At 49.0% G+C, this 248,275-nt stretch overlaps 6 protein-coding genes, 1 long non-coding RNA gene and 40 other non-coding genes across 56 annotated transcripts; 6 read left to right on the top strand and 41 right to left on the bottom strand.

Moving 5' to 3' along the window:
* The first annotated feature begins 29,833 nt into the window (after window positions 1–29,833).
* LOC140577684 (uncharacterized) lies at window positions 29,834–34,595 on the top strand. Its single transcript, XR_011981839.1, has 2 exons — window positions 29,834–31,837; window positions 31,880–34,595. It is a non-coding gene; the product is annotated as an uncharacterized lncRNA (long non-coding RNA).
* Window positions 34,596–36,522: 1,927 nt separating this feature from the next.
* LOC111852120 (serine/threonine-protein kinase DCLK2-like) lies at window positions 36,523–61,583 on the top strand. 4 transcript variants are annotated; one of them, XM_023827675.2, is made up of 17 exons: window positions 36,523–36,665; window positions 38,301–38,953; window positions 42,232–42,566; window positions 48,058–48,187; window positions 50,055–50,147; window positions 51,667–51,737; window positions 52,051–52,123; window positions 52,356–52,464; window positions 52,858–52,915; window positions 52,988–53,107; window positions 53,476–53,622; window positions 54,424–54,557; window positions 54,658–54,735; window positions 54,896–54,992; window positions 56,974–57,054; window positions 57,432–57,530; window positions 60,531–61,583. In XM_023827675.2, the coding sequence occupies exons 2-17, from the start codon at window positions 38,560–38,562 to the stop codon at window positions 60,804–60,806; spliced, it is 2,295 nt and encodes a 764-aa protein (XP_023683443.1). In that variant the 5' UTR covers window positions 36,523–36,665; window positions 38,301–38,559; the 3' UTR covers window positions 60,807–61,583. The 4 variants fall into 4 exon arrangements, with proteins under 4 accessions (XP_023683443.1, XP_072553931.1, XP_023683442.1 ...); XM_023827674.2 differs by lacking the exon at window positions 36,523–36,665 and having other exon boundaries at window positions 37,368–38,953; XM_023827676.2 differs by lacking the exon at window positions 36,523–36,665 and having other exon boundaries at window positions 37,369–38,953; window positions 52,359–52,464.
* Window positions 61,584–61,665: 82 nt separating this feature from the next.
* On the bottom strand, window positions 61,666–170,233 carry LOC111852102 (lipopolysaccharide-responsive and beige-like anchor protein). The gene is made up of 57 exons (XM_072697829.1): window positions 169,238–170,233; window positions 154,236–154,467; window positions 153,368–153,468; window positions 153,153–153,248; window positions 152,327–152,448; window positions 151,933–152,059; window positions 151,536–151,655; window positions 150,967–151,113; window positions 150,640–150,837; window positions 150,168–150,301; window positions 149,830–149,938; window positions 148,979–149,131; window positions 148,489–148,657; window positions 148,129–148,208; window positions 147,580–147,642; window positions 146,519–146,616; window positions 145,950–146,042; window positions 145,203–145,311; window positions 145,067–145,133; window positions 144,857–144,980; window positions 144,579–144,771; window positions 141,790–142,356; window positions 141,558–141,706; window positions 139,764–139,914; window positions 139,016–139,196; window positions 138,159–138,274; window positions 136,660–136,746; window positions 136,125–136,187; window positions 135,453–135,567; window positions 134,802–135,153; window positions 132,145–132,275; window positions 130,923–131,004; window positions 130,508–130,641; window positions 129,337–129,398; window positions 123,214–123,278; window positions 121,716–121,824; window positions 116,884–117,050; window positions 107,556–107,680; window positions 102,178–102,312; window positions 99,711–99,847; window positions 88,093–88,210; window positions 87,834–87,936; window positions 86,693–86,808; window positions 86,322–86,434; window positions 84,367–84,507; window positions 83,994–84,113; window positions 81,798–81,950; window positions 76,815–76,982; window positions 75,357–75,446; window positions 73,388–73,565; window positions 71,551–71,616; window positions 70,892–71,029; window positions 68,820–68,987; window positions 63,672–63,770; window positions 63,397–63,593; window positions 62,527–62,678; window positions 61,666–61,966 (listed from the first exon to the last, which is right to left on the bottom strand). Exons 1-57 carry the CDS (start codon window positions 169,421–169,423, stop codon window positions 61,834–61,836), a joined length of 7,902 nt encoding a protein of 2,633 aa, XP_072553930.1. The 5' UTR covers window positions 169,424–170,233; the 3' UTR covers window positions 61,666–61,833.
* LOC111852121 (protein mab-21-like 2) lies at window positions 96,307–99,709 on the top strand. Its single transcript, XM_023827678.2, has one exon. It carries the CDS (start codon window positions 96,731–96,733, stop codon window positions 97,808–97,810), a length of 1,080 nt encoding a protein of 359 aa, XP_023683446.1. The 5' UTR covers window positions 96,307–96,730; the 3' UTR covers window positions 97,811–99,709.
* A 1,439-nt stretch (window positions 170,234–171,672) lies between the features above and the next one.
* Window positions 171,673–174,452, top strand: LOC111852108 (small ribosomal subunit protein eS1). The gene is made up of 6 exons (XM_023827653.2): window positions 171,673–171,822; window positions 172,706–172,809; window positions 173,057–173,244; window positions 173,610–173,818; window positions 173,992–174,101; window positions 174,283–174,452. Exons 1-6 carry the CDS (start codon window positions 171,761–171,763, stop codon window positions 174,408–174,410), a joined length of 801 nt encoding a protein of 266 aa, XP_023683421.1. The 5' UTR covers window positions 171,673–171,760; the 3' UTR covers window positions 174,411–174,452.
* Window positions 172,908–172,973, top strand: LOC111852143 (small nucleolar RNA SNORD73). Its single transcript, XR_002840168.1, has one exon. It is a non-coding gene; the product is annotated as a small nucleolar RNA SNORD73 (small nucleolar RNA).
* A 654-nt stretch (window positions 174,453–175,106) lies between the features above and the next one.
* On the bottom strand, window positions 175,107–217,709 carry LOC111852105 (uncharacterized). 6 transcript variants are annotated; one of them, XM_072697825.1, is made up of 20 exons: window positions 217,620–217,709; window positions 188,365–188,475; window positions 184,829–184,868; window positions 182,704–182,744; window positions 182,320–182,368; window positions 182,036–182,168; window positions 181,530–181,716; window positions 180,360–181,379; window positions 180,200–180,286; window positions 179,971–180,098; window positions 179,566–179,618; window positions 178,915–179,116; window positions 178,670–178,810; window positions 177,704–177,776; window positions 177,356–177,486; window positions 177,200–177,249; window positions 176,761–176,978; window positions 176,449–176,495; window positions 175,876–176,062; window positions 175,107–175,525 (listed from the first exon to the last, which is right to left on the bottom strand). In XM_072697825.1, the coding sequence occupies exons 2-20, from the start codon at window positions 188,459–188,461 to the stop codon at window positions 175,521–175,523; spliced, it is 2,889 nt and encodes a 962-aa protein (XP_072553926.1). In that variant the 5' UTR covers window positions 188,462–188,475; window positions 217,620–217,709; the 3' UTR covers window positions 175,107–175,520. The 6 variants fall into 6 exon arrangements, with proteins under 6 accessions (XP_072553926.1, XP_023683411.2, XP_072553929.1 ...); XM_023827643.2 differs by lacking the exon at window positions 217,620–217,709 and adding an exon at window positions 188,703–189,061; XM_072697828.1 differs by lacking the exon at window positions 217,620–217,709 and adding an exon at window positions 188,703–189,061 and having other exon boundaries at window positions 176,761–176,897.
* Window positions 190,250–190,322, bottom strand: trnar-ccu (transfer RNA arginine (anticodon CCU)). Its single transcript has one exon. It is a non-coding gene; the product is annotated as a tRNA-Arg (tRNA).
* On the bottom strand, window positions 190,734–190,806 carry trnar-ccu (transfer RNA arginine (anticodon CCU)). The gene has a single exon. It is a non-coding gene; the product is annotated as a tRNA-Arg (tRNA).
* Window positions 191,218–191,290, bottom strand: trnar-ccu (transfer RNA arginine (anticodon CCU)). Its single transcript has one exon. It is a non-coding gene; the product is annotated as a tRNA-Arg (tRNA).
* On the bottom strand, window positions 191,689–191,761 carry trnar-ccu (transfer RNA arginine (anticodon CCU)). The gene has a single exon. It is a non-coding gene; the product is annotated as a tRNA-Arg (tRNA).
* On the bottom strand, window positions 192,171–192,243 carry trnar-ccu (transfer RNA arginine (anticodon CCU)). Its single transcript has one exon. It is a non-coding gene; the product is annotated as a tRNA-Arg (tRNA).
* Window positions 192,655–192,727, bottom strand: trnar-ccu (transfer RNA arginine (anticodon CCU)). The gene has a single exon. It is a non-coding gene; the product is annotated as a tRNA-Arg (tRNA).
* Window positions 193,137–193,209, bottom strand: trnar-ccu (transfer RNA arginine (anticodon CCU)). Its single transcript has one exon. It is a non-coding gene; the product is annotated as a tRNA-Arg (tRNA).
* On the bottom strand, window positions 193,608–193,680 carry trnar-ccu (transfer RNA arginine (anticodon CCU)). Its single transcript has one exon. It is a non-coding gene; the product is annotated as a tRNA-Arg (tRNA).
* On the bottom strand, window positions 194,090–194,162 carry trnar-ccu (transfer RNA arginine (anticodon CCU)). Its single transcript has one exon. It is a non-coding gene; the product is annotated as a tRNA-Arg (tRNA).
* On the bottom strand, window positions 194,572–194,644 carry trnar-ccu (transfer RNA arginine (anticodon CCU)). The gene has a single exon. It is a non-coding gene; the product is annotated as a tRNA-Arg (tRNA).
* Window positions 195,043–195,115, bottom strand: trnar-ccu (transfer RNA arginine (anticodon CCU)). Its single transcript has one exon. It is a non-coding gene; the product is annotated as a tRNA-Arg (tRNA).
* Window positions 195,996–196,068, bottom strand: trnar-ccu (transfer RNA arginine (anticodon CCU)). The gene has a single exon. It is a non-coding gene; the product is annotated as a tRNA-Arg (tRNA).
* Window positions 196,480–196,552, bottom strand: trnar-ccu (transfer RNA arginine (anticodon CCU)). Its single transcript has one exon. It is a non-coding gene; the product is annotated as a tRNA-Arg (tRNA).
* On the bottom strand, window positions 196,962–197,034 carry trnar-ccu (transfer RNA arginine (anticodon CCU)). The gene has a single exon. It is a non-coding gene; the product is annotated as a tRNA-Arg (tRNA).
* trnar-ccu (transfer RNA arginine (anticodon CCU)) lies at window positions 197,446–197,518 on the bottom strand. Its single transcript has one exon. It is a non-coding gene; the product is annotated as a tRNA-Arg (tRNA).
* On the bottom strand, window positions 197,928–198,000 carry trnar-ccu (transfer RNA arginine (anticodon CCU)). The gene has a single exon. It is a non-coding gene; the product is annotated as a tRNA-Arg (tRNA).
* On the bottom strand, window positions 198,412–198,484 carry trnar-ccu (transfer RNA arginine (anticodon CCU)). The gene has a single exon. It is a non-coding gene; the product is annotated as a tRNA-Arg (tRNA).
* Window positions 198,894–198,966, bottom strand: trnar-ccu (transfer RNA arginine (anticodon CCU)). Its single transcript has one exon. It is a non-coding gene; the product is annotated as a tRNA-Arg (tRNA).
* trnar-ccu (transfer RNA arginine (anticodon CCU)) lies at window positions 199,365–199,437 on the bottom strand. Its single transcript has one exon. It is a non-coding gene; the product is annotated as a tRNA-Arg (tRNA).
* trnar-ccu (transfer RNA arginine (anticodon CCU)) lies at window positions 200,318–200,390 on the bottom strand. Its single transcript has one exon. It is a non-coding gene; the product is annotated as a tRNA-Arg (tRNA).
* On the bottom strand, window positions 200,802–200,874 carry trnar-ccu (transfer RNA arginine (anticodon CCU)). The gene has a single exon. It is a non-coding gene; the product is annotated as a tRNA-Arg (tRNA).
* Window positions 201,286–201,358, bottom strand: trnar-ccu (transfer RNA arginine (anticodon CCU)). The gene has a single exon. It is a non-coding gene; the product is annotated as a tRNA-Arg (tRNA).
* On the bottom strand, window positions 202,239–202,311 carry trnar-ccu (transfer RNA arginine (anticodon CCU)). The gene has a single exon. It is a non-coding gene; the product is annotated as a tRNA-Arg (tRNA).
* Window positions 202,710–202,782, bottom strand: trnar-ccu (transfer RNA arginine (anticodon CCU)). The gene has a single exon. It is a non-coding gene; the product is annotated as a tRNA-Arg (tRNA).
* trnar-ccu (transfer RNA arginine (anticodon CCU)) lies at window positions 203,663–203,735 on the bottom strand. The gene has a single exon. It is a non-coding gene; the product is annotated as a tRNA-Arg (tRNA).
* Window positions 204,144–204,219, bottom strand: trnar-ccu (transfer RNA arginine (anticodon CCU)). The gene has a single exon. It is a non-coding gene; the product is annotated as a tRNA-Arg (tRNA).
* Window positions 204,637–204,709, bottom strand: trnat-cgu (transfer RNA threonine (anticodon CGU)). The gene has a single exon. It is a non-coding gene; the product is annotated as a tRNA-Thr (tRNA).
* Window positions 205,119–205,191, bottom strand: trnar-ccu (transfer RNA arginine (anticodon CCU)). Its single transcript has one exon. It is a non-coding gene; the product is annotated as a tRNA-Arg (tRNA).
* Window positions 205,603–205,675, bottom strand: trnar-ccu (transfer RNA arginine (anticodon CCU)). Its single transcript has one exon. It is a non-coding gene; the product is annotated as a tRNA-Arg (tRNA).
* On the bottom strand, window positions 206,074–206,146 carry trnar-ccu (transfer RNA arginine (anticodon CCU)). Its single transcript has one exon. It is a non-coding gene; the product is annotated as a tRNA-Arg (tRNA).
* Window positions 206,556–206,628, bottom strand: trnar-ccu (transfer RNA arginine (anticodon CCU)). Its single transcript has one exon. It is a non-coding gene; the product is annotated as a tRNA-Arg (tRNA).
* On the bottom strand, window positions 207,038–207,110 carry trnar-ccu (transfer RNA arginine (anticodon CCU)). Its single transcript has one exon. It is a non-coding gene; the product is annotated as a tRNA-Arg (tRNA).
* trnar-ccu (transfer RNA arginine (anticodon CCU)) lies at window positions 207,526–207,598 on the bottom strand. The gene has a single exon. It is a non-coding gene; the product is annotated as a tRNA-Arg (tRNA).
* On the bottom strand, window positions 208,008–208,080 carry trnar-ccu (transfer RNA arginine (anticodon CCU)). The gene has a single exon. It is a non-coding gene; the product is annotated as a tRNA-Arg (tRNA).
* On the bottom strand, window positions 208,490–208,562 carry trnar-ccu (transfer RNA arginine (anticodon CCU)). The gene has a single exon. It is a non-coding gene; the product is annotated as a tRNA-Arg (tRNA).
* trnar-ccu (transfer RNA arginine (anticodon CCU)) lies at window positions 208,972–209,044 on the bottom strand. Its single transcript has one exon. It is a non-coding gene; the product is annotated as a tRNA-Arg (tRNA).
* On the bottom strand, window positions 209,464–209,536 carry trnar-ccu (transfer RNA arginine (anticodon CCU)). The gene has a single exon. It is a non-coding gene; the product is annotated as a tRNA-Arg (tRNA).
* trnar-ccu (transfer RNA arginine (anticodon CCU)) lies at window positions 209,946–210,018 on the bottom strand. Its single transcript has one exon. It is a non-coding gene; the product is annotated as a tRNA-Arg (tRNA).
* On the bottom strand, window positions 210,430–210,502 carry trnar-ccu (transfer RNA arginine (anticodon CCU)). Its single transcript has one exon. It is a non-coding gene; the product is annotated as a tRNA-Arg (tRNA).
* LOC111852107 (FHF complex subunit HOOK-interacting protein 1A-like) lies at window positions 211,630–242,702 on the top strand. Of its 2 annotated transcripts, none has more exons than XM_023827651.2 (13): window positions 211,630–211,710; window positions 222,000–222,069; window positions 223,076–223,278; window positions 224,744–225,379; window positions 227,917–228,075; window positions 228,160–228,246; window positions 228,335–228,502; window positions 229,265–229,344; window positions 235,515–235,666; window positions 236,113–236,997; window positions 237,318–237,502; window positions 241,127–241,247; window positions 241,426–242,702. In XM_023827651.2, exons 3-13 carry the CDS (start codon window positions 223,180–223,182, stop codon window positions 241,626–241,628), a joined length of 2,775 nt encoding a protein of 924 aa, XP_023683419.2. In that variant the 5' UTR covers window positions 211,630–211,710; window positions 222,000–222,069; window positions 223,076–223,179; the 3' UTR covers window positions 241,629–242,702. The 2 variants fall into 2 exon arrangements, with proteins under 2 accessions (XP_023683419.2, XP_023683417.2); XM_023827649.2 differs by lacking the exon at window positions 211,630–211,710 and adding an exon at window positions 217,687–217,826.
* The last annotated feature ends 5,573 nt before the right edge of the window (window positions 242,703–248,275 follow it).

Genomic DNA, 248,275 nt, shown 5'->3' with positions numbered 1-248,275 from the left:
GTTCTCTGCCTGTATCCTCCTTACCCCCCCACCCCCACCCCCCCACACACACACACACACTTTCAGTTCTCACAGCCTTATCTCCCTCTTCCTGACTCATACCCTCACCCACTCCTGCCTCTTGCGTTATCTGGGTATCCAAGCTGGCGTCTTCAGGACCCTCCTCAGGACCCTCCTCAGGACCCTCCTCAGGACCCTCCTCAGGACCCTCCTCAGTGCCCGCTCCTGCTGCTCCCTGCCCAGATGGAAGGCACCTGTCTGAGGGCCGTGTTAGAAGCACAAGCCGCCCTTTCTACCCTCTGCTCTACATGCCTCTTCTGGCACTTAATAATGGACGGTCCCCCCACCAGCAGGTGGCGCTGTCCCTCTCATCCGGAGGGCCACACAGACCACATCACCATGTTCTTCTAATCACCGAACCTGCTCCCGCGGTTCTCAAAATTCCAGGAGCGCAGTTTTCTGTGGGTTTTCGACCTACTGACACTGTGCCACATTCGTGCAATATCCTTCCATATTTGGACGTCAGGGAGGTGTCACCATTTTATTGCCCGTAGATAGTATCTACAGTGTCTTTGCAGCTCAGCAGCTGCCTGAGGGGGTGGGAGATTATTGGTGAAACAGAATATGTGCAGATTAAAGGAATGTGTAACGGATGAAGGTAGGATGTGAGAGAGAGGAGAAAGAATATCCTCACTGCAAATAAGCACAGGAAGTAAATATTTACATGTGTGGATTGTGTTTTAACTAGTCGAGCTCAACAAGTCTGCAAATATAAAAATGCATAATTAGTTGCTTACCTGTTTGGCTAAAACACTCAAATCACAGGTAGAACAGACCTGTCTCACTGCATCACATCTAAGAGCTCAGGTCACTTTACCATTGATTTACAAAGTTAACATTTTCTACACGGCTGCTGGGGAGAAGAATAGAGAAGGTGACACATTTCTCCCGAATGAGGTGTCACTACAGTGTTGTTTAAAGGAGAGTGGCTGTGTGTTTCGGGCTGGTTCAGGATACACCAATCGGGGTGAAGCCCCCCGCAGTCTGGGGGCCGGCAGCAGCCTGTGATGTCACACGATGAGCGATGGCTTCCATCGGACAGCCGCCTAGGAGGAAATGGCTTCCTCGGGCCGACGGCACTTCAGATGTTATCTGTGAGGAGCAGAGAGGAGGAGCAGAGAGGAGGAGCAGAGCGGCTGGCTGGCCGGCGTGTGAGCTTCTCCTTTCTCTGCCTTCTGGATCTTTCTGCATTATTCAGCACAGGAGGCAGAAAACCTCACTCCTACTGGGTCTCACAGGGAATTTCACTGCAATTCCCAGCAGACTGGCCACTGCAGTAATGTGTAAAGATGATTAGTAATGCCATCTATTGGCCACACACACAGCTCCCCAGAAAGCAACAGTCTTTCATTGGTTTCCTGTATTTGCATGAAATGCTACTGCATTAATGTTAACACCCCACCTTGCTCTCCATGACACACATGCAGGTGAGTGCGAGCTTGGCAGTGAAGGGCGGCCACCCGTCGCGGCGTCCAGGGAGCTGGGGGTCAAGGGCCCTGTTCAAAGGCCCTTGAACATGACTGTTTCACTGGGACTGGGCTCAAACCTGCTACCTTCCGATCACGGGTACTGAGGCGTCGCCCGCTGAGGTCATTCCGGAACATTCCTTTAGCCGAGGCGGCTCACGCTCTCAATGGCCACTCCTGTTCCTGTCTTGTATTGTGTCTCCGGCCACAAAAGACCCATCTCCCCCAGAAAAAATTAAAATAGTAATGAACGTAGTTAACGATTATAATGCAGCCCTGACTTCCGATTTAATCTTATGGAACTTAAGATTAGTCTTTGGCTGGTCATTTTCCCACCTGAACGGGGGAGAAGATAATTAGAAAAGGCAGCTGGGGGGTGCCCAGTTGGGGGGCCGCCCAGGATCAGTTAGGAATCCACAACGCACCTAAATGGGGCAACGGCCAGCTGCATTCATTAGGCTCCCAAAATTAAGGGCAGCGCTGTGATCTCTGATTACACTTTAAACTATAATTAACACGGCAGCAGTCGGGGTGTGAGAAGGCTTGACGGCATCGCTGGTTCTTCTGTGTCCTCACCAGAGCACCTGTATCTCACCACAGAAGAGCCTGATTTTACCACATCAGCACCCACCCAAAAACACAGACATTTTGTTACGGCTCCCTGCGGGAGATTAAGACTGTGAATCACAGGATAGTGACCCCAAGTGGGTCCTGGGAGGAAGGGGTGCTGTTTGAGATTTTGGGTCCCATGAAAGCACGTCATATTGGTCCCCAACCCAGACCAATCCGATTCCGGAGGGGGGGCACAAATATCAGGCGATGATATGCTATGAATGGAAATGCACATCACTGCATTTGGGCCGTACTTATCACACTGCGGCTGCAGGCAGGATAAATGTAGCAGGTGTTTTTTTCTATGCAGCTGGAAGTTCCTGTTTATCCTGCGGACAGCAGAGCAGGGAGGTGGGTGCATTTAACGTAAAGGCAGGGCCTGAAAATGCTTCAGAGACCAGAACCCAAGGCCCCGGGAAACCAGCTTTTTAACCCATTTCACTGTTTACTTCGCCAGTCATTTCGTGCACAAAATATAAGTAAGAAAATGATTAACTGGAAACTCACAGGACTCGGGAAACGCGCTCCGGAGACCTGCAAGAGAGAATAAAACGCAGGCGGTGTTTTAATGTCTGCAGCACGTGTTTTAATAAAAGCAGCGAGGCACCGGTGGAAGTGAGCGATCGGTCGGCCCCGACGCTGGAGCCTCGGCGAAGCGCAGATCGAATTAGACGCCAAGTAATGCCGTATCGTCATGTAAGGGTCCTCGTCCGGCGGCTCCTCTGCTCTGCGTTAGAATAAGAGAATTAAACGGCGTTAGCTGCAACCGCCGTTTGGGGCCTTTATTAGGATAATTGGATTTATATAGGAAACAGCCAGTGACTGTAATGAGGACAATTAGTCCAAAGGTCTGCCGGCGATGGTTAATCAGAGAGGCTGTGCCTCCGTTGCCGGAGGCCTGATTCCCGCTCAGCGGTGTAGCGCCTGCTCGCGAGGCCTTAGTGGTCCGGCCGTTACCCCGGCACGTTCCTGGGCTGGGCCCAGCTTCTCATTTATCTGTTAAAACAATTTACTGCTATTTAAGGAACGGCGAGGCGGCACCCACACCTCCGAGGGGCGCCATGGAAACGACCCACTTCATCAGGCGTGACAGCGGAGGGGGGGTGGCTCTGTGTGCGCGCCGCTCACACGCAAACGCAAGCCAGATCCCGGCCGCTTCAGCGACGCCGAACACCGTTTCTGCAGACCTGACACGTGCATCCAGCAACTCTGCTGGGATTTTCATTTGCATCTGATTTTGTAATTAATTTCTTTTCTGCAGATTGCAGATATTTAGCTGATATATTCAGTTTCTGTGCCTCTTGATGAGAGCCCTGTTCCAACTTCACCTGTAAAGCATCCTGTCGTATGAAAGTCCAGATGTCCGCGGTCTCTGGAACCTCATTCATTACCGAATTCACAGTCAATTTTAGGCTTTGCTTTTTGCGTTATTTAAGTATTGCCTCACATTCAGTACAAATCAAAATCAAAAGCTTAAAAAGTACTGAAACTTAAAATAACTTTCACTCTGAGAAATCATCTTCTATTCTTTTTATACATTTCAGTACACGTCAAATACATCTTTCAAGTGCGAATAAATTTTTTCAGCACTTCCACAATAACTGCTGCCAAGGAAGATTTTTCGCCTGCCACCAATTGGATGCTTGTCAGTCTCTGCTCACACACGTCGTTCATACTCCTCTCAGGAGCTCAGAAGATGGTCTGAGGCTGGTGGAGCTTTCTCACTGTGTGGAGATGATGTCGGATCTGCACAAAACCACAAAGGACATCACCCGCATGTGGTCGGACTGGATCCGTCATTCGAGGGACTTCAGGCCTGTAGTTTCTGATCAGGGGATAAACAAGTAATTATACACATCGGTGGTGTGATGGATCATTTTTCAGACTTGAAACGATTTAACAAGCTCAAGTGGCTTTGAAATGAAGATGGACCTCCTGAAATGAGCAGTATTAGTTTTACAACATCACGCTGTTGAGGTGGCTGTTCGTGTGCGAGCCCTGCAGCCCCACAGTGGCCAGATGAGCCAAGTCACAGCAAGCAGATCGTCACACTTGTGGCCACCACGCGCACGGCACTTCGGTTGGAATGCAGATTAGTGCACGATATGGGGGCGTAGGTGAAAGGGCAGCCTCAGGAGAAGGGTACAGGCCGCAGTTACGGAAGCATGCGTCAGTGTGAAAGGGACCAGTGACACTTTAAATGAAACGGGCATCCGTGTTCATAGCCGGGCTGCAGGATGCTGCCGTCTGCGCCGGTCCGAGAGTGCAGAATGTGCACAAATAGTCCAGCGTCCTGTTTCCAACCCACTGTCTCTGCATGGATCAGCTAGATGTTAAAAGGCTACCGGCCCTTTAAGACTGACTGATAAAACATAATTACAGGAAGCGGAAAGTCTCCATCTTCAGGAACGTAAACAGCGGTGCTGTTCTGGGTTAAGAACCTCTCTGCCTCACCAGCAGCTTTTGCTATCAGGAGGCAAAATGAAACGTAATAAAACATTAATAAATACATGGCTTATTTCCACAAAATATCCACATTTATTTGTGAAAAAAATTGTGACATTGATTTACATAACACTTAGTTTGGACCCTGCTGCATCCATCCATCCATCCATCTCTGATTATGATTATTATAGTAATAATTCAAAGGCCTGATTCTGTCGGGTTGCTGGAAAGTTTTTAATGAATCTGTTTGTGGTCTTTAGTCCGTGGGCCTTGACCTGCTCAAGGTGCTCCAGGTAACACCTTGCCCAAAATGCCTTCTGGTTGGGTTTATTCTAACAGCTGGATCAACTGTTCAAAATCAGAGACAGCAGACTTCGGGTTAAGCATCCCGGGTCTTAATCTCCATGGCACTTGCTTTCCTTCACACTTTCACTCCTGGAGGGTTAGGGGACCCACGGGTCCATCTGCACCACACAAGGGGCAACATTCGGCTTAGTGGGCTAAGCCTCTGGGTTGGTACTGTAATCAGAATGTTGTGGGGTTGAGCCCAGCCTCAGCAGGTTTGCAGGTCCTTGAGCAAGGCCCTTAACCCCCAGCTCCCTGGGTGCTGCTCTGGGCGGCTGCCCTTCAAAGCCAGCTTGCTCTCACCTACAGAAAGCAAGTGGGGGGGGGGGGGGGGCACAGAGAAAATTTCCCTACAGGGATCAATAAAGTATCAATTATTAGACTTATTCAATAACAAGCCAAAACACATCAATCTGCATCTCTAGAGCATGTGTGTGGTTCCAAGAATTCTCCTATAAACAACTAATGATACTTATTGCACCCACTTGCTTCATAAATTAGCTACATTTTAAATTATGTTATATCCCACTGGAATGAAAATAAATTCAAAGATTAGGCAAAGAGAGGCGTGTCTAAATGTCACGGTTCCAACAAACTCCGACCTCTAAAAACCGATTAGATAGATTAAAACCCACAGGATGAAACCGAAGTTTTATCTACACAAAGAAGGGAAAACAGACATAAATATCATATGAGCTTTTCCGTTTCTCATAGTTAGCCATGTGCACCACAGAGGTATCGGTGACACCCTTCGACGGCGCGTCATATTCCCCAGAGCACCGCTTCGGTAAAATTAGCCGTCCGGAGCAGCCCGCGGGCCGCTGGCGGAGATTTTACATTTTTCCTGATTGAACTTGTAGACCGGATCTCATTTGTAAGTTTAGATAAATCAAATCCTACCGAATAACATACACACACAAAACAGAGCACCTCAGTCACATATGAAGTCTCGAAGTTGAACATTTATCAATGCCACTAAAACAATAAAGCAATACTGACAAAAATATCACACTATGCAGCTGTTAACAGAAGAACATTCTGGAATTCTAACTAGTCTGTCTGGTTATCAATAAAATGCAGGTCATCTTATGATTAGCAAGTAAATAACACTGGGAGCGACTGAAGGATTGAGGTTAGCATGATGGTTACGGTCAGCTGAATGTGGTCCCTGTTTTGCTGGGAAGACTGTCGTCAAGACAACCTGGTGGTTCCAAAGTTTCACCTCAAATGATGTATCCCACTCCAGTCAGGCCTGAGCATTTCACAGGTTTTGGGCTCACCTTGCACAGCTTGATCCAGTTAGTGAATGACACACCTGCTGCTAACAGGGACGGTGCCTTTCAGCCATTGTGACTTTCTGCTCCCCATTCCGCTCCCCTTTCTGCTCCCCTTTCCACTTCCCTTTATGCTTCCCATTCCGCTCCCCTTTCCACTCCCCTTTATGCTTCCCATTCCGCTCCCCTTTCCACTCCCCTTTATGCTTCCCATTCCGCTCCCCTTTCCACTCCCCTTTATGCTTCCCATTCCGCTCCCCTTTCCACTCCCCTTTATGCTTCCCATTCCACTCCCCTTTCCACTCCCCTTTATGCTCCCCTTTCCACTCCCCTTTAAGCTTCCCATTCCGCTCCCCCTTCCACTCCCCTTTATGCTTCCCATTCCGCTCCCCTTTCTGCTCCCCTTTCCACTCCCCTTTAAGCTTCCCATTCAGCTCCCCTTTCCACTCCCCTTTATGGTTCCCATTCCGCTCCCCTTTCCACTCCCCTTTATGCTTCCCATTCTGCTCCCCTTTCCACTCCCCTTTATGCTTCCCATTCTGCTCCCCTTTCCACTCCCCTTTATGCTTCCCATTCCGCTCCCCCTTCCACTCCCCTTTAAGCTTCCCATTCCGCTCCCCTTTCCACTCCCCTTTATGCTTCCCATTCTGCTCCCCTTTCCACTCCCCTTTATGCTTCCCATTCTGCTCCCCTTTCCACTCCCCTTTATGCTTCCCATTCTGCTCCCCTTTCCACTCTTCCTTATTCTCCCATTTCCAATCCCCTTTATGCTCCCCTTTCCAATCCCCTTTATGCTCCCCTTTCCACTCCCATTTCAGTCTCCCTTTTATTTTCTCTGCCCCGCTACTCGGACCGACATTCACATTTACACCGAGTTACACTGAGCCAGGCACGTGCAGGGGGGGGGGGGGGAGGGTGCTTGAGCACCCGCCCCTTTCCTCCAGGATGCCTCAAGTGCCCTTTTCTTGGGTTTTTTTTTGTTGTTGTTGTTTTTTTTTTTGTTTTTTTTTAATGTTTATGTGCGTATGGAGAACTGTCTTTGCCCCTCAACAATAAAATGTAACTATTAATCTCAATTTTGCTAAATAAAAGGATCTGGCTTGCATCAGTCACATGACTGCCATTAACCAATGCTCGCCCTTGAGGGCAGAGCGCGCTCGTTACGAGCCGGGTACGAGCTCGCAAAGTGCACGCGCATTTTCTGCAGGCTGGGTGGTGCGGAGCTGGAGGAGAAGCAGGCAAATTAATTGGAAGGTGCAAATAGGGTGTACAGCGCACACTATAGTCTATAACAACAAATGAATTGAAATAAATGAGCGTGCTGTTTGTGCAACAGCGTGACAAACATTATCTGTCCTTTTATGAACTGCACAAGTAGTGGTGGTCATTAACTGTTAGCTAACTGGGTAAGGGTGTTACAAGGGGGTCTGTAGCTCTGTCCACCGTTTTAGGGAACATGTTTTGTTTTAAAGTAAGTTACAGGACTTTTCCCTTCTTTTCTGGAGGGCTTTTATTTCACTGAAAACGATCTAATATGGATATCCACATAATTCCATATTAGATTCGTCATGAATGTGAGTTGTTGTTATTCAGCCTGTTCTATCTTTTTTAACTTTGAGCACCCGCCTCTTTAAACGTCTCTGCACGGCCCTGCACTGAGCACTCACCACCCCTAACATAAAATGTTACACTTGCTTTAGATGCCCGTGAAATCTTTTCATACCAGTCCAGACCTTAAGGATTTGTATTTTCATCATATCTGGATGAAGTTTATTAAACCATCTAACTGGATATATAAAGGCAAAAAAAAATGAAGGAAAATCTATCTGCCTCTGGGTTCCAACCAGCAGAAACTGTACAACTTCATTCTCTAACTGCCCAATAGTGAAATTTCGGACAGAAGATGCTTCTTTGTATCTGATAGCAAAACTCCATATGAGGCAGATGCACAGATTCGTGAGGAATCTCTTTCTGCAAGACTAAGAAAATCCACACTGACCTGCTCAAAGAGAGAGCAGTGAGGAGGCAGTGGGTTTACAAGGGCAGGTCTGATCCAACTTGCCACATTTAACTGACAAAAAACGTGAACATGAATTCATGAGACCACAGTATATATGAACAACTTACGATTATACATAAAGTTGTGTTTTGTTTCCGAATGGACAGTGGAAGCAGAAAATGCCCCAGTTTAGTGGAACATGCTTTCCTGCAGAATGAAACGTGAAGGTCTCCATGACCCTTTTATCTTACGGGCAGTACGTTTCACCATATACACAGCTAAGCCTCTTCCTGTCTGTCCAACTTCATTCAACCTAAGAAGCTAAAGCGGCAAAGTTGCAAAGTTGCATGCTCACTCTGCATCTTAGCACCATCAGTGGGGATCTATCCCAGTACATGTTAGGGGTCCACCTGTCAGCTAGAGGGCAGCATCAACATTTTCTGTAATCTTCCAGAGAAAACTATTTGGGATTTGGTGGTCTTCCAGTGTCACGGACAGCACAGGGAAGCAGTGGATATGCACAAAAGGGATTTATTTGCGGGGTAACACACTCCAGAACACACGCAACGTTAATGACAGGACTGGGGAAACATACTGACGTGGACTTAACTACACTGAATCCACACGGGGTAGATGAGAGGGCGTGGCCAATGAGAGGGTAGGACGAGCAGGGCATGACATCCAGGATGTGTTTAACTGCATGGGAAAGCTAATACTGTGTTCAGTGTTGAATTCCATACCTTGAAGAACTGAGAATTGAGAAATTTTTAAATAATAAATTGATCAGCTCTGGTACTGTATCCCAAAAGGTCAGGTGGGTGGCTGGACCCAGCGCCTGGCAGAAGAAAATGCAGAGCTGCAACCAGTCACAATTCTGCAAAATATTTTTGATCAACCCTTTTGCTCACCAATGTTATATATCACCCAGAAGAAGAAGGCTGTCCCCTACAGGCCGGAGGCTGTTCAACACTAGAGGTGATGTGGGGAACAGACACTCTATCTGTAACATTATCTCCTGCAGCTGTCTGCCACATACCTCACGTCTGCCTGGAAGCCTGGATCTGCAAGAGCTTTTACAGCACCCCCGCCAGCCCCGCCCCCCAGTCCACCCCCTCACACCATGGACCGTCACACAGCTCGGATTGCCAGAGGAAACATAGCATCTGCCCCAGATCAATTAAGCCCTCTTTCCCCTGATGGGGGCATAAGGACATTTATGTTACATTAAAATCACTCAGAGATATGGGCTGCAAGGCTCCGAGTGGGCTTAGCATCTTGGGCTTAGCATCTTTGGGTTTAGCATCTTGGGCTTAGCATCTTTGGGTTTAGCATCTTGGGGTTAGCATCTTTGAGGTTAGCATATTTGAGATTAGCATCTTTGGGTTTAGCATCTTTGAGGTTAGCATCTTTGGGTTTAGCATCTTGGGGTTAGCATCTTGGGGATTAGCATCTCAATTAAGGAGCCAGCAAGCAGGCGTTGGATGCAGGACAGAAGATATGTCCGATAAATTCGGCTCTGAGGCCTGCTAAGGTACCGAGAACATGCAGCCTGCTAACCGCTAAACCGTAAAGTAGCCTGACTCTCACCATAAACGATAACAGTACATGAGCAGCAGCGTGAAAGAGATCTGGCTCATCCGCAGCTTTTTTTTTTATCTCCAACAAATGCATTTTCAAATACATGTAGGTTTGTGTTGTTTTTTCATGCAAGATTTGGTCTGTTATTTATTTATTACTGCAAATGCTAGGAAATAAATGATTGTGGGCATAGAATTTGAGTTCTAAGAGCAATATTTTAGTTTAAAACTTTTATTTTTGGCTGTGACATACATTTTTCCTACAAAAACATCCAAATCAATGATGCAAAAACCAATGCAGACATCAATACGTAATATGAATCCAGCAATCAGCTTGATGCGTATCCGGAGCTACCAGGAGATATGGGCACAGAACAGAGCCGGATCAAGTTTTATTGTGGCAATTGATCAACAGCCAGTTCAGAGTAATGAATGCCAGCGGACCCTGATTATATCAGTCATCTTGCCTGGTTTAAATGGGGTCAGCTGGTTAGATTTAGCACAGGGTGCATTTGGGGTGTTTACTCAGAGTAGGGTCTTTCTTTGGGATGGTTGCTATTTCCTTTACAAGGGCCAAAAAAATGCTCTGCTGTGTTGCTGTACCTCCCGTGTGAGAGCAGGTCACAGGGCACCAGGATCCTGTACTCCGACCCGGCTCCAGCTCTCAGACGCATCGCAGGATTCACTGGAAGTACCGGTTGGGGAGTGTGTGAGAGTTCAGCGAGTTAGTCCTTAAAAAGATCAGTTGCTTACTTCCTGTTTACAGTCATCAAAGTGTTCTGTGATTGGTTGGCATTGGCCCAGCATTAGAGTAGACTGAGCTTGTCACTTGGTGAGCCACGCCCACGCCTCTGAACCGGCCAGTGACGTGCTCAGGAAAGCTTAGGTGCTGAAGAATTAACGAATCATTTAATACCTGGAAAGATTTAGTTGTTTACATACATTTAAAAGTATTCTAGATATTGAGATTATTGTACAACATATTGCTCTTCAAATACTATCATTACTATATTAAATAGTCACATTACCAGCCACTGAAACAGATCCCTCTGGTAAAGCTGTATGAATGGCTGGTAGAGGGATCATTTGAAAACTACACCTGTGTTTTTATTCTACAGGGAGTGCCGAGTTTCTCCGCTTGCTCTGTGGATGGAAATTCCGCTGAGGATCCTTCGAGGCCCCCCCCCCCTCAAAAAGTGGGTGCAGAACTGACTAGAATTAAACTTTAATCAACTTGGGTCCCTTTTGCTAAGTCCCACTGAAGGCAATGCTTGAGTACATGAGTTATATAATTCCAATTGTCGTAAGTGTTTCATACTTTTTTTACTTATTAAATGAAAAACGTTTTAAACAACTTAAATCTAGAAAATGTATATATATATTTTTTAATATGTTTCTAATTAATCCGGCGCATTTTTCTTTTTGACTGACACCAGTCTTGATTCTCAGTTTATTCTTCCTTTTCTATTTTTAAACAGAAATAACCTCACGGGAGCAAAATCAACAAACCATGATTTAATATCATCTAGCCAGACACGTCTGGAGGTGAGAAAGCACAAGGAGATAAATGAGCGCAGAGTGGAATGCGAATCAGTCAGGAAGAGCGCGTACAGCCAGTAAGGGGCATGCCGGGGGTTGTGGACACCTGTATGGAAGACAAATAGAACAGCTTAAAGAAAAAGGCGACCTTAGCTGAGGAAATAACTCAGCGATACACTTTTTATATCAAAACAAGAATATAAGCAACACAAATTATTCTCATGCCTGGTGACGCGGTACTGAAAACATGCAATTAATATTTAAAGGCAGAAAATTCATCACTGATCAACTCGCGGTCCAAAAATTCTTGACTTCTGATAATAAAATCACGCGGGCGTCGATTGGCTTGTCAGTGTCTTGCAGGGCGCGGGGGGGCAGTGTCGCTCGGCAGCAGGTGACAGACGTCAGCATCAGCGCTGAGGACCTGGGAGTTTTGCCACACATTGACATTAGACTGACAAGGAAACTCATCAGCACACGGCAGTCAGCTGTCAGCATGTTTATCCATCTCCCGCATAATTAAACAAAGCATTTCTGTTTGAACAGCTCATCCAACTGGGAAACAAGCATATTTTGGACTATACAAATTCACTTCTAAAAATAAGTTACCGTCAACCCTATAAACAATAAACTTCCTTAGATGCAAATTCACAAAGGAGGCAAACATTTTTAAGTTATATAAATATAGTTCTGGCAACCATTTTCTCTGGAACTGCTGCCCTAGATTTCAGAGTTTTACTACATTATTCCAGCCAACCAGCAAGCTTTTCAAGTAAATTATATTTATCTGTGTTCCACTCTTCCGAACAAAGGACTGAAAAGTACCATTTGAGTGGGATAATTAATCATTATAACTTTGTGCTCTGCATCAAATGACTCTGGAGACACTCGAGCACCTACAATGAAAGTCTCTTTTGGAGCCCGTCTTACCTTTAGGAAGCTGTTTGGAAATGATTAATCGCACATTACAGAGATACGGGAAATTGCAGTTTCACAGGCGTCTCCCATGACAGCGTCTGGGCTGATACCAAACGTCCAGGCGCTCTGGCAGTGAAGAGGTTGTGTGGGGCTCAACACGGTTTCTGCCAGACAGTCAGTGGTCAGGGCTGTTAACGGCAGCTCAGAATGGGTAAGGGAGCTCTCCTTTAGACACACGAAGACGGACCAGGTCACAGGTGCCATCCCGCTACAAACCGCGAGCTCACAGTTGCAGAGTAAATGTGATCTCTAAATATGAAGAGACCCCAATGACCGAAACTCATGGATTCAAACCTGTGGGAACATCGTCCTGCTGGCAAATCCCACCCAGCAGAGCTCAGAAAGCCGCTGATCCAGGACAGGAAGGGTCAGCTGGGTTACATATTGCCCCACTGAAAAGTAAGGATGTATCAGGTAGAGTGGGAGGCCCATGGAGGGACACAAGGGCAATTTTAAAATTCAGAAGAGACTGCGGATGCGCAGAATGAAAATAACAGCATATAACGCTAATGGTTTATTGTGATATTTGCTAAATATTCTGAAAGCCCTAAACAATGAACAGATGCGTGCCAGAAAGCTCTACTTTTCGAATCTGATAGAAAAAAAACAGGGACAATCCCAAAATCCGTTTTGCTGCTCTTGATAAATTACTAACCCCCTCATATCTCACCTGAGCTTCTTACCGCTGATAAATGCAGTGAGTTTGCAGCTTTCTTCAGTGATAAAACTGGGGCTATAAGAGGAAGCGTAGGGTGCTGTGGGGGTGTACTCGCCCCCAAATGCTGAATGCTAGTCCACCGCACTGTTGTGCAAAGTATCTGTCAGTTTTCTCCTACAGACCTTAATTGCCTAATCAAAGTTACATCACTTATAAACTCATCGAGCTGTGCTCTTGATCCCCTTCCCAAAAAGTTTCCATATACTTTTTTTTTTAACTTTATGGCAAAGTATAAAGTTTAAACTCGGCAGATCTCCTGAATATTGTTACTCTCTGGGTGCCAGTGACATTCGGGCAGGAGAGTCTGCACCAGAATCTGTCCAGAGTTCTGAATCCGGCACGCATTCGCCTGACCATATACGTACGATCAGTCACTTCCCAGATGCGCAGTTGAAGCGCTAAAAATCAGAGGGGCGATCGGCCCACATAGCAAGATGAATCTGAACCAGATCCGGGCCTAATATTGTTCAGAAAACACCACCGATCCGTAAACCGGATTCGGCCTGGCCCATATTTGCACCAGAGTCAAAAGATGAATGCAGACCCACCCTCGATTCGGCTGGTGAGTCTGTAATCAGAAGGTTGCTGGTTCAAGCCCCAGCTTTGGCAGAGAGTACTACATATCAGCTGACCCTGTGTTGTGACAACCCCCCCCCCCCCCAGGATTTAAGATGGGTTAGTGAAGATAAGCATTCCAATGTATTTGTCCAAATACAAAATGTTGGTTTGTTACACATGACTTGGACTCTTTTCTCCAGAATGACAGCCGACCAGTTACACTCCAGGATCCAACCTTCATGTATGTGGTCAGTGAGTGGCTTGCTGGGCTAAGTCTCTTTGCTTATAAGCAGCTGGTTACTGGTTCAAGCCCTGACCTCAGCTGGCGGCTCTGCCTGTTAGCTGACCTTGCGTTATGACCGCCCCCAAGTGATGGGGTCGGTGAAGGGGGGCCTTTCAATGTCTTTGTGCAAATGAAACATTTTCGTTAAATGTGACTCAGATTCATTTTTTCCAGACTGTGTTGCATTTGATACCTTCATCTCAGAGCGTCAAGTCCCCTACGGCTCAATTGTAGGCCCTATATTATTAACCTCTACATGCTACCACTGTCAAATATAGTAAACAAACATAAAATCAGCTTTCATTAGAATGCGGATGACACAGCTATATCCGTCTCTAGCCCCTGATGGGTGCGGGATTGTCCACCGCCTGCTTGAATGCATCGATGACATAAAGTCATGGATGTTGCGAAACTTTCTGCACCTGAACAAGGAAAAAAACAGAGATTCTTGTTATTGTGAATGAAGTACGGAGGAGGGCTATACTGATGTACTAAGAATTAATGTCTCCAGAGGCCAAGCAACAAGTTAAAAATCTGGGAGTCCTTTATGATGCTGATCTTATCTTAAACAGCCATATCAGGAATGTCTGCAAAACAGCATACGATCACCTCAGTAATATCACCAAAGTCCAGGGTATGTTGACTGTGAAAAACTAATGCATGCTTTTGTTTCAAGTAGAATAGATTACTGTTATGCACTCCTTCCTGGTCTAGCTAAGAAATATATTTCAAATCCAGAACGGGTCCAAAATGACACTGCCAGAGTGTTAACATGCACCAGTCACTGGAATCACATCACAGCTGCTCTTAAATCCCTTCACTGGCTTCCTGTGGCTTTCAGGGCTGGTTTTAAAGAGCTCTGGCTAAGTTTTAAAGGTTTAAATGATCTTACTGCGTCCTGCCTCAGTGATATGACTGTAGACTGTAGAGTCTGACACTGGCAGATCTCTCAGATCATCCGAGAGAAATTCGCTGATTATTCCTAAAATGATAAGGGGGGAGGAGGCAGCTTTTAGTCACTGTGGTCCCAAACTCTGGAAAACTCTCCCAGAAAACCTGAGAGCTACTGAATGTCTCAGTACTTTCAAAACTCAGCCGGAAATGCATCTTTTCTACATAGCATATAATAATCTATGATAATCAAAGTTTTTAATTATTTTATACATATATTATATCGATTAATTATAAATTATTTTATTCATTTATTTTGGCGAATATGGGGGGGTCGCTCCCCCCAGAAGAAGTTTGTGCTAGAGTCCCAGGCGAGGTAGGGGCTAGAGGCCCCTGTGAGGTAAGGTTTAGAGTCCCCAGTAAGGTAGACACTAGAGGCCCCTGTGAGGTAAGATTAAGAGTCCCAGGTGAGGTAGGGGCTAAAGGCCCCTGTGAGGTAAGGTTTAGAGTCCCCAGTGAGGTAGGGGCTAGAGGCCCCTGTGAGGTAAGGTTTAGAGTCCCCAGTGAGGTAGGGGCTAGAGGCCCCTGTGAGGTAAGGTTTAGAGTCCCCAGTGAGGTAGGGGCTAGAGGCCCCTGTGAGGTAAGGTTTAGAGTCCCCAGTGAGGTAGGGGCTAGAGGCCCCTCCCGAGAACGTGGGTGGTTAAAGTCCCATGTTTTTGGTGGTATTTTTTTATGAATACCTTTTTTATTGATTCTATTTTTTCTGTGCTTATTGTTATTTCTTGTATGTGTATTTTAATTCCTTTCTTTTTAAATGTCTGTAAAGCACTTTGTAAACCCTGTGGTTAAAACAGTGATATATATATATAAAAAATTGATTGATTTGCTAATGCTATTGTGTTGCTGGGATATTATTTTATCTATTACTCTGCATCAAGGATTTCAAAAACCAAACAAATACAAGACAAAAAATGAAAAAAATACTAATCTGGTACAGTTATTTATCCAGGAAGTCTTAGATAAGGTGGTTTGAGAGACAAAGACTTGAGAGGCAAGTATAATTAATAGACCGAAGAGGGAGAAAACGGGATGGACAGCAGTGACCTCTGCTGGCCAAATAGGACCATGACAGACAGATCCTGACACGTCAGGGAGCACGGACACTCGGCACATCCATCACGAATGATCCTGCTCAGGGCAGAAAATACAAAGTGCAATTATGTAACCACACTTGTCCTTAAAATCCCCCGGCTAATCAGGTCTGGGAATGCGAACTACGGGCCACTCAAGAAAAGCTGAGCCATAGCACCGTCTAATTGCCGCAGGCGCTACTCATGTGAAGATCCAGCCCTCAAAAGGTCAAAGTCCAGGAAAATTCGAGAGGGGTTCAAACTAAGTGCCACCTTTGTGTAGAATTAAGCATTTAATCACCCGAATGCAGGTAATAAAGTTACTAATGCATCCGTTGCACAGGTTTTTCGAAAAAAAAAAGTTTGTCTGGACCCACCCTCACAACTTGCCATGCAATGTGATTTCAGTCAGACCTGTGGGAATGTTCAAAGAGTCACTACCCTGACTGCACCGAGCGCTGATGGAAGCCCAGTATTTAGCTAGATGGAAAAATGAAAGTGTGAGCGATGGGAGTAAAAATAGAGATTGTTGGTTGTTCAATAAAATATTATATCTCAACAAATAGCATAATGGATCCATGAGGCAGCGTGGCATGTTGGATCGGGTCAGTCACGTACATAATGTAAAGAGTAGCATACAGTACGCGTCAGTTGTGCCATTGTTGTGTGTATCATAATGTCTCGCAAAGTGTTTAATATTATTTGTTGTAAACAGTGGTGTGTCTGTGTGTGCCCGCTGTGTGTGTTAGGAGTAGCACAGTGGGCAGTGTGTGTGTGTGTGTGTGTGTGTGTGTGTGTGTGTGTGTGTGTGAGCGGGTATACCTTTTCTTATGGGGACACAATGTCCCCACAACGTGATGAATACCCGTTTTTTCCCTTGTGAGGGCCAGTTTCCTGGTCCCCATAAGGGAAAGCTCAGTTTAATGAAAACACTAAAAATGCAAAAACCCTTGTATTGGTTACTTGTGGTTATGGTTAGGGCTGGGTAGGGGTTAATGTTGTCATAGTTAGCATTAGCATTTTTCCCATAGAAGTGAATGAGCGGTCCCCATAAAGATATGTTTACCCGACGTGTGTGTGTGTGTGTGTGGTACGAGTGCAATAAAGCCACCTGGTGATTTTTCATTATTCATTCATGTGCCAAACAACACGGTCCATCTGTCCTTTACAATAATAGTAAACATCACTGTATAATAAACATTTAATAAATATTTCTTCTTCTTCGTCATCATCATCATCATCATCATCATCATCATCATCATCATCGTCATTAACAACATCGAGTCCCATCTGGGGTGACTTCAAGAGCTGGGATATAAAAAAACTTACATATTGTAAGTGTACTTGTGCAAACGGTAAACAAATCATCTCATTTCATTAATTTCATTTCATTTAAAGAACTAGGGTTGTCAAAGTTAATACGTTGCGTAGCTGCTCTGTGCCGACACTGCAGAGGGCGTCATATGTCACTTAGCTGCTCTGTGTCAACACTGCAGAGGGCGTCATACGTCACTTAGCTGCTCTGTGTCAACACTACAGAGGGCGTCATACGTCTCTTAGCTGCTCTGTGTCAACACTGCAGAGGGCGTCATACGTCACTTAGCTGCTCTGTGTCAACACTGCAGAGGGCGTCATACGTCTCTTAGCTGCTCTGTATTACGTCACTTAGCTGCTCTGTGCCGACACTGCAGAGGGCGTCATACGTCACTTAGCTGCTCTGTGTCAACACTGCAGAGGGCGTCATACGTCACTTAGCTGCTCTGTGTCAACACTGCAGAGGGCGTCATACGTCTCTTAGCTGCTCTGTATTACGTCACTTAGCTGCTCTGTGCCGACACTGCAGAGGGCGTCATACGTCACTTAGCTGCTCTGTGTCAACACTGCAGAGGGCGTCATACGTCACTTAGCTGCTCTGTCTCAACACTGCAGAGGGCGTCATATGTCTCTTAGCTGCTCTGTATTACGTCTCTTAGCCGCTCTGTGCCGACACTGCAGAGGGCGTCATACGTCACATAGCCGCTCTGTGCCGACACTGCAGAGGGCTTCATACGTCACTTAGCCGCTCTGTGCCGACACTGCAGAGGGCGTCATACGTCACTTAGCCGCTCTGTGCCGACACTGCAGAGGACGTCATACGTCACTTAGCCGCTCTGTGCCGACACTGCAGAGGGCGTCATACGTCACTTAGCCGCTCTGTGCCGACACTGCAGAGGGCGTCATACGTCACTTACCTGCTCTGTGCCGACACTGCAGAGGGCGTCATACGTCACTTACCCGCTCTGTGCCGACACGGCAGAGGGCGTCATACGTCTCTTAGCCGTTCTGTGTCGACACTGCAGAGGGCGTCATACGTGACTTAGCCGCTCTGTGCCGACACTGCATAGGGCGTCATACGTCACTTAGCCGCTCTGTGCCGACACTGCATAGGGCGTCATACGTCACTTAGCCGCTCTGTGCCGACACGGCAGAGGGCGTCATACGTCTCTTAGCCGTTCTGTGTCGACACTGCAGAGGGCGTCATACGTGACTTAGCCGCTCTGTGCCGACACTGCATAGGGCGTCATACGTCACATAGCCGCTCTGTGCCGACACTGCAGAGGGCGTCATACGTCACATAGCCGCTCTGTGCCGACACAGCAGAGGGCGTCATACGTCACTTAGCCGCTCTGTGCCGACACTGCATAGGGCGTCATACGTCACTTAGCCGCTCTGTGCCGACACAGCAGAGGGCTTCATACGTCACTTAGCCGCTCTGTGCCGACACTGCAGAGGGCGTCATACGTCACTTACCCGCTCTGTGTTGACACTGCAGAGGGCTTCATACGTCACTTAGCCGCTCTGTGTTGACACTGCATAGGGCGTCATACGTCACTTAGCCGCTCTGTGCCGACACTGCAGAGGGCGTCATACGTCACTTACCCGCTCTGTGTTGACACTGCAGAGGGCGTCATACGTCACTTAGCCGCTCTGTGCCGACACTGCAGAGGGCGTCATACGTCTCTTAGCCGTTCTGTGCCGACACGGCAGAGGGCGTCATACGTCACTTAGCCGCTCTGTGTCGACACTGCAGAGGGCGTCATACGTCACTTAGCCGCTCTGTGCCGACACTGCAGAGGGCGTCATACGTCACTTAGCCGCTCTGTGCCGACACTGCAGAGGGCGTCATACGTCACTTAGCCGCTCTGTGTCGACACTGCAGAGGGCGTCATACGTCACTTAGCTGCTCTGTGTCAACACTGCAGAGGGCGTCATACGTCACTTAGCCGCTCTGTGCCGACACTGCAGAGGGTGTCATACGTCACTTCGCCGCTCTGTGCCGACACGGCAGAAGATGCCTGTACTCCCAGGCGCATGAGCCAGTCAGTTTCATTCTGTCTCAGGCAGTACGTGCTGCACGTAAGTAAAACGAGCTGTTTGCTAAGTCAGCACCCCCTCAGCTGTTGGAGCCCCGGGCAGCTGCCTGTGTCACTGAATGGGTTAACTTACTCTGACCTGTATGGCTATATCCTTTGCAGTTCCTTAACCTTAATAGGTTATTGGGAGACTGGTCCCCGTAAGGGAAAAAACTGATATTTATCACGTTGTGGGGACATTGTGTCCCCATAAGGGTACGCATACCCGCTCACACACACACACACACACACACACACACACACACACACACACACACACACACACACTATGGGTCACTGGTTTCAGTCTATCTGATCATAGATTTTCAGACTGCGGGAGCAAATCAGAGCACCGAGGAAAAAGTGGCACAGAGGGAGAACATGAAGCTACAGAACAAACCGTGTATGACTGCAGTTTCTTACAGGAACAACAAATAACTAAAGGCATCTGCAGTCCAGTCTTTTCTTTAACGTGCACATACATTTCTACCAGTAGATGGCAGTAAAACTCCATAAATCCGGTTATACAGGTCCCGACCGCGCAAGAGTCTTTGTAACCCAGTTGAGCGCAAGATTGTATCAAATGAAACCAAACTAGAGTGGTGCAGGTATGAGATATGCTTTTAAAGTTTACTAGACAACCCAGGTAGTCAAAGAAGTCAAATACTACTAACTGAATGTGGACAGGAATGTGAATTGCTGCATACAGCAGAACAGATATTTGGACCAATTGTAACCGCTGACATGAAAACCATGACATTTGGCAAATTAATTGGCGGTCACGCATTCATTCCAGCTTCACTCCAGCGACTACACGCAACTTATAAAGAAATTTAGAAAACAAATATTTTTTGTGAATCATAAATTGCACAATATTTTAATGTAAAAAGTGTTTAATATATAAAAACCAAAGCCTTTGCAAGAATATTTATAAGCTAGTTACTGACTTATTGGGTTGTGCGGTTGTATGAGCCACCGATAGAACTATGAATAGCGACACGGTAATTGTCGAACGTTTCCTTTCCCTTGAGTCAGTGCAGGATTTTAACAAATTTCCGCCTTTTATGCGCAGTATAGGCTTATAGCAGGACCTGACTATGGCTGATTTACAGGAATCCGTACATTAGGGCATACGGCTGTCAGACAGTGATAAATAATGTAACGTCGTAAGGCCTGAGTCGGTCAGTGTGGCAGACGCGCCTTTTGCGGGGTGCGGCTCCCCTCTCCGCCCGGCATGGGCATCGACCGGGCCGCATTCCGGGGCCCCGAGACAGTGCAGGTGGACACGTGTCCTCCCTTTCATTCATTATTCACCCCCATGCAGGTACTTTGACGTGAAGCGTTGACAAACCCCTTCAATCATAACATAAAGGTTGAGATGGTATCATTTTGGGGGTCCGTTACAAACCTTGAAGGCAGACCTCGAGATACTGAACCAGGGGCGTAGCACCAAATTCTGGGCCCTATGCACAAACAGTGCCTATGCCCCCCCCCCCCCCAAAAAAAACAGCCTAATCACACGACTTCACTGGAATTTGGTTTTATTTGTAGGATGATTAAAAGCCATAACAGGAAATGTCACCAAAGGTAGCCTAACATCATAGGCCTGCATGAGAATTGAACACTTTTGCATTTGGCTATAGAGAACAGCTTTTTATCAAGTAGCCTATTTTTTATTATTACATAAAAGAAAAATGCCATTTCAGATTTCCACATTGACAAACTACTTTATTTATAATGAAAGATAAATGACTAGTGAGTGAAAAAAGGGCAAAAAGAAAACACTTAAAAATGGCAATGGGCAAAAAGCTAAACACAAACTTATATCCCAGTTAGTGCTCACTGGGATACGCGGAAGTGCGGCTGTTTAGAATGTGAATAGCGATCTTCACGCGAAGGCGGTACTACACGCCCCCCATGCAGGTAAAACAAAGAAAGGTGACATGGTTTACTTTTTGCCGATTTAATCTAATTTTAAAAACTTTAAATACCTTCGACAATGGAATTTTGAAAAGAAGACAGATTACAGATTTAGCCAGCGTTTTTTCCATGACTCTACACAAACATTTCAGCGAGATATAAACTGAAATAGACGAGAAAGATACGCGGCGTCGCCGACGATGCCGTGTAACCCAGGGGGTTAAGCAAACAAAAAAAATACACTTATCTACAGTACATCATGTTAAGCTATGTGTAATTTCGCGGTGGTATTTCAGTTTTTAATAATCACAGTTCATTTAATGTAGGCTATTTGCTTTCACATTTGGGCTCACGTTTCTTGGGAAAAAAAGTTTCTAAGCAGTTGCTTTCCCTCATTTATTTTTTTGTTTCTTTCCTGCCTCTCTTTTCTTTTTTGAAAACCGGATTTAGCTTTCTTTGGCATCATCTTCCAACACGGATTTAGCTGTTTCATCAGAATGACCGCTAAATTAAATGCGCCTAGTTAAAAAGCCCGGTGAAGACTATACCATTACAAGGGGTGAGGGTGCTTGTCCTCAGGCACTGTAAGCTAGGACACAATTCAATCCGTCAACCGATTTATTTTCCCACAAAAATTAAATTTACATTAGATAGCAACATTTATTGTGATCTTTGAATAATATTAATATTTAAAGGAAAATAAAATTCCAGATTCCTTAGGGGCCCTCCCCCCACATGGGGCCCTGGTAACTCAGTCCCCTTTTTCCCCCCACTACGACGCCCCTGCACAGGCACACCACAGGCACACCACGCGCCTTGTAGGCGGAGCTGCATGTCCGTTATAGCCGAACAGAACTACAGCCAAAAGCGGTCCTTGGGATCAAATTGTTTATAGACGATATTCCGTTATAAGCGAGTCCACTATAACGGGATTTTACTGTATTGAGTAATAAGAACATTCATAGAAATGTAGTGGAGTCAAAAGGACCATATTTGTCTTTCAAACATAGCGGAGTAAAAGTCATAGGATTCCAAAAGAAAACCGATACTCAAGTAAAGCACAGATATTAGAGAAAATGTACTTAGGAAAAGTTCTGAAAAACTGTACATCGTAACAGTCCACCAGTGATAATGTGCTGTTTCTAAGTGGAACTGTCATGCCAAATATCTTCCAACTGCCAAATTCCTTCCGCCAATGACGTATCGCTCAGCACTAACGGTGAATTTGAAACATTTGGGGTATCTTGAAGCTGTCGGGGTGCCTTGAAACTACATCATCGCGATTGCATCATAGGTCTAACAGCTGAGGGATACGTCACAGGCGGCGGGAATTTGTCATGACGGAACCACAGACGAGACAATATAACTGGCCCCAGATCACTACCATAAGCAAACATTTCTGCAGGTACCACTACTTGCTAAATAATAATATGTGCTGTTACTGTACAAAACAAAGCTGTTTAATAAGGAATGAAACTACAGAAGAAGTGCAACATGGGAGGTTTTCACATAGAATTTTGAAGGTAAACATTACGATGACAAGCGCTGTGTCAGGATTCCGGAACTCAGAAATGTTATATAAGCACTTGCTTCACTTCAGAACAGATCAGACTTTGAACGACATGCCTCTAAAGATGAAGTGCTCCTTTTTCTCCTGCTTTAGACCCGCAGTGGTGGCCGATGAGGCTGCGGAAGAACCCGAAAAGAAAGAGATTAAGCCAGAAAAGAAGAGAAAGAAATTCTGGGCGAAGCTGTTTGCCTTTGCCAAAAAGAAGAAAGGAACAAAACAAGAAAAAGCAAAAGCTGATGTGAAGGAGCAAGAGGAAAAGCACGCTGAGGTGGAGAGAGAGACTGAGGGAGACATAAGAGCAGTAGAGGAGGAGATCAAAGTGAGTGAGCCACTGGTGGAAGATAAAGCAAGGGTGGAGGAGCTGCGAGCAGAGATCGAGGCAGTCTCGGAAGACATTGACGAGACGCAAGCAGCAATCAAAAAGATACAGGCTGAGATCGAGGCAATCTTGGCGGACCTTTTGGGTGGAACAGACATGACTGGTGCTGCAGGAGGAAGTGGAGGAAAAGCAGTGGAGGACCAGATTAAGGCAGAGGCAGATGATGAAGGAGGAGATGAAACAGATTAAGGCAGAGGCAGGTGATGCAGGAGGAGATGAAGCAGACTAAGGCAAAGGCAGAGATGATGCAGGAGGACACATGAAACAGACTACGGCAAAGGCAGAGATGATGCAGGAGGTCATGAAACAGACTAAGGCAGAGGCAGAGATGATGCAGGAGGACATGAAACAGATTAAGGCAGAGGCAGATGATGCAGGAGGACATGAAACAGATTAAGGCAGAGGCAGATGATGCAGGAGGACATGAAACAGATTAAGGCAGAGGCAGAGATGATGCTGGAGGACATGAAACAGATTAAGGCAGAGGCAGATGATGCAGGAGGACATGAAACAGATTAAGGCAGAGGCAGAGATGATGCAGGAGGACATGAAACAGATTAAGGCAGAGGCAGATGATGCAGGAGGACATGAAACAGATTAAGGCAGAGGCAGAGATGATGCAGGAGGACATGAAACAGATTAAGGCAGAGGCAGAGATGATGCAGGAGGACATGAAACAGATTAAGGCAGAGGCAGATGATGCAGGAGGACATGAAACAGATTAAGGCAGAGGCAGAGATGATGCAGGGGGACATGAAAGAAGAGGCTAAGGAAGCTGAATGTATTAACCATGAGTTATATTTATAATCTATCAATAAAGGGTTAAAAGATGAAGAGAATGGTCTTTTTATTTGGATGAGAGGAGGCTGTATTCACAACATAATGCCAGTAATGTTTGAAAGGTGTAACAAACTAGCTTCCATGCGCATTGTATCTCAGTAAGACACCGCAAATCAAAAACCTGAATTCACTGAAATCATGAGGTTTTTACACCTACGGAGTTGACAGGCTTCAATCACCACCGCAACTGAAATTTTCTGCACCTGCTACTGCTTGCTATGGAGTAATATGAGGAGGTGGGTAAAGGATAGAACTTGAGTCAAAGATAAAGAGCTGTTCAATTCAGTCAAATTTTTATTTTCAGTTAAAGTACTGCAGTACTTGATATTAAAAATACTTAATTATTCAAAAGTACATTTTCGCATCATTGTACTGTTGCCACACAGCATTTACGGAAGCTAATGTCAGAGCCTCTGAAACAGCCAACTGAATGCACTGACTTGCTCGTATAACCTATAGAATAGACAACTTGTGGAGAAAACCTATAGAAACACAATTCAATGGAGAAAAGGACAGCCGTTCTCATTTTCATTTACTTTAAAGACCACCCACCCCATCTACATCCAACGGCATGGTAGCATTCTGACACAGCTCTGCCAGTGAGTGTGTACATTCATGCATAGGCATGCAAAAGGCAGACTGTGGAACTGCTGTAGATACAACTTCCTCAGAAAATAAAAAATAAATAAAACAATTAATCCAGTTACACTCCTCTACCTCTATGACTGCCCAACAGCAACATGATTGACAGATCAGGGGTAGTTTACTGTGATTGGTTTTTCTCCCGTCACCAAGACACTATGGTCTATTGCATTTTAGAAAAGAAAATTCATCTGCTGACTTCAAAGCTATGCTTCAAAGTGTTGAGTAATAAGAACATTCATAGAGTGGAGTCAAAAGGACCATATTTGTCTTTCAAACATAGTGGAGTAAAAGTCATAGGATTCAAAAAGAAAACCGATACTCAAGTAAAGCAGAGATATTAGAAAAAAATGTACTTAGGAAAAGTTCTGAAAAACTGTACATCCTAACTGTCCACCAGTGATGATGCGCTGCTTTCTAAGTGGAACTGTCATGCCAAATATCTTCCACCTGCCAAATTCCTTCAGCCTATGACGTATCGCTCAGCAGTAAGGGTGAATCTGAAACTTTCTGGGTACCTTGAAATTAACGGGGTGCCTTGAATCTGCATCATCAGTCCAACAGTTGAGCGAAACGTCAAAGGTGGCAGGAATTTGGCATGACAGAACCACAGAAGAGACAATATAACTGGCCGCCGATCACTACCATAAGAAAACATTTCTGCAGGTACCACTACTTGCTAAACAATAATATGTGCTGTTACTGTACAAAACAAAAGCTGTTTAATAAGGAATGAAACTACAGAAGAAGTGCAACATGGGAGGTTTTCACATAGAATTTTGAAGGTAAACATTACGATGACAAGCGCTGTGTCAGGATTCCGGAACTCAGAAATGTTATATAAGCACTTGCTTCACTTCAGAACAGATCAGACTTTGAACGACATGCCTCTAAAGATGAAGTGCTCCTTTTTCTCCTGCTTTAGACCCGCAGTGGTGGCCGATGAGGCTGCGGAAGAACCCGAAAAGAAAGAGATTAAGCCAGAAAAGAAGAGAAAGAAATTCTGGGCGAAGCTGTTTGCCTTTGCCAAAAAGAAGAAAGGAACAAAACAAGAAAAAGCAAAAGCTGATGTGAAGGAGCAAGAGGAAAAGCACGCTGTGGTGGAGAGAGAGACTGAGGGAGACATAAGAGCAGTAGAGGAGGAGATCAAAGTGAGTGAGCCACTGGTGGAAGATAAAGCGAGGGTGGAGGAGCTGCGAGCAGAGATCGAGGCAGTCTCGGAAGACATTGACGAGACGCAAGCAGCAATCAAAAAGATACAGGCTGAGATCGAGGCAATCTTGGCGGACCTTTTGGGTGGAACAGACATGACTGGTGCTGCAGGAGGAAGTGGAGGAAAAGCAGTGGAGGACCAGATTAAGGCAGAGGCAGATGATGAAGGAGGAGATGAAACAGATTAAGGCAGAGGCAGAGGCAGGTGATGCAGGAGGAGATGAAGCAGACTAAGGCAAAGGCAGAGATGATGCAGGAGGACACATGAAACAGACTACGGCAAAGGCAGAGATGATGCAGGAGGTCATGAAACAGACTAAGGCAGAGGCAGAGATGATGCAGGAGGACATGAAACAGATTAAGGCAGAGGCAGATGATGCAGGAGGACATGAAACAGATTAAGGCAGAGGCAGATGATGCAGGAGGACATGAAACAGATTAAGGCAGAGGCAGAGATGATGCTGGAGGACATGAAACAGATTAAGGCAGAGGCAGATGATGCAGGAGGACATGAAACAGATTAAGGCAGAGGCAGATGATGCAGGAGGACATGAAACAGATTAAGGCAGAGGCAGAGATGATGCAGGAGGACATGAAACAGATTAAGGCAGAGGCAGAGATGATGCAGGAGGACATGAAACAGATTAAGGCAGAGGCAGATGATGCAGGAGGACATGAAACAGATTAAGGTAGAGGCAGATGATGCAGGAGGACATGAAACAGATTAAGGCAGAGGCAGAGATGATGCAGGGGGACATGAAAGAAGAGGCGAAGGAAGCTGAATGTATTAACCATGAGTTATATTTATAATCTATCAATAAAGGGTTAAAAGATGAAGAGAATGGTCTTTTTATTTGGATGAGAGGAGGCTGTATTCACAACATAATGCCAGTAATGTTTGAAAGGTGTAACAAACTAGCTTCCATGCGCATTGTATCTCAGTAAGACACCGCAAATCAAAAACCTGAATTCACTGAAATCATGAGGTTTTTACACCTACGGAGTTGACAGGCTTCAATCACCACCGCAACTGAAATTTTCTGCACCTGCTACTGCTTGCTATGGAGTAATATGAGGAGGTGGGTAAAGGATAGAACTTGAGTCAAAGATAAAGAGCTGTTCAATTCAGTTAAATTTTTATTTTCAGTTAAAGTACTGCAGTACTTGATATTAAAAATACTTAATTATTCAAAAGTACATTTTCGCATCATTGTACTGTTGCCACACAGCATTTACGGAAGCTAATGTCAGAGCCTCTGAAACAGCCAACTGAATGCACTGACTTGCTCGTATAACCTATAGAATAGACAACTTGTGGAGAAAACCTATAGAAACACAATTCAATGGAGAAAAGGACAGCCGTTCTCATTTTCATTTACTTTAAAGACCACCCACCCCATCTACATCCAACGGCATGGTAGCATTCTGACACAGCTCTGCCAGTGAGTGTGTACATTCATGCATAGGCATGCAAAAGGCAGACTGTGGAACTGCTGTAGATACAACTTCCTCAGAAAATAAAAAATAAATAAAACAATTAATCCAGTTACACTCCTCTACCTCTATGACTGCCCAACAGCAACATGATTGACAGATCAGGGGTAGTTTACTGTGATTGGTTTTTCTCCCGTCACCAAGACACTATGGTCTATTGCATTTTAGAAAAGAAAATTCATCTGCTGACTTCAAAGCTATGCTTCAAAGTGTTGAGTAATAAGAACATTCATAGAGTGGAGTCAAAAGGACCATATTTGTCTTTCAAACATAGTGGAGTAAAAGTCATAGGATTCAAAAAGAAAACCGATACTCAAGTAAAGCAGAGATATTAGAAAAAAATGTACTTAGGAAAAGTTCTGAAAAACTGTACATCCTAACTGTCCACCAGTGATGATGCGCTGCTTTCTAAGTGGAACTGTCATGCCAAATATCTTCCACCTGCCAAATTCCTTCAGCCTATGACGTATCGCTCAGCAGTAAGGGTGAATCTGAAACTTTCTGGGTACCTTGAAATTAACGGGGTGCCTTGAATCTGCATCATCAGTCCAACAGTTGAGCGAAACGTCAAAGGTGGCAGGAATTTGGCATGACAGAACCACAGAAGAGACAATATAACTGGCCGCCGATCACTACCATAAGCAAACATTTCTGCAGGTACCACTACTTGCTAAACAATAATATGTGCTGTTACTGTACAAAACAAAAGCTGTTTAATAAGGAATGAAACTACAGAAGAAGTGCAACATGGGAGGTTTTCACAGAATTTTGAAGGTAAACATTACGATGACAAGCGCTGTGTCAGGATTCCGGAACTCAGAAATGTTATATAAGCACTTGCTTCACTTCAGAACAGATCAGACTTTGAACGACATGCCTCTAAAGATGAAGTGCTCCTTTTTCTCCTGCTTTAGACCCGCAGTGGTGGCCGATGAGGCTGCGGAAGAACCCGAAAAGAAAGAGATTAAGCCAGAAAAGAAGAGAAAGAAATTCTGGGCGAAGCTGTTTGCCTTTGCCAAAAAGAAGAAAGGAACAAAACAAGAAAAAGCAAAAGCTGATGTGAAGGAGCAAGAGGAAAAGCACGCTGAGGTGGAGAGAGAGACTGAGGAAGACATAAGAGCAGTAGAGGAGGAGATCAAAGTGAGTGAGCCACTGGTGGAAGATAAAGCGAGGGTGGAGGAGCTGCGAGCAGAGATCGAGGCAGTCTCGGAAGACATTGACGAGACGCAAGCAGCAATCAAAAAGATACAGGCTGAGATCGAGGCAATCTTGGCGGACCTTTTGGGTGGAACAGACATGACTGGTGCTGCAGGAGGAAGTGGAGGAAAAGCAGTGGAGGACCAGATTAAGGCAGAGGCAGATGATGAAGGAGGAGATGAAACAGATTAAGGCAGAGGCAGAGGCAGGTGATGCAGGAGGAGATGAAGCAGACTAAGGCAAAGGCAGAGATGATGCAGGAGGACACATGAAACAGACTACGGCAAAGGCAGAGATGATGCAGGAGGTCATGAAACAGACTAAGGCAGAGGCAGAGATGATGCAGGAGGACATGAAACAGATTAAGGCAGAGGCAGATGATGCAGGAGGACATGAAACAGATTAAGGCAGAGGCAGATGATGCAGGAGGACATGAAACAGATTAAGGCAGAGGCAGAGATGATGCTGGAGGACATGAAACAGATTAAGGCAGAGGCAGATGATGCAGGAGGACATGAAACAGATTAAGGCAGAGGCAGAGATGATGCAGGAGGACATGAAACAGATTAAGGCAGAGGCAGATGATGCAGGAGGACATGAAACAGATTAAGGCAGAGGCAGAGATGATGCAGGAGGACATGAAACAGATTAAGGCAGAGGCAGAGATGATGCAGGAGGGCATGAAACAGATTAAGGCAGAGGCAGATGATGCAGGAGGACATGAAACAGATTAAGGTAGAGGCAGAGATGATGCAGGGGGACATGAAAGAAGAGGCGAAGGAAGCTGAATGTATTAACCATGAGTTATATTTATAATCTATCAATAAAGGGTTAAAAGATGAAGAGAATGGTCTTTTTATTTGGATGAGAGGAGGCTGTATTCACAACATAATGCCAGTAATGTTTGAAAGGTGTAACAAACTAGCTTCCATGCGCATTGTATCTCAGTAAGACACCGCAAATCAAAAACCTGAATTCACTGAAATCATGAGGTTTTTACACCTACGGAGTTGACAGGCTTCAATCACCACCGCAACTGAAATTTTCTGCACCTGCTACTGCTTGCTATGGAGTAATATGAGGAGGTGGGTAAAGGATAGAACTTGAGTCAAAGATAAAGAGCTGTTCAATTCAGTCAAATTTTTATTTTCAGTTAAAGTACTGCAGTACTTGATATTAAAAATACTTAATTATTCAAAAGTACATTTTCGCATCATTGTACTGTTGCCACACAGCATTTACGGAAGCTAATGTCAGAGCCTCTGAAACAGCCAACTGAATGCACTGACTTGCTCGTATAACCTATAGAATAGACAACTTGTGGAGAAAACCTATAGAAACACAATTCAATGGAGAAAAGGACAGCCGTTCTCATTTTCATTTACTTTAAAGACCACCCACCCCATCTACATCCAACGGCATGGTAGCATTCTGACACAGCTCTGCCAGTGAGTGTGTACATTCATGCATAGGCATGCAAAAGGCAGACTGTGGAACTGCTGTAGATACAACTTCCTCAGAAAATAAAAAATAAATAAAACAATTAATCCAGTTACACTCCTCTACCTCTATGACTGCCCAACAGCAACATGATTGACAGATCAGGGGTAGTTTACTGTGATTGGTTTTTCTCCCGTCACCAAGACACTATGGTCTATTGCATTTTAGAAAAGAAAATTCATCTGCTGACTTCAAAGCTATGCTTCAAAGTGTTGAGTAATAAGAACATTCATAGAGTGGAGTCAAAAGGACCATATTTGTCTTTCAAACATAGTGGAGTAAAAGTCATAGGATTCAAAAAGAAAACCGATACTCAAGTAAAGCAGAGATATTAGAAAAAAATGTACTTAGGAAAAGTTCTGAAAAACTGTACATCCTAACTGTCCACCAGTGATGATGCGCTGCTTTCTAAGTGGAACTGTCATGCCAAATATCTTCCACCTGCCAAATTCCTTCAGCCTATGACGTATCGCTCAGCAGTAAGGGTGAATCTGAAACTTTCTGGGTACCTTGAAATTAACGGGGTGCCTTGAATCTGCATCATCAGTCCAACAGTTGAGCGAAACGTCAAAGGTGGCAGGAATTTGGCATGACAGAACCACAGAAGAGACAATATAACTGGCCGCCGATCACTACCATAAGAAAACATTTCTGCAGGTACCACTACTTGCTAAACAATAATATGTGCTGTTACTGTACAAAACAAAAGCTGTTTAATAAGGAATGAAACTACAGAAGAAGTGCAACATGGGAGGTTTTCACATAGAATTTTGAAGGTAAACATTACGATGACAAGCGCTGTGTCAGGATTCCGGAACTCAGAAATGTTATATAAGCACTTGCTTCACTTCAGAACAGATCAGACTTTGAACGACATGCCTCTAAAGATGAAGTGCTCCTTTTTCTCCTGCTTTAGACCCGCAGTGGTGGCCGATGAGGCTGCGGAAGAACCCGAAAAGAAAGAGATTAAGCCAGAAAAGAAGAGAAAGAAATTCTGGGCGAAGCTGTTTGCCTTTGCCAAAAAGAAGAAAGGAACAAAACAAGAAAAAGCAAAAGCTGATGTGAAGGAGCAAGAGGAAAAGCACGCTGTGGTGGAGAGAGAGACTGAGGGAGACATAAGAGCAGTAGAGGAGGAGATCAAAGTGAGTGAGCCACTGGTGGAAGATAAAGCGAGGGTGGAGGAGCTGCGAGCAGAGATCGAGGCAGTCTCGGAAGACATTGACGAGACGCAAGCAGCAATCAAAAAGATACAGGCTGAGATCGAGGCAATCTTGGCGGACCTTTTGGGTGGAACAGACATGACTGGTGCTGCAGGAGGAAGTGGAGGAAAAGCAGTGGAGGACCAGATTAAGGCAGAGGCAGATGATGAAGGAGGAGATGAAACAGATTAAGGCAGAGGCAGAGGCAGGTGATGCAGGAGGAGATGAAGCAGACTAAGGCAAAGGCAGAGATGATGCAGGAGGACACATGAAACAGACTACGGCAAAGGCAGAGATGATGCAGGAGGTCATGAAACAGACTAAGGCAGAGGCAGAGATGATGCAGGAGGACATGAAACAGATTAAGGCAGAGGCAGATGATGCAGGAGGACATGAAACAGATTAAGGCAGAGGCAGATGATGCAGGAGGACATGAAACAGATTAAGGCAGAGGCAGATGATGCAGGAGGACATGAAACAGATTAAGGCAGAGGCAGAGATGATGCAGGAGGACATGAAACAGATTAAGGCAGAGGCAGATGATGCAGGAGGACATGAAACAGATTAAGGCAGAGGCAGAGATGATGCAGGAGGACATGAAACAGATTAAGGCAGAGGCAGAGATGATGCAGGAGGGCATGAAACAGATTAAGGCAGAGGCAGATGATGCAGGAGGACATGAAACAGATTAAGGTAGAGGCAGATGATGCAGGAGGACATGAAACAGATTAAGGCAGAGGCAGAGATGATGCAGGGGGACATGAAAGAAGAGGCGAAGGAAGCTGAATGTATTAACCATGAGTTATATTTATAATCTATCAATAAAGGGTTAAAAGATGAAGAGAATGGTCTTTTTATTTGGATGAGAGGAGGCTGTATTCACAACATAATGCCAGTAATGTTTGAAAGGTGTAACAAACTAGCTTCCATGCGCATTGTATCTCAGTAAGACACCGCAAATCAAAAACCTGAATTCACTGAAATCATGAGGTTTTTACACCTACGGAGTTGACAGGCTTCAATCACCACCGCAACTGAAATTTTCTGCACCTGCTACTGCTTGCTATGGAGTAATATGAGGAGGTGGGTAAAGGATAGAACTTGAGTCAAAGATAAAGAGCTGTTCAATTCAGTCAAATTTTTATTTTCAGTTAAAGTACTGCAGTACTTGATATTAAAAATACTTAATTATTCAAAAGTACATTTTCGCATCATTGTACTGTTGCCACACAGCATTTACGGAAGCTAATGTCAGAGCCTCTGAAACAGCCAACTGAATGCACTGACTTGCTTGTATAACCTATAGAATAGACAACTTGTGGAGAAAACCTATAGAAACACAATTCAATGGAGAAAAGGACAGCCGTTCTCATTTTCATTTACTTTAAAGACCACCCACCCCATCTACATCCAACGGCATGGTAGCATTCTGACACAGCTCTGCCAGTGAGTGTGTACATTCATGCATAGGCATGCAAAAGGCAGACTGTGGAACTGCTGTAGATACAACTTCCTCAGAAAATAAAAAATAAATAAAACAATTAATCCAGTTACACTCCTCTACCTCTATGACTGCCCAACAGCAACATGATTGACAGATCAGGGGTAGTTTACTGTGATTGGTTTTTCTCCCGTCACCAAGACACTATGGTCTATTGCATTTTAGAAAAGAAAATTCATCTGCTGACTTCAAAGCTATGCTTCAAAGTGTTGAGTAATAAGAACATTCATAGAGTGGAGTCAAAAGGACCATATTTGTCTTTCAAACATAGTGGAGTAAAAGTCATAGGATTCAAAAAGAAAACCGATACTCAAGTAAAGCAGAGATATTAGAAAAAAATGTACTTAGGAAAAGTTCTGAAAAACTGTACATCCTAACTGTCCACCAGTGATGATGCGCTGCTTTCTAAGTGGAACTGTCATGCCAAATATCTTCCACCTGCCAAATTCCTTCAGCCTATGACGTATCGCTCAGCAGTAAGGGTGAATCTGAAACTTTCTGGGTACCTTGAAATTAACGGGGTGCCTTGAATCTGCATCATCAGTCCAACAGTTGAGCGAAACGTCAAAGGTGGCAGGAATTTGGCATGACAGAACCACAGAAGAGACAATATAACTGGCCGCCGATCACTACCATAAGAAAACATTTCTGCAGGTACCACTACTTGCTAAACAATAATATGTGCTGTTACTGTACAAAACAAAAGCTGTTTAATAAGGAATGAAACTACAGAAGAAGTGCAACATGGGAGGTTTTCACATAGAATTTTGAAGGTAAACATTACGATGACAAGCGCTGTGTCAGGATTCCGGAACTCAGAAATGTTATATAAGCACTTGCTTCACTTCAGAACAGATCAGACTTTGAACGACATGCCTCTAAAGATGAAGTGCTCCTTTTTCTCCTGCTTTAGACCCGCAGTGGTGGCCGATGAGGCTGCGGAAGAACCCGAAAAGAAAGAGATTAAGCCAGAAAAGAAGAGAAAGAAATTCTGGGCGAAGCTGTTTGCCTTTGCCAAAAAGAAGAAAGGAACAAAACAAGAAAAAGCAAAAGCTGATGTGAAGGAGCAAGAGGAAAAGCACGCTGAGGTGGAGAGAGAGACTGAGGGAGACATAAGAGCAGTAGAGGAGGAGATCAAAGTGAGTGAGCCACTGGTGGAAGATAAAGCGAGGGTGGAGGAGCTGCGAGCAGAGATCGAGGCAGTCTCGGAAGACATTGACGAGACGCAAGCAGCAATCAAAAAGATACAGGCTGAGATCGAGGCAATCTTGGCGGACCTTTTGGGTGGAACAGACATGACTGGTGCTGCAGGAGGAAGTGGAGGAAAAGCAGTGGAGGACCAGATTAAGGCAGAGGCAGATGATGAAGGAGGAGATGAAACAGATTAAGGCAGAGGCAGAGGCAGGTGATGCAGGAGGAGATGAAGCAGACTAAGGCAAAGGCAGAGATGATGCAGGAGGACACATGAAACAGACTACGGCAAAGGCAGAGATGATGCAGGAGGTCATGAAACAGACTAAGGCAGAGGCAGAGATGATGCAGGAGGACATGAAACAGATTAAGGCAGAGGCAGATGATGCAGGAGGACATGAAACAGATTAAGGCAGAGGCAGATGATGCAGGAGGACATGAAACAGATTAAGGCAGAGGCAGAGATGATGCTGGAGGACATGAAACAGATTAAGGCAGAGGCAGATGATGCAGGAGGACATGAAACAGATTAAGGCAGAGGCAGAGATGATGCAGGAGGACATGAAACAGATTAAGGCAGAGGCAGAGATGATGCAGGAGGACATGAAAGAAGAGGCGAAGGAAGCTGAATGTATTAACCATGAGTTATATTTATAATCTATCAATAAAGGGTTAAAAGATGAAGAGAATGGTCTTTTTATTTGGATGAGAGGGGGCTGTATTCACAACACAATGCCAGTAATGTTTGGTAGCATTCTGAAACAGCTCTGCCAGTGTGTGTGTGCGCATTCATGCATAGGCATCAGTGGTCCCCCTACCATTATATTAGGGGGGCGCCCCGTCCACCCCCAACAGCACCTCTCACCCCCCCTTGAAGGTCAAGTTAATTTTATTTTCAATAGAGCACCAGATCACAATAGAAGTCATTAAGGTTACCTTTCCTATAGAACAGGTCTATACATTGTATTTTATTAAACAAACTAAATAGCCTTATGTTATTTATCTTATTTACACAAGTTTGTCATTTTTGTCTCACGCGTTTACAATTCTCCTCCGCTCTCTATCGCGCATGGCGGAGTTCCGCCCCGATGCGCGTGCACAGAGACGTGCGCGCACACACAGGTGAGCACTATTTTAAGCTATCAGCTATCACTTTTAAAGCCTAACAGTTAATGTATTTGCAGGTCAGGATCTCAATAAATGGGCCAGACGTTTCTGACTTCCCATATCAAGAGGCTCTAGAAATGTTCTTCCAGAAGCCCAGGAAAATACACTGCAGTGACAAAACCGGCACACTTTGTGGATAATTGTCATAAAACGAAATGTTTCGATGTGTAGTTCAGTTGTTATATTAACTGCTGTCATTAAAAGAAACACATGAACACCATGAATCCTGTCGGTGTTCGTCTGCCCCCCCCCCCCCAAGCTGTAAGCCTACGGGAAACACTGGGCGTGCAACAGGCAGACTGTGGAATTGCTGTAGATACAACTTCCTCAGAAAACGAAAAAATCACATCAATTACACTCCTATGCCTTTATAACATTTTAGCAAAGAAAATTCATCTGCTGACTTGAAAGCTATGGCCTTGAATACGCTGGCACGGAGCGGGGAAACAGCACACGAGCCGGGGAAACCGAGTGAACACGGGGTTTATTCGGCACAGAAACAATCGGAAACATAAAACGACGTCAATGACCGGACTCAGGAAAAGCACTCAGACACGGGCTTATATACACCACAGTAATTATCACAAGTAGAAATGGCTAAAAACACGGGGTTAATGAGGGGGCATGGCACACAAAAGGATCAGCACGATCGGGGCACGACAGCTATGCTTCAAAGTACAGTAAAATCCTGTTATAAGTGACTTCAAGGGACCTGGCAAAACAGTCCGTTATATCCAGAGTTCCTGTATGCCCAGGACACCATTTACTCATGCCACACCCCAGCAGACACACTTGTGGTATAGATTATTATATTGGATATGTAGTAATTCAACTTTACCTGACCAGATGCGTGAATATTAATAATCCTGACTACGTATCTGCGCCGGATATCACCGGTGTTCTGACTAGTTGAGCTACTTTGTCGAGTTAGGCTACCGTAGTGCTAATCGATAGCCCTAACCCTAACCCCCCAAAAACCCCTAAAACCCTTACCTTAACCCCTAAAACCTAATCCCAATCTCAAAACGATGGAACTGCACATGCGCAGAAAGGCTCGATAGCACGTCTCGATAGTTGAGCTCAACTCGTCAGAACACAGGCACAGGGGCGTAGCACCAAATTCTGGGCCCTATGCACAAACAGTGCCTATGCCCCCCCCCCAAAAAAAAACAGCCTAATCACACGACTTCACTGGAATTTGGTTTTATTTGTAGGATGATTAAAAGCTATAACAGGAAATGTCACCAAAGGTAGCCTAACATCATAGGCCTGCATGAGAATTGAACACTTTTGCATTTGGCTATAGAGAACAGCTTTTTATCAAGTAGCCTATTTTTTATTATTACATAAAAGAAAAATGCCATTTCAGATTTCCACATTGACAAACTACTTTATTTATAATGAAAGATAAATGACTAGTGAGTGAAAAAAGGGCAAAAAGAAAACACTTAAAAATGGCAATGGGCAAAAAGCTAAACACAAACTTATATCCCAGTTAGTGCTCACTGGGATACGCGGAAGTGCGGCTGTTTAGAATGTGAATAGCGATCTTCACGCGAAGGCGGTACTACACGCCCCCCATGCAGGTAAAACAAAGAAAGGTGACATGGTTTACTTTTTGCCGATTTAATCTAATTTTAAAAACTTTAAATACCTTCGACAATGGAATTTTGAAAAGAAGACAGATTACAGATTTAGCCAGCGTTTTTTCCATGACTCTACACAAACATTTCAGCGAGATATAAACTGAAATAGACGAGAAAGATACGCGGCGTCGTCGACGATGCCGTGTAACCCAGGGGGTTAAGCAAACAAAAAAAAATACACTTATCTACAGTACATCATGTTAAGCTATGTGTAATTTCGCGGTGGTATTTCAGTTTTTAATAATCACAGTTCATTTAATGTAGGCTATTTGCTTTCACATTTGGGCTCACGTTTCTTGGGAAAAAAAGTTTCTAAGCAGTTGCTTTCCCTCATTTATTTTTTTGTTTCTTTCCTGCCTCTCTTTTCTTTTTTGAAAACCGGATTTAGCTTTCTTTGGCATCATCTTCCAACACGGATTTAGCTGTTTCATCAGAATGACCGCTAAATTAAATGCGCCTAGTTAAAAAGCCCGGTAAAGACTATACCATTGCAAGGGGTGAGGGTGCTTGTCCTCAGGCACTGTAAGCTAGGACACAATTCAATCCGTCAACCGATTTATTTTCCCACAAAAATTAAATTTATATTAGATAGCAACATTTATTGTGATCTTTGAATAATATTAATATTTAAAGGAAAATAAAATTCCAGATTCCTTAGGGGCCCTCCCCCCACATGGGGCCCTGGTAACTCAGTCCCCTTTTTCCCCCCACTACGACGCCCCTGTACTGAACGGTTTGCATTCGTTGCTTTTTATTTCTTGCTTTGTTTGTTAATTCAGTTCCCCACCTTCCGTATATGGCAAATATTTCGCAAATATAGCTTTCTTTTGCCGTATTGTGTTGATACTGGCGCTGGGGGTGATTTTTTTTCTCCTTTTTCCTTATTGGAAGGAGACGTATGAAAACCTTATGTTTAAATTATAAAGTTCACGCCACTGTCTTGTGCTGAGTCCGCATGAGAGAAGGAATCGCCCTCTAAAATAAGCGTTTTAAGTCACCAGTCCTACACTGAAGCCACCCGGGTAGCGTGGTGAATGATTAAACACACTGCGGTGCATCTGTGCTTCACAGTCTAGGCTTTCAGACTGACAATATGTGCATCCTGCTAGAGCAGGGACGCCATGCAGGCAGCGTGGGTGTGTCTTTAGGACCCCGCAGATGCCGGTCTTCCCCGCCGCTTACCCGGCGATCCGGCTCGGCTGACTGCGCTGCCAGGCTGGGAGCTTCGGCGAACCGCTCCTCCTGCTAGTCTCCACCAGCCCTAGGCATCGTTTCACCCGGACCTTGCATTTCTACGAGGAAAAAAAGACAACAAAGAAAGGATATGCTGCGGGAATGGTGTGCCTTGGCTGAGGCGGCTGCGTCCGCGGCTTAAGCAGCTGTCAGTCAATATGCGCAGCCTCCTCTTTCCAAAAAATACCTGAAGAGGCTGGAGACACAATATTTAATGCGTCCGATGACGGCTGCAGCTTTTCCCGACTGATAAATAAATTGTGCATTTTGAATTTGCCTCTTTTTGCAGTTTGGAGGGCTGTACTGAGGAATTTATGTTTTTTGTTTTTTCATTTTTTGTAGTTAACGTAGGTATGAACAGGCTTCACGCTGCTCTACGCCCGGTGGATGCATTGTATCATTTGCATGATTGGGGCATCATTCCGGCTGTTATTAGCGAGGAGCAAGATGTGCATTGACGTGTGAGCGCCGATCTCCTAATGCGACGCGGTTACCCCCGATCCCGGTGATCCCGTCCGTCAGACTGGGCTGCTTAAGGGGGCTGTACCCACATATCTGGGAGAAACCATTAATCAAATACCGCTCTCCCCAGTAAGCAATAATGTCAGCCATAGAACTGGAGCACTTTGACGAGCGGGACAAGGCGCATCGGGCTTCACGCCGGACCGGCTCGGGCTCGCAGGCTGGATCCAGGGGCAGCAGCCTGGTACCGAGTCCGGCGCACAGCGCCAACTGCAGCTTCTACCGCACGCGGACCCTGCAGGCTCTCAGCTCGGAGAAGAAGGCCAAGAAAGTGCGCTTTTACCGCAATGGGGACAGATACTTCAAGGGTCTGCCGTACGCGGTGTCCGGCGACCGCTTCAGGTCCTTCAGCGCGCTGCTCATGGAGCTCACCAAATCCCTGTCGGACAGCAGCAGCCTGCCCCAGGGCGTCCGCTGCATCTACACGCTGGACGGCACAAGCAAGATAACCAGCCTGGACGATTTCGTAGAAGGTACAGTATGACCACAGACATCGTCCCTCGGCGCATGGCATCGGGTCGCCTTTAAAATAAGGGTGTCACTGACTGCATTCGTAACACGGGCGCGCAGCCCGGCCCTCTGGGCGCATGGTCTTGACCGACCTGCCTGTTGGATGCACCGCCTGTTACTAACCCCCCGGCTCAGTGCCTGATGAGGGTGATGGGTCACCGTGTGACGGCTCTATGGCGGTGACATCCCGGCGGTGGCTTTGCGGGGACACCGCAGCCTCGCCTCTCCGCTGCTCTCATGCCTTATACTGGCTTCACATGGCACCATCTCATGCCGATTCCTCACGTGCAACATCACTGCCTTTTGTGTTTCATCTGTTGGCTCATCGCATATTTTTGGCACATCTCGTTTAAATGTTCTGACCCCGTTTACGACCGTAATTAATTGTGCATTACACTAAAGTTAATGTAAATTAAACAAAATAATGGAGACGAATTTTCAGTGTGATCTCTGCCATGGAAATCGTGCCAAGGGGCGGGGATAGTTGGCGTTACCGCCGTCGCCCTACCTGGTGTTTCCTAATGAGGCTGCGGTTAGCTTGTGCTGATTCGCCTTTCAGCACCGCTGCTTCGTGGGATTTGTCATTCATGTCTCGTCACACGGTAGGGGGGTCTCCCTCGGTGCCTCTCATTAGCGTGCAGGGAGGGCGGAGCCTTAAATAATGAACTAACCCAAAGCTGTTGAATGAAAACCACGGTGGAGATCGTTCAGAAACCTAGAGGCGTGAGACACATGCGGAGTTTCACGCGGGCCGACGGGGACCCCCCCCCTCCGCCCCAGCCTTCGGGGGCTGCACAGGGGCACGTGCACAGACTGTGACTTTCCGATGGGGTGTCTTACTGCATGATGTAAATGGGACAGTAGATTACAGAAGGCTTTGTCTTGGTGTCTTTTTGCTGGCATTGACAAGGGACATTCATTAAGGAGATAATATCAGGTATTGAAATGTCAGGAGTCCTTCAAGCAGAAAGTGCGGGAGATTTTTTTTTTATTATTTATTATGATTATTTTTAATGCTCAGATTTATTTCCCATTCTTTGCAGTCTGAAGCGTTTCATGAGCACTTACAATGTTGTGCATATTTTGTGCTGTTCAGTGGAGAAAACAAGAATTAACCTGAGCAGCAGTTAGTATAAGTAATATCTGCATTTATTTATGGCGGGGTGGACAAAATAAAATGCCGCATGGAAAAAGAGTTTAATCAGAAGTGAGTAAATCGGATTTACAGACGCAGCTACTGAGGTCTTACGTTAAGCTGGGGGCCAGCTGTCAGTAGGTGTCGGCCATAACGGACGGCTGAGGAACGGCACTTTGATATGCGGGTTTTCAGAGCAACAAGAGGCCAGAGAATCATAGGTGCGTGTTACAAAAGCTGCGTAATTATTTACTGTGAGAAGGGGACCATTCTGAAAACCACGTCCCCACGCGCCTAAGCCGCGAGTTGTACGAAGCCCAGACCCCCCAGGCAGCGTAAAGCGGTAACGAGGTCTGAGGAGTCCTTACCACCCTTTCTCCTGCATCTGGGTGGGTTTACATTTGGAGAAAGGGCAAGGAAGCCTAATGTCTGCTGATATTGTCAGCCATCCTCCGGAAGCCATTGAGTCTGATGGTCACTCTCCACAGTTATACAACAGCTAAGGAATAGGAGACCTTTTTCCAATGAGGCCTGATGCCCTCTGTGGTGGATGTAGACACTGCGCCCTCATCACAATGCCCCCGTATACTCACTGCTAAACAGATTCCGAAGGAGTTTCACCAGTTGGCCAGTCGGACATTCCAGACACCGACTCCAAACAGCATTAATCCTTTATGGGAAGTTCTGAGAGCGGAGCAGATCTCCAAGTTCTTCACCCATCCTTGAACTGTAGGCTCCTCCTTTTGAAAGACAGTCAAGTGCCCCATTGCACAGGACTCTCTCCAAGAAGGAGTGGAGCTCTTCAGAAGCCACAGGGGTGGCCCCTGCTCCTCACCATGTCCTTCACGTTAATGTCCTGCCAGGTGTTTTGCACATTGAACCTGAAGTAACTGTACAGTTTTGACATGAGTGATGTGTATAACTTGATTGTTGTTCCAGTGTTTATTCGTCTCAGTCATAACCGGTTGAGGCTGTCTGGATTAATTACAGTTTTACTATGATGCAGATGTTCTCAGTAGACAGCCGTCCACACGTGGTCTTCCTCACTCGCCAGATGTGTTCCTGCACCTTCCTGCTGCAGACAGTGAGGTGTCACTTCTGTGTAATGCCTTTCTTTGCTTTCATCCACTTCTCCGTGACACACCTGTTTTGAGCTGAAGCCAGGTCATTTCTCTGGAAGCTTCCGCTGCTGTCTTCAGCAAGGGCTTACGAGGCGGCGTGCAGGTCCGTCCTGTGACCCTCGCAGTCCCACAGCTCTCCTTTCAGGGAGCCTGAATGTCTCTGAGATCTGTGAATCCTTCCCTCTGTGTCCAATTAAGCCTTAAACAGTTTCTTGGTGTCTCTGAGATCCGTGGGTCGTTCTCTCTGTGTCACATTAATACCTAAACGGTCAGTTTCTTCAGGGTAATGAGATGGATTAAATTGTGTATTTTAAAGCTTGCAGACTGTGAGAGACTTTGCTTTTTAATGCATTATTAAATAGGAAATGAATTGAGATGTTATGTGAAGGAGGAAGGGGATCTCTATAATATCGTTCAATAAAACGATGCCCTTTCTTCTTATTGGCTGCTCTTTTCTAAGATCATATTGGCTTTAAACTTTTAAGTCAGCAGCACCAGAGCTAAAGACGTAACTATTGAAATGATGGACATGATCCCATTGGACAATCGGCCATTTTCCACAGCGGAGGATGAAGGATTCTGTTGGCTTATTTGCTGCTCAGAAGAGGGTCACAAAGTATCAGCCCCCGAGATGGTTTTATGTGGCTTATGACATGTTTTTAATCGATTAATAATTCTGGTCAGTAGATCGATCTTTCATTTTTACACCAAATAAAAAAAGATGCAACGTCATTCCGCTAATCTGCACCGGCAAACTTGACAATTTTCACCGCTGATTATCGGTAATTTGAGACACAAATATATCGGTTATTGGTATCGGTCAAAATTTCCACAGTGGTGTACCTCTAGATATAGTCCGTATATTGTGGGAACCTCTGTGGGTGTTTAGTGCTATCATGTTCTGAGAGTTTGCATTGAGGTCATACGGCAGCTTGCATGGTTATGTTTATAGCGGTGGGTGTTCTGCTCCTCCTCCTCACTGCAGGTGAGAGCTACGTCTGCGCCTCCAATGAGGCATATCGCAAGGTGGACTACGCCCAGAACACCAACCCCAACTGGTCGGTGAACGTGAAGGCGGGGGGGGCAAAACCCCGCAGCAGCCCGGGCTCGCCCCGCAGCAAGCCGCGCGACACCAAGGACTTCATCAAGCCCAAGCTGGTGACCGTGATCCGCGGCGGCGTCAAGCCCCGAAAGGCCGTGCGCGTGCTGCTCAACAAGAAGACCGCCCACTCCTTCGAGCAGGTTCTGGCTGACATCACAGAGGCCATCAAGCTGGACTCAGGGCCTGTCAAGCGACTCTATACTCTGGATGGCAAGCAGGTAAAGGCCGAATCTGCCTGACTGTCTGGGGGGGGCTTTTGTTAGTGATGGGAGCATCTGCAGCCAAGCAACCACGACTGCTTCCTATTGAGTGAAACGGGGCTGTGATTGACAGTTCTGCGTGGTCCCGCCTACAATGGGTCATGAACAGAGGTATTGGCAGCTCAGGTCCGAAGAGTAAGAGTCCAGACCAAAATTTTGTTTCACCCAACTAGTTGAGTAGTCTGTGATTCTTTATACTCAGCTGGTTGGTTTAAGCAAAATCTTAGTCTGGACCTTTACTCTCTGGACCTGAAATACCCACCTCTATTCATGAAGCCCGATTTCACTGGTGCAGATAAACTAATGTGAGCATGAAAAAAAACCCGCTGTCACTGCTATCACGCGTTAGCAGGACGGCTCGTCAAGGCTGTAGGGGGACTCAGATAAAAGTCCCTCCTCAGCTCCCGCAGTGTAAACAAAGGCTGGCTAGCTATTTTAGCTGGGTAATGTAATGCACTCTTTTGGTTGTTGCCATCTCGCTGTTTAATATTTGCTTTTTTGAACGATTTCTGCCTGACGTCTAAAGCTGACGTTAATGAGCTCTGACTCTTAAAAATCCAGACATGCCAACCCAGCGTGATCTCTGATGGCTAGAAGCGGTTCTTCAGAATCATTCCCAGAAGCCTCCGGAAGCGGTGACTCGGCGCAGTGTCCCGTGCGGGCTCTGGGTGTCACCTTTCCCATTGCGACCATCAGCTCGTTCTCAGACACACTGCTGCTGATGGTTGCAACCTGTCAGGCCTGCGCTGTAATTTAGAAGCTTTTTAACGGCTGACGCCCTTCGCTTGTCCGAGGTCTGAGAGGGAACCTGATTACCGCTCACGCCTAAGCAGGGTGATGGGGATTTGGGGCCCTCGCTGTCCTGTACACTCATATAACTGCCCGTCCATAAATCATTGGTGTCACCTGCCATGATCTGAGCGGGTTACCATGTCAGTGTCCCATAATTACTTTTGTCGCATGGAAAATGGTTAGGATAACACTTGAGTGTGTGCATCTCGACCTGGGTGACCTTTTTAGTGCCTCTTTTGGTTTGGCTTTTTTAAAAACGGTCTAAACAGCACAGCGCTCCTGCTAGTACCTTCAGAACACAGTACATTCAGAAAACCCGTAAAACGGCAGAGCCCTGATCCTTTGGGACATACCGGCTACAGTCAGGCTGGGAGGGGGGACCGTCGTTACCCATCTGCCTGTAAGCCAGCTTTAGGCTGTGAGGTCACCTTATTTCCAGGAAGACTGACTGGTCTGGGGCTTCATTCAGAGGGTGTGTGTTTGTGTGTGAACTTACCAGGGTGTGAGCATGTTCTGCCGCTACGCTTCCGGCTTTCTTATCCCGGCCCATTGTATCATCTCATCTGCTTTTATTAAATTACCAGAGATTCCACATCTCAATTAGCATGAGCCCAGAGCAGGGACAGGAAATGACATCAGAGGAGCTGAAGGCCACGACCTCATGTATTGGCATGGAAATGCCGCTGTTTAGCACAGTTTTGCTGTCGGGGAAGCTCCCTCTCAGGGTTAGTGTGCCTTCCTGACTGTTCCAGCTTCATTCTTTATGTGATGTCGAGACAACCGGGGTCATGATGCTATGTTAAGCTTCACTGTGTCCTCCAGGATGTATGTGTGTTTTGGGGCGGGTGACGGGGTCAAATCTGCATGTGGTGTTGAAACTCCAGTACTCCAGAAGTACATCTGCCACAGTCTCACAGATAAGTGCTCATTACAAAATTATATATTTAAACAACGTTTCTGAAGTGGAACATTGTTGTTTATAAAAACATAACTAACGTGAATCCTTTAGGTTTTTAATTTAATCCTGATCAAATGTATGCGTGTGTGTCTATATGTCTGCAATATATTTTCTGCAGATTTACTCCTCACAACAGAGGGAAAACAACTAAATTCCAGAAAATTCTAACTGTTACAGGGCAGACCTACAACTTTCACAAAAGACCCTGTGAGATGAGGGCGACAGAGAGCCGGGACACAGGGTGGGGCCTGGCACCCTGGGTGGGGGCCGCTCTGTGCCGTCGCCCATGAATAACGTGCGATAATGGCTCCTTGTAAGTGGCTTTTACTGTAAACACTCTATATAAAACCTGTAAGCTGTGGGGGTAGATGGAGGAAAGTGTGAGGTGCAGTCACGGGGATTCCTGAAGCTTCCAACCAGTCAGGGAAGCGGACAATTGGGTAAATCTAACGCACAAATCCTGCTTGTTGGTCTTTATTCAGTCTGTTGTAGCTTGTCTGTGTTTACTCAGTCTGCCGTAGCAGGTCGGTCTTTGTTCAGACTGTCTTTGCATGTAATTCTTTACTCAGTCCGTCATAGCGGGTCGATCTTTACCTAATTCATTGTAGTGGGTCAGTCTTCTCTCAGTCTATCGTAGTGGGTCGGGCTTTGCTCAGTCTGTCTTTGCTTGTCAGTCTTTACTCACTCCATCATAGCGGGTCGGTCTTTACCTAATCTGTCGTAGCAGGTCGGTCTTTACTCAGTCTGTTGTAGCATGTTCATCTTTGCTCAGTCTGTATTTGCTTGTCAGTCTTTAGTCAGTCTGTCGTAGTGGGTCGATCTTTGCTCACTCTGTCTTTGCTTGTCAGTCTTTACTCAGTCCATTGTAGTGGGTTGGTCTTTACTCAGTCTGTCGTAACAGGTCGGTCTTTTATCAGTGTGTCTTTGCTTGTTAGTCTTTACTCAGTCTGTTGTAGCCGGTCGGTCTTTACCTAATGTATTGTAGCGGGTCAGACTTTACTCAGTCTGTCGTAACGGGTTGGTCTTTACCTAGTCTATTGTAGTGGGTCGGTCTTTGCTTAGTCTGCTTGTCAGTCTTTATTCAGTCTGTCGTAGCAGTCGGTCTGATTGAGGCTTCAGTGTGATTTTTATCAGAATGAGGCTGATTCATTGTTAATTCACACTCCTGTCTCTCTACAGGCCCAGGTTGCCAGGGTAATAATTAGCAGTGAGACCAGTAATGCTGATGATAATCACACAGCTCAGTCTGTATCACTGCCCCCCCCTCCCCCCCACCCTGCCAACACACCCCCTGAACACACTCCCACTTCATGCAGAGAAGTGGCCCAGCATTGAGGTCCCACAGAACCTTCTGGCCCCATCCCTCTGCAGTGCAGCGGCTACAGTGTCATTCATGCAGTGGGGAGGCCGAGCTCATGGTCTCCTTCACGGTAGAACAATGAGGGCTGGCAGTGTTGGGTGCTCCCTGCTGCCCCCTTTCTGTGATGTACTGCCACAGTCGGGTTTAACTGGCACTCGCAGGATCAGGCCGCAGTCTCATGCATGAATCTGTGCTTGTGTCATTCCCTTCTGGCACTTAGGACCCGTCTCATGGCCCTGAAACTGCCTTTTACTGCCTAAAGCCTCTGAAATGTGAAGTGCTCAGTGAATTGAAGTTTCCAGCATAAGGTTTGTTCTGCAGTGACACTGTGACACTGTGACACAGTGCTGAGGTGTCTGCGAAAAGAAACACCAAGCACTAGAAGAAACAAGCTCTGATCTCACTGGGGATTTAATGACAATCGAAAAAAGCACTAAATATATTTTTAAAGCCAGTCTAATCCACAGACATTTTCAGTTAGAAGACTAAGCTGTCCCGCCTGTGTTAGGGATAATCATGAGGGTCTGTGGTCTGCAGCTGAACACACATGTGTTCAGTCCTCCTCAGTCTTATCAGGAGTGCGTCCTGTGATCGGTGGCTGGCCTACAGTCTGCTCGCCTTCGAGTCCCCTCAGGTTATAGGCAGAGGTCAAGCGACCCCTGTTTAGCTTGTAAATTGTTGTTCTATGTCATTTTCATCAAGTGATGCATACCAGGTGGATATGACTGAAGCCTCACACCTCCAGGACTGTAGGTTCGATTCCTGCCCTGAGCGTGTTTAGCTGGGATAACCCTGGATAGTCCTGCAGTCCGAAAGGCACACTGCTGCATCCAAACTGGCCCTAGGCTCTTCTTACACATAGGTCCCAACCTGTAACCCCCCCCCCACCCCACTGTGAACCAGGACGGATAAGGGCTTTAAATAAAAAGTTCTGGAAGGGTCTGACAGCCTCCCCTCGATGGATGAGCGTAATAACACACAGTCATGGGGGAAGGGGGGCACCAGGCCCACGTCCGTCCCCCGCTCACGAAAGCGAGCATTGCTGTGACGATACTCCAATTTAGGAGTGCCTCTGCATGGGTAATTATCGCGGCCCTCCCCCGCCCGCTTACGGAGCACTGCCTGGCACCCTGCTGCCATGGCAACGCCACCGCCTGTACGCACCCCACTAAACGATCACGCTGAGAAGCGTGGCTTCATTTGTATTCCATGTGGCTCGTACCAGAGGAAGCTCCCCCCCTCCGAAAGAGGGATTTGCTTTCAGAGAAAAGAAAAAGCCCCCCCCCCCCGCCTTTGTACATGCTGCCTGGCTATATTTTTGGCTATTAGAGTTCCGGGTTAACCTCGCGTTGTCTCTCAGCATCAGTGGTAATTGGTCAGCCCTGAAGGAACGTTCCGGGTGCCTGGTTTCAGTGTTGCTGGGTTTTCTTTCTTGAGCTCCGGTTCTTCTTAGTCTCTCCCTGGAAACACTGACCAGGATGCCTGTGACCATGCCATTCCCGTCTCCTCTAAACCAAAGCTGACCAGATCTCCGCTGCGCTAACAGGCTTCTGCCCACATGGCGGCAGTTCTGAGGATAGCAGGTAGAGCTGCATGAATCAGATCACGCAGAATGCTCCCAGAGTTCCCTGCAAGATGCTGATTGGTTGGGATGGTGCTCCTGTGTTTAAATGGATTTGCGGGGCTGCCCCAGCCTCCCCCCAGTTACGATGCTTCTGAATGACTCTGCATCTCATCAGCCGATGAGTTTATAACAGCGGGTATGTGACAAAGATGCCCCAGGGCGGCATGCAGGGGGCGGGGTCTACACATCCTGACTCGGTGTGGGCATGGTGAGAAGAGGATTATGGGTAATGTTTATGATTTCCATTTATGATCCCATCTAGGGTGTACCCCGACCCCGTGCCCTGTGATGGACTGGCATCCCATCCAGGGTGTACCCCATCCCCGTGACCCGTGGTGGACTCACATCCCCTCCAGGGTGTACCCCATCCCCGTGCCCCGTGGTGGACTCACATCCCCTCCAGGGTGTACCCCATCCCCGTGCCCCGTGGTGGACTCAAATCCCGTCCAGGGTGTACCCCAGCCCCGTGACCGACATCCCCTCCAGGGTCTACCCCATCCCCGTGCCCTGTGATGGACTGGCATCCCGTCCAGGGTGTACCCCATCCCCGTGCCCTGTGATGGACTGGCATCCCCTCCAGGGTGTACCCCATCCCCGTGCCCTGTGGTGGACTCACACATGCCCTGTGCTACATGGATAACATCTTGGTTTAAGAGTAGAGATTAGTGAGATTCTCTTCTCTTCAGAATTTTCCTCTCTGCCTTCTTTTTTCCAGATCACCTGTCTGCAGGACTTCTTTGGAGGTGACGATGTCTTCATTGCCTGTGGTCCTGAGAAATACCGCTATGCTCAAGATGATTTCGGACTCGATCTCAGTGGCAAGGCCTCTGCTAGCTTTGTGAGCGGTACGTCTGCCGTTACTCCACCTCCATACTTCTGCATCCTTTGGTTCTGTCAAATGGTCTGGCTTCCACACACTGGCTGCCTGCTCTGTTAAAATACTTTTCGTTGGAGGACCAAGTTCCATGTTTGTTTTTCCCAGAGTGTCTTCCATCCATCCATGCATTAATCTGTCCATAATTATCCATCCATACATTGCACCACTCTTCCTCAAAGTTCCCACCCCTCCAGTGTAACTGTACTTCCCCTCCTCACAGTGCCCACCCCTCCAGTGTAACTGTACTTCCCCTCCTCACAGTGCCCACCCCTCCAGTGTAACTGCACCACCCCATCTCAAATTCCCACCCCTCCAGTGTAACTGCACCACCCTTACCTTGAGGGTTTTCATGAGAAAATCATTGATTCACACACAAGCTCCTGGTTTAGTAGCTGTATTTGGTATGTGGTGCTGCTGACACGTCCTATAAATGAGCAGCACGTGGCAGGGCAGGCAGCCGTGGATACATAGCGCCCCTCTGAGGCCGGGGCAGGAGGCTGCATTTACGTGTTCCAGTTGGTATTGTAGCTGGTTTAGGATGTGGTCTCTGGGCAGACCAAGGTATTCTCCAGCTACTAAACGCAGTGAGGGGGTCTATACCAGTATCCAAGTTCACTCTCCACCTTCTGCCTTCATTCTTTATTCATCTCCATCCTTTTTGTTGGGCAGACGCCACCTATGTGCCCAGAAACATTCGTCAGGGTGTCGGCGTGCTGAACCGTCAGCAAGGCCCCCTGCCATCACGCGCATTTGAAATACCTCTTTTAAAAGCCAGCTGTCAGTCACTGAAGGCCTCAGCAACCAGGAAGAAGGCGAAGCTGGCAGCTTCCAGTGGCGTGTTTATGTTTCTGAAGACAGTCAGTGAGAAAGCTGTCATTGCATGGAGGAGTGGACAGGTGACGAGCCAATCCTGTGCCGCACCAGCAGTGTGGATGAGTGGGTTTAATCCTTCGGGCCGGCCTCCAGCTTATTCCCTGACCCCTGACTGCACGGAGGGGTAGTGGGTCTCTCAGTGTCCTGTCTGGTGTATACAGTTTTCCTGGCTGTACGAGGCTGTTGAGAGCTGAGCTGAGTCTGTGGTTCCACCCTTATGCTGTTTCTAGGTGCTGTAGGAGCTGCTGGCAGTCCTCCCATCTTAGGGTGACCAGATAATCTTTGTCAGGGAGGACACTCTGAGCTAGAACAGGAATTGTAAATTACCATTTCAATTAAACGGACCTGGATTTCATTTGAGCACTGAGTTCTTGCTGTGTGCCGATTGGTCAGTCTCCTATAAGCATGCATGTGTCACTAATGTTAATATGAAACAGCTGGATGAGTCTTTCAGTCAAGGAAACAAACCAATCAAAGCGCAAGAAGAGCTGATCTACTAAGGCGAGCACAGGAACCTTTCAGTTTGAAAGTAGTTTGTAAAACCCGAAGTAGCTCCAAGTGTCCTCCCTGACATGGATTATCTGGTCACCCTACCCCATCTGCAAGGCTGCTCTGCTCTTCCTCTTCATTCTCAGTCTTCCTCCGGTGCTTTTTCTCCCTCCTTCTTGCTCCTCTCTCTGAGACTCCGGCCTGGCGCTTTTCCTCAGCTCAGTCCAGAAGCCATTGAAATGCAGAAAGTGACTCTGCTGTCCCGTCAAAGGCTGGGGGCTTGTCAGGGGGGCCAAGAGGAGAGTTCAGGCTGTGGGGGGGGGGGGCGAGGGGGGTGTCAGGGGACACAGTGAGGATGAGGTGAACCTGGGCGTCAGGAGGAATGTGCTAGAACATGGTACAGAGGAGACACTTCCCAGCCGGTTTGCCGCGGCTCGTATCTGCCTTGATGCTCCCCTTCCTCTTTTCCGCAGAGTGCCGAGGGCTGAAGTCCTCATCCAATGCTCCAAGGCCGTCCGGGCCCAAGAGCCCAAGTCTGCAGCGCCGGAACAAGCCCCCGGCCACAGGTACGGACGATATGAGTCGCGTTTCCTAACCCTCCATTGTCGCCATATTTACATCACATTCCCATAAGATGCTACGCTCAGACCTTCAGAGCCCTGTGCCGATGAGTCTGGGCTGCCCAGGTGAGCTGTGAGTCTGAGCTACCCAGGTGAGCTGTGAGTCTGAGCTGCCCAGGTGAGCTGTGAGTCTGGGCTGCCCAGGTGAGTTGTGAGTCTGGGCTGCCCAGGTGAGCTGTGAGTCTGAGCTGTGAGTCTGGGCTGCCCAGGTGAGCTGTGAGTCTGGGCTGTGAGTCTGAGCTGCCCAGGTGAGCTGTGAGTCTGAGCTGTGAGTCTGGGCTGCCCAGGTGAGCTGTGAGTCTGGGCTGCCTCATTCACACAGGCCGTCTCTCAGATCTGCCACTCGCCATTCTTTTATTTTTCCTGAAAGAGGAAGATTTGTTGAGCTTCATGAGCTGAGAGATGTTTTGCTGAAACCGGACCTGAAATGAGCTCTGCTTTCTTAAAGGCTTGTGTTGTCGCTCAGACGTCCTAATAAACAATTCATGGCTGAGGTAACCCTAAACCCCGAGGTGGTAGGATGTGCAGACAGTGCTTGCTAATTATGTTAAACTTACGAGGTGAGACTTTGCAGCATAATGGTGAGATGGTTCTCTCCTGAATGAGAGAGAGGGGGGGGGGCGGAATGGGAGCCCAGTGGTGGGTGCAGGCGGTCAGGTCGCCTCTCTATCTTCAGCACCGCCGAAAATAACGCGATGCCAAGCTGACACTGGCGTTTCTCCAGGCTTTCTCCAGTCATTTCTTTGGCTTTTCCCACACAGTCTGTTAGGTCCGTAAGTGTTCATGCACCGTCAGTAATTAATAGAGAAAGCATTTATTAAGAGAGCAGATAAGTGACTGTGATTCCTCATCCGTGCTTCATTATGGTGGACAGTTTTAGACAGACTCCTCACTCCCCTGCCACCGCATCCGACTGTGTCCAGCCGTGTGCTTTGCCAGAGCGAGCCAGCAGGGGGCACTGTCAAACCAGCTGGCCGGCCAACAGCTGAAAGTACAGCCTTCTCCCTGTGGAGATGGGCGAACCCAACCGTGACCCATTAGTAATGCTCTGTTTGCTGCCCTACACACTTCCAGATGCCTGTAAACCACACAGCGCCTCCCGAAGGTTAACACAGAAAATGTGTGGCCTGACGTGTGTCAGTTGTACTCGTCTCCTAGGTTGGTGATTGGAAAGACATGGCATGACCTCATTTCCTGTGTATAGACAGACTGAATATGACCTCATTTCCTGTGTACAGACAGGCTGAACTTGACCTCGTTTCCTGTGTACTGAAGTATTTTCATCTACAGGGAAACATAAACACTTCAGAATAATGATCCCTATATTTTACGTTTCATGCTTCCATATAATGGTGAAATATCCTCATTTAGTTAAAATGTAACACAGCTGCTGTTCTGGAATAATATTATCTTTTAAGAGCTATTGAGATATTGTCCTACTGCCCCCCCCACTCCCCCACTCCAGGTGCCAGTCAGAGGTCTCCAACCAGGCCGACCAACTCCCCCAGCCCCAGCAGCAGCATGCTGAGCCGCAGGGTAAGCTGGCCACCACTAGGTGGCGATTCTGTAGGTAGGAGGGTCAGGGATTGTCCGACTGATTCAGCATATAAAACAAACAGGAGGGATTTACTGTGTCTGCTTATGGATGTGGACACATGAATAATGTCTGCAGTACTATTTTAATGAAATATTTTAGTTTGCGCCGCTTGCAGCTGTGTAGCGGTCTGAGCGGTCGCTCGCCCCCAGTGTCACACCAGCCTAGATCCTTCACCTTGCTTGGTCACCGTGACACAGATTCCGGCTCTTTCCATCCGGAGGTTTGGTTTGGCATCCGTATCTCTCTTCCCAGCTCTCCCCGCATCGCATCTCCACCTCCAGCGTGAACCGGGCTGCGGATGAGACTGAAGACTTAAGCCCAGAAGGTAATGTCACGTGACCCACGAGCTCAGCAGGCCCTGTGCATGGTCCGATTCTCACCCAGTCAGACCTGGCCCGGCCCAGGAGGCCCCCAGACCAACGGGGGCAATAAGAAATCCCCTCTGCTATGAGATGCATTTGCAAGTGTAAGGGGGGGGCAGTCGAGTGACTAGCAGGAGGAGCTGTATATGCATACGTCCGGCTGAGCGGCAGGTCCAAACCATGGTCTCTCGTCAGCAGTGAATGGAAACACTGTGCAGACCTCCTCGGCCATCCTGGACAAGTACAAGGTTGGGAAGGTCATCGGAGATGGCAACTTCGCCGTGGTGAAGGAGTGCGTGGAGCGGTAGGTCCGGAGGTCACGTTGAGGTCGCGCTGGTCCTGCTGACGTGCGTGAGTCGTTGGCAGTGTCTGCCTGGTGGTGCTCGCCTCCAGTGCCCAGCAGGCCCGACATTTTCAGTTCAGGTGGCCCACATCAGTGCCAGCAGGAGACGTGATAGTGAAGCAGTGTGATATTTTTAACATTTCAAAGCTGTATGGAAATATTATTATGAGCCTGCAGACAGAAGCACTCTTGCAGCACGTGTCTCATGCTGAGCGAAATGCTTTGTTCCCTGTAGAGCCGGCTCACGCCCAACCCCCCCCCCCCTTCCCACATGGCGTTCGGCTGACTGGTGCCCCCCCCCCCCTCGCACGCAACACTCATCCGCTTCTCCTTCCTGTGCTTCTCGTTTGACAGGGCCACCGGGATGGAGTTTGCCCTGAAGATCATCGACAAGGCCAAGTGCAGCGGAAAGGTGGGTGCGGTCACCCCCGGAACATGCCGGAAGCCGCGTGCGCCACAAGTGCCTGACATTGTCGATTGACAGGAGCACCTGATCGAGAACGAGGTGGCCATCCTTCGGAGAGTCAAGCATCCCAACATCATCATGCTGATCGAGGAAGTCGACACACCTACAGAGCTCTACCTGGTCATGGAGCTGGTCAAGGTAGAGTCAGCCGTCGTTGATTTAAAAGCAAGACTGCCACCTAGCTTTGGGAGGGTGTATTACACCCCAAAATTCTGGTGGTACCTCCCTGAGGTGCATAATGTGTGCTTTTCGTTAAATGTGTGGAGTCATTAGGTAGGATAATAGCTTCTAACTAGCAATAGTACTAAATCAAAGTAAGGTCACTCCAGCAGGTCATGTAGTTGTAAGCTTATGGTCACCCACTGCAATAATTTGTCATCCTTACTTATTTCTGTAGTGGCACTGTGGGGGCAGTGCTGGACTGAGTTATGTACGATTAGTAGTGCTGTTGGTAGGTGGTATCGTAAGACTAGTACAGATAACGGTGTATCGGTGTATCTGTACAGGGTGGGGACCTGTTTGATGCCATAACCTCCTCTACGAAGTACACAGAGCAGGACGCGAGCGCCATGGTCTACAACCTGGCCAGCGTCCTCAAGTACCTGCACAGCCTGAACATCGTGCACAGGGACATCAAGCCGGAGAACCTGCTGGTAGGTAGCGGGTCGTCGGGCCTCGCTCCGGGGCTGGAGTTGGAGCCGTGCGAGATCACATGCCGATATGATCGATACTATATGGGCTTCAGACGACAGGCAGAAATATTTGTTTGGACGCCAGCTTTTCGGTACTTTGTGGACATTTACTTACGGCCACAGTTTGGTAAGCAGATTACCAGCATAAAACACTAATGAGACTCATATTGTGACGCCCGAAAGTTAGTAACCTGTATACATTTGGTGTGCCCTTATGTTTATTAAGTTCGGCTAGCAGGGCACGCCGCACGCGACTGCGTTGGTGAATCACGGAAGCGATAAGCACTGGTGAAGTGGCGGTGAAGCAAGGGACAGATCAGCAGCCACAGCATCTTTTAAAAGAGGAGATATTGTGGATAAACGAGGTAAAAAGACGGCAGGGGTGTGGCAGCGCTTCTCGCAGTTTAAACGTTTGTTGAACATTAGGATACGGCAAATTTATAGATTACTAACTTCTGGGCATCACCATATGTATCTCATTAATATTTCAGGTACTACTAATCTACTTAACACATTGTCGGTGTAAGTAAACGCCTGTATAGTACCTAAAAGCCAGTGACTGGACAAATATTTACACCCATCATTGCACATACAGTCGCGGTGTGATATTTGTGCAGCCCTGGCCAGAGCTTACGAGGAGAACCTCCTTAGTGGTTATCTGCTGGTCTGCTGAAGGCTGGCAGTAATCGGTGGCATGATTGCTCCAGGTTTCTGGGAGGTTTCTGGGAGATTCTGCATTCACTGGCTCCGTCGATCCCACAGGTCTGCGAGTACTCCGATGGCACCAAGTCTCTGAAGCTGGGAGACTTTGGCTTGGCCACCGTCGTCGAGGGGCCGCTGCACACCGTGTGTGGGACGCCCACCTATGTCGCCCCGGAGATCATTGCTGAGACTGGGTAAGGATAGGGGGGCATTTGGGGGGGTTCCCTGTGATCCAGAAGCTGTGACGTTTGTGTTGTAATGTGGGTGTCCTCACTCTGCCATGTGCGGCCACAGGTATGGGCTGAAGGTGGACATCTGGGCGGCCGGAGTCATTACCTACATCCTGCTATGCGGCTTCCCCCCCTTCCGCAGGTGGGCATCTGTGTGTCGACACCATTCACCCGCCTACCCGGGAGCAAATGCCATTCTTATATTATCTCCATTGCACATATATCATCTCCGAATTTATTATTATTACATCCCTTCCGGGGATCAATGAAGTTTATCTAACCTCATCTGTCTTGTGCCTCAGTGAGAACAACCTGCAGAAGGACCTATTTGAGCAGATCCTGGTGGGCAAACTGGAATTCCCGTCTCCTTACTGGGACAGCATCTCAGACTCTGCCAAAGTGAGCACACGGGCCCAGTAACATGTATAATTCCCAGCCAAAGTGAGCACACGGGCCCCTTAACATGTATAATACCTAGCCAAAGTAAGTACACTGGCCCGGTAACAAGTATAATTCTCAGCTAAAGTGATCATACGGGCCCAGTAACATGTATAATTCTCGACCACAATGAGCACATGGGCCCGGTAACATGTATAATTCCCAGCCAAAGTGAGCACACAGGCCCCGTAACATGTATAATTCTCGACAAAAGTGAGCACATGGGCCCTAAAATGTATAATTCTCACAGACATTGTGGCATTGAGCCTGGTGCCTGTCCAGAACCCGGGGGGGGGGATGCCAGTCCTTCACAGACAGTGTGGCATTGAGCCTGGCGCCTGTCCAGCACCCGGGGGGGGATGCCAGTCCTTCACAGTCAGTGTGGCATTGAGCCTGGCGCCTGTCCGGCACCCTGGGGGGGATGCCAGTCCTTCACAGACAGTGTGGCATTGAGCCTGGCGCCTGTCCGGCACCCGGGGGGGGATGCCAGTCCTTCACAGTCAGTGTGGCATTGAGCCTGGCGCCTGTCCGGCACCCTGGGGGGGATGCCAGTCCTTCACAGTCAGTGTGGCATTGAGCCTGGCGCCTGTCCGGCACCCGGGGGGGGATGCCAGTCCTTCACAGTCAGTGTGGCATTGAGCCTGGCGCCTGTCCGGCACCCTGGGGGGGATGCCAGTCCTTCACAGTCAGTGTGGCATTGAGCCTGGCGCCTGTCCGGCACCCTGGGGGGGATGCCAGTCCTTCACAGTCAGTGTGGCATTGAGCCTGGCGCCTGTCCGGCACCCTGGGGGGGATGCCAGTCCTTCACAGTCAGTGTGGCATTGAGCCTGGCGCCTGTCCGGCACCCTGGGGGGGATGCCAGTCCTTCACAGTCAGTGTGGCATTGAGCCTGGCGCCTGTCCGGCACCCTGGGGGGGATGCCAGTCCTTCACAGTCAGTGTGGCATTGAGCCTGGCGCCTGTCCGGCACCCTGGGGGGGATGCCAGTCCTTCACAGACAGTGTGGCATTGAGCCTGGCGCCTGTCCGGCACCCTGGGGGGGATGCCAGTCCTTCACAGTCAGTGTGGCATTGAGCCTGGCGCCTGTCCGGCACCCTGGGGGGGATGCCAGTCCTTCACAGTCAGTGTGGCATTGAGCCTGGCGCCTGTCCGGCACCCTGGGGGGGATGCCAGTCCTTCACAGTCAGTGTGGCATTGAGCCTGGCGCCTGTCCGGCACCCTGGGGGGGATGCCAGTCCTTCACAGACAGTGTGGCATTGAGCCTGGCGCCTGTCCGGCACCCGGTGGGGGATGCCAGTCCTTCACAGACTGTGGCATTGAGCCTGGCGCCTGTCCGGCACCCTGGGGGGGATGCCAGTCCTTCACAGACAGTGTGGCATTGAGCCTGGCGCCTGTCCAGCACCCGGGGGGGGATGCCAGTCCTTCACAGTCAGTGTGGCATTGAGCCTGGCGCCTGTCCGGCACCCTGGGGGGGATGCCAGTCCTTCACAGACAGTGTGGCATTGAGCCTGGCGCCTGTCCAGCACCTGGGGGGGGATGCCAGTCCTTCACAGACTGTGGCATTGAGCCTGGTGCCTGTCCGGCACCCTGGGGGGGATGCCAGTCCTTCACAGACAGTGTGGCATTGAGCGTGGCGCCTGTTCGGCACCCGGGGGGGATGCCAGTCCTTCACAGATGAAGGTCCATCACTGTGGTCCATCCTAACTGAGAATTCACTGCAGGATGAGGAGGGGTGTGAGTGTAACTTATAATCCCCTTCAGGGATTGGTTGACACGGTCTCACACCTGCAGGTACCCCTCTAAAAACATACTGTACATATATGCATTTGCCCTTGCTCCTTCCAGTAGGTGCTGATGTTCTTCTGTAATCTGCATCTATGCTGTTTTTTTCGGAAGTGGGTGGGGCTGTAATTCACCATAGGACGTTTTTTTTTTTATTTAAGGAGCTGATTGGCCAGATGCTGCAGGTGAATGTGGAAGCCCGCTACACTGCCGAGGACGTCCTCGCCCACCCATGGGTGACGGTAAGCAGGGGTCACTGCTTTGCCATGGCGACCGCACTCATGCCAGAGGTCCATATCCATGGCAACTGGTTGCACTGACATCCATGAAGTAGCATGAGCACATTAAGTGGTGTTATGCAGCATGGTGAGAATGTCAGTCAGATGGACTGAACTGCAGCAAGGTGAGCAGTGAGAAGCACTGGCTCGTCCAGCATTGGAAAGCCCACAGTCGCGTGTAAACGATGCTTTAAATGACAGTGATAAAGAGGGCATCTGGATGTACCTCCTCTGTAGACAAGCAGCACTAATACCTTCTGCTGGATGGATAATCTCTGTGTCACCGGGCCATGCCCTTTCTCACCAGCGGCGGGGTGGGGGGGCATCCGCTTGCCTTCCAGGATGATGTCATGGTGGAAGGCAGTGTGAGGGTGGAGTCTGCAGAGCCTAATGAAGCAGGAGAGGAGGACGAGAGCCCTGTGGGCGCATCTGTCGCCATGGTGAGGCGCTACTCTCACACTCAGGCCGGACAGTGCATTCAGGGGTACTGCAAATGGGATGGAAACCCAGGATGATTCAAGCTACCAAGACATGGCGACGGGCCCCCGAACATGCCAGAAGGGTGGGGGGAGGGTTCTGTCCTCACCACCTGATTTCACTGTATTTTATAAATACCTCTTTTCATTCCAACATATAGTTACTCAGAGAAACAATATGAATAATCTCATTTCACAGCACGGAATTGGTGCCTGTAACGGAGCTGAATGAAAAGCCTGTTTGAATGCAGTGCAGGGAGCAGAGCAGGAAGCTTTAGGAATCCTGCAAACTGGAATGCTGCCTGCGAAATGTAAAACAGAATATTCTGGGCAGTGACACGGAGCGCAGCGTCTGCAGGGGCCGGGGTCTGTGGCCGTCCGTCACTGGGAATGAGCTCGCCGACTGACGGAGGCTGCCCGGGCTGTACTGCGCTGTGTCGGTGTGGGGCCTGGGGCAGTCTAGGGGGCGGCTGCAGTCAGCCGTCGGGGCTGATGTGAAGGACAGTGCGATCCGCCGCTTGCTGCTCTCGGCAGTTTTTTGTCCTGTAGATGGAGGGCTTCAGTCCCCAGGGAGGTGTGGAGGTGCGACTTTGCCGTAAACGGCAGCGGCGACCGACTGACCTCCATTCCCTGTGGATAGGCTGCTCCCCGAGTGTGTGGCTGCCAGTGCCAGGGTCCCCTCGGCCCCAGGGCCCCCTGAGCATGTGACTGTAGGGCCCTGGGTGGCCCCATGCTCAAGCTGCGCTCAGCGGACCCGTCCGACGTCCCGTTCCGTTTGCTTCATGCGCCGCTTGCGAGGGCCGGCTCGCAGAAGTACAGCGCTATTCCCCCTGACATCCTCCGCCGCCTGTCACAGCTCTCCTACGGCGTGGCGCCTCTCAGGCACGCCTGAAACGGACTTGCTGTCCGCGGAGCTCTTCCTCCCGTTCAGTCTCGCTCTGTATTTTCAGCACTGATTCCTGGATGGCTGATGCTGCCGCTCGGTATGGGAAATGCTCCTTTTTCAAACATGCAGCGTCTTGTGGCTTTTGGCAGCTGCTTTTATGTAGGGGAACGAGCTGTTCTAATATTACAAACACACTGCTTTACAGTGTGCCATGTTATATGTTCACTGGACATTCTGCAGTCAAATACATTATTTAAGTGTACATATGGTGATTATTTAAATATCTATTTTATTTAAATGTAGGTTTTAGAATTATGCTGCAAGCCTAATTATGAATATTAATTGTATATTTCATACAAAGACAATTACATAGAAACCAAAACACATTTGTTTGAGTTACAGTGCCACCTAGTGCTAGGAAGTGGCAAGGCAACTTTCACTGCTATTTCACTGCTATTTCACTGCTATTTCACTGCTATGCTGCTGTATCTCGGCAGAGGCAGAGAAACATGTTGCCTTATAAACTAACCTGACCCAGTGGTCATAATGTGCAAGCAAAGCTTACTAATGTAGCCTCTAGACGTCTGCTTGGACGCTGTACTACATTAACTGCTTTTATCCCTCTGCTCTTTTACACCTGCCTGGTCACTCTGCTTAGCTCCAAGATGACGGTACGTATTGCCACCTGCTGGTGGCTTTAGTAATTTCCCATAAGCTGAGATTTAAAATAAAAGTTGAACAATAAAAAAAAAAATCAGTTACAGATGGTAAAAGACAATCCAAGAATTGATTCTAAAAGGGAATTTCATTTTCGAAGCATGTTAACATGCCTGACGTGTCATGTAGGAAATGTACCGTGAATCTCGCTTGTGTCTCCCCGTCCTGCTCACTGGCGTATCCCTCCATCCCCCCATCTCGTGAGCTCACTCGCGTATCCCTCCATCCCAGACGCTTTCATCCCCCCATATCGTGAGCTCACTGGCATACCCCTCCGTCCCAGTCGATTTCATCCCTCCGTCTCGTGAGCTCGCTCGCACATCCCTCCGTCCCAGTCGATTTCATCCCTCCGTCTCGTGAGCTCGCTCGCATACCCCTCCGTCCCAGTCGATTTCATCCCTCCGTCTCGTGAGCTCGCTCGCATACCCCTCCGTCCCAGTCGATTTCATCCCTCCGTCCCGTGAGCTCACTCGCACATCTCTCCGTCCCAGTCGATTTCATCCCTCCGTCTCGTGAGCTCCCTCGCACATCCCTCTGTCCCAGTCGATTTCTTCCCTCCGTCCCGTGAGCTCGCTCACATACCCCTCCGTCCCAGTCGATTTCATCCCTCCGTCCCGTGAGCTCGCTCGCATACCCCTCCGTCCCAGTCGATTTCATCCCTCCGTCTCGTGAGCTCGCTCGCACATCCCTCCGTCCCAGTCGATTTCATCCCTCCGTCTCGTGAGCTCCCTCGCACATCCCTCCGTCCCAGTCGATTTCATCCCTCCGTCCCGTGAGCACGCTCGCATACCCCTCCGTCCCAGTCGATTTCATCCCTCCGTCTCGTGAGCTCGCTCGCACATCCCTCCGTCCCAGTCGATTTCATCCCTCCGTCTCGTGAGCTCCCTCGCACATCCCTCCGTCCCAGTCGATTTCATCCCTCCGTCCCTTGAGCACGCTCGCATACCCCTCTGTCCCAGTCGATTTCATCCCTCCGTCTCGTGAGCTCGCTCGCACATCCCTCCGTCCCAGTTGATTTCATCCCTCCGTCTCGTGAGCTCGCTCACACATCCCTCCGTCCCAGTCGATTTCATCCCCCCATCCCACAAGCTCGCTTGCATATCCCCCCTGTCCTGGTCGCTTGTGTCTCTCCGTCCTGCTCACTTGTCTTTTCTGTCCTGTCTTCCTCTTCCAGAGTGACACTTTGTCAAATGTAGTTTACTGTTGTTTGTGTCATTGTGATTCAATGCATAAAAAGTCTTGTAGCCTGGTGTGTCGAACCGGGGGGGGGAGGTGGTGGCTGTGTCCTGCCCCCGCTTTGTGGGGACAGTGGGCCGGGCTGAGTGCCATATGACTGACAGCTGTTTCCTGCTTCTGTCCAGACGAGCACAGCTCCAGGTAAACAGCATCCTGTCCTGTCCAGAGGCCCATGGTGGGACACCTTCCAAACCCCCCCACTGCGTGTCTCCCTCCTCCCAGTGCCAGTGGGGACTTTCAGCGGGGTCCAGGCAGACCCCGATCTGTCTCCCATGCGGAGCCCACTGCGGCCCGTTTATACCGTACACCATTCTCCACCTACCTTCGCCGGGTCAGGAGCAGGCTGTCCTCCATCTGTCCGTGATCCCACATCCTTCTGTATTGTAGCAAGATGCCCTTAGTTTCCATTATACTGCTGAAGTCATTAGCTGTTACTATGCTTCGTATCGCTGTTCTTTTCTAGAAATCATGCCTGATCACGAAGGGATCTGTGTTTGTGTGCTCATCACTGTGAACGTGAGCATTGGCCCCTTTAAGAGGGGGTGCGCGTTTGACGTTTTGTTACTTGTGAGCATGTTTCTGATGAGGAGGGAATGACTTGTTCGTCGCCAATTTTAGCCAAACGGGCAATAAGCGTTTAACGCAAAAGAAAAAAGAAACTTTTTTAATAATACAAAGATGAACGGGTGGATGATGGAGAGGAGGAAGTTAGCTAAAGCTAACGATGAAGGGATGTGGTCAGAAAAAAAAAAAACCTCCATAAATGTGAGTAAAAGTGTTATTAATTGTACAGGAACTGCTGTTGGTGGCGTGTCTGTCTGTCTGTCTTTCTCTCTCTCTGTCTGTCTGTCCGTCTCTCTCTCTCTCACTCTTTCCTTCTCTGGCGGGATCAGGAGTGAAGTGTCCTGCCCGCACAGATCTTGCCGGAACATGCCATTGGTTTAGGTTTCTACATCTGTAGGTCTGAGACAGTTTCAGTGTCATTTTGTAATGAAATAATAAAACATGAATGGGGCCGATGACCCCCCCCCTCCCCCCGGTCCCAGCTCTTTGTGTAAAGCTGTGTGTCTCTCCATGAAGCACAGTACATGCATGAGGTGACGTACTGCGGTTAAGGGGACATGATAGGGTGACGTACTGTGGTTAAGGAAACACGCTGTGGTATTACGGACAAACCATGGTCAGGGGAATCAGTCCATTTCAAGGTTCCTGGAATGTGTAATAAACCCATATTCCCAAAATAAGGGGATTAAAACAACCTTCTGTAATCCTCAGCACGACTGCAAATATATTATTAAAAGTAAAAGTATACCGTTTTTCTTTCAGATCATATTAAAAATAACAATTCAACAGGATCTACAAAATACAAAATATGGCAGAAACATGGTGAGCAGTGCCTTTTAAAAGCTTGCCCCCCCCAGCTGTCCGTCAGTTAACGCCCCCCACATGCTCCTGGCAGGGGGGCATCTCACTGGCCCTTGCTGCAGCCCCCTCTGGCGTCCTGCTGAAGTCGCTGTAGAAGATCACGATGCCCCCTGATGCCATTCTGGTGATGATGCACCTGGGGGTGGGTGAGGTTTGGGGCAGGGGTGCGGTCTGGTTACTGTTTGAGGCACGGTTACTGTTTTCACTTTGGTAGTGTGGTAATAAACGGTGCTGTATACATAGCCCTGATTAGGTCATGTGACTGCATTCTCACGGTGTCGTTCTGTACTCTTGCATTTTCATACCCCAATCAGCCACCACCATGATGTCATTTCCAAATGTGCTGCAGTTACGGTTCCTGAATGGTAATAGCCCAGAAACAGGGATTACCACAGTAAACTTCAGACGTCAGGATTCGTTAGAGCACCTTCCGCTGATTGTATATATAAACTTACGCGGCTAACGGCCCTCTGCTCCCGGCTGCTTGTTTAAGCTCTTGTGTAAACCTGCCCGTCACTGATCTCTTTGGTGTTTATTTGAAGAACATCCATCTGCCTTTAAAGGGTTTTCAAACACGCTAATTAAAAGGCTCATGAACATGGGGTGAGCGGACCCCCGGCCGTGAATCAGAGGAGGAAGCAGGTGGGGCACTCCTCTGACGTGGCAGGAGGGCAGCAGGCTGGGGGTGCGGCTTACCTCTGGTCATGTGACATGGCCAGGGAGCAGATGCCTGCATCACAGCCAGGGTAGGTGAAGAGCTTCTGGAGGTCTTGGGCTCGCCAGACCCTCAGCACACCTCCATCACCCCCGGAGAACACGCACTGCCCATCAGGGCTCAGCAGGATGGCCTGTGGGGGTCAGAGGGGAAACTGGTCAGGGGAGATCAACAGGACCCTGGCAGGGCGGATCTTCAGGACCATGGCGAGACAGGCAAAGTCTGGGTCTACAGGACCACGGCCGGACCGGCAGCATCTCAAGTCTACAGGACCACGGAGGAACTAGCAGAGTCCCAGGTTTACAGAATCAGACTCTGCTCAGCTCCGGGGTCCCAGTGACCCACATTTACAGAATCCCTGATTACCATGGGCTCCTTTCCTAGGTCCACCCGGCCGCTTCCCGGGAACACCGTGTCAGCACCGTGTGATTTTCCAACCCTGCCTTTGACACACGGCAAGTTAATGAAAGCGCTGAGCCCCTAGGGCCCCCCCTGACCTTTCAGGGCTGGGCTCCATCGCCTCTGGCAGGTGGGGACCCGCTTACATGCCGGCCTTTAATCAGACTCCTGCTGGCTGCGGTGATGAAGTACAGAGGTGCTCCAGGAAGCCAATTCACTTACTCACTCACTGACACACACACACACGCACACATATGGGGGGGCTGCCTCAAAAAGTGTTCTGTAAGACCTACAAGCATCTGGGCTTCCATAACTTCACCCACAAGTACAGAAGGATACTCACAGAAAGACCAGCTGGAACAAGAGGTGGCAGGAGAGGCATTGCCATGGTTACTCTGGGGTCCTCTGACCCCAGCCCTCTGACCATTGACCCCAGCCGGCTCACTGCTCACCCTGACATCCTCGTCCTGCTCGCATCGGGCCAGCAGCTTGCCGTTGATGCTGAAGGTGCAGATCTGACCCTGCTGGTAGGAGACCACGCACAGACCCTCGCCGGACAGCTGCGCCTGCAGGGGGCGCTGACAGCCTGCTGGACTCTCCAGCTTCCGCAGGAGGTCCCCAGTTATGGAGTGAATGAGGCACGGACCATCTGTGGAGCAGGGTGAGGTGCGGTCAGTGATGGCTGAGGAGGTACGGGGCCCGCAGGCGGAGGCCACTGGACACTCACCTGCGGAGCCACTGAGGACAAGGCCCAGCTCTGCACACACGCTGACACATGTCACCTGGCAGCCGTGACCCGTCATCATCGCCAGGGGTGTTTCCCGCTCTGTCGGCACACGGTTAGAATGTCAGCCAGACATATTTTGTGTCGTTCGTTTCCATTACCGGCTTCGTCTAAACCTGGTGGAGTAACAGATTTGAACACCCGCCTGAATTATACCGTTTTCCACACCCACTTGCCCTGGCCTGGGATGCTGCTGCAGTACTGACCCCTACTGGTGGGGGAAAGGGTGGAGGCAGGGCAATTTTACTTGTGTACCAGATTTCAGACACAGTGGTAATTCGTGGTACTTTAGGAAAACATATTAAATGAAAGTGAGAAAAAAATCTGTGATACAATGGAATTATAATGCATTTATAGATACAAAATAATGAATTAAAAGTGGGCAGTGTTTCTGTGGGGTGACATTTGCTGGGGGTCATGAGGTATTTGGGGAATCTGCTGTTGCCCCCCCCGCCGCCCCCATCGCTGTGGGCCGATACCATGTGACCAATCAGCAGCGCGGGCTGATACCATGTGACCAATCAGCAGCGGCTTGTGCCTGGGCCCCCGCGTGCGGCGTGTGTCAGACCTCTAATGTGAAGCACTGACTGACTTCTGCTACCTAATACACAAAGGCTGCTGTTAGCCTGCTATTTAACGACCGCCAAGCGTGGCATCACAGCTCTCCAGCCTGAACTCGCACATGTATAAATGACCGCTTCATAAACCCCTTCTCATAACATTAAACATGAAATGCAAATACAGCATTCAGCATCAGGCCAGAGAAGGAAGAATCTATTGCTTTGATTTCACAGAGCAGTGGACAGATGGTTACCAGCCATTTTCTCTCGGGGGAGGGGGGGCACTATGGGACTTTAAGATTCGGGGCATTTTGTTAATGGCCACTGGGGGTCAGTGTAGAGGTGATCACACTGCTAAACGGGCAGCTGCCCTGGAACCCATGACCCGTGGAAGCGGAGGGAGGGGCTTGGAATCAGCCCGGGAGCGAGTTCATTAACAGTTCGTCAGAAGCCAGAGCTGCCATGGGGGTGTCACGGCCCGAGGGGCTGGGAAAGACAGACACCAAAGTACGAGGCTGTGGGGGGCGAAAGGCTGAGAGAAGGGCATTGGTCCTGCCCCCAGGATAGGGGCCGGCCCTCACAGCAATAACATAGCTGTGCATCAATAAGATATGCAGCTTAAACGAAACACTATACATGCAGTGGCAGGGAGACAAAGTAATTCAGTCCAAAGATGGAGCCGAAAGACCCAACCAGTGTTCAGTACAGCCGTATCGCTGCTAGAGACTGATTTATAGCGAACAACTCCTGGGATTAAAGAATGAAGACTAATTTCTTCAGAAACACGCCAGTAAACTTGATATAGTAGAGGATCATTTAACCTTTAGTCAGTCACAAACATGTGGTTTCTATTAAAGCTACATCTGATCACAGTTAAGTCCCCAGGAACCAAGGAGGTAAGGAATAAGAATGAGAAGGAGCGTCATTCACACAGAAGGAGAGGACTGTGTGTGTGTGTGTGTGTGTGTGTGTGACTATCCCTTAGGAGGGAGAGAGGAGCGTCATTCACACAGAGGGAGAGGACTGTGTGTGTGTGTGTGACTATCCCTTAGGAGGGAGAGAGGAGCGTCATTCACACAGAGGGAGAGGACTGTGTGTGTGTGTGTGACTATCCCTTAGGAGGGAGAGAGGAGCGTCATTCACACAGAGGGAGAGGACTGTGTGTGTGTGTGTGTGTGTGTGTGTGACTATCCCTCAGGAGGGAGAGAGGAGCGTCATTCACACAGAGGGAGAGGACTGTGTGTGTGTGTGACTATCCCTCAGGAGGGAGAGAGGAGCGTCATTCACACAGAGGGAGAGGACTGTGTGTGTGTGTGACTATCCCTCAGGAGGGAGAGAGGAGCGTCATTCACACAGAGGGAGAGGACTGTGTGTGTGTGTGACTATCCCTCAGGAGGGAGAGAGGAGCGTCATTCACACAGAGGGAGAGGACTGTGTGTGTGTGTGACTATCCCTCAGGAGGGAGAGAGGAGCGTCATTCACACAGAGGGAGAGGACTGTGTGTGTGTGTGACTATCCCTCAGGAGGGAGAGAGGAGCGTCATTCACACAGAGGGAGAGGACTGTGTGTGTGTGTGTGACTATCCCTTAGGAGGGAGAGAGGAGCGTCATTCACACAGAGGGAGAGGACTGTGTGTGTGTGTGTGTGTGTGTGTGTGTGTGTGTGACTATCCCTCAGGAGGGAGAGAGGAGCGTCATTCACACAGAGGGAGAGGACTGTGTGTGTGTGTGACTATCCCTTAGGAGGGAGAGAGGAGCGTCATTCACACAGAGGGAGAGGACTGTGTGTGTGTGTGTGACTATCCCTTAGGAGGGAGAGAGGAGCGTCATTCACACAGAGGGAGAGGACTGTGTGTGTGTGTGTGTGTGTGTGTGTGTGTGTGTGTGTGACTATCCCTCAGGAGGGAGAGAGGAGCGTCATTCACACAGAGGGAGAGGACTGTGTGTGTGTGTGACTATCCCTCAGGAGGGAGAGAGGAGCGTCATTCACACAGAGGGAGAGGACTGTGTGTGTGTGTGTGACTATCCCTCAGGAGGGAGAGAGGAGCGTCATTCACACAGAGGGAGAGGACTGTGTGTGTGTGTGACTATCCCTCAGGAGGGAGAGAGGAGCGTCATTCACACAGAGGGAGAGGACTGTGTGTGTGTGTGACTATCCCTCAGGAGGGAGAGAGGAGCGTCATTCACACAGAGGGAGAGGACTGTGTGTGTGTGTGTGACTATCCCTTAGGAGGGAGAGAGGAGCGTCATTCACACAGAGGGAGAGGACTGTGTGTGTGTGTGTGACTATCCCTTAGGAGGGAGAGAGGAGCGTCATTCACACAGAGGGAGAGGACTGTGTGTGTGTGTGACTATCCTTCAGGAGGGAGAGAGGAGCGTCATTCACACAGAGGGAGAGGACTGTGTGTGTGTGTGACTATCCCTCAGGAGGGAGAGAGGAGCGTCATTCACACAGAGGGAGAGGACTGTGTGTGTGTGTGACTATCCTTCAGGAGGGAGAGAGGAGCGTCATTCACACAGAGGGAGAGGACTGTGTGTGTGTGTGACTATCCTTCAGGAGGGAGAGAGGAGCGTCATTCACACAGAGGGAGAGGACTGTGTGTGTGTGTGTGACTATCCTTCAGGAGGGAGAGAGGAGCGTCATTCACACAGAGGGAGAGGACTGTGTGTGTGTGTGTGTGACTATCCCTCAAGAGGGAGAGAGGAGCGTCATTCACACAGAGGGAGAGGACTGTGTGTGTGTGTGTGACTATCCTTCAGGAGGGAGAGAGGAGCGTCATTCACACAGAGGGAGAGGACTGTGTGTGTGTGTGTGACTATCCTTCAGGAGGGAGAGAGGAGCGTCATTCACACAGAGGGAGAGGTTTTCCACTTGAAGAACAATTAGGTATGCAGTCCTCTATTCCAACCACTAGATGGCAGTGCAGACTTTGAAAAACCTGGTTGTGGGCGCCAAGAACAGGGCATGAGCCAGACAGGGGAGTGCTGAGAGTACAGGCGCATACGCAGCTCGAGCGGGCACAGCAAAGGCGGGGGGGGTGGCAGGGAAGTGGGATTGAGGCTAATCAAAGGCAGCAGGCAAGGAAAACAAACGCTAATGCTGGCTTCATCAGGATTCCTCTCGTTTGGGAAGTCATCTGTTTGAGGTCTAATAAGCGCCTGAGACATGGGCCTTGCAGTGAGCAGCTGAGCGAAGCGGTCACTTGGAAGCTGAAGAAAGGAAGGGGGCCCATCTGTGGGGCCCTGCGGCGGTCCGGGGCCCTGCGGTTCAATGCAGTGCGGCAGCTCATAAGGCCTGGCTGATTAGAGTCACACCGCAGACCGGACCGGCCCGGCCTGCCTTCTTCTAATCAACAAGCCGGCTGCGACTCCTTCACTGGGTGACTTCACGTGTCTGTTTAAAAAGGGTGCCACACGTTGTGAGTTGTTCTGAGTCTTGCCTCATGGTGGACTGGCATCCCATCCAGGGTGAACCCCAGCCTCGTGCCCTGAGATGGACTGGCATCCCATCCAGGGTGAACCCCAGCCCCGTGCCCTGAGATGGCCTGGCATCCCATCCAGGGTGTACCCCAGCCCCGTGCCCTGAGATGGACTGGCATCCCATCCAGGGTGAACCCCAGCCCCGTGCCCTGAGATGGCCTGGCATCCCATCCAGGGTGAACCCCAGCCCCGTGCCCTGAGATGGCCTGGCATCCCATCCAGGGTGAACCCCAGCCCCGTGCCCTGAGATGGCCTGGCATCCCATCCAGGGTGTACCCCAGCCCCGTGCCCTGAGATGGCCTGGCATCCCATCCAGGGTGTACCCCAGCCCCGTGCCCTGAGATGGACTGGCATCCCATCCAGGGTGAACCCCAGCCCCGTGCCCTGAGATGGCCTGGCATCCCATCCAGGGTGTACCCCAGCCCCGTGCCCTGAGATGGCCTGGCATCCCATCCAGGGTGTACCCCAGCCCCGTGTCCTGAGATGGACTGGCATCCCATCCAGGGTGTACCCCAGCCCCGTGCCCTGAGATGGACTGGCATCCCATCCAGGGTGAACCCCAGCCCCGTGCCCTGAGATGGCCTGGCATCCCATCCAGGGTGTACCCCAGCCCCGTGCCCTGAGATGGCCTGGCATCCCATCCAGGGTGTACCCCAGCCCCGTGCCCTGAGATGGCCTGGCATCCCATCCAGGGTGTATCCCAGCCCCGTGCCCTGAGATGAATATTGTATTAAGCTTTCAAGTATTATAACCGCTTTCAGATGCACATAAGTGTTATATGACTAAATGTTCATGTTTAAATGAGTATAAAATGAATCCCCTGATGAAATCACACGTTCCACACTTACATCACCACATGGGAAGGCATGTGCATCACTTACTGTGCTTTGGCATGAAACAGAATACAATGTAAAAGCAGGTGTGTCGTTAAGGACACACAGACGACCCGAACCCTGACCTCCCCACTGATCACTGCCTGGGCAAGGTCATAGTTTGGGGGATGTTGTTTTTCTTTGGAGTCCCCACGCGATGGGAGATGGGGTGGTACTCACCGCCGCCGTTCTTTCCGATGCCACCAGTCCTCCCGGTCCAGTACCACAGCAGTAGAGCTGCGTCCCGGGACCCCGAGACAATGTAGCAGTCACCATTCATGGTGGACTCAGAGCGGGTCAGATATGTGACCACATCACGGTGCCCAAACATGACCTGGGACAGCTTCCCTGCAAGCGCCGATGAGGTCAGCATTCATCTGTGTTCATACACATGCAGACTGTACACAAAACGCTGTCAAAACACAGCATTCATGCATATTCATACACATGTAGACTGTATACAAAACAGTCAAAACACAGCGTTCATGCATGCTCATACACATGCAGACTGTACACAAAACGCTGTCAAAACACAGCATTCATGCAAATTAATACACATGCAGACTGTATACAAAACAGTCAAAACACAGCGTTCATGCATGTTCATACACATGCAGACTGTACACAAAACACAGTCAAAACACAGCATTCATGCATATTCATAAACATGCATACTGTACACAATTAGCTGTCAAAACACAGCGTTCATGCATGTTCATACACATGCAGACTGTACAGCTAATACTGTCAAAATACTGTGTTCATGCATATTGATACACATGTAGACTGTACAGTGAATACTGTCCACAGTTCACCAAATAGCATGAACTAGAAAAACGGCTATAAGCAATACTGCATACAGCTGATATTGGAGCCGAATTATTCCTAAAAAAATACTGCTTTGGCTGCTTAATGTCCGTGACTGAAATGTGGAGTAAAGAATGAAGAGTGGGAATTCCATTTTACAGCAACATAAAACACATAATAAACTGCTTAAAATAAAACTGCAGAATTTCCAAACAATAAACTTGGCAGCCAGCAGCTCGATCATGACAATAAAGACACGACTTGAGCTCAAAGGGAATCTGTTGAAACGCACAGCCAGGAATTAAACTGGGGTGACGAGGGTCTCCTGCTTTTCCGACATTTGCCTGCTGGCGGGACGAGTGCATAATGACACACGTGAAAAACATCAGATATGTCGCACAAATAGGGGCATATTTATAGCGCGCAGGTGACGGCAGGCTGGATGTGGGGAGTTTCTCTCGCATGGGGGGAACAGGGATTCTCAGGTTTTGCGCAGAACAGGAAGCTAACACCTCAACCGCTCTCAGACCACAACCCAGTCCTCAGGGACCCGCAGACTGCCCCCCCCCCCGCCCCTGACACACCACCACCAGGTATGCTGTGTTCTCGATTCTTTTACAGATGTGTGAAACACTGGACAAGAGGAATAATTACAGTCAGACCGCCGGAAAAAGTGCAGCACAGGCTGACTTGTGACTTGACGCATGACACTGATGATCAGACAGTCAGTCTTACTGCGGGGGATGAAAATGACGTCATGTGCGTCTGGGCAGCAGAGAGCAGTAAGACAAACAGCCAAGCAGAGGATCAGCGTGTCAATAAACACACCATTAGGAATCAAAGGGCTAAACAAACATACAACACATTACCAGCCAATTTAGTGGCGGCAGCAAAAATCTCAGTCTGTACAAGTAACCGTGTTGAGTACAGAGCTTCAGTAGGGAAAATGCACGGAATATACATAAATACACACATACAGACATACACAGACATACACACACAGACATACACACACACACACACACACTCATACACAGAAATACACACACACATACACAGACATACACACATACACAGACATACACAGACATACACACACACACACATACACAGACATACACACATACACAGACATACACAGACATACACACACACACACATACAGACATACACACACACACAGACACACACACACATACACAGACATACAGAAACACACACGCACACACACACACTCACAGACATAGACACACACAGACACATTAGTTCAGTGTCTGATTGTAGGCCGGACTGCAGAGAACCTCAGCTGTCTCTTCTCTGGACAACGTATTCTGGACATTTTAACAGCTTGACAGATGTTGACATTATGCCACATTTAACAGAAGGCCACTCGGGCCCCTGGCTGACAGGCCTGAAAAGCACACCCCCCACCCCCCCGCGCCTACCTGAGTCCGCAGAGTATATGCGGAAACTGGTGTCCCAAAAGCCGCAGGCCAGGATGAAACGTGCGTCCGCCGTCACCACGAAGCTCGGGCCGTGAATGCAGACGCTGTGGTCCAGCGGGTCAGCAATCTGCCGTCGGGCTGGGGGAGGGGGGGGGCGCTGTCACACAAGCAAGGAGCCAGAGAGCCACTGGCGTGTAGAATTACATACATGACCTGTGTACTGCATCATGGAGACACATCACTGGCCATCAGTGATGCCAGAAGCCCACGTAAAGATGTTTCTAGAAGTACTTTATAAAGGCAAGGAACAGCTCGAGAACAACTGAGCAGGGGGGCATAAACCACCGGGTGATCGAGGGGGCCTACCCTCAGAAGCACCCCCACCTGGCCCTGCCCCCCCGCCCAGGGGCCACTCAACAGCTCTAATGCGAGTTCTGCTCCTTCATGACTCATAACCTCACTAGTCTCATGATGCACCTGCCCTGTACCCCCCCTCTGGATTAAGGCAGTCCTGACCCAAAGGGGGACAGGTTTGTAGGTGGGGGGGGGGTGTCGCTGATGAAATGCCAGTGTGGCCACAGCCTTTTGCTATCCAAACTGCATGCTGAAGTTTTACAAAGGCATGAGGCCCCTGGAGCAGGGCGTGACGGATCACACACCGAGGAAGGGGTCCATTTCCACAAGCGGGTGGTGCATCTGCCCTGGGAAGGATGTTCCAGGAGTATCTGGAGAATGGAGAGATGGAGGGAAGAAAGAGAGGTGAGCAGAGGGAGGTTAAGACACCACCATCAGTGGAAGAGCGAGAGAAGTGAAGATCTTCAAGCAGGCGCTTGTCTTGAGAGCTACACCCTGGTGGACCAGAGCTACGACCCCAGTGGACCAAAGCTACAACCCCAGTGGACCGGCTCTATGTCCCCTAGTGGACTGGAGTTACACCCCCATGGTGGATTGACTCTATACCCCCCGGTGGATCACAGCTACACCCCCGGTGGACCGGCTCTATACCCCCCCGGTGGACCAGAGCTACACCCCCGGTGGACCGGCTCTATACCCCCCCGGTGGACCAGAGCTACACCCCCGGTGGACCGGCTCTATACCCCCCGGTGGATCACAGTTACACCCCCGGTGGACCGGCTCTACACCCCCCCCCCTGGACTGGCTCTATAGCTCTATACTCCCCGGTGGACCGGAGCTACACCCCCAGTGGACCGGCTCTATGTCCCCTAGTGGACTGGAGTTACACCCCCATGGTGGATTGACTCTATACCCCCCGGTGGATCACAGCTACACCCCCGGTGGACCGGCTCTATACCCCCCCAGTGGACCAGAGCTACACCCCCGGTGGACCGGCTCTATACCCCCCAGTGGATCACAGCTACACCCCCGGTGGACTGGCTCTATACCCCCTGGTGGATCAGACCTACACCCCCAGTGGACTGGCTCTATACCCCACCCCCTGGACTGGCTCTATAGCTCTATACTCCCCGGTGGACCGGAGCTACACCCCCAGTGGACCGGCTCTATACCCCCCGGTGGATCACAGTTACACCCCCGGTGGACCGGCTCTATACCCCCCGGTGGACCAGAGCTACACCCCCGGTGGACCGGCTCTATACCCCCCGGTGGATCACAGTTACACCCCCGGTGGACCGGCTCTATACCCCCTGGTGGACCACAGCTACACCCCCGGTGGACCGGCTCTATACCCCTGGTGGACCAGAGCTATACCCCTGGTGGACCGGCTCTATACCCCCCGGTGGATCACAGTTACACCCCCGGTGGACCGGCTCTATACCCCCTGGTGGACCACAGCTACACCCCCGGTGGACCGGCTCTATACCCCTGGTGGACCAGAGCTATACCCCTGGTGGACCGGCTCTATACCCCCCGGTGGATCACAGTTACACCCCCGGTGGACCGGCTCTATACCCCCCGGTGGATCACAGTTACACCCCCGGTGGACCGGCTCTATACCCCCCGGTGGACCGGCTCTATACCCCCCGGTGGATCACAGTTACACCCCCGGTGGACCGGCTCTATACCCCCCGGTGGACCGGCTCTATACCCCCCGGTGGATCACAGTTACACCCCCGGTGGACCGGCTCTATACCCCCCGGTGGACCAGCTCTATACCCCCCGGTGGACCAGAGCTAGACCCCGGTGGACTGGCTCTATACCCCTGGTGGACCGGCTCTATACCCCCTGGTGGATCAGAGCTATGCCCCCGGTGGACCGGCTCTATACCCCCCGGTGGACCGGCTCTATACCCCCCGGTGGACCGGCTCTATACCCCCTGGTGGATCAGAGCTACACCCCCAGTGGACCGGCTCTATACCCCCTTGTAGATCACAGCTACACCCCCGGTGGACCGGCTCTATACCCCTGGTGGACCGGCTCTATACCCCCCGGTGGACCGGAGCTACACCTCCGGTGGACCGGCTGTATGCCCCCTCCAGCACCCCCCGCCCCAAAATGGCCCAGTGCTCCCTCCCTCACCTGCCACACAGTGCCACTTGTTGATGCCAATGATCCCGCTGGCGGTAATGGTGATGAGAGTGCCCCCTGCCGACCCCGGCTGGGTGTGGGCGGACACGTGGATCACCGGCAAGTTGGTGAGAAACTTCAGCACCATGATCATGCCACTCTGTGTTTGCTTGAAGGACATCGAAAGGGGCTGTTGAGAGATGGGGCGGAGGGGGTGAATGATGGACAACAAGAAGGGGATATGAGAGAGGGAGAGGATGAAGAGGATGAAGACATGGAGGAAGAGGATGAAGAGGGACAGAGTGAGGATGAGGATGGAGCTGGTGGGAGCAGGCGGTGCAGCAGTGAAGGCCGCTGGGACGGAACCCCCCTTGCATCTGAGCCCCCTTCCAGCGGCATGAGCAAGATGGGTCAGCACTGCTTGGTGCCCCGGTAACCCGAGTCCTCACCCCAAGTCCCCCAGCGCCCAAGGGGGAGGAAGTCATTAACATTCCAGGTCGGGGGGGCCAGGAGAAAGCAGCAGGGGAAAGGAGACATCAGCGGGCATGGGAGCGGGGGGGCACTGACAGGGCTGACAGTAATTACACATAATCAGGTAAACAAAGCCCCCCCCCGCCAGATGCAGGCCTCTGCACACACGAGGGATGGGTGGATAAGGGACAGGCTGATGAATAGAAGCCTCCAGAATGGCATGAGATGCAGAAAACCGGGAGCAGAGTAACTGAGGGAAGCTACAGAGCCTCAGGACGCAGCATGCAGGGCTAACAGAGTCTTGGGACGCAGCATGCGGGGCCAACAGAGCCTCGGGACGCAGCATGCGGGGCCAACAGAGCCTCGGGACGCAGCATGCGGGGCCAACAGGGCCTCGGGACGCAGCATGCGGGGCCAACAGAGCCTCGGGACGCAGCATGCGGGGCCAACAGAGACACCGGTCACACTCAGCGGCTAAAGCACGGCTCCTCCCTCGCTCAAATGGTTCCCTCATGCCGGGTGGGTGGAGCTCTGTGAGGGGCATGTCCCCTGGAAAGCTCCACCCACTACACATAATGGAGCCTGGCGCTCTCCCGGGCACAGACAAAGACTGATGTGAAATGTGTGCTGCCTGTGGCCCCATCAGAGGATGGGCTAGGTCCTCACACCGTCAGATAAACGCTGCCACATGCGGGGCAGGCCAGCTCCATAGCTACTATTAACCGCACGTATCTGCCCTGAGGGCACTCACGTCTGCTGCAAAGAATCCCCAGCCCTCCACCCCCCACCCCACCTCGCCTTCCCCAATCCCCACTGCATCGCATCTCGAACCCGTGCCCGGCCGTGCTTAATGTCAGAGGCACGTCCCGCAAATCCCTGCAGCTGACAGGTTACTAGGCACCCTGACGTTATGTCATCACCACCAGCCGGGGGGGGGGCGGTGGGGGGGGGTGTCTCATCTGCTTCTCGTTTGCGGGGGCCGCCACAAGCCCCCCTGGAACCCGCCTGAGACATCACACCTGGTACAACTGCAGAGGATAACGCAATTAAAGCGTCAGGCGCCTCAGCTGCGTCCTGCTAGGAGATGCGTCCCTCAACCCTCTAATGTTGATCTCACACCAGCTCTCAGCACATCTCCTGTCATGGCTTTGCTGGTCTTCAGATGCTCGCAGTGACCAAAAATAAGATAAGATATTTACTAGCAAAAGTAATTGATGGAATAAAATCTCTGAGATTCATAGAGTTTATGAAAGCATTAAGGAAAAGAGGGAGCACATGCCTGTACGTGAATTTACAGTGAAGAACATGGTATTTTGACATATCTTCAGTTTTTTACTATGAGTTCTTCACTAGTAAATTTTTGGCTTCCGTGTCTTTTTACTTTAAGATGTCCAGCAGGGACGAGAGGAAGAGCAGAGTGAGAGAGCAGTTACTGTCTGGTTCCTGTGCATCGTCTGGAGGGGGGGAGGTGGAGACCTTGAAGAACATGTAGCTGCAGTCCAGAACTTACCATGGGTACAGCAGCGCCCCTCAGAGGGTGGGGCTCACTCAGCAGCTGGCTGGGCGTCTGTCCAAAGCTAAGGATCTGGGCCTCAACTGCCTGGAAGCAAAGGAGACCAGCAGGAGGCGTTATTGGACCTGCAAAACCACAGGGGCAGGGCTAACGTGACAGTCCGCAAGCTCTCAGCCAAAGCTGCATGAGCATGAGGTCATCGCGGAGCATGAGGTCATCGCGGAGCATGACATACTGTGCAGGGACGGCCTGACATCTGTGGGGCCCCGCACACCCTGCTGCGATCTGGGTCTCGGGGAGCAAGTGGGGCTCCGCGAGACCCCATAAATGATAAGTTCAACCCTAACAGGCTCCATAAAAATGAGGTTAACTTCTCAAAGACCCACAGAAACCACAGGCATCAATCACAGGCCCCACAGAAAGGCCCCTCACCTAGAGATTGAGGTCATCGCCAACAGATCCCATGAAAACCCGCTTAATCTCACACAGTCATATTTCTCTGGCAGACAGACGGGCCAGTGAGGGATGGACACACACGGGACATGGCAGGGGGCGACTGACTGGCAGGGGGCGACTGACTGGCAGGGGGCATCTGACTGGCAGGGAGCGTCTGACTGGCAGGGAGCGTCTGACTGGCAGGGGGCGACTGACTGGCAGGGGGTGACTGACTGGCAGGGGGCGACTGACTGAATTAATCAGCCGCTCTTCAGTCCCAGTTATGAAGAGGACTGAGTTTCTTCCCTTTGATGATAAAGGGCTCCATACAGTAGCAAACATGGACATCAGTGTCCACATCTCAGGGTGAGTCTCTGAGCGCGTGGTGTCCGTCTCCAATGTCGTGTACTCTGCACAGACTCCACCCCTCACACGCCATATGAGGAAGGGGAATGCCCCCTACAGAAATGGAGCCCCGCCCCCTACAGAAATGGAGCCCCGCCCCCTGCAGAAACAGAGTCCCACTCCCGCCTGTCAGCTCAACATCATCAAGGCCCAAATCAAGGTCACGGCAATTGGCTGTTTGATTTTTTTCGGACAGTTTGGTTAAGCATCCATGTGGATAGACAATTCCTGATTAAATTTGGAGTTTTTACTGGCCATATATACCTAAATACATTATAAATGGTGCTTTAATGACTTATACACAGTGCTTAATGCTCTCTTTTATTATCCTTATATACCTGGCTATATACAACGTTTTACTGACTGGTTATATTCACTCTCATTCTGAGCCACTTAAAGCTGTAAATATTACTCCTGTAAAGGGCCTTGTCTCATTTACCACCGCCGCCGGATGAGCCGCTCATGGTTTTTCGGAGCGCTCTGCTGAGGGGGACCATGAGGGTCACTCTGTCAGCATCAGCCAGTGTCAACAAAGGCCCCGGCCAGCGTGTGGAGATGTTCCGGCCGCACAAGCGAGAGCTGCACACATCATCATCACACGACGGCAAAGTCCACCTCTCTGATCCGCGGCTCTGTAATGGTGCTCAGGTTGACGGCGCCTTCATAGGTCAGGTAGTAGAAGACATTGAGGGCCTTGGCCGCCTCCGGGCCCTGCTGCTTGAAGCCAAAGATGAGGTCTATCCACTGGTGGAGCTGCCTGGAGACCAGCTCACTCTCCAGGGCCTGAGGAGCAAGAGGGAAAGATGGAGAGATGGAGGAGGGAGAATAAAGGAAAGAGAGGGAGGGAGAGAAGGCGTGAGAGAGAGAAGGAGAGAGAGAGGAAGGGAGAGAAGGAGAGAAAGATGGAGAAAGTGAAGGAGAGACAGATGGAGAGAGGAAACAGGATGGGTGAGAGGGAAAGGGAGGGAAAGAAGGAGAGAGAGAGGGAGCGAGAGAAAGAGAGTGAGGGAAAGAGGGGAGGGAGAGAAAGGGAGAAAGAGAAGGAGAGAGGGAGAAAAAGAGGGAGAAAGAAGGAGAGACAGAGGGAAAGAGATGGAGGGAGAGGAGAGAAGGGGAGAGGGAGAGAAGGAGAGAGAGAGTGGGAGAGAGACAGGGAGATAGGGAGAGAGAGAGGGAGGGAGGGAGAGGAGGAGAAAGCATCTGCTAGTGAGGCTGAGAAACAGAGAAACAAACATTTAACACTAAATAGCCACATTTAGGAGATACAGAGCGAGTAAAGGAGGCACAGGAGGACGCAGGGAGATGCACGTTTAATGCCTCCCTGCAGCAGCTGTCATGTTAATCTTGCCTCCTGTCTTTCTAATGCCATGACATTAAGCCCCGCCCCCCCAGCTGACAGAGGTGAGAAACATTTATACAAGAGGGACATTTGTGTTAATTAGCGCAGAGCTGCTGGTATGAAGAGTGTAAATGACTCCAAATTAAAGTCAAACACTTCATTGGCATTGTGGCCGCTTGTCACACGCGTGTATGACAAACATCAGGGCACTTAAGTGGCAATTTATATCATCTTAATGTTTGCCGCGGCAGCCATCACTCATCTAAATGCATGTGTCTGACAGGCGATTTCAGGACGAGCCGCTTAATTAGGGGCCTCAATCACGGCACGCGGCCCCCCGACGGCGACGGGCCCCAGCGGGAAATCAGAGAAGCTCCCTAACGAGTTTCTGAGATGAAACGGGACATTGGTGAGTTTGCCGGCCCTGGACGAAAATGCCAGTGGGGGGGCGGGGGAACGCCTTCTGTAATGCCCCCCGTTTGATTGATGTTTGGGGGGCTATGTTACATATACAGCATGTAAGGTGAGGCAGCCTGCAGCATGGCTCATGCTCAATGGGGCTCCAACCTCCTCAAACAGACCCTTAATGTTACTGTGCTGGAAGTGTCAAAGCAGGACGGGCCAATGGGCTGTCTCTGGGGGCGGGGCCAATGCGGCAGGACGAATCCCCAGTGAGATTAGCTCAATATGCAGCGAGGCTGACCTTTGCCGGGCCGCGCTCTCAGGTTTTCGCACGACGCCGCTCTCTGATGAGCATTTAATGCAGGCCCCGATGGCTGTGTCAGTCAGCCACGGCGTGCCCTTACGCCTGGCGGCCCCCGGGGGGGCCACGCAGTGGTAATCACGAGTGATAGTGGGCTGACCCTCTATACAGAAGGAGCGGAGAGGGCCATGAATCAAAACCGTGACTGCTCTAAGCCCAGTGTATCTGCTTGGGGGGGGGTCATTTGCATTTCTAAAAGTGGCGTGTGCTCCAGTCCCGGCGGGGGGGGGGGGGGGGGGGGCTGGGGGGGCTGGGGGCTGGTCAAAAACAAAGCGGGCTGGGAAATGGAGCCATCAGCATGGCCCTGGGAGGCACATGAAGAGGTGGGGTTGGGTTCAGCCCAGAGTGAGGGTTAGGGTTAGGTTTAGGTTTAGGGTTAGGGTGCACCATCCTCACGTCCACGGGCAATGGCGGTGAGGGAGAAGGTCACATGACCCGTGGCGCCATTGGCCCCCCCCCCGTGCACAGCTCAGCTAGCATCACAGCTTCCGGAAAGGCTCACTCTGGCCCCAAAAAGACAATCGCCATATCAGCACATGCCGTGATTATTCTCCTTTATCTCACAATCATGTCCCCCTCCCACTGTCATAGTTAATGTTTCAGCCACGTCCCCCCCCCGTTACCCCACAGCTCATCCTCATGCCTCCCCATGGGTGGTGACCCTCCCCCAAACAAGTGGACGTCACTGACACGGTGACTCAATGCTCTCAGATCTCTGCTCTTTTCAGAAGTGCGTGACGGCAGAGAAGCCCTCCCCCACCCCCTCACACTGCCAGACCTAAATGTGTGTGTTGCTCATTAGTTGGTGTGACCCCCCCCCCCCCCCGCCATGATCAGGAAAACCTGGCAGCCATCTTGTGCCAAAAGCACACCCAAACCCGGGTCCTTCAACCCCCAAACTCTCGCAAGTGGGAACCTTTAAAGCCTATTGTTTTTCTGGATATGGCTTTAAGAAGAATCTTCAAAATATCCTCAAATTCTTTAAAGGATGGAATGAAGCCCTTCAGCAGCCCGGATGTCAGACAGAGCCCAACGCCTCTGTGCAAAATGGCGTGGCAACCTGGCAGGGCTCTGAACCTATAGCCCAGGGTGCTGCGTTTACAAGACGGCCTTTCCTGAGACGTTTATGGGGTATTACTGAAGCATCACAATTTCATCTGAGGCTCCAAGGAAAACTCTCAGGGATACAAGATGCCAAAAGTGCCAATGCTCATGTGATCAGAGGACACCTTTCTGCAAGGCCTAACTGCAAAGGCCCAACACCACTAGCTCCTGGTCCAAGGAGGCCCAACATCCACCAACCCCTGGTCTGAGGAGGCCCGATATCACCAGACACTAGCCCAAGGAGGCCCGACATCCACCAACTACTGGCCCGAGGAGGCCCGAAACCACCAGCTGGTGCCCTTAGGAGGCTCGACACCACCAGCTGGTGGCCTTAGGAGGCCCGACACCACCAGCCACTAGCCTGAGGAGGCCCAATACCATCAGCCACTGGCCTTAAATAGGCCCGACACCACCAGCTGGTGGCCATAGGAGGCCCGACACTGGCCTGTTGGACCGCTTGGGATTGATCCACCAACCGTGTCTCCGAATCATTGCAGGCCATATCTCCCATAAGACCCCTTCCATCTCATGGGCACATATGGCGGGCAGCACCAATGGGTTCAAACAGGCACTAAGGTGCACAGAAAACTGGGAAACAGTTACACAGGAGCGCATATCCCTGTGTTCCTGTGTAACTGGTAACTCTGTTACCAGACTGACTGAATGTGCCTGCATTCACCGTCTGTAAATCCACATATTTGCTGTTTCCGAAGTGATTGATTGATCAACTAGAAAAAAAGAGATGTCTTTGAAAGACGATACAGTCCCCACTAATGGTGAGGGATTCATCTAATCAGCAGCCCACTGCTTAATTAGCTGTTAATCATCTCTGTGAAATCAGAACATAACAGACTTTGTGTTGGTGTGAAGCTCATGGCCCATTACCCACAGATGTAGGGGTAGGGGATCGGCAATTAACTCCATACGGAAACGGCTCCAGTTTGGGGGCCAGGATCTCATCAGAAATCCCCGTTTCTCATCAGCAGCCGGCAGGGCGCCTCGTAATGTCAGCTATCAGTCATCATGAGGCATCCAGTCATCAGTGACCCGCTCCAGTGGGTCATAGAGACAGAAACACACAAGCATACACGCATGCACATGCATGCACACGCATGCACATGCATGCACAAGCGCACACCGTAGGTGCAGCAATGGCAAACTCCTAAAGCAAGTACCTGAAGCACAGAGTGTAAAAAGGATGTAAAAGGATATAAACGTGAACAGAGATATCAACATCGCCTTCTCGAGGTGGGCACAGATCTTGTCCCTGGGCCGTCCCACGTTAGGGGGTCTTGTTCACGATACATCCAAATGTCACAGCATCTTGAGCTGCTTCTGATTCGGAACGACCGCTGGTCTTCGTCATCATCGCCATCGTCATCATCATATGTCTGCATGTGTGCCTGCGTGTACATGCATGATGCATTTGTGTATCTGTCTCTATGCCCCACTGGACAAGGTCACTGATGACTGGATGCCTCATGATGACTGATAGTCATCATCAAACTGTTCCCAACAGCAACTCGGAGATGGATGGAGAGTTGTGACAGCAGCAGTGCTGTTTACCACCACTCCAATATCGCATATATTTTGAGTGCGGCCACAAGAACTGCTTCTGGACAGTCTGTTTCCCCCATTGTTCTCAGCGGGTTCTAGGTGTTCTGGAACCATCAGGTGCAAAGCAGTAAAAAAGCCCGGTATTCAGGCAGACGGCACATGATGGGAGATTCCTCCTGAGTTACGTATCCTTGTCAGGCTGTATTAATGAGGAGCCGATGGTCTGGAGCCGGAGTGGGGTGGGGGTGTGGGGGGGGGGGGGGGTCACCGTATGCAAGCACTGCAGTGTAGCGGCCCTTTGATGTCTCCATTCCTTAATCTTTCCTGGAACGTTTCAAGTCTCATAACAGTCTGCGCCACTTTCAGATCATACAGCAGGAAAAAAAAAACTGAAGACAAGGAATATTGATTTAAAAACTGGAAGTGGTGAATGCAAACCCGGCCTGTTATTGTTAGGTATGAGCTCGGGAGTTTATATTCTCAAAACTGCACCATACAAAAAAAAACAAAAAATGAACATGCTTCTTCGATTAGATTAGGCAGCCTTACATTAGGGCCCGAAACTGCAGCGATCGATGCGTCGTATCCGCGCGCGTTGGACAAAAGGCCGGGGTATTGATTTTTGGGGTAATATCAATATGGAGATGGCTTTGACTGGAAGTAATTGAAAATGAATGGGTCACTAACGTCTGGAAGCCATTCAGGCAGCCAGCAATGACAGCGGAGCCGCCGCTGGGGCTTCAGTGGCCATTCATAGTCATCCTCGAGACAGAGGGCAAGCCGCAGCTTCTCACCTGCAACTATGGGAGGCGCTAGTCACACAAACTCGACTTACCAGCCGGTTTATGCGCACAAAGTCCTCAGGAGTTTTGGCCCACGGCGGAAGCTGGACATCCGATACCACTGTGCCGTCATCCATCACGCCCAGGTTGAAGTCATTTGCATTGTAAAACATCTCTGGGAGATAATAAAACTCCGGGATCAATTCCTGAGGAGCAGAGGAGAGCAGAGAGCTTTTCAGGTGAGGAAGAGGACGAACAAGTAGGAAACATCTGCTGGGGTTTGTGTGATTAGGCTGCAGGAGAATCGGAACTCCACCATTCAGAGCCAAATGGTGACATTCAGCTGTTAGTGACACACACAGCTTACAGTGAGAATGCAGAAAAATTAAGGCAATATGACAGAGAAAAACTAGCTCACCTGTCAGTATAACAAGTGTGAAATGCCAAGGGCGCTTGGTGAGGAGAACTAAACCGGCCCGCACTGCCCTTAGTGAGGAGGGGGGGAAATAACCCTTCAGGACTAACCAGCCCGCCTTGGCTGCTTTCCAACATGCCTGACCTACTGGAACACTTTTCTTTATACTGGTTCCATGGCTCTGGAAATAACAAATCCATATATGGGGAAGGGGGTAATATCCATATATGGGGGAGGGGGTAATAGCCTTTTGTCTATAGGCATTGCTTTTTCCCCATGTCAGCCTTTTAACAGTGAGGACCTGCAAAGCGTCAGAGCAGTGCAGAGAGACCGCATAGAGCGGGGGCGGCCATAACGCTGATGTCATGAAGACGGGCTTTTCCACAGATCGTGTAGCTCTGCCTGTCTGCTCTCCCAGACAGCACCAATCAATCAGAGTGGCGACAACACCACAAGGCACACGTAATCCATCCACTTACAGACACAGTCCAAAGCAAGCGTCTGCGGAAGTCTCACCTACGTCTACTCGCTCCTGCCGCCTTATTCACGACTTACGAAAAAACGAAATCTAAAGCCAGGCTGTGGCCATGCTCGCCCCCTGGACGGTACCGCTTCCTGCTTCCGGGCCGCAAAGACTTATTGCTGGCACTGTGCAGCCGAGATGGCACTTTATCACCGGGTCAGCTGGTCTTTAACTGGGAAACAGTGATGTGGACTTTACAGTAAGGCTGTAGTATAGTGCAGTATAGTGCAGTATAGCAATGCAAACAATGTTACTCACACTGAATTGTATACTATTTTATCAATAACCACACTTACCTTTATACATTAGAAATTATTCGAAATTATTATTATAGAAATTATTCTAAAACCTATATCATTTTACATATACTTATTTTAACTAAGCATGATGAATTTTATGCTCTTTTATAAATAAAATAGTTCGTTCATTTGATCACTTCCTCAGTAGATCAGTGGAGTTCCCAGATAATCAGAGACAATCTGGGGATTTAACCTAGAATATTTCCCAGGGAGCATGAAAGCCAAAGGGTCTCCGAGCTGCTAGAGCACCCCAGCAATAAGGTGGAAATCCCAGGCACTGCCAGCCTGTTTATAGCGGTCCAGTTAGGCTTATCTGCTGCGATGGGCCCGACTGGGGCCTGACTGGGACCAGAGAGGCTTCCAGTGAAGTGTTACTGGTAATTCCTGCCACATGTTTCATATTCTACAAAAAGCGATCAATAATATCAACGTTAAAAAAATCCCAGGGGTCAAATGGACCCCACCCGAGTCACTAAACAGTAAATATTTCAGGGGGATGAGCGGGTCTTTGAAGGGAGCAGTGAAGCGCGGCCCACTGCCATTTCCGTGGCTGTCCGTGGGCCAGAGCAGGTTCAGGTGAAGGTTAGGCCTCGGCGGCGGCGGGGGGCACACCAGCGTACTGCTTTGATCAGGGCACCGCGCGCCATCCCTGCTGCTGCGTGACGACGATTGGCTGTGACTGAACATGCGCTTTGCATTTCGGGCCCGTGGTGTGCGGCTCGGCGCGGCACGGCGTCCTGGCGGCTTGACGCGGCGAAGGCGGCTCAATCACGCCTTCTGGATCATTCTTAGTCACGAGGAAGAGCAGCCCAGGAGAAAGTGCTCACAGGTGTTTTAAATGTCGGGCAGAAGCAGAGGTACTCTGCTGTTACTCTGATGTTATTCTCATGTTACTCTGTCATTATTCTGATGTTACTTTGATGTTTCCTACTTTTCCACATAGTCAACATATTACACACCAGTTGTTGTGCGTAACCCAGAGCCTACCCACACGTTATGCGCCTGCACCTACTTTCACGTCAGACGTATCCTCTTGGCAGTTCCTCCAGGCCCGGCACACAGAGGAGAAGCTCCGATCGGCATGATCGAATTCCCCTCCTTGGAAATTCAGAAAGAAAGTGGCGAAGGGTTCCTGAAAACGACAGGAGAAAGGGACGAGGGAAGGAGAGAGAGAGAGGGGAGAGGAAGAGATGGAGAGTGAGGAAGAGGGAGCACGAGAGCGGCAGAGAAGCCTGCTGAGCGGCTCACGCTGTTACAGACACTGTGTGGATGATGCTGCTGGAGGTTCTGCAGACTCATGCTAATGCTAAGGGTGCGAAAATCTCAGAGGGGTGAATGGGAGGTGCAGGAGGCTTATTACAGAGAGGAGAGAGAGTGAGACTCACCAGGCGGAGCAGCCACATGAGGGTGAAGCTGCAGGTGGAGTAGTGAGTGCCGTAGTGAAAGCGGGGAACCTGCTCGTCCTCCCAGGTGTCGAAGCGCTCAGAGAAGAAGGCCGCCCTCTTTGGGTTGAGGGCGCCCATGGGCTGGGGGGGCGGAGTCAGAGATTGGCTAATCACACAATGCATCAATCGTGCACTACACGTCACTCAGGGGGACAGCTGGGCGGGGGATATCCATAAATGTACCACAGCAGCATCTCACAGAGCGCAGAGGCTAAGCTAAACTGGCGAATATTACAGCATGTCAGAAGTCGAGCGGCCATTCATTTATTTATTTGGTCATTTAGAGAAACTTCTTTTATCCCACCGGATTGCCGAGTGAGGCCCTGACCCAGGTTCCCGACAGTGGGACACACGCTGAAATATACTTTGCAGCGCAAAAACATAATTTTGTACATTCTCGTTTTAACCAAGGGGGGCGCTGTGCTGTTTGCTGCTCAGGACGACAGGCGAGGAGTATTATTTTCAGGGTGACGTCAGGGGGGAGGCGTTCATGTGACAGAATGTAAACCCACGAGCCCTCGGAGAAATGACAGCAACAAACAGCACGGCGTAGCAGAAACCCGGAAGTGACACAGATCTGTGTCCCGGCGGATCCACAAATTAAAGCTTTGGCCTTTTGGATTCATCCATCGCACTGTCCCACGGAGCCAGAGTACCAACACCGTCCTGCAACAAGTTGGTGCATAAACCAAGTAAAACAGACAAGCTAAATAAACCCAAAACTGCGTTACTGACAAATAAACTCTTTCCACAGTTTACACTCTGATGATCAGGGCATTTTAATTGCCCTTCATACAGAACAACACTGATTAGCACCGACATGCAGTAAATGAGGATGTTTCTGTGTGTTTACACCACTGAATGTAACATTTCACATAATGTCCCGTTTAGACCATGAAAATAAGATGAAAAGACAGCAAATTGTGTGGGAGCCTCTAAAAACATCAGGAACAGCCGGTGATTTTATAACATTTTAAACAAACAACGCTAAACACTGTCAGCTACTGTGGTGCAAACAGACATAGCAGCGTTTCCTGTCAAACGTTTACCGTGGACACAGGGAAGCACCGCTTTGTCAGTGCCGCTTCACTCTGCTTCACTCTGCTTCACTGACCCCCGAAAAGCGCGTCATCTTCCTGGGATGTGCTGTCATTTTGGCGTGGAAGGGCATGGTGACCCGGGGTTGTGCGTTCGGATGTTACCATGGCAGCGACCTCAGCGGCTGTCATCGTGAGGAATTACCATAGAAACAAGCCGCTGAGGCAATGGTGCTGTACACCCGTGCAGACACACTCACGGTGACAGCAGACGGAGCGACTCTGGGTGATATACGGACGGAGCGACCCTGGGTGATATACGGACGGAGCGACTCTGGGTGATATACGGACGGAGCGACTCTGGGTGATATGCGGACGGAGTGACTCTGGGTGATATGCGGACGGAGTGACTCTCGGTGATGTGCGGAAGACCAGCCAACCTTAAGCGGTCTGTCAGGGACCAAGGTCGACCCCTGCGGCTTCCTGAAGAGGTGTTATAATCAGACGCCGCACTTACTGCTGGACCTGTTATTGTTTAAGGAGCACCGCTGAGAAGCTAATGTACCTGCACTATTAAACACTCCTCAACCAAGAACTTGAAGTTGTTTAGCTATGAATGTCCAGACCAGGTACCATCAATCTGCACCTCTGGCTCGGCACGGGGTCTGAGGACCACCTAGCAGGAAGGAGAACGACGCCAATCACGCCGCTGCGAGCTGGCACCGACCCAACGCCCGGAGGGAGCTGCAGACATGGCCGGGGCCGTCTCCGGGGGCTTTCCCCTCCGGCTCCGTAGGGGCACCTCAGGCGGTGATGGACCTGTCAGATGGCCAGATGTGCTGGGGGGGGGGGGGTCACCTTGGACAGGTCCCTGAAGTTGCTAGGTAGTGCCAGGTCCAGCTCCTCACTCTCGTAATTAGCGATGACCCAGGGGAACACGGGGTACTGGTTCAGGTCATTGTACGTTCGGCCTGAAAGACAAAGAGCAAGCTGAACACCATCCACAGCGGGGATTACAGACGCTGTCACCACAGGATCCCAAGGCCATAGAAATGCTGGTTCCAGGAGACACAGAGATCTACAAAAAACCAGGAAGTTAAAGCCAAAGTATACAGTTAATGTAAGATCATATGAAATGGGTAAAAAAAAACAGTTCTGATGTATCCTGACTCTGTCGATGGTGGTTCCGGTCCATTGTGCCGAGCCTGGGCCAGAGTTGGCTGCCGTACCTGAGATGGTGTTGAGGAACATGAGGTACTCAAAGTTGGATATCTCCCCACGCTGCCAGCGCTGGGTCATGTTGGACCTCCGGAAGAGCTGCCTGGGGCTGGCCAGTGACATCCACCTGATGAAGCAACGAGAAGGGAACAATAACCCAGAGTGCCGAGGCCCCCTTGTGGCCTGGAGGCCAAAGCTCAACAGAGGATGCCAGAGATGGATTTAACAGAGTGACACAGGTAAGCCTAGAAGGAAAAACCTACAATCTAATTAAAATGATGGCAAATTAAAGCATTAATCACTGTTACGGTGCACCAAACATGGCTCTCTGAAGAATTGTGTACCAGAAAGTCAGAATCAGAAGGAAAGAAAAGCAGGAGAGAGATAAATGACTGCAGCCTGAAAAGAGGAGTGTGATAGCATGATGTAGTCAGACAATCACATTTCAGTCCAGAAGGTTCCGATTCTCTGCTGCCAGGCCAATATGACCTAAGCCAGAGGTGGGCAATCTTATCCGCAAAGGGCCGCTGTGTATGCAGGTTTTCACTGCAGCTCCCTCATTATATTACTAATTAGAGGACTGATTGGCTGAGGAGTCCTCACACCTGGGTTTGAACAGCTGACCGACAGGTTATCCCAAAGACCTGCATACACACCGGCCCTTTGCGGGTAAGCCATCCCTGACCTAGGCTGTTAAAGTCCACGGTCACACAAATAAACATAATTAAAATTAACCGTAGGCTCGTTGTTCTGGAAGTTAAAGGCAAATAAGTCGACCACTCTTTCCGTGAAGGCAATTAAGGACAGTAAGCTGGACATGTGCCCCCCCCCCCCCCAGAGCGTACAAACCAAACAACACACCCCCTGCTGTGACCCGTGACAGTGGGAGGTGTGGTGGGGGGGTGGAATTTATAAATATAAGAGAAATGTGAGGAAACAAGGGGCTCACGACCCAGAATGCAATGCTTCACCTCCTCAAGTTTGCTACCTCTATCCATGGGGTACCAGTATAGGACCTTCCCCAATAAAGGCTTACCCATTATATTCCACCGTCCTCATTATTAAAGAAAACTCACATCTGCACCCGCTAGTGTTTAAGGGTCCAACAGCTCGCCCCTTGGCGGGGCCCGCCTGACACCCTGTTGACATTACCTGCTCTGAGGGTGTCCGTAGGTGTCGCCCACACCCACGCAGGGCAAATGGCCGACAACCTTCTTCACAGTGGCAGCGTCCGGGAAGTTGAACATGACGGCAGCTGCGTGAACACAGGAGTTCAAACACTCAAACTGAAACAAACGCGCGTAACAGCACGGAGCTGAAAGAGCTTGGGAGGGGGGTGGCCCTGCAGGGCGGGAGCAAAGCATGCTGGGAAGGCACTGGCGTGAGCGCGGCGTGGCGAGTCGATGCTCACTCTTGCAGGCCAGGAAGACCTCCAGGGCAGTGTCCTGCAGCAAGTAGCGCCTGGAGAACACAGCCCGGATGTCGGAGAAGAGCCATTTCCCGTGAAGGCCGTCTGTGTAAGCCAAGACCTGCAGCGGACAAGAACTGCATGAGTCACTAATGAAGACGTGGGGGTGCAGAGCTGGGTGCCGTGAAGGTGGGAGAACGGCCGAACGAAAGGCACTTTTCAGGAGCATCTTTCATATTTTGCATATTTGTTAGCAAAGAGACTGAATCTGACAGCAACAAGGGACAATGTGATAGTTTGCCCCCTGTAGGCCAGGTTGAGAACAGCTTTGCAGTTTAAAAACTGTTTAAAAACTGTCACTATTGTTAACAATGATATATCACACTTATCTTGAAATACATTTTGAAAATATTCATAAGAAACAGTAATTCTGCAATCAGATCTTATTTTTTGCTGACTGGTGGTTTTGTTTGTGTTTTCTGGCATCTAGGATGCATAACAGTAAATTCCCTTTGTTCGTTATGGATCATTGTTATTCCGCAGGCTCCGCTCTGCATTGGATTAGTGAACTGATGACCTCCAGAGTAAAAAAAGAAAAGCCAATGAAGCCTAAATCGCCAGTCCTCCTCGGTCAACCAAAAAAAACATGCAGAAGCGAACGGCGAAGACCAGGAGAGGAGTTTGAGCGAACACCCGGGAGCATAATCGGACCATGCGGGGCAAAATGGGAAGGAAGCTGAAGCCAGCGAGAGTCCATTACAGCATGTATCACCGTGGAGGGCCTGCTCAGTGGCTAAGCGTGCCTGCTCAGAGGCTAAGCGGGCCTACTCAGAGGCTAAGCGGGCCTGCTCAGAGGCTAAGCGGGCCTGCTCAGAGGCTAAGCGGGCCTACTCAGAGGCTAAGGGAGCCTACTCAGAGGTTAAGTGGGACACAGTCAGCCGGCCTCGTCCTAAATGGCCGCTGCTAGGGGTGCTCAGGAAGATGGGATTTTAGAAAAAGAGCGCGACACTGCAGCGGGCGTACTTGGGCCACACAGGACAAAGGGAGCCCGCAGTCTGTGATAGAAGCAGAGAGCCTCAGGAAAGAAGAGAGACAGTCAGATGGGGGCCTGGCAAAGCCAGCAGCCCCCCCCACAGTGAGGCCAGGCTTAACAGGAGGCTTCATGCCACACAGGGTAAGCGGGCTGAGCGAGGGCCAATTTGTACTGTGGAATTAACAATTTCCGCATGACTGCCTGACTCAAAGGATCAGAGGCGGGCGGCTCTTACTGTTACGACTGTGCAGCTGTGGGGGGGGGGGGAACCACCTCATCTATGAAATTAATGAGCATAAGAGAGAGTCGATCGATCCAGCCCGACAGCAGATCTAAGAATTTGATGTAATTCATGGTGAAAAGCAGTGATCGTATCTGTGCCCCCATCTGACCTCAATTCTCTATCTGACGACCCCCCCTCCCCTCATGAGGACTAGGTGCACATGCTCTATCTCCTGCCAGCTTAGGCCCAGAATTCAAGAATAGAATTTCAGAATAGTTAGACGAGGGATGAAGAAAACAGGAAACGAGGGATGAAGAAAAAATGGATGAAGAAAAAAAAAAAAAAAACAAACAAAACAGTACTGGAAAATCAAAACAGCACAGCATAACCAACAAAAACAGCACTGAAAAACATATGAATCAGTACTGGATAACCAAGAAAACGGCACTGCAAAATCAAAATAGCACTGAAAAATCAAGCAAAACAGCACTGATAAATCAGAGGCATGGGAAACAGCACTGAAAAACTAACAAAACAGCAATTTAAAATAAAACACAGGACTGCAAAAACAAAAGGGTACTGCAAAATCAAACAAAAGCAGTACTGAAAAACAAAGCAGCATTGCAAAAACAAAAACAAAACAAAAAACTGCAAAAGACTGTAAAACTGTGAGTGCCATTTTAGAACATGGAGGAACTAAACACAAGAACCAGACAGGAGATCAGTGTGTGGTGAGGTGTGTTTAGTTAGGATGAGCTCCCCACACACCCCTTCTCCTGCCGCACACTCATTCTCCACTCACCGCTGCCTCTCTCCTGACCTGTCACCCTCCATCAGTAAACAAGATCATCAGATGAATGTGGACCCAGATGAAGGCGAAGCCTAATGAGTGCAGCCCCGCCCAGAGTCTCAGCCCCACCCAGATACTGCCTGATTTCCGCCCGTAAAGACTCAGCCCCACCCATAGAGAGTCTCAGCCCCACCCAGACAGTGCCTGGTCTCCGCCCAGAGAGACTCAGCCCCGCCCATAGAGAGTCTCAGCCCCGCCCAGATATTGCCTGGTCTCCGCCCAGAGAGACTCAGCCCCGCCCATAGAGAGTCTCAGCCCCACACAGACAGTGCCTGGTCTCCGCCCAGAGAGACTCAGCCCCGCCTATAGAGAGTCTCAGCCCCGCCCAGATAGTGCCTGATCTCCACCCAGAGAGACTCAGCCCCGCCTATAGAGAGTCTCAGCCCCGCCCAGATACTGCCTGGTCTCCGCCCAGAGAGACTCAGCCCCGCCTATAGAGAGTCTCAGCCCCGCCCAGATAGTGCCTGATCTCCGCCCAGAGAGACTCAGCCCCGCCTATAGAGAGTCTCAGCCCCGCCCAGATACTGCCTGGTGTCCGCCCAGAGAGACTCAGCGCTGCTGGAACCATTAGGAGGACCTGACAGACTTATGCTAAATATGAGAAACCAAGACAGGTCATTTTAGAAGCACCAACTCAACCCTCCCGGCTGAAAATAAATAAATAGTCAGATCCACTGGAGAGATGGCCACATAGGGGCTGGATAATGGATCACAGTTTAATGGAAGGGTCATATCATGGGCAGTTAGCAGGGTTAGCCCAGTTAGCAGGGTTAGCCAGCTGGGCCGGGGTGGCACGGCTTGCCGGGTGATCAGAGGGTCATGACCCAACATGGCTGTCCAACACAAAAACAAAGTGGTACCAAAACAAGCAGAGGATGATACGGCTGTGGATCCATCAGCATTGAGACGCAGAGGACCCCGGGCCCCGGCTGGCCCCCTGTGGGCCTCCCATGGGCCAAACACACAACCAACTGGCGGCGGGAAGAAAAGGTAACAGGAAGGAAATGGATGCCTAGGAAGGCTAGCTGGGCACAGGCAGCGCGGAGGTCATGGGGGCCAAGCTGCCTGGTGTGGGGGCTCCAGGGGCCAGCAAGCCCACAGGAAGATGGGGGACATCTGTCACCATTAGCAAGGGCTCTGACACCAGTCTATAGCAGCTCTCTCTGATGATATTAAGACACCCCCCGCCCCCCCCATCCCCAAAGAGCTGCCCAGCTTGTCAGTGCTGATTATGGCAGCATTTCATGTAAATACAGTCTGCAGGCTTCCTAACCCCACTTTACATTTCTGCCATAACAAATCACAGGGACACACACACTCTCACACACACATACAGACTAACTCTCACACACACACACACAGACAATCACACACACACACACACAGACAATCACACACACACACAGACAATCACACACACACACACACACACAGACAATCACACATACACATACATACAGACACACTCTCACACACACAAACTCTCTCTCACACACACACACACACACAGACAATCACACACACACAATCACACATACACATACATACAGACACACACACAACACACACACACTCACACACACAATCACACACACATATACAGACACACACTCATACACGGACACACACAATCACACACACACTCATACATGGACACACACACAATCACATACACACACACACACACACTCACACAGAGACACACACACACAGAGAAACAAAAGCACTCATATTGTTGTGGGGAGTGTCAATTCATTTCTATGGGAAGACCTTAATCTCACCTGTGATGACCATAACCTCTACCCAGCCTTAACCGTAACCATAAGTAACCAAACTAAATACAGGACTTTTGGCATTTTCTAGTCTATTTATAAAATAGAGTTTAACCTTGTGGGGACCGAAAAAAATTATCCCACAAGGTTAACACAGCTTTTTATCACATTTGGTCCCCACAATGCAAGATATGAATAACACCCCCCAACACACACACACACAGATACTAAAAGCAACAATAAGTATTCTGCTAAACTGTTGTAAAATATTTTGTGTTCTGCATAAATAAGCAAACAAAAACATACTGAAGATGAATCAAAGCCAAAAAGTATAATGAGAACAAGATGATAAACCTAAACATGCACTGGACTGGACTGGAATGGACTAGACTGGGCGAATTCTATGCAGATTTAAAAAACAGGAACAGGTCCAGGATTTTGAAGTATTGCAAAATGTCCCATCCGATATGGACCCCCCCAAAAAAATCAATATCAGTCAGTCGTCAGGCAAGACTCAAATTTGTCACAGATGGTGTGACTCAGCCTTGGACGGGGGGGGGGGGGGGGGCGGGTGGAGAGAGAGGTGCCCCTTCCCCAGCAGCGTGCCATGGAACTTTCTGGAATGCTCTCCAGCAGTGATGGGAAGCCCGATCGATGGCTGTGTGATCACATGTTCCCAGCGCTGCGATAACAACCCCCAGGTGCCCTCCCCCAGCCACCCCCGGTGATGCGCTGCTTCAGGCCAAGCGCCAGGTGCCCTCCGCAGCCACCCCTGGTGATGCCAGCCACCCCCAGTCATGCGCTGCTTCAGCAAGGAGTAAGATGTAGTTACAGATCAAGCCCAGCGGGAGGCAGGCAGCTTGACACTGTCAGCTGGTGCCATGCCTCCTCCATAGGGTGGAGGAGGACAGCCCCCCCCCACCCCCCCCCCCCCCCCCCCCCCGACTGCTAGAGACACTGGCTGACTCCCCACACAGGCACCCCTGACAATCCTCAGCAGCAACCTTCTGATCACAGAAACATCCCCGTAACCCGCAGAGCTGCACACCAGCCCATGGGCCTAAAGCGCTGAGGGGGGGGGGAACCAGGTATAAATCACAGCAGCTTCCCCACAACATAGGAGCAGACTGCCACGACGGACACACGGCCTCCAGTTTAATCCCCTGCGCGATGGGGGCAGGTGACCGAGTGTCCGTAAACACTGAACACCCGGGCTGTGTATGTGTGTGTGATTGTGTGTGTTTGTGGGGGGGGCGGTAGGCAGTAGGCCCCCATGTCTCTCCCCGGTCAGGTGTGGCGGCTCCTTATCCTCACAGATCTGATCGCGCAGTGGAGCTTTGATATTAGAAAACAGAGGCGAGACATAAACCCTCAGCCATAAAAACCCCAACACTGCTGCCTCTGTCAGTGAGCTGCGGGACTCATTCCCTCTCACTGAGGTATTAACCACGCAGTAATCATTCCGCTCAGATTATTCTGCGTATGACCGATACGTTGGTGACAGGGACGCCCTTGTCAACAAGACAGTTTTTGGTTTCCGTAATAATTATATTTTTTAAATCAAGTATGTTTCACATACTCCTGAAAGTCAATCTCATGCACATTTCAAACCCTGTAAGTTCTGCGACTTTTCCGTATTTAATTGTCAGCAATCAGACGATGAGTGAGGTTTCCCTGCACGTATCGTTTATAAATCCACGGTGACCAGCGAAAGAAAACTGCAAGAATAATGAACGGGGCTGTTTTTCTTTTAAACGCAGACAGGGCTGGATTTTCCAAACCTTGCGAAACTAGGAACACTTTTAACTTAAATTTGGATGGAAACAGAGGAAAAGCGCGCGCGCCCAGCAAGTCGCTACGCCGCAGTTACTCGGAGCTCGAGATTCATCACCGGAGCAGGAATGTATGGAAATGACAAGCAGGAACACGAGATATTTTCCCATACTACACTTCTATAAAAGGAAGCTTTTTTTCCTCACTCCTCTCCTCCCTCCTGCTCTGCCCCCCTCCCCCACTTGTTCGTCCACTGATCCTGAAATCCAGAAATAAGGGATATAGTATTAACCGCCTTCTTACATATACTGTATAGAGCATTGCAAAGAAAATATGATGCACGAACAAGCACACAAACAAAGCTCGTATTTAAACCAGAAATATATCGGTTTGTTCTTATTCAGGTGGCTGAAATCACCATTTTTAGATGCAAACTCAGCAACAATTACAGCTTTGGGTTTTTCCCGAGTACAACTCCACAGTATAAACTCGGTGCTATTTTCGTCCTGCCAGATTTGCTGCAGGTCTCAGGCATGAAGCTCTCTTAACTGCTTCCTTTATTCAGGCGGATCGGAGCCGGGACTGTGACCCGAAGCGCCCCCGAGGACTCGCGCTGAATCCCGCAATCGCGGAGCCCGGCTGAGGAGGTCGAAGCTGCTGTTCGGTCATAGAGCGACTCTTGCTTAAAACCGCGATTTGCTCTAAATAACAAACCACGACAATATGAAAAACAGCAGCAATGGGCCGTACTGACGTTTACCAGGCACACGATAATGCCGTATTAAAGTTCGCTCAAAGACACCTCGTCTCAATAAGCATCAGGACAGTGCGGTCTGTACGGAGAAGCCACACTTAAACTTCAATTTAATCTAGTCCCTGAACAGTCATTATAAGCTCGTTCAGATTGGCTTCTCATTCCGTCGTAATAGTATATTATCACAATAATATTAATTTTCATTCAAACACCATGTTTTAGACTAAGTGATAACTATTCCAAACATCCATCTGCGTTATTCACGCCTTTGAAATTCAAATGTGTCCGCTTATGTTTGCACATATAGGCCAACCTGCGCGACGTGTTACGTTCAGTTATTTTACCTCTACGGGTAATAAACCCAATAAAGGCGACGCCCAAATCAACCACTAACTTTTGCTAAAATACTGAAATCCCAAAGAGAACATTAACATCGAAAAGCCCTATAAATCTGATGGACAAGAGATTAGCTATGATTACTATAATTAATTTGCAAATGAAGTTCTATAAAATACATGCACGTAGGGGTGCATTTAGAAAATCAATATTGTTTATTATAGCCCAATTACACGTCTGCAATATAAACAAAGAAAAACAAAACAATTAATGCAGAAAAAAATATTTTCTCTGTAATTACAAATGATTTTCATGGATAATATTATTTAAAGAACCTTTAACCATTTCCTTGGTGTGCTTAAGTGTATTGAGATATTTTAATAGAAACGTTGAAACTGTACAAAGATGAAAATGGCGTATTGAAAATAATGCAAATGCGGAGAGTACGACGCAGCTAAAAATGATTCAACTTTTACCATATTATATATATATATATACACTGTAGCTAAACGAAGGTCGTATAAAATGCCGAATTTGTACAAAATGGATCCATTTCCACAAGATAAAACGCATGAAAACGTTTAAGCCGAAATGTTTCCGTAGGGTAATTTCGTAAAATATGACAGAGTTCGATGTGGTGTCGTTTAAATATACACAAAGTTAACCACAAAAAAAAAAAAAGATTAATAGATTAATAAAATAATATTTGTATTATTTTAATGTTTAATAATAAACAGAATAAAAGTAAATGGGAGAAAATATTCAGTGCAGATTATAACAACATAAAACGCGAACAGCAGATTAACCACGGTACCTGAAGTAGAGATGATTACAATAATCTCATAGGCAATTTACTGCTCCAGTAATCAACAGTTTGTGATTCGAGTTTAAGCAAAGATAATTTCTCACATACGATTTGCATTTCGTCGCAAATAATGAATATAAAGGAATCAACCAAATTTTACTTACAAACGATATCTTGTACAGGTGCTTATCTATGTTTCTAAACGCATGAAGCCACAGTTCAGTTCAGCAACTCAATTACATATTAAATCTCTTTACAGAAACACGTTTTAACATTAATATAATACGTATTTCTATTAATTGTATGTTAAAGTAATATTTTTAATAAATTGTATTTGTAACATATATATTCAAAGACTCGAGTTATGTCGATATTTGAGATAAATAGTATATATTTTTCTATTAAAACGGGGGGTGGGGCTATTATATATAAAATATATTTTTAATGTGGAAGGCACATTAAAATTAATTAAGTTAATTCAAAGACCGCTTATAGATTTCTAGGCAGCCTGCATGAAGTCACTTGTGAGCGGCTCTCCAAGCCGGCCGGCCGCACGGCGCGAGTCCGCTTGGTCGCCGGAGCGCCGCGCTGATTGGACGCGGCGCCTTGACAGCTCTGCCCGCGATTGTAGCGCCAAAAGCCCGACCCCTTCGGCCCAGCTGGGGGGAGCGCTCATAAACTAAGCCACTCAAACGCTCCCAGCTGAGTCTGGCCATCACGGCAGACGGGGTTAAAAAATGGGGGTGTCCTGTTAAACAGGTTGAAGATCTGAGGAATGACTGATCACCACTGGCTGTGCGTATTTCAGCGCGTGCATCAGTAGAGAAAGCGAAAGATGCAACCTCGACTCGCAGACCTGCTTTCTGTCATCTACCACCGTCTGCAGCCCAGCCGGCCGTTTCTTCTTCAGATTTCTGTAATGCACTAACTTCTACGTCCACCGTTTTTCCCCCCCGGAACTCTATTTACAATTAACGCAAGACTCTTCCCTTTTCTTTCAATACTGTGGAGCGCCTGCCTCTGGCTTAACCGTGAGCCTTGGATCCGTCGGCGTATTGTGAGACCCCGGTGTATAGCCCGGACATCTGCCCCAACATGATAGCCGCGCAAGCGAAGCTGGTTTATCAGCTGAACAAATACTACAATGAAAGGTGTCAAACTCGCAAGGCAGCTATCGCCAAGACCATCAGAGAGGTCTGCAAGGTGGTGTCGGACGTCCTGAAAGAAGTCGAAGTGCAGGAGCCGCGGTTCATCAGCTCATTGAGCGAGATCGACGCTCGCTACGAGGGAATGGAGGTCATCGCTCCCACGGAGTTTGAAGTCGTACTTTATCTAAATCAAATGGGCGTTTTCAACTTCGTGGACGACGGATCATTGCCGGGGTGCGCAGTTTTGAAGCTCAGCGACGGGCGGAAGAGGAGCATGTCGCTCTGGGTCGAGTTCATCACGGCTTCGGGGTACCTCTCCGCCCGAAAAATCAGATCAAGGTTTCAGACGCTGGTGGCACAAGCTGTGGACAAATGCAGCTACCGGGACGTGGTGAAGATGGTCGCCGACACAAGCGAGGTGAAGCTTAGGATCCGGGAAAGATATGTCGTTAAGATCACCCCAGCTTTTAAATGCACCGGCATCTGGCCTAGAAGCGCGGCGCAGTGGCCCATGCCTCACATTCCGTGGCCGGGTCCTAATCGGGTGGCAGAAGTCAAAGCCGAAGGATTCAACCTCCTTTCTAAAGAGTGCTACTCGTTAACCGGCAAACAGAGCTCCGCCGAGAGCGACGCCTGGGTCCTGCAATTCAGCGAAGCAGAAAACAGGCTGCTGATGGGAGGCTGCAGGAAGAAATGCCTCTCCATCCTAAAGACTCTACGGGACCGGCACCTGGAGCTGCCCGGACAGCCGCTGGACAACTACCACATGAAGACGCTTCTCCTGTACGAGTGCGAGAAGCACCCACGCGAGTCCGACTGGGACGAGGCGTGCCTCGGTGACCGGCTCAACGGGATCCTGCTGCAGCTCATCTCCTGTTTGCAGTGCCGGAGGTGCCCCCATTATTTCTTACCCAACCTGGACCTGTTTCAGGGGAAACCTCACTCAGCCCTGGAAGCTGCGGCAAAGCAGACGTGGAGACTGGCGCGGGAAATCCTGACGAATGCGAAAAGTCTGGACAAATTATAGACCCGTTTCAATATAAACACACCAATCTGTCTTTTTCTGTCTCGGAGATTTATGAAGAAACGGCAAATGGGATATTACAAGAAAGAAAGGTACATTTCCAAATAACGTAAAATGTTTTGAAAGTTTTCACGAAGAGTAGAAATTTGCGCATAGATCACAAACCTTTGTTGAAAAATACGATGCAACGTGCCACGGTCGATTTTCTATTAAGTGTCCTGGAATTTAAAGTAGCCTAACAAAAATACATCGAAATTGGTCGTTTTCGCTGCTCAGTGTCAGGCCTTAGAACTTTAACTGCAAATTTTTAAGGAAACACTTTGAAAATAGGTTCAATGTTAAATCGAAGGAATAAGGCTCAATAAAAGCCTGCCATGTTTAAAGAAAACTTTGCGTAAGTTTACATTCAGAGTAGAAATGCCAACTTAAACAAAAAAACAGGCCATCTTTAAACCACCCAGTCTTCATAAACGCAGGCAACTTGCTGAAACGAGCGAGAGGCCAGAATTATGGAAACACGGTTATAAAATGATGCTGTTTTAGAATTATGTTTGACGCACATTTGTAATATTGTCACGTAAATTTAGGATTAACGTAATAAGCTACTACGTCTGTTATTGTTACAGTAATAATTCATAATTTTATTATTACCATGAGCCTCATTATTGTCCGTATGTTATTATCCCGCCAGCCCCGTGAGTGTTACCAGCAGGAATAGTGACATTTAATGATCACGCTAATTGAAAAATAAATATGCAAACACATATGCGGTCTTGCTGCATCAGGAACGTCTTCCAAAATCTTCATACCTTCCCCAGACCGCCAAAACCAAATGTTACCATCGATGCACAACTACTGACTGATAATTACGAGCATTTCAGTCGTTTGCTGAACACAGGCCTATACGCAAAACCTAAACGACACTAAATCAAATTTAGTTGTTGAACGCCAAACACAAACAGGAACAGTATTCAGGGAAGACGAGGCCTAAGTGTACGAATCATTTTAAGAAGTGCCGCCAATTCGATGTGCATTAGGCCTATTTTTTTCCTGTATTGCGTGGACAAAACGCTTCTGAATAATAATAATAATAATAATAATAATAATAATAATACCTCAGGCATGTGTATTGCGTAATATACTGAACATGACAAACTGAAATTCATGGAAGTAAAACGTAAAAGTTACAAACATTTTCCATCTTTTTAAGGTTATTTAAAATGAAGCGAATTTAATATAATTAAAAGAGATACGAATAAAATTTATTAAATAAATAATTTGTTAATTCACACACATAGCGCATGTATGGAACCCACATTTATTATTATTTTTTTATTTATTATGCAAAAAAGGTAACGTTACACGTGCGATAAAAATCATTTTTCTTACGTTCAGATTTAAAAATTTGAATTAGACTAACACCAAACAACAGCTAAATACAAAATGATATCAAACTTCCAAAAAAGCGCAAATATGTGTGTTGCCCATCCTTTTCAGTTAGGATTAAGGAATTTGTGTGTATGTAGGCTACAGCACGTATTATCCAATAAATATTTACTTCATCGTAATGTAAAAATAAACACTAATAAATTAAACGCATCCCTGTAATAACAAATGATCGGACGAATTAACTCTACGTTGGTAAACTGCGGCGTTTCAGGCCCGGAACGACCTGAGGTCTTTCTGACTGTGCTCCCACGTGAAGGGGAGGCGTTTAAAATAAGCGCAGCAATTTTTACGTCGCTTGAGGACAAATCAGCATTCATGCCGACTGAGGGAAGTTAGACAGCAGGTCTGCTATCCGGGTTTAGATGTGGGGTCTGTTTTTTAATCATTTCCACGTTTTTTTAAATACCTAACTTTTTGTTCTGCATTGAATAAATGGATTTTAACAACCTCTTACCTTTGGATCGGTTTTCTTGAAACTACGCTCTTCTTCATCCACTTCAAAGTAGAGTTCCGATGCCGTGACTGACAGGGTGCCTTTGAATACTCCTGCGGGGCCGACCAGCTGGGCGTCCGCGCTAAGGAGCACCGTGCCTGGTAGAGAGAGCACAAGTACCACCGGTCAGCAGCGAGCCCGACCGCCGCAACGCAGAACTGCGCGCGGCGAAAAGCGCGCTGGCCACGCGGCCGAAATGCGACAGAGGTGACAGTGAAGAGCTCGCTGGGGCTCAGGTTTACACGACAGAGACATTTACAGTCCCATTCCCCAGTATTATTTAACATTTGTAAATCGTTAATAGGCCTACTAATATTCAGGCCGTTTGTCTAGTAGGCTATCGGTGTAAAATTCCTAAAGTTCCTCTAAAAATAATAGGCCTATGATTGTTATTAATAATAATAATAATAATAATTAGAAAAAGAAGAAGATGAAGGAGGAGAGTAGATAGATAGATAGATAGATAGATAGATAGATAGATAGATAGATAGATAGATAGATAAGGTTGGGCTAGTAGTAGTGATAGTATTTTTTATTACTGCGGAAAAGGAAGTAACGGTACTCTGCCGTTTTATTAGCACTACTGCAATGAGGAAGGGAACTGACTTGTAGGACAAAAAGACATCAAGCTGTCTGTGGTGAGCAGCAGGGCGCGCGCACGCAGTGCCCCGTGCTCCGACGGCCTGGATACGGCGTCGGCTTCCACCACGATCAATGCGCAGGGTCAGGCGCGCACTCATTTGCATTGATTGCGGTACGAGGCTCCGCCGCTTAATCTCTCATCAATCTTGATGTGTCCCGGAGTGACAATGACAGGCCGCTGAGGACCCCGCGGCCGCCTTTGTTGTCATACCCAAATGCACGGCTACATTGTACTGCCAGATGGTTATCACGGAGGTATGGAAGCGATCTGATTTCCCCAAGCACTCGCGAATCTGTACCCAGCAAATTACCGTATTTATTTGTTCACTCTCACATTAACCCCCTGTGCATCAGCCTGGGGTCCGTAGGTGATTTCCTCTCCTTTTTTTCCCAGCTATTTGCAGACATTCAATTACGTTACGCAGGCACCGTCAAATCGCTGGGACACTGCGGTCCCGCTAGACACCCCAGGGCAATTTCCACGACTTTCGGGGCCACGGAGCCGCATCGTTCCTTATGTCATTCTAATCCTGGTCTTAGAAGCGCCGACCATGCGTCTCATTACAGAGCTTATACAGGCGTGTACGTGTGTCAAAAATTACATTATGATTGCATCCGTCAAGAAAAGCAAGCAGCTATTCGATTTTTTAAATGTACAAGCGAAGTCTGTTAATTCAGAATCGAGACAACCGTGGAAGTGAAACACCTTAATTCGGTTCAGGTTCAGAGCCGATTTCATGTAAATTCTGCACAGGCTGCACTGTTGGTTGGAATAACTCAGGAAACCTGGGAGGTCGGTTATTAAACATGTGCAACCATTAAGAAGCGTATGCATGTTTATACCAAAAATTACCATTACGAAGCGTATGCATGTTTATACCAAAAATTACCATTAGTTAACTTAAGGTTTTTTATTGTATAGGTTTTCTGCATTAATTTACAGTTAAATTTACGGCATTTTTACAGTGATCTAGGGGATTATTATTATTATTATTACTACTACTATTACCAGAAATGGTGACTGATGTTCATAAGTTTTGGAAATAATGCTTATGCAATTTACAGGTCAAAAGATATAGAAGTGTTCATAGTTAAATAGGGTGAAATTATACCTACAAACTTTCCCCTCCAACGACATAATTTTAAATATGCTTAAAATACTAATGTTTTATGTAGGCCTAGTTCCAGCACTTTTTCATAGAAATGTTTTGTCCATAGAAAAACATTAACTGTAGACAGAAGCGTCAGAAGCATTTTGAATGTGGAGGGGACACACTGGCATAAAACTAATATTTTATGTTAAATGTTGGGGGGGGAGGGGTCCAAGCGAATAATTATGAAATGTGAGCGCGACGCCCATGACTGTAGGCCTATAAATGAACAATGTGACCACACTAGTATAAACATAAAAAAGTACAATTATAAGAGACAAGCAAAGAAGAAATACGTGCAAACTGAAAGGTGAGATCCATGGGTTTAGATTAATAGTCTTTAAATTAGTGCTACTCCAGGCGGCCGTATTAAGCTCACTCAAGTATTTAAAATTAGAAATTACCATATATTATATGACATTCTCCATAGACAGGCAGGGCGCATGGCTGAAAGGACCCAAAGCCGTCATTTCGAGCATCAGAGGCCTATCTGATCTAGCATATCAATAAAATAAAGTGACTTGCTCGCGCCTGGAAAATGAAGGCTTAACGAGGAATTAACATACAAATAAGCGATGTTAGGACCGCGACCCTGCGCTGATTTGGGGCCTGGAAGATGGGTGGATGGATGTTACCTGTTAGGCTTTTCGAGTCCTTCTCCTCCAGAGATGACAGGGGATCCTCGCCTCCGTCTCCCACCTCGTCAGTCGGCCTGCTGTGTCTTACGGTTTGTCTCCTGATAGACTCTCCGCCTTTCAGAGCATCTTCCTCTGCAGAAAGTGAATCATTGTATCGTGTCTGTCTCCCCGCTGCCTTTTCCTTTATGGTATTACGTTATTCGCAAACACACCGCAAAACGAAACAAGCGAAGCCTAATATACTTAACAAGCAATATCGTGTCAACCAAATGCGAGACAATTAGTCTATCTAACAAATCTCCGCTATTTGTGGAAAACGCAAATAATGAATATTGTTGGTAACTGGATAAGGAACACGAATTGTTTCTTTTTGAAGTTTATGTGAACATTTTTGAGGCACCTCCGTTGCAGAGCCGATTTCCTGTGAGATCTATCATGTTACCTCTCGCTGATGAAAACTCCCCGGGAGCAGCACAAAGGGTTAAGCTTACAATCAAATTACACAGCTAATTTCAGGGAAATTTACTCTGTAACAAGCAGGATGTCCATCAATACCCCTTCAAAAGGGCGGATAAAGTGCAGACGATGAACAAAGTTGGGGCGCTTAGTGCGAACCGTCGGAGAGGCTCATTATTAATCAACAATTTAACTCCAGCAACTTTGTGCCGGCATGTGAACGTAAAAGGCATTTGGAAAGCTAAACTCCAGCGCGAAGCAATGAGAGGCTTTAGTCCCTTTCAAATATGAAAATAAATTTCATTCAAGTTCATTCAAAAAACTCTGGCGCGGTGTCAACGCCCTGGGACGAACGTCAAACAAATCACAGCAACACGGGATTAATTAATAACATTTTTATTTTTCAGCTGTTCCGTACAAAATTTGATCTATCAAAGGGATTATTTAAAAAGAATCATAATCCGTAAACATTTATGAAACTGGCCGTCACTGCTGGGACACAGGGGGATATAAAACCAGCAAGCCGCTTTTTCCCATTTTAAATAACTACACGTGCATGGAGAAAGGAGCGGTGCTGCTAGCGCATGGAAGCGCCGCGGACCCCGACCCGGCGGAAAGGCCCAGCCGCCCCGTCCTTTGCCTGGGAAATACACGGTCCACTGATATTTAGACGGGTCTTCCTGTAATTAAGTCTCCCCCGAGGATTTTTTTTTTTGTTACTGGTGATGAAATTACTGCCAGCTTCCCGGTGCGACCCGCACGCCTCGGTATTCTCATGCCGCAGAAAACGCACTGATTTTGCTCACGCGGTGTCATTAATGAACATGTAGCCATGAAAGGCACAGCCCAACTGCATGTAAGCTCTACGATGATGCGATGCGATCCGGTGTGCTCAAACCATATTTTTTGACTATTCTGTTAATGTTTGGAGTTTACAAGATAAATCATTAGATCAATGCGATGAGCGTTTTGACTCGTCAGTAATTTTATTGGGTCGCGTACTTTCAAATTATATTTATATTCAGACTATATTTTCAAAGCCATCATCACTAGATGAACAATCCTTCAGTGCAGGGGCATCAGAAGCATTTTGAATGTGTGTGTGGGGGGACACTGGCATAAAACTAATATTTTATGTTAAATGTTGGTGGGGGGGGGGGGGTCCAAACGAATAATTATGAAATGTGAGGGGGACGCGTCCCCCTCAGATTTAATGGCGTTTCACTGTTACCCGAAAGACACTTTGTACAGCGGTGTTCTGTGGAGTTCGTGTTGAGATCTGAACGAGACTGACACTAAGTCAATGCTAATATGTCTCACAGAGTCACCAGTCTGCTACAGGGAAATGATTTGGACTGTAACGAGTGCGACTGCATAGCACTATGGGTAAAGAGTAACTTCAAGTCAGACAGGAGTATCTTACATTGTTTATGATAAAGTATCACAAATTCACATATCATCACCCAATATATATCGTGGCGATCTGAGTGTGTGTGCCTGCGTGTGTGAAATTACCCACTACTGTAATCTTGGGGTTTTTTAATGTAAACAAAACTGACAGGACATTCTGACGGCGTATTTTACATAAAATGGTCCAACAAAGCGATGCAGAATTCAGGATTCCCGCAAACTGAATATCCATATCAGAAGTCCAGGGTAAGGAGCAGGGAGGGCGCGGGTCCACTGCGGCGGGCAGCTTGAAGCCATTTACATTCTGCTACAGGCCGGCTCCGGCGCCCAATTAAACTGTCAGAATTAACAGATTTGTTCTGGGAGGGAGTGCAGCCGGCAGTGTGGGCAGGGGGCGATACTGCTGACCCAGGCAGCCCTTAGCATTAATCTCCAGGTATTTACCCCGCACCCTAACTCCACGAGCCCCCTGCGCAGCAGGTATTTACCCTGCACCCTAACTCCACGAGCCCCCTGCGTGGCAGGTATTTACCCCGCACCATAACTGCACAAGCCCCCCGCGTGGCAGGTATTTACCCTGAACCCTAACTCCGCGAGCCCCTGTGCGGCAGGTATTTACCCCGCACCCTAACTCCGCGAGCCCCTGCGCGGCAGGTATTTACCCCGCACCCTAACTCCGCGAGCCCCTGCGCGGCAGGTATTTACCCCACACCCTAACTCCGCGAGCCCCTGTGCAGCAGGTATTTACCCCGCACCGTAACTGCACAAGCCCCCCGTGTGGCAGGTATTTACCCTGAACCCTAACTCCGCGAGCCCCTGTGCGGCAGGTATTTACCCCGCACCCTAACTCTGCGAGCCCCTGCGCGGCAGGTACTTACCCCACACCCTCACTCCACGAGCCAGGTATTTACACCGCACATGACCCTTGAGATGTGGGTGAGAAGGTAGTACATACTGACCCACTAAGGAACCAGGCTTGGGTCCATGACCCGTGTGTGTAAACCCAATTACACCCATTTCACGTGGGTGACGCATCTCGCTTGTAGTCTAGTGAAAAAAAATTAAGGTTACTAAAAGTAGGTTCTTAAGTAAGGCTGTCTGTGTGAAGAATCCTGGTTCAAACCACTAATAAGCATCATGACAGATCACCGTAATCATCTGACAGATCACTCCCCTTCCTTCGTAGTTTACAGCCTGTGTGCTTTTCTTTCTGCATTTTACATTCACTATTTTCATATTTGGAGATGACCCAGAAGCTCCGTCCTCATTGTCCCCATGTCCCCATTGTCCTCATTGTCCCCATTGTCCCTGTGTCCAGGCCTCCACTCCCTGCACAACTGTCACCTGAATGTGCTTTTGCCCCTAAGCATTCTGGGATTTACTTTTTGGCCACATTCTTATTGATCTCCTTCACACTGGTCACTAATCAGGATGTTTGGAGTGACGTTTAGGGCTCGTCTGGCGTCAGGCTTCTCCGATTGAGCAGAAAATGGAAACAAGGCCCAGGACTTACAAGTAAGACTTTCAGGAATGTCCCAATAGGACTAAAGCTGGTCCAAGCTCATGCTTTTTTAAGGGTGACCAGCCATGCGCCCTTATCATGGCAGTTTAAGGCACCGTTTAAAATGCTCTTTCTGGAAAACCTAAGGAACAAAGATGAGATTTGACGTGTTTGTGTGTATAAACTACCCACAACAGACTGATAAAACATAAAAAAAAACAAAAAATAAAACAATCTATTTTTGGAAGTGAAATTTATTTTATGATGGTATTTTAAGGCAGGAATTAAATGGTGAGGTTCTCGAGTAAATTAAAAATCCCCATTTGAAGAAACAGACGTAAAAATACATATTTATGGTACCAAACCTTCTTTTCCAAATTTTAATCAAGAAATATAATATATTATAATATAATAATACACCAGTCACATCAATATCTACTACTTAAATAATTATAATGGTAAAATATTATATGCTGAATACGAATCTAACAAACGCCATGGCAGCAAAGGTAAGAGTGGTTCTGCTTGTACTTTGCAATAATGAAATATGTCTTTAAGAAATGCAATCAGAAAAATGTAATGTGGCCGACTTTACCAAGGTCAAAGGTTACAGGGAATTCGGAAGACTGCCGTAAGAGCGCAGCACAGGCGGCCTGACGGCGAGATTCCCGGGCCGGGTTCTGCTGGGACACACCGTCGGGGACTGGAGGGAACGGCAGGGGAATGTTAAACACTGGAGTCGCGCCCCGTCGGCAAACTGCGGATTCCCCTGAAGCAGGAAGCCCGCCGTTCCGCTGGCTGTGTATCACGCTGTTCCCATTAAAATAGCTACTCCAATAACTAAGTCTAAATGAATAATACCAGAAGGGAAAAACACACATATTTTTTATGTTTCCCGTCGAAATGTGCCTTGTCTTTCCCCCGATAGTGACGCCCGTGATCACCTTTAAAGTCGTGTGCCTGTGTGTGACTGGCGTACAACTGGGGCTACGAGGAAATGCCATATTGACATTATCATCTGGGTGAAAGGCAGCACACAGCCTATGGAGCGAGAGAGAGAGCGAGCGAGCAAGCAGGCCTCCTGGAGTCGGGAATCAAGAGAGACCATGCAGAGTCTCAGGGATTTAAAGCTGCAGGGCAGCAGCAGAGTCACTAATCGGAAGGCCCACTGACACTGAGTCGCTGAGTCTGAGCGGTCGCTAATCGAAAGGCCCACTGACAGAGTCGCTGAGTCTGAGCGGTCGCTAATCGAAAGGCCCACTGACAGAGTCGCTGAGTCTGAGCGGTCGCTAATCGAAAGGCCCACTGACAGAGTCGCTGAGTCTGAGCGGTCGCTAATCGAAAAGCCCACTGACAGAGTCGCTGAGTCTGAGCGGTCGCTAATCGAAAGGCCCACTGACACTGAGTCGCTGAGTCTGAGCGGTCGCTAATCGAAAGGCCCACTGACATTCGGAGTCACTGATATCTGACTCTGGCCATGTTATCCCAACGTCTTTATGAATCCAAATGCAGGAGTGGGGTGGTGGGTTTGCAAAGAAAGCCCCCCCCCGTAAATGGCCAGTGGATGCCCCCCCCACCCCCAGGTGGCCAGTGGATAGCCCCCGCGCAGGCCAACAGCATGCCAGTAACACTATGCGCGGAGAGCAGGATTCCCGCCACGTGAAGAGGACTCTCTAAAGGACTCCAGATGACAACACTCATACTCACTCTCGCTTCCTGAATGACCTTTAACCTCACGGACGCAGTGCTGACCCTAAAGGGAAGAAAGCTGGCCGGCCTGGTGACACGCAGGATGTGGCGATACTTACCCAGAGCCCCCGGTGGTGCTACCCCAGGGGAGCTGATGGGGGTAATGGCTTTCTGCTGGCGGAGCCGCGGAGAGGCCCCCATCAGCTCGGCCGCAGGCCCTGACCTGGGGGCCCCGGCCACCTAGAGGTTTGCTTCTCTGCTACTAGAAAATGTTTTATGGCCGCTGTAGTGGCGGCGTTTACGGTCGCCCCCCACTCACCGTCCTCAGCGGCGGCCTTGAGCACCGCCTCAGGGTGCGTCGATCCCAGGGGGTTCCACACCAGGCGTCTCCTACGCCGCAGGTTGTCCTCCCAGGGGTCCAGGCGCCAGAAGTCGCGGGATCGGCTGCGGGGAGATGGGCGGCCCACGTTAGCCGTTAGCGAGCCAGCCGCACTAGCCGGCGCCACATAAAGCCGCCCTTGTTAGAGTCCTGCAGAAATCCCCGATTCCACCCCCGGCCCCCGGTCAAGGTGAAATGGGTGCTTAATGAATCACCGTAAAAGCATCTGCTGACAGAGATCAGACAACCCCCAACCCCGGTTCTGTAGGCCAGTTTCAGTGGCGCTCTGGTACCGTTCCCTTGGCCCGGGAAGCAGCCGTTAAATCTGACAGAACAGTGTGGCCTGGTTCCTCTGGATTGGGGGCTTTCCCAGCATCATCCACCAATCAGACGCTCTGCAGAAAGAGGCACTACAGAGTCAGCGGGAAACGCAGAGGACTTCAATCTCACGTATCGAGGCTTCATCTCCGGAAACATCCGCTATATTTAGCATAAATCAGTGAGCTGCCCCCGCCCCCCCCGGGGTAGGAATGCGGCGATCAGACTCCCGTAGCAGACGGCGTTGACGTTCCGGCCTTCGTGCCGTCGCCGTTGCACGGCGGGAAGCAGAGAGGCCTGCGAGACGCTTCCTGACACATGTTTACGTATCGTTCCCAAATGGCCCGGCTCTGAGATCGAGCCCCTCAGCCCTCGGACACTCGATCCCGGGGACACAGGCCCCGAACCCGCTGTACACAGGGCCCCCGCAGGGCATCGCTGAGCCTCTCTGATGGAACGTTACAGCCCGAATGGCTTTAGCAGGCTGCCCGCACGCTGATTAATAAACGCCTGCAGATCCCCCCCCCCCCCATGGGTCCTACTCACCCCCTTAGCATGAGGTTTACAGTGAACAGCTCTAAACTCTCAAAATATATAAATCACCATAATGGGCCTTTAAGCGCCGTCGAAGATTGCCCTCCGCTTTTACGCTTGCATATTTCATACAGCGTCCAGAGAGTATCAGCCCTGCAGTTCATAACAGAGTGAAACGCACCACGTTTCTGAGGCCAGCAGCCCAGCGATATTCACCAGCACTACGAGGAATCCTAAGTTACACCGCACGGGCGATCTTGCTGCTTGAGGTCAGAGGTCAGAGCCTGACGTCCGTGACGGCAGCAGTCCTGACGTCCGGTGCTGCAGATTAATCATCAATTTAATTAGGCAAAATTTATGCACAGTGCAGCTCACTGTGGTCGGAAATCTAGGAGTGATTCACCGTAACCTCAAAGACACATGGAAATGCAACTGATTACTGGGTATCCACCAATGTGCATGCTGGGAAGTGCAGTGTGACAGCTGTGAGTTGCCCCCGTGCCCCACACAGCCGCGAGTTGCCCCCCTGCCCCACACAGCCATGAGTTGCCCCCCTGCCCCATACAGTTGCGAGTTGCCCCCGTGCCCCACACAGCCGCGAGTTGCCCCCGTGCCCCACACAGCCGCGAGTTGCCCCCGTGCCCCACACAGCCGCGAGTTGCCCCCCTGCCCCACACAGCCGTGACCAGTGCTTTTCAAAGGGAGAAAAAAATATATATGAGATTATAAGGACAGTTGAAGGCGTCTATATTATCATTACAAAACAAGGCTCATGAACCAGAACAAAGCAGGTACCTTTTACATAATAACATACAGGCTTCACTAGTCCCCTGTTCTGATGTTGTTCTGCTGCTACTTTCACACAGCTAACAGTCAAGAAATAACTAATACTTTGTAATAATATATCAGAAATGAACACTGGTCATTTCTGCAGATTAATACATATTTAAAGAAGTGCTTGATGTGATTATTTTTGGTATATAATTATTAAAATTATATTTATTAGTTTTCCCAGATTCCAGGACAAATGAATGTGATCAATAAATACTAATCAAGAGTGATCATGCAAAACAAAAAAATAAGACAGTGAATCCAGAAAAAATCCAGATTTAAAATATCCATCCTTAATATTTTGAAAATAACAATTTACAGGTTTCTGCAAATACTGAATCCCGTTGTACTTGTGCAGTGATAATATATTCCATTCTAAACATCCATTCATCAATCCATCCACCCAGAACTGCTCATCTTGCAGAGGGTCCCAGAAAGACTGAATTTCCTAAATGTTTTTTTTTTCTTTTTCTGTTCTGTTAATTCATTCATCCTTTGTTTTTTCAGGTAAGTACCGTCGAGGACAATGAAAGCGCGGCTCAAACGATCCAGAAACGTTACAGTACAGACAAGCCCGTTCGTATCGTAAAAAGAGCAGAACTGCAGTTTAGCCGAGTAACGCTCACATACGGGAGCACAGATGGCTTTAAGTCAATTATTTCAACTTCATGCGCTTAACTCTAATTTATATGCGAGAACGAATTATTCCACTCATCAAAGACCACAGAGGACTGCTTTCATTGTTTTTCATTTGAATTTTTCTCTTATTTGTGGAGCTGTTGGTAGTTCTTCTTTCAGACATAGGCCTATCTATAAGCTAGAAAGGGTCGTTTAATGTACATGTTAAATTAATCTAACGGAAAAAAAGATAATTATTAAGATACGTTAATATGTATATATCGGCAGACCGTTCATTTTCGCCTTGAAAAATATATAAATGACACTGCGCGACCTTCGTCATATGGCGGCATGCAGCCTACGCACGGTTTCATACGTCACGGTCAGGTAAAGACACATCTCCATTTATACGGCGGCGGCGGCTGACAGATTCCAGGGATATTCCTCTTATCACTTTTTTAAATGTCACAGTTAGTACTCGGATTCCTGCGGATTTTTATAAACCATAAACGCAAACTAAGCGAACGTAGCATTTTTTCACCTCAGATGCAGTAATCGCTTTCTCCGAAATTAAAATGACTGTCTACCTATAAGCACCATATTTAATTTAATTTAAATCCGACCGAAATGAAACATTAGTATTAGATTGCTAGTATCAGAGTGGCATTAGATGACATGCTTTGAACAGCTCAAAATTGCCTCACAACTCAAAATTAATAATAACTTAAAATGCAGTCCGTTTAATGTGTGATTCTGAAATAGGCCCATAATAATCTTTTAAAAAAAACGGGCTTCACATAATGTATTTGAATGGTTCTCGTGTCTTTTACCTAGAGTCATATTCCATTTGTTTTCTTATAACATTTTTAAATCCACCTTTCAGACCCTGTGACCCGAGACGCACCCCTAAAATCGCTCCGGTTTGAAGCTGACACCGCAGTTCGATAGCAGCCAGTTATAAGTCTCCCTGAACCGGGTTAGGTGGCGTCTAGCGTTCGCCAGACCTGTTTTTAAGAGAAAAACGCTCCGTAAACCCTGCTGTCAAAACGCTGGCTTCCGCCGTGAATTTAATCCGAATATACATATACAGCTTTGATCATATCAGGACTTAACTTTGAAATCATCTTCAAAGGCGCGGTGCTCTGAAAAACACACAATTTATACCTAATGGCTGTCTAATGGCTAATGTCAAAGTCAAGGGTGCAGACTTAATGCGTGACGCTCTGTAAACACACTTTATTACCAGGGATCTCGCCTGGACACGCTAAAGCCTGGGGGCCCGGGGCCCGGAGCCAGGGTGCAGGCGAGCCGCTGGCGAGTGTAAATGACCTGCTTACAAGAAGCTGACGCGTGTGATCCGGCCTGCTGCAGCTTTGATCCAAGCCCAGTTCTGTGCGGGATCACGGGGAGCTGCGTTACACGCCAAGGGCGTGTTCTGTTTCAGCCCGGTTCTGTGCTGGATCACAGGACGGGGCATTACATGGCGAGGGCGTGTTCTGTTTTGGTCCAGTTCTGTGCAGGATCACGGGGTGGTGCGTTACACTCATAAGGCGTGTTCTGTTTTGGTCCAGTTCTGTGCAGGATCACGGGGTGGTGCGTTACACTCAGAAGGCGTGTTCTGTTTTGGTCCAGTTCTGTGCAGGATCACGGGGCGGTGCGTTACACTCAGAAGGCGTGTTCTGTTTTGGTCCAGTTCTGTGCAGGATCACGGGGCGGTGCGTTACACTCAGAAGGCGTGTTCTGTTTTGGTCCAGTTCTGTGCAGGATCACGGGGCGGTGCGTTACACTCAGAAGGCGTGTTCTGTTTTGGTCCAGTTCTGTGCAGGATCACGGGGCGGTGCGTTACACTCAGAAGGCGTGTTCTGTTTTGGTCCAGTTCTGTGCAGGATCACGGGGCGGTGCGTTACACTCAGAAGGCGTGTTCTGTTTTGGTCCAGTTCTGTGCAGGATCACGGGGCGGTGCGTTACACTCAGAAGGCGTGTTCTGTTTTGGTCCAGTTCTGTGCAGGATCACGGGGAGGTGCGTTACACTCAGAGGGCAGATTCAGTTTCATTCTGGTTCAGTGTAGGATTATAGGGTGATGCGTTACATGCCGAGGGAGGGTTCTTTTCCACTGGCCGGGATTGCTGCCTCAAAAGGAGCTTGTTCTGTTAGGGCGTCAGCTTGCAGACACTGAGCTGTGAATTACTGAACGTTCCAGAATACCTTCCCGGGATACTCCGGAGAAATCCCGAGTGTGACAGTGAGCCAGCGGAAGCTCGGGGCCTGCAGGCAGTGGGAGGGAGAGGTGGACAGAACGGGTGGCTTTGATGGATCATGCACTGACAGTCTGCTGCTTTTGCTTCCAGTCTGTCGCCATTGTTTTTGCACTTGATGTAAATGTTTTTATGGATATTGCAATGCCCCCCCTGCGGCCCCCAGTGCAGCACAGAGAGGCAGGGGTCTCACCCTGCACATAAGTTGTCAGCGTCTCAGTGACGCTAACGCAGTGCCCCCCTCCCCCGCCGTCGACATATCCATCGCTGTTTAGGAGACACCGCGGATGAAGGATAGCATAGAAAATCCCAGTGACACGGCACTTGAAATTCCCGCAATAATGCAGAGTCATTTACAAAGATGACGTGCAGTGAAAAAGCCCTGAAATGATGAGATGTTTAGATAAGGAGCTGGTGAGGGCCAGCGCTCGCCGCCCTGTAACCAGGGTCTCCGGCGATTAATTCCCTTCAGAATGGCACGAATGGTGGGCGGGGGTGCCGGGGCTCGACCTGATGGGGCCGACGGTGCCGGTTCTGGGATGGCGCGGCCCATCTGTGGATTTATGGGGAAAGCGAGGTACTGAGCACTCCGCAAGTCTGGAGATCCAAGCAGATCCGGGGAAAATGGAATAAAAGCACAGCTTTGCTATTAAACAAGCCAGAGCTTTTAAAGGTACAGTACCCTGGAAATGTTAGGAATCATGAGGCAAGCAGCCAGCCAAACACAGAGCACTTCCTGTAGTTGTGTTTATCCATCATTATTCATTTAAACTACAGAAAATATCAGAAAATGCTCTGTACGCGACTGACAAATCAAATCGACGTGATGACATAGAAATTACTTTATATATTCTGTACCAAATTCAGTGTCCTGTATATTACCATGTACATATTTACATTTTATTCTGTATATAAACCTGCATTAGGTACATTCTGTTTATAAAAAATGGGCCCCGTTATTTCCCAAAAAGTCACAGTCACAGTGGGGACATTATAAAACAGAGCTATCTTTGCAGAGTATGATCAGTAATCTCTGCTTGGGGCAGTTATTCATGCTTCCAGTCACTGTGTGTGAAGCACTGCTCCTTTGCAGAGTATGAACAGTAATCTCTGCATGGGACAGTTATGCATGCTTCCAGTCACTGTGTGTGAAGCACTGCTCCTTTGCAGAGTATGAACAGTAATCTCTGCTTGGGGAAGTTATGCATGCTTCCAGTCACTGTGTTTGAAGCACTGCTCCTTTGCAGAGTATGATCAGTAATCTCTGCTTGGGGCAGTTATTCATGCTTCCAGTCACTGTGTGTGAAGCACTGCTCCTTTGCAGAGTATGAACAGAAATCTCTGCTTGGGGCAGTTATGCATGCTTCCAGTCACTGTGTGTGAAGCACTGCTCCTTTGCAGAGTATGAACAGTAATCTCTGCTTGGGGAAGTTATGCATGCTTCCAGTCACTGTGTGTGAAGCACTGCTCCTTTGCAGAGTATGAACAGTAATCTCTGCTTGGGGAAGTTATGCATGCTTCCAGTCACTGTGTGTGAAGCACTGCTCCTTTGCAGAGTATGATCAGTAATCTCTGCTTGGGGCAGTTATTCATGCTTCCAGTCACTGTGTGTGAAGCACTGCTCCTTTGCAGAGTATGAACAGTAATCTCTGCATGGGACAGTTATGCATGCTTCCAGTCACTGTGTGTGAAGCACTGCTCCTTTGCAGAGTATGATCAGTAATCTCTGCTTGGAGCAGTTATGCATGCTTCCAGTCACTGTGTTTGAAGCACTGCTCCTTTGCAGAGTATGATCAGTAATCTCTGCTTGGGGCAGTTATTCATGCTTCCAGTCACTGTGTGTGAAGCACTGCTCCTTTGCAGAGTATGAACAGAAATCTCTGCTTGGGGCAGTTATGCATGCTTCCAGTCACTGTGTGTGAAGCACTGCTCCTTTGCAGAGTATGAACAGTAATCTCTGCTTGGGGAAGTTATGCATGCTTCCAGTCACTGTGTGTGAAGCACTGCTCCTTTGCAGAGTATGAACAGTAATCTCTGCTTGGGGAAGTTATGCATGCTTCCAGTCACTGTGTGTGAAGCACTGCTCCTTTGCAGAGTATGATCAGTAATCTCTGCTTGGGGCAGTTATTCATGCTTCCAGTCACTGTGTGTGAAGCACTGCTCCTTTGCAGAGTATGAACAGTAATCTCTGCATGGGACAGTTATGCATGCTTCCAGTCACTGTGTGTGAAGCACTGCTCCTTTGCAGAGTATGATCAGTAATCTCTGCTTGGGGCAGTTATTCATGCTTCCAGTCACTGTGTTTGAAGCACTGCTCCTTTGCAGAGTATGATCAGTAATCTCTGCTTGGGGCAGTTATGCATGCTTCCAGTTACTGTGTTTGAAGCACTGCATCACAGAAGGTGACATTTTTGGAGCCCGCCTATCCCAGGAGGACAGCCATGCAGCATCCAGCATGCCCTCCCGATTCTCCCATTATTGATCCCTTGTTTATAACCACCCCCAGCCTGTCTCTCTGTGAGAGCGAAGATTTGATGTCCTGACTTAAAACTGAGGAGAATATCGCAAATATTCTTGCTATTTCAAGCACAGCTGAGATCCAAGAAAGAAGATGAATGACTCTGCAGACCCGCCAGCCCAGGGGGGGAGTCCATTACAGCAAAGGGGTGGAGGGGGGGGGGGGGGTAGCAGAGCACTTAAAGGCAGGGGCCCCCAGCTCCGGCAGCAGGACCGAGATCTCAGAGCGGAGTGTCTGAGGCCTGTCTGATGATGCTCTCCATTACACTGGCAGTCTGGGGGTCTTCACGGCATGTCAATCAGCCCAATGGACTGAGACGGATGCCCCCTCAGAGACCTCGGACAGCAGCGTCCCTCGTCCTCTTCTCAGAGTGTCCCACACCCAATGCTGGTCCATCAGTGGAGTGAAGATGATGCCACCTCCAGGCTACTTACACAGAAACATCTCCTTCGCTGGAGGAATAAGCTCATGACCCTCCAAAGCCAAGTGTGATCTCTCCGGGGGGTACCCGCCTCTCAGAAATACCCATCTCTGGGGGATACCCGCCTCTGAGCAGTACCCGCCTCTCAGAAATACCCATCTCTGGGGGATACCCGCCTCTGAGCAGTACCCGCCTCTCAGAAATACCCATCTCTGGGGGATACCTGCCTCTGAGCAGTACCCGCCTCTCAGAAATACCCATCTCTGGGGGATACCCGCCTCTGAGCAGTACCCGCCTCTCAGAAATACCCGTCTTGGGGGATACCCGCCTCTGAGCAGTACCCGCCTCTCAGAAATACCCATCTTGGGGGATACCCGCCTCTGAGCAGTACCCGCCTCTCAGAAATACCCGTCTTGGGGGATACCCACGTTGGAGCAGTACTCGCCTCTCAGGGATACCCACCTCAAAGGGATACCTGCCTCTCATGGATACCTGCCTCTCAGCTGTAAATGCCTTTGAGGGATACCAATCTCTGAGGGATATCCGCCTCTGGGGGATACCCGACTCTGCAGGGTACCCGCTTCTGAGGGATATGTCTGTGGGGGATACCCGCCTCTGAGGGATACCTGTCTCAGGGATATCTGCCTCTAGAGGATACCCAACTCTGGAGGATACCCGCCTCTGAGGGATATTTCTCTGTGGGGGATACCCACCTCTGAGGGATATCTGCCTCTAGAGGATACCCAACTCTGGAGGATATTTCTCTGTGGGGGATACCCTCCTCTGGGGGTACCCACTGTGAAGCTGCAAATTTCATCAGCAGTTAAAGAATATAAAAAATTCCTTTATGCAACAGAGATATTTCCTGTTACTGAGAAAGCACTTTGGGGACATTTTCCCAATAAATCTGACACCAGCAGTTGGTCTTCTGTGTGTGTGTGTGTGTGTGTGTGTGTCTGAGTGCATGCTTGTATATGTGAGCGTATGTATGTACATGCCTACATTCCCAGCCCCCCGCCCCCCCCATCCATCCAGATGTTTCTAATGACACACACAGGGGCACCTCACCATCCCGCTAGCCTGTGGCCCCCGCAGCCCGCACTGCAGCTGATTAAAATGATGCCCCCCCACACCCAGAGATGTTAGGAAAGCCGCAACCCCCCCCCATCCAGGGCCATCAATATGAAAATCTAACAGACAGACTTATATAATGAGCTCTTACTTCAGGCCTACAGCTCAATTTCCAAGCTTAATGATCCAACCTGATACCAGCACATACGGATAGGGACTGTGGGGGGATTGTGGGGGGCCTCAGCTTGCGCGTGTGGGTCTCTGGGGGCATTACTCAGAATAACAGGGATATGGTGCCGGAGGGTGCCCTCCCCCATGCATCACGGACACCTGGCCAGAGCCCCGAGCAGATCCATCAAAGTGTCCATTCTGCACCTCTGCCTCAGAACACTTAATGTTACTGTAATTAAAAGCTAATTACAGCTTTCATTCGCTGACGATTTGAAGAGTGACGTGTGTTGTTCCCGTGTCCGAGCCGGGGCACTGGGGTGGAGATTCCAGCAGCTGAGAGAGGGTGCAGTGAGGGTGCAGTGCACCAGCTGACGGGACACGGGTTTAACACGGGACCGACGTGGGAAACAATGAGACGAAGACAAAGTGATCAGGGTGACACAGGAGCGTGTGACGGTGGTGAGAACCAGGCGGGGGCAGCAGCGAGCTGAGCCGGGACCCCCCTCCCCGATCAGGACGGCACGTCCCACCTGAGTGAGGAGCCGCTCCGGGCAGCGCGCTGCTCCGTCAGGACGCCGGTGACCTTCTGGACCAGCTGCGAGGCCAAGGCTCGGTCCCGGTGCCTTGCTGCCGTGATCAGGCCGTGGCGTCTCCTGGCCTTATCGCGCCTCGCCTTGGAGTGCAGTGCACACTGCAACTGCAGGGGGCAACAGAGATCAGCATGGCATTAGCTGCCCGGCTAGCATTGTGTCACAGTGCATGTGTAAATAAAATCACAGGTTAGAGGCGACTCCAGGATGGGGGTGGGGGGGGGGGGGTTGTAATGTAAATGAATGTCAGAATTAAAATACATCAATGTCTATGTCTAAGGTGAGACCTTATCACAAGATGCTGTTTCCGATGACCCACTAAGGGGAGGGAATCGATTATATTCATTACTACAGGCTATAGATCGTACCAAACGGCCCCAGTTCACCACGCAGAAGATATCAAACGTACCTAGATCACCACGCTCTCAGCACCATTGTGAAAACGCGCGCAGTTCTGCCTCTCGTGCAGAAATTCGAGCAAGCGTAATTGCGGGGTCAGTGCTGTCCTGCCACCGGGGTGATTAATCACTGCGGACGCACAGCTGCCGCAGCCCCCAGGCGAGACTGAGAGCCTAGCAGCATGCGGACCCTGTTTCTCTCTGTCAGGATCGGTAACGGAATACGTCTGCGGGCCAGCAAGCACGTGGTACCACCTTCCGGGCTTCCACCGTAGCCCGACGATTACTGGCTGTTTACGGAGCTCTTCATTCAGCGGGTCTGCGGTTCACGTAGGATACCGTGTGGCTCAGCGGTAATCAGGTCACTGGTTCAAATCCTGGGGTCACTAGAGCGTGCCTGAGCAAGGGCCTTAACCCACTTTGGATAAATGTGTCAGGTAAATAAATAAAATTAATGTAAAAAGAACTCTGTGCTTGTGTTTATGAGGATGCGGACTCCATTTCTGCTCTGCACAAGCCGTGAATAAATGCGAGCCAGAGGCCTGAACAGCAAACCCTGTCCTACGAACGGCACAAAGGATACCTGTGCAGCTCCGCCAGCAGTAAACACTGCAAAGTGCTTTATAATGGACCCGTCTCCCCGATGCGAGCTGCTGATCTTTAAGTCCGACCGGAAAAATCAATACACATAACTCGCCTTAGAAGGCGACGGCCCATTTATAAATCTCTGTCTAGTTGTGGAGCATTAGAGCCAAATCTGGTTTAAAAGCACGACCCAGCAGCTATAAACAGAGCAATACTGTAAAGCAGGGAAGGGCAATCTTACCCACAAAGGGCCAGTGTGTGTGCGGGTTTCTGGGTAACCTTTAGGGTGCATACCCAGGTGTGAGGACTCTTGAGCCAGTCAGTCTTCTGATTAGTAATATAATTAGGGAGCTGCAGTGGAAACCCGCAAACACAGTGGCCCTTTCGGTGTGAGACTGCCCACCCCTGCTGTAAGGAAATGGACCAGCAAGCCTGTAACAGTGTTTCCTGTCTGCAAAGGTTAGACCCCAGGCAGGTGAAATCTAGTGCCTTTAAGCAGGTGGACAGTGAGTCAGTGAGGGATCTTCAGGAGTAGCAGTGAGGGACCTTCAGGAGTAGGAGTGAGGGATCTTCAGGAGAAGCAGTGAGGGACCTTCAGGAGAAGCAGTGAGGGACCTTCAGGAGTAGCAATGAGGGACCTTCAGGAGTAGCAGTGAGGGACCTTCAGGAGTAGCAGTGAGGGACCTTCAGGAGTAGCAGTGAGGGACCTTCAGGAGTAGCAGTGAGGGACCTTCAGGAGAAGCAGTGAGGGACCTTCAGGAGTAGCAATGAGGGACCTTCAGGAGTAGCAGTGAGGCTCCTGAGGGTTTTAGAGTACTCTGATATGTTTGTTCACTGTTGGTCAAGTGTTATTAAACCATTTCTAATACTGTATAACTGTTGTTCATATTTCTTCCACTCCATTGGCTTTCACCAGTGGAATAGCAGGTTCAGTCATATTCAATGGTGACTATTTTCCCAGTGAAAACACTCCACTTTATCACCCTCTGAAGTCACTTAAACCCATTTTAAAATTTTCAAACCCTTTCTAATGTGTATTTAAAAAGCTTCAATCAGGTAGCACACTGTGTGTGACTAGGCAGCCTGTGATTGGAAGGTTGTTGGTTCGAATCCCAGAGTCCATGAGCAACTACAGTCCCTACTTTCTCTAAAATGTACATTTCCTAAAAAAATGTAAGGTAATACATAATATGTGACTCTCTGTGTAGGATTCTGAGACACACAGACTTTCCTGTAGACAGTGTGATCTGTGACATAAGACCCGGCGTATGAGCTGAAAGGCTGTTTGCGTGGGACTACTTACACATATACAATATATATAAGGAAACAGCCATTAAAAGACACGTTAATTGACATTTTGGAAAAGCCGTTCGATGAGGCTTTCAGACGGATCCATTAATAATGCAAATCGATGTGCTGAGACTTCCCACCAGCCCGGAGATGCAGGCCGATTACTGTCGATACAGAAGCCAAATGTGTCAGGCCGTGACACGCTTCCACATGCCAGCCTGCCCCATTGCAGCCCTAATGTAGGCTAACAGCAAAGCCAGAGGCGTCAGGCCGTGACACGCTTCCACACGCCGGCCTGCCCCAATGCAGGCCTAATGCAGACTAACGCCAAAGCCAGAGGCGTCAGGCCCTGACACGCTTCCACACGCCGGCCTGCCCCAATGCAGCCCTAATGCAGGCTAACGCCAAAGCCAGAGGCGTCAGGCCGTGACAAGCTTCCACACGCCGGCCTGCCACAATGCAGCCCTAATGCAGGCTAACGCCAAAGCCAGAGGCGTCAGGCCGTGACAAGCTTCCACACGCCGGCCTGCCACAATGCAGCCCTAATGCAGGCTAACGCCAAAGCCAGAGGCGTCAGGCCGTGACAAGCTTCCACACGCCGGCCTGCCACAATGCAGCCCTAATGCAGGCTAACGCCAAAGCCAGAGGCGTCAGGCCGTGACAAGCTTCCACACGCCGGCCTGCCACAATGCAGCCCTAATGCAGGCTAACGCCAAAGCCGGAGGCGTCAGGCCGTGACACGCTTCCACACGCCGGCCTGCCACAATGCAGCCCTAATGCAGGCTAACAGCAAAGCCAGAGGCGTCAGGCCGTGACACGCTTCCACACGCCGGCCTGCCACAATGCAGCCCTAATGCATGCTAATGCCAAAGCTAGCAGGCTAACACTGCATCAGTGACAAACGTCTGGCTTTAGGTGAACTCCAGCCTGGTCTTCCTCAGCATGATAACAGTGACGCCTGTGTGGAGGAGGGAGGTGCGTCTCCTTAAATCATCCTTATCAGGCCTCCTTACTGACATCTGCACTGTCAGAGATGAAGCATAAACACACTTCTTATCTATTTAATAATTCATCTTCTGAAATCTCCCGTTTGTTGAAGGGTCCTTACAGTCGAGACCCCGTTTCCGCGTTTTCAATGATGCTCCCATGTCCAGGAGTGCAGGAAGGCAGGGCTAGGATCAATTATCCCAGATTAACAAGCACAAATGATTCCCCTGAGTGAACACCCCCCCCCCCCCTCAAGGGGCTATTAAAAAAACATGCCCCCAACACAGCCTTAGGGGGAAGCCGCACATGCCCCCCCCCCCCCCCGAAGGCAGAGACAGAGCCACACTCCACACTCCCTGCATGCAGCGTGACACCAAGAGCGATAGCCACACTCCACACTCCCTGCATGCAGCGTGACACCAAGAGCGATAGCCACACTCCACACTCCCTGCATGCAGCGTGACACCAAGAGCGATAGCCACACTCCACACTCCCTGCATGCAGCGTGACACCAAGAGCGATAGCCACACTCCACACTCCCTGCATGCAGCGTGACACCAAGAGCGATAGCCATACTCCACACCCCCTGCATGCAGCGTGACACCAAGAGCGATAGCCATACTCCACACTCCCTGCATGCAGCGTGACACCAAGAGCGATAGCCATACTCCACACTCCCTGCATGCAGCGTGACACCAAGAGCGATAGCCATACTCCACACTCCCTGCATGCAGCGTGACACCAAGGGAGCTTTTACGGTACTTTCGCTTTTCCATTGACTTCCGGTCGAGTACCAGTACCGAAAGTTCCAGTACCGAAAGTGTCGAACCAGCTGGGGTACTTCTTTGGTACTTGGGTACTTTGGGGTGGGACATAGAAACGTATTTGCTGTGGATTGGTTATGCAAACAGCCTGCCGCTGAAATACAAAATACACACAGCAAACAGCGAGAAACTAAATAAAAAGCAGTAGAAACAAAAATATAAAAAAAGTAAAACGGAAGGATGGACAAACGAGGTAACACAGGCTTTAATCGCCATATGGTCGGATGAACAGATCCAGCGGGATTTGGATGACACAACTCGGAATAAAAAAGTTTTTGAAGTGATAGCAAGCCGCTTGGAAGAAATGGGGCACACACGAAACACCAAACAATGCCACTTGAAAATCAAAAAACTTAAGCAGGACTACAGGAAAGTGAAGGATCATAATAACATGTTTTAATTCAGTGAAAGAAATACTGCATCGCGCTTTGTGATGATGTCAGTCAGGGGCGATCACTGATGATGTCATTTGGCGCCGGTACCAGTTTTTACGGCAGTGGAAAACCGACACAAAAGAAGTACCATACTTTTGGTACTTTATGGAAGTACCGAAAGTACCGAAAGTACGGTACCTGGTGCGGTGGAAAAGCGCCCCAAGAGCCAGAGCCACACTCCACACTCCCTGCGTGCAGCGTGACACTGAGAAGGGACGCAAACCCCCCAGATATCGGCCTGTAGCAGCTCTCACCTCGAAGTTAGAATGCTTGCGAATGTCGTCGTCTTGCTGGTGGCTCAGGATGACCTCAACCTCGCTGGCCACCCGTAGGAGGTGCTCACTAAAGGCATTGTTCAGCAGTCTAGGGTGTGGGGGAGCAATCAGATATCAGGGTATTAAGAGATTTTGAAATACTTTAACCAAGGGCCCCAAAATGCAGACGAGTCAAAAGCATCAATAGATTCCAGCAAGCGGGGGAATCATGTGTCCTGGATTACATTGTGTTTCAAACTGAATGAGGACCAAAGATCAAAATTTGATCCTGATCAAAATGAACAGCAAACAGGAATTACATAGTACAATAATTTGATTTAATTTACTTTCTATCTTTCAGGTTAGCAGCAGAAAGCTGCAGGTTTACTAAAGCAACATCTGGTGGTTGTGGGAGCATTAGCTGGCCTGTTGGAGAGCAGAAAGGGGGTTCAGTACCACGGGAGCATTAGATGGCCTGTTACAGAGCAGAAAGGGGGTTCTGCAGGTCACAGAGGGGTAAGGTCACATGGAGCCTGATGGTTCATCACCTGACCTAAAGCTGGGCCATTAAGGACTAACCCTCCCACCACATTATTCACATAGAAGTACAAAGCACCTATTGACAAAATGATTATCCTGGGAATTACAGTAAATGCCTGAGCGTGAGGAGCAAGCCAGCTGTCGGCGGGAGTGACACATCTCAGGCTTGTCATTTGTCAGTCCCAGACTGGTCTAATACAGGCGCACAACCAGAACCCAGAACGGGCCGGCACCGCGAGGTGACCGGGGCTTAACAAAGGTGACAGCGACAGCAGAACCCAGAACGGGCCGGCACCGCGAGTTGACCGGGGCTTAACAAAGGTGACAGCGACAGCAGAACCCAGAACGGGCCGGCACCGGGAGGTGACTGGGGCTTAACAAAGGTGACAGCGACAGCAGAACCCAGAACGGGCCGGCACCGCGAGGTGACCGGGGCTTAACAAAGGTGACAGCGACAGCAGAACCCAGAACGGGCCAGCATCGGGAGGTGACCGGGGCTTAACATTGGTGACAGCGACAGCAGAACCCAGAACGGGCCAGCATCGGGAGGTGACCGGGGCTTAACATTGGTGACAGCGACAGCAGAACCCAGAACGGGCCGGCACCGGGAGGTGACCGGGGCTTAACATTGGTGACAGCGACAGCAGAACCCAGAACGGGCCAGCATCGGGAGGTGACCGGGGCTTAACATTGGTGACAGCGACAGCAGAACCCAGAACGGGCCGGCACCGGGAGGTGACCGGGGCTTAACATTGGTGACAGCGACAGCAGAACCCAGAACGGGCCAGCATCGGGAGGTGACCGGGGCTTAACATTGGTGACAGCGACAGCAGAACCCAGAACGGGCCGGCACCGGGAGGTGACCGGGGCTTAACATTGGTGACAGCGACAGCAGAACCCAGAACGGGCCGGCACCGGGAGGTGGCGAGCTGAAATCGGGGCTCCGTGTCACAGCTACCTGCCCTCGCTGAGAAGCTTGGCGAAGGCTGGGCCAGCGTTCCTCTGGATGGACGTCTGCCATTCCTGAAACACACACAGCACACAGCTCCATGTTGGAGGCTCAGCAACACCAGCGACCATATGGGGGGAGTCGGCTAAGGGGGTTGGGGAGAGCAGGGAGAAAAAGACACACTGTGAAGGAGGTCAGTGACCCAGCGTGACCCGGTACAGTCCGACCCATTTCGTCCCTAAGGTGAAACAGCAAAAAAAGAAAATAATAAAAGTATAAAAGCTTAAAAACTTCATGTCAGATTTAATGCAAGTTGAGTATAAAGAGCCATCAGACATAATTAGCAGCAGGGGGCAGGACCACAGCAAACAGAACAAGCAGTCAATCATTTCGTATGTGGAGTGACTGCAGTTACTCTGGGCCACCTGGAGGGGGGGGGGGGCTGCAAAAAGCCAGGGCTAATGTCTCACGTAACTCTGATGGAGATGTTTGACATGGATTTCAGGCTCGGGGGTTGGGGGGCGAAGCGGGTAACATAAACCAAAATAAATACGGGCCGACTTCTGCTGACATGAGACACGGTGGGAACAGAGCAGTCCTACTAGTGGGGGGGGGGGGGGGGGATAGTGGGGAGTCGCAACCAATCAGAAGACAGTGTTTAGGCAGGGCGGGGGAGTTGGCCCCACCCCCACAGCAGTCACAGGAGGGGGGTGTAACTGTGATGCAATTACATGCTTTATCAAATTATTTTGTATTAATAATAAAAAAAAACATTTCAATTGAGCCAGTTAAAAAGTCACCATGGAAATTTGAATCACCTCTTGCTGATATTATGTAGTAAATAACAAAAATACAAATGTGAAATTAAAATGATCTTAGGGTGTCACAGCCTCACAAACAAGGTGGGGCCCTGTTACTGTCAAATGTCAAAAGTACTGAATAGCTTTTATGTGACGTTGTTTGGTTATTTTTTATGTTTAAGTTTTGGGTCAGGATTTCATAACTAAATTCCCCAAGAAGCTGGTCCTTGAATGTAATTGTGGAAAAATGTTTAATTGCTCATTCTGGCAGTATAAGCGAAATCAGACTGCAGGAAGCGAGCCTGAGAGAGCCTCATCTCACAAGGAGGTCATGTTGAATTTGGCCTCATTGGTGCTGACTGTGTTTACCTCACAATTGGCGGATGGGCACACCGGCCTCGAGGCCAGCCAATGACGGGCAGGGGGCACGCAGCTCAGGGAAGTAAACCCCGCAGGAAGCCGGCTCATTAACGAGGCTGGCACTGCGTAAATGCCGCAAGGGAAAAACACTGCAACTAGCCCACTGTGATCGAAGAAGTGATGGATCTGTTTCAGCATCATCATCACAGGATGAGTGCAGAGCACTGATTAACTCCAAAAATTTCAACAAGCACATTCCAACTAACATATCTGGTTACAGCAAAAGTCTACTACAACAGCGCACAAAAGACTGAACAGAGCTCCAGCCTCAACCTCATAATAAAGACAGACTAGTAGAGCGGCAAAAAAACCCTTTAGCTCAGGGGTGGCCAATCTTATCCGCAAAGGGCCGGTGTGTATGCAGGTTTTTGGGATAACCTGTAGGTCAGCTGTTCAAACCCAGGTGTGAGGACTCCTCAGCCAATCAGTCCTCTAGTTAGTAATCTAATTAGGGAGTTGCAGCGAAAACCCGCACCGGCCCTTTGCGGATAAGATTGCCCACCCCTGCTTTAGCTGTTTTAATTAGCGAGGCTTACAGGTCTGAGGCCTTCAAACCCCAGCCAATGAATGTAGGGTGGGGGGTCATTTCTCTCCACCCCTACAGCTGTGCTGTGATGGATGGATGGATGGATATTATGAAAGCTTGCCCCATGGTGTGTGTGTACGTGCACGTGGGTGACCCCAGCACACCTGCATGACCTCTAGCACAAAGAAGGGGGGGGGGGACTGTTTCACACACAGGTGTGCCCCCCCCCTCCCCCATGTAGGTAACACTAATGTTCCCCAGCCGCAGACAGCACTGATGACATGTACATGGCTTCTTTCTGACTGCCCTGCAACTACCGATGTAACAGGCGCAAAACAACATGGCGGTTCTCACGCACAAACCCCGTCCAAACGCTCCCCCACCCGCCGGCGGCCTCATTAAGCCCACAGATCCACCTGGCTGGATGTGCAGTGCGATTCTCAGCCGGGCGTCCAGTATAAAAGCATTTCAGAAAATTCCCTGGTGCGTTTTGGTTTTAGCTGCTGTGACACGGCAGTATAACGTGCATAAAAAATGCTGGAAACATCAGGCACTGTATGGACCTGCAGCCTCACACACACACAAGGTTGGGGGTCTGAAACCCCCCCCCACTATGGACGGAGTGACTCTGGCCAGGATAGGAATATGGATGAAAAAATAAAATACGAATCGTCTTAGGAATCATACAGCTTCAGAGTATTTTCACTAAGTGAGCTTATTGACCTTTCCAGAGCGTTAACAGGCCTGTACCTGTCAGGCCTGTACCTGTCAGGCCTGTACCTGTCAATCTGTGCTTACCTTTTAAGGAGTCAAACACAAAACCATCCGGATAAAAAACACACACTCTCTCTTTTCCTGTCTGCGCACAAATTGTGGAATATAGCACTACACGGTGTAAAGCATACAGCATAAAGCATTCAGTGCTCAAGGGCTGGGGGGCGATACAACCGAATTCCAAGCCTTATTTTCAGACGAGGGGGACGGCGCCTTTATTAATGGGGACCGTCAGCCTCTCAGCGTGCGGAGCAGTGTGCAAACACCCAGGTTCTGGCTTTTGGGCCCCCACGCCCCACGGATGGCTTCCTGTCCGAAAGGGCTCGCTCTCATGGCAGGGGGGCGGGACCACGCAGCAGCCGTCGGCAGCCCCGTGTTTCTGATCTGGCACAGCGGGGTGGGGGCACTCGCAGGCCTGCCAGACCTCGGCTTGACGCCCTTCTCCCGAGCAGCCGACTCGCCGTCGGCGCTGATCTCAAATCGGCGTGTGTGTTTTTGCAAGCAGTGGGGGGGCAATGGCTTGGCGGGACCGTAAACCCCCTCCCTCCACATTCCTGGTCCTTCATCTTTCCTCCTAATAACGTCATGGGATCAGAGCCCCCCCCACCCCCCCCCCCATCTACACCTGAAATGTGCTCTCTGCGCCAAACACCAGCCAGTTAGAGACGCGTGACATCAGAACCCCGAAGATCAGCGGGGCCTGGCAGCAGGATCAGCCCTGGATGTTCTGGAGCAGCAGAAAACAACTGTTGTCAATTAATTTATATAAAAACATTTCAGTAACATGGTGTATCTGGCTGCAAACTAGTAGCTCGCATCTTCACAAGAAAAGAAATGCAATATTAAAACATATATAAATCACTGAAATGTCACCAGAGGTATCTCTTATGATTTTTTCAGTTGCTCTCTTGTGCCCCCTAACCACACGGCGCCCTAGGCGATCGCCTATCTCACCTACTGGGCAGGCCGGCCTGGCTCAGCAGAGCTCACGCCGTACACAGATCTGCGCATCCATGACGACCCGACAACAGGCTGGAGCGTTCAGGTATGAAGTATCTGGCACATTAATCTGACAGGCCGTTAACTGCCTGAAATCCAGCCGCCCCCCTCAGGAAGAAACTGGCCAGGCCCCCACCAAGCCTACTGTTTATTGTTTATTCGGGGGACTTTTAAACAAAGTCAAACAGGAATCAAGTTAAATACTGAGTGGAGTCAGCCGTCCTGCAGGAAACATCAAACCATATTTGAGCGTCCGTGGGGGTCGGGGGCTGTTTCATAAACTGTCATGGCGCGACACAGGAGTGACTCTCAGAGCCAGGCCGGTGCCGGCTAAGCAGGCCTGACGGATGGAACCAACCCGCACCGGGTTAAGTGGATGTGAGACAAAACATGGAGGAATTAAGCGCTTCTGGATAATCTCCGTGACGGATCCCTCTAAGCGTCATCGGAGGCTCCGATCTCACAGACGCGGCCGGGGGGGGGGGTTCGGTGCACCATGTACAGGCATGACACTGTACATAGATGCCCCCTGATGCTTCTGCAGCCTGGACGATATACAGCACAAGTCACAAAAATTACTGTTCCAGCTACAGTCACAAAAATTACTATTACAAAATATTAATAATGTGGTGGAATTATTTAAGATGTCCTATACTGTAAAAACACTGCATCAGTAGACATTTTTAAAGCCTGTAGAGTTTGTGCTGTTCATCACCCGACGGCTGGGATCGCATTCAAAAGGAGACTGTCGCAGGCACCTAGAACTGCTTATTTTCTCAAAAAGTCATGCAGTTATGGGGAGTGATCAAGAGAAATTTCCAGATTTGTGTTGGAAGTGTCGCGAGCAGGATTTATGCGCTCTAACTCGGCCGGTCTTTTTCTGCTGCAGTCTCTCCAGGTGCCAGCAAATCCCAGCCACTATAAAAGGTTCGAAACGGATAAAGCAGCCAGATTGAGGTGAAACTCGCACTGCTAACTGCCTGAAGCTGCCAACTGCTCGACCCGCACGCCAGAAATCAAAACAGGGAAAAAGTTATTTTATTATTCTGTAACACTAAATGAGCATCGTTTAGGGAGGGATCCTAACTGCGCAGGCGAAGGCAGCTGTGATTTATGTGACACCAGGACCGGCAGAAGCATCACACCTATCAGAAAAGACCATGTCCGAATTCCTGCGCTGGCACATCAACCATGCAGAGACCAAACCAACGGCCCTCCAGTTTACCTCCAACTTCATTCTCAGGGCGACCGAGAAACACTTCCTTGCGTTCCCATGGCCAAACTGCCGCTCATCAGTAATGAACACTATCCCTGGTCCAGAAAAATTAAAAATGTAATCAGGAAAAACAGGGAGTCAGAACCCCCCCCCCCCCCCCAACCCGTGTCGGGTGAGCGGGAACGCTGATTTATTAATGTAATAAGCTTGCCACATTACCTCTCTGTTTGGGGGGGGGAGGGGGCACAGCAGGCAGTGGGGGCCCAGCACATATGACAAATGGCTGCATTAGCCTGTGTCGCTCAGTCCTTCCCGCCCCCCTCCAGTGCTCGGATACTCCGGATACACACTGCACAGGACACAGAGGGGGGTGCCATCTGCCTGTGCCATATCTATGAGAGGGTCATGGCACCAGGGGCCAGGGACTGCTCAGGCTTGTTTTAAGGATCTAAACACAGCTGAAGAAATGTCATTGCACCTGGTCAGGCGTCATGACGATGTCAACATCTCCACGTTTACGCCCATGAGGATCGGTCTAGTGCAGCCGGCCGTCTCTCAGGGCATTGAGTGCCACAGCAACTCCATCGATATGAGCCATCAATCGGCCACACTGGGACTGCTTGGTCATTTGTATTCATGAGCTGTCAATCAGCGGCACTGGACCGATGGAACCATCGAGAGCAGGTAGACGGAGCCAGGGAGAACAGGGAGTGGACGGATGGAGCCGGGGGGAACCGGGAGCAGAATGGGGAGCGGGCAAATGGAGACAGGGGGAACCGGGAGCAAAATGGGGAGTGGGAAAATGGAGACAGGGGAACGGGGAACGGAATGGGGTGCAGAATGGGGAGCAGAATGGGGAGCGGGCAGATGGAGCCTGAGGGAATGGAGAGTAGAATGGGGAGCAGAATGGGGAGTGGGCAGATGGAGACAGGCAGCGGAACGGGGAGCAGAATGGGGAGCAGAATGGGGAGCGGGCAGATGGAGCCTGAGGGAATGGGGAGCATAATGGGGAGCAGGATGGGGAGCAGGTGGATGGAGTCAGAGGGAATGGGGAGCAGAATGGGGAGCGGGCAAAAGGAGACAGGGGGAACGGGGAGCAAAATGGGGAGTGGGAAAATGGAGACAGGGGAACGGGGAACGGAATGGGGAGCAGGTGGATGGAGCGAAGTGGAAGGGGGAGCGGACAGATGGAATCAGGGGGAACAGGGAGCAGAATGGGGAGCAGATGGATGGTGCCAGGGGGATCGATCGTAGCTGGTATTAATTTACTGCTAACATTCATCGCAGCCTGAAAGGGCGGTCAGAGGGCTGTGACACGGACTCATTAAACACCATCCATTCACGCGTTATTATTCTGATGTGGGGGTTGGTGCGTGGGGGGGTGGTGGATGACTTGCCTGAGAGCACAGCAGCATGACGAGTTCGACCACAGAGCCGTGAGGCTGCAGAAACACCAGGCCTGGGGGGGGGGGACAGACATCACGGTCATGGCCTCAGTTACGGATGCACATGAGCAGTCAATATGCTCGACCCGCACGGAGGGCGCGGGGGAATCATGGGAGCCAATCAGGAGCTGCATGATACTCTAACCATATAACTATAATCTATAAATAATTATAACTATAAACTATATATCTCAGACCACCGACTCCTGTTATAATTGGGACATGATCTCAGTTTAGGGACAGATTGGGTTCTATAGAGGTCAGACCTGCCTAATAGTTTACATTAATATTACATTAAGTTCCAGTCATGAACTACTCTCCGTAAATACATTACTGCACCATGAGCTGCATCACCTGCAACTTTATATTCTAATGCGGCTTTAGGTGGGGAGATGTGTCTGTACCCGAGCTGCTCAGTGGGTTTACTCACACACACACACACACACACACACACAAACAGAGAGACACACACAGACAGACAGACAGACAGACACATACACACACAAACAGAGAGACACACACAGACAGACAGACATACACACACACACACACAAACAGAGAGAGACATACACACAGAAACAAACAGAGAGACACACACAGACAGACACACGCAGACAGACATACACACACACACACACACACACAAACAGAGAGACACACACAGACAGACAGACAAAGACAGACATACACACACACACAAACAGAGAGAGACATATACACAGACACAAACAGAGAGCCATACACAGACAGACAGACACAAACAAACAGACACACACACACACACACACAAACAGAGAGTCACACACACACACACACACACAGACAGACACAGAGACACAAACAGACAAACAGAGGTGCTGAAAATGTAAGCCCCCTCAGGCGTCTCCGCATCTTGGCCTGGGACCCCTCAGAAGTGCCTTGGTGACCCCCCCCCCCCCCACATTAAGGCCCCCCAGTTATCAATCATGTCGGCTGGGGTCTGTGGCAGGAGACATCACCAGCACTCGCCGCAGCGCTGTGACCTCTGACCCCCACAGACACTTGGCCTCCCACCACATTTCTTTGCGGCGCTGCGGCACAGGAGGAAATGGCGGAACTACACCCCCCCCCCGAAGAGACTCACTAGTGCCCTCGGCCAGTAGCTCCTGCCCGTGGCTGCCCAGTAGGGTGCGAGACAGGAAGGGCGCGAAGTCCACGAAGATCTCCCTGAGCAGGGTGGCGGGCCTCCGCAGAGCCAGCTCCAGCCTCCTGGAGACACTGTGGGGACGGAAGGACGCGGGAGCACGCGATGAGGACCAGGGCGGGACCAGACGTGAAGGCACGCGCAGCCCATGTGTGAGTCACACACAGAGCAAGCCAAAGGCATTTCCCCATAATTCAACTTCCTGTCTCTGAAAGTCCCCGTGGCGTCGCGGTGGGTTATGCGGACCCCAGCAGCGTTTAATTTCCTGTCTGCAAGGGACCTTTACATTCGTGCCCCCAGTGACCGTTGTCTTTGAGAGCGGATACTGCGGAGGGAGGGGCGAGGGAGCCCTCACCTCATGCCAAAGGCCGAGTCTTGGGTAGCGGTCGGCGTTGCTGCGGAAGTGGGCGGCGGCTTTGTGCTCAGAGACCCACCCGCTGAAAGAGAGCGCAGATGACAGACCTGTCAGCATTCACGTGCCGGTAATGCGAGTGATGCAGTGTATCTGAGCGTTGTCACTGGTGGAGAAGAGATGTGGTTAAAAATGCAGGAAAGCACATCCCAACAACGCACAGAACACAAATAAAGCAGTCTGCAGTAGTATAACATTATATATGCTAAAAATCTCTAACGAGCACTGGTTTCTTCACCTGCTTTGAGCTAGAAGTATCACTGAGATCTCGCGAGTTAAATACAAACTGGGTCTGTTCTGAACATCACACACATCACTTCTGGAAAACATCCCCCAAATGCCTGCTGCTGGAATCTGCTCCACATCCTTCTGCTCTGCAAACTGCAAGACAGGACCTCGAGGGCCCCAGCTAGCATTAAAGAGCCTGTAACCCCGAAATATACGACTCGGGTACGCAGAGCTGCACATAAAATCCCAGATTCCTTAAATGCTTTAAGCTGCTTCCATCTGAACTCCTCAGTGAAGCGGATCACATGACACAGGAAAGACACCCATAAATCCCCCATCTTCAGGGAGCCACCGGGACGCGATCCGACAGGCTGGGGAGACACTTACAGCCCAGACCCCAGACGCATGGAGAGTTACTGTTACTGACCTGCACTGCATAAAAATTCACCACCTCCCCTGCCACACCCTCTCCCTGCTACACCCTTCTGTCTGTTACACCCTCTCCCTGCTACACCCTTCTGTCTGTTACACCCTATCCTTGCTACCCCCTCCCCCTGCTATGCCCTTCCATCTGCCACACCCTCTCCCTGCTACACCATTCCATCTCCCACACCATCCCCTTGCTACACCCTTCCCCTGCTACACCCTTCTGTCTGATACACCCTCCCCCTGCTATACCTTCACTCACTCTCACTGGCCAGGCACTCTGAATCCTTTTTGATAAGTACTTAACTAATGACCCGCAATGATGTTTGGTTTGAACATAAAGCTTTAAGTGTGGCACAGTGGCCTCATACCTCCTGGGTAGGGGCTTCGAATGCCGGGTCTGTGTGCAAGTGTGGAGTTTGCGAACACTATCCATGTTGCACAGAGCTTCTCCAGGTTGTACGCCATTTATATACGAGATCAGTCTTGCCGCAGCTTCACTCTGACTCACCAACAGGCTCAGTGTCTCCAACAGGCTTCACGGTGGCACAGCCAATAGGGGGGGGTCCCAGGAAGTTTCCAGAAGAAGCAGAGGTGGGACCAAAGGGGGGCGGGGTCTTTCTGAGTAGCTCTGAGCCACTCCTGAGGAGTAGAACACTTACATCATGTAAAAGCATGGCACGGAATTCAAACACCAAGCCAGCATGGTGATGATGATTCAGCCATCTGTGAAAGGTGTGTTTCGCTCACAGCGTCTTACACCTTCTCGTGGTTCCTCTATATGGTGCCTGACTCTGTGACACCCTGTACTGGATGAGCAATTATTGACATACGACAAAGAATCTACTGTAGGCCTGATTTCAATTCCAGTTCGGCGTTCCACCACACTGCCCCTCAGGCTGCTGGCATCTGGGGGGGGCAGGACATGGCGGAGGGGTAATCCTTAACGATTGGCAGGAATCAGACACCACAGCAAGGGGGTGCAGCGAGTGTCTGGCCAGCCACAGGCTGCTCAGTGTGCCTCTCTACCTCTGTTGGTCTGTCCTCCATACCCACCCCCACAAAAAGCTGGTGAATATCCACAGCACCCAGAGATCCTGCTGGGGGATCCCCCCCCCAACGGGAGACTGGAGGTGAGAGCCGGACAGAGCAGCTGCTGGCATGTCAGGTATGCAGCCTGGATTAACACACGAGATTCAGGCAAGCAGCTTCCATGGCGTGGCGGTGTCTGCGTGACGGTGTCTGCGTGAGGGTGTCTGCGTGAGGGTGTCTGCGTGAGGGTGTCTGCGTGACGGTGTCTGCGTGAGGGTGTCTGCGTGACGGTGCCTGCGTGAGGGTGTCTGCGTGACGGTGTCTGCATGACGGTGCCTGCGTGAGGGTGTCTGCGTGACGGTGCCTGCGTGACGGTGTCTGCGTGAGGGTGTCTGCGTGAGGGTGTCTGCATGACGGTGCCTGCGTGAGGGTGTCTGCGTGACGGTGCCTGCGTGACAGTGCCTGCGTGACGGTGTCTGCGTGAGGGTGTCTGCGTGACGGTGCCTGCGTGACGGTGCCTGCATGAGGGTGTCTGCGTGAGGGTGTCTGCGTGAGGGTGCCTGCGTGACGGTGTCTGCGTGAGGGTGTCTGCGTGAGGGTGTCTGCGTGACGGTGCCTGCGTGACGGTGTCTGCGTGAGGGTGTCTGCGTGACAGTGCCTGCGTGACGGTGCCTGCGTGACGGTGTCTGCGTGACGGTGTCTGCGTGAGGGTGTCTGCGTGAGGGTGTCTGCGTGACGGTGCCTGCGTGACGGTGCCTGCGTGAGGGTGTCTGCGTGACGGTACCTGCATGACGGTGCCTGCGTGAGGGTGTCTGCGTGACAGTGCCTGCGTGACGGTGTCTGCGTGAGGGTGTCTGCGTGACGGTGCCTGCATGACGGTGTCTGCGTGAGGGTGTCTGCGTGAGGGTGTCTGCGTGACGGTGCCTGCATGACGGTGTCTGCGTGAGGGTGTCTGCGTGAGGGTGCCTGCGTGACGGTGTCTGCGTGAGGGTGTCTGCGTGACAGTGCCTGCGTGACGGTGTCTGCGTGAGGGTGTCTGCGTGACGGTGCCTGCGTGAGGGTGTCTGCGTGAGGGTGTCTGCGTGACGGTGCCTGCATGACGGTGTCTGCGTGAGGGTGTCTGCGTGAGGGTGCCTGCGTGACGGTGTCTGCGTGAGGGTGTCTGCGTGAGGGTGTCTGCGTGACGGTGCCTGCGTGACGGTGTCTGCGTGAGGGTGCCTGCGTGACGGTGCCTGCGTGACGGTGCCTGCGTGACGGTGTCTGCGTGAGGGTGTGTGCGTGACGGTGTCTGCGTGACGGTGTCTGCGTGAGGGTGTCTGCGTGAAGGTGCCTGCGTGACGGTGCCTGCGTGGCGGTGCCTGCGTGAGGGTGTCTGCGTGACGGTGCCTGCGTGACGGTGTCTGCGTGACGGTGTCTGCGTGAGGGTGTGTGCGTGACGGTGTCTGCGTGACGGTGTCTGCGTGACGGTGCCTGCGTGACGGTGTCTGCGTGACGGTGCCTGCGTGACGGTGTCTGCGTGAGGGTGTCTGCGTGACGGTGCCTGCGTGAGGGTGTCTGCGTGAGGGTGTCTGCGTGACGGTGCCTGCGTGACGGTGTCTGCGTGACGGTGCCTGCGTGACGGTGCCTGCGTGAGGGTGTCTGCGTGACGGTGTCTGCGTGAGGGTGCCTGCGTGACGGTGTCTGCGTGAGGGTGCCTGCGTGACGGTGTCTGCGTGAGGGTGCCTGCGTGACGGTGTCTGCGTGGCGGGTCCTGCGTGGCGGTGTCTGCACAATGGTGTCGACGTGACTTATCTTGTTATCCCGAGCGCCCCCCCCCCCCCGCTGTGTTGTCCCGAACGCCCCCCCCCGCCGTGTTGTCCCGAACGCGCCCCCCCCCGCCGTGTTGTCCCGAACGCGCCCCCCCCGCCGTGTTGTCCCAAATGCGCCCCACGTGCGTACATGTGGAGATTCCCCCTCACTCCCAGGGCAAGGAGGGAAGCTGCGAACATGTAAATCAACATTCAAATCCCTGCGATCAGCTACTACAGTTCAGCAGTTGAGGGATCTGTGCATGTCTGAATCCCTTGGCAGGCAGAGCAAACATATCAGCCCTGGGCCCTTGAGTAAGACCCATGACCCAAAGACAGGGAGACCCACCTCTCCAAGGGGGAGGTGCCCCTTAGGGGTGCATGTTCCATGGCCTCCAGAAAGGAGAGGGAAGGCAGACTGGGGTCCACCAAGATGTCCTGGGTTGATGACCCAACCAGGCTGCGCAGGATCTCCTTCACGTCGGCGCACCTTCCCCCATGAGAGGAAGAAGAGTGAGGTGAGGAGGAAGATGAACAGGCAGCCATCTCGCTCTGCTGCTTCACCTCAGAGGAAAGAGTGCCCAGGACTTTGCTGACAGCGACCAACTCCTCGGCATGACCCCCCACGGGGGAAGCCCTCTCCTGCCCCAACCCAGAGTCCGTCCGTGTGAGGGGGGGCCGACTGGGGGCTATTCCCACATCTGTGAAAAACAGGCAGACGCTCAGCTCAGCTTCAGGGTTCGTTATCGGAAGGTTGCCCAATCAAATTTCATTGTCATGAGCGAGACCCTTAGCCCCAACCCCCCCCAGGACTGTCTGACCCTGATTCAGTTGTATATCTACCCGCAAAATAAAGAAATTGTAACTGGATCCCACCACCGTCCAGGGCCGCCTGGTCCATCACCTCCACCTCAGCCACGGTTACGGGGTCAGAGCCCGCTGTGTGAGGACGTGGCCCAAACCGGACTGTACCACAGTATGGTGATGAGAAGCACGGTACCTCTGCCCTCCCCGCCCTCGTGCGGTTCCAGGACGTCCTTGTACTTGGACACCATCAGGACAGAGATGAAGTAGACCACGGCCAGCACCAAGAACTGTGTCTGCTGGCTGTCATCCTGGAGAGTGCAGATGTTCATCACCGCGGTTAGAGTCAGAACCCTGACCACTGCCCTCCACTCCACTCCACGTCCGCGATTCCCACGGCCCGCTCCTGTGGACCCGACACCCACCCGACTCTCGTCTACGATTCCCACGGCTCGCTCCTGTGGACCCGAAACCCACCCGACTCCCGTCTACGGTCTGCGATTCCCACGGCCCACTCCTGTGGACCCGACACCCACCCGACTCCCGTCTACGGTCTGCGATTCCCACGGGCCGCTCCTGTGGACCAGACTCCCATCTACGGTCTGCGATTCCCACGGCCCGCTCCTGTGGACCCGACACCCACCCGACTCCCGTCTACGGTCTGCGATTCCCACGGGCCGCTCCTGTGGACCCGACTCCCATCTACGGTCTGCGATTCCCACGGCCCGCTCCTGTGGACCCGACACCCACCCGACTCCCGTCTACGGTCTGCGATTCCCACGGCCCGCTCCTGTGGACCCGACACCCACCCGACTCCCGTCTACGGTCTGCGATTCCCATGGCCCGCTCCTGTGGACCCGACACCCACCCGACTCCCGTCTACGGTCTGCGATTCCCATGGCCAGCTCCTGTGGACCCGACACCCACCTGACTGGACAGAGCAACACAAGACAATTACTGGTTTTTGTTATCAGCTAAAGCAAACAAATCCAGTTTCCTGAGTCAGACTGAGATCACCATTCCTTCCACATGGTAAGCAGACCGAGAGAACAAATGCTGCAAACGCCCTCTCTGGACAGTGGATGCTACTGCAGGTGACATCCGGCATTGCAAATTTCACAAAGTCAAGTCAGTTTGTTTATAAAGCATATTTAAAACAACAAAAGTTGACCAAAGTGCTTTACAGACCATAATGTAACATAATAAGTATTCTTAGATAAAATAAATGAAGAGGAGGAAAAAGGAGAAACAATATATGCTCAGGTCTACTCCAGTAGGGGCAGATCTGGTGGCGAATGGAAGACTATCCACAGCCAACTGAGAAGCCCAACACAATGTTCCACAAATGAACATGAACACTCACGATCGAGGGGGTTTCTAACAGCCAGCCGGCAGATACTCACAAAGCTCCTGAAGACCACGGCCCGAAGGCGCTCCAGATCCACATCCCGTAACAGGCTGTTCCGATCGTCGCCAGGTGGGTCCGAGTCCTGCAGGGCACCGGGCCGGGCGCCACACGTGGGTTTAAACAGGCCGGACAGAGAGAAAACGCCGATCTCAAAACGAATTTCAAACAATTCTTTCATTTCATGCCTAAGTGAGATCGAATGCTGGATTTCAACATCGGAAAGGAAACAGTGATCTGCGAATCCTTTGGATTTCCCCTTATTTGTGTGTTTGATTTACATCCAGTTTCCTCTCCAGCTCTTATACAATCACTGCATATTCATTAGAAATGCCCCCCAAGGCATGTTTATTTCTGGGACTTTAAATCAAATCCGTCAAAAAAATTGGTCCTGATTACAAAAGACAAACATTTAGCATGCATGCAGGATGGTTGCCATGTTTTCTGGAAAAAGATTTAGCAGCAGAGGCAGCGTAACATGAGGGGGAAAATAGCAGAAAACTCAGTCATCATGCTACCGTTAAAGGAGATCTAAGCCATCACTCTTAATTTAGGGTGTAGCAGTGCGCCCACTGCAGCCTGCAGGGAGGAACTGCAGGAAGTACCCTGGAGCATGCAAGGATACAGAAACGATACCCCACAGGAGACATGTAAACATCATGTCCCCACCCCCCAATGAATTCTGCGTAGCATGGAGAAACCGACAAGTATCCCTCACATGTGGTGCTTTTCCACTGCCACCAAGAACCCGTACCATGAACTGGTACATTTCCATTGCAAAGTATGTGAGCCGTACAAGAGCCATAACCGTGCCGACGAGGCGCTGCTTACGAGCAGGACCAAAAGCGTGACCAAACCAAGCTGGTTGTGTCATCACCATCTGATTGGTGAAAATGCACGGAGATCCCAGTGTTTGCCATATTGATTATCTGAAGGAAAGAATGTATATTCTATATATTATTCATTGTTAGCAGTATCGCACATGGCGATGGATTCCTGAAAATTTCCAATCTCCTGCTTGAAAAAGTACTATAGAACAGCTGAACAGAATGGATTAGTAATGTAACTTGAAGCAAGCGGATGCTAATTCTGCTAGCGTTTGATGCAAACCTCAAACAGAAATTAGCACATAGCAAATTATAATAATAATATTAATAATAATAATTGCACATAGTAAATCATGATGCACCCCATGTGAACAGTAAATAAGCGTCTCTTCGGTTTTACGTCACTGTCACTCTCCAAACCCCACAATGCTTTTATGGAACCGAAACCTTCTGCAGTGGAAAACCACAGTGAGCTGGAACCACTCTGTAACTGGTCTCTCTTCACGGTATGGCTCAGTTCCTGTATGCCAGTGGAAAGGCAACAATGGCATCCCCAAAGAAGCGGGGACGCCGCAGCAGACGTCCCTCCCAGGTTGCTGCCTGACAGCGTGTGAGTGACGGTGCCGGGGGTTAGAGGCCACTAGGCCTCGCAGGTCTGCTTCACACTTGCCTGAGGGAGATGGGCTCCCGGTGGGCCCACGGCTCCAGCGAGGAGCTTCAGGCTGCTGCTATCGCTGCAGAAGACCTGTGGGCGCTCCAGGTATCTCCAGGCGGCCACAGTGCACACTGGGGGAGAGGTAAACAGAGAGCAGAGCCTCAGACCTTTTAAGCTGAACCTGACGGGGTTGAACTCCAAAGCCCTTCGATTATGGGAGCAGCTCCTGGCAGAGTGGAGCAGGTTGGTTTCTCCCCCCCGGTGGAGCGAGGCATGCTGGCTTCTCCTTCCAGAAGGAGTAAAACGGCTGGTTCTCTTTCCCAGCGGAGTAGAGCTGGCCAGCTTCTTCCTCCCAGTGGAGCGCGCCAGGTTCTCCCTCCCGGTGGAGCGGAGCGGGCCGGTTCTCCTCCCGGCGGAGTGGAGCGGGCCGGTTCTCCCTCCCGGCGGAGTGGAGCGGGCCGGTTCTCCCTCCATTAGAGCCTCTAGGTGCCCATTAATGCAGGGAGCAGGGAGCTCGTTACGGGCCGGGAATTGGACCATGCAGCAGGAAGGAGCGAGAGCGCCACCTCATCAAACATTCATTCCGTAAAAGCCAGAGCCCTTTGTCTAAAAGCCAGGCCCAGAACCGCTCAGCTCGGCTCGACGTGGGTTTTAATAACTACGGCCCCCGTTTAACAACACTCTCTTCAAGGCCTCGTTCATAATTTAGGACATGAAACATGAAGTATCTCCAATCAGCTGGTCATTAATAATGGTGCGGCCCGCTGGCCGTGTGAAGGGGTGTCACCATGACTGCGAGGAGCATGTTGGTCTCCTGCACCGCCACCGTGCGGTAAGTTACCATCACAGTGGCGGGTAAAGGGGCGGCTCACCCAGGCGCAGGCTCTTCCTCAGTGCGGCCCCTGGAGACAGCCTCCTGTCGGCCTCGAGCTCGGCCAGGCTCGGCGACTTGGAGAGCAGCAGCACGTCTGCCAGGCTCAGCAGGCGCTGCAGGAAGGCACCTGTGGCAGCATCAGACAGGCCCTGCGACGGCTCCATGTTCTCCGGGCCGGCCTTGGGGAGGGGGGGGGGACAACAGCATAACAAGAGAGAGTAGTCAGTAGGAGGGGGAAGCCACAGGTTACAGTACAGAACTGTGGCCTGTCTATTGTGAGAACCGATGGTGGGCGGGGCCTCGGAGGAAAGGGTGGAGTCTAAGACAGGGGGTGGGCCTATATGATGGCTCTGAGGGAGGGACAGTTTCTGAGAAAGGGGGTATAGTCTCAGGGAGGGGCCAGAGCCTCTGAAGGGGCCCCGCACTTTATTCACAGAACCGAAGGTGGGCGGGGCCTCGGAGGAAAGGGTGGAGTCTAAGACAGGGGGTGGGCTTATATGAGGGCTCTGAGGGAGGGACAGTTTCTGAGAAAGGGGGTATAGTCTCAGGGAGGGGCCAGAGCCTCTGAAGGGGCCCCGCACTTTATTCACAGAACCGAAGGTGGGCGGGGCCTCGGAGGAAAGGGTGGAGTCTAAGACAGGGGGTGGGCCTATATGAGGGCTCTGAGGGAGGGACAGTTTCTGAGAAAGGGGGTATAGTCTCAGGGAGGGGCCAGAGCCTCTGAAGGGGCCCCGCAATTTACTCACAGAAGCGGAGATAGCAGAGAGCAGGGCCTGGATGCGGCCACAGCTCACCACCATGGTGTCCACCACCTGCAGCAGCACATGGATGGAGTTGTGCACAAAGACCAGGTTCTCAGGGTCGGCGATCCACTCCAACAGCGACCTGGTAGAGCAGCTGGAGGTGGCACAGAGATATGGCAGTTCACCAGGAGTCGGGGTGTTTCTTAATACCAAGAACGCAAAGATCATACTTGAGTTCTTGGCAAGAGTGTTCTTGCTAACTTGCCTCCCAAAAACAAACTTCGAGCACAATGAATCATGGGATTGGTCTCATTCGTCAGGATACAACCGATGTATCCCTGATATTTGGGGTGGAGCGAGAACAACATCCGGGGAATTTTACTGTACTCAGTACTTCTGTTCTTGGTACTGGAACTGGACTTCGGCAATGGAAGATGACATAAAATGGGTACACGAGTACACAAGTGTGGTCAAGTACGAATATTGAGAAACACCTATTGTTTACACGACAGCTCCAGTGTGGATGGGTTTCACATGGAATCATGTAAGAGATCGGGTTTGGATTAGAGGATTCCGAGGGCTCCGGATCTGTGTGGCTCCCAGAAGACGACGGCGATTTCAGCTGCTCAGCGTAATAACAATTCACTGCTTCACAAAACACCAAAGACCAAAACCCCCACAGAGTATCTGTACAGCCTGCAGTACTGTCTGATCACTGCTATAATATGCAGCTTCCTGCCCGCATTTCCCAGCATCCCATAGAAATGCACAGCGCTTCCAGTTAGACAGACAGTGCTTCCAGTTAGACAAACATAGTATTTCCTATTAGACACACACTGCACTTCATGTTAAATATACACAGCGCTTCCTGTTAGACAGACAGCACTTCCTATTAGACATACACAGTGCTTCCAGTTAGACCTACAGTACTTCATGTTAGATATGCACAGCGTTTCCTGTCAGAAACGCCGCTTCGTTTTACACATACACTGCACTTCATGTTAGATATGCACAGCACTTCCTGTCAGAAACGCCGCTTCCTGTTACACATACACTGCACTTCATGTTGGATATGCACAGCACTTCCTGTCAGAAACGCCGCTTCCTGTTACACATACACTGCACTTCATATTAGATATGCACAGCACTTCCTGTCAGACACGCCGCTTCCTGTTATACATACACTGCACTTCATGTTAGATATGCACAGCGCTTCCTGTCAGACACGCCGCTTCCTGTTATACATACACTGCACTTCATGTTAGATATGCACAGCGCTTCCTGTCAGACACGCCGCTTCCTGTTACACATACACTGCACTTCATGTTAGATATGCACAGCACTTCCTGTCAGAAACGCCGCTTCCTGTTACACATACACTGCACTTCATGTTAGATATGCACAGCGCTTCCTGTCAGACACGCCGCTTCCTGTTATACATACACTGCACTTCATGTTAGATATGCACAGCGCTTCCTGTCAGACACGCCGCTTCCTGTTATACATACACTGCACTTCATGTTAGATATGCACAGCGCTTCCTGTCAGACACGCCGCTTCCTGTTATACATACACTGCACTTCATGTTAGATATGCACAGCGCTTCCTGTCAGACACGCCGCTTCCTGTTATACATACACTGCACTTCATGTTAGATATGCACAGCGCTTCCTGTCAGACACGCCACTTCCTGTTATACATACACTGCACTTCATGTTAGATATGCACAACACCCAGGCTGAAGAGTAGAGACAGCAGAGTGACTCGTCAGGTTTCATCCAGCACCGTAACACTCACCTCCTCCACGCCTGCACCTCTGTCTCGATAGAGGACAGCAGGTCGGACAGCAGTCTCTGGTGCATGTGGGACCACTGCAGCTCCAGGACGCCTGTGGATCCACCTTCAGAACTTCGACTGGCTTCCTCCTCGTGACCCAAGGCGGAGTCCTGGGATAAACAGAGAGTGGGGGTCACCAGTAGGAATGAGGTGGGGTCCGGCATGGCATCCCAGAGCACGGAGAGCCACTCACCGCCGAGACCAGGCCCTTCAGTCTCCCTGAGTCGGAGGCCACGCGGGACACCTCCAACCTGGTCACTCGGCCTGCCCAAGGTGTCCCCAAACTCCGCCTCTGTTCTTCGGCTGAAGTGACATCATCCCCATCTCCCTCCTCTGGACTTTCATGGCTGACCTTGGTCTGAGCAGAGATGCTCCCCAAGTCTTCAGTTTCAGTTCCGTTATTCTGGGTGACACCTGCTCGCTCGATATCTGTAATCAACTCAGCATCTGCAGGCACGGCCGGCTTTCCCTGAAGTCCTTCTCCACAATGGGAGACATCTGATGAGGACAGCCCAGGACCCAGAGCCCCTGCATTGACCAGTGGGCGCTGCTCTGTAGCCTTATCAATAGGCTTCAGATCTGGGGTCTTGACCGCATTGAGTGGCTCTGCCTGCATGGTGCCAGATGGGCCAGAATCTGCTGGGGCCCCATTAGAGGGGATGCGGCCCTCAGAGATGGTGCTGGTCTCACTGGGTCCGTGTTCGGCCCCCACCGTCCTCTGGCACTCGTGGAACGTGATGTCTGGCTTCTCAGAAGCTACCTGGATAGGTAAGAGAGAAACAAGGCAGGAGTGATGATACACAGTGACTCATACACTTACAGATGTCAGCATGTAAACATTTACCTCCGCTGATGCGATCAACCACATGCCTCTAACAGCAGGAAAGGTTAGACGTCAAAAAAATAAGGCCTAGAAACTCAGAAGGTGACACTGACGCACACCGAGTGTGAACAGGAAGCCAGTGGCGGGGACACCCTCATGGGCGGCCAGCTGATGGGGAACGACGTGCAGGAAGACGGGAGAAAGAGCGTCAGTGTGGAATTAACGCTAATCATCCTCAAAAGCCATCAGTCTGTCTGTGGCGGTCCCGTCCAAACAGAAGCCCTTTAGACATGGCGGTAGAAAATACCATTTTTAGTAGGACCCATATTTCCTGCTGACAAGGGAACATCTGAATTTACCAAGGAGGAAACTCAACACTACAGGCTAGGCGCTTGTTGCTGGACTGCAGCACCAGGAAGTCTGCACAGCACCGGAAAAACAGGACTGTGGCAGCCGGGGTCTCTGTCCCCATGTCACCAGAGTCTCTGAGCAAGGCCTGTTCTGGATGAACACACAGATAAGCGCTGAGGGGCATTTTACCAGTGGCCAGACCCCCCCAGTAAACATGCGGGACAGCACACCTCCACACGGCAGCGGTATGAGAGGTATAACTGCAGAAACACGCCACCTGTTACAATTACCCCAAAAGGCAGGGGGCGCTCTGCCTCAGCCAGCAAACATGCACCTCTGCAGCTGTCAGATAACACTTTCCGAATGGTCCTAGTGACCCAGTGGTGACAAACAGCACCGAGGAAATAGTAAGACAACAATGGCGGTCCGGGCCACAGGAACGGTGCGAGCGCCTCACGCGGGCTGCGACCTAACTCATGCAGGGACGACGTGAGCGCCCCATGCGGGCTGCGACCTAACCCATGCAGGGACGACGTGAGCACCTCACGCGGGCTGCGACCTAACTCATGCAGGTACGACGTGAGTGCCCCATGCGGGCTGCGACCTAACCCATGCAGGGACGACGTGAGCGCCCCATGCGGGCTGCGACCTAACCCATGCAGGGACGACGTGAGCGCCTCACGCAGGCCACAGCCCGACTCGCGCAGGGACGACGTGAGCGCCTCACGCGGGCTGCGACCTAACTCATGCAGGGACGACGTGAGCGCCCCATGCGGGCTGCGACCTAACCCATGCAGGGACGACGTGAGCGCCTCACGCAGGCCACAGCCAACCCGCGCAGGGACGACGTGAGCGCCCCACGCAGGCCACAGCACAGAGCTGGAGCAGAGTGACCCGGGCAGGTCCAGCCCATTTACTGCAGAATGACACGTGGGTACTGGGATAACTAACCCAGCAAGGATTGTCTTTCTCCTGTAACTGCCAAGTTGTGCGTGACTCCCAAAGAGCTGCTTCCAGGCGGATAAAAGGGAGCAATTACACTTTTTAAAATAGGAGCTATTGGATGTTTACAGAATGAAGTCACAGCACAGGAGGTCTGAGATGCCGCACATGTGTGTAATTATCTGTGCCGTACAGTAATGCCGCTATAACTGCCGTGCTCAGCTACTGCAGTAATTACAGTAACTTCAAACCCATGCTGGGAAACGCAGGCCCTGTAACACATGACATTTCCATTCTCGCTCGATCCGGGGGTATCTGTGGCTACATTATGTGCTTTTTGATGGTACGCTGGTATTTTGAGGCCTGATTTGAGCGGATGCTGGGTCAGAGCCAAGCACAGACGTGTAACAAGCTCTCCCTCCAAGCCACCTGGCAGCTCGGAAGCGGCAGTCTAAGCCGCGGACCTCGGAGGATGAGCGACTGATTGCATTACCCACAGCCTGCTTAACACGGCCGTACTCTGCTGTTTTCTTTACTACGGTAGAATGAAGTTCAACTTGAATGTGGGCTTCAGTGATGTTTGTTCTGGAGATCGCGGGGGGAGGGGGGGGGGACGGACGGCTGAACTCCCCAGATAATGTTCCGGAAGAGCTGCGCTGCCCCCTGCTGGTCAGTGGCACAGAACACTGCGCTTGGTAGCATGCTGGGTGGGTCCCAGACCACAGTCTGACACTAATGCAGTTACTTCACTGGCCCAGAACAAGGAATGTAATAAAGGGTTAACAACAGAATAAAGAGAAAAGCTTTTAAATAACCACAGCTGAGAGCTCAAGTTAAATGGGTATACTGGGAGCTGGGTGGCTGACCTTGGTGTGGGTGATGGACAGGGTGTCCACCCACACCTGCCAGCCCCCCCACTCGTGCTTGATGGCGTGGCCCAGCATGATGCGGAAGACGGTGTAGACCATCTCAGAGATCTTCCGCTCCTCGTCGTTCTCGGGCTGGACGCGGCAGAGGGACAGCAGCCATTTCTGCCAGAGGGAGCACTGCAGGAGACTCCTGGAGGTGGACAGGGGTGTCTGGGTCAGTCCTGATGTTAAAGCGACCCCCCCCTGCACCAGCCCAATAACCCCCCCCCCCTCACCTCCGGTTCTCACAGCTGCTACCAAACAGCCTGATCATGTCGGACAGGAAGACCTGGCGCACCTCAGCGGCAGCGGGGCACGCCGGCGACCCGTCCAGCAGCTCAGTGACGACCTTCAGGACCTCTGTGGGGACAGCAGGCCGTGAGCAGGAGGCTCCCCGGATGCCAATGGCCTTCACCTGAACTCAGGGGGGGGCGAGGAACTCTCACGCGGGTTCACGATCCTCACGGAGGAGTCGGGGTCCGGATGCTGCGTGCGGATCTGCTCCGTCAGGATCTGCGGACGCGGCAGGAGGTGAGGAGGTGAACTGCAGAGACGTGATACTTTTCTGATCCACATAAATACCTCATAGAGGGCGTTGTACGTGGTCATGGTCACGCGGTCTGGGTGCAGCATCAGTCGCTGCGACAGCAGTGAGAAGAGGTTGTGAGCGGCCATCACCTTTGCCTTCCTACTGCAAGCACAGCACAGGCGTGTCCACGCATGGCTCCCCGCTTAGCCGGTATAGCGGCCTTACAGCCTTGGGGGGGGGGGGGGGTGGTCACCATGCTCAGCCACAGCAAACAGCGGAAATACTGATGGAGGCTCACAAACCGAAGAACCATCACTCAGTTCCAGAGGAGAGCTATTCCTGTCTGCCATGCTTATAGCAGAGGTCTGCAACCGTACAATGACGTGTATTTTTAAAAAGCATATACTCTATCAAGGCAGTGAACCATCCACAACAACAACAATAATAAAATAATAATAATAATAATAATAATAATAAATATTACTATTTACATACATTTTCTATGGTATTTTTACTTATTATAACGTTATATCATATTCTATAATACAATAAACAATATGTAATTATTATTGTTATTATTATGATGCATGCAAATGATTTTCCGCCGACTCTGGTGACGCCCGCAGACCGCCGTCCACGAGTCCAGACCACCGTCCACGAGTCCAGACCGCCGTCCACGAGTCCAGCCAGCATCCCGGCAGTCAGTCTCAGCTGTGCAAAGGCTGTAATTTCCCCGATTCGGGTGGAAGCGAAGAAGCTGCTGTCAGTAGCTTCATCACCACCCGCGCCGAGGGACTTACTTATGGTGCACATTCTGCAGGAAGTATCTGAGCGCTTTGAGGGCCTGTACGCGGACGGCCTCGCTGTCGGACGCGAGCAGCTTATACACCACTCTGAAAACGGGAGACATGAAATAAAATGTCATCCCGTACAATAACTCAGAAACAAAACTGCAAATTCCGATACATATTTGCTGGCTTAAATGTTTCTGTGCATTATGCGAGTCGTTAATAAACTGCAGTGTGATAAAAACCTATTAATCAACTTCTCATAGACAGACAGTAAAAGTGACCTGTATTAACTGTCAGTTTGCACAGTTTTTAAAAAAAAATAACCCCCCGTGTCAGGCCGGAGACCTGCCCCCCCCCCCCAGCATTCCTGCCCAGCGGCTTATGTCTCCGCAGGGGGCTCCCATTAGTTACTACATCAGGATCGGGTTCCCCTTTCGCGCTGCGGGAGCTAAGTCGGGCCGCACGAGCACAGCAGGGGTGGACAGGCCAGCTGCTGGATTTACAGCGCCAACTTCGGCATCTTGGTAGCTTGTCGCAAGCCGCCGGTCGGGTCGGGTCGGGTCCAACGTCAGCCGTACCGGATTCCGCTCTGCCGCTGGAAGGCCGGGACCATGTGGGCAGGGTGTTCTGCCATGAGAGCCACCAGCAGCTGCAGCACATCCATTAAGTTATCCTCCTGTGACGGGGGGGACACGAATACGGAGCCGTCAGCTTAATAACCGATTAATTAAAAAAACGAAAAACATGGATCGGTCTGATCAAACCGGCTGGCAGAAGGGCAGCTGCGGTAGAAACGGGACGAGCCGCATGTTTCCATCTTACTGCCCCTTGGTGTCTTTTGTACGCCTGAATGCAGAGGCCTTTCCATCGTACGGATGGTTTTAATTGCAATAGACTTACGAATCACAGCTTCATAACCAAAGCGTCGAGTTACACATAAAATGAACAAGTAGTTTCCATTCAGGGACTCAGTACAGACTGAGAACCTTTTATTTAAAGTACTTAATTAAAAACTTGAATTCATATTTAAATAAGAGTGTTAGTATGTTTGACAATTGAATCAGAACCAAATATTTTTCATTTTGTTTTCATAGAGACAATTTACATTAACGACGAAGGGAAAATACTTAAGCATGTGTTTATTCAAATACAGTGCCTCTGTGTAACTGTGTAAGGCCACAAATTATAAATAAACTTGAAAGAAAAGACCCTTCCTGCGGCAATCGGCTTAGCTCTGTTTTGTTTTAGGGCATCATTCTTTCCCTGAGTGAAAAAGTGTTTCCTTACAAGCCGTACAGCACTTGGCGGCGGCCCAGAGCCGGCATTTCCCATAGAGGAGTCCTTTTGTGGTACAACACGAAGGCCCCATTTTTTTATTATAGTTTGTGTAATGCACTGCCACGGATGTTGGGCTAGACTCCCACCTAGTGGTAAAAAGAAGGCATTGCAACCCACAAATTGAAAAGCGGAAATAAATTTTCCAGGAGACTAACTTTAAGATGTAAACTGATGTCAAATCTGTCTTAGTAATTAATGTATTTTTACATTTATTTGCCTTTGGAAATGAAAAAGAAAAAGAAAAAGTGAATTTAAGTCTTTTAAAGTGCTGACTGAAGTCGGTTAACGGCACTGGTGCTACCTCGTGCAGGGTGAGGAGGTGACTGAGGATACTGTCCAGCACTTCATCCACCGTCCCAAAGTCCTGCCGTAAAAGCAAAATGCTGTGAGTGTCAAGGGCGTTCTAGCAACACGCAGGAACACACGCAGGAACAAAACCAGAAACACATGCAGGAACACACGCAGGAACACATGCAGGAACACACGCAGGAACACATGCAGGAACACACACAGGAACAAAACCAGGAACACACACAGGAACAAAACCAGGAACACATGCAGGAACACACGCAGGAACACATGCAGAGCAGCGGTGTTGGTGTGGATGGGACCTCCCCCTTCACGTTGTGGATGGTCGATGGGAAACCCTCCCCGCCAATTATGCTGTGGACTATGCCCCCCCACACGCTGTGGATGGGACTCCACCCCCCAGGCTATTCGGTAGATGGTCCCCCCCCCCCCCCCCGCCAGCTATGCTGTGGATAGTTGCTGTTGGAGCCCCCCCTGTTACGGTGTGGATGGTCTTTGGGAGGTTCTGATACCTGAAACGATCTTCAAGAACATTACTCACCTTCAGTATGAGCTGTTTGATGAAGAGCAAGAGAAAAGCCCTCAAGGACAGCATCTCCTTCCTGCTGGGACGAGGACCATCTGAACACAAGGTGGTGTAGTGATTAGCCCACGCAGTGTCTCCAGGTCAGTGCCAGCTGACAACTGACACACTGCATACTCACTCTTACACACTGTACCTCTCACAGGCACTGGAAGACACATGACAGCCAGCTCCTGAAACGTTTCACCCGCTTATTGAAAGCACTTAAACAGTCTGATATTCCCCTTTGACTGGACAGCGTCAAAAGCTTAATGGCTAATGGACACAGATGCTGTTGGTGACCTGGTCTGACGGTTAACGGTGTGGGGGGGAGCTCACCGAGGCCTCTGGGCATGACCCCACTCCGGTCCTCCGGGTTAACCACCCAGTAGAAGTACTTGATTGTGTGCATAACCTGCAGTACAGTCTCCACCCTGCGGGTGGTGCTGTATACGGTCTCAGTGCTGATGAACTCGGTGGACAGGTAGGCGTAGAGGTTTCTCTGCACCTGTGCATGTCCGGGGGAGTGGGAGGGCGTGCCGGGCACGGGACACATCGCGAAAATCAATATTTTGTCAACTAAACCGGCATTGGCATAAACCTCATATCTTAGTAGCATAGAGGTGAAACAAAATAAGCCCGGTGACTAACTACAGAGGGCACTGCCACGCCAAAATGACTGATAATCAAAAGGCTAAAACTGTGCATTTGCAGCATGTCTGAGATAACACACGACTCTACATATATGCATATATTCCATTTCAGGCTGCTTTTGTCACGCATGTTATGGCTGAGCTGTGGGGCGCGTGCTCGCCCCCCTGTGGCAGACCTTGGCAGGTGCATGGATCCAGATGGCGGGACAGAACAGGATGTGGTCGCACAGCTGCCTAAACAGGAGCTGGCCGCCTTGCCGGCTGCTCAGGTAGCGGGAGAAGGCCAGGAACAGGTCCAGCACGGCCAAGGTCACATGCTCCTTGGAGGACTTGGGAGAAGATCAGAGAGGCAGGAAGTTACACGCTGAAGGGGGTGGCACCCAGGTCTGCGATGCCAGCGCCTCGTTGCTGCCCCCTTCAGGCACCAGCCAGCACGCAGCCGACGAAGCCCCTCGAGCGTGCTGGCTCATGTCGGCAGTCTGAAGGGCCACGTCCCTCCTGACGAGAGTCCCGCTCGCTTTCATTACAGACAGTCTTGAAGGGCGGGGACAGGTGCGTTAATGAGGGGGCAGGCCCTATCAGGACCTCAGAGCAGTGTTTCCCATCCCAGTCCTCGGGGAGCCCCGGACAGTCCACGTTTTTGCTTCCTCTCGGCTCCAGCGCCACCTGTACCAGGTATTCGGTGTTCCTGATTGGCTGGGAGCTGGGAGGGAGCGAAAACATGGACTGTCCGGGGTTCCCCGAGGACCGGGATGGGAAACACTGCCCCAGAGCACTCACTCCTGCCAACCTTACAACCCTGACACTAATAACATTCACATTTACATGTTTAGTACATGCGCATGTATCAGAGTGCAGACAGTCCCTGCAGCATATGCACCATAACCACAGCAGATCAATCAAGTACCACAGCCTCAGAAACAAGTAAACCACTGAAGCACCGGATAGCCACTGCACTTCCAAAGCTCTCCAACTGGCCCAGGGTCATTCCTGAAGCGCACGCCCCACCCCCGACTCCGCCGCTCACCTTCTCCAGAGCGTAGCCGATCACCAGGAAGCCCCTGGAGGTCAGCATCTGCTCCTGCATGGCCACAGAGCTCCTCAGCAGCTCCATGAGGAAGGCCAGCAGGTCGCAGCTGCGATGGGGGAGCCAGGAGACCAGTCAGGGGGTGACCTTTGACCTTTCAGACACACGCTCAGAAGAGCCAGGTATGCAGCATTTGGAGAAAGCAGAACTGGGCGAACAAGCCAGTTTTAATACCCATCTTGCGTGGTGCCGTGGACTTAAAGCTTCTACATTGCGAGTACAGATTTATTTCCTCAGTGTTAGCAAAAAGGAACACTCAATGAAACGTCAGCCCCCACCAGACAGAGGTGTCCGTCATATCGCTGGGGTCCTGCAGGCGGTCCAGCTGCATGAAGAGAGGGAAGAGGGTCTCCAGGCCCCCCAGGGAGTGGATGGCACTCTGCACAGGGTGACTCGCCATCGCTCTGGCGTTCTGCAGGAACATCACAGAGCCCGTTACAGTGAAGCAGTGCATTCAGCTGAAGCAGCAGTGTATACAGCTCTCACACCACGCGTTTGTGTGGCCCCCCAGGATCTAGCTACCATCTCCTTACTCGGCTCGCTAGTTATTTATTTGGAGCCCAAAGTGACTTTTGCAGTGGGGTCCCAAAAACAATAATGCCCCCCCCCCGCCCCGCTGCTGGTTAATGTTTGCCCATGAGCAGCAGTTAGATCAAGACGAGTGGGAATCGGCCGAGTTATCAATGCAGAATGAGACGTGGCGACTTCAGCTTGGCGTGCAGAGAGGGACCGACGTGCGGGGAGACTGACCTGCAGCATGTGGGCGTGAGGGCCATGGAGGAAGAGAGAGGGCCGGTCCCGGCCGGAGCACTCCAGGCAGAGCTGCCCATCAGTGGCCCGTGGGTTGTAGGAGAAAGTGATGCAGCCGTACAGCCGGCCGTCGTACAACAGCGCCCTCTGCTGCTCGCTGATGACCAAGTCGCTCTCGCACTTGTACTTAAACGTCCCCTGCGATAACAAGGCAGATGTGCGCCGGGACAACAGCACAAATGAATCTGGGCCAATTTATCACCTCTGATGTGAAACATGCAGCAGGGGGGCACAATAGTCGCCCCCCCCCCCCCCCATGTCACCTACCTTGTATGAGGGCCCCAGCTGGTAAATGGCGAGGATCTGCGGCGCATTAAGAGCTTCGCTGAACAGATACACTGCCCCCATCTGGCCGCAGAACACCTGGTCAGTGTCCAGCGTCCCCTCGGAGCCCAGGAAACACTTATCGAAGGTCTGTGGGGGGGGGAGGGATTGAGTCAAAACCACACAGCCATCCCGGGGGGGGGGGCTAGCAACACAGCCAGGGTTTGGGGGCTTTTCTGCAGCAATCAGAAAGAGAACCTCAAGAGGAACTCCAGGCTAATGTAAAACTGCTACGGGCACAGGACACAAAAAGCACATTAAGAATGAAATTGATCTTTGACGTCATGCTTCGCCGCCTGAATCCGTGGGGAATCGCGCCAAACGTGAGCTTGGGCAGGATTGGCAAACAAAGCCTCCAAACCGGGAGCAATCGACTGAGTGAGACATACAACAAAAATGAGACCCACAGTACACAAGGATGAGAAGACACCCCCCCACCCCCCCAGTGTTTAAAATGGACTCCTCCAGGTCTCTGAGCCATGCTGGCCCGGAGCACTTGGGAACGCACTCACATCGCTGGTGTTGAGCGGCCAGGCCATCTCCCCGCAGGACGTCATCTCCCCGTCCACGTAGCAGCGGATCTCGCTGTTCCTCCAGCAGTTGTAGATGTGCACGATCGTGAGCATGTACCACTGAAACACAGGTATGATGTCACACGGGACATGAGCAACAGTAGAATGGGCCCAAGACTGAGCTATGAGGTAAAGCCACGGAGTGTATCTGCATGGAGAGAATGAGGTCTGGAAGCACAGACACACTGCTCTCATCTCAAACATCACTGCTGAGCTCATGGTGTGCGGTGCCGCAGCCACGTGCGATGCCTCAAAATCATACGCTTCCCGTCATCACACTGGAACTTTCCCCGTGCCAATCTCTTCCCAGTCGTGAGCCCTCAGATGAGTCGCTCACCTTCTGCGTTTTGAAGTCGTACTTCATGCAGTGCTGGGAGCTCTGCCCCTTGGCATTGAGCGAGCTGACGATCAGGCCACGCCCCTCAAAGTGGGCGGAGTACCCCTGCCCCTCGCTGGTGCGGAAGCTGAAAAGAGAAGCATTTTCCAGGAGGTCACTGACACCCAAGCGTCACTGAACTGCCTGCACCTTTTAAAACGACAGAAAATATCCGTCTGCAAAGTGTTTCCATGCTTGTGCATCAGAAATTATTTATCATCTGGACATGAGACAGCCAGGCACAGCCTACCATGCCAAAGGAAAAGCAACGGCGCAGAATAATCATAATGAACGTGTATGAAAAGAGGACACTAATGGCGTTTAATCGGAGGGATTGTTCACAAAGGGGACGTACCAGTAGAGGTAAAGCTTGTCCTGATGGGCGCTGATGCTGGACGCTGGATGCAAGGACAGCCAGGTGTGGAAGGTGAAGCCAGTCTGGTAAGGCCACTTGGCGATGGGGGGCAGAGCTATGGCCTGGGGGGGGGAGGGTCGCCAATCAGAGCCACCAGGGGCGGAGTAACGCATAGGCTATCCGAGGCTAACACACAGGCTCCGCCCACCTCAGGGAATGTGGAACGGCCAGTTTAATGGGCGACACCTGAGTGTCCACGCTGATGTCAGCTCAGGGCCCCCAAAACCAGCACCAGGTTCCCACTTTACTGAGGTGGCCAAACAGCAGATTACTCTGTATAAGGCAGAGCTAGAGACTCTCCATTTGATTAATCCTGCAGATTTAGCAAAAACTTTTTTACCAACAACAGAAACCTTATGGGCAGAGAGCACCAAACAGCCAAGCACCCCCATTGCCCCCATCTGGATTTCAAAAATTTAAATAAACATATCTTTAGTCTGAAACATGCTTTCTATCATAAAGAATATAAATTTTTCAAGTCCTTGTGCTCAATATCTACTTAAGCCATAAAAACACCTGGACGCACAGCAGTACCATCAATGTGAGGCTCTGGAGCTAAACGTCAGCATATCCCAGCTTAAAGCTTGTACAGGAACGGGCAGCCATTTCTTAACCTGGCGAGCAGCCTATGCCATTCGAAAGAAACCCTGAGAAGCATTAACCTGACCACCTGTATCGCTCATCTTCTGTGAAACATCCGAACCCGGACCTGACACATGCTTGATGTGAGATTTCATTGGTAGAGAAAGAGAGGACGTCCACCCACCGAGACACTTTTTCCCGGGAAGCTGAAGAAGGAGTCTGGCCCACTCTGGCAGGGCATGCTCTTCAGGACGGACAGGAGCCGCAACGCATGCGGCGGCTGCACAGGAGGGCGACACAAGGCAGAGTCATCAACAAACACATGCGGCCAAGCCCATCTGGTTGCCATGTCAACTGCCTTCTCCACAAGTGCGACTGACCGCATCCCAGCAGACATACCCACAAGCCGTCCTCCCCCTGCAGTTTGCTGAACAGTAGCTTCAGCTCCTTGTCAGTGATGCTGTATCGGGTCAGAACTGCCAGCACATCAATCAGTGGCTCTGCAAATCAAACAGCAAAGGAAGACACCTTGCATGAACAGTCAGCCAGGCCTGGGGACGCATCACAGAGTAACAAACCAGACCGGGAGACTCCTCACAGAGTAACAAACCAGGTCGGGAGACTCCTCACAGAGTAACAAACCAGGTCGGGAGACTCCTCACAGAGTAACAAACCAGGTCGGGAGACTCCTCACAGAGTAACAAACCAGGTCGGGAGACTCCTCACAGAGTAACAAACCAGGCCGGGAGAATCCTCACAGAGTAACAAACAAGGCCAGGAGAATCCTCACAGAGTAACAAACAAGGCCGGGAGACTCCTCACAGAGTAACAAACCAGGTCGGGAGATTCCTCACAGAGTAACCAGAGTAACCACAGAGTAACAGCCAGAGTAACCACAGAGTAACAGCCAGTTAAATATCTTGGAGTGTGAAGTGGTTGAAACATCTAATAATAAAGACCACTGGCAACTTACAGCAGCAGTGGAGTGTGCAGGATCTCACAGAAGGGTAACTACCAAGAGAGGAAGGACAAGCAACACCACCAACCCAATATCAAACCAACTAAGTAACCAGCTAAAAGATGAAGCCCCTCAAGCCAACTTCCATGGCTGGACTCTTCTCACAGAAGATGGGCTCAGCCTTGCTAAGAAGGTACCTCACTATCTGAAGCCGACCCATTACAGTAATGCTCAAGCTGGGTTTCAGGATCTCATGAGGACCACCCTGGCCTCAGGTCCACGTCCAGGTGTGGGTGAAGACCTACATACCGACGACAGTGGAGTCGGCCCGGGCGAAGCGAGCCAGCAGCAGCTCCGTCAGGCCCGCGGCGGCACACACATGCAAGTTGAAGGTGCTCCTCTTCAGCATGGCCGTCACAGTGCTCCACACCTCCGCCTGGCAGGCAGGCTCACACCCGCCCAGCAGTTCCACCATGCAGGACACGCCATCCGGCTCCTGGATGGTGAAGTTCATCTCCAGGTCAAACTGGCCGCCGACCAGCTAGGAAAACAATGGATTGAGTGTGAACATCACGGACCCCACACAGACCGTAAGAAGCGCACCGGCTGGCCCTCACGTCACATCCCATATGGAGAGAGCCTTCCACTGATGGGGACACATTCACACATTCATTCTTTTTTTTTTATTTTTATATTCCCTCCTCCACCCCCCCTCTGCGGAGGACTACTTTATCTGTATCTATTTATTTATTTATTTATTTATTTTATTATTATTATTATTATTATTATTATTATTTTTTATTTATTTTTTTTATTTTATTATTATTATTATTTTTATTATTATTATTTATTTATTTATTTATTTTTTTATTTCATATTTTTATTTACTTCCTCAAAAGAAGGAGAGGGAGGGGGGGGACAAAGGAGAAGGAGGGAAGAGAGAGAGAGGGAGAGAGAGGAATGGAAAGAAAACAGAAAAAAAACAAAAGAGAAAAAAAAAAACAAAAAAACAAGAAAAAAACAAAACTCATTTCATTCTAAAAGGGGCCACCAAGGGAAGGAAAGAACATTTTCAGCCAACGGAGCGTTACGCATCCTGACAGTACAGCATCCTGACAGTACAGCATCCTGACAGTACAGCATCATCCAGATTACGATCAGAAGCTGTGATCCTGTACCTAATAGGCAGTCATGGAATGTATCCTTAACATTTACCTCTGTCCTCATCGAAAAGTCAAAAAAAAAAGAAACTTGGGTGACCTGCATCAAGGATGTAGATTTAGTTTCAGCATTGGTAGAGACCAAATCAGCCTCGACCCGCCCACCCCCCGCGCCCCAAAAAACATACGCTCCCACAGCATCAGCAGCGACACGCCCCTACTCTCCATAACCAAATCTAAACCCTTGATGTTCATCTTCCTGGAGTAAAGATCAAAAGGTACAAGAAAGGAACAAACGACAGGGACAACACAACGTCGTTCTTTCTGGAGCACCAGAGATGTCAGTTACACTGGCTTTCCCTCCAAGACTGGAGAAAGGTCAACCTCTTCCATGGTGTCACACGAACAGAACACAACAGGCTGCAGGATGCAGCAGCAAAAGAAAAACGTGCAAAATGATGTGATCTCAGCATACCTGTCATTTTCCATTTTCCTATATGTACTGGTGCAGTGTTTCCCCAGAAAATACATCTAAAACACTGGGATTATCATATTTTTGAAAGCTAGAATTTAAATGTCATTATACAATAGCACAGTGACATATTTAACTTCATATATGTTCTTGTCAAATAAAATTATTTTTCTTCATAAAAATAAGATTTATTATTCAAAACGTTTTCTTCCGAAAATGAATTTTATATTACCTATACAGGTTATTTTAAAATTGAATAGACAAAACATCGACAGATTATCAAAATTATGAAGTACCTTTTCTCCTTGATTTCACACAGTAGAGACATAAATTAGGCTTAGTTAGTCATGCTACCATTTTTCTGAATGTATAGTGGTTATATGGAAAAATAAAGTGTTGTTTAAAGTGTGATGTGTTTTCATTTTGTTATTAAATATAAAAATACTGAAACTGTACTGTTACATACGTTCTTGAAGTTTTACTTACACAAATATGTTCTGAGGGCAGAAGGAAAAATGATTGGTTCAGTGAGATAACCAATCAGATTGCAGAAGAGGTGGGTCCACGCAACTACAGGGGGTAGGCCAAACCAATCACATTCTTGGTCCCACCTCCTCTAGCTGCTTGGACCCACCTCCTGTAAAATCTGATTGGTTCAGAGAGATAAATCAGTTTTCATTTTGCCCTCAGAACATATTTGTGTACGTAAAATTCCTACGAGCGCCCCTACCGTAAAAATCTTCATTTAATATCACGTGCGAATTTAAAAATGGGTATATAATAAACAGCACCCTGCACCCCCCTCCCCCCCAAAAAATAAAACACCACTGAAACTAAGAATTAAATTCAGCTCGACAGTGAGGGGGAGGGTTCACAGATGCCATGATTCTGCAGCTGGGAGCCAGAAACTGGCGGTAATGGCCAGGAGGAGAGACCCGGGTTCGAGGCCAAGAGATGCACACTGGGCTGGGAGTGACGGCAGGACTGTGTGACTCGGGAGTCCAATGATGCTAAACACCGACCACAAAGCCCTGTGAATTCAGGCTCCTACAGCCTGCGCAGCCAGAGGCAGAGGTGTCCTCAGGAAATGCACTCCTGCCGGCTTTCTAACCGTGCAGGAACCTCTGAGAAACAGACACCACAGCCTCCTTCATAAACTGCTTACTTAACAATCCAGAAGATCGCATCAAATGCACTCGATCACCCACGGCTGGAGAGGCAGAGTGGCTCCACTGCTTCTACAGGTGGATGAACTTAGTGTTGTCCAATCCATCCATCCATCCTCTGTACCCGCTTGTCACACTCAGGGTCGCTGGGGGCCCGGAGCCTATCCTTTAAAATTTCAAGCTTTGATATGATACCAAGAAAAGTATTTAAATTTGATACCATTTTCCATACTCATCACAGTACAGGGGCGATTTTAGCCCATTTTTGGGGGTGCTTCAGCACCCCCAAAATGAATAAAAGCACCCCCAAAGATTTCTAACTTTTTTTTGACAGTTCATGCTGTTTATGTGAGACAGTATTGAAATATGAAAAATCATTCAGATGCAATATTTTAATAACTAGTATAGATACCCCCCCCCCCAGCCCCGAAAAATGGTTCGTTCCAGCTTCACTCTCCGCTACTCTGACTGGCTCCAGCAATGGTGGCTGAGACGCATTGGAGCGGTGATGTGAGTACTTGGCTTAAAACAGGACATGTTAGCGGCATTTAACCTTCAGTAACTCTTTCTTTATATAGTTAGGTAGTAGGAGTCAGACCATGTCTCTTATTAGCTGAAAAACATTACCCCAGGGCTCTCAAGTGTCACGCATTGAGAGTGACAGTCACTCTTTTCATTCTTTTGTCACGCACTCCCGCCACACATTGTATTTCTCACGCGGAAAAATAATTTGTAGGCTAATATGCCGCAGAGCCCAATTTTTCCTCAGACCGCGGCACAGTAGCGCCTCACTATAAAACAAGCGTGTCTCCGCTGGAGTCTAATGGTACGTTCGTTTTTCTCTCGGAACTCGGAAATTCTGAGCTGAGTGACATTATGACACATTCGATTATTTCTCTCCAAGTCGGAACTCGGATGAAACACGCCTCTTTTATGACGTTGAAGTCGGACAAGATTCGACCCAAGAGCCTGTCACTTACCAGCCAATCAAAAAAAAAGAAAGGGTTTACACAATAGCCAATCAGAAAATAGTACTATTGTATCTGGGTAGAATACAAGACAACAACCAATGAAAAGGCATCCTGTGGAATGTCACTCTTGCCTGTCTTCAAAACTTGACAGCCCTGTTACCCTTACAGGTAAACTGCAGTGTTGAAAACACGTTTTCTGACGATGTTTGCTACCCTACAATCCGCCCTACTCTGTAGGAAAATCAGCAACATTTTGACCGTCCTGTTGCTCCCATTGAACTTTATATAGCCTAAATCTAAAAACTTAAATTGCCAACCGTTTTACCAGTCCTCTTTGAAATGGAACGAGAGAAGCTGGTTATTTTTTCATGTTCCGAATATTAAACCTAAGGTAGCTAACTGACTGGATGCCCATTAACTTTATAACTTCTGGTGTGTGTGTGTGTGTGTGTGTGTGTGTGTATTTTGCACAGAAAGACAGCCAGGTTCATAATGGATATAAGGAAGTTTTTTCAAAAAAAGGACGGGCATTCAGGTAAAAGTAGAAGATCATGATCTGTCAATCAAGAATAATGTTGGATCAGTGTTTAAATAGTCATATATTTTATTAAATGTACACGTGGTTTGGTTATTTGCCTTTTGATTGAAAGTACACTGACGCAGGGAAAAAGTCTCATTGTGACGAGTAAAGTGTATCTTGCCTTGCTGGGCAGCTCTCTGGGTGCTCAGCACCCCCAAAGCTCTGAACCTAGAATCGCCCCTGTCACAGTATATAATATGACTCAATCTAAAATTATTTAAACTGCAGTTCTCCTGTGCAGGAAAAACTTTACAACCTTTTGTAAAGAAATGAGATGCCTATCCCTCTAAACTGTGTTTACTGCGTGGCGTGTCTGTACTTTAAGCGTCTAGCTAAATTCACGGTGTGTGCTTGCTTTGTCAGTAATGTGCGATGGCACGACTTGCACACAGGCTTGCATGTCCTGCGGTTCACCGCCTTCATTTGGCACAAACCCGCTCCGCTCCGGCTGCACTCCATCGATTAAGCGCAGTGGCGAAAGCTGTGACGCGTCTGAACCAGTCATCTCAGGAACACCCCTTGCACGAGACAGCTCTCAGGTCTAAGCATAGGCGCAGCTAGCCCGCCAGTTAACCGGAAGTGCAGGCTGTAGAATCGATACCATGGACAAGGAGTACTGAAACCGTTTTATACATGACAGAATCGAAACTTTGGTGTACAATAGTTACATCATGAATGAATGCATTGTAAGAAAGATTTTTTAAATAATTTAAAAATAATTCAGTTTTCATCATATAAAGAAAGACCAATACTGTTTAGGGTGCAGTTTCACGCAGTGACTGATACATATGATAAAATAACTGATACATATGATAAAGTAACTGATACATATGACAAAAATACAGTCTTCGTTAGGTATGTTACATCCATAGTAAAAGATAAGGAACATCCTCTTAATTATTTATTTTCGTGGAAGAAAAGGGGGGGGGGGGGGGGGGGTCTGCGGACATTGCCCCCCCCACGATTTCCTGTGCCCCTGACCACAGTTACTGAGGTAAACTAAATAATTACTGCATAGTTGTGGCTGGAAGCAGCTCTTGGGATTAAAGACCATTACTTTTGCTGATTCCAATCACTTCCTCCAGCTGAAATGATGCAGGGCCCCTGTGGGCCCCTAGAGGCTTCAGGTTCCACTAGCGCAGGCTAATAGGAAGGTGGCTTGAGGCAGCGCCACAATGATGCTCCCTCTGCCAAAGGCATGTTTCCATCATTCCATCTCTTACTGCTCCCACCACCTATGAACGTTCTGGGCCAAGCTGGTTTAGAGGTAAACATGGATACTGAGGAGGTCTTCAAGGACACTGCACTCCTCATGGCTAATTCACATTTATTCCTTTTATTATTCCATGCAAGATGCTCTTCCTGGACACTTATACCGATGGAAACAGCTTCTTTCACATTGATTGCTTCAACAACACAAATCAAATGAATCTCATTTGTAAGACTGCACACATGAAATAAAAAAAAACACTCAAGCCCTCGTGATCCCTGACAGATGTTTTTTCTCTGATGTCCACATCTTCAGTAGAAGCAGCTTTTTAGTTTCTAGGTCACACCAGATAAATGACACAATGTATTTTTTTTCTCTCTCATAGCAAAGGAACAATGAAATTGGGAAAAAGCCAAGAGACTGAAAGCAGAATGTTCTGCTCCAAGAACCCGGCCAGACAGAAGCTGGTTCCTACACCTTCAGGATGTTATCGCAGGAAGGGATCACATCAGTCACGCTCCACAGCCCCTCGGAGACGGAAGGGCGACTGGCTGGCAGGAAACAGAGGCAGCCTCATTAGGGACATTTCAGGAACTCTGTGTACCTCTGTTTGGGAAGTCTAACCTGGCTGTCTGTCTAAACACCATAGTGCACAGTTGACACTTATTTGGTAGTCTGCACGCAGTCTATTCAAGGAAAAATTTCATTGTGCTTTTCATTGTAAGCCTTTGTGTCTATGATCAGAAGGTCGCCGGTTTAAGCCTGGCTTTTGATGAATAGTCACATGTCGGTGAGCCCTTGAGCAAGGCCCTTAACCCCCAGCTCCATGGGCGCCGCTGAAGCTCGCTGTCACCCACGCATGTATCTGTGTGTCATGGAGAGCAAGATGGGTAAGTAAAAATGGATTATGGGGACAAATAGGGTCCTTTTGATGAGTAGTAGCAGTACCATTATTACACTGTAATCTGTGCACATGACAATAACGCATTAATCTTGGTTCTTGATCATTCAACCACAGCGTGGGCACAGAATGCATCAGCTCTGAATGGCGCCTAAACGTGGCCTGTGCCTCTGTCCAGATGCCATCCAATCAGCTGTGTTCTCTCGCTGTGCGGGAAGGCAGGCAAACCTGCCTTTGCTCTGGTCTGACTTCACTTATTCGCTTCTGCATTACCCTTCATCTGCACTTCTACCCTTGGGCAGAGAGCCACGTCCAGCACAGCAACGGGGCCGCTACTACAGTCCTTCTCAGCAGCATCCCTGTGAAATGACAGTGATGCCCAAAGACATTCCCCCCTCGTCTACAGCTACAGGGTAAAATCCATCCAGGGCTGGGAATGGACCAGCAGACACAATTGACAGTCCATTGTGCCCCTCTTTCGCTTCCTTCGATTCAGTAACGGAGCTGCCAGCGTTCTCATCGCCCTCCACATGCAGGCCTCTCGCTCCGCTGTTCCGTTTAACGCTTCATTACAGCCTGGGTGTTCGATACGCTGACTCATTAATGCATACAGCTTCAGTAGGTGAAGACATACGGCATACAGACCAGGCCAGGTGGTTTCTGTGCAAAACTGAATGAAGCTGGTTTATGCGGATGTAAGGCATTAAATGAGAGTAATGTTCTTGTAGATGTGCGTATATAGACCACAGACACGCACCAGCTGTGTAGCGATTAGTCTGGTTCCTTTATTCAGTACCCGCACATCCCAATTCCTTTCTTTTTACTTCCCTATCCCAGCCTGCACTCGCCACTGATGTCATTTCCTAAATAGGGATGGTTTTCGTGGTATCAGTAACCAATCTACATCCCCCTTCTTGAAGACTGAATAACATGGGGGTTCCATATGCATAGACTCCCAACATATGTTAGAAGGGTGAAACATGCCAACAGGACCATCGCAACTCAAGTGGAGAAGTAGGAACACATATGTGTCACAAAAGTAACAACTCATAGAATACAACAGTTAACAACTCAAGCACACATTAGCGTGCCACGGTTCAAGAGTAGACCATGTAGTCCTTGTATCTTGGGTTGGGTTTCGATACTCTCCCCGAGCGTGTGATGACCACAGGTTCATCTGCCTGCACCACTGCTGGTTCAACAATAGCGGCCCTTGTGTCTGGTGGGGGCTCCGCAGTGGTCGATGAAGATTCAGCGACAGCAGGAGGGACGAAACTCTCAGGTGTTTGGAGGAAGTAGCGCCTGTTTCTCACATACGTAGCATCTCCATCCCGGACCTGGTAGCTGTTAGGCTGCCGCGCCCATCCAAGTACTGTTGCTAATCTGTCATATCCTCTGTATGTGTGCACTCGTACTGTTTGTCCTGTGTGCAACGGGACCAGCGGTCTGGTTGATCGATCATAGTCTGGCCCCCTCTGTCTGGCCTGCGTTAGAGCCGCCTGAACTTGAGTCTCTACCTTGGGGACATACATGACCTTGGTCATGGGAATGAGTGCCTTGGTGCGCCGAGAAAGCAGACGCTGGGCTGGTGACGCCAGTCCATCCCTTGGAGTGTTGCGTAGGTTCAGCAGAGCTGCATACATGTCTGTGCCGTCACGTGTACATTTCTCCAGCAGGTGTTTAGCTGAGTGCACAGCCCTCTCAGCTAGGCCATTCGATTGGGGATGGTAAGGGCTGCTCGTGACATGGAAAGTCCCATTCCTTGGCAAATTCCTGGAACACCCTACTTGTGAATGAAGTAGCGTTGTCAGTCATTAGTTGTTGTGGGGCCCCATGTGTGGCGAAGTGGCGCTTAAGTTTGTTTATCAAGGTGGCACTGGTTGTGTTAGGGAGTTGGTCTATCTCGAACCAGCCAGAGTAGGAATCAACCAATGCAAGGTAAGCTTTCCCCTCCCATTCAAAGACGTCTGCTGCAGTGAGAGACCACGGGAGATCAGGCACATCATGAAGGTGAAGGGGCTCTTTTGTCTGGTGTGGTTTGAGAGCATTGCAGGGGGCACACCGAGAAACACTGTCTTCAATATCTTGGTAGATGGTGGGCCAAAACATGGTTTCCTGGGCTCTGCGCTTTGTCGCCTCCAGGCCAGGGTGACCCTGATGCAGCTGCTTCACATAATAGTGCTGCAGCGAGTGGGGAATGATGAAGCGCTGACCATGGAGAAGCAGACCGTGGTCAGTTGTGAGTTCGTCTCTCATGGCATAGAACGGCCTCAGATCCCGTGGCAGCTTCTTCGATGAGTCCGGCCAGCCAGCACAGATAACCTGTGATAGGCGCATGCAAAGTGGGTCAACCAGGGTCTCACGTCTGAGTTCTTCGATTCTCCCTGAGGAAAGAACTTCAACCAGCATAACATCAAAGTCCTCGATACCCGCCGCCTGGTCAGTGGAGGGCAGGTGTGCTCGGGAGAGAGTGTCTGCTGCATACAGTTCTTTGCCTCTTGTGTAGACGACATGGAGATCATAACGCTGCAGTTTCAGCATCATCCTCTGGAGTCGCGCAGATGCTGAGTGTAGGGGCTTCCGTAAGATGGTGATCAGTGGCTGATGATCAGTCTCGACCGTCACAGGTCTGCCATAGATGTAGTCGTGGAACTTTTGGCAAGCAAAGACAAGGGCCAGGAGCTCCTTCTCAATTTGAGCGTAACGTGATTCAGTCTCTGTAAGGGCCCTAGAAGCAAATGCCACTGGTCTGTTGTTCTGCAGGCAAACGGCACCCAACCCATGTTGTGAGGCATCCGCAGATAATACAACAGGCTGGTGCACATCGAAGTAGTGGAGCACAGGAGGGGCGGTGATGAGTTCTTTGAGTTTGGTGAAGGCGGTCATGTGGTGTTCCTGCCAGCTCCATGGCACATCCTGATGCAGGAGTTGTCGTAGAGGTGCTGTGATTGCGCTGTAATTTGGGATGAACTTGGACAAGTAGTTAGTCATGCCCAAGAACCTCTGGAGTCCATGTTTGTCGTCTGGGGGCACCATGAGACGGACAGCAGCAGTTTTGTCAGTGTCGGCCTTCACACCCTGGTCAGTGAGTAGATGGCCCACATACCCTCTTACACTCGAAAGCGGCATTTGTCAGCATTTAGCTTGAGGTTGACAGCACGTGCTCTGTCCAGGACCTGGCGAAGGCGCAAATCGTGCTCCTCCACTGTGCGGCCCCACACTAGGATGTCATCGACAACGATTGCACTGTAGTGTCCCACATGTGAAAGTAATGTCTGTGACACCAACAGTCTCTATTACCTGACCTCCATAAGCTACAAGGTTGACCTTACGCCTGCGGTCAATGCGAGCACCGGGGTCAACACGCTGTAATAGAATGTTTGATATTACGTTACGTCTAGCTCCTGTATCAATCTTGAGCTTCAACTGCTTAGCATTGTTTTCCATGGACAGGTTAGTGAATATCTCACCTCTCTGTGCTGGCATCTCTATGCTTTCACAGTAGAACAGGTCTGCTGGTCCTTGGGCTGTCTGCGTGTCAAGCTCATTTATTGTGTGTGCACACCTGCTCCTGCTTGCATTGGGTTGTGATTTATTGAACTGGGGTGAGGATTGCACTGGCCTGGCATGCAACTTAATTGACCTGCAACACTTGGAGAAGTGGTTCCACTTCCCACATGCGTTACAACGTTTGCTGTAAGCAGGACAACTGCTGCGGTCAGATGCATGATGCCCTCCACAATTAGAGCATGAATATTGTATTGCACAGACCTCTGCTTCTTTGTTTAGCTCTCTGTTGCCCTTTTCCGACTGTTCGTGCAGCATGCAGATTTCAATAGCTGCGTTTAGAGTTAGTTTTTTTTCTTTCAATAGATGTGAGCGGACGCTGTCCTTTTGAATGCCGCACACTAGGCGGTCTCTAATACGTTCGTCATGTAGCGTGCCAAATTCGCATTTCTTTGCAAGCGTTTTTAGCGTGGATATATATGACTGCATCGTCTCGTGCGGCTTCTGGCACGTTGTATTAAACGCGTGCCGGTCCACTATCACATTTTTTACAGGAAGGCATAATTCTTCAAATTTCCTCACCAGGACATGGGAGTTCTCTGGGTCCTCTCCCTCCGCAAAAGAGAAAAGTGTCGTATTTATCCAATGCATCAGGACCAGCGAGGTTTAAAAAGGTGTAAGCGTTTACTTTCTCGCTCGCTGCCGATAGCCCGGCGTTGCCGTACACGCGCCATTCGCGCTCGAACTTTACCCAGTTGTCGGCGATGTTTTCATCAAAGACGAGCGGGTCAATACGGCGTAGTCCTTGAGCCATGTTTCGTAGTAGCTGTCTTCTGACACCATGTAGATGTGCGTATATAGACCACAGACACGCACCAGCTGTGTAGCGATTAGTCTGGTTCCTTTATTCAGTACCCGCACATCCCAATTCCTTTCTTTTTACTTCCCTATCCCAGCCTGCACTCGCCACTGATGTCATTTCCTAAATAGGGATGGTTTTCGTGGTATCAGTAGCCAATCTACAGTTCTCATTCATGTAGGAGGGATAGACACTAACTCACAGACAGTCGACAAACTCTGACCAGAAAGTCGCTGGTTCACATCCCAGGGCCGGCAGGGTGACGTTGCCGTCGGGCCGTATACCCCCAATTGGATAAAAATCATCCCCTAATAAGGTAATATAAAAAAGTGGTGTGACTCATGTCACAGATCTGCCTCTGGCATCCTGTCACATGACCTCTCACTAAAACAATAGGTTTGTAACTATTTCCACACCATTAAATCTTTTCTGTCACGAAGCGTGCATGCATTTCCTGAGATGCCCGAGCTTAAAAGAGAGTTGTTTATGCAGAATTACTTGTGGTTTGACGAGCACAGCCCTCTCTCGCCTCCATCGCTTCCTGCACCTGCATTCTTATGCATTAACAGAGCCGATGACGTCACGGCCTGTCTTGCCAACCTGCGACCCGTCCCGCACTGCACTGGGGGGCACGGAAGCCACAACGGCTGGGCCTCTTGGGACTCGCCCAAAACCGTCGGCTGAGAAAAAGAGCATGTTTTAAATCACGCTAACAGCCGACGACAAAAACACCAATCCACTCTGCTTGGGAAGCTTTCAGATCCATACCATCCTGACACCATAGAAAGATCAGATTGTTGTTGTGGTCTTAAGTGCTTCTACTGCTGCTGAAGACCTGCTAAAACACACACCACATCTGCTGCTAGGTGACACACTGACTTCATCCACAGCGACAGCCGCTTGGGCAAGGCGGTTTAATAGTAACACCCCAGCGGCCCTCTGTATGGCGCCTTGCCAGCACAGCGCCCCCTAGCACATCAGAGAGAAATGCCTGCTTTGGGGCTCACATGGCACCATTACAAATTTTTCAAAATGGCGTCGTCAGGTGATCGTCATGTTAGCTACTGACGGTTTAATACTCTTAAAAATACATTAAGAGAGAGAGAAGCTCAGGCAGAGATTTTACCATGAGGACGGGGAAAGGGGTGCATTGCTGTCCCATGCAGCACCTCTGCAGCATAAGGAGCGAGCACCAAAAATAGTCAAAGTACCACCACTGATATGAGACCTGAAATCTATGTGCTGCTGACACGCTCTCCCTCCCCGCTGATGGAATGTGGCTCGTCATGTCCAACCTTCAGCACAAAGTGGCACCCTGGTCCCGCAGCTTGAGGCGTGGCCCCTTTCTGAGTGAGTCTCTGTGCACGGAGAATCTCGCAATGACCTCAGAGCTGGCGGTAGAGGTAGACACACCGGGTGTGCATCATGGCTTTGATGGCAATCCTTGGCACTACGCCCGGCTCAGACGAAACAGCTCGAGTCTCTCCGCATGGGGATGCTCTCTGCACTGTGTCACACAAGGGACAGGGGACACCTTTGACGGGATGCCAGTCCATCATATGGCATGTGACAGGGGACACCCACATCCATCATCCGAAGCTTGCACACATATGCTAAGGATAATCTTGATTCCATTTCACCTAAACTAAGTGAGTTTGGACTTTTGGACTGTGAGAACATATCTCACTACGCAGTTCAACAGGGAATCGCTGTGCATGTGGCAAATAAAAACTTGAACCTGGAACTTGAGAAGAAACTTAGAAACCAATGCAAATACAAAAGAGCATGCAAACTTATGCACAGAGCACAGGTGGGATTCAAACCAGCAACCCCAGTGGTCCCTCCTGAAAACAAGTCAGAACCTCCTTGATGAATCAGGAAAGATGATTATTACAAAAAAGCAGCTGTAAATCCTGCAGACAGAAGGACACTCAATCCTGCAGAAGCATCATCTGATCCCCTCCTGCTAAAAAGCCTCCCAGTAAAAGCTGAGCAGAAGACAGACACCCAAATGCCTGCCATCAGCCTCCAGAGAGAGTTAGGAACGCGGGGTCCAGGCCCAGTGGCGGCCGGTTCAGGATCCAGGCCCAGCGATGGCCGGTTCAGAGTCCAGGCCCAGCGATGACCGGTTCAGAGTCCAGGCCCAGCGGTGGTCGGTTCAGAGTCCAGGCCCAGCGGTGCTCGGTTCAGGGTCCAGGCCCAGCGGCGCTCGGTTCCGGATACAGGCTGCAGAGTGTGTGCCGCGAATGGACCCAGAGCTTCAGTGAGGCCAGACCCACAACACCAGAGCCATAAAGAGCCGAGCGGAAGCTCCTGCTTGGTGCCATTGAAAAACTTCCGTACACCTACAACTCAAGGCACAGCCCTGGTAAATATCCCCCTCCCCCATTAACACAGGCGGCACAGTGACCCAGAGAGCAAATCAGCCACGATTCAGATTCCCCAGTACAGAGTGACTCTCTGCTGTTTGCGAGCAATGAGCTGAGCACCATGCAACTGGGCTTTTAAAGACTGAATCTAAATATCTGACACACTGCCGTCCTTCATATGCTCAGGCCAGAGACCACAGCTAACCCCGGTGACGTCCAATGGCTGAAAAACGCTGATATCGGAAATCGATTTTTAAAATCTGTTTTAGGTTAAACACACTTATTCATCTCATTTACTGGACTGCATATTTCAAGACATTAGGGTTTAAATAAACCATGCATCACTCCATCATCCCTCCATCCATCCCTCCCTCCAATCACCCCTCCATCCATCCCTGCTTACTCAGAACAGGTTCATGGTGTAAAACTATGTAACATGTTGAACATAAACCCTGTACAGAATTACTTAGGTGTTTAGTGTAATGCTACCTACTTCTAAATATCACAAATATTGTTATGAAACACAAGAATCGGAATGTTCCAAAGACACCTAAACCTTCAAAATGAGTCTCCTACAAAGTGCTCTGTTCCTGGGACTGAAACCTAAAAATCCCCCAGTCCACCCTCCTCGGTAGGCAGAGACGTTCTGGTGTGGATTACCCAGCGACAGTGCCAGTGTGGAGGACCACACAGCGACAGTGCCAGTGTGGAGGACCACACAGCGACAGTGCCAGTGTGTAGGACCACACAGCGACAGTGCCAGTGTGGAGGACCACACAGCGACCGTGCCAGTGTGGAGGACCACACAGCGACCGTGCCAGTGTGTAGGACCACACAGCGACAGTGCCAGTGTGTAGGACCACACAGCGACCGTGCCAGTGTGTAGGACCACACAGCGACAGTGCCAGTGTGTAGGGCCACACAGCGACAGTGCCAGTGTGGAGGACCACACAGCGACCGTGCCAGTGTGGAGGGCCACACAGCGACAGTGCCAGTGTGGAGGGCCACACAGCGACAGTGCCAGTGTGGAGGGCCACACAGCGACAGTGCCAGTGTGGAGGACCACACAGCGACCGTGCCAGTGTGGAGGACCACACAGCGACAGTGCCAGTGTGGAGGGCCACACAGCGACCGTGCCAGTGTGGAGGGCCACACAGCGACCGTGCCAGTGTGGAGGGCCACACAGCGACAGTGCCAGTGTGGAGGGCCACACAGCGACAGTGCCAGTGTGGAGGGCCACACAGCGACAGTGCCAGTGTGGAGGACAGCACAGCGACAGTGCCAGTGTGGAGGACAGCACAGCGACATTGCCAGTGTGGAGGACAGCACAGCGACAGTGCCAGTGTGGAGGACCGCACAGCGACAGTGCCAGTGTGGAGGACAGCACAGCGACAGTGCCAGTGTGGAGGACAGCACAGCGACAGTGCCAGTGTGGAGGACAGCACAGCGACAGTGCCAGTGTGGAGGACAGCACAGGTATGACTGGGACCACGAGAACGTGAAAAACAGGAGACTACCTCCCCTCCCCTGCCTCCAGTTACTGTCTGACCCTGCCTGCTTCCTCTCGCTAGAAATGCATGTAACAGGTGGCTCTCAAAACAGGACATCAATGCATCTAATGAAACACCATGCATGAAATAATTCCACAACGCAGATGCCATTTTCATTTTACCGGTGAAACACCAGAATGCATGCACAGTTTATGCAACACCGTTGTTGACTCATTCAGTTACTAACCCTAGCCCCACAAAAGGCGCATGCGTGGTCACGTGATCCGCGCTTCGCGTTCACCAAACTTTTGTCATCAAATTGGTAATCTGATTTTGTGCCTTATATGATTAATTAAACTAATTTAGTCTGGTATCTGAAACATTAAAAGACTATTCAACTGCAGTTTGTTTCGGTGGCGTCAAACAGACTTCCCAGATCAAGATTTAACACTAATTAGCCATTTAATTAAGCGCAGAGCACTCATTGATTCATAACACTCATGGCTGATTGAAACTTAACATATTATACATATATTAAATAAATGGTCCGTAACATAGAATGTAGAACTTAAACAGCTGGCAAGAAATTTAAGTGTCGCATGTAAGAGTTAAAAAGTACGTCTTACCAGATTAAGGACAGTTTCCACAATGTCCCTTTTAGAAACCTGTCCATCTTCCACCAAACTATGCAAGACAGCAAATTTCATCCTGATTCCTCGGTTTGCGACTCGGGAGCTGGAGCACAAAGCCCCCGCTTCTTGGAGCGGCTCCATCTGGCCCCCCGTCGGAGGCTGCCGGCCGGCCATCGCCATGCTTAGCGGCTGCAAATATGACAGAAACCGGCAGAAGGACCTTGGAGGGAGCTGTCCGAAATGGGGACACTAAATATCCGAATCACTCAAAAAGTATATGCGTTTCTCGGTTACTTATGCAATTTAATACAACCAGAACTTTTAAGGGCTATTAACAGGCCGACAGTATAAATGTAGCGAATGACAAATTCCCGAAGATATCGCGACTTAAAAAAAAGTAGCCCAAAAATGGGAAAAGCCAAAAAAAAAAACCAAAGGGAGACGCTTTCGGGTTTCTATGTAATTCTTTTCCCAGTAAAAGTCGTCAAACAATAAAACTATGTATTTTTTCTTCTCCAGTAAGAGCACTTCTGTTGGACCGCCACTGCAGCATCCCTCTCATAATGAAAGCAGATGAAAAGATCCGTCACTGCGAACGCATGGGCGCACGCATACAGTGCGCGCAAAAGTTTATACCTAATAATAACAAAATAAAACAATGTTGAGACGTAATTTGCTGGTGTTTTACTAACAAGAAAAGACCACATGCAGTTTACTGTTTTGCTGCCGAACTAGCAAAAAACCCCATTTAAACCACGCTTAATAGCAGCTCCCACCCGCTTCACATCCTGCTCTAGACAGGGTCCCATGAAGGGTGGCGCCTGCGCACTGAGCCGGCACCGGCCGGGGGAGGGTGACAGGTGTACCCAGGGCTGGGGTGACATTATAAATCGGCCCTGAACTTTGAGATCCCTCTCGGTAACTTTTGCGGGGGGAGGGGTCTCCTATGATACATTTTACCTAAAGCGGGGATGTCAACTACGATACCTTCTGCCGGCCCACATACCCATCTTGCCGCCGGGAAAATGCCCGGTTTGCCAGACGGCTGGTCCAGCTTGGGGGGAACCCTATAGGTACCCTCTGTGGATTTGCCAGAATAATAATAATAATAATAATAATAATAATAATAATAATAATAATAATAATTAACAATACATTTCTATTTTTTCCAAACTAAGACACTTTAAAATAAAGCATTATTTCCAAGCCAAACATAGGTCTTCATGTAAACTACGGTGTCCCAGTATTGAAGAATAAAACAAAATAGTGCATACATCATGCTATTAAAACCCTTTAACAAAAAAATAAAAATAAAAAATTGTCCAAATAGGTAAATTACATTGACATAACGCATCTTCCGTAAGCACTTATACAGGACAGGGCTGTTTCAGTGATCAGAAAGCGACACTCCGGACAGCGTGTCTGTATATCGTGCGGCAGCCACAGCACACTAAGGGCAGCTGACAGGTTCATCCTACTTCTCCCGGCAAGGAGTAGCGCGCCCACTTCTGGCGGTAGGACGCCTAGCAGGTCAGAGCTGACGTCTCCTTCACGCATCTGCTGCTCCCGGGTATCCCGGGCTCGTGCATGTGTCACACTCTCAGCACCGAATCGATGGCGCGCATTAGCGATCCTGGTCGGATGAGGCCGAATGCAAGACAGATATTCAGTGTTTATGGTGTTATTGCTTGGAGAGTCATTTCCTCTTCACTTTGTGGCATTCAGTGTTATTTTATTATTATTACCTGATGCAGCTGTTGAAATTCGTTACAAAACTGTTGACTGAGTCTTCAGCAGACGTGCCAGTAAAGATCTCCTATGACCATAAGCTTGATCTTATCGCTTAGTTCTGGCGCGCCAGCTTTTGCGTCCAATCTTTCACCATCATGCCTTCTTGTGCACGCAATGTCTACTTCAGCGCTCAGAGATAACCCCATTTTCATTTCCCAGCTGGTTTTTATCAGGGAGAAATATGCCATTGCGCAAATGTGTGTTTTTTTTTGTTTCCATGTAATGGACGGCAGTCAGCGAATGTATCGGCCATATAAATTAATTGAAGTATTTCACACACGTGCCCTAATCTTTCTTTCACATACATTAAGTCAAACTTAAGGTAAAACATGGATAAGAGCGGTGTCGCTACGGTTATCAATATTATCATTTGCTGGGGTAACTGAGGGTTACGGATTGTTATAACCTGGTGACAAAAACATTCGTTATCTACTTCAGGCAGAAATTCACTAATAATTTTAAATATACATTTTTTTTCACGACAAAATTATGCATAATCGAATAGATATTTCACTCAAGTAAAGTGTTCAATAGATGAGTGATTTCGGATACATTAAATAAACATACTGTACTTATACAGACACACCCCCTAAAGCTGCACCCTACATCACCGGCCGCAAAGTGGCGCCGTTACTGTGAGCTCGCGAGACTTCAGCACTTCTCGGTTGAAACACAAATCTCGCGATACGACGATTCCTCTTCCTTTTCCGCTTCCTAAAGGCCACCATGGCGGTCGGCAAGAATAAGAGACTGACTAAAGGCGGCAAGAAAGGTGCCAAGAAGAAGATGTAAGTTGTCAGATTTTAAGCCTGGGGAAGAGACTATGCTTTCTTTGTCTTCTGCCCTTTCCGCCGGTTTTTCGGATAAAGGATGGTGTTGATACTCGTTAGATTATCTTGCCCCCTCCCGTGCGGTCGCCGGCACATACTCTGTACAAATGGCTACCGACACTGTAAGTCTTGAGCAGAATCTGTTTATAGTCTGTTTGCCTGCTTGGAACCCAAACTGACGCAGGATTTAGCGTTACATTGGCCCGTGGCTGCTGACTGTTCACTGCGCTGAGGGCCAGCCTGGTTGTGTGTGGGCCTTCATTTTGCCCCTTCATTCATAGCTTTAACTGTTCGCTGCGGCTTCGCCATATTTTTAAAAGCAATATATGTCATTACTTCGGTAAATCTGTAATCTTAGACCGTAATCGGATCTTTACTTTTTTGGCGCTCAGGAAGCGAGTATTGGTTACTGATGTAGTTGATCTAGTCCAGGGCTATTCAACTCACGGTCCTCAAGGGCCGTGCCCTGCTGATTTTCCAGCCTTCCTTCACCTGTGAGCCAGGTGTGAAGCCTCTGACCAATCAAAATCAGTAATTATTAAACGAACTACCTGGGAGAACTGAACAAGGCCTGGATTTGGAATCGAGGGCCTGAATTGAATAGCCCTGATCTAGTCTGCTGCTTGTTCGGAGAAAACTAGTTACTGCTGAATAGTGTGATTAAGGTTTGGTGTAATTATATGAATATCCGTCAGCTGACATAAACAATAGTTTGACACATTTTCAAAACCAAGTTTACAAAGTCTTGTTCCTTGTATTACGTGTGTAACTTGTGAGACTTGGTTTATAACTCTTAATTCCGGACATTCAATGTAACTGTTACACTTTCCCCCCCATTCAGTGTCGACCCTTTCTCCAAGAAGGACTGGTATGATGTCAAGGCACCAGCCATGTTCAACATCCGCAACCTGGGAAAGACTCTGGTCACCAGGACACAGGGAACTAGTATGTTTGTGTTTTTCTACCCAGAGCTCAGCTGTATCTAGAGACTGGTTACTGTACACCCTGTGCTGTATTGAGATGTCACTGATGAATGCCCTGGGAACACGTGATTACAACAGTTTCGGTCCCAAATGAACACAGTGATTACTTTGAGATCTTCTGATGTTTCCAGTATAGGCGCTGAGTGCAGAATGCTAACCTGCGGCGTGTCAGGAAGATTAACACTCTCTCTCTCTCTTTCCTTGGCCAGAAATCGCCTCAGACGGTCTGAAGGGCCGCGTGTTTGAGGTGAGCCTAGCGGACCTGCAGAACGACGAGGTGGCCTTCCGCAAGTTTAAGCTGATCACAGAGGACGTCCAGGGCAAGAACTGTCTGACCAACTTCCACGGAATGGACCTCACTCGCGATAAGATGTGCTCCATGGTTAAGAAATGGCAGGTGGGTTCTCACTTTCCTACCATGCTGGGTGCTTTCAGTGACGGGTAACTGATGACTTTGCAATTTGCATAGCTGTGTGAGAGCCAGCTTGCTTGGGATTTAATGGCAGCTCTTGCTGGATTCTCAGCCTACGTTCAGTGGCTTTTTAAACCTCTTCACCTGGGAGCGTATGATAAGTTTCGGTCCCAAATGAACATGTGATTACTGTAATGAGATCTTCTGATGTTCCCAGTTAAGGAGTAATTCAAGCTTTCATGCTTTGGATAGTAAAGTCTGCTTGTTAAGTTCTTTAAATGTGTAATGTTATGAATTGTGCTTGGTCAGCCTGTGCTAAAATGTTTCCAAAACACCCACTCTTGTTGTAGACCATGATTGAAGCACACGTCGACGTGAAGACCACCGACGGCTACCTCCTCCGCCTTTTCTGCGTCGGCTTCACCAAGAAACGCACCAACCAGATTAGGAAAACCTCCTATGCTCAGCACCAGCAAGTGCGTCAGATTCGCAAGAAGATGGTGGAGATCATGACCCGTGAGGTGCAGACCAATGACCTGAAGGAAGTCGTCAACAAGCTGTAGGTGCCTCGTTTGCTCGCTTTGCATCTTGGCATTTTTTGTCTGGTTGTTGTAATGTGGAAAGATGTCGGACTTGGTGCAGGCTGACGTGAAATGTCACCTTGATGACTACTGGTGTTTACCTAATCCAGCCACTGCTGTGAGTGACGTAGACCTCTGCTTGGTTTTGCAGGATCCCGGACAGTGTTGGCAAAGACATTGAGAAGGCCTGTCAGTCCATCTACCCTCTGCATGACGTCTTTGTCAAGAAGGTCAAGATGCTGAAGAGACCCAAATTTGAATGTGAGTTCACTTAGCTGGTCTTGGCAAGCACTGGTTCACTGACCAACCATTGTATGTGATCTTATTTATCACTAGTCTGACCTTGCACCTTCGTGTTCATGCTGACGGTCAGCCATTGCCGAGTGGTATTTTCTGAGTGTTCTGTAATCGGAGGTGTATTGAATGGAATGTTGGTTTGCAGTGGGCAAACTGATGGAGCTACATGGCGAAGGGGCAAGTAGCAGCACGAGCAAGACCACCGGAGACGACACCGGTGCCAAGGTGGAGAGAGCCGACGGCTACGAGCCCCCTGTCCAGGAGACTGTCTGAGCTCCAGTAGGCAAGCGATCAATAAAGCATGTCAACCTGAAACATTGTTTCCGTGCGTTGTGTGTGGGGGGGGGGGGGGGCATTTTCCTGGGGCTGTAACTGAATGATCAGGATAAGTTTCATAACTTGCTCTTAGTCTGAAAGCTGGTTGTTAGCCATCCAGTCCGACTTCTTCTGTGAGCAGTGGTGGCTTAATGGTTAGGGAAGCACACTCGTGATTGAAAGATTGCAGGTTCTAATCCCCGACCAGCGAGATACTGCTCCCCGGGCGCTGAATTTCGGCAAATATGAGAAGTACAGAACTTCAATATAGATGTCAGGGTTCTTACACCCATATGAAGAGTCTCATCCCAAACCTAGGAGTGGTGGTGTGTTTGTGGGGGGCGCGATTTATTACACTCACACTGGGGAAATGCACGTTGTCACCCCACATGCCATAACTGATTGGCTAACTATCCCAAATGTGAACGGAAACAAGATGTCTAATGTGTGCAGTCATTCAACATTAGCTGACAACTCGCCAGTGTTTGTAAACGGCAGGCAGAAGCACTGGTGTCTCGTCACAGCCAGGGGGGCGCTGACAACCCCCCCCCCAACTTCTACAGGTCACCCCTTCTAAAAATTTGGAATTTTAGAATGGAACCCCGGGAGGCGCAATAGATGTATAAGGTGCCACGCATTAAACAACAAGGCCGGTATGGTTTGACAAAGTTCTTTACTGTGTTGATCCACCAGGTGGCAGTATACTGGTAGGCATTTTGGTAATGCTGAAACAGCATGGAAAATGGGCAAATGCAACTTTGTAACAGGGCGAGTAAAACCTGTTAACATTCAATGTCAATACAAGTATCCTAAAACATCAGCATGGTATCGCACAAACATCAAAAGAAAGTCCATTTAAAACAATTAAAAATCCTATAACTGCTTCCAGTTTTTCTTGAAACCAGAGCTACATTTTTGGTCAGCATGAATGTACCCCCTCCAGTTTAAAGCTTGAGGTCACCTCACTTCAGGAAATGCTGTAATTCCACCTCTGGCCTCCTGAGATCAGTTTTAGGTTAAAAGCTTTTGTTTCAACAGGCAATGAATTCAAACGTGTACATCCCACACTTAACCTGTAGAAAAAAAACCCAATATTAGTCGTCAACTAAAAACCTAAAAAGGAACTGATTTAAATTACACACCAGGACACCAGCTCTGTGCTCCCGTAACACCTGACCTGGCTACAAAGCTGCGGTTAGCGGTTTCGTTTTTTTTGTTTTGTTACAGTGTATCAATGTAATTTAACAAGATTTTAGTTAATGCAATTTTATACAAGTGACCCTGACTTCATAGTCCAGTCACAATAGTACTTATGACATTTTAATCCCTAAAATTTGGATTATTGGATTTTAGTCTCTTTAAAGACCCAGAGGAGCCCTGATTTTGTGGTCAGTTCCCCAAGATTCTGTACGGAGGCGCTCACCTGTACGGATCTGGACAAACGCCTTCGGGAACAGGCCTTCCTTGTCATTGAGCCGCCCACAGCACCAGTCGGCGTCGACGTGTCGCGTGATCAGGATGTGTTCACCCTGCTGGAAGGGCAGGTCTTCGTCCGTCTGGCCGGTGAAGCTATAGAGGGCCACGGCCCACTCTGTCCCAGCAGGTCCCGCCTGGGACCATAAATGGTGCAAGTTGCAGGCAAGTGGAGCAAAACAGAACCACAGAACCCTGCTGTGGTCACTCTTTAAGCGATTTGCTAAAAAGCAGTCAGGGGTACCAATGTCATGGGCTGGCCCAGGGTCCTGAGCAGCCATTTTGCTCAGTTACGCCTTGGCCTGGCCCTGCCTGTATCACTCGTAATATGCGTTTAATTCACGCTTTCATTTATCTTTACTGAAACAGCCCATAAACATGGCCACTGGAGATGCATGGTCGCATGCACAGCTTTCACCTTTGACCCGCCTGCACATCCCAATCCAAACATGCTGTGGCAGTGGGACGGGGGGGGGGCCCTGACTCAGTACCACGGCAGCTGAGGTGACACCGTGAGCATTACCTGATTGGGGTCAGCGACGTCCTTGTTCCTGAGCAATGAACTCGTGTCTATGGAAGCAATCAATCAAGACAGACATCAGCGGCTGCACACATCACAATCAAGGTTTCAAGAGTCAAATTCTGCTGCTGCACTGTGATGTGCAAGTGTCCACAAACACATGGGTGGTAACTGCAACACTTGCTGACATGAAAGGTTTTTAAAAACATGACACTTTGACAAACAAAATCAAAATCAGTTTTCTTTGATGGGCTAATATGTCAGCATAGAATTGTATGTTTTCATACAAGGTCCTTTTGGCATGATGTCTCCTACCTGGCTTAGTCTGTCCACCCGGCTGCAGTGCTGCATCTGGAAGGTCTTCCACAATTTCCACAAAGTTGAGGGGGAAAATGCCCACGTGGCCATTGAGGTCTCCACGGGCCCATTGCTGGTCCACAAACTCCTTCAGCCTGATGACATCACCCTCACACAGAGACAGCTCATCACTGTGCTTCCCTTCAAAGCCAAACCGTGCAACACACCTCGGGCCACTGGATGACAGAGCCGAACAAATCAGAATGAAGCCGGTCATCAAGTCCAGCACCTTCAAACACCCTCAACACCTCTGAACTGCGATTCTGACCATGAAACCATAATCATGATATAAAACTCATTAAGAGTCACGAGAGGACCTGAAACAGTCTACATTTCAGTACAGAGTACATTTCAGAAGAGCACACTTGAGCATGTAAGCTTTCATTTGTAAGCTCACCTCACTGTTTGCGTTGCAGTAGTTCCACTGGATGGAGCTGGGAGACATGACTAATGGAGAAGACAGACACAAAGAGAGAGAGAGAGACCCCAACTTTAAGTCCACCGAAAACCACAATTCCCAGGTTGCCACATTTATCGCAGTGTTGTGACTCACCAGCACTCTAACGTGATTGACAGGGAAAATGCCAGAAAGACCCCCACAAGTTCCACGGTACCAGTCGCTGTCCACCTTCTCCACGTTGGAAACCGCATCACCTATCTTTAGGGCAAGTTCCCCAGGACCTGCTGACAGGAATACGTCATGATAACTAGGGTTGGAGCAGCAGGCTGAGTGCTGCACACCATGCAGGATCTATCTACCTAGAGAGACAGGACTTTGATGATTACACAAAACTGCCATTAATGATTCAGAGGACCAGACAGATCATCTCTTACAATTAGCTTTCAAATGGTTAACTAATTGATACCTGAGAGTCTTAGGACAAACGCTAACGTCACTTACCTGGTGAGAAATCGTGCAGCACCTCCACCTGCAGACCAGGTCCGGCTTCCTGAACGTGTCCCGGTTCAGGAACCTGAATGCAGGACCATCATCACAAGAATGACACACAGGTCTACGGCTTCAGAGCTAGCAGGCGAACTGCAGGAGCAGCTGACCCACTGCAAGAAGCGACTGACAACCACGTAAGGAATAAAATCCACAGTCTCAAGTGAATTTTGACTCTCTGGATACTGAAATGAGACACTATTCAAAAATATATAAAAGTATAACAGAACACAATAGTGATACTGGGGTGCAGCGTAACGCTCAGTGGGCTAAGCCTCTGTGCCTGTGATTGGCTGCCCTTCGCGGCCAGCTTCACCTCTGTGCCTGTGATTGGCTGCCCTTCGCGGCCAGCTTCACCTCTGTGCCTGTGATTGGCTGCCCTTCGCGGCCAGCTTCACCTCTGTGCCTGTGATTGGCTGCCCTTCGCGGCCAGCTTCACCTCTGTGCCTGTGATTGGCTGCCCTTCGCGGCCAGCTTCACCTCTGTGCCTGTGATTGGCTGCCCTTCGCGGCCAGCTTCACCTCTGTGCCTGTGATTGGCTGCCCTTCGCGGCCAGCTTCACCTCTGTGCCTGTGATTGGCTGCCCTTCGCGGCCAGCTTCACCTACAGAGAACAAGTTAGGGTAGGCATAAAGAAATAAAGTACCAATTATAATTATTATATTAATCCCTTTGACTACCGCCTGCTGTTCTTTATGAGACACAGAGGTGAGAGCAAGCTTGGGGGGCACAGCACAGGGTCAGCCAGCCTGCGATATCCCTGGAGCTCGGGGTTAAGGGCCTTGCTGCAAGGCCCACAGACATGTGACTATCCTGCCGAGGCTGGGGCTCGAACTGCGACCTTCCGATCCCAGGCACAGAGGCTGTGCCCATGGGAAAAGGGCCGTACTGTGAGCAGGACACATCAGCCAGCAGCCATTACCTGCACGCCTGGCCTGCTGGAGGCCACAGGGGCGGCGACACTCTTCACGGGGGGCGGAGCTTCCTTAGCTGTGCTGTCTGCCGACTTGCACTCAGCACTAATAGCGTTGTCTGGCTCGAAATGTATCAAAACCTCATCTTTCTTCAGGAGACACAGAAAAGTCCTGTCATCCTTTCACCCGTCACGATAAAGGGGTTTAGAGAGGAGCAGCGAGGTTAAGCGGAGACACGGTAACAGCTGCCTACCCCCTGCCTTCCGGGGAGCGGGGGCCCGGGGCTCGGCCGGGGGGGCAGGGCGGGGCCCTTCTTCTGAGAGCCCTGGCCTCGTGCCTGCTTGGCTTCCCCCTCAGAGGAGGAGCGGCAGAGGCCGGGCCGGGGGGGCGGCGGCCTGATGGGGACACCTTTGGCTGAGGGGGGGCGAGGCGGCGGCACTTTCACTCCAGCGGGACTGTGTTCGGGGGGGAGGAGTTTGGACACCAGAGGCAGTCTTCAGGACGTCTACACCACTTTCTGGACTTTGCCCCCTAAATCCCCAAATAACCTTCGGCTGATGCCTCAGGCCCATAGCATGCAAGTATAAAGAACAGATGTGCTGCATCCTTGGATTTAAAGGACCAGCATGGTTCTCTTGTAGGACAGAGTCATTTTAAATCAAGCCATGCTAACAGCCGCTAAAATGCTGCTCACATCCACATTACGCTCGTTTTTATCATAATACTCATCAAGAGCCAGAAATCATGATATATTGCAGAACTTTATATAAGCTCTGGAAGGATTGTTATAAACCATGAAGTCAGTGAGAAAGCCAAGTGTTCAGGTGTTGAGGTCAATGTACAATCCTGAACACCGTTAGCTTCGGTCCCGGGTTCCCCCAGTGAGGACCGGCTGAGCACTCACCGAGGGGGGGCGGATTTCTCAGTCAGGGGGCCACCTGGGGACTCCGCTTTGTCCTGAAAAGCGGGCAAAATATCTTGAGAAGAGATACATGTGCTTTGTTTGCCTGTTGTGTCGCCTCGATGTGCATTGATGACACTTATGATTAAGTGACTGACTCAACAGAAACACTGTGGTCACGGAGTGGCTAAATAAAGAACTAAAACACAACAAACGTCATCTAATATAACGGTACGCATACAAAAACACACAAAGATGTGGCAAAAAATAATACCCATGTCAATGAGCACTATGTTTGCTGAGAAAGGCACTGCTGCCTTCTCGATACGTCAAAAAGGACAAGTACAGACATGGGCCCTGAAGCCCCAGCTGCATTATGGGAGTTCAGGGCAACCAATGGAATCTTACTGGTGCTCGAGGTGTGGCCTGGGCTTTGCTGGCGGCACTTGGCTTTTGGGACACGGCATGGGTGGGACCACTGACTGGCCTCTCTGCTGGAAGAGGCGGGGGGCTCTCTGCGGACTCGCCTTCCGACGCTGAGGGATGTGGGGAAGACACCGCGGTTACGTCCAGCCAGGCGGGCGGGCATAAGGTGTGTACGTCGCATGCGGTACAGGTCACAGGCAGCGTTACTCACGTCTCCTGGGAATCCTGATGGATGAGGGCTTCCTGGGAACGGCGGGCCGACTCACGTCCTGCCTCACAGCTACGTGAAAACAGGAACCTTGAGAAACGTCAACCAGCCAGCAGAGAAACCGCACGAAAGAGCATAAAGGAACGAAAGGGCTTCCACTCACGGGCACTTCCTGCGTGCTTGTCGTCAGGGCTGGGGGGCGGGGGCTGAGAGCTGCCGGACGGGGGGTCAAAGTTTATCAGGTCCGGAGAGGACGCTTCTTGGCTCTCAGTGTTGCCTGCTTTTCTTTGGGCTGTGCAGCTTCTGGACCTGGGGGCCACTGGAGGGCGAGATGGGCGCCTCTCAGACTGTGACACCGGTGTGTCCTGCAGCTTCGGGTCGGTGGCGGACGCACCAGGGACCGGGGGCTTTGGCCCAGAGCTCGGAGGAGACGACTCCCCACTGTCCGTTAAAGCTGGAGATCCTGCTGACAAGCTACCATCCCCGCACTTCTGGCTGGGTGGCTTGGGGGCGAGAGATGGTTTAGGGGCCACCGCTGGCGGTTTGGGCTGCTGGATGCGAGGCCGCGGCTCTGGTTTCTTACACTCGGTAAACACACTGCTGCCGTCACTCTGCTTCTCGAAGGCCTGGATCTTCGCACGCAAGGCACTCATGTCTGGTTCACTTTCTTTGTCCTGCTCACAGGAAGCGCTCGGGAAACTCTGCTCTTCCGGACTGAAGATTTCTAAAAGTTCTTGGAAATACTTACTGGTGGAATCCTCCCCACTTTTAAGGATCAGCGGAGCATTTTCCCCATCATCTTTCAGTCTGACAAGAGTCTGAACTTTGACCTGTTTGGCGACTGGCTGCCGCAAGCGAGGCCGTGGCACTGGACACCTGGCTTCTTCCTTAGCAGGGCAGTCTGCCGAGGAATCGGAAAGAAGAGGCCCACTGGGGTCAAGGAGAGGGTCCAAAGAGATCAGGCATAGCTCAGAGCCGTCTGCTTCCACTGCACAGGCGTCTGCCCAGGGTTTGCAGCTGAAATCAAGGAGGCAGTCTAAAGCTTCTGCTCTGTGGGTGTCAGGGTCAGAATGTTCATCAGATGTCTCTCCTTGAGAAGTGGCAGGGATGTCTGCGGCTCTGCTCGGCTCGGGCAGCAGATGGGCTGGGAGCAAAGGTCTTGGCGGTCTGGGGGGTTTTCTTACTGCAAGCAAAGCAGAGCATCAGTAAAACGTGTAAAGTGGCACATTTGGAGGCAATGAGCCAGAAACAAAGGCCTGCACCCGGGACCACCCGCCCCCGACAGGACGCTCCCCCAGACCCGGGGCCGACCGGCAGGACGCCCGCCACTTACACTTGGACAGCTGGACCGGAGGGGGACTGACTGACATCACATTGGATTCTGGGTATGGAGTGACAGCCACCGATGGCAGTTCGGTCTGTGTGGCGATGGTGGACGTCCCGTGTCGGCTGTGGGCATCAGGCGGTTGGACCCGCTCCTGCGTCTTCTCCTTAATCACCTGGTCGTAGGACGGCGGAGCCTGCAGGCAGCAGCAAGCAGCTTTAAGCGTGGCCTCCAGGGATAGGAAGATGTGCACAGGCATAGACCAGGCTCCTCACATGTAATTCTCAGGCTCAGGACAAAATTACCCCCCCCCCCACAACAAGGCCCAGGACAAAATTACTGAACACCCCCCCCAACCCAGGCCAAGTTCCCAAGTTGTCCCCCCAAGACAGTGGGCCTGAGACAGACAGCAGAACTCTATCCATTTTACACATTCATACAGCTGGGACTGGACCCAGCGACCTTCTGGGTCACAAAACCTCGCCTTTAAGAACTGGGCCATCTACTGCTCCTACCTGGCTGGCTGCAGTGACCCCGGCACTCCAGACAGGCGGGGCTGGAGGAGGGGCCGGCAGAAAGCCCCCGTGGGCCCCCAAAAACCAGGAGTTCCTGGCAAGGGGCTCGGCAGACAGGATGGTGATCTCCGGCCTGGAACACAGGACCCCCCCGGCTTCTCAGAAGCTCTATTTTGGTTTGATATTTTGATTAAAATTAAGTGATCTAGATATTTGAACACAGAATGTTTTCTTATCACAAAATAAGAACAAATGTATAGTCAGATATTAATAAAAAGACTCACCTTCTGTCTCTTGTAGTGTCACTGTGGGGATTCGCCCTGGCGGAGGTTGCTGGATAAAGCAGAAAGTGCCGTGTTGGGCTGTGTGGCGACAGCACGAGGCATGCGGGCAGCTGAACGGAGCAACTTAAGTGGCCGCAGGAGCCGATTAAACGTAGTTAGCTTTGTCTTACAAATCGTGTGACTATTTACAATATTCAGTGATAGCTTACAAAACAAGTAACTGGCCACTTCACACAGCAAATAAGCTCTAAAACCAGCCTGTACCACTTGCAGAAAATGAGTATGGAAAATGAGCGAGGTACAGATGAATGGGGCAGTAACATCACAGTGTATTTTACAAAAGCGGAAAGTTTGACAGTATAAATGAGACGTGGAAATGCTCACTCCTCTTGATGGCAGCCCGCAGGGATGAGAGCGGACCGGAGCTGAAAGGAGGAACAGGGTGAGGTCAGAGCCGCACGCTCACCGCCCATTTTCCAGGGTCGAGGAGGCGCCGCTCCTTCGTGACGCTGATGAAATGTCTCCACGTCAACCTGGGCCGAGCCCCGGCAGACCACGGGAAGCAGGACGCCAGGACGCCAGGCCCCCCCGGACCCCCGGCCTCAATGACATGGCCTCTTTGTAGTACACGGCCTTCGGCAAATGTGTAATATCTGTGTCTGCAGCTACAGCATTGCTCATTTTAACAGCCTGACTCCGTTTTTATAACCGAAACGCTGTTTCTTTCCCCCCTCCCTCAAAGACGTGTGCCAATGTGAAACAGCACAGCGTTTTAGAGCCTTTTTCCACATCCACAATCAGAAACACGTTTGCATGACGTCGGGGGGGCACAGGAACGTCACGCACATCACCAATCCCGCATCGTTAAAGCATTTCTACAGAAAACCACCCCCAACTGGCCTGCAGCTCAGTATCAGTTTAAAAAAATGTACAATAATATATTAAATGTCACCCCAAATCACCCCAAAATATAAAAACTTTTACTGAGCATACGTCTTTCATGAAGAGAAAAACATCCAAAGCAGATGGAAATAATTATGTATTACAGCCTTTGCAAAGAATGTATTTTGCAATAATTTCTTCTGGACCAAGGGAGACGCAGCACTTTTGTTTTTTACCTGCGACAAACTATATTCTTTAGCATTCAGCACATTTTAAAACAGCGAGGCAGTTCTGTAGCTTATTTTAAATGCTCTGAGTGAAACAAACGCAGATAAAAGTGGGTGACATAGCTAGTTATACTTGCTTATATGACTTACATGGCTGTGAAGATCCAAAGAGCAAGCGACGATGTCCAGCACCAAACCACCAAAAGACAAAGATGTCGATTCCAGAAGTGTCTTTTTCTAAGATAAAGAGCTGCACTAACTTTAATGACCCCCCCACCTCTCGACAGCGGAGCTCAGGCAAGGCAGCCACCAACCTGGGCCATCAAAAAAAAAAAAAAAAAAATCCAACTTTCAGAGCACAGAGACAGAGAGCGAGTGAGGGGGGGGGAGGAGGGGAGAGAGAGTGCGCGAGGTGGAGAGGGAGAGCGACCAGGGGGGGGATTTCCGCAGCTCACAGCAGAGCAGAGTCTCCATCCCGATGGCTGTCTGTACGCTGCGGCAGGACTGCAAAAGCGAGACCCCTCCTCCCGTAAAAGCAGCTTCCTAAAATTTGAAAAAATCGAAACCAGGAGAAAAAAAAAATCCCAGGGGGCTCTCGAGTGACAACGGTGCCGTCCAGTCAAAATGGCAAGTTTGTGGCTGGTGGGGGAGGGCTGAGGTGGCGAGAACGGCTTCCTGGCTGGGCTGTGGGGGGCAGATGCCTCCCAGTTCAGGGCTCCCAAGTCTGCTGTGTCACTCACAGGAAACATCCACAGCCCGCGGTGCCTCGTTACCAGCCCAGATGTGCAACATCTGGAAAACAGCAGCACCATCTCCCTGCCCCTCCCCCAGCTTGCCTGGGTCATCACTCTGCGGCGAGAAATGTGGGCCAAACTGCCAGTAAACACGGCCGGACCAGAGGTCAAACACCAGAACAGAACCCACAGAGTCCAAATGGACCTGGAGCAGAGAGTACCAACATGAGGACTACTGGTGGCACTTAACATGCATCCAGTTTTCATACCAGTTCAGAGGCACGGGGCCTAGAGGAGAGATCACCTTCAACACCGTTTCCGTCTAGCATTGCAGTTCTATAAATGTCCGCTCATGCCGTTCCGGCCCAGCGTTCCGGTTCTATAAACGCCCGCTCACACTGTACCGGGCTACAGTTCCGATGCTCTAAACGTCCGCTCACGCCGTTCTGGCCCAGCATTCCGGTTCTATGAACGTCCGCTCACGCCGTTCTGGCCCAGCATTCCGGTTCTATGAACGTCCGCTCATGCCGTTCCGGTACAGTTCTATAAACCCCCGCTCACACCGGACCAGGCTATTGTCCTGCTTTTATATACATTGACAGCAGTCACTACATCAGCAGCATCAGAACTTCAACGCAGGCCAAGTAGGAATCATTGAGGTCTCACCTGGGATGGTGCTGATCCGGCTTGTGTCTCCCAGAACGATCTGCGGAGAGAGAGAGAGCTGCCATGGACCATGGATTCTGTGAGAGGAGACCGCCCACTCCCCCAAGGGCCAGGCCCATCCTCATACTGCCCTGGCTGAATAAGGGAGAGCAGGAAACACGCAGCGCCCAGCGAGGGAACTGCCAGTTACAGTGGAAACTGTGATGACAGACGCCAGCTTCTGTGTGAACATACAGACCTGTTCATCAGCAAAGTGGACTTTGCAAATGGAGACCTTACATCCCCCCACCCCTCGCGGCTGAGCCTATTGCATTTACTCCTCTACAGCAGTGTGTCTGAACTCAGTCCTCAGTGACTGGTTCAGGAGTCACTGGACTGAGACACACAGCTGTCATTTGCCGCTTGCTTGCCCGACACACCACCAGGCCGGCGCCTGAAAGGCCCACTTTGTGCCACCCGGAAAGCTCCGGAAAGCTCACACTTCTTCAGATTTGTCACGTTTCTTTTTGAAAAGTGTTGAGTACCTTTCAAATGTTAAGATGTTTTGTTCATAGTATACCAACAAAGAAATGCTTGCCGGCAAACTGGATCCCAAACAAACAAACACCGCTGCCATTTCGAGGTAAATAAAACGGACGGACCATGAGAACGTGGAGTCCTTCTCCTCGGCCCAAAGATAATATACTTTGGCACAAGGGGAAATATCCAATCAAAAAGATGGAGGGACAGCATGGGCTAAAAGGCTGCAAAGTATTATGGGAGTACCTTTGCTGGGGGGTAGCTGGTAACCTGTGAGTGCAAGGGAACCGCTCATTAAATCCTGCGAAGGGGGGGGAGGGGGGGGGCTTTCCAGTGACGACGGCCCGAAGCACGCCCCATCCTGGGAGGGAGCCTAAAGTTCAAAGTACTTCCTAATACACAATGAGAGTAGCTCTGTGGGGTGGGACAACAGGCAGGTCCACCCCCCAAACAGAATGGAATCACCCATCTGAAGAAAGTGAGAGCTGAAAGTGAGGCTCGGGGGGGGGGGGCATCAAACAGCTGCATCCGCATATCTGGCACTGCTGCGACTCTGCAGCAGCTGGCAGCAGTGCCGTAGTCGCAGTGGCCGGTGCAGCTGGCAGAAACAAGCCGCCTGCGAGACCACGTGCTCCCCTCATGCAGGGCGGGGACCGACCTGCACATTATCACAGCTTAGCCGAAGCTAAACTTCGGTTTTTGGTCTTTGCTCTTATTTTCATAGTGTGCCTAAAAATAACCAGGATAGACAGTCGCAGAGAGACACGGGAAAGCAGAGCGTACAAAACAGAGCTTTACGGGCTCAGCGAGAGGCAAACAGCGACCATAAATCGCACATCACGTGACAAATCTCAGAAACGCAGAGTGCTGGCCAAGGCTGCAGGAATTCGGAAGTCACGATGCGACGGAAGCAAAACAAGTTTTGGAAATATCCATGCTGAACCGGGCCTGCTGATGGGGACAGCGGGCGAGGACGGCCCTCAGGGCACAGAGCTAAGCATTACGCTCAGATCACCCCCGCAAGACAGAGCTCTCCCCCCCCCCCAACAGAGCGAGCTGGCACTGTAATGACGAGGCTGTTACCAGGGCTCCAGCGCTGGCACCACGATGGTGTTGAATCTGGCAGGCAAAAAGGCCACCTTATCCCCCTTCCTTAGTCTGCTCCAGCGTCTGCAGAAAGCAGGATCGCAGCATACAGGCAGCCCGCAGACGTTCTCTGTTCTTCTAGGGCACGCAGGGTTTACAAGCTGACAGCTTAAAACACTCGACCCTTTGTGTGTCAGACAAGCCAAGAAGCATGTTGGGTCTCCTCCTCCTCTATTTTTTCCAACATTATTTTCTGCATTTCCAAAACAGAGACACGTACATAAGGTAACGCGTTGCAGCAATTCGCGAAACATTTCCCAGAACACAACGATGGATATGGGACTGAAGAATCAACAAGACAGGTCAGACCAGGCGTGATCCCCTCCATCGCCAGACGACAGCTTAACGCTCGTCTAGGCATGATACACCAGGCCTACACAAGATTAAACTGAAGGTGACTCAGAGCTTTAAGTTCAAAACAGACATGAGTTTTGATCATACTTCACAGAAACGAACACAGAAACAGACAGCCAGCCTTCCAGAAAAATATCACCTTAAATTATAACTGTGGGGGACGGCGGTCACTGACGTCATCATGCGTAAATGTACATAAACACTGAAAGCTAGACACTGCCAGCTTTCACTTTTTAGCAATAGTATCACCCTGTAGCTGAACTGCTGCTTCGTCACCCATCTCGCTTTTCCAAAAAGCATTTAACAAACTTCCGCAATAAAATCCAACCACTATTTTCTTTAATGACCTCCTAACCCACACACACACACACACACACACTAGCTTTGCAGCGAATAAGCACGGTAACGCTACATAGCGGTTATCAGTATTGACCCATAGGAACACTCACGTTGCCAGCAGGACTTCTCACGACGGGACATTAAATTTGACAGGACAGTGCGACCGCAGATGCCTTAGCACTCAGCCGAAAGACGCCAAGTCGGGCATAAAACCACAAAAGCGCAGCCGGTCCATAACAGACACCATCCGCTCCGATTCTACTCGGGACGGCCCGTCTTGGGTTACAGCACCTGTCCGGCCATCTCCAGACGGGAGCCTTTAAGCTGTCATGAGCAGTAATTTTCCTGAAATGCTCTGAACTTGTGGTTAGCCTTTTAAAACCAGAACGCCACTCATGTTTTTAGCAGAGAAGCATCTGAGTTGGGTCATCTGCCACGTTAATTATGGTATCATCTGATGTCTGATTGTGCCTCAAAAATGCATTAGACTTAAAAAAAAATTTATTTGAAATTATTCATGAAGAACACCCAACTCTGCTTAACATACCACAATTAATGGTTTGAGTGCAACTGATCATATTTTTGCAAAAAAAAAAATGGAGACATTAAAACATTTCCACTGACTTCCCAGTTAATAGGCTCATAGAGTAGTCATCACGATCGAGCCCGCTTTTTAATATGAACTTATTGAAATTTCCTTTGTGCATGAAATACACACAATTCTATATGGTCATCACCAGCACATTTTTAGTAGGCTACATAGGTTAAAAACTGAGATAATGCGAGAATGCACTTTACTAAAACTAAAAACATGCAGACTGTCAAATCACAGTCCAAAGACAATTCTGTATTATTGCAGGCGCCCTAAATGACTTATTTTAAAAGACGAATAAAAGCTGCATAATTGCAAACGACACGTACCATCACAAAACAGCATCTGTAAGGTTCAGAGCTGCGCGATATGCGGGAATTAAAGAGCCGAATCACTGGGCTGACTAAGCAGGCGACTTTGGAGGTAAATCTGGGAAAATGCGTCAAAAGGGGGCTTGATGTAGTTACATAAAACCGTGTAGGGAGAGCAAATTAACACAACATATAAGAAGAAAGTGTCGACGGGAGCTCAGTATCCGGACTGAGCACTTCTGGTTCCGAAACGGATTTTCTCCTTTCCTCTTTACCTGAATCTGGGTTTGATTGCCGCTGGCTGTGTGTCATGCCAGCTTCCCTCTGCTCCTTCAGCTCTTCCTCATCCTCTTCCACCCTAGCTTCGGCCATCGGCTGGCAAAACGCTGCAAAGCCCGAAAAACAATCACCCACATCCAGCTTTTATCGCCCAGTCCCGCCGCAGGACAAACATCCGATCCGGCAGTGAAAGCGGTCCAACAAATGCACAAAACACACATTCAGAATCGCCGCACTTTATAACCGCATGTAAACGTACGTCTAAATCTCGTTACCAGGGTTACAAAGCGGCGGTAAAGTTTCACCATAGTAAAAAGCTCCATTATAGCGGTACCTTCACAGCGAGGTCCGAACGCCGCGAAATAACAGGAAACCCGACGCCACTCCGTAACACGCTTTAGAAAGGGAAACGCGGAGCTTTAACACAAAGCTGCCACTATTTAATGTAACTCCCCAAGGCCTCCCAAAAGCATTTCAGTCATGGCAAGACATCCTGCTTGAAAGCGTGAATTAAGAGTCACACTGCGTGTCTGACTCCTTTATTTGCAGACGGGCGAGCAGTAAGTGCATTTCGACTCCAAAAGGCGTATTTCTGCCAAGCAGCCCGTAAAGTCTAAGGTTAGCAAGACGGCCCTTTAAACCTAAAGCTTAGCGTCCTGCCAGCAAGCAACAGGACAGACTGAAGCTGCCCAAGGCACCACCCAGATACTTGACTGTCAATTTTTTAACATGTTCAAACTCGTAAGGAAATTCAGAAAAAAGCGGAGCGATCATACCAAAGTACAGCGGCACAATTATGCATAATGCTGTGGAAGTAGTTTAAATGCAGATAGCGAAACACGGGGTCGTGTTTGTTAAAAGGGGGTTATTGATTTAATCAGTTGGGATAATGTAAAGGGCTTTCAGACAATGCAATATTGTGAAAATGCGCTATACAAATAAAATTGAATTTCGTTATTCAAAAAAAACAAATCAATTAACATCGGAGCCTTTAACATGCATGTCATCTACCTTGTAATGACGTTCTGTAATTTTCGATAAGACCTAATTTATCACAATATAATTACAAGTTCAATTATTTTAAATGATCACAGCTCCACCACGTATTTAACGCAGCCACTACCGCCGGTGCCTCGTCTGTCCGGAGTATCGTTAGGAGCGCCGGCGATATGAGGGCGATAGTAATTTATTTCGCCTTATTTATGGGTTGGCTTTACCCTAGACAGGTGTTTTTAATCAGCCGGTATTTTAGTTCTTAACGATTGTTTCCTTAATTTCCAGATTAGACGGTTTCACTTAACAGCATAACTGGATCCGTCACGATGATCCAGTCTCTCGTTACTCAATGCCTTACAATCTATATAAAAAACACACCTACTCCTGAGTAAAGCACATGGGCAATTTAAGACAGTTTAAAGCTGGTGGTGAATGAATTTTAAAGTAGAGTTTAGCAGGTCATACACAATCCTACACAATACACAATCAGATTGCCCCTAAATGCTTCCACTTTGCAATAATACCACATACAGCTGACTAGAATATCTAGTAAGGAAGAAATTTCACAAAATGACATATAGCAAAGGTGACATCCTGTGACAGTACCACACTTGAATCCACTGAGCTCTACAGAATGACCTGTTCTTTCACAAATGTTTGTAAAATGCATGGCTTGGTGCTTGATTTTATATACCTGTGGCACTGGGTTGGAATGAAACACATTCAATGATTGAGAAGTGTGTCTCAATACTTTTGTCCATCTAGTGAATGTACAGGCAGGAGTGAAGATTGGGGTTGAGGCACAGGGTCAGTCATCTATCCATCCATGAGCCCTGGAGCATTTTGGGTGGTTATGGACCTTGCTGAAGGGCTCATAAAGTTTGTCACCCCAGATGGGACTTGACCCCACAATCCCTGGCTTAGGAGGCCAGTGCCTTATCCATTAGGCCACTGGGGTTGCAGATTTGTATTGCCCCTAAATGCTTCCACATTGCAATAATACCACATACAGCTGACTAGAATATCTAGTAGGGAAGAAATTTCACAAACTGACATACTGTATAGCAAAGGTGACATCCTATAATACTATGACGCTTGAATCCACTGAACTCTTCAGAACAAGCCATTCTTTCACAAATGTTTGTGAACTGCATGGCTTGGTGCTTGATTTTATACACCTGTGGCACTGGGTCTGAATGAAACACATTCAATGATTGAGAAGTGTGTCTCAATACTTTTGTCCATCTAGTGTATGTACAGGCAGGAGTGAAGATTGGGGTTGAGGCACAGGGTCAGTCATCCATCCATCCATGAGCCCTGGAGCATTTTGGGTGGTCATGGGCCTTGCTGAACGGCTCATAAAGTTTGTCACCCCAGATGGGACTTGAACCCACAATCCCTGGCTTAGGAAACCAGTGCCTTATCCATTAGGCCACTGGGGCTGCAGATTTGTATTGCCCCTAAATGCTTCCACATTGCAATAATACCACATACAGCTGACTAGAATATCTAGTAGGGAAGAAATTTCACAAACTGACATACTGTATAGCAAAGGTGACATCCTATAATACTATGACGCTTGAATCCACTGAACTCTTCAGAACAAGCCATTCTTTCAAAAATGTTTGTGAACTGCATGGCTTGGTGCTTGATTTTATACACCTGTGGCACTGAGTCTGAATGAAACACATTCAATGATTGAGAAGTGTGTCTCAATACTTTTGTCCATCTAGTGTATGTACAGGCAGGAGTGAAGATTGGGGTTGAGGCACAGGGTCAGTCATCCATCCATCCATGAGCCCTGGAGCATTTTGGGTGGTCATGGGCCTTGCTGAACGGCTCATAAAGTTTGTCACCCCAGATGGGACTTGAACCCACAATCCCTGGCTTAGGAGGCCAGTGCCTTATCCATTAGGCCACTGGGGCTGCAGATTTGTATTGCCCCTAAATGCTTCCACTTTGCAATAATACCACATACAGCTGACTAGAATATCTAGTAGGGAAGAAATTTCACAAACTGACATACTGTATAGCAAAGGTGACATCCTATAATACTATGACGCTTGAATCCACTGAACTCTTCAGAACGACCCGTTCTTTCACAAATGTTTGTGAACTGCATGGCTTGGTGCTTGATTTTATACACCTGTGGCACTGGGTCTGAATGAAACACATTCAATGATTGAGAAGTGTGTCTCAATACTGTTTTCCATCTAGTGTATGTACAGGCAAGAATGAAGTTTGGGGTCAGTCATCCATCCATCCATGAGCCCTGGAGCATCTTGGGTGGTTATGGGCCTTGCTGAACGGCTCATAAAGTTTGTCACCCCAGATGGGACTTGAACCCACAATCCCTGGCTTAGGAGGCCAGTGCCTTATCCATTAGGCCACTGGGGCTGCAGATTTGTATTGCCCCTAAATGCTTCCACTTTGCAATAATACCACATACAGCTGACGAATATCTAGTAGGGAAGAAATTTCACAAACTGACATACTGTATAGCAAAGGTGACATCCTATAATACTATGACGCTTGAATCCACTGAACTCTTCAGAACGACCCGTTCTTTCACAAATGTTTGTGAACTGCATGGCTTGGTGCTTCATTTTATACACCTGTGGCACTGGGTCTGAATGATACACATTCAATGATTGAGAAGTGTGTCTCAATACTTTTGTCCATCTAGTGTATGTACAGGCAGGAGTGAAGATTGGGGTTGAGGCACAGGGTCAGTCATCCATCCATCCATGAGCCCTGGAGCATTTTGGGTGGTCATGGGCCTTGCTGAACGGCTCATAAAGTTTGTCACCCCAGATGGGACTTGAACCCACAATCCCTGGCTTAGGAGGCCAGTGCCTTATCCATTAGGCCACTGGGGCAGCAGATTTGCATTGCCCCTAAATGCTTCCACTTTGCAATAATACCACATACAGCTGACTAGAATATCTAGTAGGGAAGAAATTTCACAAACTGACATACTGTATAGCAAAGGTGACATCCTATAATACTATGACGCTTGAATCCACTGAACTCTTCAGAACGACCCGTTCTTTCACAAATGTTTGTGAACTGCATGGCTTGGTGCTTGATTTTATACACCTGTGGCACTGGGTCTGAATGATACACATTCAATGATTGAGAAGTGTGTCTCAATACTTTTGTCCATCTAGTGTATGTACAGGCAGGAGTGAAGATTGGGGTTGAGGCACAGGGTCAGTCATCCATCCATCCATGAGCCCTGGAGCATTTTGGGTGGTCATGGGCCTTGCTGAACGGCTCATAAAGTTTGTCACCCCAGATGGGACTTGAACCCACAATCCCTGGCTTAGGAGGCCAGTGCCTTATCCATTAGGCCACTGGGGCTGCAGATTTGTATTGCCCCTAAATGCTTCCACTTTGCAATAATACCACATACAGCTGACGAATATCTAGTAGGGAAGAAATTTCACAAACTGACATACTGTATAGCAAAGGTGACATCCTATAATACTATGATGCTTGAATCCACTGAACTCTTCAGAACGACCCGTTCTTTCACAAATGTTTGTGAACTGCATGGCTTGGTGCTTGATTTTATACACCTGTGGCACTGGGTCTGAATGAAACACATTCAATGATTGAGAAGTGTGTCTCAATACTTTTGTCCATCTAGTGTATGTACAGGCAAGAAAGAAGTTTGGGGTTGAGGCACAGGGTCAGTCATCCATCCATCCATGAGCCCTGGAGCATTTTGGGTGGTTATGGGCCTTGCTGAACGGCTCATAAAGTTTGTCACCCCAGATGGGACTTGAACCCACAATCCCTGGCTTAGGAGGCCAGTGCCTTATCCATTAGGCCACTGGGGCTGCAGATTTGTATGGCCCCTAAATGCTTCCACTTTGCAATAATACCACATACAGCTGACTAGAATATCTAGTAGGGAAGAAATTTCACAAACTGACATACTGTATAGCAAAGGTGACATCCTATAATACTATGACGCTTGAATCCACTGAGCTCTTCAGAACAAGCCATTCTTTCAAAAATGTTTGTGAACTGCATGGCTTGGTGCTTGATTTTATACACCTGTGGCACTGGGTCTGAATGAAACACATTCAATGATTGAGAAGTGTGTCTCAATACTTTTGTCCATCTAGTGTATGTACAGGCAAGAATGAAGTTTGGGGTCAGTCATCCATCCATCCATGAGCCCTGGAGCATTTTGGGTGGTTATGGGCCTTGCTGAATGGCTCATAAAGTTTGTCACCCCAGATGGGAGTTGAACCCACAATCCCTGGCTTAGGAGGCCAGTGCCTTATCCATTAGGCCACTGGGGCTGCAGATTTGCATTGCCCCTAAATGCTTCCACTTTGCAATAATACCACATACAGCTGACGAATATCTAGTAGGGAAGAAATTTCACAAACTGACATACTGTATAGCAAAGGTGACATCCTATAATACTATGACGCTTGAATCCACTGAACTCTTCAGAACGACCCGTTCTTTCACAAATGTTTGTGAACTGCATGGCTTGGTGCTTCATTTTATACACCTGTGGCACTGGGTCTGAATGATACACATTCAATGATTGAGAAGTGTGTCTCAATACTTTTGTCCATCTAGTGTATGTACAGGCAGGAGTGAAGATTGGGGTTGAGGCACAGGGTCAGTCATCCATCCATCCATGAGCCCTGGAGCATTTTGGGTGGTCATGGGCCTTGCTGAACGGCTCATAAAGTTTGTCACCCCAGATGGGACTTGAACCCACAATCCCTGGCTTAGGAGGCCAGTGCCTTATCCATTAGGCCACTGGGGCTGCAGATTTGTATTGCCCCTAAATGCTTCCACTTTGCAATAATACCACATACAGCTGACGAATATCTAGTAGGGAAGAAATTTCACAAACTGACATACTGTATAGCAAAGGTGACATCCTATAATACTATGATGCTTGAATCCACTGAACTCTTCAGAACGACCCGTTCTTTCACAAATGTTTGTGAACTGCATGGCTTGGTGCTTGATTTTATACACCTGTGGCACTGGGTCTGAATGAAACACATTCAATGATTGAGAAGTGTGTCTCAATACTTTTGTCCATCTAGTGTATGTACAGGCAAGAAAGAAGTTTGGGGTTGAGGCACAGGGTCAGTCATCCATCCATCCATGAGCCCTGGAGCATTTTGGGTGGTTATGGGCCTTGCTGAACGGCTCATAAAGTTTGTCACCCCAGATGGGACTTGAACCCACAATCCCTGGCTTAGGAGGCCAGTGCCTTATCCATTAGGCCACTGGGGCTGCAGATTTGTATGGCCCCTAAATGCTTCCACTTTGCAATAATACCACATACAGCTGACTAGAATATCTAGTAGGGAAGAAATTTCACAAACTGACATACTGTATAGCAAAGGTGACATCCTAGAATACTATGACGCTTGAATCCACTGAACTCTTCAGAACGACCCGTTCTTTCACAAATGTTTGTGAACTGCATGGCTTGGTGCTTGATTTTATACACCTGTGGCACTGGGTCTGAATGATACACATTCAATGATTGAGAAGTGTGTCTCAATACTTTTGTCCATCTAGTGTATGTACAGGCAAGAATGAAGTTTGGGGTCAGTCATCCATCCATCCATGAGCCCTGGAGCATTTTGGGTGGTTATGGGCCTTGCTGAATGGCTCATAAAGTTTGTCACCCCAGATGGGAGTTGAACCCACAATCCCTGGCTTAGGAGGCCAGTGCCTTATCCATTAGGCCACTGGGGCTGCAGATTTGCATTGCCCCTAAATGCTTCCACTTTGCAATAATACCACATACAGCTGACGAATATCTAGTAGGGAAGAAATTTCACAAACTGACATACTGTATAGCAAAGGTGACATCCTATAATACTATGACGCTTGAATCCACTGAACTCTTCAGAACGACCCGTTCTTTCACAAATGTTTGTGAACTGCATGGCTTGGTGCTTGATTTTATACACCTGTGGCAATGGGTCTGAATGAAACACATTCAATGATTGAGAAGTGTGTCTCAATACTTTTGTCCATCTAGTGTATGTACAGGCAAGAATGAAGTTTGGGGTCAGTCATCCATCCATCCATGAGCCCTGGAGCATTTTGGGTGGTTATGGGCCTTGCTGAAGGGCTCATAAAGCTTGTCACCCCAGATGGGACTTGAACCCAAAATCCCTGGCTTAGGAGGTCAGTGCCTTATCCATTAGGCCACTGGGGCTGCAGATTTGTATTGCCCCTAAATGCTTCCACATTGCAATAATACCACATACAGCTGACTAGAATATCTAGTAGGGAAGAAATTTCACAAACTGACATACTGTATAACAAAGGTGACATCCTATAATACTATGACGCTTGAATCCAATGAACTCTTCAGAACAAGCCATTCTTTCAAAAATGTTTGTGAACTGCATGGCTTGGTGCTTGATTTTATACACCTGTGGCACTGAGTCTGAATGAAACACATTCAATGATTGAGAAGTGTGTCTCAATACTTTTGTCCATCTAGTGTATGTACAGGCAGGAGTGAAGATTGGGGTTGAGGCACAGGTTCAGTCATCCATCCATCCATGAGCCCTGGAGCATTTTGGGTGGTCATGGGCCTTGCTGAACGGCTCATGAAGTTTGTCACCCCAGATGGGACTTGAACCCACAATCCCTGGCTTAGGAGGCCAGTGCCTTATCCATTAGGCCACTGGGGCTGCAGATTTGTATTGCCCCTAAATGCTTCCACATTGCAATAATACCACATACAGCTGACTAGAATATCTAGTAGGGAAGAAATTTCACAAACTGGCATACTGTATAGCAAAGGTGACATCCTATAATACTATGACGCTTGAATCCACTGAACTCTTCAGAACGACCCGTTCTTTCACAAATGTTTGTGAACTGCATGGCTTGGTGCTTCATTTTATACACCTGTGGCACTGGGTCTGAATGAAACACATTCAATGATTGAGAAGTGTGTCTCAATACTTTTGTCCATCTAGTGTATGTACAGGCAAGAATGAAGTTTGGGGTCCAGGCACAGGGTCAGTCATCCATCCATCCATGAGCCCTGAAGCATTTTGGGTGGTCATGGGCCTTGCTGAACGGCTCATAAAGGTTGTCACCCCAGATGGGACTTGAACCCACAATCCCTGGCTTAGGAGGCCAGTGCCTTATCCATTAGGCCACTGGGGCTGCAGATTTGTATTGCCCCTAAATGCTTCCACTTTGCAATAATACCACATACAGCTGACGAATATCTAGTAGGGAAGAAATTTCACAAACTGACATACTGTATAGCAAAGGTGACATCCTATAATACTATGATGCTTGAATCCACTGAACTCTTCAGAACGACCCGTTCTTTCACAAATGTTTGTGAACTGCATGGCTTGGTGCTTGATTTTATACACCTGTGGCACTGGGTCTGAATGAAACACATTCAATGATTGAGAAGTGTGTCTCAATACTTTTGTCCATCTAGTGTATGTACAGGCAAGAAAGATGTTTGGGGTTGAGGCACAGGGTCAGTCATCCATCCATCCATGAGCCCTGGAGCATTTTGGGTGGTTATGGGCCTTGCTGAACGGCTCATAAAGTTTGTCACCCCAGATGGGACTTGAACCCACAATCCCTGGCTTAGGAGGCCAGTGCCTTATCCATTAGGCCACTGGGGCTGCAGATTTGTATGGCCCCTAAATGCTTCCACTTTGCAATAATACCACATACAGCTGACTAGAATATCTAGTAGGGAAGAAATTTCACAAACTGACATACTGTATAGCAAAGGTGACATCCTATAATACTATGACGCTTGAATCCACTGAACTCTTCAGAACGACCCGTTCTTTCACAAATGTTTGTGAACTGCATGGCTTGGTGCTTGATTTTATACACCTGTGGCACTGGGTCTGAATGATACACATTCAATGATTGAGAAGTGTGTCTCAATACTTTTGTCCATCTAGTGTATGTACAGGCAAGAATGAAGTTTGGGGTCCAGGCACAGGGTCAGTCATCCATCCATCCATGAGCCCTGAAGCATTTTGGGTGGTCATGGGCCTTGCTGAACGGCTCATAAAGTTTGTCACCCCAGATGGGACTTGAACCCACAATCCCTGGCTTAGGAGGCCAGTGCCTTATCCATTAGGCCACTGGGGCTGCAGATTTGTATTGCCCCTAAATGCTTCCACTTTGCAATAATACCACATACAGCTGACGAATATCTAGTAGGGAAGAAATTTCACAAACTGACATACTGTATAGCAAAGGTGACATCCTATAATACTATGATGCTTGAATCCACCGAACTCTTCAGAACGACCCGTTCTTTCACAAATGTTTGTGAACTGCATGGCTTGGTGCTTGATTTTATACACCTGTGGCACTGGGTCTGAATGAAACACATTCAATGATTGAGAAGTGTGTCTCAATACTTTTGTCCATCTAGTGTATGTACAGGCAAGAAAGAAGTTTGGGGTTGAGGCACAGGGTCAGTCATCCATCCATCCATGAGCCCTGGAGCATTTTGGGTGGTTATGGGCCTTGCTGAACGGCTCATAAAGTTTGTCACCCCAGATGGGACTTGAACCCACAATCCCTGGCTTAGGAGGCCAGTGCCTTATCCATTAGGCCACTGGGGCTGCAGATTTGTATGGCCCCTAAATGCTTCCACTTTGCAATAATACCACATACAGCTGACTAGAATATCTAGTAGGGAAGAAATTTCACGAACTGACATACTGTATAGCAAAGGTGACATCCTATAATACTATGACGCTTGAATCCACTGAACTCTTCAGAACGACCCGTTCTTTCACAAATGTTTGTGAACTGCATGGCTTGGTGCTTGATTTTATACACCTGTGGCACTGGGTCTGAATGATACACATTCAATGATTGAGAAGTGTGTCTCAATACTTTTGTCCATCTAGTGTATGTACAGGCAAGAATGAAGTTTGGGGTCCAGGCACAGGGTCAGTCATCCATCCATCCATGAGCCCTGAAGCATTTTGGGTGGTCATGGGCCTTGCTGAACGGCTCATAAAGTTTGTCACCCCAGATGGGACTTGAACCCACAATCCCTGGCTTAGGAGGCCAGTGCCTTATCCATTAGGCCACTGGGGCTGCAGATTTGTATTGCCCCTAAATGCTTCCACTTTGCAATAATACCACATACTGCTGACGAATATCTAGTAGGGAAGAAATTTCACAAACTGACATACTTTATAGCAAAGGTGACATCCTATAATACTATGACGCTTGAATCCACTGAACTCTTCAGAACGACCCGTTCTTTCACAAATGTTTGTGAACTGCATGGCTTGGTGCTTGATTTTATACACCTGTGGCACTGGGTCTGAATGAAACACATTCAATGATTGAGAAGTGTGTCTCAATACTTTTGTCCATCTAGTGTATGTACAGGCAAGAAAGAAGTTTGGGGTTGAGGCACAGGGTCAGTCATCCATCCATCCATGAGCCCTGGAGCATTTTGGGTGGTTATGGGCCTTGCTGAACGGCTCATAAAGTTTGTCACCCCAGATGGGACTTGAACCCACAATCCCTGGCTTAGGAGGCCAGTGCCTTATCCATTAGGCCACTGGGGCTGCAGATTTGTATGGCCCCTAAATGCTTCCACTTTGCAATAATACCACATACAGCTGACTAGAATATCTAGTAGGGAAGAAATTTCACAAACTGACATACTGTATAGCAAAGGTGACATCCTAGAATACTATGACGCTTGAATCCACTGAACTCTTCAGAACGACCCGTTCTTTCACAAATGTTTGTGAACTGCATGGCTTGGTGCTTGATTTTATACACCTGTGGCACTGGGTCTGAATGATACACATTCAATGATTGAGAAGTGTGTCTCAATACTTTTGTCCATCTAGTGTATGTACAGGCAAGAATGAAGTTTGGGGTCAGTCATCCATCCATCCATGAGCCCTGGAGCATTTTGGGTGGTTATGGGCCTTGCTGAATGGCTCATAAAGTTTGTCACCCCAGATGGGAGTTGAACCCACAATCCCTGGCTTAGGAGGCCAGTGCCTTATCCATTAGGCCACTGGGGCTGCAGATTTGCATTGCCCCTAAATGCTTCCACTTTGCAATAATACCACATACAGCTGACGAATATCTAGTAGGGAAGAAATTTCACAAACTGACATACTGTATAGCAAAGGTGACATCCTATAATACTATGACGCTTGAATCCACTGAACTCTTCAGAACGACCCGTTCTTTCACAAATGTTTGTGAACTGCATGGCTTGGTGCTTGATTTTATACACCTGTGGCAATGGGTCTGAATGAAACACATTCAATGATTGAGAAGTGTGTCTCAATACTTTTGTCCATCTAGTGTATGTACAGGCAAGAATGAAGTTTGGGGTCAGTCATCCATCCATCCATGAGCCCTGGAGCATTTTGGGTGGTTATGGGCCTTGCTGAAGGGCTCATAAAGCTTGTCACCCCAGATGGGACTTGAACCCAAAATCCCTGGCTTAGGAGGTCAGTGCCTTATCCATTAGGCCACTGGGGCTGCAGATTTGTGTTGCCCCCAAATGCTTCCACATTGCAATAATACCACATACAGCTGACTAGAATATCTAGTAGGGAAGAAATTTCACAAACTGACATACTGTATAACAAAGGTGACATCCTATAATACTATGACGCTTGAATCCAATGAACTCTTCAGAACAAGCCATTCTTTCACAAATGTTTGTGAACTGCATGGCTTGGTGCTTGATTTTATACACCTGTGGCACTGAGTCTGAATGAAACACATTCAATGATTGAGAAGTGTGTCTCAATACTTTTGTCCATCTAGTGTATGTACAGGCAGGAGTGAAGATTGGGGTTGAGGCACAGGTTCAGTCATCCATCCATCCATGAGCCCTGGAGCATTTTGGGTGGTCATGGGCCTTGCTGAACGGCTCATGAAGTTTGTCACCCCAGATGGGACTTGAACCCACAATCCCTGGCTTAGGAGGCCAGTGCCTTATCCATTAGGCCACTGGGGCTGCAGATTTGTATTGCCCCTAAATGCTTCCACATTGCAATAATACCACATACAGCTGACTAGAATATCTAGTAGGGAAGAAATTTCACAAACTGGCATACTGTATAGCAAAGGTGACATCCTATAATACTATGATGCTTGAATCCACTGAGCTCTTCAGAACAAGCCATTCTATCAAAAATGTTTGTGAACTGCATGGCTTGGTGCTTGATTTTATACACCTGTGGCACTGGGTCTGAATGAAACACATTCAATGATTGAGAAGTGTGTCTCAATACTTTTGTCCATCTAGTGTATGTACAGGCAAGAAAGAAGTTTGGGGTTGAGGCACAGGGTCAGTCATCCATCCATCCATGAGCCCTGGAGCATTTTGGGTGGTTATGGGCCTTGCTGAACGGCTCATAAAGTTTGTCACCCCAGATGGGACTTGAACCCACAATCCCTGGCTTAGGAGGCCAGTGCCTTATCCATTAGGCCACTGGGGCTGCAGATTTGTATGGCCCCTAAATGCTTCCACTTTGCAATAATACCACATACAGCTGACTAGAATATCTAGTAGGGAAGAAATTTCACAAACTGACATACTGTATAGCAAAGGTGACATCCTATAATACTATGACGCTTGAATCCACTGAACTCTTCAGAACGACCCGTTCTTTCACAAATGTTTGTGAACTGCATGGCTTGGTGCTTGATTTTATACACCTGTGGCACTGGGTCTGAATGATACACATTCAATGATTGAGAAGTGTGTCTCAATACTTTTGTCCATCTAGTGTATGTACAGGCAAGAATGAAGTTTGGGGTCCAGGCACAGGGTCAGTCATCCATCCATCCATGAGCCCTGAAGCATTTTGGGTGGTCATGGGCCTTGCTGAACGGCTCATAAAGTTTGTCACCCCAGATGGGACTTGAACCCACAATCCCTGGCTTAGGAGGCCAGTGCCTTATCCATTAGGCCACTGGGGCTGCAGATTTGCATTGCCCCTAAATGCTTCCACTTTGCAATAATACCACATACAGCTGACGAATATCTAGTAGGGAAGAAATTTCACAAACTGACATACTGTATAGCAAAGGTGACATCCTATAATACTATGACGCTTGAATCCACTGAACTCTTCAGAACGACCCGTTCTTTCACAAATGTTTGTGAACTGCATGGCTTGGTGCTTGATTTTATACACCTGTGGCAATGGGTCTGAATGAAACACATTCAATGATTGAGAAGTGTGTCTCAATACTTTTGTCCATCTAGTGTATGTACAGGCAAGAATGAAGTTTGGGGTCAGTCATCCATCCATCCATGAGCCCTGGAGCATTTTGGGTGGTTATGGGCCTTGCTGAAGGGCTCATAAAGCTTGTCACCCCAGATGGGACTTGAACCCAAAATCCCTGGCTTAGGAGGTCAGTGCCTTATCCATTAGGCCACTGGGGCTGCAGATTTGTATTGCCCCTAAATGCTTCCACATTGCAATAATACCACATACAGCTGACTAGAATATCTAGTAGGGAAGAAATTTCACAAACTGACATACTGTATAACAAAGGTGACATCCTATAATACTATGACGCTTGAATCCAATGAACTCTTCAGAACAAGCCATTCTTTCAAAAATGTTTGTGAACTGCATGGCTTGGTGCTTGATTTTATACACCTGTGGCACTGAGTCTGAATGAAACACATTCAATGATTGAGAAGTGTGTCTCAATACTTTTGTCCATCTAGTGTATGTACAGGCAGGAGTGAAGATTGGGGTTGAGGCACAGGTTCAGTCATCCATCCATCCATGAGCCCTGGAGCATTTTGGGTGGTCATGGGCCTTGCTGAACGGCTCATGAAGTTTGTCACCCCAGATGGGACTTGAACCCACAATCCCTGGCTTAGGAGGCCAGTGCCTTATCCATTAGGCCACTGGGGCTGCAGATTTGTATTGCCCCTAAATGCTTCCACATTGCAATAATACCACATACAGCTGACTAGAATATCTAGTAGGGAAGAAATTTCACAAACTGACATACTGTATAGCAAAGGTGACATCCTATAATACTATGATGCTTGAATCCACTGAGCTCTTCAGAACAAGCCATTCTTTCAAAAATGTTTGTGAACTGCATGGCTTGGTGCTTGATTTTATACACCTGTGGCACTGGGTCTGAATGAAACACATTCAATGATTGAGAAGTGTGTCTCAATACTTTTGTCCATCTAGTGTATGTACAGGCAAGAATGAAGTTTGGGGTCAGTCATCCATCCATCCATGAGCCCTGGAGCATTTTGGGTGGTTATGGGCCTTGCTGAATGGCTCATAAAGTTTGTCACCCCAGATGGGAGTTGAACCCACAATCCCTGGCTTAGGAGGCCAGTGCCTTATCCATTAGGCCACTGGGGCTGCAGATTTGCATTGCCCCTAAATGCTTCCACTTTGCAATAATACCACATACAGCTGACGAATATCTAGTAGGGAAGAAATTTCACAAACTGACATACTGTATAGCAAAGGTGACATCCTATAATACTATGACGCTTGAATCCACTGAACTCTTCAGAACGACCCGTTCTTTCACAAATGTTTGTGAACTGCATGGCTTGGTGCTTGATTTTATACACCTGTGGCAATGGGTCTGAATGAAACACATTCAATGATTGAGAAGTGTGTCTCAATACTTTTGTCCATCTAGTGTATGTACAGGCAAGAATGAAGTTTGGGGTCAGTCATCCATCCATCCATGAGCCCTGGAGCATTTTGGGTGGTTATGGGCCTTGCTGAAGGGCTCATAAAGCTTGTCACCCCAGATGGGACTTGAACCCAAAATCCCTGGCTTAGGAGGTCAGTGCCTTATCCATTAGGCCACTGGGGCTGCAGATTTGTATTGCCCCTAAATGCTTCCACATTGCAATAATACCACATACAGCTGACTAGAATATCTAGTAGGGAAGAAATTTCACAAACTGACATACTGTATAACAAAGGTGACATCCTATAATACTATGACGCTTGAATCCAATGAACTCTTCAGAACAAGCCATTCTTTCAAAAATGTTTGTGAACTGCATGGCTTGGTGCTTGATTTTATACACCTGTGGCACTGAGTCTGAATGAAACACATTCAATGATTGAGAAGTGTGTCTCAATACTTTTGTCCATCTAGTGTATGTACAGGTAGGAGTGAAGATTGGGGTTGAGGCACAGGTTCAGTCATCCATCCATCCATGAGCCCTGGAGCATTTTGGGTGGTCATGGGCCTTGCTGAACGGCTCATGAAGTTTGTCACCCCAGATGGGACTTGAACCCACAATCCCTGGCTTAGGAGGCCAGTGCCTTATCCATTAGGCCACTGGGGTTGCAGATTTGTATTGCCCCTAAATGCTTCCACTTTGCAATAATACCACATACAGCTGACTAGAACATATAGTAGGGAAGACATTTCACAAACTGACATACTGTATAGCAAAGGTGACATCCTATAATACTATGACGCTTGAATCCACTGAACTCTTCAGAACGACCCGTTCTTTCACAAATGTTTGTGAACTGCATGGCTTGGTGCTTGATTTTATACACCTGTGGCACTGGGTCTGAATGTAACACATTCAATGATTGAGAAGTGTGTCTCAATACTTTTGTCCATCTAGTGTATGTACAGGCAAGAATGAAGTTTGGGGTTGAGGCACAGGGTCAGTCATCCATCCATCCATGAGCCCTGGAGCATTTTGGGTGGTCATGGGCCTTGCTGAACGGCTCATAAAGTTTGTCTCCCCAGATGGGACTTGAACCCACAATCCCTGGCTTAGGAGGCCAGTGCCTTATCCATTAGGCCACTGGGGCTGCAGATTGGTATTGCCCCTAAATGCTTCCACTTTGCAATAATACCACATACAGCTGACGAATATCTAATAGGGAAGAAATTTCACAAACTGACATACTGTATAGCAAAGGTGACATCCTATAATACTATGACGCTTGAATCCACTGAACTCTTCAGAACGACCCGTTCTTTCACAAATGCTTGTGAACTGCATGGCTTGGTGCTTGATTTTATACACCTGTGGCACTGGGTCTGAATGAAACACATTCAATGATTGTGAAGTGTGTCTCAATACTTTTGTCCATCTAGTGTATGTACAGGCAGGAGTGAAGATTGGGGTTGAAGCACAGGGTCAGTCATCCATCCATCCATCCATCCATGAGCCCTGGAGCATTTTGGGTGGTCATGGGCCTTGCTGAACGGCTCATAGAGTTTGTCACCCCAGATGGGACTTGAACCCACAATCCCTGGCTTACGAGGCCAGTGCCTTATCCATTAGGCCACTGGGGCTGCAGATTTGTATTGCCCCTAAATGCTTCCACTTTGCAATAATACCACATACAGCTGACGAATATCTAGTAGGGAAGAAATTTCACAAACTGACATACTGTATAGCAAAGGTGACATCCTATAATACTATGACGCTTGAATCCACTGAACTCTTCAGAACGACCCGTTCTTTCACAAATGTTTGTGAACTGCATGGCTTGGTGCTTGATTTTATACACCTGTGGCACTGGGTCTGAATGAAACACATTCAATGATTGAGAAGTGTGTCTCAATACTTTTGTCCATCTAGTGTATGTACAGGCAAGAATGAAGTTTGGGGTTGAGGCACAGGGTCAGTCATCCATCCATCCATGAGCCCTGGAGCATTTTGGGTGGTCATGGGCTTTGCTGAACGGCTCATAAAGCTTGTCACCCCAGATGGGACTTGAACCCACAATCCCTGGCTTAGGAGGCCAGTGCCTTATCCATTAGGCCACTGGGGCTGCAGATTTGTATTGCCCCTAAATGCTTCCACTTTGCAATAATACCACATACAACTGACTAGAATATCTAGTAGGGAAGAAATTTCACAAACTGACATACTGTATTGCAAAGGTGACATCCTATAATACTATGACGCTTGAATCCACTGAACTCTTCAGAACGACCCGTTCTTTCACAAATGTTTGTGAACTGCATGGCTTGGTGCTTCATTTTATACACCTGTGGCACTGGGTCTGAATGAAACACATTCAATGATTGAGAAGTGTGTCTCAATACTTTTCTCCATCTAGTGTATGTACAGGCAGGAGTGAAGATTGGGGTCGAGGCACAGGGTCAGTCATCCATCCATCCATGAGCCCTGGAGCATTTTGGGTGCTCATGGGCCTTGCTGAACGGCTCATGAAGTTTGTCACCCCAGATGGGACTTGAACCCACAATCCCTGGCTTAGGAGGCCAGTGCCTTATCCATTAGGCCACTGGGGCTGCAGATTTGTATTGCCCCTAAATGCTTCCACATTGCAATAATACCACATACAGCTGACTAGAATATCTAGTAGGGAAGAAATTTCACAAACTGACATACTGTATAACAAAGGTGACATCCTATAATACTATGACGCTTGAATCCACTGAACTCTTCAGAACAAGCCATTCTTTCAAAAATGTTTGTGAACTGCATGGCTTGGTGCTTGATTTTATACACCTGTGGCACTGAGTCTGAATGAAACACATTCAATGATTGAGAAGTGTGTCTCAATACTTTTGTCCATCTAGTGTATGTACAGGCAAGAATGAAGTTTGGGGTCAGTCATCCATCCATCCATGAGCCCTGCAGCATTTTGGGTGGTCATGGGCCTTGCTGAACAGCTCATGAAGTTTGTCACCCCAGATGGGACTTGAACCCACAATCCCTGGCTTAGGAGGCCAGTGCCTTAATCATTAGGCCACTGGGGCTGCAGATTTGTATTGCCCCTAAATGCTTCCACTTTGCAATAATACCACATACAGCTGACGAACATATAGTAGGGAAGAAATTTCACAAACTGACATACTGTATAGCAAAGGTGACATCCTATAATACTATGACGCTTGAATCCACTGAACTCTTCAGAACGACCCGTTCTTTCACAAATGTTTGTGAACTGCATGGCTTGGTGCTTGATTTTATACACCTGTGGCACTGAGTCTGAATGAAACACATTCAATGATTGAGAAGTGTGTCTCAATACTTTTGTCCATCTAGTGTATGTACAGGCAGGAGTGAAGATTGGGGTTGAGGCACAGGGTCAGTCATCCATCCATCCATGAGCCCAGGAGCATTTTGGGTGGTCATGGGCCTTGCTGAACGGCTCATAAAGTTTGTCACCCCAGATGGGACTTGAACCCACAATCCCTGGCTTAGGAGGCCAGTGCCTTATCCATTAGGCCACTGAGGCTGCAGATTTGTATTGCCCCTAAATGCTTCCACTTTGCAATAATACCACATACAGCTGACGAATATCTAGTAGAGAAGAAATTTCACAAACTGACATACTGTATAGCAAAGGTGACATCCTATAATACTATGACGCTTGAATTCACTGAACTCTTCAGAACGACCCGTTCTTTCACAAATGTTTGTGAACTGCATGGCTTGGTGCTTGATTTTATACACCTGTGGCACTGGGTCTGAATGAAACACATTCAATGATTGAGAAGTGTGTCTCAATACTTTTCTCCATCTAGTGTATGTACAGGCAGGAGTGAAGATTGGGGTTGAGGCACAGGGTCAGTCATCCATCCATCCATGAGCCCTGGAGCATTTTGGGTGGTCATGGGCCTTGCTGAACGGCTCATGAAGTTTGTCACCCCAGATGGGACTTGAACCCACAATCCCTGGCTTAGGAGGCCAGCGCCTTATCCATTAGGCCACTGGAGCTGCAGATTTGTATTGCCCCTAAATGCTTCCACTTTGCAATAATACCACATACAGCTGACTAGAACATATAGTAGGGAAGAAATTTCACAAACTGACATACTGTATAGCAAAGGTGACATCCTATAATACTATGACGCTTGAATCCACTGAACTCTTCAGAACGACCCGTTCTTTCAAAAATGTTTGTGAACTGCATGGCTTGGTGCTTGATTTTATACACCTGTGGCACTGGGTCTGAGTGAAACACATTCAATGATTGAGAAGTGTGTCTCAATACTTTTGTCCATCTAGTGTATGTACAGGCAGGAGTGAAGATTGGGGTTGAGGCACAGGGTCAGTCATCCATCCATCCATCCATGAGCCCTGCAGCATTTTGGGTGGTCATGGGCCTTGCTGAACGGCTCATGAAGTTTGTCACCCCAGATGGGACTTGAACCCACAATCCCTGGCTTAGGAGGCCAGTGCCTTATCCATTAGGCCACTGGGGCTGCAGATTTGTATTGCCCCTAAATGCTTCCACTTTGCAATAATACCACATACAGCTGACGAATATCTAGTAGGGAAGACATTTCACAAACTGACATACTGTATAGCAAAGGTGACATCCTATAATACTATGACGCTTGAATCCACTGAACTCTTCAGAACGACCCGTTCTTTCACAAATGTTTGTGAACTGCATGGCTTGGTGCTTGATTTTATACACCTGTGGCACTGGGTCTGAATGAAACACATTCAATGATTGAGAAGTGTGTCTCAATACTTTTGTCCATCTAGTGTATGTACAGGCAGGAGTGAAGATTGCGGTTGAGGCACAGGGTCAGTCATCCATCCATCCATGAGCCCTGGAGCATTTTGGGTGGTCATGGGCCTTGCTGAACGGCTCATAAAGTTTGTCACCCCAGATGGGATTTGAACCCACAATCCCTGGCTTAGGAGGCCAGTGCCTTATCCATTAGGCCACTGGGGCTGCAGATTTGTATTGCCCCGAAATGCTTCCACTTTGCAATAATACCACATACAGCTGACGAATATCTAGTAGGGAAGAAATTTCACAAACTGACATACTGTATAGCAAAGGTGACATCCTATAATACTATGACGCTTGAATCCACTGAACTCTTCAGAACGACCCGTTCTTTCACAAATGTTTGTGAACTGCATGGCTTGGTGCTTGATTTTATACACCTGTGGCACTGGGTCTGAATGAAACACATTCAATGATTGAGAAGTGTGTCTCAATACTTTTGTCCATCTAGTGTATGTACAGGCAAGAATGAAGTTTGGAGTTGAGGCACAGGGTCAGTCATCCATCCATCCATGAGCCCTGGAGCATTTTGGGTGGTCATGGGCCTTGCTGAACGGCTCATAAAGTTTGTCACCCCAGATGGGACTTGAACCCACAATCCCAGGCTTAGGAGGCCAGTGCCTTATCCATTAGGCCACTGGGGCTGCAGATTTGTATTGCCCCTAAATGCTTCCACTTTGCAATAATACCACATACAGCTGACGAATATCTAGTAGGGAAGAAATTTCACAAACTGACATACTGTATAGCAAAGGTGACATCCTATAATACTATGACGCTTGAATTCACTGAACTCTTCAGAATGACCCGTTCTTTCACAAATGTTTGTGAACTGCATGGCTTGGTGCTTGATTTTATACACCTGTGGCACTGGGTCTGAATGAAACACATTCAATGATTGAGAAGTGTGTCTCAATACTTTTCTCCATCTAGTGTATGTACAGGCAGGAGTGAAGATTGGGGTTGAGGCACAGGGTCAGTCATCCATCCATCCATGAGCCCTGGAGCATTTTGGGGGGTCATGGGCCTTGCTGAACGGCTCATGAAGTTTGTCACCCCAGATGGGACTTGAACCCACAATCCCTGGCTTAGGAGGCCAGCGCCTTATCCATTAGGCCACTGGAGCTGCAGATTTGTATTGCCCCTAAATGCTTCCACTTTGCAATAATACCACATACAGCTGACTAGAACATATAGTAGGGAAGAAATTTCACAAACTGACATACTGTATAGCAAAGGTGACATCCTATAATACTATGACGCTTGAATCCACTGAACTCTTCAGAATGACCCGTTCTTTCAAAAATGTTTGTGAACTGCATGGCTTGGTGCTTGATTTTATACACCTGTGGCACTGGGTCTGAGTGAAACACATTCAATGATTGAGAAGTGTGTCTCAATACTTTTGTCCATCTAGTGTATGTACAGGCAGGAGTGAAGATTGGGGTTGAGGCACAGGGTCAGTTATCCATCCATCCATCCATCCATGAGCCCTGGAGCATTTTGGGTGGTCATGGGCCTTGCTGAACGGCTCATGAAGTTTGTCACCCCAGATGGGACTTGAACCCACAATCCCTGGCTTAGGAGGCCAGTGCCTTATCCATTAGGCCACTGGGGCTGCAGATTTGTATTGCCCCTAAATGCTTCCACTTTGCAATAATACCACATACAGCTGACGAATATCTAGTAGGGAAGAAATTTCACAAACTGACATACTGTATAGCAAAGGTGACATCCTATAATACTATGACGCTTGAATCCACTGAACTCTTCAGAACGACCCGTTCTTTCACAAATGTTTGTGAACTGCATGGCTTGGTGCTTGATTTTATACACCTGTGGCACTGGGTCTGAATGAAACACATTTAATGATTGAGAAGTGTGTCTCAATACTTTTGTCCATCTAGTGTATGTACAGGCAAGAATGAAGTTTGGGGTTGAGGCACAGGGTCAGTCATCCATCCATCCATGAGCTCTGGAGCATTTTGGGTGGTCATGGGCCTTGCTGAACGGCTCATAAAGTTTGTCACCCCAGATGGGACTTGAACCCACAATCCCTGGCTTAGGAGGCCAGTGCCTTATCCATTAGGCCACTGGGGCTGCAGATTTGTATTGCCCCTAAATGCTTCCACATTGCAATAATACCACATACAGCTGACTAGAATATCTAGTAGGGAAGAAATTTCACAAACTGACATACTGTATAGCAAAGGTGACATCCTATAATACTATGATGCTTGAATCCACTGAACTCTTCAGAACAAGCCATTCTTTCAAAAATGTTTGTGAACTGCATGGCTTGGTGCTTGATTTTATACACCTGTGGCACTGGGTCTGAATGAAACACATTCAATGATTGAGAAGTGTGTCTCAATACTTTTGTCCATCTAGTGTATGTACAGGCAGGAGTGAAGATTGGGGTTGAGGCACAGGGTCAGTCATCCATCCATCCATGAGCCCTGGAGCATTTTGGGTGGTCATGGGCCTTGCTGAAGGGCTCATAAAGTTTGTCACCCCAGATGGGACTTGAACCCACAATCCCTGGCTTAGGAGGCCAGTGCCTTATCCATTAGGCCACTGGGGCTGCAGATTTGTATTGCCCCTAAATGCTTCCACATTGCAATAATACCACATACAGCTGACTAGAACATATAGTAGGGAAGAAATTTCACAAACTGACATACTGTATAGCAAAGGTGACATCCTATAATACTATGACGCTTGAATCCACTGAACTCTTCAGAACAAGCCGTTCTTTCACAAATGTTTGTGAACTGCATGGCTTGGTGCTTGATTTTATACACCTGTGGCACTGGGTCTGAATGAAACACATTCAATGATTGAGAAGTGTGTCTCAATACTTTTGTCCATCTAGTGTATGTACAGGCAGGAGTGAAGACTGGGGTTGAGGCACAGGGTCAGTCATCCATCCATCCATGAGCCCTGGAGCATTTTGGGTGGTAATGGGTGGTTTATGACAGGACCCCAATCCCACCACGTCACTGGATAAAACTCCACGCTGAATTCGGATGTGGTCTGGCTTTTCAGCACTAGGTGTCGCTGTATTCCACAGGCTTGTGTTTTTTACGATGAACTGATAGATCGGGGCTAAAGTCTGATTTGACCTGTATATGTGAAGAAGCACTCTGCCTTCTCCTTCATTCTATTTGCTTGTCCTGTTTGTTAAGACCTGTTTCAAGAAATTAAACAAATACGACTGCTCCCATTTGTGCCGTATACCAGTGCGTTTTTGCTGAACAGTGTCAGTCAACTCATTAGTGACACTGGCGACTTAGCAAAGCAATTTCACTTCATGCCAGACAGGAGGCGCTGGTGGGGAAACTCACCGGGCTGTTTCTGCACACAGAGAATGTACCCAGCTTACACTCCTCATGTTTATGACTAGAAGGAAAATGACTTATTTTCAGCTTCTGTTTTCTAGGTCGTCGGTACCCATGTCCGCTTTTCAGTTTCAGAGATTAACTGTGCAGCTTTGAAAGGTGACAAAACTCTTCCCACATGGAGCTAAACCTCACAGATGCTGCCGGCCAGTTAACATCTGCCCGTGACTGACGTGTGTGACGTAATGTCTGGGATCTGCTTGGCAGTCGTACCAACGACCATCCTCTGACCTTGGTGATTCAAAGACAGGACGCCGCCCCTCTAAGACTGACAGCTAAGGCCTGACATTACACGGCTCGCTCTTAGGACAGTATCCTTACCCACAATGCCTCTGATTCTGACAGGTGATGTCCTGGGCGCCGCTCTCGAGCGGACTGCTGCCTTTGTCAGGTGAGCGGGATTTATGCTGTACCACTGCCCGCTAATCTTCACTGCTTATTAGAGGTGCAGTGTGATCAGAGTCCTTCTGGGGGGAGGTGGATATTAACGCCTATAGGTTATCTTCCACTCTATTACAGAATTTAACAGGTAGTCGAAGCAAGCTCTTTTTTAATTATTGATTTAAACATGTGGTCGGTTGGCTAGCTTCTCAGAACAAGAGAAAATGTTATTCAAGACCTTAAAAATCATAATATAGCAATTAGGGCTGGACAATAATTCGATATCAATATATATCGCGATAGAATTTTTTTCGATAACGGTGATACGATTTTTAAACACATTTCCGATATTTCGATATACATTTGAATATTATATATATTCACCGGCTTTTAAAAATGTATCACAAGTGCTAAACAGGGCGTATTCAAATCGCATTCGCATGGTAATTTGCTGAACAACGCAGCTGTGAAACGTGATCAGGTATAACTTTTTTAGACAGCATAAATAATATTGAAGCATTTGTTTTCAAGCAGACTGTTAAAGGCAAAAGCAACAAAGCATTTTAGACTTTGTAAAGAAACCATAGTAACCACGTGTATGATACTTTTCAGAGCTGTGTCAGAGCGAAATGACTCGTGAATTTAATTTTGACACTGGTTAGCTTTTTGTAAAAACGAACTACAGTACACCCGGCAGGTTTTTTGTGATTTTGCGAGCGATCTTTGTGTTTTCAATGTTGGAGAATATAATTAAAGGTTTGTATCAAGAAACGACGGTGGTTTTTATTGTATACTGGTAAATCTCTGCTGTTAGTTGGTGGTATGCCTTTTGTTAGCCAACATGTATGTCGGGGCCGGCTCTACGCTGGGGCAACGCCCCCTTAAGCAAACGTCCTGCCCCCTTAAATCAAACTTTTAGAAGTTGAGGAAGAAAATAATAATTACCCACAAACTGAATATGGACAAGATTTACTACAGTAGCTGAAAAATCCACTGAAAAAGGCACAAACGAGATGATAAGTTTCACTTCTTGTTCGCCCTTTCCCTCCGTGTTCTGTTTGTGCGCGGGCTCACGCAGCACTCGGCAGATCCCCCACTCACCCTCCCCCCAGCTAAACATCCAATCACTGTTGGTATGCAAATGAGCCAGTTTCTCAGTAGGCAGGGCAGAGCGAAATGAGCTGCGTGATTGCGGAAGGTTTAGAGGAAACAGCAATCTCTCTCGTCAAAATCATAGCGACTCGTGAGATCATGGTTCGAATTATTTTTGTCTATTTGGGGGGGTCTTGATCGGGGGGTACTGTACCCCCCCCAAATAGACAAAAATAGCAGTTTGGCGGGGGGGGGGTATTAACATTTTTCTTGTTTTTTTTTTTTTTTTCTTTTTTAAGAAAGATAACCTCACCTTGTAGGAAAATTTTATGTAAAACGATTTTAGACACCCCTAGTGTGGACCGTACCATTTTAACCACCTCGGTGCTAGAAGCAGCTTAGCCAGTCGGTTACGTCATTCATTCTCATTGAGCGACTTGTTCGTTGTGATTTCAAGATTCTTTATTCGTCACATACATAGTTATAACAAGTACAACATGTAGTGAAATGAACCCTGACCGATCCTATTTTTCAGTTTTATATTTCAAGACTCGGTGAATTGATTTTTTCTTTTTCATAACTTAGCCTACCCTTTTTAGTTTTGGTAATATTGGCAATAGTGAAAAGTGTTTTGTTGGGTTCAAATATGTTTGATATAGGCCATCCAATTAAGGTAAATGTCTTGTTTTTAATCTGATGAGGAATATTTTATTTTATTTTATTTTTTGTTTTACTTTTCAGTTTTCCCCCTGAGGGATTGCCACCTTACTGTGGTCAGGGGCTTTGCGTGCCTCAGTGACCCTAAGAGCTACACCAGCAGAAGCTTAGCCTTCAGGTGGGACACCCAAGTTGGACAGGTCTTAGGGCAGAGGCCTGACAAAGTGCAATCCAATTACATGACAAAAACAGTTATCCAGAGCACCACCCCACCCCTTTCCCGCCTTTGTCGCCACCATGTGCCCCCTTCACATTTCTGTCTGCCCCCTCATATATGCATGTCTAGAACCGGCCCCGATGTATGTACATATTTATAGCATGCCGATCGCGTCAAATAAATCGCGGCAATGCCAAAAACCCGTGCATGTACATTCTCAGTTATTAACGCACATAAATACATTTCAAGCACATGCTAATATATTGCTGCCAAATTGGTTTTCGGTTATCTCGATCATCGGTTATCTCGACGCTTTTTGGCAACCCCCTAGGCCGGCGACATAACCGGGTTCGACTGTATATGAATAATCAGCCTGTTCTAGTTTAAATGGAAATATATTATTGTTAATAAGCTGAGTCTGAGAGTTTTATTTATTTGATAGTTTATTTCACATTTCTTGTTTGTAAAGGCTAAATACAAATAAAAAGTGAACCTTTTTTTTTGTACTGTTTTTATTAAAAAAAAAAATTATATAATTTTAATAGGAGGAGCCTGGAGGTATTATAGACTTTGCAAATTCAGTTTGCAGACATCCATTGTGCGTGTCCTCGGCAGTTTTTTCCTGAGGCTTTTTAATATTGTCCATATCGATATCGGAATTATATCGTATCGACCAAAATTAAGAAATATATCGTGATATAAATTTTTGCCATATCGTCCAGTCCTAATAGCAATTATAGACCGTAAACTTGCAATTGTTCATTATTATATATTATAATTTTAAAATTCAGTGTATATAAGAAGATTCATAATTTAAGTTATTCCAAACAAATGATTTTGCGCATGGATATACTGTAACTGCCCCGGATGCTTTGTGGTCAGTGCGCCACCTTGTGGCCCGGGTAGTGTGCCCACTGGGATAAGTGCCAAGCTGGATGGATGGATGGAGTAACCCAGCTGGCATTTTAACGTGGAGTCAGCGTTGAATCAACGTCAGGTGTCAGTGTTGGATAACCGTTGGATTTTGTTTAGATTTTGCAAATCTAATCAACGTTGAAATAGCAACGTCATTCCAACGTTACGTTTGTCAACATAGGTGAATTTGCCAACATTGAATCAATATTGATTTTAGTTTAGATTTTGCAAATCCAATCAACGTTAAAATTTCAACGTCACTAAAGTCCTGCTTTTCAACAGTTTATTTTGTTAAACTGTTTTCACTAAAGTACTGATGTTTTCAACAGAACAAACACCTTGAAATGGATACATAAACGAGTTAGTGGACATGCAGAGTCAGCTAGGACAAAGCCAATTGGTAAAAGAAAGACCAGGAAGAAGATTAATAAAGACATTTCACTGATTAAAGAAACATGCTTTATTACGTAAAACATTTTACACAAACACTTGTTGAACTAGAACAGCCCAAACACTGGGCCACATTGAACATGGCTAGTTATTTTTCCATTTTTCTGCCACCGCCACCCATCCTCTCTGGTGCATATTTTAAATATTTGGCCATGTGTTCATTTATTTTTGTTGTTGTAGTATCAAATGAGCTGAACACCACGTCTGAAAAAAACAAAAACTTTGTTTAGTTTATTTTTAAACCTGTTTTACAAATGAGGACGTCCCCAAAGGGAGTTTTTGACAGGTTTATCTCACTTTTGGGTACAAATTTGTCCACAAAATATAGTTAAGTCACACACACGGACACAGCGCTTCGCGGTTAAATTAACTTCTGCCCACATGCACGCGCGCACACACAGAACGTTCGGTTGGCGGTTAAACGTCTGACCATACACACAATACGTATTAATATGTGGGCCAGAGTCAGGCACACTCTAAGGCCCAATCCCAAACTGGTCCCTACACACTCCGCCTCACCACTCCGCCTTCGTTTGCGCGTTCCCGAGACCCGTCGCCATGTTGAAGTGTGTCTCAAAGCAGTAAGGGCTAAGGGGGAGTGGTCGATTATGCCCTCCTTCAGCGAGTCAGCAACGATGGTGGCTCGCGCGATTCCACTACCACTTCCATATCCCACAATTCCTAGCGCACAGGAAACAGAACAGCGCGATAATTTAATAATTGGATTCTAACAGCACTGGGAAATACATATAGAAAGTCTATGTTACATGTTATAATTCATCGCTGCAGAAAAAAAATTAGGAAAGCAGTTATTTATAGGTGGTCAGTACAGATTGATTTTATCGTGATCCGATTACGAGAGATTTTGTGTACTTTTCAAACTAGAAACCACGCGAAGAAACATTCGTACGCAAACTCGATCAACATCACACCAGCAATAACAATTTATGTTTCATATTTGCCTGTTTTTTCCTCTACTGATCTGGATCTGGTATTTGGTACAGAAGTAATGCGTAATGTTTTATGCGTGTAAACTAATTAAGTTTACACGCATGGTAGAAATTGTACAATCGTCAATATGACGTGTACATACTTAAAATTGCTCAGTGCAATAAGACGACGTAGCCGTCGTCTTCTCGCATTAGATCAACTTTGTGCTTTTTTAAAATAACTGATATGTCATTAAAGAAAATACAATACAGCTTCTTGATGGATCCATTTCGTCAAATCACTACGTAATGCATTTCCTCTTTCCGGTAAAGAAGACTGTAAAAAGGCGCTGCGAGGGCAAGTCTGTCTCAAATCTTTCCTGTGACAGTTTCCTTCAGTTTAAGTGCATATGGCGTGTTGTGAGGGTGACTCGGCGGGAGTGTGACTCGAAATGAAGGCGGAGTGTCGAGGGTATAGTTTGGGATTGGGCCAAAATGTATTTAGGAAAGTTCTAGTTACCGCCAGATTCCGTTCAAAACGGTCCACTGTCAGAGAATCTTCTAGCCTGAAGATGAAGACGCAGACCCACTTCGCGCATGCGCAATTGTCTGGGACCGTCAGAGCCAATAAAATCCAGTTCTAGTCACTGCCATTGTGTGATGGACACCCGCCGTCCTGCAATCAAGTCCTTGTATTGCTCTCAGTAAAAAAGGGCTTTTTTATGCTTTTATATTGTCAACAACAGTATGTGTCATATGTCATATAAAAAAAAATATTCACATACCTCAACAAGAAGAACATAAAAAAAAGAAATAAATATTTATTATAAAAATTACATAGGATTACAATGCAATTTTTACTTTAGGTCAGCACCAATCCTTCTATTTTATTATTTCTTCTTCTTTGTCTTTCGGCTGTTCCCTTTCAGGTGTTGCCACAGCGAATCATTTGCCTCCATCTAACCCTATCCTCTGCATCCTCTGGTTGTAAAAATAATGTTGATTTGACGTACAACTCAAATTTTATTTATATTTCTATGTTGAATCTATAGTTAGTTAACAACACCATTTCAACCATTTGGTATTCAACGTTGTTTTGACGTTGAATGAATGTTTTTTTATAAACTGACATTATTTCAACCACATTTAAACGTTTAAGGTCGGTCGAATGCCAGCTGGGAACTGAGGATTGCTTTATTTTAATGCACTATTTTTTCAGTCATATCAAAAATATTTAAGAGAATTTTTTGTTAAATTTATAGAAAAGAAACCGAAAAATACATTTGCAGATGTAGTACAAGGTTAAATCAGATATCACACAATGTTTACATTTTGCTATTGTGGGTTTTGCAGTTAAAAGGCATTTTGCTTACGTTTTCTTAAATTTTTGTTGAAGATTTGTAAGAGGAATAATGAGCGTTGTGTGTTTGATTAGTGCGGTGAAGCTGAGAAGGCGACGAAGATCAAGTAATTGGCTCAAAATATATTTAAAAATTAACAAGTAAACGACAGAACGGATAGAGAGCTACGTGTGATGTGAGGACAGCAGGTCGCCGGTGCGCCGGAGAGTTTCAGCTCGTTAATCCGCAGATAGTTGTGTGTGTGTGTGTGTGTGTGTGTGTGTACAGGGTGGGGAGGAGTCGATCGGATTTAACTCACCTTTCGGTCGGCAGCGCAGGTTGCAGTTAAGCTGGTGGCTGATGCCAGCCCTTTAAAAACAAGTTATCACAGCGTGTGAGTTTATAGCGTTCAAAGTGTTGTTTTTTGGGGGGGGGGAATACAACCTTACAGACGGATTTAACGAAGAAAAAAGCCTGCAGTAATATATTCCCATAGAAGCGTTGCATCGCTTTCTGCAAATTCACAGTAAGATCGACTTCGTGTGTCTGTTTCTATTTGTTAATAATTATTTTAATTTCAAGTATGCGATTGCGTGTTTATTTGTGCTTGTTATAAATAACCGCCACATAAGTATTTTTGGTGATAAAAGCTATTTTCAGTCTTCTAACCTTTTATATGACGACATCCCATCTCATAGTTTACAGTTTGTCCGCGTGTTTCTGAAATTAGCGCGTCGAAAATAAGTCGGGAAAGTCTCACTTGTCGTCTGTAAAGATTCTTTGGGGCTGAAAAAAAATTTGCTGAGCGTTAGAATTTGAACTTTAATGAATGTACAACTACTGTTCCCGATGAGGGAAGGTCTGTCCACATGTGGATCAGCTAGGTTTGTATGCACTGAAATAGCTGAAGCAGTAAATCGTTGTTCGGAGATGAAAATACTAAAAATATAAATATACCGCTCATTACTAAGTGCAGCTCTTTGTTAAATGAAACACCGGCAGCTCACATAAAACCTGCTCTTTCCTGTTTACAACAACAACAACATAATAATAGCCTAATAATAATAATATGCATATTCTCTGTGACCATGTGCTGCTGAAGAAGGTTTCTCAGGAGAAAGCTGATTAACAGAGTTTAAACAGAGTTTTCTGAAGGGGGGGGGGGGGGGGGTTCATGACAGTCAGAAATGTCCGCACTGGAGGTCTCGCCTTTCAGCACCGATTCGGCTCCACGGTGGGCAGCGTGTGTGTCGGGTTACAGATCACAGTGCTGGTCGCCAGCTTCTACCGACTCACCGTCTAATCAACAAGACCCACGACTTCATGTGTAGTGGGTCACGACTGTAAAGAGAACAGAGGAAAATCCCGAATTGGAGAAGCAGGCACCTGGAGTAGGAAATAGTTGGTTTTTTTCTCGTTAAATGATTGATATGTATCATAGTCGGTTATCTTGGACGAGGTCGGGGGGCTTTTCAGAGAGGTGTATTTTTGGGATAAAGAGCTCACGATGTTCCTCTCCTGGAATTGGGGGTGTTTATCACAGAGGAGGTCTTTATGTTCCTGCCTATTAGTTATACGCAGGAATTCCCCTGTGTAACGCAGGTGTGGGGAGACCGTAAGACCGTCATTTACCGTCTCCCCCAGTATGATATCCTTCCCAGTCTGTCCGGCTCCTTAAAATATGAGTCACTCCATATTTGTGTTACATATGCAATGAGCAGAGTAGTTATGAGCGGCCAATACGGTTTGCATGATTTAGCTATGAATTTAACTGTAGCATTGACTTGATAACTAAGAAAGTCCAATTGGCAGAACTCAATTAACAGTGCCGGTCAACAAATTAGGCGACAGAGGCAGCCGCCTAGGGCGCCATCCTCTGAGGGGGCGCTGACTTAGCCAGCTGATTTCACTTTGTCTCAGACAGGGGGCGCCGGCGGTGAAGCTGGCCTAGGGCACCATCCTCTGAGGTGGCGCTGACTTAGCCAGCCAATTTCGCTTTGTCTCAGACAGGGGACCCCGGCATTGAAGCTGGTCTAGGGCGCCACATGTGCTTTGACAGGTACCAAGGGTGTAGATTTGGGTGTGGACTGCAGGGACATGTCTACCGATATTAAGAACGTACCATGTTTGTTTAGGGGGCTGAGGGATTCTACGCTGATTTGGTCCCTAACAATGTTGCAACCAAACCTGATACTGTCAGTTAACTCCATGGCTTCCCTCTTGAATACATACATTAACCCCAAAACCTATTTTTCATTTTGTACAGTTTCATATAAATAAGTATTATTGCTGCTGTACAGAAGCAGTAGAGTCGGATGGTGCCCTGCCTGTGCTGTGCAGATTATGGAGAGGGAAATCCCTCTAGTGCTATGAAGGGCACTCCAGATGGTACTCTGGGAACTGGTACATAAGGGGGAGTGTCCAGCAGAGCCCCAGCCCCTCCCACACAATGGGAGTGTCCAGCAGAGAGCTAGCCCCTCCCACACAATGGGAGTGTCCAACAGGGCCCCAGCCCCTCCCACACAATGGGAGTGTCCAGCTGGGCCCCAGCCCCTCCCACACAATGGGAGTGTCCAGCAGGGCCCCAGCCCCTCCCACACAATGGGAGTGTCCAGCAGAGCCCCAGCCCCTCCCACACATTGGGAGTGTCCAGCCGGGCCCCAGTCCCTCCCACACAATGGGAGTGTCCAGCAGGGCCCCAGCCCCTCCAACACATGAGTGGGAGTGGCTGGGAGAGTCCCAGCCCCTCCCACACAACAGGAGTGTCCAGCAGAGAGCTAGCCCCTCCAACATATAAGGGGGGGGGGGGTGGCCAGGAGAGCCCCTGCCCCTCCCACATATAAGGGGGCGGCTAAAGGTATTGAGACATCCCTTTCTCCCTGCCTCCGGTTCAGTGTTGGATATCATGACGGTGATATTAATGTTAACAGAACATCTGTATTCTTTGTTAAATAATCATGTCCTTTCTTACTTTTTACTGGCTTCTCATGGGCTAATTAAGATTAGTGTCATTAAGCCAGGTCAGGTGCAGCAGAGCATCAGGGAGGAATGATTTCACCACTCAAAGCCCCACAGGGCAGCAGCACAGTCTCTAATTAACCCACCTGTCCTGTTACTTAAATAAGTGCTTTCATCCTGGAGTTATGAATGGCGGAAATATTTGGGTCCCAACAGGACCTCGGAACTCCTACGAAGTGGACTGAGCAGGTTGATCACTCTGTTTCAGTCCTGTCACTGTAGTAACAGTGCCTAGTGTGTCTGCAGGAATGCCAGAGTCAGAGCTCAAGCACACAGGGAGCATTTGGTGACACAGCCACGTGTGTTTTCAGAAAGAGAAAGTGACTGCATAACTAAAACATGGGTTTATTTGGAGAGCTGGTGGCTTCAGAGAGGCACCAAGACATCTCCGCATGTACGACTTGTTTGTTACAGTCTCAAGCACTGGGCAGAGGCGCTGAGGAGACCTGTCAGGGCGGCCCCTTCTCTGCTCGGTACTGAGTATGTCAGTCCTGGACTGGTGCGAACGCCATGTAGATGTCCTCCAGCAGACGCAGCAGGTAGCTCCTGCATGGCCACTGAAAATCATCATCGATATCATCGTCTTCATCACCGTCATCATCACCATCAGTTACAGTGCAGATATATAGATGTAGGAGTCGATCCAAGTAGAGTGGTGAGCAGGTTCACCGTGCCATTGGGAGTGAAAAAATGAAAAGACAGACATTTCGGAATCAGCACAAAGGAAACAATTAAGAAAATGAAGAGCGTTTGGGTCCTGGGATGGGCTTCAGGGTCTGGGTGCATTTTCAGGGGAATGAGAGCCCAAAGCAGTGCCAAGGCACAGGCTACATGATTGGATGGGGTTGTCACATGACTTTTCCGCTGCCGCCCATCTTTCAGTCAGTGTTCTACCAGCAATACATCAGTAGTACATTTCAAATTTTAACGCAGATATTACGCATTTGCTTAGTGGCCCCACAGTGACCCTCTGTAGGACACGTTCGCTGAAGCTGAAGGATACATCCACTGAAGCTGAAGGACACGACCACTGAAGCTGTCTCTCAGGTTACGCCGCTGCTCAGTCAGCCGTCACCTTTACGGTCCTACTTCTCCACTGACCCACTTCACAGACGAAATTGTAACATCTTCTGAGAACCTTGTGTGGACACGAGGGTGATCTCAGGTGGATATTCAGGGAATCCATCATCACTGAAAGCTCCGGGAGGTGGTAGAGTGCCCTCAATGTCTATCTCCTCTCAGCTGTGTCATAGTGCACGGAAAGATGCTGACAAGTGACTCGAGAACCTCACAGAATCAAGCTAAATGAATGGCAGGGTTCTTGCAGAGTTCCTGCAGGGTTCGTGTAGGATTCTTGCAGGGTTCGTGTAGGGTTCTTGCAGGGTTCTAGCAGAATTCCTGAAGAGTTCTTGCAGGGTTCGTGTAGGGTTCTTACAGGGTTCGATTTGGTGCAAAGGCAATTGTGTATCAGAGCTGTAGACAGAGGTCTGAGGCTATTCTCTCTTTACACCCAGACACAGAAGACTTGCTGCATGGTACTGGTTTTCTGAATGGGAAAATAAAAGGCCCTTTTTCAGCCCTGTACGACCCCAGGTCCCATCCTTGGCTTCCGGAAAGCTCTAATGATGAAACCTGAACAGCACTTTTCACCAGACAGCTTAATCTCTCTGTTCCTCTACAGATTCTCTTCGCTGTGCCCAAAATGTCCTACTGAATAAGGAGTTCCTTCCTGCAGCCATGATCCATGAGAGGTGAGAATTTTAAGCACATACACTAGAGGATGGACCAGTTCCCATGCATTTCTGTTACATAGCGGGGACTTCTGTCCAACGTAGGACCAGACAGCTGCCAGAGCAATTGGGGATTAAAGGCCTTTCTCAAATGGCCAGAGTTAAAATCCACTGCTGACCCTAGGATTTGAACCAGTAACCTTCTGCTCACAAGCACAGTCACATGCCCACCTCCCTCACATGGGGTGCCTCTCATGCAGCTTCGTTTTATGATACATCACATGGACTTTGGACAAAACTTGTCTGGATGGATGGATTAAACAGGCAAAACAAAGGTGGGGGGTGACCCTGCACTCAGGTAGAGGGGCCTCCCCCCCGCATCACGCAGAGCTGAGTTACAGACACACTGAGAATGATCACCCGCATGCTCAAACCCGGGGCCATAGAACCCAGCAGGCGCTGGATGAACATTCAGTAGCTGAGATTCGACACGAGGGGAGCGACACAGCAACATACTCCACACTGTTAATTAGTTATTGGCCGATGGGAGTCAGAGTCACTGAGTCCGGCCTGTCGCTGGAGTCACGGCAGTACCTTGGCATTGTGGGAAATCCGGCTGGACATGACGATGGCAGCAGATGACGGAAACCAGGTCAGAGAAGCTCGGTGACGCCACAGACTGGCGAGGCTGATGTCACAGCGTGTGCAATTAGCCGTGTGTAATGGAGCACATGCCCTGGGCACACATACCTCATGCTCTGGTGCAGAACAGCTGGCGGGCATCACAGAGGGCTGGCAGGACACTGTTCTGGAGGAGCCCTATGGTGAAACTCACCAGAGATCGATTCCTCTTTGCTGGGGCAGCTCTTTCATTATACTATCTCCATCCATCCATCCATCCATTTTCTAACGGCTTATCCAGGTGCTTGCACACTGTGATGCAGTAGAGGTCTGTAAGGTTTCAGTCTGGTTCTGACTACAGCCCGGTCCAGTGCCCAGTCCCGCACCTCTCCATGAATTCCCGCAGGCTTGGACACACCGTGGCGGCGACGCCCATGCCCACCTGGGGGCGCCGCTGAGCATTGCTCCTGCGCCCTGCCATGGCGTAGGCAGTGAAGGGGAGCAGCCGAGATGATGGTCGCCACTGGTAACCGGGAGCAGCAGCCCCTGAACCTGACGGGGGTGGATCCGGAAACATGCATGATGGTGTTTCAGAACCACTGGGCCCAGGTGCGTGCCAGTCAGGAACCTCCCTCCCTCCCCACCCACACCCACACACACACACACACACACAGACATACTGCTCATTAATGCAGATTAAGGTTATATAACCCGGGTTTATAGGGTTCTGGGTCGGTCTGGAATGTCTCTGAATGTCCTACTTCCACCTCATAACGGCTGCCTGCAGCTCCCGCTCCGATTCAGTGACTGTAGGAGGGATACAGGCCTCCCCACCCAGGCGCCCCCTCCCTGGTACTGGACCCACACACACGCACACAGAGTTCTGTTTTGTTCTGTCTCTGAAGCAGACGGTGGAGTCAAAGCCTGAAATTAATCCGCAGAATTACGTTCAGTTTCTGAAGCACTGACACGGAAACTGACACACTGGAGAGGCAGTGTTAGGGAGCTGGCAGGATTTTGCCCCGCAGGATTCTGGGTAATTCACAGGAATTTATTACCGGGGAAGTATTAATGTTCATGGGATTATGATACAGATCCCGTCATTACGACAGATATTGTAGTGCTTTAATCTAGTAGGCAGCAGTATGGTTTATGTGTTTATTGCTATATTTCGTATGAGACTGATAAGTTTTTGGCGTTATGCTTAAAAGTTATAGTCACATTATATCACAGGTCTGATTTCCTGTCTACAAACCAGGGAGCAAAGGGAATGTGCAGCCGATTTTACGCTACAGTGAATATGAAGCGTTTCCCATGAATTGTGTTATTGAATGTTGTTATTTCAAATGTAAAGTCTGCAGGTCGGTATTTGGCCATAACAGTTAATTAAGAAGCATATTGTGGGGCAGCTTTTATTTATGGAACATAATGAATCCAATGAATAAATTTGCCCCGGATACCAGCTCCGATATTTAAAAATTGTATTTTTATCTCGCAGTTTTAGAAAAGGACAGCCAAAATCACAGACCACCCACATTTTTTGTTCATGTATTTCTGCATCATTTTTAATAAGTCTGTCAGGTGCACAGTGAGATGCAGGTTTTTAGGGGTACGGATGGGGCTTTTACCGGCTATGAGTGTGATCTGCTCTATTACAGATATATATTCACTGGTCACTCTGTGGTCAGGCTATGGTTGCTTTCTGGTCACTGTGTGGTCAGTCTGTGGTCAGTAAGTAGTCACTTTCTGCTCAGTTTGTGGTTGCTTTGTGGTCAGTATGTGGTCACTCTGTGGTCTGTCTGTGGTCGCTCTGGTCAGTCTGTGCTCACTTTGTGCTCACCCTATCGTCAGTCTTTGGTCGCTCTGTGGTCAGTCTGTGCTCACTCTGCGGTCAGTCTGTGCTCACTCTGCGGTCAGTCTGTGCTCACTCTGTGGTCAGTCTGTGCTCACCCTATCATCAGTCTTTGGTCGCTCTGTGGTCACTCTGTGCTCGCTCTGCGGTTGCTCTGTGCAGTCGTTTCCCACATTCACCCTCAGCGGTCAGTCCAGGCCTCATGTCCTGCTCTTCTCTCAGGTGGAGAAGATCCTGGAGAAGCATGACCCACTGCGCGTGGCCAGGGGTCGGCGCCTGGGGCCCATCCCAGGGGACGAGGCCAGCGCGGTGCAGAACTACGTGGAGCACATGCTGTTCCTGCTGATGGAGGAGTGCGGCGGGCCGGGCGGCACCATGGGCCCCATCCTGGAGCTCGTGGTGACGGAGAACGTGATGGAGCGCCTCTTCATATGGAGCCTGCAGTGCGAGTTCACCGACGACATGAAGCTGGAGCAGCTGCGCACGTACGAGATGCTGGTGCGGCGTTGCCGCCAGCCACTGCTCCGCCACAAGCCGGTGCTGCGGCCCCTCATGATGCTGCTGGCCTCCTGCTCGGGGCCCGGAGCCGCCGCCGCAGTCGAGGCCCAGCTGCTGCTCCTCCTGGGCCGGCTCTGCTCCATCCTGGCCCGCGAGCCCTCCATCCTGGAGCTGTTCTTCCACGCCAGCGAGGACCAGGGCGCCGCCAACTTCCTCATCTTCTCCCTGCTCATCCCCTTCACCCACCGCGAGGGCGCCGTGGGCCGGCAGGCACGCGAAGCCCTCCTCTTCATCGCGGCGCTGTCCGCCGAGAACCGGCTCGTGGCCCGGTACATAGTGGAGAACACCTACTTCTGCCCGGTGAGTGTCCCATGCTGCCCCCCACAGGCTGACTTGTTGCTACAGCTGTACGTTTTACAGGAGGATTTAGGTTTCAAGCTCAGCAGCCCAAACACTGCTCTTAAACTGCTTCTCGGTAACCGGACAGGACAGTGTGTCCCACCTTCTCATGCCGAGGCCTACGTGTTCTGACCGCTGCCGCTTAGCAACAACCTACCCATTTAGACAGGTGGGTATTTTCTCCAGATCTAATCAGGTTACGTACCTCTGGGATGTGAACCCGACCCCCTTCCGGCTACCTGCCGGCCCAGCTTCCCCCTCTCTCCCTGCTTTGTCCAGCTGATGGCCGTACCTCTTGCGGGTTGCAGGAGGTCTGATCCACAGCACTGGCTCCCATCTCTCTCTCCTACGATACGTCTGGGTCACAGATGACCTGCTTTTTTGGTCCTTTTTAGTTCCCATCCAAACCAGTTATTAACGCACAACCGACGTGGGCACTTCATGTACTGTACACCCTTAACCAGCTCGCGTTATATAATATAATTTTCGCATTTCGCATTATATATAATTTTCCTCCAGCTATTAGAGGCAAAATAAGCTTTCAGTCCCAATAATTAATGGAACCGATTGGAAAGCCATGCAGAGAGTTTTAATTGCTAATTAATGTGCCAGGTGTTCTGCAAACTATAATAAATTCAGCTCAGTGAATGTTTACTGTAAGAATACATAGTGTCTGCAGGACAAAGAGCTGAGTGACTGGTATAAATGCTGGGAGCTGCTCGTGAACACAGTTCTCTGACCGCCCTCATTCCACGCGCGCTTCGCCACACGGTTACCATGGTCCCCCGGCCAAGGCGGCCCCCACTGTACCACCATGCCGCTACCCTTGAAGATGCTCTGCTTATGGCTAATTTATTTCCATTTTGCTGTCCTGTCGTGCTTTGAAGTGAAAGCTGGGGGATGCTGAATATTGTGAAAATATAGCAGAGAATGGGGGGGGGGGCAGTGAAGCATCTGTCCGGGTTGGGGGGTCAGAGTAGGCTGAGAGAGGCTGCCTGATGGCGGTAATATGGTCCATCTTCATCTGCGTCTGACTGGTACCTGTGCTGACGGTTACTGGGGCACACAGGTACCGCCATCAAAGTCTCAAATATACTGCGTATCTATCAATATACATGGCAGAAGAGATAAGTACCACACATATATTTATCTGTTGGATATATTATAATACCATGAAAAGATGAAATAATCGACCTGCCAAGGGTGTTTTTGAAGGAGAAGGAGAGCTTCTGAAATGTCCAAATATTTCTTATTGTTGAAGATTTTTCTTTCAAACTAGATTTCAGGCCATCTTTTTCAGCCGAATTTGAAAAGCTTAACCAGTAGATCACTGTGTCAGGTAGCTGTGATAGAGAAATGCAGTAAAACTTAAATTTTTTTTTAGGGTGTGTGAGAGAACAGAGGGCTTGTGGGAGAGAGGGCGAGTCATTCCAAATGTGCGAGACTCCCTCGATATGCGCGAGACTCCCTTGAAATGCACGAGACTTCCTTGAAATGCACGAGACTCCCACGAAATGCACGAGACTTGGTAGGTCTGAAATAACCCAAAATAAATAGAACCAAATATCAAAGTAGACGGTAATGTACAAACATATGGATAGTTTATGATATGCCTGGATGTAAAATCAAATCTTGTCTTCATAGAGTAGTAAGCCAGATATTCTTTTTTTTTCTTAATTCTTTTTTGGTCTTTTCCAAGCAGACAAACAGGGGATTGTGGAAATGATTCTTATCCTGTTTTTAAGGCTAAAGGTCTCCCTTAGCCAATCACGGATCAGCCTGCGAATAGCCCCGTTGCTCTGGTAACGTCACTCCATTGGATTGTGTGATAGTTTCATCCCCTGAAATCCTCTTATATCACAGCCCATGACAGCTGTGGCGAGGTCATCTTGGAAAGGATGCTCACCGGCGCCGCTCTGTTGTCAATGAAGCCCTTTGTAGGCGGCTTCACGCATAATATGATCTGCAGGGGGCGCTGGAAACAACGTTTTCTGTTCTGGAAACCTGAACTGCCAACAAAATATTATTTGCGCCTTTGAAGTGTCAGATTTCCATTTGTTGCAACTGAAACCATCTTTACAGGCATCATAGATGGCAAATAACACTTCAATAAGTCATTTTAAAATTATTTCCTGGGCTTTAAATAGCTTGTTGATACTCCGGTGGGTTTCTACATAAGGCTAGTCAAAGGCCATGTGGCGCCCTAGACCAGCTTCACCGCCGGTGCCCCCTGTCTGAGACAAAGTGATATCGGCTGGCTAAGTCGGCGCCCCCTCAGAAGATGGTGCCCTAGGCCAGCTTCACCACCAGCGCCCCCTGTCTGAGACAAAGTGAAATCAGCTGGCTAAGTCAGCGCCCCCTCAGAAGATGGTGCCCTAGGCCAGCTTCACCGCCGGCTGGCTGAGGGATTAAATCCACAGGGCCCAAGCAGTTTCTCTTTGCATGCTTGCAAAGAGTGTTGTGTGAGCCCAGGCCTGTTTTCTGTGCCCCCCCCCCAGGTGCTGGCGACGGGGCTTAGCGGTCTCTATTCCTCCCTGCCCGCCCGGCTGGAGGTGTGCACTGAAGACTGGCACTGGCTAGAGCCCCAGGACTGCTTCGCACTGCCTGCACTGGTCCAGTTCCTCAACTCACTGGAGTTCTGCGACTCTGTCATCCAGGTGGGCCTCAGCAGCCCCGCACGCTCCCTCCAAAATCAGGCACTGCTCCTCACAGCTCCCCGCTGACCCCTGCTGTGCTTCCAGGTTGCCCACCCTTTGATCAGGAGCCAGCTGGTCAGCTACATCTACAACGGCTTTCTTGTCCCTGTGGTGGCACCAGCTCTGCACAAGGTCAGGACATGTTCCTTATGTGAGAAACCTGGAGCTTTGTACCCCGTAGCACCCTGCTCCCCCTCACAGCTCTCTGCCGTGGCTGCAGCCGACCCTCGAGGAGGTGGTGACCACCACAGGCTACCTGGAGCTGTTCCTGCGGCGGGCCAAGCAGCCGGCGCTGCTGCGGACCTTCCTGCACTTCATCCTTCTGCACAGGCATGAGGGTGTGCACGTCCTGGACATACTGGTCTGCCGCATCAACACCCCCTTCCAGGTCAGTGCTCAGGGCTTGAGGTTGGGAACAGGGTGAGGTCAGGAACAGAGAGAGGCCAGGAACAGGGTGAGGTTGGGAACAAGGTGAGGCCAGAGACAGAGAGAGGTCGGGAACAGAGAGAGGCCGGGAACAAGGAGAGGCCGGGAACAAGGAGAGGTCGGGAACAGAGAGAGGCTGGGAACAGGGTGAGGTGGGGAACAACGTGAGGCCAGGGACAGAGAGAGGCCAGGAACAGAGAGAGGCCGGGAACAGAGAGAGGCCGGGAACAGGGTGAGGTCGGGAACAGAGAGAGGCCGGGAACAGGGTGAGGTCGGGAACAGGGTGAGGTCGGGAATAGGGCGAGGCCGGGAATAGGGCGAGGTCGGGAACAGGGCGAGGTCGGGAACAGGGCGAGGTCGGGAACAGATGTGAGGTTCGGAACAGGGTGAGGCCGGGGACAGAGAGAGGCCGGGAACAGGGTGAGGTCGGGAACAGGGTGAGGTCGGGAACAGGGCGAGGTCGGGAACAGTGCGAGGCCGGGAACAGGGTGAGGTCGGGAACAGGGCGAGGTCGGAAACAGGACGAGGCCGGGAACAGGGCGAAGTCGGGAACAGGGTGAGGCCGGGGACAGGGCGCGGCCGTGATGTTTGCTGGGGGTCACTGGGATAGCCTGGGATAGTCTACACATGAATCTGGCCCAGTGTATAACATACATGTCTGTGATCGGATGTCCTGAAGGGCTCCCTGTTCTGTCTGGGTCACCTCCCCTCCGTTATGTTCCAGCTGGGCACGGTGTCGCTGGCCTTGTTTCGCACCCTTCTCGGGTTACACTGTGAGGACGTCATGCTACAGCTTGTTCTGAGGTAAGTACCCCCCCCCCCCTCCGGGAAGCTGGTCTTTCACAGTCACACGTGTGTGTTCTGAGAGGGTCACGGACAACTTACATCTTCTGTCTTATGCTTTTGTTTGCTTAGCAGACACACTTTCACTGGCCACGTTATTAGGGACACCTGCCCTGCTGCCCAGAAAGCAAATATCTAATCAGCCAATCACATGTCAGCAGCACAATGTATAAAATCAGGCAGATATAGGTCATACGGGTCAGGATCCTCAGTCAATGTTCACATCAAAAACACTACATAAGAACATAAGAACATAAGAAATTTACAAACGAGAGGAGGCCATTCGGCCCATCAAGCTCGTTTGGGGAGAACTTAGCTAATATCTCAGAGTTGTTAAAATCTTATCTAGCTCTGATTTAAAGGAACCCATGGTTTTAGCTTCCACTACAATAGCAGGAAGACTATTCCATACTCTGACTACACGCTGTGTAAAGAAGTGCTTCCTCAAATTTGTTTTAAAATGTTCTCCCGCTAATTTCCACTTATGGCCACGAGTTCTAGTATTTAGACTAATATTGAAATAGTCATTTGGCTGAACAGCATCCAGACCCGTTAGAATCTTATAGACCTGAATCATATCCCCCCTTAGTCTCCTTTGCTCAAGGCTGAACAGATTCAGTTCCGCTAACCTCTCCTCGTAAGACATTCCTCTAAGACCAGGAATCATTCTCGTAGCTCTTCGTTGCACCTTTTCTAAGGCAGCAATGTCCTTCTTGAAGTGTGGTGACCAAACCTGCACACAGTATTCTAGGTGGGGTCTTACCAAGGAATTATATAAGTGTAACATCACCTCCCTTGACTTAAACTCCACACATCTAGAGATATAACCCAACATTCTGTTCGCCTTTTTTATTGCTTCCCCACATTGGCGAGAGTGGGACATGGAAGCATCAACATACATACCGAGATCTTTCTCGTAATCAGCTACCTTTATTTCAGTGGAACCCATAAAATATCTGTACTGTATATTTCTGCTCCCTGCATGGATTACCTTACATTTATCTGTGTTAAATTTCATCTGCCAAGTATCAGCCCATTCGCTAATTAAATCCAGATCCCGTTGAAGCCTCTCTGCTGCTAGATTAGTATCTGCTACCCCGCCCACCTTAGTGTCGTCTGCAAATTTAACCAGTTTACTGTATGTATTCGTGTCAATATCATTAATGTAAATTAGGAACAATAGTGGTCCTAAAATTGAACCCTGCGGTACCCCACTATAAACGGAGGCCCACTGTGACATAGTGCCTCTAATAACTACTCGCTGCTTCCTATCAGTTAGCCAGTTTTTGATCCAAGCTGCCACAGTTCCTAAAATTCCTGCAGCTTTAAGCTTTAACAAGAGCCGTTTGTGGGGGACAACATCAAAGGCTTTCTGGAAATCTAAGTAAATCACATCATAGGCCTTTTTGTGATCAATTTCACTTGTAGCTTCCTCAAAGAACTCAAGCAGATTCGTTAAGCAGGATCTACCTCTCCTAAATCCATGTTGGCTATCCTTTATAATGTTATTTGCATCTAGGTAATCTACCATTTTCACTTGAATTATAGCTTCCATTATTTTTCCAGTAATGCTAGTTAAACTGATTGGCCTATAGTTTGCTGGATTACTTCTATCCCCTTTTTTGAATATGGGTGTTATATTAGCATGCTTCCAATCTGATGGTACCACACCCGCAGATAACGATTTCTGGAATATTAAAGTCAAAGGTTGGCTAATAATATCCCTCATCTCTTTCAAGACTAAAGGTAAGATGCCATCAGGCCCCTGCGATTTATTTATTTTGAGTTTAGCTAGGCTTAGTATCACATCAACCTCAGTTATACATATATTGGTCATAGACGATGCTGTATTCGTATTAATTGGTGGTAAATTACTTGTGTTCTCTATTGTGAACACCCTTGAAAAATAATCATTAAACTCGTTTACCATATCAATTTCGTTATCAATTATAAGGCCCTTACTATCCTGCAAATTAGTGATTTCAGCTTTTAGTGCTCTCTTAGAGTTAAAATATTGGAAGAAACCTTTACTGTCATGCTTAGCCTCCAATGCAATTTTTCTTTCTACATCCCTCTTTGATAGCCTAATGTCATTTTTTAACTCTGCCTGTAGACTTAGATACTCCTGCTTGATTTTGAAATCATTAGTTATTTTCCAGTTGTGGAACAGAGCCCTTTTCCTCCTGACTTTATTCTTAATTTCCTTAGTAAACCACCTTGGTTGTCGTTTCCTAGATTTAGTTTTGCTGGAAACAGGTATGAAGTCCTCTTGCACTTGCAACAATGTGCTTTTGAAAAATTCCCATGCCTCTTCAACTGTTTTGCTATTTAACTCTGTCCAGTTTACAGTTTCTAATTTCCGTCTCATACCATTAAAGTTAGCCTTCCTAACATTGTATACTTTTAATTTAGACTTTGCTCTTCGGACACTAAAATTAACCTCGAATTTAACCATGTTATGATCACTACCGTACAATGGGTCTAAAACCTCTAATTTTCCAATCCTATCCTGGTTATTACAAAAAACGAGATCAAGAAGGGCTTCTCCCCTGGTAGGAGTATTAACAAACTGAGTAAAAAAACAATCCTGTACTAATTCCACCATCTCAAGTTCATTTACAGAAGAGCCAGAGACTGTGTCCCACTGTATCCCAGGTAAATTAAAATCACCCATAACCACCACATCATTTTTATTACTCATAATCCTGATATCATCATATAATATTCTGCTTTCCTCTACAGCTACATTAGGTGCCCTATAACAAACCCCGACAATTAGGCCATTTGAATCTTTAGCATCAAGTTTGATCCATACAGCTTCTGAATTTTTATTTTTATCAGTGAGTTCCCTTGCCTGCAAGTTTTCTTTTACGTATACTGCAACACCACCTCCCTTCTTGCCTATCCGGTCTCTACGGAACAACGTATAACCATCCATATTATATTCATCACCATCATTGTCACTCATCCATGTTTCAGTTATTCCTATAATGTCGTAATTGTCTGAAGAAATTAAAGCCTCTAAGTCATTAATTTTGTTTCTAATACTCCTAGCATTCAAATACAGACCACTAATGGTAGGCCTTTTACATTGTCTACTTTTAATATTTATTTGGGCTTTCCGTCTCTCCCCACATAAATTCATAACTGACCTCCCTGCCCCCCCAGTCCCTAGTTTAAACATTCCTCAACTATTCTGCACATACGCCTCCCCAATACACTGGTTCCCCTATGGTTCAGATGCAACCCGTCCGGCTTGAACAGGTCCCACCTGTTCCAGAAGGTCTTCCAGTGCCCCATAAACCTGAACCCCTCTTTCCTACACCACCATTTTAGCCACGCATTTAATCCCCTTATCTCAGCTAATTTTGCCTGACTTGCACGTGGCACGGGAAGTATTCCAGAGAATACCACCGTGGATGTTCTGCTTCTAAGCTTATCCGCGACTTCTATAAATTTATCTTGCAGAACAGCCCTTCTGCCCTTTCCTATGTCATTGGTGCCAACATGCACCACGACCACTGGATCCACCCCGGCTGGGGCCAAAAGCCTGTCCACTCGATCTGGAAGGTCCCCTACCTGGGCACCAGGCAGGCAAGACACCGTACGGGACCCTCTATCACGGGTGCACACATAACTATCTACACCTCTTATAATTGAATCCCCTACTACCACAACCTCCCTCCTACTGGGGTTAGGTGGCTCCTTGGTGCCCAAGGGCCCACCTGCCTCCCCAGTCTCTTCCGGCTCTAAAGCTGGAAGCACCTGAAAGCGGTTAGAAACCGTTACTTCAGGTGATGCCGCCTCTGTGAACTGTGTACGCCCTTTTCTACGTCTACGACCTACGTTCACCCAGCTCTCTCGACCTACCTGTTCATCATTCTCCCCCCTCCCCGCTTGTGACGTACACATAGTCTCCCTAGAAGGCGTATTAACTCTCTCCTTTAACTCATTGCTATGCTGGATGAGAGCCAGTCGCTCCTCTAGGTCACGAACTTGGACCATGAGTGAGTCAACTAACCCACATCGCTCGCAGACGAAGTCCGACTGGACGCAAGCATCCAGAAGGGCAAACATCTTGCAAACACAACACTGAGTTGGCCCCATAATTACCTAACTCACTATGTCCCCGTCCTTTACTCCCAGCCCAGTATATTAATAGAGATTATTTAAACTTTTAGTTGATCTAATTAACGTATAGTTAAAACAAAGTGCCGAGTACACTAAAGCACTAAATTAACACTTGCGTTAAATCGGTACTTTATTATAAATTATCCGGCAGCGTCAGCGATAACAACCTTTAAATTTTACTTTTAAAATAACCAAATTTACAATTACTTACCCGAGATTAACTTCCTGCTGAACCACGTTTAGCTAAACTAAAGCGAAGTTGCTCTAGGGAGGCCAAAAAACCACAAAAACCCTCTCAAAGCAGGCTACTGCCGGAGCGGGAAAAAAAGTGGAAAATGTCCTCCCGGCCCCGACCGGCGACCGAGCAAAGCTCCGGAGCAACCGACCTTTTAGAGTTAATGTTACCGATGTTCGATAATATTACCCGCGGGTGTTTGATGCGAAGGACGCAAACAGAAACGCCGCTCGCGCCCGCAGCTGTCGGTAACACTCACAAGGACAGACAAGTACACACGTAAAAATAAGAGTAAAAAATGAAAACAACAACAACCACCCACGTAACCGTGCTGGCACTAGAATGGCGATGACAGGATTTAAGTGGCTTTGAATGTGGTGTGGCTCTTGGTGCCAAGTGGGCTGGAATGAGCATTTCAGAAACAACCATCTCTAGGGTTTACAGAGAGTTGCACACTTTGGGCCCCTTAGTGCCAATTGAGCATAGTTTAAATGTCAAAGTCTACCTGACTATCGCTGCTGACCATGTCCATCCCTTTATGACCGCAGCCTACCTGACTATTGCTGCTGACCATGTCCATCCCTTTGCGACCACAGCCTACCTGACTATCGCTGCTGACCATGTCCATCCCTTTATGACCACAGCCTACCTGACTATCGCTGCTGACCATGTCCATCCCTTTATGACCACAGCCTATCTGACTATCGCTGCTGACCACGTCCATCCCTTTATGACCACAGCCTACCTGACTATCGCTGCTGACCACGTCCATCCCTTTATGACCGCAGCCTACCTGACTATCGCTGCTGACCATGTCCATCCCTTTGCGACCACAGCCTACCTGACTATCGCTGCTGACCATGTCCATCCCTTTGCGACCACAGCCTACCTGACTATCGCTGCTGACCACGTCCATCCCTTTATGACCACAGCCTACCTGACTATCGCTGCTGACCATGTCCATCCCTTTGCGACCACAGCCTACCTGACTATCGCTGCTGACCACGTCCATCCCTTTATGACCACAGCCTACCTGACTATCGCTGCTGACCACGTCCATCCCTTTGCGACCACAGCCTACCTGACTATCACTGCTGACCATGTCCATCCCTTTGCGACCACAGTGTACCCAGCTTCTAATGGCTACTTCCAGCAGGATCATACGCCGTGTCACACAGCTCATATTATCTCAGACTGGTTTCTTGAAGGTGACAGTGAGCACACTGTACACAAATGGCCTCCAAAGTCACTAGGTCTCAATCCAATAGAGCAGCTGTGGGCTGTGGTGGACGGGAGATTCGCATCATGAAGGTTCAGCCAGTAAATCTGCAGTAACTGCGTGATGCTCTCAGATCAGCATAGACCAGAGTCTCTGAGGAATGTTTCAAGCACCTTGCTGAATGTGCGCCACAAAGAATTAAGGCAATGCTGAAGGTGAAAGGGGGTCCAACCTGGTACTAGCAAGGTGTACCTAATAAAGTGGCCAGTGAGTGTATGTCCAAAGAGACATACGATTTTGACAAAGCGGGATCAGGCAGTCCATGGAGCAGTAGGCGGTTAAGGGCCTTGCTCGTGGGCCTGAGAGTGACATCACCGTGCTGGCCCTGGGATTTGAACCAGCAACATTCTGACTACAAGCACAGCATTCTAACTGGCTGAGCCGCACAGTGAACAAACAGTACACAACTATGCATTTCAGTGCAGCTGAAAGTTAAGCAGTTCATTCCAACATGGCTGGACACAAACACAATTCCGCCCCTTGCAGGTACCTGATCCCCTGCAGTCACATCACCCTGAGCCAGCGGGGGGCGCTGAAGGAGAGGGACTGCTACTCCGTGTCTGCCGCTCGCTTCCTGGCCCTCACCCCAAGCTGCTGCCTCCCCGAGCCCAGCGCCCCCTGGTGTGCTGGAGGCCCTGGTAAGAGAGCACAGGCAGCTGGGTAGCCGACCGGGGACCTAAGGGTTGCCTGGTTACAGGGTGCTGCGCAGTGTGGCGGGGAAGAGGAATTTGAAATTAAACTATAGTGGTTTATACTGACGGCAGGGTTAGAGCTACGGTCACATGCTACAGGCTGTTCCTGGTTGTTGGTCTGGATGAGCTGCCACGCAATTCAGTCTCATCCACACCCATCTGCTGTCTTCTTATCCTCTCTTTTTCATATTTACGTCCCAGGTCTTCCTATGAACAATTAAAATAAATATATAAGCTGATGTAATACCAAGCTACGCCTTTCTACCAAAGTGCTGTGTTCCACACAGGAATTGCGATGCCTTTCATAAAGACTCGAGGCACCGCCATTGTCCCCGGGAGCCTTTTCAGTGCTTTTTAGCGTGTTTCTTCACTGCATATCCCCTGTCTTCCAGAGGAACATGAGGGTCTCTATGAGGAACACCACGGTGCCGACGTTGGCTTTGACGTGCCAGAGATTCTCACGGTCGCCAGTTACTTGCAGTACCTGCGTGATGCACACGATGGCGTCAGACGCTGCGTGGAGGCATGTCACACGTGGTCAGCACTATATGATGGGGAGGATCCACCTCCTGAGCTCTGTGGGGCCAGTGTAATGGAGGAGAGAGATGGAGGCCTGCTGAGAACGAGCCACGAGCTGCCGATTCCCCCGGAGCAGGCCGAGCAGCTGGAGCTGGAGTGGGACGACAGCTTCGATACCGTCCCGTGCCCCGACTGCACGGAGGCCCCCCTAAGCGGAAGGCCTGCCCTCACCGAGCCACCCAGGCACATCCAGGAGATGAGGAGGAGCGCCATCATGCTCATCAGGGGCTCCTACATCGAGGAGTCCGAATTTCAGGACGATGTCATGGTGTACAGCCTGGTGGCGCAGAAGGACGTGCAGGAAGCCACAGATGGATGGTGGGCAGGAAGAGCATCACCTGGCGAAGAGCGGGAGCGAGAACGACCGGCTCAGTCGCTCACCAATGGATGCAGCCCCCTGCTGGACACACAGGAGGCTGCAGAGCAGGACCACTGCCCCCCGGGCCAGAAGTCGGGGCAGGCAGCCACAGCGAGGCGACCGGCCGATGAGCCGGCGTCCCAGTATGAACAGCTGATCCATGAGCTGGGGGCAGAGCTGGGAAGCCCGGAGGGGCCCTGGGGGGAAACGCTGGCATGTGACATCCTTACCAACGAGGACGGGGTGGATTTCAGCTCCTTCAGCACCAACGATCCGGAATCGGAAAACACCCCCTCGCCTTACGTGTCAAAGGCGGAGAGCCAGCCAGCGCCTTTCACAGGTGAGCGGATACTGTGTCTGTCTCTCGTTCCGCTGATGGTTTCTCTGATGGCCTTTTTCATCTTTTAGATCATGGGTTCCCAAACTTTCCAGCCCACGATCCCCAAAATCCAGTGTCAGAGACCTGGTGGTTAAAGCATGCAAACGTTGGGGCACACATATTATTTTCATTTAGGCATTTAGGGTTAAAATGGGATATTTCTTAATGTTTTACATTTTATTGACATAAAAGCAGCCCCCGGTTTGGTAAGCACTGCTTTTGGTGCCCCTCCCATGCCGGAGTAACCGGCGGCGTTGCCCGCGGTCCCTCTGCCCCTGCAGGGCCCTTCGTCAGCGTGCTGCTGTCCCGCCTGGAGAACATGCTGGAGAACTCGCTCCACACCAACCTGCTGCTGACGGGCCTCCTGGCCCAGCTGGCCGTCCACCCCCAGCCACTGCTGCGCCGCTTCCTGCTGGACGCCGGCCCCTCCCCCTCCTCCCAGCCCACCACCCACTCCCTCTACCAGGTACGACCGCACTGTCCCTCCCGGGGGCCACGTTCTGGGGCCCGCTGTACGGAGTCAGGAGATGTTGGCTGCTTCAGCACCTCCGAATTAAGGAATATTTAGTGACTGTGTGGCCCAAACCTCGGCGTCCCCATGGTCATAGTGGAGATAAACATCGTCACTGATCACTACATAAGTTTAAGTTTAATTTATTTATAAAGCACATTTCACACATACATCCAAGGGGCATCTGTGGAGCTTGTTGCATCATTTCCAGGCATTTCATTGGTCAGTTTAAGCAAATGTAACAGACTTTCTGCCTTTGATTTCCTTTCTCTTCTGATGCCACTGGGGCACCATCGCTTCATGGCGGCGGATAACGTTAGCATTAGCTAGCGAGTAGAGTAAGAAGACGGTAGCTAGCTACCTGGTTAGCAGAACATGCTGCGTCAGCATCTTTTAAATAAGGAATGCAGTCATTTAATGTTTAGCATAGTGACCGTTTGTGGCCCTTGAGGGTGTTTAACTCCTGGCAAGCCTTACTGCATACACTCTCCTTCACTCTACTTAGAGTCTGCGTGCTCATCGTTTCTCAGCACCGTCTTATAGTGCTGACATGACATCGCCATTCCCAGATGTGGAAAATGTGACATGCTCGAATATGCTTGCAGGAAATGGGTTAGCGATTTGTCCTGATGTCCTCCCTCCATATCAGATGACCGTTTACGAGGGCGACGCCGGCATTTCATTGGTCGCTGAGACCTTACATCAGAGTACGGCCTCAAAGTGTGTCGCACAAGTCACACGGCTGTGTCACCTGACCTGCATGTCTGAGGAAAGCGGGGTAAAACCCGAGTAACGTCAGGGTAAGCTCGCCCCCTCAGCGACACCCTCAGTGCCGGATGTCTGCGGTGACTTTGCCAAACACTGGGTCACTGTGGAACTTTTTAGCTAAAATTAATCTCACATCCCAGCAGGCTCCTTCACAACCTGCCGTGACCTAATTATGAGGAAAGATTGAAATGTCACAGTAGGTGTGAAAATGCTGTCATTTGACATTACAGTACCTGGGACCTCACAGGACTGCATCACAAGGGGCTGTAAACAATACTGACTGTCTTAGGGCAGAAGGCAGCTGTAGGTCTTTTAACGAGTGTGTGAGTCCATGTTTTGACAAGAGCATAAGTGAGTCTGTGTTTTAACGAAAGCGTAAGTGAGTCCATGTTTTGGCGAGAGTGTGAGTCTGTTTTTTAGCGTGTGCGTGAGTCCGTGTTTTAGTGAGAGTCAGAGTTTTCGTTTTAGTGTGAGCATAAGTCAGTTCATCTTTTTGTCAAGAGTGTAAGTGAGTCTGTGTTTCAGCAAGTCTTAGTGACATCGTGAGTACTTTTTTTTAACAACACACCTTAACACTCTTCTTTACAGAGACATGCACACACACACATAAGCACTGTCTTTGAAAAGCTCTATCTCTCAGCCAGCGATCCCTAAAGGATTACAAACATCGGTAAGAAAAGATGATGTAATGCGATGTAATTCCATATATCTAGGATGTGTGCGTGGCATGAATTTTCATAAGCGATTACATACCCTTGTCTGCGGCAGCATCGACAAGAACCCACATCCTGCAGAGATGCTGCAATGTACAGGTCATTGTCCTTGCGGTTAGCGCTGGGATACCGTGCCGCAGGTGGAAAGGGCTGCGGGGATCGTGCAATTCAATTTACTTTTATATAACGCCTTTCCCAACAGAATTGCCCCAAGGTCCTTTACATGGGTGCGTTGTGATACAGTGCAACAGACAAAAACAGGGAAATGAAAAGATAAACCAGATGGAAAGTAGGGAGGAAAAAAAAAATCCGGCTGTCCAAGGTCAACTGGTGGTCCGACCCCCCCCCCCCGTCAGGCTAACATTGTAGGAAAAAGGAAAGGTGTAGACTGTAATCGAGTCAAGCCAAAGTCCATCATCGAGTGGATTCTCCACACTGGACAAGCATCGTAGATAAAGATGGCATGTACAGCAGCACCGGCAGCCATAGTTATGGTGTGTTAGGTTGCAGGTAAGCTAAACTGAAGTAATAGGTCTTCATCTGAGATTTAAAGACTGAGACCCAATTTGCATCCCAAACATAGACTGGTAAACCATTCCACAATACAGGGGCCTGTAGCAGAATGCTTTACCGCCCACTCTCACTATATTTATGTGTGGAACGACAAGGAAACCTGCATTCTGTGATCTGAGTGGATGATGTGGTTTGTAAACGAGGTAATTCTGTCAGGTAGGCAGGAGCTAGACCTTTAAGTGTCATATGTAAGTAGGAGACCTTTGAAGTCAACTCTAAACCTAACAGGAAGCCAATGCGGGGAACTAAGAACAGGGGTTATATGTTCAAACTCCCTGCTCCTGGTGACAATTCGAGCTGCTGCATTTTGAATATGCTGCAAGGTATTTAGTCTGCAGTGTTTGCTCCCAGATAACAGAGCATTACAGTACCTACTGTGTACAAAGGCATGTATCAATTTCTCTTGAATAGTAAGAAATCTTCGCACTTTGGTGATGTGGCGTAGCTGTAGGAAGCTTGCCCTCAATACTGCACTTACATGTGATTTGAATGAGAAGCTTGTATCTAAGATGACATCTAGGTTACGGGCTGAGCTGCTGAGGGAAAAGTTCAGCCCTTTGGAATGGAGTGCAGAGATTATAAAATTCCTATCTGCAGACCTGCCTCCAAACAACCGGCCATCCATGTCTTGACTTCTCTCTCTGTCTCTCTCTCTGTCTATCCCTGTATCTCTGTCTCTCTCTCTGTCTATCCCTGTATCTCTGTCTCTCTCTCTCTCTGTCTATCCCTGTATCTCTGTCTCTCTCTCTGTCTATCCCTGTATCTCTATCTCTCTCTGTCTATCCCTGTATCTCTGTCTCTCTCTGTCTATCCCTGTATCTCTGTCTCTCTCTCTCTCTGTCTATCCCTGTATCTCTGTCTCTCTCTCTGTCTATCCCTGTATCTCTGTCTCTCTCTCTGTCTATCCCTGTATCTCTGTCTCTCTCTGTCTATCCCTGTATCTCTGTCTCTCTCTCTCTCTGTCTATCCCTGTATCTCTGTCTCTCTCTCTGTCTATCCCTGTATCTCTGTCTCTCTCTGTCTATCCCTGTATCTCTGTCTCTCTCTGTCTATCCCTGTATCTCTGTCTCTCTCTCTCTCTGTCTATCCCTGTATCTCTGTCTCTCTCTCTGTCTATCCCTGTATCTCTGTCTCTCTCTCTGTCTATCCCTGTATCTCTGTCTCTCTCTGTCTATCCCTGTATCTCTGTCTCTCTCTCTCTGTCTATCCCTGTATCTCTGTCTCTCTCTGTCTCTCTCTCTGTCTCTCCCTGTATCTCTGTCTCACTCTCTGTCTCTGTGTCTTTCTCTCTCTTTGTCTGTCTCTGTCGGGGTGTTTTTGTTTTTTGTTGTTTGTTGTCCTGGTTATTTCTCTTTGGTTCTTTTGGTTAATTGTTTGCTTGTTTTCTTTGTCTAGGTTTGTAATAACGACCCATCTTGCGAATTGAAGTCGCAGTAGGGGATTTTTCTGTTGTTGACTGACTTAATAAAGGCTGGTGCAAAGTCAAGTCTCTCTCTCTCTCTCTTTCTCTCTCTCTGCATTGTAGGTCCTGGCTTCCATTAAAAGCCAGATAGATCATCAGGCGTCTATGAAGCAGAACTTCCGGGAGGAGGTGAGAGAGGCACAGAAGTACCTCCTGGCCAGGGAGGAGGTCCCAGGGGGCCAAGGTGAGCCTATCACCATCCGGCAGACAGTGATGTCAGATGCTTTTATGTGACATCACTTCCTGTGCCTGTCGCCATCACTGACCCATTTTTACATATAATGAATAACTAGCAAACTCAATGGGTTATGGAGGACGCGGTGAAGCTTCTCTCATGCTGCTCTTTTCCTGTCTCGATGCAGACACCCTCCTGAAGTCTCACACTGGGCAAAGAGGACTGTGGCCCCCCATCAGAAATGCCCCAGCCCTGGCCCTCCAGCCGAGAGTCCCGCTGCAGGCCCAAAACGCAGCATTGGCCACAGTGATCTACGCAGAGTTCCTCAAAGAGCTGGCGGCCATCGCACAGGAGCATAGCGTGCTTGAGCCGCTGCCCAGCGATCACTAGGGGGCTGTCCAGGGTCACGTCTGCGGTGAACTGCATTTTTAAAGGCGTTACAGGTTACAGCTTTTTATATATTAATATTAAAAAGCACATATTTTTATGCCATTTTTGTGATGACACTTGACAGAAAATAATTCTCCGGGGGATAGAGATTTTATGTTTTATGTACATTTCATGTTATTTCTTAATACGGCATTTTTGTACAGGGTCTAGTCATAACATTTTGGGTACCTTTTGAAGTTCTGTGCAGTGGAATCATGTACAACAACAGAATTTTTCTTTCTGAAATCACACTGATCAGGTCTTTAGCTGTGACTACAGAAATCAGGAACTGAGTTTGTTTTTATGGGAAGTGGTGTCCTGCTCACTAATGCCAGACTGCATCTCCAAGTGAGTCAATCGTGGAGGGCTAAGAACCCACGATTATAGCCAGAGAGCTTGACTGATGGTATAAAACTAAAACTGCACACTTCTGCGACGTCACTGTCATTATGCTCTTTGCTGAGGCCTTGTTATAGCGATGTTTTCGTAAACATTACGGTAAAAATAAAGCAGAGAAATCTATGCAAACTGTGAAAAGAACACTTGCCATACCGGCTCTCATGTAGGGGAGGCGGGATTTTCTCGTTCAGATCCTTTGTGTTTGTCTTCCTTCGGTATGACGGAATGCGTCACCTTCTGGTTTCTACTGGTGGCACATCAGCACTGCTGTGTTCTATAAAGGTCACACTTGCGTTCCTTTGCAGGAAAATACGCAGAAATCGCCACGATAAAAAAAAAGAAAAAACACCCAATATGGGGCTTCTGTGTGAGTGAAATATAGATTACTTTGGGGGAGTTTGTTTGATGTTCAGGGTGATGATACACTGAAGGGTTTCCATGGATACGAAAGAGAAAAACACAAAGACACTGCGGAATTCCGGTCTGCTGGGATTTGCTGTCTTGGCAACATCAGAACATCAATTATCCCGAACTGGGCTGTTATTTCTGGGGAATGTCATTGAGGTGTGAATGTTGTTATTTTGCAGCAATGATTAAAAGGCCTGACACTTATTAAAGATGCCATTTTGGGTGTGATATTGCTGATATGTTTTTCAGACGTGTGTACCTGTAAAATAATTTGTTGTCACAGTGCACTAGATGAAAAAAAGGTGATAAGTTGTCTGGAATCTGGGGAGGTAGAGGATGCTCCCCTCATGTTTTCCCCTGTTCCTCCTCCCCATCTTTCCCAGGGATGATCCCTCTTCCATTTTCCCCTGTTCCTCCTCCCCCTCTTTCCCGAGGATGTTCCCCCTTTCGGTTTTCCCTGTTCCTCTTCCCTCCTGTTCCCGAGGATGTTCCCCCTTACGGTTATCCCTGTTCCTCTTCCCCCTTCTTTCCGAGGATGTTCCCCCTTACGGTTTTCCCAGTTCCTCTTCCCCCTTGTTCCCGAGGATGTTCCCCCTTACGGTTATCCCTGTTCCTCTTCCCCCTTCTTTCCGAGGATGTTCCCCCTTTCGGTTTTCCCTGTTCCTCTTCCCTCTTGTTCCTGAGGATGCTCCCTCTTCTGTTTTCCCCTGTTCTTCTTCCACTTTCTTTCCCAAGGATGATCCCTCTTCCATTTTCCCCTGTTCATCCTCCCCCTCTTTCCCGAGGATGTTCCCCCTTTCGGTTTTCCCTATTCCTCTTCCCTCCTGTTCCCAAGGATGTTCCCCCTTTCGGTTTTCCCTGTTCCTCTTCCCTCCTGTTCCTGAGGATGTTCCCCCTTACGGTTTTCCCTGTTCCTCTTCCCTCCTGTTCCCGAGGACGTATCCCCTTTCGGTTTTCACTGTTTCTCTTCCCTCTTGTTCCTGAGGATGCTCCCTCTTCCATTTTCCCCTGTTCCTCTTCCACCTTCTTTCCCAAGGATGATTCCTCTTCCTTTTTCCCTGTTCCTCTTCCCCCTCTTTCACGAGGATGTTCCCCCTTTCCGTTTTCCCTGTTCCTCTTCCCTCTTGTTCCCAAGGATGTTCCCCCTTTCAATTTTCCCCAGTCCTCTTGCCGTCATTCCCTAGAGTTATTTGAAGGATGCTGTGTCCCATCAGATTTTCCCGCCACTTCGGTGGAGTGTGGATTCCCCCCAGGGGGCCTTGTACACCAGCTACACAGGAAGAATCACGCGTCGATAAGCAGCTCGGGCCATAAGCAGCGATTAGGCCACGTGTTGACACTTCATTCGCATCCTGACTGAAATAGATCACACTTTGAGGACACAAGCTGTCATCGGCACCGCATTCACACTGCAACATGCAGGGTGACGGCAGCATGACAATGAAAAAGGACAGCGGAGGCGTTCGCCTTTCACCAGGAGCGTTTCTTCATGTCAGCTTTGTTCTGTCACATAATATACTTCCATCAGTAGCTTTACATTTCATTTCTTTAGTAGGTGCTTTTATCAAAAATGATGGTCAGACTGTCCCTGGAGAAACTGGGACTTAAGGGCCCAATGGTGAAATCACACTAAGTCTGGGATTTGAATCCATGATAGAGACAACATCCTAACCCACATCCCAACTTTACAGTTGGAGCATCTAATAGACATCACGTTAATGTTTTCTTACAGGTCTTACTTTTCCTGTTAATAATGATGAAAATGTCTTTACTCTGACCACATGCTGACTGCCTTTGGGTTGTACTGTAAAAATACTAAAGTCCGTCAAGCTTTTAATGTTACATAATGCTCACTTTCCAAGCTATGGGAAGGACGACGTTTGTATTTATATTCTGAGTGCAGAATATCGATGATCATGGCCGCACTTCATTCATTCATTACAGGACACAATTATTGTTTCTAACATCCTGAAGTACCTGATCAAAACGTGACTAGGTCAGGACATATAGTTCGGGGAGAGTCAGGTGACCAGGATGCTTTGTTTTGATTGGCTATTGGCCATTAGTAACTGTCAGGCTGGAGTTACACATTCGAACCAAAAGGTGGCGCTCTCTGCTAAGCTGAAAACAATGCTCCATTTGCTCCTCCATTCAGCTGGTTAAATAACATTGTTCACTGGTTAGAATAAATATCCAAGTGAAAATGGGATGTGCGTAATACATGATACAGTTGAGCCATCTGACCTGGTTACGGGGCGACTCCACACAGGACGGGGGTGTGATTAAGTGCTTCATGCTCCTTACAGACTGCATGTTGCAGTCTGTCCCAGCTGAGGGGTTCCAGTGAGCATATTTTCCCTGATGCTCGCTGGAGGTGGGATGGGACAGACGGAAACCCAGCAAGCCTCTTTTCACCAGATCCGGGCGCTTTCATTCAATCATTTACTCATTTTATTCATTTAGCAGACGCTCTTATTGAAAGCCATGTACCTATCTGAGAAAACAGGCTCAGCCAGTTCCAAAAGCACCTAGAGTTTAAGAGCCTTCATCAAGGGCCCAGCGGTGACATCACTCTGCCAGTCATGGGATTTGACCTGGTGACCTTCCAGTCACAGACACAGCATCATTACTGAGCCACACACACCTGTCAAACTGGCCACGGGGCCTGCTGTCGGCCGGCTCTGAGCACTCCTGGTCCTGTAAACCCACCACGTTCGTGCTCATCGGCCCTGGTGTCTGAGGGGAAATGCTGACATCACTCTCTGGCTGGCAACCCTGTCGAAAAGGTTTTACCCTGTTGTAGGGGCTGGGTGTGTCTCCCTGTCAGTACCAGGCACAGAGACCTCCAGGGCCAGTGTGGGGGTGTCTCCTTGTCAGCAACAGGCACAGAGACCTCCAGGGCCAGTGTGGGGGTGTCTCCCTGTCAGCAACAGGCACAGAGACCTCCAGGGGGCAGTGTGGGGGTGTCTCCCTGTCAGTTAGAGGCACAGAGACCTCCAGGAGGCAATGTGGGGGTGTCTCCCTGTCAGCTACAGCCACAGTGACCTCCAGGGGGCAGTGTGGGGGTGTCTCCCTGTCAGTTAGAGGCACAGAGACCTCCAGGGGGCAGTGTGGGGGTGTCTCCCTGTCAGTTAGAGGCACAGAGACCTCCAGGAGGCAATGTGGGGGTGTCTCCCTGTCAGCTACAGCCACAGTGACCTCCAGGGGGCAGTGTGGGGGTGTCTCCCTGTCAGTTAGAGGCACAGAGACCTCCAGGGGGCAGTGTGGGGGTGTCTCCCTATCAGTTAGAGGCACAGAGACCTTCTGGGGGCAGTGTGGGTGTGTCTCCCTGTCAGCTAGAGGCACAGAGACCTCCAGGGCCAGTGTGGGTGTGTCTCCCTGTCAGCTAGAGGCACAGAGACCTCCTGGGGCCAGTGTGGGTGTGTCTCCCTGTCAGCTAGAGGCACAGAGACCTCCAGGGCCAGTGTGGGTGTGTCTCCCTGTCAGTTAGAGGCACAGAGACCTCCTGGGGGCAGTGTGGGGGTGTCTCCCTGTCAGTTAGAGGCACAGAGACCTCCTGGGGGCAGTGTGGGGTTTTCTTTATCACAGACATGCAGGAGGTCACCCTCCCCCCGTGTTTATTTAGCAACATCTCTCGCCACTGCGGCTTCCCAGCACAGCTGGTTAATTCGTCAGACTGATTCCCCCCACACAAACGAATGCATATAATACCTCCTCATCCAGTCGATCACAGTGACTACCCCACCCTCACCTCCCCCCATCCATCCATCCATCCATCACAGGGTGAGGATGAGTCTGCAGCAGGACGAAGACCAACACCTTTAACGTCATTTCAGCACAGGACACTCAGCTCCTCGGGGAAGCAGAGAAATTCCTCGGCGACTTCAAGGTTTATCTCTGAAGCGCGGTTAAACCGGAGCGGATGCATTACCATGGCATACGGCACTATATCTATGGCGACAGATACAGCAGCACATTATGGTCTGTGAAAAGTCTCAGGGCTGTTTATTCAGTGGTGAAAAGCCATCCAAATCGCTTCGAGAAAAACCTATAAACACTGTATTCTTCTTCCAATTAAGCCCCAAAAAAAGCCATTTTCACTAAACGAGTGCAGGAGTTGGATGTGCCAGATGGAAGGAGCAGACAGCGATGGCGAAAGCGGCAGTTCACCGGTAAAATAATGACACTTCAAGCTCAAAAGTGTACAGGGGAACGGATGAATTATTTAATGCATTCGGAGATGTTGTGCTTCCATGGAACTGAAAGCCAAATAAGGCAGCGGAATAGCGGCGCAACAAAAAGCATAATTAACCTTTGAAATGTGTGCGATGCATCTGATCCCTAAATTAATTAACAGGTTGCGTTTCCATCGTATCATAGACCTCAGCCGGCTGCCGCCATGGAGACATAGAGCGATTTTCACACGACTTTAACACACCTTGGATAATAATAACAAACTTAGTTAATTAATTCAAATCAGCTTTGCTGGTGGGGGGGGGGGGCGGGTATTCTGTGTATATATGTGCAGAGTTCAGTATGTAGACCATGCAGTGCTGTAGACCATGCAGTGCTGTAGACCATGCAGTGCTGTAGCCTGCTGTGCGAGACCACGCTGTGTTAGATAACACTGCTGAGCTGCATCGGTCAATGTGAGTTGGAGACCTTTGGCTGCCCCCGTGACCGCAGCACTGCGCTCAATTACAGCCCTGGGGGGGCTCCTCTGGGCCGCTGAGCCCCACGTGGATCCGGCAGATTAGCCACATTAGTTTCAGATATTCACATTCGCTCATTGTGGCTTCTTCAGATAGCACTGGGCTTTGAGAGCTAATAGATTCCACAGCGGGAGGCGGGGGGGGGGGCTGGGAATCCCTAAGTGTATCTGCTGAGGCTTCCGCTGGATACATCCTCCAGAGCAACAAGCAACTGTAGGAGCTGAAGGAGGGAGATCCAGCAGGCAGGGAGGAGATCAGAATCGGAAGAGCCGATCGGGGGGGGGGGCACAGAGGGCCCCAGGAAGGCTCTGCTACTGAGGCACATAAGGTGCTGGAAAAATAAATGCATGGGGGAGAGATGCAGTGAGATCGGACTTGTGACAAACAGCGGCTGGCACTTTCAGTTTCTGAGCTGCTCCTATGGTCTTCTGCAGTGGCGTGCCCCAGATACGGCAGGGACACAGCAGACAGCAATGCCAAAGATAGCACCGTACCAAATGTGCGTAAGCGTCCTGTGTGGCTGATCACCGGCAGCTGAGCCCTGTGACAAACGGGTCCTGGCTGGAGCATCAGGAAGCCGCACGATGACCGCAAACAGCTATGCGTAGCAACGCGCGCTAACAGGCTGTGGGATGCATGTGGGAAGTGATCAGCTAGCAACAGGTGCTAGCAGCCTATGGGATGCGCGTGTGAGCTGAGGGGCTAGCGACGCGTGCTAATGGCCTATGGGATGCGTGTGTGAGCTGAGGGGCTAGCGACGCGTGCTAATGGCCTATGGGATGCGTGTGTGAGCTGAGGGGCTAGCGACGCGTGCTAATGGCCTATGGGATGCGTGTGTGAGCTGAGGGGCTAGCGACGCGTGCTAATGGCCTATGGGATGCGTGTGTGAGCTGAGGGGCTAGCGACGCGTGCTAATGGCCTATGGGATGCGTGTGTGAGCTGAGGGGCTAGCGACGCGTGCTAATGGCCTATGGGATGCGTGTGTGAGCTGAGGGGCTAGCGACGCATGCTAACGGCCAGTGGGATGCATGTATGTCGCTATGACAGAAGGAACCCAACTCTAGTTAGGATCAAGAACTTTCAATCTGA

This window comes from Paramormyrops kingsleyae, chromosome 12 (assembly GCF_048594095.1).
Source record: "Paramormyrops kingsleyae isolate MSU_618 chromosome 12, PKINGS_0.4, whole genome shotgun sequence".
Taxonomy (NCBI): domain Eukaryota; kingdom Metazoa; phylum Chordata; class Actinopteri; order Osteoglossiformes; family Mormyridae; genus Paramormyrops; species Paramormyrops kingsleyae.
The sequence above is the reverse complement of the archived record's forward strand: the minus strand, read 5'-3'. Positions and strand labels throughout refer to the sequence as shown.

What these genes read in the sequence shown, in the direction of transcription:
- LOC111852120 (XM_023827675.2), top strand. Translation starts at nt 38,560, where the DNA reads ATGTCAGCCATAGAACTGGAGCACTTTGACGAGCGGGACAAGGCGCAT. An exon ending in AGGCCAAGTGCAGCGGAAAG is followed by an intron (nt 52,916 to 52,987) that starts GTGGGTGCGGTC and finishes GTCGATTGACAG; the next exon opens with GAGCACCTGATCGAGAACGA. An exon ending in GAGATCATTGCTGAGACTGG is followed by an intron (nt 54,558 to 54,657) that starts GTAAGGATAGGG and finishes GTGCGGCCACAG; the next exon opens with GTATGGGCTGAAGGTGGACA.
- LOC111852121 (XM_023827678.2), top strand. Translation starts at nt 96,731, where the DNA reads ATGATAGCCGCGCAAGCGAAGCTGGTTTATCAGCTGAACAAATACTAC.
- LOC111852102 (XM_072697829.1), bottom strand. Translation starts at nt 169,423, where the DNA reads ATGGCGATGGCCGGCCGGCAGCCTCCGACGGGGGGCCAGATGGAGCCG. An exon ending in AGCTGGGGCCCTCATACAAG is followed by an intron (nt 150,838 to 150,966) that starts GTAGGTGACATG and finishes TTGTTATCGCAG; the next exon opens with GGGACGTTTAAGTACAAGTG. An exon ending in AGCAGCTGTGAGAACCGGAG is followed by an intron (nt 144,772 to 144,856) that starts GTGAGGGGGGGG and finishes GTCCACCTCCAG; the next exon opens with GAGTCTCCTGCAGTGCTCCC.
- LOC111852108 (XM_023827653.2), top strand. Translation starts at nt 171,761, where the DNA reads ATGGCGGTCGGCAAGAATAAGAGACTGACTAAAGGCGGCAAGAAAGGT. An exon ending in AAAGGTGCCAAGAAGAAGAT is followed by an intron (nt 171,823 to 172,705) that starts GTAAGTTGTCAG and finishes CCCCCCATTCAG; the next exon opens with TGTCGACCCTTTCTCCAAGA. An exon ending in GAAGAGACCCAAATTTGAAT is followed by an intron (nt 174,102 to 174,282) that starts GTGAGTTCACTT and finishes GTTGGTTTGCAG; the next exon opens with TGGGCAAACTGATGGAGCTA.
- LOC111852105 (XM_072697825.1), bottom strand. Translation starts at nt 188,461, where the DNA reads ATGGCCGAAGCTAGGGTGGAAGAGGATGAGGAAGAGCTGAAGGAGCAG. An exon ending in GCGGGCTGCCATCAAGAGGA is followed by an intron (nt 182,369 to 182,703) that starts GTGAGCATTTCC and finishes TGCTTTATCCAG; the next exon opens with CAACCTCCGCCAGGGCGAAT. An exon ending in GACACTACAAGAGACAGAAG is followed by an intron (nt 182,169 to 182,319) that starts GTGAGTCTTTTT and finishes CCTGTGTTCCAG; the next exon opens with GCCGGAGATCACCATCCTGT.
- LOC111852107 (XM_023827651.2), top strand. Translation starts at nt 223,180, where the DNA reads ATGATGGTCGCCACTGGTAACCGGGAGCAGCAGCCCCTGAACCTGACG. An exon ending in ATGCTACAGCTTGTTCTGAG is followed by an intron (nt 229,345 to 235,514) that starts GTAAGTACCCCC and finishes CGCCCCTTGCAG; the next exon opens with GTACCTGATCCCCTGCAGTC. An exon ending in GGAGGTCCCAGGGGGCCAAG is followed by an intron (nt 241,248 to 241,425) that starts GTGAGCCTATCA and finishes GTCTCGATGCAG; the next exon opens with ACACCCTCCTGAAGTCTCAC.